This window comes from Petromyzon marinus, chromosome 45 (genome assembly GCF_048934315.1).
Source record: "Petromyzon marinus isolate PM22_M1 ecotype Great Lakes invasive population chromosome 45, UKy_Petmar_22M1.pri1.0, whole genome shotgun sequence".
Taxonomy (NCBI): Eukaryota; Metazoa; Chordata; class Hyperoartia; order Petromyzontiformes; family Petromyzontidae; genus Petromyzon; species Petromyzon marinus.
In genome coordinates this window covers 6386856-6658949 of record NC_133711.1, presented here as the reverse complement: position 1 = coordinate 6658949, position 272094 = coordinate 6386856, and the positions used below count along the sequence as shown (strand labels likewise).

At 51.7% G+C, this 272094-nt stretch overlaps 5 protein-coding genes and 2 long non-coding RNA genes across 9 annotated transcripts; 2 read left to right on the top strand and 5 right to left on the bottom strand.

Moving 5' to 3' along the window:
* The first annotated feature begins 49336 nt into the window (after window positions 1-49336).
* LOC116952055 (phosphoenolpyruvate carboxykinase [GTP], mitochondrial-like) lies at window positions 49337-70088 on the top strand. Its single transcript, XM_032971067.2, has 10 exons — window positions 49337-50153; window positions 54483-54851; window positions 56159-56343; window positions 57964-58170; window positions 59014-59201; window positions 59884-60046; window positions 60830-61048; window positions 61566-61703; window positions 62677-62772; window positions 63476-70088. The coding sequence occupies exons 1-10, from the start codon at window positions 50131-50133 to the stop codon at window positions 63934-63936; spliced, it is 2049 nt and encodes a 682-aa protein (XP_032826958.2). The 5' UTR covers window positions 49337-50130; the 3' UTR covers window positions 63937-70088.
* On the bottom strand, window positions 65489-82090 carry PSMG2 (proteasome assembly chaperone 2). Of its 2 annotated transcripts, none has more exons than XM_032971108.2 (7): window positions 81852-82090; window positions 79107-79278; window positions 78876-78934; window positions 78099-78217; window positions 77313-77483; window positions 73044-73164; window positions 65489-72466 (listed from the first exon to the last, which is right to left on the bottom strand). In XM_032971108.2, the coding sequence occupies exons 1-7, from the start codon at window positions 81912-81914 to the stop codon at window positions 72383-72385; spliced, it is 789 nt and encodes a 262-aa protein (XP_032826999.1). In that variant the 5' UTR covers window positions 81915-82090; the 3' UTR covers window positions 65489-72382. The 2 variants fall into 2 exon arrangements, with proteins under 2 accessions (XP_032826999.1, XP_032826998.2); XM_032971107.2 differs by lacking the exon at window positions 81852-82090 and adding an exon at window positions 81198-81818.
* Window positions 82091-82186: 96 nt separating this feature from the next.
* On the top strand, window positions 82187-104933 carry CEP76 (centrosomal protein 76). The gene is made up of 12 exons (XM_032971066.2): window positions 82187-82598; window positions 84538-84711; window positions 85231-85345; window positions 85909-86157; window positions 87072-87260; window positions 87479-87576; window positions 88265-88393; window positions 88853-89041; window positions 89726-89892; window positions 94608-94944; window positions 95371-95588; window positions 97185-104933. The coding sequence occupies exons 1-12, from the start codon at window positions 82536-82538 to the stop codon at window positions 97321-97323; spliced, it is 2067 nt and encodes a 688-aa protein (XP_032826957.2). The 5' UTR covers window positions 82187-82535; the 3' UTR covers window positions 97324-104933.
* LOC142930917 (uncharacterized) lies at window positions 90018-94873 on the bottom strand. Its single transcript, XR_012946900.1, has 2 exons — window positions 94762-94873; window positions 90018-91754 (listed from the first exon to the last, which is right to left on the bottom strand). It is a non-coding gene; the product is annotated as an uncharacterized LOC142930917 (long non-coding RNA).
* Window positions 104934-109839: 4906 nt separating the features above from the next.
* Window positions 109840-231633, bottom strand: LOC116952048 (C-Maf-inducing protein-like). The gene is made up of 22 exons (XM_032971057.2): window positions 231062-231633; window positions 229352-230406; window positions 181549-181674; window positions 176245-176295; window positions 174776-174937; window positions 170348-170389; window positions 165058-165120; window positions 163835-163915; window positions 162265-162368; window positions 148378-148482; window positions 147318-147812; window positions 145995-146060; window positions 144837-144863; window positions 143185-143233; window positions 141927-142034; window positions 138873-138989; window positions 136858-136998; window positions 136410-136457; window positions 129104-129250; window positions 128678-128783; window positions 128422-128492; window positions 109840-127767 (listed from the first exon to the last, which is right to left on the bottom strand). The coding sequence occupies exons 2-22, from the start codon at window positions 229568-229570 to the stop codon at window positions 127714-127716; spliced, it is 2382 nt and encodes a 793-aa protein (XP_032826948.1). The 5' UTR covers window positions 229571-230406; window positions 231062-231633; the 3' UTR covers window positions 109840-127713.
* LOC142930916 (uncharacterized) lies at window positions 216299-229345 on the bottom strand. The gene is made up of 2 exons (XR_012946899.1): window positions 226247-229345; window positions 216299-226144 (listed from the first exon to the last, which is right to left on the bottom strand). It is a non-coding gene; the product is annotated as an uncharacterized LOC142930916 (long non-coding RNA).
* A 7860-nt stretch (window positions 231634-239493) lies between the features above and the next one.
* Window positions 239494-264294, bottom strand: LOC116952117 (transcription initiation factor TFIID subunit 4-like). 2 transcript variants are annotated; one of them, XM_076074062.1, is made up of 14 exons: window positions 262578-264294; window positions 255517-255719; window positions 254690-254803; window positions 254112-254234; window positions 253279-253368; window positions 250776-250931; window positions 249243-249324; window positions 247895-248024; window positions 247207-247376; window positions 245594-245724; window positions 245289-245414; window positions 243914-243970; window positions 243360-243480; window positions 239494-241659 (listed from the first exon to the last, which is right to left on the bottom strand). In XM_076074062.1, the coding sequence occupies exons 1-14, from the start codon at window positions 264265-264267 to the stop codon at window positions 241496-241498; spliced, it is 3357 nt and encodes a 1118-aa protein (XP_075930177.1). In that variant the 5' UTR covers window positions 264268-264294; the 3' UTR covers window positions 239494-241495. The 2 variants fall into 2 exon arrangements, with proteins under 2 accessions (XP_075930177.1, XP_075930176.1); XM_076074061.1 differs by lacking the exon at window positions 239494-241659 and having other exon boundaries at window positions 241778-243480.
* Window positions 264295-272094: the final 7800 nt, after the last annotated feature.

Sequence of the window (272094 nt, the reverse complement as noted above, 5' to 3'; positions counted from 1 at the left end):
GTGCAGCGGTTAGCGCACTGTGTGTGTGTTGGGAGCGGTGGTGTAGTGGTTAGCGCACTGTGTGTGTGTGGGGCGGGGAGCGGTGGTGCAGCGGTTAGCGCACTGTGTGTGTGTTAGGAGCGGTGGTGTAGTGGTCAGCGCACTGTGTGTGTTGGGGGCGTGGGGTGGGAGAGCAGTGGTTAGCGCACTGTGTGTGTGGGGAGCGGTGGTGCAGCGATTAGCGCACTGTGTGTGTGGTTAACGCGCTATGTGTGTGTAGGGAGCGGTGGTGCAGCGATTAGCGCACTGTGTGTGGGGGGAGCGGTGGTCCATAGACTCGCACAGATAGTCCAACAGACTCATCAAGAGATCCATAGACTCACAGAGAGTCTAACAGACACATCAAGAGACCCGTAGACTCACAGAGAGTCCAACAGGCTCATCAAGAGACCCGTAGACTTACACAGATAGTCCAACAGACTCATCAAGAGACCCATAGACTCACAGAGAGTCCAACAGACTCATCAAGAGACCCATAGACTCACACAGATAGTCCAACAGACTCATCAAGAGATCCATAGACTCACAGAGAGTCTAACAGACACATCAAGAGACCCGTAGACTCACAGAGAGTCCAACAGGCTCATCAAGAGACCCGTAGACTTACACAGATAGTCCAACAGACTCATCAAGAGACCCATAGACTCACAGAGAGTCCAACAGACTCATCAAGAGACCCATAGACTCACAGAGAGTCCAACAGGCTCATCAAGAGACCCATAGACTTGCATAGAGACCAACAGACTCATTAACACACCCACAGACTCACACAGAGTCCAACAGACTCGCATAGAGACCCATCGACTCATACACAGAGACCCACAGACGTAAAGACGTAGCATTACAGAGACCCATATAGACTCGCAGAGACACCCCATCGTCTTGCAGTATCGTAGTGACCCACATACACATCAAGGCACCAACAGATGCATACAGAGACCCATCGACTCACATTGGCCTAATCACTGGGAATGAGTCCAAGTTCATCCTTATCTCGGTCGACACGATTATCGCCGACCTGGCATCGTGCGATATATATCGTGCATGGTCGTATCGCCATATCGCGCAAGCCCCCTGTTTGCGCAGCGGCACGCCGCCTCCGCATGACTCGCCACCAGGCCAGCCGCTGAACTCCAGGTGAGGACAGTCGGGTGCAACGTGTTCCAACAGAGAGCGGAGGGTGGGAGCGGAAGGAGGGAGGGGGGGGTGAGGAGTGAGGTGGTACACGCTGGTTCTCTGGGGCAAGAATGACAGAGATGAGAGGGGAGAGAGGGGGGTGAGAGGTAAGAGGAAAGAGAGGGTAGGAGGGGAGAGGGGGAGTAGAGGTAAACTTAAATGTTTCAAATTGTACTTTTGGGAGGTAGAACTAAAGTTCGAGAAACCCTGCTGTCATTGTTCTGAAAAGTAATGTTACCTTCCCTTTAATGAATGGGGTGGTTTTATTTATTTTTTTACAGTAGTGGTTAACTGCCTTAAATAATTGTACCATGTGTTTTTTGAAAGTTTACTCTTGTCATTCAGAGAATGAATCTGTTTGCAATGTTTAATTTTAGAGAAATGTTAGCAGAATCAGTCACAGCAAGTTCATGTATTGGTTTCTTAAAATAAATATTTTACAACAACAAAAAAAGAGTGGAGAGAGGGTAGGAGGTGAGAGGTGAGAGAAGGGAGTAGGGGAGAGAAGGGGAGGAGGGGGGAGAGAGGTAAGAGGGGAGAGGGTAAAGCCACGCACACGCATTTTTTTTTTGATATCTCACAGCTCAGTGAAGCTCAATGCATGCCTGGCCACGTGGCCGCTCTGCGCTTTGAGCGAGATCGCGCTTAGCAGTGCTCGGTGAAATGATGCAACCGGCGTGAGAGTTGCATTGCGGGTAATAATTAATGTAGTCGCTTAAAAAAAAATGGGCATAATGATGACGGCAGTTTCTACAGCGCCGTTACGTGGTAAGCCATTACAAGCCCAAGGGGAACGTTGGGCCAACGTGTGGTTCCAACCACATGCCAACGTTGTTCCAACGTTAGCCGGTGACGTTGGTCCAACGTTGGGCCGGTAACGTTGGTCGGTAACGTTGGTCCACCCGTTGGAATGTGTACTGGGAGGGCGCTGATTTAAGAACACAACCGTGAAACATTGGCCGCTTTATTAGTCCATTGCGATGGCAAATGAGACGTAGCGTCGCAAGGGTGGCGAATGACAAGGGGCGAGTCAAGGTGTGGATGACGCCAGAGACTCAGCGACTCGGACCGTGGGGCGAGAATGACAGAGGAGATGAAAGGGGGAGAGAGGGGAGAGTGGGGAGAGTAGGGAGAGAGGGGGTAGAGAGAGAGGAGGGTAGAGAGAGGGGGGGGGGGATAGAAAGAGGGGGTAGAGAGAGAGGGATGGGGTAAGAAAGAGGAGAGCAGAGCGTGAATCTTTCATTTAAAAGGGAGGGGGGGGACAAAGCAAAGCATAAAAAAACGAAATGATGAACGAAGCAAAGTGCCGACTACACCGAGCATCTTCTTGTTTCCTCTGATCGTAAAAAAAGAGGGGAGAGGAGAGAGGGGGAGAGAGGGCGTGCAGTGGGGCAGACGCTCAGTGTGAATACGCAAACGTTGGGACAACGTTAGTATGTGGCCGTGAACGTCCGGCCAACGTGTTTGTTTACTGGGTTGCTTCCAGGCAAAGGTGCGGTCGCCGCAAAGGTGGCACGTTCCATTTGTGCTTTGGGTTGAAAAAAAAGAATTTGAATAACAGGCGGCCACATGAATATAAACCGGTACAAAACCGGTTCACAAACTACGAACTTTTTTTGCAATGGACGTATTATTTTCCCTTTTATTTTGTTTTCTTAGCTCTTCGGTAAAGTCACGTTGAAGGGAAACAATAAAATAATAAAATATATTGTTTTATATATTTTATTATTTTATTGTTTCCATTCAACGTGACTTTACCGAAAGAGCTAAGAATATGAATTACTGCAGTCACGAAAGCTTTAAATCAAAATTTTATTTTGTTGTTTTGTTGTTGTTTAAACTTTTGGAGTGAACGGAGCTCCCGCGTTGGTGTTCATGTCCAGCACACTGGGACGTGCCCGACTTTGGGCAAAACGTTGCCATGTGGGTTCGACCCGTTGGTCCGACGTTAGAGTTGAAACGATGGGGCTAGCAATTTCACAGGGCCGCACTTTTAATTTGTGGGGTAGTTTTTTGTTGTTGGTATTTTGCCTTTGAACAGAGAAACGAGTCGCTTCTTGGCACCACGCGGTGGCTTTGGCCGCCGTGAGGTTTGCGCGTTCGCGCGTGTCCAATCGATGCCTCCTTCAACCAAAATTCCACCGGAATCGGTCGCCTGACTTTCGAAAAACCGGTTTAATCGGTTCTGACAACGGCTGACGCTGAAACCGGTTATCATTGTACGCAAAGCCGTCGCGTCGCGGCAGACTGCAGGCCCCTCCAGCGTAAATACCGAGTCGCATAACCCACGATGAAGGAGTACGCACAGTCGGATTCAAGAATCCACTGCTGCGAACTGCCGGCCTCCATCGCCCCGTACAATTAATCTGTAATCTGATCGCATCTGTAATGTAATATTTACAGAGCGGCCTTCACACGAGGCGCTTGGCGTAGTTTCTTATTTTAAACAGCGGTCACGAAATGGGATGGTTTAGATTGCAGGGGCGGTGCTGCAAAGGATTGATGAATGAGTGACAGTGATAGAGGGGTGCTTCGGGGTAGGGGAGGGACGGGAATGGGTGGAGGGGCGAGCGGAGGGAAGAGAAAGGGAAGCGGCGATGGAGAAGAGGCGATGCTTAGAGAGAGGAACGGAACCAGGTTCATCAGGGGGACTGCTTCATGTACAGGGGCAGTGTTGAGTCGATGGGCAGTGCTGAGTCTATGGGCAGTGTTGAGTCTATGGGTAGTGTTGAATCTGTGGGCAGTGCTGAGTCTACGGGCAGTGCTGAGTCTATGGGCAGTGTTGAGTCTATGGGCAGTACTGAGTCTATGGGCAGTGCTGAGTCTATGGGCAGTGCTGAGTCTATGGGCAGTGCTGAGTCTATGGGCAGTGCTGAGTCTATGGGCAGTGTTGAGTCTATGGGCAGTGCCGCTCAATGCACAGGGGAAGTAGATTCCAGTGAAGCGGTGCAAGGATAGAGAAGGACCGAGGACAGGATTGGGCACAGGGAGAAGGAGGGACAAAGAGAGGGAGAGAGAGAAGATCGGGAACGAAGAGGGCGCGAGGGTACCACCCGGGCAGCCCTCCAACAGCGCATGGGATGCCCAAGCCAGGCAAGCCTCGCATCAATCAATCCCCGAGCGCAGGCCTGCTTAGATTCTGACATATTAAGAGATCCGGCGCAATCAACGTCATGATTGTGTTTTTTTGTTTGGGTCAAGTAGCTTCCTGCTCAGACGAGCAGTGATGCGGTGTCCAACTCCTCTTTACAGCCCTGAGCCAGTGGCGGAAATTCCACATTCCTATGACGGGGGCGAACCCTCCTAAAGCACCGCCACTGCTGATATGGTCAAAGCCAAATTACAGGATGCTGCTGTACAATTAAATGCAGTCTACAACAGCAATGTAGCTAGACCTCACCAACACACACGTATGGCTTAATACACCGACTGGCTGATGGACTGAAATGTTATTTAACCAAAAAAATCGCATGACAAATATGGCAATGTAAATGTTGTTCGCGCGCGTGTGTGTGCTCACCCCATGTGGGGAGCGGTGGTGTAGCGGTTAGCGCTTCGCTACGCTAGGAACCCATCGACCCGTGTTCGATTCCCGCTCGCGGCTAACGCCAGTGATAGCGAATATCTGAACCGGTCCAGTGCCTCCCCTAGATCGACTCTGCCTCAAATGACTACCTGGTGCGGTTTGTAAACATCACCACTGGGGAGACAAAGACGGCCGGGCGTGGTGCTGGCCGCCCACCCCCTCGTGTGCCGTGCGCCGTGCCTTCATAGGTGCTCGCTAACAGCACTCGCCCCAACAGTCTGCGAAGGCTATGCGAGGGATCTTTGCCTTTATCACCCCATGTTGTCAATCCACTGCTGGATAAAGGCCTTCTCATGCTGTGTCAGTCATGCGGGAGGTGGGGTGGGGTGTTGACCAAAGAGCATCGCCACACCGGTCAGAGCGAGTTGGGAGAAGCGGCGATTTGGAAGTGGAGCAACTGGACCGGACCGCTTCTGAGACACCATTCGCCAGCGACGTTCGCCGTGGTCGGTAATCAAACTCGGGTTTGCCGGGTACCTAGCTCGGCAGCGGCGGCGGCGGTGCTAACCGTTGCGCCACCGCTCCACCCTCATACCCGCATGGAGCGAGAAAAACAACGCGGGCCAGCGCCTGCCGGCGTCAACCCCTCGAGCTCCTTGAGTGGGGACCAATTGTAGAAGTGAAATTCCGAGAGCGTCTTCCTCCTCCTCCTCCTTCGTCGTCTTCTTCTTCTTCAAAGCGATGCCGTCAACTTTTCCACGGACCCCCCCTCAACACTCGGGGCGATCTGGTGATCGGGGTGGGTGGGGTGGAGGGGGGTGGGGGGGGGGCATCCTCCGGTACCTTGGAGAGCAGCAGCTGCCCCCCGCCCACCCGGGTGCGTTCATCATGTCGCCGTGGGCACCGCGGTGGCTAGGAGATGTTAACTACCTCGCCTGGTATGCAGGAGTTCGTGGGTTCAACCCCAACCCCGACGCCTTCTGTATATTTGGAGTTTTGCGTGTCTCTCTCTCTCTCTTCCCGTGGTCGCGTGGATTTTTCTCCGGGTCCTCCGGTTTTCCCCCCTCCACATTCAGAATCAACGCCACGCGTTGAGATTACTTGTCTGCTGTAGATTTGCACGTGACGATGATGAGCCACTTCGTTGAGCAATCATTTGTGATGGCCAGGTCGCTTCTGAAAAAGAGCTACGTAGCTCAGTGGGGCTTAACTCAGTAAAATAAAACATATTTGAGAATCATTACATCGGCTGAACAGGAATTGTAACTTTTGTTGCGTGTTGTTTTGAGCTTCTTTTTGTTTTGGTGCCACAATTTTCTCTATAATTTGTTTATTCATTTTAACATTTTCTCAGCGTTTTATTTTGCTTGGTAGCGAGCTACATAAATAGTAGGGTTTTACCGTCATATAGACTGCGTTGTGGGATGCAATTGGCATGAATGACACGATGTAAAATTACATTATTATTATTATTAAAGTCTTTACCGTTGCAGCAGCAACGTTATGGAACCATCTTGTTTATTCCCATAGCCTATGGCACAGTAGTAAATATATTTAACACGTAGGCTTTCGGGACCAATACTATCCATAACACAAGTGGATTTACTCTCCAACACACCGGCGTGCTGTACTACTAACGAATCGGTATGATCTGTTTACGTGACAAACCTTCCTAATTGGCTGTGTCGGGTGGTGGCGGGTTCAACGACACATTTATATTTACGCGATCTAACCCAACAAAAAAACTCTATTATGAGTAGTAAACCTACTTCAAAACATATCCCGAAGCAGACGATTACTGCCAGATGCAGCCGTAATTTGGTGACTCCGATTTTAAACGATTAACCCTTACCCATGTATCGATAATTCAATTTGAAAGTGCAACGCGATCAAAAGACTCGTACCGCCTTGGTGTGGTCTTGGAATGTTGTTATTGTTGTTGTTTCGCTGCCTTGCCGAAGCTTACATGTTGACAAATCTTTAAAAAAACGATATATGCGAGTACAATGTGTACATCCGTGCTTAATCTGTATTTATTGATTTGCTTAACTCTGCCGTGTAGGAAACCCATAAATGGACGCACAGGGACACGTAGAATAAAAACTCACGGAGATTCATAGAGACACGTCGAGGGTCTATGAAAGGCAAGCCAACGTAGTTGCGATTTGGTAACGAGTCTGAGTGTGAGCGCATTCACCGTGAGGAGATGGAGCCATGGATCGGAAACCGCGTGTCGAGGAGATGCCCGCATGGATTGTTACCACGCAGGGACGTGATGAGAGGTAGCGGCTGTGGCGGATTTGGGGAGGCCTTCATCCAGCAGTGAACTGAACATGGCCGACGATGATCAAACATATACCTTATAATTAGTATAATAAGATATGAGTTATCTCATAGTATCCGCTCGTACTCGTGAGTATCTGTTGAAGCGTTAAGGTACTGATTCTTCATCATTAGACCTCCTTTGCCAGTACCAAAATATAATAATAGGGGTTTTCCCCTTTTTTCTGACAACAAAACTGAAACCTTTTTTTACAAGGATTCATGTCTGCATTAACCACAATACCTGCCACTATCAAAGTAATGAGGGCTCGGGGTGAGCATCTACATCATTAGACCTCCTTTACCAGTACCAGTTTTGTTGCCAGAAAAAAGGGGAAAAACCCTATTATTATATTTTGGTACTGGCAAAGGAGGTCTAATGATGTAGATGCTCACCCCGAGCCCTTATTACTTTGATAGTGGCATTGTCTTTGAGCTGTACGCCTTTTGGCGTCCTCTGGTCGAGCACCAATTGGGTCGAGGCTCAAAAGAAAGCCGTCTCTGGTGTGGACCAATCAGTTCCAAGGACAATGCATATATTAAATTTCGATTTAAAGCTTTCGTGACTGCAAGGATTCATCTTCTTTGGTCCTTTCGGTAAAGTCACCTATAATGAGAATAAAATAATAAAATAAAACAATAAAATGCTCACGACGTTTCGGCCACAACACAAGTGACCTTCTTCAGGTGAAAGGAACCATTGTAGCTCTGTCGTCCCGACAGGTTTGTTCCTTTCACCTGAAGAAGGCCACTTGTGTTGTGGCCGAAACGTCGTGAGAATTTTGTTTTATTTTATTATTTTATTCTCATTCTACGTGAATTTACCGAAAGAACCAAAGAAAATGCATATATTATCATAGTATGTTTTTTGTTTGCATTTTGACTGCAGGTATTGTGGTTAATGCAGACATGAATCCTTGTAAAAAGGTGTCAGTTTTGTTGCCAGAAAAAAAAGTGGAAACCCCTATTATTATTGTGCTGATTGTTGTAAAACAATTATATTTAAGAATGAAACAAAAATACAACTCGACACATTCATCAATCACACACCGCGTGGATTTTAAAGACGAAAAAATGGTAGGCGACGTTTCTGGCGATGCCCCCTTCTTCATGGCACATACACCAAACACATTGTTTCCGCTGTGGATTTTGAAACGTCACTGTTAGGTTTTGAAGTTGATATTTTGACAGCGGTGACTCGTCTCTCCAAACCGCACTCGGGGCCCTACGTCGCTATTCATGATTTTTTTTCGTGTGAAAGCAAAAACGTCTGCAGTCATGCTGACCACACAACAATCGGAATCCATCACTCGCCATCTCATTCATTCTTTTTTTTAGCAGCGACTCTCCGCTGACAGCACCCGAGCGACGGGCCAATCCGCTCCCTCTCTCGCTCCGCTCCCTCACCAATTCATGAACTCATTCCATCACTCACCAGCTCATTGATTCGTTATTTTAACAACAACAACAACAACAAAAGCCCGGCGGAGGATCTCGAATCAAAAATAAACTAATAACGAATCATAATATGTATCGTAAAGCCCGTGTGTGTGTGTGTGCAGAAGGTTAGCACGCTGCGTTACCAACCCGTCCACGCGAGTTCGATTCCCGCACACGACGAATAACACCAGTGGGGTTTATCTGAATCGGCCCTGGTGAGCCGCCTCCCCTAGGTCGACTCAGCCTCAAATCAGTACGTGAGTGCGAGGGTGTAAACATCGCCACTGGGAATGAAAAAGGCGGCCGGGCGTGGTGTTGGCCACCAACCCACCTCGAGTGCCGTGTACATAGCGACAAGTGCAGGACACATCGTTACCACCGCCACCCGAAGAAGGTGAAGGTAGGTTCGTCACGACGAAAACAACTCTAACGACATTAATACTGGGAATTTTATGGATGCGCAAACGCACGAGGCCCACTGACGCATCATCGCCGCGTGTACCTGGACATTTGGACTGGCACAAGTGGCGCCTGGGTGGATGCTAAATTCAAAAACAAAGACGACAAAGATCCCCGGTTGGAGCCTTGAGACAGCGGTTGGGGCAAGCGCTGTTTGCGAGCACCTCTGAAGGCCCGAACGGCACACGACGGGGATGGGTGTCCAACACCACGGCCGCCTTTGTCTCCTCAGTGCCGATGTTTACTACACACCGCGCCGGATACTCACTTGAACGTGAGTCGACCTAGGGGGAGGCCCAGGACCGGTTCAGAAAATCGTCACCGATGTTGGCCGTGAGCCGGAACTGAACTCGGGTCGCCGGGTTCGTAGCGCAGCGCGCTAACCGCCGCGCCACCGCTCCCCACAACATTCAGAACAACATTGCACCCCCACACACACGGGCAGGGCAGACACTGCACGCACGCGTGTGTGTGTACAATATTCACCATTCGTGAAAATGGCAATTGCAGCGGGCACCGCTATCCACCGTGTCCCATCACCACGTGGAGGAAGAATTCTTGGGGGGGGGGGAGGGGGGGGTTGAGATATTTCCTCCATGGAACGATCAATCGATAGGGACTCAACGGAGCCACCAATGTGGTGAAGTGGAAACCACCAGGCGGACGCCTCCACTCAGCTACCCCGATACAAGTGACTACTCCACTCAGCTACCCCGATACAAGTGACTACTCCACTCAGCTACCCCGATACAAGTGACGCCTCCACTCAGCTACCCCGATACAAGTGACGCCTCCACTCAGCTACCCCGATACAAGTGACTACTCCACTCAGCTACCCCGATACAAGTGACTACTTCACTCAGCTACCCCGATACAAGTGACTACTCCACTCAGCTACCCCGATACAAGTGACTACTCCACTCAACTACCCCGATACAAGTGACTACTCCACTCAGCTACCCCGATACAAGTGACTACTCCACTCAGCTACCCCGATACAAGTGACTACTCCACTCAGCTACCCCGATACAAGTGACTACTCCACTCAGCTACCCCGATACAAGTGACGCCTCCACTCAGCTACCCCGATACAAGTGACGCCTCCACTCAGCTACCCCGATACAAGTGACTACTCCACTCAGCTACCCCGATACAAGTGACTACTTCACTCAGCTACCCCGATACAAGTGACTACTCCACTCAGCTACCCCGATACAAGTGACTACTCCACTCAACTACCCCGATACAAGTGACTACTCCACTCAGCTACCCCGATACAAGTGACTACTCCACTCAGCTACCCCGACACAAGTGACTACTCCACTCAGCTACCCCGATACAAGTGACTACTCCACTCAGCTACCCCGATACAAGTGACTACTCCACTCAACTACCCCGATACAAGTGACTACTCCACTCAGCTACCCCGACACAAGTGACTACTCCACTCAGCTACCCCGATACAAGTGACTACTCCACTCAGCTACCCCGATACAAGTGACGCCTCCACTCAGCTACCCCGATACAAGTGACTACTCCACTCAGCTACCCCGATACAAGTGACTACTCCACTCAGCTACCCCGATACAAGTGACTACTCCACTCAGCTACCCCGATACAAGTGACGCCTCCACTCAGCTACCCCGATACAAGTGACTACTCCACTCAGCTACCCCGATACAAGTGACTAGTCCACTCAACTACCCCGATACAAGTGACTACTCCACTCAGCTACCCCGATACAAGTGACTACTCCACTCAGCTACCCCGATACAAGTGACTACTCCACTCAGCTACCCCGATACAAGTGACTACTCCACTCAACTACCCCGATACAAGTGACTACTCCACTCAACTACCCCGATACAAGTGACGCCTCCACTCAGCTACCCCGATACAAGTGACTACTCCACTCAGCTACCCCGATACAAGTGATTACTCCACTCAGCTACCCCGATACAAGTGACGCCTCCACTCAGCTACCCCGATACAAGTGACTACTCCACTCAGCTACCCCGATACAAGTGACTACTCCACTCAGCTACCCCGATACAAGTGACTACTCCACTCAGCTACCCCGATACAAGTGACTACTCCACTCAGCTACCCCGATACAAGTGACTACTCCACTCAACTACCCCGATACAAGTGACTACTCCACTCAACTACCCCGATACAAGTGACTACTCCACTCAGCTACCCCGATACAAGTGACTACTCCACTCAACTACCCCGATACAAGTGACTACTCCACTCAGCTACCCCGATACAAGTGACTACTCCACTCAGCTACCCCGATACAAGTGACTACTCCACTCAACTACCCCGATACAAGTGACTACTCCACTCAACTACCCCGATACAAGTGACTACTCCACTCAACTACCCCGATACAAGTGACTACTCCACTCAGCTACCCCGATACAAGTGACTACTCCACTCAGCTACCCCGATACAAGTGACGCCTCCACTCAGCTACCCCGATACAAGTGACTACTCCACTCAGCTACCCCGATACAAGTGACTACTCCACTCAGCTACCCCGATACAAGTGACTACTCTACTCAGCTACCCCGATACAAGTGACTACTCCACTCAGCTACCCCGATACAAGTGACTACTCCACTCAGCTACCCCGATACAAGTGACTACTCCACTCAACTACCCCGATACAAGTGACTACTCCACTCAGCTACCCCGATACAAGTGACTACTCCACTCAGCTACCCCGATACAAGTGACTACTCCACTCAGCTACCCCGATACAAGTGACTACTCCACTCAACTACCCCGATACAAGTGACTACTCCACTCAGCTACCCCGATACAAGTGACGCCTCCACTCAGCTACCCCGATACAAGTGACTACTCCACTCAGCTACCCCGATACAAGTGACTACTCCACTCAGCTACCCCGATACAAGTGACTACTCCACTCAGCTACCCCGATACAAGTGACTACTCCACTCAACTACCCCGATACAAGTGACTACTCCACTCAGCTACCCCGATACAAGTGACTACTCCACTCAACTACCCCGATACAAGTGAATACTTCACTCAGCTACCCCGATACAAGTGACTACTCCACTCAGCTACCCCGATACAAGTGACTACTCCACTCAGCTACCCCGATACAAGTGACTACTCCACTCAGCTACCCCGATACAAGTGACTACTCCACTCAACTACCCCGATACAAGTGACTACTCCACTCAACTACCCCGATACAAGTGACTACTCCACTCAGCTACCCCGATACAAGTGACTACTCCACTCAACTACCCCGATACAAGTGACTACTCCACTCAGCTACCCCGATACAAGTGACTACTCCACTCAGCTACCCCGATACAAGTGACTACTCCACTCAGCTACCCCGATACAAGTGACTACTCCACTCAACTACCCCGATACAAGTGACTACTCCACTCAACTACCCCGATACAAGTGACTACTCCACTCAGCTACCCCGATACAAGTGACTACTTCACTCAGCTACCCCGATACAAGTGACTACTTCACTCAGCTACCCCGATACAAGTGACTTGTCCACTCAGCTACCCCGATACAAGTGACTACTCCACTCAGCTACCCCGATACAAGTGACTACTCCACTCAACTACCCCGATACAAGTGACTACTCCACTCAGCTACCCCGATACAAGTGACTACTTCACTCAGCTACCCCGATACAAGTGACTACTCCACTCAACTACCCCGATACAAGTGACTACTCCACTCAACTACCCCGATACAAGTGACTACTCCACTCAGCTACCCCGATACAAGTGACTACTCCACTCAGCTACCCCGATACAAGTGACTACTCCACTCAGCTACCCCGATACAAGTGACTACTCCACTCAGCTACCCCGATACAAGTGACTACTCCACTCAGCTACCCCGATACAAGTGACTACTCCACTCAGCTACCCCGATACAAGTGACTACTCCACTCAGCTACCCCGATACAAGTGACTACTCCACTCAACTACCCCGATACAAGTGACTACTCCACTCAGCTACCCCGATACAAGTGACTACTCCACTCAGCTACCCCGATACAAGTGACTACTCCACTCAACTACCCCGATACAAGTGACTACTCCACTCAGCTACCTCGATACAAGTGACTACTCCACTCAGCTACCCCGATACAAGTGACTACTCCACTCAGCTACCCCGAAACAAGTGACTACTCCACTCAGCTACCCCGATACAAGTGACTACTCCACTCAGCTACCCCGATACAAGTGACTACTCCACTCAACTACCCCGATACAAGTGACTACTCCACTCAGCTACCCCGATACAAGTGACTACTCCACTCAGCTACCCCGATACAAGTGACTACTCCACTCAGCTACCCCGATACAAGTGACTACTCCACTCAGCTACCCCGATACAAGGGGGGTCAGTCGAGTAGGGGCAGGTCAATCGAGTAGGGGCAGGTCAGTCGAGTCGGGGCAGGTCAGTCGAGTAGGGGGCAGGTCAGTCCAGTAGGGGCAGGTCAATCGAGTAGGGGCAGGTCAATCGAGTAGGGGCAGGTCAATCGAGTAGGGGCAGGTCAGTCGAGTAGGGGCAGGTCAGTCGAGTAGGGGGCAGGTCAGTCCAGTAGGGGCAGGTCAATCGAGTAGGGGCAGGTCAGTCGAGTAGGGGCAGGTCAATCGAGTAGGGGCAGGTCAATCGAGTAGGGGCAGGTCAGTCGAGTAGGGGGCAGGTCAGTCCAGTAGGGGCAGGTCAGTCCAGTAGGGGCAGGTCAGTCGAGTAGGGGCAGGTCAGTCGAGTAGGGGCAGGTCAGTCGAGTAGGGGCAGGTCAGTCAAGTAGGGGCAGGTCAGTCGAGTAGGGGCAGGTCAATAGAGTAGGGGCAGGTCAGTCCAGTAGGGGCAGGTCAGTCGAGTAGGGGCAGCTCAACATCACGTCACGTGGTTCACCGCACAGCGGACTAACCGCTGCGTCACTACTCCCCCACCCTTGCCCCCCCCCCACCCTCCTGCCCCCCCCCCCCCCCCCCCCCGCTGAACCCACAAAGCTACTCAGCAGTATTTGTGTGAGCATGCAAATGATGACCCCTGGTGACCTTGTGTTCTCTCTCTGTTCTCTCTGCAATGGCCCTTGGCTATCTCCTCGAGCAAACAGCCATCGCCTGATGACATATGGGGCCGTCCATAAATGACGTCACGCGATTTTGGACGATTTTTGACCCCTCCCCCCCCCTCGTCACACGGTGTCACAAAAAGTCAGACATCCCCCCCTCAAATAAGACATCACAAAGCTATGCCCCCCCCCCCAAAAAAAATGCTTCAAATCGCTTTAAACTATTGTCATTGTAGTGCGTATTTAATGTGCCGCTGTAAAACGCGTTGTCTATATTTATTTAAAGTTGCGCATTTTTACGTGACGTCACATTTCTCAACCCCCCCCCCCCTCGTCACACATCGTCACAAATGTCTGACCCCCCCCCCCCCCCACCTAGGTGCGTGACGTCATTTATGGACGGCACCTATCGTCATCGTCGTCATCGTCGTTATCTTCCTTCGTCACTATGGACGTTGGTTACGAACTATCCACTGCTGCATTAAGCGCCCCCCCCCCCCCCCCCGCGGCCATCACTCACAGCTCACAGTCGTACTGCGTTGAACTTCCTTCGCGCCGTACGTAGCCAGCCATGCTAATTGGAGGTGATTGTGCCAGGACATGTGCACCTTGAGGCCACGTGGAGTGTCGAACGCCCGCTGGCAGGAGGTCATGGGGCAGACCCAGGTGCCATGGGTCGACTGAATGAGATGACTGGCTGATGCACCACCTGTGCCCCCTACTGTGCCAACCTGCTGTGCTTTAGCCACCCGGCGCTGCGCTCGTTGTTGTGAGTGTCGCTCCTCCTCCCTCCGTTGTTGTTGGAGGGCGACTGCCTCCAACTGCCCAGGAGCGTCCTTCACGAGCCTCCTCCACAGAGGCCGATCTTGACACCGCTGGTACCAGTCATCGGCAAGTCCACTCAGCTCCACGTCCTCCTGTACCACATCACTCCATCTCTTCTCTAGCCAATGCCGCGCCCGCTTAGCCCCCTCAATCCGGCCGAACAAAAGCTGTTTCAGCATGCGGTGGCTGGGCATGCGGGCTACATGACCCAGACATCGCAGCCTTGCCCGCCGGAGGAGCTCACCAATGGGACCTTAACCAGATCTTTCAAGGATTTGTGAGCTCCTCACACAATCCAGTCTGGTTAAACCCAGGATGGATCGTAGGCAGGCCAGCCTAAATGTTTCTAACCGGCGAAGATGTTCCATTAGGGGGTCCACGTTTCGCAAGCGTAGAGAAGGGAGGGAATGACCGTGGCCGAGAAGACCTGAAGCTTAGTGTGGAGCAATAGACCTGGTAGCTTCCATACAGCGATACGTAACCGATGAAAACATATTGCCACTCGACTCATTCAGAGTGAGACCTCTGCTGTTAAACTGGAGCCAGTCATAAGCACACTGCCCAGGTATGGGAAACTCTCCACTCTCTCCACAACTGCCCCATCACCGATTGGGAGTTGTGGGGGTGAAGTGTCCGATGGTACAAAATACCCAGGTAGGTGCTTAGTTTTGGTGGGGCTGATGGTAAGGCCCCACCTCTTAGTGGCACGCTCCAGTCTTAGCAGCAGCGTCTCCAACTCCTCCTCGGAATGAGCAGCTATTACCAAATCATCAGAATACATAACGTGGTTGAGCAATAGAGAGCCATCCCTTGACCACACCCGGGCATCGATCAGCCTCATTATATCTGTACCATATGGAGATTCCCCCGGTACAGCTATTGAAGGCTTCACGAACTACGTGGTCAAAATAGATGTTAAATAATGTGGGAGCCAGAGTACATCCCTGTCGCACCCCAAGGTGAACAGGGAATGGCTCTGACTCCCGGCCACGTAGTTTTACCCGGGCCCGCTCACCATCATGAAGGTCCTTAATGATCGTGAGCAGAAGGTCAGGTACTCCAAAAGCACGAAGAACAACCCAGAGCCCAGGCCTACTGATGGTATCATAGGCCTTGACCAGGTCAATAAAGCAGAGATGTAGGTCTTGTTGGAATTCCCTACATCTCTGCTGTAGCAGACGGACAGAAAATATGGCATCTGTGCAGGACCGCCCTTTCCTGAAACCGCATTGGGGCTCCGCAAGCCTCTCCTCAGCGTGCCTGGCAAGGCGATGTTGAATAATCCTTGCCAGGCCCTTTCCCGGCACACTGAGGAGTGAGATGCCCCTGTAGTTGTTACAGTCTGTGCGGTCCCCCTTCTTAAAAAGGGGGACCACCAGGGCATCCTTCCAATCCTGCGGAACCCGTCCAGTGGTCCAGACTGTTGTTATGATGTCATATAAGGTAGTCTGTGCACAAACCCCACCCTCCCTCAGCATTTCGCTTGGGAGATCATCTCTGCCCGCTGCCTTTCCTGGTCTCAGACTCCGGATCGCCTTCAGTACTTCCTCAACAGATGGCACCTCAGCCAGCCAATCACAGGGGATGACTTCTTCCAATATTTGAGGCACCGCAGCCTCAGCAAGGTCATCCTCACTTTGTGCCACGATGTTTTCCTGGCTGAGGGATTTTCCCTCCCCCAGGACCTCACAGAAATGCTAAGCAAATCTGCAAACCTGTTCCTGGGGGTCGTAGATTGGGTCACCGTTTTTTCCCCTAATGATGGTAATAGGTGTGCCGCTGCAGATTACTTTTTTGATGGAGTTAAATAGAGATTTGTGATCACGGGCCACTGAGGCAGACTCCATCTCCTCAGCAAACCGCGACCACCACCCATCCTTGCAGCGCCTCACGGCTCTCCGAACCTCCGAGCGAAGGCTGCGGTAAGCCTCCTCATTCTCTGACGTGGGATTCTGTAGCCGATGACAGTGCGCCTGTCGCTTTTCTCAACTATCCTGAACACCTCCTCTGTCAGCCAGGGTCTCTGGGGAGGTTTGGACCGCATACCCAAAGCAGCCATTGCAGCTGCATGAGTCACAGTCCTAAACCTCGCCCATTTACCCTCGACATCAGGAGGAGTCGGGGACGATGCCAATCCCAGCCGCAAGCGATGATGAAATTCTCGCTTGCAACTTTCATCAGATAACTGAGACCAGGCCACTTTAGGTTGGAATGGGGTCCTGGGTGTACACCCACCACCGGAGTGGAAGAATGGCAGGCGCATCTTACAGATGACTAGTCGATGGTCAGAGGGCAGATCAGCTCCACAGTAGGTCCTGGTGTCAAGGACATGGGCTCGCATCCGCTGGTCCGTCACTATGTAGTCCAGCAGATGTTCTTGCTTGGACCCGGCATGCGCCAATGCCGGAACAGCGTGTTGGTAATTCCAAGCCCATGGGCTGCACAAAAATCTAGCAGCCTCCTACCGTTGTTATTGAGCTGATCTGGCCCATGCCCTCCAATCACTCCAGACCAGGTGCCAGTATCATGACCAACTCGGGCATTGAAGTCACCCAACATGATGACTCTATCCCAAGGGGCCACTTTAGCCAGCACCTGTGACAGGAGGTCATAGAAGGCATCTGACTAATCGACTTTGCCTGCATCCCTCCACGGATGTTCATCTTCAGTGGGGGTATAAGTAACCACGACCACCACTCCTCGCCTCCGGTTGATGGGAAGGCGAGCCCAAAGCAGCCTGGGCCTTACAGCTTCCCACACCTCACCGCCACGCTCCCACGCCCCCTTCATTCTTTTGTTCAAAAGAAGAGCCACACCCTGTTGTTTGGCAGTCTGCTGCCCCGAAGGACAACACACACTAAAACACACACAAATATTCGTTTTTAAGCAATGAGTGTTGTCAATCGAGATGATTATGATGATGTACACGCGGTATAGCTGCCCAGTGGCTTCCCTAACATCGGAAAGGAAGAGCGTTCCAGACAGCTGCCGAAGCGCGTCCGAAAGCAGCAACCGTCTTTGTTCGACGGTTAAAGCCACAAGCCGCTGCCGCTGCCGCCGCTGCCGCTGCGAGCATGACTGCATGCAGTTCGCGTGGGTGATGCTTTATGCCCCCGGACGAGATCAGCGAGGCGCTGCGGCTTCGTTTGTCGTCGATCCACCCACAAGCGCCCCCCGTACCGCACGCGGAGCTGATCCCGCCGCTCCGTCTCCTCGCTCGCCGCGTTTCCATCCCTTTGCTCCCACCCCCCACCTTCGCCGTTAAGCGTCGACCGGAGGGGATCCACATCGCCGTGTTGGCCCACGACGCGCCCTGTCCATAGCCCCCCTCCACCCCCCAACTCGCGTTCTCTCTACAGTCAGCCATGCCCCCCTCGTGCCCCCCCCTTGTCCCCGCCCCCCGCCTCCCCGTGCCCCCGCCCTCCCGTGCCCTCTCCTCCCGTCTCCCCCACCCCGTGTCCCGCCCCCCCCCCGTGCCCCCACCCCCAAAGCGCAGGGCTCAGGGCGGCCGCCCCTATTCACCGTACCCCTAGGGGACGGCCTCTACCACCCGCCACCCGCCGCAGCCTTCACTAACACGCACCACTCACCAGCGTGCTGGAGTCACCTCCACTGCGGACGGAACAAAACAACACAAATCACCCTCGAGCTCGCTGTGGGGGGGGGGGGGGGGCAGCTCTCAAGTCCAGTGAAGTTGGAGGCCCGGTTCCATCTGGCAGGGGCGTCAAGGTGGAGTCGCGGGACATTTCTCAACCACCCACCCTCCCTCCCTTCGCTTCTCGCGAGTTTTGTTGTTGTGTCTTCAATGAAACTCAGTCGAGTGTCGTTCACCTCGTTACCAACAAACAAAGACAACTCAAAATCCCACGCAGAGGGGGGAACACGTGGAGGGTGGCACCATGGAACGAACAAGCGCTCCGTTTTGAACACGCACGCGCACGCACGCACGCGCACAAAGATCCACCCCGTGTAGCCTGTAACAGACTGTAGGGGCAAGTGCTGTTAGCGAGCACCTATGAAGGCCGGCACGGCACACGAGGGGGTGGGTGGCCAACACCGCGCCCGGCCGCCTTTGTCTCCCTAGTGGCGATGTTCACACATCGAACCAGGTACTCATTTGAGGCTGAGTCGACCTAGGAGAGGCCCAGGACCGGTTCACATAATGTAATCGTCACCGTTATTGAGCCGTGAGCGGGAATCGAACCCCGGTCGCCAGGTTCGTAGCGCAGCGTAGCGCTAACCGCTACACCACCGCTCCCAATTAACACAAATATTAAAATAACACACACACACGCGCGCGCGCACGTACACAAAGATAAAATTGCCCCGTGTTAGCCTTCAACAGACTTGTCGGAGGCTTGTCTGGCGAGTTGTGCACACGCGAAGGCCAGCCAGGGCACAATCGAGGAGGGTGAGTTGGGCAGGCCAGCACCAAGGTACATCATTTGAGGCTGAGTCGACCTAGGAGAGGCCCGTGACCGCGATTCAGATAATCGTCACCGGTGTTGATGGTCGTCACCTGGAGTCGAACTCGGGTCGCCGAGTCAGTCAGTAGCGCAGCGCGCTAACCGCGCAACAACCGCTCCCCACCAACACAAAGATTCCCCGTGTAGCCTCAACAGGCTGTTGGGGCAAGTGCTGTTAGCGAGCAGCACCTATGGAGGCCGGCACGGCACTCGAGGGGATGGGTGGCTAACAAACACGCGCGCACACACACACACGTGTAACACGCACGCGCACACACAACACGCACACACACACACGTGTAACACACGCACGCGCACACACAACACGCACGCGCACACACAACACGCACGCGTAAACACGTACACACCCTAAAATTCTCCAGCCAATCACAGCGCAGGGCACGCGCGCACACACAAATAACGATCACCCCTCACCTACATCCTCTTTGTCTGCCTCTCCGACAAACCAACAAACATGTTTATTACCTTGCCTGCGCGTGACGTCAACTCTAAAGACACGTGTACTCACGTTGCAATTGTAATTACTGCCCAACGAACAGCCACATGTATTTTTCCTAAACTTTACTTTGTTTATAATACTTTTTTTTTTTACCAGGTGAGGCCCCACTGAGCGACGCAGCTCTTTTTCAGAAGCGACCTGGCCACCACAAATGATGGCTCAACGAAGTGAGCTTATCATCATCATCATCATCACGTGGAAATGTATAGCAGCAGCCGAATACTCTGAACGCGTGGTTGATTCTAAATGGTTGGGGGGGGGGGGAACCGAGGATCCGGATATACAGCAGGCGTCAGGGTCTGGATCAAACCCACGATCTCGTGTAAACCAGGCGAGGTAGTTAACATCTCCTAGCCACCGTGGAGCCCACTGCTAGGTTAAGGATATCCCGTGTGTGTCTCTCGGTGGGGGCGGAGGTGAGGAGGAGGAGGGGGGGTGTTTGACAATAATTCACCGCGCTGTTCGGTGCGGAGTTGTACATGTGTCCGCCACGACGCACCTCTCTGTGTTGGGAGTAATTGCATCAATCTAGCAGTGGATAGGTCATGGCTAATGATGATGACGAGGACAACCACATTCGCATGCATGTACAGGCACATACAGAAATATATACAAAGACAGAGATCTCCCGTATAGCCTTTGAACGACTGTTGGGGCAGGTGCCATTCGCGAGCACTACTGAAGGCAGGAACGGTACACCAAGAGGTGGGTGGCCAGTATCCACCCCCAGCCGCCTTTGTCTCCCCAGCGCTGATTTTCACACACTGCACCAAGTACTCATTTAAGGCTGAGTCGACCTGGTGGGGGGGGGGGGGGGGGCAGGCCCCGCTTCAGATATTCAACACCGATGTTGCTTATTGAGCGGGAATCGAACTCGGGATAAACGGGGTTTGTTGCAGCGCAGTGCGCTAACCACTATGCCACCGCTCCCCGCACAAAGAAATGCACTCACGCTTACGTGTTTAACCAGGTGATACACTGAACAGAACGGGTCAATAATAACATGTACAGGAGTGACACTACTCAAGTACAAAGGCAAAGGAATATGTCCCCCAGGTAGCCTGGGCCACCGGGCCACTCGAGATGCCAACTCTTCAACGATGCCAAGCTGGGGTTTGTGGCCATGAAATTTGGATGATGAATTTGAATGACTGGCCACTGATTTATCCAGGAGTGCCACACTCCGTCGTGAGACTCTTTTCAGGAGGGTCCTACTGCTGTATTGGGTTTTTTTTTATTTAAAGATATTTTCAGGCTAAGCATTGGTGGGTTGTGCTCATTATTCCAAACAAATTTTTTTTTTACAATTTTTACCAGATAAGGCCCACACACGGGCAGGGCAGACACTACACGCACGCGTGTGTGTGTGTGCAATATTCACCATTCGGGGAAATGGCAATTGCAGCGGGCACCGCTCTCCACCGTGTCCCATCACCACGTGGAGGCAGAACTCGGGTGGGGGGGGAGGGTGTGGAGGGAGGGGGGGATCGTGTTGGGATAACGAACCGGGGTCGTAGCGGGGTTCGTCGAGCAGCGCGCTAACCGTTACGCCACCGCATCGGGCCAGTGCCTCGCACCGCCCAGGGCTCCAACGAGACCTTTGAACTCGTACCCAGAGCATGTTTTCGCATCCCAGAGGAGACACAACAACTTCAAAGGAACTTCTCGTGCCAATTCCTCCCCCCCCGCCCGCCCGCCCTCTTTTTGTGTAATCCATTCCGCGGACGGACTCCCCGAGTCAGCAGCGCGGTGTTGGGACAGAGGGTGGTGACGTCACAGGGGATCAGTGCTGATGAGTTTCATCAGAGGGCGGCGCTTGTGTCTCGTAGGGGTTGGGATTTTTTGTGTCGTGTGTTTGTGTGGGGAGCGGTAGTGTAGCGGTTAGCGCGCTGCGCTACGAACCCGGTGACCCCGGTGACCCGGGTTCGATTCCCGCTCACTGCCAACACCCAGTGGCGATTATCTGAACCGGTCCTGGGCCTCCCCTAGGTCGACTCGGCTTCAAAATGAGTACCTGGGTGCGGTGGGTGAACATCGCCAATGGGGAGACAAAGGCGGTCGGGCGTGGTGCTGGCCACCTACCCTCTCGTGTTCCGTTCTGGCCTTCATAGGTGCTCGCTAACAGCATTTGCCCCTACGGTTTGTTTTTGTGCTTCGCCAACCGCCTAAACGGACGGCGACAGGATTCCAAAGGCTGTGAGTTCAGAGGCTAGCTGAACGAATAATCCGGCCACGCTCTCTTTGGAGTTGCTGGTCGAGGCAAGGCTGACAGCATTGCACGCGCAAATGTGGCGGTCACGTGACGTGCGCGCAAGGCACGATGGGAGTCGTGGCTCCCTGCTGCTCGTAAACAGCAGCAGCACACCTTTCGCGGATTGTTACATCTCTTGAGTTGGTGGTCTAGACAAGGCTGAGAGCATTGCAGGCGCAAATGTGGTGGTCACGTGACGTGCGCGCAAGGCACGATGGGAGTCGTGGCTCCTCGCCGTTGCTTTGTTCGCAGCAGCAAACCTTTGCGGTCCAAAAGCCAGGCAACATCGTGTTCATTATACTTATTTTAACACTGCCATTAAACGTTCTATTTTGTAATCTTTGAGTGAATGTCATTTGCTGTATGAACCTTCAACAATGCGAATTCAACTCCAACGAAGCTTGGAGAGATGAATGGCGTTCTAAAAGAACTCACAAACCGGCACCTCGTGAAAGACCCAACGCCGAAGATCACTCTGGGTTTGACCTTCCGCTCATCTCGTGGTCAACCCTAACCCGCATCCGCACAGACCACGGCAGATTTAGGTTGATGCACGAATTATAAAATTAAAAACTCTCCGGCAGTGTGCGACTGCGGTCATCCAGAACAGACGGTGACAACGCATAACGACGCAACAATGTCCCATGATCGACAGCGTGCGAAGGCGACATCGCAGCGATGGCAATGACGGCTTGACCGCCTGAAATGTGAAATTGTAGCTGTTGCTCGGCGTCTACATCAGCCCGTACGAAAAATATAATAATTATTCGTAATCAAAAATAGTGTGCGTGTGCGTGTGTGTGTCTTCTTCCTTTTCAGATGACACACAGCAGCAGCGAATCATCGCCGGCCTTCACTTATCTTATCTTAACGTCATTTGTATAAAGCGCCTTAACCAAGGCGCCTTAAGGAAGGCGCCTTAACCAAGGCGCTTTCCTAAGTAAGGAGCGGTAACAAGAGCGTGCGTGTGTGAATGTAACGGCGGAGATAAGGTGAATGCAATGGGCGAGAGAAAGCAATGGGGGGGGGGGGGGGGGGGGTGAATCTGCATACCGTGTCAACCGACGCGGTTGACCCAGCATTCTTGTGCAGGGAAATTGAGTTTTCAGGTCCATACGGCGTACAGCCGTTTCAACACGGGCAAAAAAATAAGTTATTTTATTCGTTTGTGTTTCTCCCTTGTGATGGGACTTTGTAGGATGAACGTTGAGATTTATAAGGGGCACGGGGTGACCAATAAGGTCTGAATTGGTCTGTAACAAGGTAGGGCGCTGATAAGGGGTTGACAGGTATGAATCTGTGATGCGTGAGCGACATTGGTGACAGGAAATGATGAAGAATTAATTGAATTCATGGGAGAATTAGTGGTAGCTATGCAATGGGAATATGAAGAGGGAACAGGAAGGAACTTTGGTGGTTGTACTGGCAGCTGACTCGTGCCTACTAGCAGCAGATTCCGGCCCCCAGGGTACTCGTGCCAATGAGACTTCTACCCTGGTGTCTCTCTCGTGAGTTCTCACCCGATTATCACTAAAGTCAACTTGATCATTGCACATCTACTACGGGACCATTGTTGGCAGGAACAAGATGATGATAAAACAAAATAGGCTTTAGCCTTTCTGGCAAGAATACAGGAGGTGTTTAGATGTCTCGTGGTAAAATTTGCAAGCAAAGATTATTTGATATAATGCAACGCATTGTCCTTGAGCTGGATTGGCGTCCAACAGAGACAAAGCCTCCTTCACGGTCGTGTCTCGCCGCCTTCGTTAGACTGGAGAACAACGCCAAAAGGCGAACCGTCACGAAGACAACACAAACATCGAAGCGTTAGCAGCTCGGATCGAGCAGTTATACCTCTCCAGATGATGACAAGAAGAGACGAGGGCTTTACATCTTAACACCTCCTTATGCCGTTGCCGGAGAGGGTAAAGCCCCAAATTGAGTCAATTTACGATGTCACTTTTTGCAAAACGTTTGACACAAATGGACCGTGACACTTGCGGGCGGACGGTACGCGGGGACCGACTGCTGCCGAACGGCATTGCGGGGGACCATTAACAGAGCCGACGGGGAAGAAGGTGCACATATCTTAGGAATTGGTACGGTTATACGGTTTAACACAAACAAAAAAGCAAACGCCGCATTAAGCAGGGTGGCCGACCGGGTTCGAAACGCGAACCTCTGCCGACGTGCAGAACCCAAATACAAAGATCCCCCCCCAACGCCCGTATAGCCTGCACAGACTGTTGGGGCAAGTGCTGTTAGCGAACACCTATTAAGGCCGGCACGGTACACGAGGGGGTGGGTGGCCAGGACCACGCCCGGCCGCCTTTGTCTCCCGAGTGGCGATGTTTAACGATACACACCCACGCGTGCACAACATCGCCCTCCCCCCCACCCACACGCAACTTGCCGACTGCGAAAACATTTCCACTGCAAGTAATGTTTTTGTTTTCGCCCGACGTGCGGGTAACGTGGAGTAACATCATCCTTCCGTCCCTCCCAGGCTAACGACGCAAACACGAACACAAAGCAGTCGAAAGGCGGACAAAGCTACGCCGCCCCCCAACGACGCCCCCCCCCCCCCCTCTAATCACCTCCACCCACCCACCCCCCCTTTCTGCGTTTCGCAATCGGCTTCGTCGAATATTGTCGTCAACAGGCTCTGGACCGGAGTAACGGTAGACACATGGACTCGCAAGGGCATTTTTTTAAAAAACGCAAACACACACACAACAACCCCCGGCGCCGCAGTGCAAATGTTAACCACATGGCGTGAGAGAGAGAGAGAAGCGGAGAGAAAAATGTGTCGGTTCATCATCCTCCTTGTCCATTGTTGTCTAAGTTGTTGTTGTGTTTGTGTGTTTTTCCGTGCCGGTTTGCCATCCGTTCGTTCTCCAGGCGCGGTAGATGACAAACTCACACACACACACCACTCTCTCTCACATACACACCACTCTCTCACACACACCGCTCGCTCACACACACACCACTCTCACACACACACACACCACTCTCACACACACACACCACTGTCACACACACACACACACTACTCTCCTTCACACACACACCGCTCTCTCACACACACCACTCTTTCTCACACACACCGCTCTCTCACATACACACCCCACTCACACACACACCGCTCTCTCACACACACACACCACTCACACACACACACACCACTCACACACCACTCACACACACACCACTCTCACACACACACACCACTCACACACGACTCTCACACACACACACCACTCATACACACACACCACTCTCAGACACACACCGCTCTCACACAACAACCGCCATTCACCACTAAGTGGCGGTGACGTCACCACGACGCTTGTGCCAGGCTATGTGCACCCTGAGGCCACGTGAAGTGTCGAACGCCCGCTGGCAGGAGGTCACGGGGCAGACCCAGGTGCCATGGGTCGACTGACTGAGATGACTGGCTGATGCACCACCTGTGCCCCCTACTGTGCCAATCTGCTGTGCTTTAGCCACCCGGCGCTCCGCTCGTTGTTGTGAGCGTTGTTCCTCCACCCTCCGTTGTTGTTGGAGGGCGACTACCTCCAACTGCCCAGTAGCGTCCTTCACGAGCCTCCTCCACAGAGGCCGATCTTGACACCGCTGGTACCAGTCATCGGCAAGTCCACTCAGCTCCACGTCCTCCTGTACCACATCACTCCATCTCTTCTCTAGCCCGTGCCGCGCCCGTTTAGCCCCCTCAATCCGGCCGAACAAAAGCTGTTTCGGCATGCGGTGGCTGGGCATGCGGGCTACATGACCCAGCCATCGCAGCCTTGCCCGCCGGAGGAGCTCACCGATGGGACCTTGCCCAGATCTTTCAAGTCTGGTTAAACCCAGGATTGATCGTAGGCAGGCCAGCCTAAATGTTTCTAACCGGCGAAGATGTTCCATTAGGAGGGGTCCACGTTTCGCAAGCGTAGAGAAGGGAGGGAATGATCGTGGCTGAGAAGACCTGAAGCTTAGTGCGGAGCGACAGACCAGGTAGCTTCCACACAGCGTTACGCAACCGATGAAAAGATATTGCCGCTCGACTGATTGGAGCCGGTCATAAGCACACTGCCCAGGTATGGGAAACTCTCCACTCGCTCCACAACTGCCCCATCACCGATTGGGAGTTGTGGGGGTGTAGTGTCCGATGGTACAAAATGCCCAGGCAGGTGCTTAGTTTTAGTGGGGCTGATGGTAAGGCCCCACCTCTTAGTGGCACGCTCCAGTCTCAGCAGCAGCGTCTCCAACTCCTCCTCTGAATGAGCAGCTATTACCAAATCATCAGCATACATAACGTGGTTGAGCAATATGGAGCCATCCCTTGACCGCACCCGGGCATCGATCAGCCTCCCATTATATCTGTACCAAATGGAGATTCCCCCGGTACAGCTATTGAAGGCTTCACGAACTACGTGGTCAAAATAGATGTTAAATAATGTGGGAGCCAGAGGACATCCCTGTCGCACCCCAAGGTGTACAGGGAATGGCTCTGACTCCCGGCCACATAGTTTTACCCGAAGCCCGCTCACCATCATGAAGGTCCTTAATGATCGTGAGCAGAGGGTCAGGTACTCCAAAAGCACGAAGAACAACCCAGAGCCCAGGCCTACTGATGGTATCATAAGCCTTGACCAGGTCAATAAAGCAGAGATGTAGGCTCTCACACATACACCACTCTCACACACACCACTCTCACACACACACCACTCACATACATACCACTCTCACACACACACCACTCTCACACACACACACCACTCTCACACACACACACCACTCACACACACACCACTCTCACACACACACCACTCACATACATACCACTCTCACACACACACCACTCTCACACACACACACCACTCTCACACACACACACCACTCACACACACACCACTCTCACACACACACACCACTCACACACACCGCTCTCACACACACACACCACTCACACACACACACCACTCTCACACACACACCACTCTCACACACACACACCACTCACACACACTCACGCACTCACACACACACACACCACTCTCACACACACACCACTCACATACACTCACGCACTCACACACACCGCTCTCACACACACACCACTCTCACACACACACACCGCTCTCACACACACACACCACTCTCACACACACACCACTCTCACACACACACACCGCTCTCACACACACACACCACTCTCACACACACACCACTCACACACCACTCACACACACACCACACACCGCTCTCACACACACACACCACACACACACCACTCACACACACACACCACACACACGCACACACACCACTCTCACACACACACACCACACACACCACTCACACACCACTCACACACACACCACTCTCACACACACACACCACACACACCACTCACACACCACTCACACACACCACTCTCACACACACACACCACACACACCACTCACACACCACTCACACTCACACCACACGCCACTCTCACACACCACACACACACCACACACACACACCACTCACACACACACACCACTCTCACACACTCACGCACGCACTCCTCAGGCAGGAGCTTAGTAACTGGTCCCTAACAAAGTTTAATTGCGTAAACCATGACAACAACAACAACCGACGTTCACCACGAAACTAAAACACTTAAACATTATTTTATTTTACCAGGAAGGGCCCCACTGAGCTGTACAGCTCGTTTTCAGAAGCGACCTGGCTACCACAAATGATAACTAAACGAAGTGCCTTATCATCATCATCGTGTGGGTATTCATAGCAGTAGACAAATACTCTAAACGCGTGATGTTGGTTCTAAATGTGGAGGGAAACACCGGAGGACCCGGAGAAAAATCCACGCGACCACGGGGAGAGAGAGAGAGATGTAAATATACAGCAGCAGGCGTCAGGGTCGGGATCGAACCCACGACCTTCAGTATACGAGGCAAGGTAGTTAACATCTCTTAGCCACCCTGATGATGATGAGAGAGAGACACCGCAAACTCCAAATATACAGCGTGCGTCAGGGTCTGGATCGAGCCCACGACCTCCTGCATACCAGGCGAGGTAGTTAACATCTCCTAGCCATCATGATGATGATGAGAGAGAGAAACACCGCAAACTCCAAAGATTGAGCATGCGTCAGGGTCGGGATCGAACCCACAACCTCCTGCATACCAGGCGAGGTAGTTAACATCTCCTAGCTATGATGATGATGATGATGAGAGAGAGACACCGCAAACTCCAAATATAAAGGCGTCATGGTCGGAATGGAACCCAAGACCTCCTGTATACCAGGCGAGGTAGTTATCACCTCGCTACCGGGGCGGTGACGCCATCAGGGCCCTCATACCATACTAGGTGCACTTTGCGTCAAACACACCTTGCATTGTGTGTGAGATGTCTACTCTGGGGTAAACAGTGTCTAAGTGTACTCTGGGGTAAACAGTGTCTAAGTGTACTCTAGGGTAAACAGTGTCTAAGTGTACCCTAGGGTAAACAGTGTCTAAGTCTACTCTGGGTAAACAGTGTCTAAGTCTACTCTGGGGTAAACAGTGTCTAAGTCTACTCTGGGGTAAACAGTGTCTAAGTCTACTCTGGGTAAACAGTGTCTAAGTGTACTCTGGGGTAAACAGTGTCTAAGTCTACTCTGGGTAAACAGTGTCTAAGTCTACTCTGGGGTAAACAGTGTCTAAGTGTACTCTGGGGTAAACAGTGTCTAAGTGTACTCTAGGGTAAACAGTGTCTAAGTGTACCCTAGGGTAAACAGTATCTAAGTCTACTCTGGGTAAACAGTGTCTAAGTCTACTCTGGGGTAAACAGTGTCTAAGTCTACTCTGGGGTAAACAGTGTCTAAGTCTACTCTGGGTAAACAGTGTCTAAGTCTACTCTGGGTAAACAGTGTCTAAGTGTACTCTGGGGTAAACAGTGTCTAAGTCTACTCTGGGGTAAACAGTGTCTAAGTGTACTCTGGGTAAACAATGTCTAAGTGTACTCTGGGGTAAACAGTGTCTAAGTGTACTCTGGGTAAACAGTGTCTAAGTGTTCTCTGGGTAAACAGTGTCTAAGTCTACTCTGGGGTAAACAGTGTCTAAGTCTACTCTGGGGTAAACAGTGGCTAAGTGTACTCTGGGTAAACAGTGTCTAAGTGTACTCTGGGGTAAACAGTGTCTAAGTGTACTCTGGGGTAAACAGTGTCTAAGTCTACTCTGGGGTAAACAGTGTCTAAGTCTACTCTGGGGTAAACAGTGTCTAAGACTACTCTGGTGTAAACAGTGTCTAAGTGTACTCTGGGTAAACAGTGTCTAAGTCTACTCTGGGGTAGCAGTGTATAAGTCTACTCTGGGGTAAACAGTGTCTAAGTGTACTCTGGGGTAAACAGTGTCTAAGTGTACTCTGGGGTAAACAGTATCTAAGTGTACTCTGGGGTAAACAGTGTCTAAGTGTACTCTGGGTAAACAGTGTCTAAGTCTACTCTGGGTAAACAGTGTCTAAGTCTACTCTGGGGTAAACAGTATCTAAGTGTACTCTGGGGTAAACAGTGTCTAAGTGTACTCTGGGTAAGCAGTGTCTAAGTCTACTCTGGGGTAAACAGTGTCTAAGTGTACTCTGGGGCAAACAGTGTCTAAGTCTGCTCTGGGTAAACAGTGTCTAAGTGTACTCTGGGGTAAACAGTGTCTAAGTGTACTCTAGGGTAAACAGTGTCTAAGTGTACCCTAGGGTAAACAGTGTCTAAGTCTACTCTGGGTAAACAGTGTCTAAGTCTACTCTGGGGTAAACAGTGTCTAAGTCTACTCTGGGGTAAACAGTGTCTAAGTCTACTCTGGGTAAACAGTGTCTAAGTGTACTCTGGGGTAAACAGTGTCTAAGTCTACTCTGGGTAAACAGTGTCTAAGTCTACTCTGGGGTAAACAGTGTCTAAGTGTACTCTGGGGTAAACAGTGTCTAAGTGTACTCTAGGGTAAACAGTGTCTAAGTTTACTCTGGGTAAACAGTGTCTAAGTGTACTCTAGGTAAACAGTGTCTAAGTGTACCCTAGGGTAAACAGTGTCTAAGTCTACTCTGGGTAAACAGTGTCTAAGTCTACTCTGGGGTAAACAGTGTCTAAGTCTACTCTGGGGTAAACAGTGTCTAAGTCTACTCTGGGTAAACAGTGTCTAAGTGTACTCTGGGGTAAACAGTGTCTAAGTCTACTCTGGGTAAACAGTGTCTAAGTCTACTCTGGGGTAAACAGTGTCTAAGTGTACTCTGGGGTAAACAGTGTCTAAGTGTACTCTAGGGTAAACAGTGTCTAAGTGTACCCTAGGGTAAACAGTATCTAAGTCTACTCTGGGTAAACAGTGTCTAAGTCTACTCTGGGGTAAACAGTGTCTAAGTCTACTCTGGGGTAAACAGTGTCTAAGTCTACTCTGGGTAAACAGTGTCTAAGTCTACTCTGGGTAAACAGTGTCTAAGTGTACTCTGGGGTAAACAGTGTCTAAGTCTACTCTGGGGTAAACAGTGTCTAAGTGTACTCTGGGTAAACAATGTCTAAGTGTACTCTGGGGTAAACAGTGTCTAAGTGTACTCTGGGTAAACAGTGTCTAAGTGTTCTCTGGGTAAACAGTGTCTAAGTCTACTCTGGGGTAAACAGTGTCTAAGTCTACTCTGGGGTAAACAGTGGCTAAGTGTACTCTGGGTAAACAGTGTCTAAGTGTACTCTGGGGTAAACAGTGTCTAAGTGTACTCTGGGGTAAACAGTGTCTAAGTCTACTCTGGGGTAAACAGTGTCTAAGTCTACTCTGGGGTAAACAGTGTCTAAGACTACTCTGGTGTAAACAGTGTCTAAGTGTACTCTGGGTAAACAGTGTCTAAGTCTACTCTGGGGTAGCAGTGTATAAGTCTACTCTGGGGTAAACAGTGTCTAAGTGTACTCTGGGGTAAACAGTGTCTAAGTGTACTCTGGGGTAAACAGTATCTAAGTGTACTCTGGGGTAAACAGTGTCTAAGTGTACTCTGGGTAAACAGTGTCTAAGTCTACTCTGGGTAAACAGTGTCTAAGTCTACTCTGGGGTAAACAGTATCTAAGTGTACTCTGGGGTAAACAGTGTCTAAGTGTACTCTGGGTAAGCAGTGTCTAAGTCTACTCTGGGGTAAACAGTGTCTAAGTGTACTCTGGGGCAAACAGTGTCTAAGTCTGCTCTGGGTAAACAGTGTCTAAGTGTACTCTGGGTAAACAGTGTATAAGTCTACTCTGGGTAAACAGTGTCTAAGTGTACTCTAGGGTAAACAGTGTCTAAGACTACTCTGGGGTAAACAGTGTCTAAGTGTACTCTGGGGTAAACAGTGTCTAAGTCTACTCTGGGTAAACAGTGGCTAAGTCTACTCTGGGTAAACAGTGTCTAAGTGTACTCTGGGGTAAACAGTGTCTAAGTGTACTCTGGGTAAACAGTGTCTAAGTGTACTCTGGGTAAACAGTGTCTAAGTGTACTCTGGGGTAAACAGTGGCTAAGTCTACTCTGGCGTAAACAGTGTCTAAGTGTACTCTGGGTAAACAGTGTCTAAGTCTACTCTGGGTAAACAGTGTCTAAGTCTGCTCTGGGTAAACAGTGTCTAAGTTTACTCTGGGGTAAACAGTGTCTAAGTGTACTCTGGGGTAAACAGTGTCTAAGACTACTCTGGGGTAAACAGTGTTTAAGTGTACTCTAGGTAAACAGTGTCTAAGTCTACTCTGGGTAAACAGTGTCTAAGTCTGCTCTGGGTAAACAGTGTCTAAGTGTACTCTGGGTAAACAGTGTCTAAGTCTACTCTGGGGTAAACAGTGTCTAAGTCTACTCTGGGGTAAACAGTGTCTAAGACTACTCTGGGGTAAACAGTGTCTAAGTGTACTCTAGGTAAACAGTGTCTAAGTCTACTCTGGGTAAACAGTGTCTAAGTCTACTCTGGGTAAACAGTGTCTAAGTGTACTCTGGGGTAAACAGTGTCTAAGTCTACTCTGGGTAAACAGTGTCTAAGTCTACTCTGGGGTAAACAGTTTCTAAGTCTACTGTGGGTAAACAGTGTCTAAGTGTACTCTAGGGTAAACAGTGTCTAAGTCTACTCTGGGGTAAACAGTGTCTAAGTCTACTCTGGGTAAACAGTGTCTAAGTCTACTCTGGGTAAACAGTGTCTAAGTCTACTCTGGGGTAAACAGTGTCTAAGTGTACTCTGGGTAAACAGTGTCTAAGTGTACTCTGGGTAAACAGTGTCTAAGTCTACTGTGGGTAAACAATGTCTAAGTGTACTCTAGGTAAACAGTGTCTAAGTGTACTCTAGGGTAAACAGTGTCTAAGTGTACTCTGGGTAAACAGTGTCTAAGTTTACTCTGGGGTAAACAGTGTCTAAGTCTACTCTGGGGTAAACAGTGTCTAAGTGTACTCTGGGGTAAACAGTGTCTAAGTGTACTCTAGGGTAAACAGTGTCTAAGTGTACTCTGGGGTAAACAGTGTCTAAGTCTACTCTGGGGTAAACAGTGTCTAAGTGTACTCTAGGGTAAACAGTGTCTAAGTCTACTCTGGGTAAACAGTGTCTAAGTGTACTCTGGGTAAACAGTGTCTAAGTGTACTCTGGGTAAACAGTGTCTAAGTCTACTCTGGGGTAAACAGTGTCTAAGTGTACTCTGGGTAAACAGTGTCTAAGTCTACTCTGGGGTAAACAGTGTCTAAGTCTACTCTAGGGTAAACAGTGTCTAAGTCTACTCTGGGGTAAGCAGTGTCTAAGTCTACTCTGGGGTAAACAGTGTCTAAGTTTACTCTGGGTAAACAGTGTCTAAGTGTACTCTAGGTAAACAGTGTCTAAGTGTACTCTGGGGTAAACAGTGTCTAAGTCTACTCTGGGGTAAACAGTGTCTAAGTCTACTCTGGGGTAAACAGTGTCTAAGTGTACTCTAGGTAAACAGTGTCTAAGTCTACTCTGGGGTAAACAGTGTCTAAGTGTACTCTGGATAAACAGTGTCTAAGTGTACTCTAGATAAACAGTGTATAAGTCTACTCTGGGGTAAACAGTGTCTAAGTCTACTCTGGATAAACAGTGTCTAAGTCTACTCTGGGTAAACAGTGTCTAAGTCTACTCTAGGTAAACAGTGTCTGAGTCTACTCTGGGGTAAACAGTGTCTAAGTGTACTCTGGAGTAAACAGTGTCTAAGTGTACTCTGGGTAAACAGTGTCTAAGACTACTCTGGGGTAAACAGTGTCTAAGTCTACTCTGGGTAAACAGTGTCTAAGTCTACTCTGGGGTAAACAGTGGCTAAGTGTACTCTGGGGTAAACAGTGTCTAAGACTACTCTGGGGTAAACAGTGTCTAAGTCTACTCTGGGTAAACAGTGTCTAAGTCTACTCTGGGGTAAACAGTGGCTAAGTGTACTCTGGGGTAAACAGTGTCTAAGTCTACTCTGGGGTAAACAGTGTCTAAGTGTACTCTAGGGTAAACAGTGTCTAAGACTACTCTGGGGTAAACAGTGTCTAAGTTTACTCTGGGTAAACAGTGTCTAAGTGTACTCTAGGTAAACAGTGTCTAAGTGTACTCTGGGGTAAACAGTGTCTAAGTCTACTCTGGGGTAAACAGTGTCTAAGTCTACTCTGGGGTAAACAGTGTCTAAGTGTACTCTAGGTAAACAGTGTCTAAGTCTACTCTGGGGTAAACAGTGTCTAAGTGTACTCTGGATAAACAGTGTCTAAGTGTACTCTAGGTAAACAGTGTATAAGTCTACTCTGGGGTAAACAGTGTCTAAGTCTACTCTGGATAAACAGTGTCTAAGTCTACTCTGGGTAAACAGTGTCTAAGTCTACTCTAGGTAAACAGTGTCTGAGTCTACTCTGGGGTAAACAGTGTCTAAGTGTACTCTGGAGTAAACAGTGTCTAAGTGTACTCTGGGTAAACAGTGTCTAAGACTACTCTGGGGTAAACAGTGTCTAAGTCTACTCTGGGTAAACAGTGTCTAAGTCTACTCTGGGGTAAACAGTGGCTAAGTGTACTCTGGGGTAAACAGTGTCTAAGACTACTCTGGGGTAAACAGTGTCTAAGTCTACTCTGGGTAAACAGTGTCTAAGTCTACTCTGGGGTAAACAGTGGCTAAGTGTACTCTGGGGTAAACAGTGTCTAAGTCTACTCTGGGGTAAACAGTGTCTAAGTGTACTCTAGGGTAAACAGTGTCTAAGACTACTCTGGGGTAAACAGTGTCTAAGTTTACTCTGGGTAAACAGTGTCTAAGTGTACTCTAGGTAAACAGTGTCTAAGTGTACTCTGGGGTAAACAGTGTCTAAGTCTACTCTGGGGTAAACAGTGTCTAAGTCTACTCTGGGGTAAACAGTGTCTAAGTGTACTCTAGGTAAACAGTGTCTAAGTCTACTCTGGGGTAAACAGTGTCTAAGTGTACTCTGGATAAACAGTGTCTAAGTGTACTCTAGGTAAACAGTGTATAAGTCTACTCTGGGGTAAACAGTGTCTAAGTCTACTCTGGATAAACAGTGTCTAAGTCTACTCTGGGTAAACAGTGTCTAAGTCTACTCTAGGTAAACAGTGTCTGAGTCTACTCTGGGGTAAACAGTGTCTAAGTGTACTCTGGAGTAAACAGTGTCTAAGTGTACTCTGGGTAAACAGTGTCTAAGACTACTCTGGGGTAAACAGTGTCTAAGTCTACTCTGGGTAAACAGTGTCTAAGTCTACTCTGGGGTAAACAGTGGCTAAGTGTACTCTGGGGTAAACAGTGTCTAAGACTACTCTGGGGTAAACAGTGTCTAAGTCTACTCTGGGTAAACAGTGTCTAAGTCTACTCTGGGGTAAACAGTGGCTAAGTGTACTCTGGGGTAAACAGTGTCTAAGTCTACTCTGGGGTAAACAGTGGCTAAGTTTACTCTGGGGTAAGCAGTCGCTAAGGGGCCATCCATTTAGTACGTAAGTAAAAATCTGTCAAAACTTGACCCCCTCCCTGTACGTACTTTTTACATCCCCCCACCACCTGCGTACGTTCACTTGACACCCCCCCCCCCTCAATCCTATAGAACGGCCGATATTTCATCCACGCGTTTAAGCAAACAGATCGTCCACTGTCTGACTATCTAACTCATTTGAAGGCCAATGTAGACAAATTACACTGTGTAATACAATTTTTGTTCCTGGGTAGTAAGTGTTATTTTCTAATTGCTTGTGCCAAAAAAGTATAGAAAATGGCTGTTGTTATTATTATTATTCCCCACAAACTTTGCTTTTGTGACCAGGACTTCATGTGAACGAAAGCCACAAATGCACACCACGTTAACTCATTGAAAATATGTAAATTTCAGAATATCAATGTCCTGGTCAATAATGTCCATCGTCTGTACTTTTGAGGCATGAGCAATTTGGAAATAACACTTACTACTTTTTAGGAACAAATTTGTGTTTGTTACACTGTTTTATCGAGGCTTCACCCCCCCCCCCCCCATTTCCTATGCGTACGCACATTGTCAATAGTCCCCCCATACGCAAGCGTACCGCGTTTGAGTTAATTTTTTCTCCCCCCTCCATGCGTACGTACTAAATGGATGGCCCCTAAGTCGATGGGGTAAGCAGTGGTCCACGTGTTGTCGATGAAGTGTGGGTATTCCGGCCTCTTCCATAAGAGGCGTAGCCAGCGTGGAAGAGTAGACCAAATACCCATTCTGGAGGAGAGAGCTCTCTCTCGAGGACGGCTGCTCCAGCCAGCAGTGGCGAGAGCAAGGCATTTCAGTACCCACACTTTACCCCACCACGGCACATTGGCCCATCTGCCGCTCGACTTGATGTCGTGACTGTTGTGGCCACGTGTCCACTGCTGGGTGGACAGAGGCAATTTGGGAGGCGAATTTCAGGCACTTCCCCCCTCCCTCCCTCCCCGCCCTTTGTTTCAGCTGCCGCGCCAGGAGATAGAGTCGAACCGGCGGGTCGAAAGCGTTGCGAGTTCAAGTGCGCGGACCAATCACAGCTTAGCGGCAGCGTCTCCTGTTTCAACCACAGTTCGACTCGTATCATGTATGGGATCCTTTGATGTCACGTGGTACACGGGGCTATTGTGTCAGTCCAGAAGGCACGGTATTTGACGTAATGGGCATTCCTTCGATGCCTTCCTCATTTCTGACCGGGGTGAGTGTCTGTGTGTCTGTGGGTGCCTTGTGTGTGTGTCTGTGCGTGCCTGAGTGGGCAGCGATAGTGTAGCGGTTAGCGCTACGCTGCGCTACGAACCTGATGGATGACCCGAGATCGATTACCGCTCACGGCCAACACCGATGACGATTATCTGAACCAGTCCTGGGCATCCCCTAGGTCGACTCAGACTCAAACGAGGACCTCGTAAGGTGTGTAAACATCGCCACTGGGGAGACAAAGGCGGTCGGACGTGATGCTGGCCACCCACCCCCTCGTGTACCGTTCCGGCCTTCATCTGACAGTCATCTCAGTCAGTCAACCCAATGCCACCTGGGTCTGTCCCGTGACTTCTTCACTTTACGTGGCATCAAGGTGCACCTAGCCTGGCACAAGCACCGCGGCGAACGGCGGCTGTTGTAGTTGTGTGTGTGTGTAAATGTGAATTATAACGTTGGAGCGCATTTGTGTGTTTGCGTATGTGAATGAATGGTAGAGTGTACTTGCGTGCGAGTGTGTACGTATCTACGCATGCGAGTTTGTATTTTAATGATATGTTGGAGTGTATATGTTATTGTGTGCCTGCTGTGTGAGTTTCTTTGTGTTTATGCGTGGGGAGCGGTAGTGTAGTGGTTAGAGCGCTGCGCTACGAACCCGGCGAGCCGAGTTCGATTCCCGCTCACGGTCAACACCACCAGTGACGATTATCTGAACCGATCCTGGGCCTCTCCTTGGTCGACTCAGCCTCAAATGAGTACCTGGTGCGATGTGTTAACATCGCCACTGGGGAGACAAAGGCGGCCGGGCGTGGCGCTGGCCACCCACCCCCTCGTGTGCCTTGCCGGCCTTCATAGGTGCTCGCTAACAGCACTTGCCCCAACAATCTGTTAAGGCTACACGGGGGATCTTTGTCTTTTGTTGAGTGAGAGGTTCGGTTCAGTGAAAATGTGTCACAGTTCAACACTAAACCGTCAGCTAATGCAGACACACATCAATAACAACAACCGCTTGTGCCAGGCTATGTGCACGTTGAGGCCACGTGAAGTGGCAGGAGGTCAAGGGGCAGACCCAGCAGGTGCAACACGGGTCGACTGACTGAGATGACTGGCTGATGCACCACCTGTGCTCCCTACGATGCCACTTTGCTGCGCTTTAGCCACCCGGCGCGCCGCTCGTTGTTGTGAGCGTCGCTCCACTGTTGTTCGAGGGCGACTGCCCAGCAGCGTCCTTCACGAGCCTCCGATCTTGACACCGCTGGTACCGGTCATCGGCAAGTCCACTCAGCTCCACGTCCTCCTGTACCACATCACTCCATCTCTTCTCTAGCCCGTGCCGTGCCCGTTTAGCCCCATCTATCCGGCCAAACAGAAGCTGCTTGGGCATGCGGTGGCTGGGCATGCGGGCTACGTGACCCAGCCTCGCCTGCCGGAGGAGCTCACCGATGGGACTGTGTCCAGATCTCTCCAGGATATGTGGCTCCCTCGCACAATCCAGCCTGGCTACATACCCAAGAATTGATCGTCGGCAGACTGGCGCAGACGTTCCTTCAGAGGGGTGCACGTGGAGCGACATGCCAGGTAGCTTCCACACAGCTACCAAGTCAACTCATACACACACACTAATGCAATCAATCACCTACGACAGACACTCAACAAACCATACATTCACCCACACGCTCCCAATCACCCATGCGTGCATTCGCTCGTGTAATTGCTAACTCTACAGGGCGACAGTTTAACCTCAATATAATGAGTATATCTGGCGTAAAGTGTTAACATCAGCACTGGGGAGACAAAGGCGGTCAGGCACGGCACCCGCCACGTAAGACTCGCAGACCTTAATAGGCGCTCGCTTATTCACTCACCCGTTCGCACACCCACTCGTTAAATCACTCACCTATATACACTCACTCACTCACTGAGTCACCCATACACAAACTCTCACACTCATTCACTCACTCATATGCAACACAGCCATGGACCCACTCGCCCCTACGTAGACAAAGATACCCCGTGTAGCCTGTAACAGCCTGTTGGGGCAAGTGCTGTTCGCGAGGTGAAGGCTGGCACGACACGCAGGGGGTGGGTGGCCAGCGCGGCGCCCGGCCGCCTTTGTCTTCCTGCTGGCGATGTTCGCACACCGCACCAGGTACTCGTTTAAGTCTGATCCGACCTGGATGAGGCCCAGGACCGGCAAAAAGTAATCGTCACTGCTGTTGGCCGTGAGCAGGAATCGAACCCGGGTCGCCAGGTTCGTAGCGCAGCGCGCTAAAAGCTGCACTACCGCTCCCCACGCCGTACACACAGATACACACACGCACATACACACACACAGACACACACACAGACACACACAGACACAAACACACAACAACAACCGCCATTCGCCACGAAGTGGCGGTGACGTCACCACGATGCTTGTGCCAGGCCATGTGCACCTTGAGGCCACGTGAAGTGTCGAACGCCCGCTGACAGGAGGTCACGGGGCAGACCCTAATGCCACGGGTCGACTTACTAAGATGACTGAGATGACTGGCTGATGCACCACCTGTGCCCCCTACTGTGCCAGCCTGCTGTGCTTTAGCCACCCGGCGCTCCGCTTGTTGTTGTGAGCGTCGCTCCTCCGCCCTGCCTTGTTGTTGGAGGGCGACTACTTCCAACTGCCCAGTAGCGTCCTTCACGAGCCTCCTCCACAGAGGCCGATCTTGACACCGCTGGTACCAGTCATCGGCAAGTCCCCTCAGCTCCACGTCCTCCTGTAGCACATCACTCCATCTCTTCTCTAGCCCGTGCCGCGCCCGTTTAGCCCCCTCGTTCCGGCTGAACAAAAGCTGTTTCGGCATGCGGTGGCTGGGCATGCGGGCTACATGACCCAGCCAACGCAGCCTTGTCGGCCGGAGGAGCTCACCGATGGGACCTTAACACGATCTTTCAATGATTTGTGAGCTCCTCACACAATCCAGCCTGGTTAAACCCAGGATGGATCGTAGGCAGGCTAGCCTAAATGTTTCCACCGGCGAAGATGTTCCATTAGGGGGGTCCACGTTTCGCAAGCGTATAGAAGGAAGGGAATGACCGTGGCCGAGAAGACCTGAAGCTTCGTGTGGAGCGACAGACCAGGTAGCTTCCACACAGCGTTATGCAACCGATGAAAATATATTGCCGCTCGACTGATTCGGAGTGAGACCTCTGCTGTTAAACTGGAGCCGGTCATAAGCACACTGCCCAGGTATGGGAAACTCTCCACTCTCTCCACAACTGCCCCATCACCGATTGGGAGTTGTGGGGGGGGAGTGTCTGATGGTGCAAAATACCCAGGCAGGTGCTTAGTTTTGGTGGGGCTGATGGTAAGGCCCCATCTCTTAGTGGCACGCTCCAGTCTCAGCAGCAGGGTCTCCAACTCCTCCTCTGAATGAGCAGCTATTACCAAATCATCGGCATACATAACGTGGTTGAGCAATAGGGAGCAATCCCTTAACCGCACCCGGGCATCGATCAGCCTCCCATTATATCTGTACCATATGGAGATTCCCCCGGCACAGCTATTGAACGCTTCACGAACTACGTGGTCCAAATAGATGGTAAATAATGTGGGAGCCAGAGGACATCCCTGTCGCACCCCAAGGTGTACAGGGAATGGCTCTGACTCCCGGCCACGTGGTTTTACCCGGGCCCGCTCACCATCATGAAGGTCCTTAATGATCGTGAGCAGAGGGTCAGGTACTCCAAAAGCACGAAGATCTACCCAGAGCCCAGGCCTACTGATGGTATCATAGGCCTTGACCAGGTCAATAAAGCAGAGGTGTAGATCTTGCTGGAATTCCCTACACCTCTGTTGTAGCAGACGGACAGAAAATATGGCATCTGTGCAGGACCGCACTTACCTGAGACCGCATTGGGGCTCCGCAAGCCTCTCCTCAGCGTGCCTGCAAGGCGATGTTGAATAATCCTTGCCAGGACCTTTCCCGGCACACTGAGGAGTGAGATGCCCCTGTAGTTGTACAGTCTGTGCGGTCCCCCTTCTTAAAGAGGGGGACCACCAGGGCATCCTTCCAATCCTGCGGAACCCGTCCAGTGGTCCAGACTGTTGTTATGATGTCATGTAGGGCAGTCTGTGCACAAACGTCACCCTCCTTCAGCATTTCGCTTGGGAGATCATCTCTGCCCGCTGCCTTCCTGGTCTCAGATTCCGGATCGCCTTCAGTACTTCCTCAACAGATGGCACTTCAGCCAGCCACTCACAGAGGGTGACTTCTTCCAATATTTGAGGCACCGCATCCTCAGCAGGGTCATCCTCACTTTGTGCCACGATGTTTTCCTGGCTGAGGGATTTTCCCTCCCCCAGGACCTCACAGAAATGCTCAGCAAATCTGCAAACCTGTTCCTGGGGGTCGGAGATTGGATCACCGTTTTTTCCCCTAATGATGGTAATAGATGTGGCGCTGCAGGTTACTTTTTTGATGGAGTTTAATAGAGATTTGTGATCGCGGGCCACTGAGGCAGACTCCATCTCCTCAGTAACCCGCGACCACCACCCATCCTTGCAGCGCCTTACGGCTCTCCAAACCTCCGAGCGAAGGATGCGGTAAGCCTCGTCATTCTCTGCCGTGGGATTCTGTAGCCGATGACAGTGGGCCTGTCGCTTTTTCTCAACCATCCTGAACACCTCCTCTGTCAGCCAGGGTCTCTGGGGAGGTCTGGACCGCGTACCCAAAGCAGCCATTGCAACTGCATGAGTCACAGTCCTAAACCTCGCCCATTTACCCTCGACATCAGGAGGAGTGGGGGACGATGCCAACCCCAGCCGCAAGCGATGATGAAATTCTCACTTGCAACTTTCATCAGATAACTGAGACCAGGCCACTTTAGGTTGGAATGGGGTCCTGGGTGTACACCCACCACCGGAGTGAAATAATGGCAGGCGCATGCCTGCCATTCTTCAGATGACTAGTCGATGGTCAGAGGACAGATCAGCTCCACGGTAGGTCCTGGTGTCAAGGACATGGGCTCGCATCCGCTGGTCCGTCACTATGTAGTCCAGCAGATGTTCTTGCTTGGACCCGGCATGCATCCATGATGTTGTGTGGATGCGCCTATGCAGACACACACACACATACACACACAGACACACACACAGACACACACAGACACACACACAGACACACACAGACACAAACACAGACAGACAGACACAAACACAGACACAGACAGACACACACGCGCGCGCGCACAGTCCTGTAAATCACTGCCATGACGTCTTCATGACCATCGTGAGCCATGATCCATCCGCTGCTGGATGAAGGCCTCCCCAATCCGCCCCTCTCTGTCCCCCCACACTCCCCCCCATGCCCCCCCCCCATGATTAGTGTGGGCTAACACGCCAATCAAGCGGTGGCATGACACTAGTGGCCCTATCACTTTCCCCTGCCCAAAGAGATTAAAACCATTCGTGTTTTGCACAATACCGGTTACACCAAAACGTGCGTTACAATGGCCACCACGTGTGTGGTGACATGTGTAGTGACATGTATGGTGGCATGTGTGTGGTGACATGTGTAGTGACATGTATGGTGGCATGTGTGTGGTGACATGTGTTGACATGTGGTGACATGGGTGGTGACATGTGTGTGGTGATGTGTGTTGACATTGTGTGACATGTGTGGTGACATGTATGGTGGCATGTGTGTGGTGACATGTGTTGACATGTGGTGACATGGGTGGTGACATGTGTGTGGTGATGTGTGTTGACATTGTGTGACATGTGTGGTGGCATGTGGTGACATGTGTGTGGTGACATGTGCTTCGAACCCGGCCACCTGAGTTCGATTCCCCTCGCTGACGGAACGCCAACGCCAGCGACGATTATCTGAACCGGTCCTGCGCCTCCCCTAGGTCGACTCACCCTCAAATGGCTCGTTAATAGTCTGAAAACATCTTATTATGTAGAGGACAGCAGAGCTTTGGCAATTATTGGTGGCGGCAGCTCACTGGCTGGCAGCTGCTGCCTTCCGGCTCGTGTTTGTAGTTCCTACTCGGCAATTGTGAGACGCGATATATGAATCTAAACGTTGATCATTATAATTATTATAATCGATAATAGAGGTTTTTTTTAGTTAGATATATGAATCTAAACGTTGATCATTATAATTATTATCCATAATAGAAGTTTTTTTTTTAATAGTTAGATCGCGTAAACATAAATGTGTCGTTAAACCCGCCGCCACCCGACACAGCACAATTAGTAAGGTTTGTCACGTGACGTGCCAATTAGTCACTAGTTGAGCACACCAGTTGTGTGTTGGAGAGTAAACCCACAACATTTACCGTGTGAGCACCGTGGCGTTTCGCCGGTAATTAAAACCAATCTCATCAGGCGACAGCCAGAATTGTGGACAAATACTCCTGTTTCGATCTTAATAATATCGGTATGCGAAAGCCTACGGTAGGTGTAAGACTCGCGTTATAATTATTATTGCCTGCATAGGGTCACCATGATCATCACAGGCATGATGATTGTGGGTTTTTTTGCGATGATTGCGGTCCCATAGTCTAGATGGAGTACGCTGGACAATAACATCCGGTAATCCAGCGGTGTTTGTTCAGCTAGGCCCGGCTCTACTGATGAGATGAAAAATATTTAAACCGATCCGAAGTGTTTTTTGGCTTGCTTAAATAAATGCTGCAGCTGCAGCTGCTCCATAATATTGGTGAAGTAAGCCAATAGGCTGATTAACGAAATTAGGGTTATATTGCTTTCACAATCATAATATCATCATCATAATAATTATCATCTAGTTTATAATATCCATCATTATCATCGTCGTCGGGATCATTTGCTTCCTAACATCATCTCCATTACTCGTTGGTTCTTTTGGTAAAGTCACCTGATGATGGACGCTTGGTGTTGCGCCCGAAACGTCGTGATTTATTTTATTTTCCACCTACGTGACTTTACCGAAAGAACCAAAGAGTGTGGATTCCTGCAGTCACGAAAGCTTCAAATCATCATCTTCATTGCCACCATCATCATCATCATCTTCTTCATGGGATCCTCAATCCTCCCGTTAAAAAGGTATTTGGTCCAAACAGCCGGATGTGGCAGCTCCCTCCTGATAGTGAGCATTGAGACTCAGAGAGTATCTGCTGGCTAAATGGGTGACATCATCACAAATCTTGCCATTCCTTGCACTTTCGGCAGGCGCACTGTGTACCGCATGTAGCTTTTTAATTATTCTTCTTCAAAAACAACGTGTTCCCATCGGTGCATATAATGTACCGTGGCGAATATAAATACACTCCGACATTATTCATAATCCGTAACAAGATTTATTTTAAAAAAAAACATGCGTTACAAAAACAGAAAAGAGTTATCCATAATAGAGGTTTTTTTGGTTGTCACCTGATGAAGCCGGTTGTAATTACTGGCGAAACGTCGTACTCAGATTGTTAATGTTGTGGCTTGGCTCTCCAACACACCGGTTTGTGCTTTACTAGTGACGAATTGGCCACGTTCTGTTTACGTGACAACCCTTACTAGTTTGCTGTGTCGGGTGGTGGCGGTTTTGAACGACACATTTATACATTTACGCAATCTAACCCCCCAAAAAATCCTCTATTATTGATGGAATTGGTCGCGAAAGCCTGCCACTACGTGTTAAACAGAAAAGAGTTTAATATGATTTGGGTCTTTCGGTAAAGTCACGTAGATAAGTTCAAAGAAAATAACAAACAAAAACTACGACGTATAGATCGCAACACAAGCGGTCGTCAATCAGGAAAAGGGGGATAAGCCTTCTAAAGGCAAAATGTTTATAAAGAATACGTTGAAACGTAGTAGTTTTTTTTTTAAATTTATTTCAACCTATCTAAGTGACTTTACCGAAAGACCCAAAGAATGTGAAATCCTGCTGTCACGAAAGCTTTAAGTCAAGACAGAAAATAATTTAGTCAGGAGGCATGTGTGGGAGCGGTGCATGCCGGGAATGACGTGGAGTGTGGGGGGAGACATCAGGGGCGGTGACGCGGCCCCCCGGGGGTTGCTCGTTCGCCGCTCGTTGTGGCGGAGGTCCGCGGGTTCGAATTCCAGCGGCAGCCCCGGTGAACACCGCAGTGGTGCGCGTTGCCCACCCAAAAGTTCCACAGCAAACGCTGAGAGATCCCGTGGCGTGTTTCGCAAAGAGCGGCTTGCCCAGTTCGCGTGTCGCAAATGCGTCAGGGTCCAAAGTTTTTGTTGGTGTTGTTGTTGTCACGGCGCGAAAATTACACCGCAAACAAAATGGAGTGGCGGTGGCTAGGAGATGTTAACTACCTCGCCTGGTATACCGGAGGTCGTGGGTTTCAATCCCCACCCTGATGCCCGCTGCTGCTGTATATTTGGAGTTTGCGTGTCTCTCTTTCTCCCCATGAGCCCGTGGATTTTTCGCCCGGGTCCTCCTCCGGTTTGCTTCGCAACATTTAGAATCAAAGCGACGCCTTTAGAGTTTTCGGCCGCTATAATTTTCCGAATGAGCCACTTGGTTGAGCTACCATTCGTGGTTGCCAGGTCGCTTCTGAAAAAGAGGTGTCAAGCTCAGTGGGGCATTAAAAGTGTCTCGTTACGAATCCTGAGCGGGCTCGAGCAAGACGCAGCTAGAAGGGATGCACTATGTGCTATGAATGTTCAACTTATTTAACACCATACTCTTTGGTTCTTTCGGTAAAGTCATGTAGGTATTTTATACCAGTCGCGAAAGCTTCAATTCAAGATTATTTAACACCGTACGCACGTAGCCAGCCGTGGTAATCGGGGTACAGTGTTAGTCTATGGGTAGTGTTGAGTCTATGGGCAGTGTCGAGTGTATGGGTAGTGTTGAGTCTATGGGTAGTGTTGAGTCTATGGGCAGTTTCGATTTAAAGCTTTCGTGACTGCAATGATTCATCTTCTTTGGTTCTTTCGGTAAAGTCACGTAGAATGATAATAAAATAATAAATTGATAAAATAAAATAACACAATAATATTCTCACGACGTTTCGGCCACAACACAAGCGGCCTTCATTCACCGAGGCCCTTAGTACAAATCAACGACTTATTGTTGGTAGCTTAGCTGATTGGAGAATATAGAGTTATTGATAACATGAAGGTAATTTATATTTTAGTTTTTATTGGTTCACTATATAGTACTGTGAATAGCTCAGATGTGTAGTCATTTCTGTGACCAGTCACTAGCTAATCACTCAGTTGTTTCAATGCTGGATTCGCCTAGTTATTTCAATGCTAAATTCTCCTGTTTGATTTGTACTAAGGGCCTCGGTGAATGTGTATGCTCTGACTTTAACGTAGCTATTTCTGCAGCAGGTACAAGCTCTATTTCTGCAGCAGGTACAAGCTAATCACTCAGCTATCTCAATGCTAAATTCTATGCTAATTCCATTGTCAAGGGGTGCCTCTGCGGATGTGTATGCCTTAACTTAGCTATTTCAATGCTAAATTCTATGCTAATTCCTTTAACAATGGGTGCCTCTGCGGGTGTGTATGCTTTAACTTTTAACATAGCTATTTCTGTGACCAGTCACAAGCTAATCATTCAGCCATTTCAATGCTAAATTATATGCTAATTCCTTTGTCAAGGCGCTTTGTTCCTCTCACACAGCTTAAAGGCCGTATCTGAACGTGGCTCTTTCACTCCAGCGCTGTCCTACCAGACAGTCTCGCCCCCTTCACCTGATGAAGGCCGCTTGTGTTGTGGCCGAAACGTCGTGAGAATATTATTGTGTTATTTTATTTTATCAATTTATTATTTTATTATCATTCTATGGGCAGTGTTGAGTCTATGGGTAGTGTTGAGTCTATGCGCAGTGTTGAGTCTATGGGCAGTGTTGAGTCTATGCGGAGTGTTGAGTCTATGGGCAGTGGTGAGTCTATGGGCACTGTTGAGTCTATGGGTAGTGTTGAGTGTTTGATCAATGTTGAGTCTATGGGTAGTGTTGAGTCTATGGGCAGTGTTAGTCTATGGGCAGTGTTAGTCTATGGTCAGTGTTGAGTCTATGGGCAGTGTTGAGTCTATGGGCAGTGTTGAGTCTATGGGCAGTGTTGAGTCTATGGGCAGTGTTGAGTCTATGGTGCAGTGTTGATTCTATGGTGCAGTGTTGAGTCTATGGGCAGTGTTGAGTCTATGGGCAGTGTTGAGTCTATGGGCAGTGGTGAGTCTATGGGTAGTGTTGAGTCTTTGAGCAATGTTGAGTCTATGGGCAGTGTTGAGTCTACGGGCAGTGTTAGTCTATGGGCAGTGGTGAGTCTATGGGCAGTGTTGAGTCTATGGGCAGTGTTGAGTCTATGGTGCAGTGTTGAGTCTATGGTGCAGTGTTGAGTCTATGGGCAGTGTTGAGTCTATGGGCAGTGTTGAGTCTATGGGCAGTGGTGAGTCTATGGGCAGTGTTGAGTCTATGGGCAGTGGTGAGTCTATGGGCACTGTTGAGTCTATGGGTAGTGTTGAGTGTTTGATCAATGTTGAGTCTATGGGTAGTGTTGAGTCTATGGGCAGTGTTAGTCTATGGGCAGTGTTAGTCTATGGTCAGTGTTGAGTCTATGGGCAGTGTTGAGTCTATGGGCAGTGTTGAGTCTATGGGCAGTGTTGAGTCTATGGGCAGTGTTGAGTCTATGGGCAGTGGTGAGTCTATGGGTAGTGTTGAGTCTTTGAGCAATGTTGAGTCTATGGGCAGTGTTGAGTCTACGGGCAGTGTTAGTCTATGGGCAGTGTTAGTCTATGGGCAGTGGTGAGTCTATGGGCAGTGTTGAGTCTATGGGCAGTGTTGAGTCTATGGTGCAGTGTTGAGTCTATGGTGCAGTGTTGAGTCTATGGGCAGTGTTGAGTCTATGGGCAGTGTTGAGTCTATGGGCAGTGGTGAGTCTATGGGCAGTGTTGAGTCTATGGGCAGTGTTGAGTCTATGGGCAGTGTTGAGTCTATGGGCAGTGTTGAGTCTATGGGCAGTGTTAGTCTATGGGCAGTGTTGAGTCTATGGGCAGTGTTGAGTCTATGGGCAGTGTTGAGTCTATGGGCAGTTGTTGAGTCTATGGGCAGTGTTAGTCTATGGGCAGTGTTGAGTCTATGGGCAGTGTTAGTCTATGGGCAGTGTTAGCCTATGGGCAGTGTTGAGTCTATGGGCAGTGTTGAGTCTATGGGCAGTGTTGAGTCTATGGGCAGTGTTAGTCTATGGGCAGTGTTGAGTCTATGGGCAGTGTTAGTCTATGGGCAGTGTTGAGTCTATGGGCAGTGTTAGTCTATGGGCAATGTTGAGTCTACGGGCAGTGTTAGTCTATGGGCAGTGTTGAGTCTATGGGTAGTGTTGAGTCTATGGGCAGTGTTGAGTCTATGGGCAGTGTTGAGTCTATGGGCAGTGTTGAGTCTATGGGCAGTGTTGAGTCTATGGGCAGTGTTGAGTCTATGGGCAGTGTTAGTCTATGGGCAGTGTTGAGTCTATGGGCAGTGTTAGTCTATGGGCAGTGTTAGTCTATGGGCAGTGTTGAGTCTCTATGGGCAGTGTTGAGTCTATGGGCAGTGTTGAGTCTATGGGCAGTGTTAGTCTATGGGCAGTGTTAGTCTATAGGCAGTGTTGAGTCTATGGGCAGTGTTGAGTCTATGGGCAGTGTTGAGTCTATGGGCAGTGTTGAGTCTATGGGTAGTGTTGAGTCTATGGGCAGTGTTGAGTCTATGGGCAGTGTTAGTCTATGGGCAGTGTTGAGTCTATGGGCAGTGTTAGTCCATGGGCAGTGTTGAGTCTATGGGCAGTGTTGAGTCTATGGGCAATGTTAGTCTACGGGCAGTACTTATGTATGTTGAACTTCCTTCGCACCGTACGTTGTCAGCCGTGCTAATCGGAGGCTGACGTTGGCCGATGGTCCAGGCCTGCGACGGAACGGCAGCCAAAGAAGGATGGGAAAACATTTACCTCGACGGGCGAATGGCGCGGAGGTGGAGCTGAATTGCTGGAGATCGTGCCATCGCAGGATAAAATACAAAAAATAAAATATATATACATAAAGTAAAATGAAAAAAATAAAAATTGTATTTCAGCTGCTCTTTTTCACAAGCGACCTGGATATCACAAATGATAGCTCAATTGAAGTGGCTTCTCACGTTGCAAAATGGTCATTATCGCTTACGGCTCACTCAGAGGTCTGTGGAGGCCCTCATACAGCAGTGGATTGACAACAGGGTGAACAAAAACAATGACAAAGATCCCCCGTATAGCCTGAATAGGCTGTTGGGGCAAGTGCTGTTAGCGAGTAGCACCTATGAGGGCCGCCACGACACACAAGGGGGGTGGGTGGCCAGCACCACGCCCCGGCCGCCTTTGTCTCCCCAGTGGTGATGTCTACACACCACACGAGGTACTAATAGGAGGCTGAGTCGACCTAGGTGGAGGCCCATGACCGGTTCAGATAATCGTCACTGGTGTTGGCCTTGAGCGGGAATCGAACTCGCGTCGCCGGGTTTGTAGCGCAGCGCAGCTAACCGCTACACTCGACCAACGCACACGCGCCTACAACTGTTCCATTGCCATGTTTGTAATATATATTTTTAAAATGTCAATAACATCTCAGCCCATAAGCCTATGGAGCCTTCTGAACCAAATCTTTCTGCCAGCAGAGAGATTGTTTAAACAGCAACAGCATCAACAGCAGCAGCAGCAACAGCAACCCTCCTTCCGTTTCCACTCCACCGAGACTCATCGGCAGGGCCGAGTCGAGCGAACGAACGCCCCCTGCCCTCGTCCTGCTAGCTGTACTCCCACCACCACCTCTGTAAGCAGCCAATTCAGTCACCTACAGCGACTACAGGTGGTCTCTCGGTGCAGCGCAGGGACACTGCTGAGTTGCGTGGACTGCCGGGGGATGATGGTGATGATGGTGATTATCTGCGCTTGGTTCAAATGTACCCAACCACGCTTGACCCCTGTCAACGATGACCCCTCCCAACCCCCCTCCCCTCGTCCCCCCCACCACCAGTCCCCCGTCCGCCCCACCAGACCGGCTTGACTAGGGGCGGCTTGCTGCCAAGGTCGAGTTGGTATGGCCCGTGGCCTCATATAGAAGGGGGGAGCCGGTGTCTTTGCTATTGAGCATTCACAGAAGAGAGATACCGGTGCAGACAGAGACACGCAGAACGACAGAGGCTTGCCTCGTGGGTTTATATATCAGACGCATAGACTCACATATATAGATTTATACATAGATTCACATATATAGATTCATACATAGACTCACATATATAGACTCACACATAGACTCACATATATAGACTCACACATAGACTAACACATAGACTCACACATAGACACACATATATAGACTCACGCATAGACACATATAGATTCACACGTAGACTCACACGTAGATAGACTCACACTTAGACTCACATATATAGACTCACACGTAGACTCACACATAGACTCACATATATAGACTCGCACATAGACTCACATATATAGACTCACACATAGACTCACATATATAGACTCACACGTAGATAGACTCACACATAGACACGCAGATTTTGACTCACCAGACATACGGTATCGAGACTTACCCATATACAGATGTGTACATACATAACTACGCTCACGCATAGGTACGCCTACACTGTGTACACAGACTCACACGTAGACAACACACGGGTATGTACACGTGACGTTTTAGACACAAAGACACACACGTAGACATAAAGGCACGCACCCAAAACGCATAGGTCCACCTCTACAAAGGCTGTCCTCATAGCCTCCCCCCCATAGACACACACACGCATAGGTGCGTACACACACACACACATGTGGACACACTCTCGCAGTGTACAAGGGACACACAAACTCACCTGTTGACACGACACCATGGAGGCTGTTTGCAGTGACAGGTAAGCGAGGCGGGGGGAGGTTTTTTGCGTGTGTGTGTGTCTTTCATTCTTTCTTGGAACGCTCTCGCCCTCCCTCCGCTGGCATCCACGTCACGCAGTGCGCCGTGACACGCTCGTTTGGTCTATCTACTGCTGGATGAGGGCCTACCCCACGCGGTTGGTCAGTGTGCGCGCGTCTCGCACACCTCCTGTGCATGCCACAGTGCCGGCATTCATCGTTGCTTGTACTCGCAAATAGCACTTGCCCCCAACAGCCTGTTAAGGCTATACGGGGGGAGTCGCGTAGGTATAACAATAATAATAGACGTTTCGGGCGCAACACAAGCGTCCGCCATCCGGGTGGGACAACCACAGCAGGAAACAATTGCCGAAGTGGGCAAATTGCTGAAGTGAACAAAATTTGTTCTTGCTGTGGTTGCCCCACCTGATGACGGACGCTTGTGTTGCGCCCGAAACGTCACGTGATTAAAATAAGAAAGAAAGAACCAAAGAGTATGGATTCCTGCAGTCACGAAAACTTCAAATCAAGATTAGACGGGGAAGCTTTGTTTTTGTTGTTGTTGTTGGGGTGGTGGTGGTGGTGGTTATTTGACGGAATGAACAACCGGGTCGAGTTGAGTGGAGTGAGTTTCGGGGACTTGGTTAAAGAACCGGTTCTGGATCTCAGTCGCCACTGACGTTAGCCGTGTCCCGGACTCAACCGGTATGCGAATCCGTGGTATTTAAACGGTGTAGATAAAATGCGGCCCATTGCCAACAGCATACCGTGTCAACCCATGCGGCTTAGCCCGTATTTTTGTACAGAGAAATTGAGTTTTCAGATCCAGACGGCGTACGGCCGATTGAATACGTGGCAAAACAACTTGCGTCTATTTTTTTTGTGTTTATGCCTTGTGATGGGACCTTTGTAGGATTAACTTTGAGATTATTAAGGGGCACTGGGTCTGACAGGTATAGCAACGTGTCATCAGTCTCACGCACACACACACACTCTCACACTGCTCGGGAGAATTGGACATTCGACAGTGGCCGGAGTTGAACTCAGCCCGTGGCCGCTACGGCTGTGAGCTTGCAGGTAGGCAGACATCCAGACAACACGTGGGCAGCTACAGGGCTCGGAAACCTGCGGATCCGGAGCCGCATGCGGTGACTCTTTGGGTGCCCCCTTGCGGCTCTTTGGCTGCCCCCTTGCGGCTCTTTGGCTGCCCCCTTGTGACTCTTTGGCTGCCCCCTTGTGACTCTTTGGCTGCCCCCTTGTGACTCTTTGGCTGCCCCCTTGTGGCTCTTTGGGTGCCCCCTTGCGGCTCTTTGGCTGCCCCCTTGCGGCTCTTTGGCTGCCCCCTTGCGGCTCTTTGGCTGCCCCCTTGTGACTCTTTGGCTGCCCCCTTGTGACTCTTTGGCTGCCCCCTTGTGGCTCTTTGGCTGCCCCCTTGTGACTCTTTGGCTGCCCCCTTGTGACTCTTTGGCTGCCCCCTTGAGGCTCTTTGGCTGCCCCCTTGTGACTCTTTGGCTGCCCCCTCGTGACTCTTTGGCTGCCCCCTTGTGACTCTTTGGCTGTCCCTTTGTGACTCTTTGGCTGCCCCCTTGCGGCTCTTTGGCTGCCCCCTTGCGACTCTTTGGCTGCCCCCTTGTGACTCTTTTACTGCCCCCTTGCGACTCTTTGGCTGCCCCCTTGTGACTCTTTGGCTGCCCCCTTGTGACTCTTTGGCTGCCCCCTTGTGACTCTTTGGCTGCCCCCTTGTGACTCTTTGGCTGCCCCCTTGTGACTCTTTGGCTGCCCCCTTGCGACTCTTTGGCTGCCCCCTTGCGACTCTTTCGCTGCCCTCTCTGCGGAGCAAAGATAATAGGCAATTGATGAAATATGACATGGAACGGGGGTCACTATGGAATGCCTTGATTAAAACAGAATGTACAACAGTCAAACTGTCTTGTTAAATAAGGGGGGGGGACTAAATAGACGCATAATAAAGGTTTTTTTGGGTTAGATCGCGTAAGCATAAATGTGTCGTAACCCTCCACCACCCGACACGGCGAGTACGGTTTGTCACGTAAACAACGCGCCAATTAGTTACTGCTTCAGCCCACCGGTGTGTTGGGGAGTAAATCCACAACATTCATCAATTTTATCCAGTCTTTGATTTACTCTCCACGTCACATTTCTCAACCCCCCCCCCCACCGCTCGTCACACATCGTCACAAATGGCTGACCCCCCCCCCCCTACCTAGGTGCGTGACGTCATTTATGGACGGCCCCTAAAGTCAGAATGTTTGTCGTTGTCACCTGCTGTTTACCCGCCGTGCCTGTGTTTGTGTGTACAGGTAGCAGCTGCTGTGTGCGATGCAACTATTTTGGTCACAGACAAAAACAAACTAAACTAAAATGTCTTCTTCTTTTGAAAGGTTACCGACCTACCCCCCCCCCCCCCCGATATACAGAACTTTAAAGTGAATGCGTGACACAGACACGCGGCGTGACACAGACACGCGGCGTGACACAGACACGCGGCGTGACACAGACACGCGACGTGACTCTTTGGCACGCGGCGTGACACAGACACGCGGCGTGACACAGACACGCGGCGTGACACAGACACGCGGCGTGACTCTTTGGCACGCAGCGTGACACAGACACGCGGCGTGACACAGACACGCGGCGTGACACAGACACGCGGCGTGACACAGACACGCGGCGTGACACAGACACGCGGCGTGACTCTTTGGCACGCAGCGTGACACAGACACGCGGCGTGACACAGACACGCGGCGTGACACAGACACGCGGCGTGACACAGACACGCTGTGTATCAGCCGGTACCGGTGAAGTGGCCGTGCCCATCACTCTTGTTTCGTCGTTAATATTCCGCACCGCCGATTAGGGGCCGTCCATAAATGACGTCACGCGATTTTGGACGATTTTTTTACCCCCCCCCTCCTCGTCACACGGCGTCACAAAAATTCAGACCCCCCCCTCAAATATGACGTCACAAAGCTCTGCCCCCCCCCCCCAAAAAAAACATTTCCATTTTGAAAATAAAACATGCTTCAAATCGCTTTAAACTATTGTCATTGTAGTGCGTATTTAATGTGGCGCTGCGCTCTGATGTTGTATAGGAGTGTTGTTATAACAATTAGTGTTGTCACAACAATTCTATATTTATAATCTTAGCTCTTTCGATAAAGTCTCGTTGAAGGGAAACAATAAAATAATAAAATATATAAAAACCAATAAAAATTCTCACGACGTTTCGACCATAACACAAACGGTCGTCATCAGGTGAAGAATATGAATTACTGCAGTCACGAAAGCTTAAAATAAAAATTCTATATTTATTTAAAGTTGCGCATTTTGATGTGACGTCACATTTATCAACCACCCCCCCCCCCCCGCTAGGTGCGTGACGTCATTTACGGACGGCCCCTTAGCGCGGGTCAGCCACGTACGGTGCGAAAGAAGTTCAGCGTAACGCGTTCCATGAAATGGGGGGGGGGAGGAGGGGTGGCGGCGCAGAGCAGTGACGCAATTATCGCGTTTAACGCCATGGAACTCGCTTAATCCGAGTTACATTCACGTACCACAGCCATCATCAGCGGCGGGGAATATCCGGACTGGTGCCGGGCACTGCCGCCCCCTCTTCATTAACCCCCATTGACCGGCGTGGTGAAGTATGGTCAAACCACCCCACGTGACTGGCAGGGCGAAGGGAGACCCTGACCGAAAATCGGAATAATCCGATGAGCTATAAAGCTCTTTGTCACAGATGTCCCAGTCGTGCACAGCTGTCCGGCAGAGTAAAGTGACGCCAGGACTTCACAAGTGTAGAGAGTTTGTGTTGTTTAACAAACTTTCGTCTCTCCTCCCATCTCTCCCTACCTCTCCCTTCTTATCTCCCCCCCACCTCCTCCTCTTTCTCTTTTATTTCTTCTCGCCATTCACCTCGCTATCTCTCAATCTCTGTCCCTCTCTCCGGCTTATCTTGTCTCTGTCACTGATCCTTTTATTATCTCTCTCCTCTCCCTCCCCTATATGTCTCTCCCGCTATCGCACTCTCTACCTCTCTTCCTGTCGCTCAACGTGTCTCTCCCTCTCCTTGCTTCTTCCTCATTCGCCTCCCTCCCTCCATCTCTCTCTCGCTCCCTTCTTATTCCATATCTCTGCCCATCTCCCCGCTCCTCCCCATCCCTATCTGCCCATCTCTCCCCATCCCTCTCTGCCCATCTCCCCACTCCTCACCACGCCAATCTCTCTCCACCATCTCCCCTGTTTTTCACTACACCTCCCATCCCCGTCGATCTCCCTGTAACCCCCCACCCCCCCAATAAAAAAAACAGCTTCCGACCTCAGCAACCGCGACTTTGCGGTGCTGCTGCTGCTGATGCCCTCCAATCGCCACCACCAGCAGCAGCACCACCACAACCACCAGCAACAACAGCAGCACCGCCGCAGTCACCGCCGCCGCCGCAGCAATCCGGCAACGCGGAGCTCCACCCGGTGCAGCCCGAGGATGTCTACCACCGCTCGCTGTCGCAGCAGCGGCCGCCGCTGGCCCCGCACGTGCTCGCGTACGTGCTCAAGTGCGCTCGCCTCTGCCGGCCCGACGCGGTGCGCGTGTGCCACGGAGGCGCCGGGGAGCAGCGGCGCGTGCTCGAGGCCATGGCGAGCGCCGGCCTCGTGACCCGCCTGGGCAAATACGACAACTGGTACGAAGGAGCGCGTCGCGATGGGCCTCTCTCCATCGTCGTCGTCATCATCGTCGTCGTCGTCATCGTCGTCGTCATCGTCATCATCGTCGTCATCATCATCGTCGTCATCATCATCGTCGTCATCGTCGTCATCATCGTCGTCATCGTCATCGTCGTCATCATCGTCATCGTCGTCGTCATCATCATCGTCATCGTCGTCATCATCGTCGTCATCGTCATCATCGTCGTCATCAACGTCATCATCATTGTCGTCATCATCATTGTCATCGTCGTTGCGTGAATGCAGTTGCGTGACTCGCTCGTGTTTGGGGGTGAGTGGAGGGGGGCAGGAGGGTGACACAGCTGTCAACCCCTTCTCAGTGCCCCACCTTGTTACTGAGCAATTCCGACCTCATTGGTCACCCCGTGCCCCTTTATAAATCTCAACGTTCATTCTGCAAAGTCCCATCACAAGGGAGAAACATAAACAGACCAAAAATTAGTTTGCCCGCATTCAAACGGCTGTACGCCGTATGGACCTGAAAACTCAATGTCCCTGTACAAGAATACGGTAAGCCGTATGGCCTGACAGGTACGCGTTCCCGAAAGGTATGCACGTATGCCGAACTTGATTTCGCACCGTACGTAGCCAACCGTGCTAATCGGAGGTGCTGTTACCGCCGCCGCTGCTGCTGCTGCTGCTCAACGAAAAAAATCTGCACACATTCGCGCCAGCGCCGACGTTAAATATCCCCCCAACTCACCCATTGTCCACTCCGCCCACGAACCCAGCTGCTGCGGCTGTTATTGTTGTTGTTGATCAATGCGGGTTGTGTGAGATGTCACACGCGCACAGAAACTATTTTTGTTTTTATTTTACCATGTAAGGCCCCCATTGAGCTATTGAGCCCTTCGTCAGAAGCGATCTGGCCACAAATGATAGCTCAACGAAGTGGCCTCATCATCACTTAGAGTACGTAGAGCAGCAGAATACTCTGAACGCGTGATGTTGATTCGAAATGTGTAGGGCCTGGAGAAAAATCCACGCCACCAGAGAGAGAGGCACACGCACTCCAAATATACAGCAGGCTTCAGGGTCGAGAGTGAACCCACGACCTCCTGTATACCAGACGAGGTAGTCAACATCTCCTAGCCACCGTGGCGTGGTGCTGGCCACCCACCCACTCGCGTCGCCGTTGCCGGCCATTCATCGGTGCTCCTCTCTAACAGCAACTTACCCCAACAGTCCGTTAAGGCTAAGCGGCGGGGAGGTTGGGGGAATATCTTTGTTTCTCTCTCTCTCTCTCTCCGTGCCCTCTCCGCAGCTGGCTGGCTCGCACGGACCCGCGCGACGTGGCGCGCGTAGAGAGTCGCACGGTGCTCGTGACGGCAAACCAGCGCGACGCCGTGCCCCTGCCACGCCACGGCCGCCCGTCCCAGCTGGGCCGCTGGATGTCCGAGGCCGACTTCGACAGGGCCCAGCGCGAACGCTTCCCCGGCTGCATGAGAGGTGAGAGGACGCCCGCCGGGGGCGGTCTGCCGCAGTGGCGAGATGTTAACTACCTCGCCTGGTATGCAGGAGGTCGCGGGTTTCCATCCCGACTCTTAAACGCCTGTTGTATATTTGAAGTTTGCGTGTCTCTCTCTCCCCGTGGTCGCGTGGAGTTTTCTCCAGGTCCTCCAGTTCCTCCCCCCCCCCCACCCCTACATTTAGAATCAACGTCACGCGTTTAGATTATTTGTCCGCGATACATTTACCCAGGATGATGAGCCCTCTTTGTTGAGCTATCACGCGTGGTCAGGTCGCGTCTGAAAAAGAGCTATGGATAGCTCAGTGGGGGGCCTGGCCTTGTAAAATAAAAAACGAAATGTTATAAATCACCGAGATGGGATTGCGTACAGCAGCAGCGGCAACATCGCCACCTGCCGTGAGAAACTTGGCAGGACCCTCCTGGAAAAGATACCGTGAGACTCGGCGAGGCTTTACTGGGTAAATTAAACAATACAAATATTTTTTTAATCATTTTACCAACTAAGGCCCCGTTGAGCTACGTGGCTTTTTTTAAGAAGTGACCTGGCCACAAATTATATCTCAACGAAGCGGCTCATCGTGTGGACATTTATAGCAGCCATATATTTTAGATGTGGAGAAACAAACCGGAGGACCCGGAGAAAAATTCACGCGACCACGAGGAGAGAGAGAGACACGCAAACTCCAAATATACAACAGGCGTCAGGGTCGGGTTCGAACCCACGACCTGCTGCATACCAGGCGAGGTAGTTAACATCTCGCCATGGGGGAGAGAGACACGCAAACTCCGAATATACAACAGGCGTCAGTGTCAGGATCGAACCGACGACCGGCTGCATACCAGACGAGGTAGTTAACATCTCATAGCCACCGTGGCACAGTGAGACAGGGACGGACAGAGAGACGCACAGACGAGCGGAATGCTACGACTGTAACAATGGAGAATGTGGACAAGGCACGCTGTTTGGTGTCACGTGCAGTGACTTCGGATGTGGCAGAGGAGAAGAGGTCAAGTTTGGTTGGTTGACTCTCAGGGGGTCAGAGAACCGGGTGAGCTCCCAGTGAGAGGAGTCTATGGTGTCAGCCTGGTCACTGATGACTCGCGGAGAGAGCCAATCACTTACACTGGAGAGTGGGTGAGTGAGCGGGTAGATAGATGAGTGAGTGCGTGGGTGAGTGGGTGGGTAGATGAGTGAGTGAATAAGTGGGTGAGTTAGTGGGTCGGTGAGTGAGTGGGTGAGCAGGTGGATGACTTGAGTCTGTGAGTGAGTGGGTGGGAAACTTACTGATTGGGTGCGTGAGTGGGTGAGTGGATGACTGAGTGAGTGAGCAAGCGGGTGGGTGAGTGGGTGGGTGGGCGTGAGTGCTTGAGTGAGCACGCGTGTAAAAGCACGAGTGTGGTGGTATGCCACCAACTCTCGCAGCAAAGCAAATTGCATGGCTGCACCACCTGGACCCCCAACGTCTCACAATCATCGTCTCGACTGGCCGTACAAAAAACACCCGCGACCATCGCCGCCATCGCCGCGGACGATTCGCGACAGCCAGTCCGGCAACTTTGAACCCTCCCGACGTCTCCCCCCCTCCCACAACCGCCAGGCCGCACCATGTACGTGATGGCGTTCAGCATGGGCCCGCCGGAGTCGCCGCTGGCGCGGCTGGGCGTGCAGGTGACCGACTCGCCCTACGTAGTGGCCAGCATGAGCATCATGACGCGCATGGGCGCCGCCATCACGGAGGTGCTGGGCGACGGCCGCGACTTCGTGCGGTGCCTCCACTCCGTGGGGGTGCCCCTCACCAGCTCCGGTAAGCGCGCGTGCACGCGCGAGCGGGTATACACGCGCGGGTACGCACGGGCACACGGGTACATGCAGACACACACGGGCACACACGGGCACATGGGCACGCGGGCACACACTGACACACACGGCCACGCGGGTACACATGGGTACGTACACAATGTACAGTTGTGTCTAAATAACAATGTCTCTAACCGATGTGTATTGCCTCCTGTGACGTATAGGATCATAGCTGAATACATACAGACGCTCTCATCCAAACTCATCCTCACGTCTCTCTCCCCACGTGTCTCTCCCCATGTGTCCCTCCCCACGTGTCTATCCCCACGTGTCGTTCTGTCTATTCTCTCTCTGCGAGCATCACCCCGTCTGTATCCCATGTCTCCCCAATGTCTTACCCCATGGCTTTCCTCACGTGTCTCTCCCCTTGTTTCTCTTCCCACGTGTCTCTCCCCCCGTGTCTCTCCCCCCGTGTCTCTCCCCCCATGTCTCCCCCCATGTCTTCTCCCCGTGTCTCTCCCCCCATGTCTCCCCCCGTGTCTCTCCCCCCATGTCTCCCCCCATGTCTTCACCCCGTGTCTCTCCCCACATGTCTCTCCCCCCATGTCTCCCCCCGTGTCTCTTCCCCCATGTCTCCCCCCCATGTCTTCTCCCCGTGTCTCTCCCCCCATGTCTCCCCCCGTGTCTCTTCCCCCATGTCTCCCCCCATGTCTTCTCCCCGTGTCTCTCCCCCCATGTCTCCCCCCGTGTCTCTTCCCCCATGTCTCCCCCCATGTCTTCTCCCCGTGTCTCTCCCCCCATGTCTTCTCCCCGTGTCTCTCCCCACAATCCCCTCCCTGCCGCGACCCAGCCTCCCCTGGCCCCGCGTGGCCGTGCAACCCAGAGAAGACGCTGATCGCTCACCTCCCGGCGCGCCGGGAGATCATGTCGTTCGGCAGCGGCTACGGAGGCAACTCCCTCCTGGGCAAGAAGTGCTTCGCCCTGCGCATCGCGTCCAGCCTCGCGCGTGACGAGGGCTGGCTGGCCGAGCACATGCTGGTGAGTACCCCACCCGGCGAAGCGCTCCCCCCACCGTCCCCCCTCGCCCGCCATACCGAGCCGGGTCAGGTCCGATGATGAAGATCGGATTGAGAATATTTACACTGGAGAGGAATCCGATGAGCTGATGAAGCTCCATTTCACAGATGTCCCAGTTGAACAAACAAAAGAGGCGGTGGTGGCATCGCCACGTGCGCCTGTGCCAGGCTGGGTGCACTTTGAAACCACGTGTAGTGTCGAAGGATTGCTGCTGGCAGGAGGTCAGGGGGCAGACCCAGGTGCCCGTGGGTTGACTGACTGAGACGACTACCGGCAGATGCGGCACCTATGCTCCCCACTGTGCCAACTCGCCGCGTTTTATCCGCCCCGGCGCTCCGCTCGTTGTTGCGAGCGTCGCTCCTCCGCCATCCGCTGTTGTTGTTGAGGGCGACTGCCTCCAACTGCCCAGTGGCAGCAGCAGCAGCAGCGTCCTCCACCAGCCTCCACCATAGAGGCCGATCTCGACACCGCTGGCACCGGCCATCGGCAAGTCAACTAACGGGAGCACAGCGTGCGGTCGCTATGAACGCGCGTTGTGTCTGGGGGACGGCCCAGCGTGGGTTGGAACAGGCTGGCGGCAAGCGACGGATGAATTTGGCACGCACGCACGCACGCGGACACACGCCCTCGTCTTCCCCGTCAGATCCTGGGCCTCACGAGCCCCGAGGGGCGCAAGAAGTACATCGCGGCGGCCTTCCCCAGCGCGTGCGGCAAGACCAACCTGGCCATGATGACGCCGTCGCTGCCCGGCTGGAAGGTGGAGTGCGTCGGGGACGACATCGCCTGGATGAAGTTCGACAGCGAAGGTGGGGGAAGGGGGTGGTGGGTGGGTGGGGGAGAGCGGGAGGGAGGAGAGGGAAGGAGAGGGGGAGGGAGGGAGGGGATGGGGGAGAGGGAGGGAGGAGAGGGAAGGAGAGGGGGAGGGAGGGGATGGGGGTGAGGGAGGGAGAAGAGGGAGGAGAGGGAGGGAGGAATAGGATTCCAGAAAAGATCAATACGAGACAGATTCAGACGAGGCTGTAGATACTAAACTACTTTTTTTTATTTTACCAGGTGAGGCCCCAGTGAGCCACGCAGCTCTTTTGCAGAAGCGACCTGGCCACAAATGATGGCTCAACAAAGTGGGATTATCATCATCGTGTGGAAATGTATAGCAGCAGCCAAATACTCTAAAGGCACGTTGTTGATTCTAAATGCGGAGGGCAAAACCGGAGGGAGACACGCAGACTCCAAATATACAGCAGCAGGCGTCAGGGTCGGGATCGAACCCACGACCTCCTGCATACCAGGCGAGGTAGTTAACATCTCCTAGCCACCCTGATGATGATGATGATGAGAGACACCGCAAACTCCAAATAAACTGCAGGTGTCAGGGTCGGGATCGAACCCACGACCTCCTGCATACCAGGCGAGGTAGTTAACATCTCCGCGCGTTAACGTGCCGCCTATCCCGTTTAGTGGGGGGCATAATCGCGAAAACGACAGCGCTCGGATATTTTGCCGCCGCAGAGCGCGGCATTGGCTACATCTTCTGACGGTAAACCCCCCCCCCCAACCCCCCCCCCCCCCCCGTTGCCTCCTCCCCGCAGGTCGCCTGCGCGCCATCAACCCCGAGAACGGCTTCTTCGGGGTGGCGCCCGGCACGTCGGTTCGCACCAACCCCATCGCCATGCGCACCATCCACTCGAACACGGTGTTCACCAACGTGGGCGAGACGCAGGAGGGCGGCGTCTACTGGGAGGGCATCGACGAGGAGCTGCCGCCCGGCGCCACGCTCACCTCGTGGCGCAACCAGACGTGGCGGCCTGGTGAGCACGGCGCGGGGGGGGGGGGGGCAGAGGGGGGGTGGTGAGGGGGGGGGTGATGAAGGCAGAGGGGGGGTGGTGAGCACGGAGCGGGGGGGGGGGAGAGGGGGGGCATGTGGGAGAGTGGGGCACGTGGGGGGGAGAGGGAGCTCAAGGGGAGGCAGGGGGTGCATGCACGGGGGGGGGGAGGGGGGACACAAGGGGGGAAAGGGGGGGGCATGCATGGGAAGGAGAGAAGGGGCACGCAGTGGTGGGGGGAGATGGGGGGATACGCGGGGGGGGGGAGAGAGGGGGCACGGGGGGTGGGTGGGGATGTGCAGGGGGGTGAATGGAGACGCGGGGCTCGGAATGACGAGACGAGGCAGAAGGCCGGGGTGGCGGTACACGGTGTGGGGGGGGGGGTCTCGTAGTAACGAGTTGGGGGGCCGCAAAGGGACTCGAGAGGGAGGAGGGGGGACTCACGGCGCCAACGTGGGGACCCCCCCCCCATCTCTTACCCCCTACCCCAACCACCCCACAGGTGACAAGGAGCCGTGCGCGCATCCCAACTCGCGTTTCTGCACGCCAGCCTGCCAGTGCCCCACTCAGGACCCCGCCTGGGAGGCCCCCGAGGGCGTCCCCATCGACGCCATCATCTTTGGCGGGCGTAGGCCAGCCGGTAGGAGCGCGCGCCGCGTGAGGGGTGTCCATACGGGATGGGTCGCGAGCGTATTGCAGCCAACCTCACGATTCGTTGATTTGTAAAAATAAAAATAGGCGGACAGATTGTGTAAATGAAATGTGTGAATTCTGACTTCCTGGATTGTTATTCTGGCTTCCTGGATCAAAAGTATAACTTCCTGAATTGTTATTCTGGGTTCCTGGATCATAATTATGGCTTCCTGGATCAGAATTATGAATTCCTGGATTGTTATTCTGGCGTCCTGGATCTTGCTCTTGATGCAGTTTCAAGCAAAACGCCGCGTCTCTAATCGCCGCTAAATTTGGCAGTGAGAATTGTCCTCTAACTATACCGGGCGAGTGAACTGAAACGACAACAACAATAATACTGTAGCAGCAATAATAATAATCGGTGCGCTGTTGAACCACCTTGTACATGTCCCAATACATTTGATTAGCTGCGGTGGGTGATGGGATGGTTCTGAATGTCACCAACTTTGGTCGGATCGTTAACGTAGATCTCCGACGTTGATGATGATCTGCGGGCAAGATTACAGATGGGAGTGCGCACATTCTGGGATTAAACCGCACTGCCGAGTGCAGCACTTGCCCTAACAGTCTGTCAAGGCTATACGGGGGATCTTTGTATCTGTGTACCTGTGTGCAATGAACCCGGCGGCCCAAGTTCGATTCCCGCTCACGGCCAACACCGGTGACGATTATCTGAACCGGTCCTGGGCCTCCCCTAGGTCGAGTCAGCCTCAAATGAGTACATCGTGTGCAGCGTGTAAACATCGCCATCGGGGAGACAAAGGAGGCCGGGCGTGGTGCTGGCAACCCGCCCGCTCAGGTTTCCTGGTGCCGGCCTTCACAGGTGCTACTTGCTCACAGCACTTGCCCCAACAAAGTCTGTCAAGGCCCAACGGGGGACCTCTGTCTTTGTTTTGTCCCTGGGGGTGTGCTTGCGGCAGGCGTGCCACTGGTTTTCGAGGCGTTCAGCTGGCAGCACGGAGTGTTCGTCGGCGCAGCCATGAGGTCGGAAGCCACGGCGGCCGCAGAGTACAAAGGTACGGGTTCAATTCTGGGTACTGGCCGGAACGTTGGCCAGCCACTACCATAGCTTGTCAACGCCATCCTAGCGGCTCACGGCAGAAGCACGGTCGGGATGAATTTGAGGAATTTAAGAAAAAAACGTCACCACTGCCGCCACCGCCACCAGCAGAATCAAAAGGAATACGAAGCGACTCTCAATTAGAAGGAATTCAATCGCGGCCTTAAATTTTAACAGGTCATGGGATTGCTGGGGGTTAGTTAATTGCATGGGCGGTTATGCCACCGTTGTTTAGGCAGAACTGCTTTTTTGTGTTTAGTTTGTTGTTTTTCCTCGATGAGCACCTCCGAGGAGCACGGCTGGCTACGTACGGTGCGAAAGAAGTTCACCGTACATCGCTAGATCAGCCACGGTCGATCCACTGCTGAACGAAGGCTTGCAAACAGCGATCGCCGCCACCACCACCGCCGTCTCTCGCGATTCTGCGACGTTAACGACCCACAATCGTGGACAGTCCCCTAAACCCTCCCTGCGCCCTCCCCCCGCTACCACCTGCACTACCCCCCCACCCCGCACTCACCTCTGCTGCCCTCCACTACCCCCTCCACTACCCTCCCCCCCTCCTCCTCCCCCGCACCACCCACCACGACCATCCGCTGACCCCCCCCCCCGCACCACCCCTCCGCTACCCCCACCCCCCTCCCTCCGGCCGCTACCAGGCAAGGTCATCATGCACGACCCCTTCGCCATGCGCCCGTTCTTCGGCTACAACTTCGGCCACTACCTGGCCCACTGGCTCGGCATGGCCCGGCGCTCCAGCCCGGCGCAACTGCCGCGCATCTACCACGTGAACTGGTTCCGCCGGGGGCCCGCCGGCAACTTCCTGTGGCCGGGCTTCGGCGACAACTGCCGGGTCCTCGAGTGGATCACGCGCCGGCTCGAGGGCCGCGCGGAGGGCTGCCGGACGGCCGTCGGCGTGGTGCCGGCGCCCGGCGAGCTGGACCTGAGCGGCCTGGCCGAGGAGGTGGACGAGGAGGCGCTGTTCTCCGTGCCGCGCGCGTTCTGGGAGGAGGAGGCGGCCGAGATTCGCTCGTACCTGGAGGAGGAGGTCGGTGACGACCTGCCCCGGGAGATCCTCGACGAGATGGCCGCGCTGGAGGAGAGGATCAGGTCCATGTGATGGCGACGACGGCGGCGGTGACGGCGGTGTCGGCGATGACGACGTGAAATCCGTTAGGGGAAGGACGGCGCTTAGCATGGCTCTTATAGAGATTCGGAAATTCGCATCGTGCCCGGTTCATTCTGAGGTGCCCCGTTCGGGTTCTATGAGACCCGGGCAATTTTATGGTTGTATCGAGGTTCGCCACGATTACCATTCCGTTCGAGAACCAATCATGTCCTTGGCCTGTTTGCGTGACCCACCCCGTAAGTATAGAGACCACCTTCCTTTGCGGGTAACGCGTACACGTCGCAAATAACCGATTCCGAACGCGCGCAATTCAAACGCACTTCTCCAGAGCGCGAGCGTTGAGTCCAATCAAAGAATCGCGCACATCACGTACACCGAAGCACGAGCTTCAACCTGGGGTTGGACCACCAACCTGGATTTGAACATTCCTCGGTACGATCGTCAGATTCGCAGCCGCTCCTTGTTGTTTCTCGACGCGTCGCTCCTGCAAAGAGCGCCAACGGGACAGAAATCCGGCGTGGGTCGACGTTCGCCGCCTCGACCGCCCGGTCAAATTATCCCGATTATCCCAATTGGCAGCTCCTGCGTTTGCCCTTGGAGATGTTTCCAGCAGGCGCGTCACACACGGTGTCAGCGCAGGGGAAGGGCACGAGCGCACGCACGCACGCACGCGTCTCTGGTTTCGGGCGCAAAACATTTGTGAGCGGGTTGGGGGGCGGTGGTGGTGGTGGTAGTGGTGGTGGTCACTGGCGCGCCCGCCAAGTTGGCTAATTGGAACATCGCTGACGCGCACGGGGTCATCCGAGCGCGCGGCCGTGGAGGCCCGGCTTTAATTTCACGTCCAGTCCTCCCGCGGATGCCACTCGGGTGACACGGCGATTTGCCTGGGCGGTCCGCGAGCGAGCGGGCAAGCGCTACTTGCGAGCGAGCGCTACCCGCGAGCGAGCGCTACCTGGGGTGTAAGTGCGGTTGGCATCTGGCCCCGGCACGGGGAATTAAATGGGCCCCAGCCCCCTTGCCCACCCTCCAGCCCGCAGGCCCACTGTGCAACTGCACCGCCTGCGCGTGTACGTACGTACGTACGTTGAACTTCTTTCGCACCGCACGTAGCCAACCGCGCTCATCGGAGGCTGCGGGGGAAGGACAACAAACTGAACCCCAAAAAAAGTAGTTCCAAAGAAATGAGTTCTCAATGTGGATGATGATGATGATGTTGATGATTTCAAAGTGCATACTTCCCAGTGGCTTCCTAATGTCGGGAGGGCGTTCGGGGCGCACGCGGTTGTGCAGGAGCCGTTTGGTCGTAGTTGGCAACGGTGGTGGGAGCCATAGACGTACAGTCCACGTGGTTTTGCTGCGCTCTCCCCCCGTGCTGCTGTCGACAGCTTAGGCCCCTGGAGCCTGTAGGCTCTGAACAACCGTTTACATGCCTCGTGGTTGGCTTCTGAGATTTCACGGCATTTGGGCGCATTCCCCGCGATGTGGGCATCGGGGCGTAAGACGGAAAAAAATAACGGGGCGGTTGAGAATTCAGTACGGGAGGTTTTTATGTTTTGAACCGCTACTTGGGGGAATGGAGGATCTTGACGTTTCGGCCTGCTGACCCCCTTCTTCAGGAAACAGTGGTTTTACGGAGGCTTGAAATAGTCCCATCGAGGTGGTGTCAGACGGTGGAACTCGCTCGGGTGCAATACACGTGACAAAAGCGGCATTTGAGAATATTTGTTTTGAATGCATTCCGGGGGAATTAAAAAAAGTATTTTTTTTTTCATTTGAATAGCGCAGACAACCCCATTCAGATGGTCTTACCGGTTGGTCGATGCGATTGGTCGACCAAGACGGGGGAGGGGATTGTTGTAACGAATAGGCAGGCGTCTGCTAACGCGAAGAAAGCCTTCCTGGCGGGAGCTAAAATACCCTTGCACAGTGAACTCGAATAAGCTCCAGATCACCGTTGTCACGTGAATTAGAAAGACGTTGATTTAATGTCATTCTAGCAGTAGGATGCTAACGGAGAATGTATTGAGCCAAGCAGTTGGGACAGCAATAATAATGAGAATAAAAAAACACTTTAAACATCTCTCCTCTCATGGATATCAGAATCAGAATGTTTATTTATACTGAAAGAATCCGACGAGCGATAAAGCACTTTTTCACAGGTGTCCTCCTCGTCGGACATGTACGCGAAGAGACGAGCTACATCCGTTGCTCAGATTTCAAACGACGAAATCTCACGGTAGCCTGAAACACAAAATAGCCGCGGACAAAATGTCGAAACCCATACCGACTTCTGTAGACTTGAGACGATTGTCGCGTTGGGCGACGCTGCTGCTGCTGCTGCTTGCCGCCACATTGGCAGCGGCGAACACGCGACAGCTAACAACTCAAGAGCTTGGGCGACGGTGCGGTGGTGCCGCCTCCAGTGCCGGGATCATCCTAGGAGCAAAAGTAGCCACATATGTAGTAGCTACCACATATGTAGCTGCTACATATACAGGCATATGTAGTAGCTACCACATATGTAGCTGCTACATATACAGAAATATACAGGCATATGTAGTAGCTACCACATATGTAGCTGCTACATATACAGACACATACAGGCATATGTAGTAGCTACTACATATGGCTGTATATGTAGTAGCTACTACATATGGCTGTATATGTAGTAGCTACTACATATGGCTGTATATGTAGTAGCTACTACATATGGCTGTATATGTAGTAGCTACTACATATGGCTGTATATGTAGTAGCTACTACATATGGCTGTACATGTAGTAGCTACTACATGTGTTGTAGTAGCTACGGGCCCCGCACTTGCAAGGGCGCCCAAACGCGAAATGCTTTCAAGCTATCAATTCCGGTTCAGTGATTCTGCACTTGCTCTATTACTATAGTACTATACCACCTACAACCTTTACGAACGACTGGGTGTTTAAGGATAGCGATTTGTCGTATTATCTGGCTGCATAGCAAATTAAAAAATACAATTACTTTACAATGCAAGTAAGAAATTATATTTTTTATTCAGGGCCCCTTTTATAACAAATGCTCAAGCCACGCACTAGCTTCATCCGGCACTGGCCGGCTCCACTGGCAGCTGGCTGTTTGCTGCCTTCCAAAATTGTCAGCTTCCTCCTCAGCACAGACGACGGTGGCATGAAGCAGTGATGTAGTTCGGAGGGGCGTGATTCGCACGGTTGGCTACATACGGCGCGAACGAATTTCAAGATTTCGTACGTAAAATGATGGATGAGAAGTTCATAAAATTGCCGATTGTCCGGCTAGTCGTGAGAAGTTCAACATACGTGCTAATCGAAGGTGTGGGGTGTTGAGTCTATGGGCAGCGTTGAGTCTATGGGCAGCGTTGAGTCTATGGGCAGTGTTGAGTCTATGGGCAGTGTTGAGTCTATGGGCAGTGTTGAATCTTTGGGCGAGTTGAAAGACAATCGCTCATTTACCGGTTGCTCAACGGAGTTGGAAAATGCATTGCAGTCGGTACACACACACACACAAAGTCGTAGAATAGAGCAGCATAGACGCAGAGGAGTTGGATCCTGAACAACCTGTAAAAAATCACGGATTACAATGACATTCTCAGCTGTTCGTTTTACACTACAAGTAACAGGTCGAGAGAGAGGAGGTCGCGATCCCAGAATGCCGAAACTTTACTTTTTCACGCGCGTGTTGAGCGTGCACGGCAGAAGCCGCGTCCCGAGCGTAGAGGATCAATTCTGAATCGACGAATCGTCGAACGCCCAAGCCACCGCTACCATTGCGGCCACCGCACAGATTTCACGAGCGTACGACATCATGCACGTACGCGCTTGTAGTCTCGACGCAAGCTCTACAAGCACGGCACTCCTTGCTGCTCGACGATCGTTATCACCTTGCAGTGGCCAACTCGTCACAGGTTACACAGATCTCAAGCTGCGTTGAGATTAGGGGGCATTGCAGGGGGCACGGGTGGGCAGGGGTCTGCAAGTGACGGCCCCGCAAGCCACATTTGGCCCTGTTGAGAGACGTGGCCTGGCCGAGACATCAATAGACACGGATGAGTTAAATAAAAGTGGAGATAAGCAAGGGAAGGAGATGACAGGGCTGTGGACAAGATAAACATTTGTCAGTTGAAAGATCGATGAACAAGCGAGAGATAGAGAGACATGGAGAGAAGAGGCCCAGCATAGATGAGACAGAGATGAAGGCTGTAGATGGTACAGCCGAGATAAAACCATGACGCAGTGACTTAACAACGTTTGTACGCGTGGTATAACGTCACGTGGCCCACGGGAAAATATATTTGAATGCTGCTATAGGGTAAGCCATATTGGCATTACAATATTAATGGATGGGCAAAACACCCATGCAGAGGTTACATTTTAACTTGGGGACGTGAGTTCTTAAGCTTGTTTTACTTTAAGTGGAATGCATGCATATGCATACCGCTGTTATGCGTACGGCAAATATTTATTGCTGAAATTCTCAAGTCCTTAAAAGTTTTTAATTTAAAAGCTGAAGCTGCGTAACAAATTATATATACTACGCTCAATTCGATATGGGGTGTTTTACAGAATGGAAAATATCACGCGTTTTTATTGAGCACCTCTATGCAATGGTTAAGACACTGTGCAATCTTCTGTATTATCCTCTTGGTTCTTTCGGTAAAGTCACGTAGAATGGAAATACAATAATAAAAATAAAACATTTATTTTATTATGTGACTGCAGGGATTCATCAGGAAGATGAATCCCTGCAGTCACGAAAGCTAAACTTCTATATTGTTTTACTGATCTTGTCAGTCATGGGCAGGAGGGCAGAGTGGGGGGCGGGAGGGTGTCGTTTGACCATACTTCACCACGCTGGTCAGTGCAGAGGTTGGTGAACTGGGTCAGAGGATTTCCCCAGGTCTGTCTCACTCGCCACTGACGTTAGCCGTGGCTGCTGATAGAACTCACGGGCCACATATTGCGCTCTGACCGACCGCTGCAATGACACAATCCTTCAGAGCGGAGTGGAAGTAAATAAGCCAAGCATCCTCAAGCTTTGACGCAGGAAAGAGTCTCAACACTCATTGTCATGAGGCTCCCGCTGACGTTGGGACGTTTGGCCAGTTGCTTTTTGAATGTAATTATCGCGCGGGAGGAAACCGGATTGAATCCCGGAGGGATAAAAAAAAACCCACCCACCACGCGAACGAGGGGATAGCGGCTCTCAAACCCCATACTACTTGGTAGGTCGCAACCTACTTGCTGCACTGCATATTTGATTGCCCAGAAGGCTGGCACTCATCAAGTAAGGCTCCGGGCAAAATAAGTACCGAATTCTCCTGAATTATAAGACGCGCTTCCCCCCCTGTAACGTAAAGCAAAAGGTGTCGGCGAGTCTTACAATCCGGAAGGTGCATGTGTGTGTGGGGAGCGGTGGTGCAGTGGTTAGTGCACTGCGCAACGGACCCGGCGACCCGTGGCCAACACCAGTGACGATTATCTGAACCGGTCCTGGGACTCTCCTCGGTGTACAAAGGAGGCCGGACGTGGTGTTGTTGGCCACCCCACCGCCTTCGTGTCATGCCAGCCTTCATATGTGCTACTCGCTAACAGCACTTGCCCCAACGGTCTCTTAAAGGCTATGCGGAGGGGTGGGAAATCTGTCTTTGTATGTGCGTGAACAGATTTATATCATTCTATTTAGACTGGGCAAACAAGACTTTAGGCGGTGATGTCTTACTTTCCAGATCGTCTTATGATGCAGAGAATGCTGTAAATCAAGGCTCATATCCTTGTGTGATCCACCAACCCCATACTTGTACGAGGAGAGAAGCGTCTTCTGTAAAGTTGCTCGCGTGCGTTTGCCGTAACCGCCTTGATCTGGAAAAACGAAGTATTTGTAGCTGCCTTAGGTCAAATCAACCAACACCACGATAAAAAAAACCCCGCGATTATACCCCGTGACATAAATCATCGTGAAGTTTTAAAAAATCTTGAGTAATGAAAAAGAAAAATGACGTGCACACTGATGCGATGCGTTTTGTATGTCCGGTGATTCATTCGTGTATCCAGAACACCGACTGTATCTATAATTTTTTGCGCTTGATGAAAAATGTTGGAGAAAAAAATGGATTAAAATCTTTGCAGATTGTGTCTTGCGATGGTTATTGTTGGGTTCCCTCTGTCAACGGCAAGGTTGGAGAACTTAACTTTACACGGCCTGTGGGCCACACGAAACCTACCACCCTGAAAAAGCCTGAAATTAATATTTATTTATGTCACCACAAGCATCTGAAGCAGCACTAAATTGGACACACTTGAGAGGGGACATTTGACCCACCCACTCTCCCACAAACACATCCTCTCAACCATCCAATCACTCACCTATCCACTCACGCAGCCACCTATTTACAAACCTACTCACCCACAATCTATTCTGTCATAAACTGCAGGAGCATGTGTGTGGTTGCCCATCAAAGGTATTTAATATTTCTATGCAGCCCAAAGTTAGCAAACGGTTGCCCACCCATTACTTATACTGATCTCGGTACTGGTGGTGGTGAGCCATGTGGTATTCATAATAAAGGGGTTGGTAAATTCATACCGATTTATAAAGGGGTTTTGCAGTTTGTGAAAATGAGAATTGTCCCATGGCCACAGACGTATGGACACACGGACAAAACATGTCCTGGGCATTGCAGTAGGTTACTACTGGCTTCCTTAAAATAATACATTAAAATAAAGCGAAGGAATGGAATGGCATCTGAGAGGACGTCCACCAAGGGGATGGAGCGATAAAAAATCGGTTCATACGCAGGTGCTGGGTGGATGGTTACATCGCAGGATTCCGAAAGGTGGTGGCGGGTTTTGGGAGGCCTTCATCCAGCAGTGAACTGACCATGGTTGATAATGCTGGTGAACAATACATCAACATTCTCCAATTGACCACATGAACCTACAGAATAGGACTGTACACATGGTAAAAGATGGCGTTTTTTTTAATGACAAACATTTATGGAGTAATAAATCAACTGAAGAATAATTGACCGCACACCCCGAGGGTGTTCCCTTCAAATACCATCATTCGTTAGCTCATGAAATAAAGATGCAACAGATAACCAGGTCGACGCATCGAATTATTAAATCAACCAAATGCATAAAAAAAGAATAGCTTAGAGTCAATTGGCAGTCCACTGCTTGATGAAGCTTCCTCATAACCACATCAGTAAAGGGGGTTGTTTGACCATACTTCCCCCTGCCGGTCAGTACGGGTTGGGATAAAGGGTTCATTCATCACTCGCCACCAACGTTAGCCGTGGCTTTAGAATTGAACTCAGGTTGGTGAGCTCATCGGGCAGTGTGGTAACCGCTCCACCACCGCTCCCACTCACTCCACCCTTTTAACTAAACGCTTATGGATATTATTCTGTAATGCCAAAAGACTGTTGGATGAAAACAATATTTTATTTTTTATGCGGCGATATAGAACAAATGTTCATTTATTCATTTTGGCATCGAGAATTCTTCACGTTGCATCGTATATTCGAATTCTTTTATTTTTTACAATATAATGGAGTTGCTGACAATTTAACAGGGGGGGGGGAAACTAGAAATGTAAAGATTCACTCCCGCCCCCCCCCCGCCCGGCGACTCTGACGTGGTTCGAATCCAGTGGCCACCCTGGTTATTACTACTTCTGTAATAATCATAACTGCACGCCGTCTGTTTTACAGTGGGCGTTAAAGATCCCCTGACATCACTCGCAAGAGTAGCTGGCCACTGTGTGCCGTCGAGTTCCAAATTTACCAAACTCGAAAAACGTTACACAGCAAACTACTGAACTGGGATTGGACACAAGAGGAACAATCACCGTTCCGCCAAATTGCAGAGTAATTCCTGATTGCAGACCAGGTGCAGTCACCGTGTGCTGCAAACGGGACAGCTGCCACTGGGGGTGCCCTTTCAAATGCTTCAGGAAGAGACGTGATGTCTCTTGAGTTCTCAGCTCCTTAAATAAACCTGAAACAATGGTTGCTTTCACCTTGTGGTGCACAATAGCGCCTCTAGTGGTTACTGGCATTACCACAACAACCGAAAACCCATACGGAAATTCGATTCACAGCTGAAGGCTTCTCAATGGCATCCGGGTCATAGGGTTATTGTGAGCGTAAGAACCGATGTTAATCAATTCATAAATTCATTGTTCAATTCCTCGAGATCTTTCATACAAAATCTCTCGATGTTTCGATTTTTTTCCTTCTTTTCCTTAATGCTGAAAATTAGACGCAAAACTCCGTTACCCGAAAACGCTGAGAGAATCAAAGTGCCGTGTGCTGCTGTGATGGCTGAAAAGAGGTCGGTGGCAGTTTAAGGTCAGGGGCTGAAGGTCAGAGGTCAGATGGTGAGAAGATTGGGTGGAGGTTGTTGTGGGGGCAAGGGGGCGTTGGTCAGAAGAGGGATGGAGGGATCTCGCCTCCAAAGAGCATCTTCCACGAGCTCGGGGTTTTCCACCTTGGAGTGGACTCTCCTTCCTGCATGAACGCACACACACACACGTGCCCGCACGTGTCAAAGCTTTGATGATAGACGTACACAGCCCTTTTGACATTTATCAGCCATAGTCCATCCGCTGCTGGATGAAGGCCTCCCCTAACTGCCATGGTCCTCCCACGATGTGACAATCCCAAATAGCTCCAGCACATATGCTGATTTAATTGCTCCATCTCCATAAAAATACTACCCCCTCTCAGACGCGTCCCCACCTTCAGTTGGCACTTTGTCATCAACCTAGACCGTCGGGCATCCCCCCTTCTAGCCATGACGTGCCCTGCCCAAACCCACCTACTCTTTAAGTCAACATGTCTCCCAACTTGCTTGCAGGAGGATCCTACCAATTTTTTTGTAGAAATCTGGCGATTTTGTTTAGTGTAATCCTATTGGGGGCACTGCGGTGGCGAAATGTTAACTACCTCGCCTGGCACCCTATAAATACAAATCCCCAACCTTAAGTAGACAATTGTATGAAACTATGCTCCTTTGCGCACTGCGGGAAATTCACCGTTGGAGTTTAAGAGAACTCCCCTCCACCACAGGGGCTTCGCCTCTTACCGCGACGTCAGCAAGGCGCAGCCACTGCTGCAGGCGGTCGGCAAGTGCGAGCGCGTCCGGTATGTTATCTCCCTCGGAGCAGAACGCCAGCAGGACGGCCACGGGCAGCCCCCGCGCACTCCTGACGCACACAAACACACACAAAACCACGAAGCGCGTGCGGTCAGTGCCTTGGTCCCGTGTTCAAACTTATTGATCAATTGAAATCAGCTAAAACCTCCCGTAAACAAACAAAAAAACAATCGTGTTAACTTCTGTGTCACCCACCCCCTTCTCTCCACTGGCCCCCTGTGAAAAAAGCTCCCTTCTGCTCGCTTCTTCCTTCTCTCTTCTCCCTCTTCCCTCCCTTCCTCTCTCACCATCACCATCTCTCATCTTTTCCATCTTGGCCCAGTCATTCCTTCTCCTCCCCATCCTGCCTGGCGCTTCTCCTTCTGTCTTCCTGCTGCTCATCTGTGCTATGCCCTCCTTTGTCCGTCTTGGGGAATTCAATCCCCAGAATACCTTTACCACCTTTTTTCCATCCGTTAAAATTTAACTCTACTCCCCGTCCTTTGCTGATGTGCCTTAATCTAAAATGCTTTGTTCTTATTATTACTATTACACTTGTTTAGCCACCCAGCTAAGCCTCTGGTTATCAAAACTATTTTCTTCAGGAAGGTCCTGCCATGTTTTTTGCAGTAGGTGGCAATGTTGGTGCTGTGCCGGTAGTTGTTCAGCATTGGAATGTTTGGCCATTACCAGTAACACTGTACGGTTTATATTCTTAGTTTTTTCGGTAAAGTCACGTTGAAGAGAAACAACAAAATAACAAAATATATATAAAACAATAAAAAATTCTCACGTTTCGACCATAACTCAAACGGTCATCATCAGGTGTGTCGGTTTGTATAAATTTATTTTGAAAACGTCATACTTATTTATTTATATATATATAAAAAATAACGTTTGCGTCACGCGCAACGATTGGCAGTTTGCCCAGGACTAGTCCATCTATTTTTTGAAAAGAGGAGGGGGGAGACGAAATTTGTTTTTATGTATGCTGTCTGAAAGCCACTGTAAGCGTGAACAATCAATCAAGAACTGAAATTATTTATCAAATCTTTCCAATGATTGCTAAGATAGAATCCATCTTCTCGGTTGAAATTGTCTCTGTGCTTGTATATGTGGATAGCCTCATGAACGAATCTCTCATGGAAGCCAGATGGCTTACAAAGAACCTCCGTCTTGGAAAAGTCAATGGCATGTGAGCCTACTGAATTAGAACAATGATCTGCTACGGCCGAGGTGTTGGTCCTACCGTGTTTAAGGTCTGCTTTATGTTCACGAATGCGGTCCGAGATATGGCGTTTGGTTTCTCCAATGTAACTACTACCACAGAGGCAACTTAGTTTGTAGACACCAGGGTATTGTATGTCCGGAATCACATCTTTTACAGACGGAACCAGATCACGGATTTTATGTAATGTGTTGAAACGGACCTGGATCTTGTGTTTATTCAAGATTTTGGAGATCTTTTTTGTGATCCCAGCAATGTAGGGTAAAGTGATGGTTTTGAAAGGCTCCTCAAGAGGGTTCTTCTTCATGGTTTGAGTGATAGCTTTGCGGATTGTATAGTCGGAGTAACCATTAGCCCTAAGAGCTTGGTGTACGTGCTTGAGTTCACTGCTTATGTGTTCCTGGTCGGATATGCATTGGGCTCTATGATACAGAGTCTTGATGAGAGAATTCTTCTGTGATGGATGGTGGTGGGAATCCGGTTTCAGATAAGCATCCGTATGGGTAGCTTTCCTGTAGACAGAGTGGCTCATTGAACCATCAGGTCTCTTTTTAATTAGGACATCCAAAAAAGGTATCTTGCCATCTATTTCGACTTCCATGATAAATCTGATGGCTGGGTGTATGGAATTGATGTGGTCGAAGAATTGGTCTAGAGCAGGCCGGCCATGTGGCCAGATGACAAAAGTGTCATCCACGTACCTCTTCCATAAGGTTGGGCGCAGAGTGGCAGTCTGGATGGCGTCAGTCTCAAATTTCTCCATGAAAATGTTATCTATAACTGGAGAAAGGGGGGAGCCCATTGGGGTGCCCTCAGTTTGTTTGTAGAAAGTTCCATTCCAAGTGAAGTATGTATTGGTTAAACAGTGTCTCACCAGGGGGGGTACCTCAGTGTTTAGTCCTTGATGAACCAAGTCTTCAATGATTGCAATGGTGTCAGGTACAGGAACCTTGGTGAATAAGGAAACTACATCAAAACTGACAAGCAGGTCGTCTGGGGACAGGGAAATACCCTTGATTGTTGATACCAGGTGAGTAGAATTTTGTACCGCAGAGGTGGTCTTTCCAGTGAAAGGACGCAGGATTTCAGACAAAAAACGAGCTAGTTTGTAGGTGGGGGAGCTGATAGTAGAGACTATGGGACGAAGAGGTGTATCAACTTTATGTATTTTTGGTAAGCCGTATAATCTTGGTGGCCTGGCAGCAGAAGGTTTCAACGAAGACTGTTTAGATTGATCAATTAATGCGGTTGAATCAGAAATTCTTTTGTTGGTTTGTGTGACGAGGCTGTTGGTGGGATCTCTTTTTATTTTTGTATAACTACCATCGTCGAGTAATTCTTTAATTTTGTTGTTGTATTCTATTTTATCCATGATGACAGTAGCATTGCCTTTGTCAGCTGAGAGAACTACAATATCATTCCTCTTTTTTAATTTATATAATTCAAAACGCTCATCTTTGCTGAGGTTGCTAGCTGGCATCTTAGCGTTTTTGAGGGTTGCAGCGATTTCAGATCTTGCTACGTCTGCAGCGATGTGACCCAGGCCCCTGAGAGCAACGTCTACTTGGGCAATTATATCATTAACTGGTATGTGTTTAGGTGTGACTGCAAAGTTTAGACCTTTAGCTAAAACGGATTTCAGACCATCGGAAATAGAACTGTTACTGCGATTAATTACGACTTTATTAACGTCTAACTTTTTGGTGTGTGGGTCCGGTCTTTTGTTGAAGAGGAGGTTAAATTTGGAAATCAGGTTTTCCTTACATTTGGTCGACATAGTAGCAGCTGAAGAGGCAGTCATATTGTCTACATGTTTCCAATCCGATGTGGACATTATTGCCGTCAATGATAAGTGTGATTTGTAGAGTGTCTTGTCTAACTGATCTAGTTCTGTGCGTATAAGTCTGATTTTTTCTGAGATAAGAGCTAAGCTAGTTTTGAAAAGAATTCGTTTCGCATTAGAAGAAGTTACAGTAGCAGAGGTGAGTGTAAATGCGATTGGTATTACCCCAGAGTCGCGGCATCTCTTCAGGAAGGTGAGAGACTCGATCAGCTGAGCTTTCTTATCCCGGAGTTTGTTGAAGGATCTTAAAGTTATGTGAAAACCCTCCCCGTAGAGGCGATTAAATTTTGATTTAAAGCTTTCGTGACTGCAGTAATTCATATTCTTAGTTTTTTCGGTAAAGTCACGTTGAAGAGAAACAACAAAATAACAAAATATATATAAAACAATAAAAAATTCTCACGACGTTTCGACCATAACTCAAACGGTCATCATCAGGTGTGTCGGTTTGCATAAATTTATTTTGAAAACGGCATATTTATTTATTTATATATAAAAAATAACGTTTGCGTCACGCGCAACGATTGGCAGTTTGCCCAGGACTAGTCCATCTATTTTTTGAAAAGAGGAGGGGGGAGACGAAATTTGTTTTTATCTACGGGAGGGAATTTGAGAACCCGGAGGAAACCCACGCAGCAAGAGTTTCCCCTATGCGCCCTCCCGCTGTCCAACTGCTCACTGATTTCCTCTAGAAAGCTCAAAAACACGGGACCATGATTAATGATGCACTCCACTAGCAGGTAAATGTCATTGCCAGGGTCGATTTTCTAGTTTATGAGTGACCCTCTCGGCGTAAGTGCGCCCCCTACTGTGTACAGCATTGAAAGGCCCTGTGAAACCTCTTTCATAGGCCATTTCTCAGTGATTTCCAAGTTGATTCTTCGTCCAACGAAATGGCGCCGAAAACAGCACGATGACAATGCTTCAAACCTGTAGCAGACAACCGGAACACAGAGCCTACAGGCTACTACGTACAAGAGCAAATTTGTTTCTAGTTTGTTCCTTGGGTTACGTTATCCTTCAAGCTGTGGGATCAGCCAGGTTCGAACTCTGCTTGACATCCCAACTCGCCCTGAGCTGCCATGCGTCCTGCCCCACTGCACTGCGTCGTCGTCGTCCCCCCCCCACCGCCCCTCCCATACTTCACCCGTCCAGGAAGAGTCCCTTTGAGAGCCCTCCTCCGGGGATGGCGAGCTCGGGGGGCCCTCCCAGCCCGGGGATGACCTCAGATGGCTCCAGCTGGGTCCAGCCCAGGGCCTCCACCACAGGCCTCTCCGTGGCCTCCAGCGACGGGGAGAGTAGAAACCGGTAGGGGGGGCTGGAGAGGACGGGGTGAGGGGGTGGGAGAATGGGTGGGCAGGTGAGTGGGTGGGTGATTGGATCAGGTGGGTGGGTGAGAAAGTGCGTATTTTCGTGAGTGGATGAGTAGTTGAATTGTGATGACGGAGTCCTTGTAGGGTAATTGGTCAGTGGGTGGGTAGGTGGTTGAGTAAATAAGTGAACAAGAGCCTGAGGGAATGAGTCAGAGGATGGGTGGATGTAGGAGTTGGTTAATGGGTGATTGAGTGGGTTATTGAGCAAACAAGTGAATGAGTGAGCAGTTAACAAGTGAGTTGGTGATTGAGTGGGTAAGTAGGTGAGCGAGCAGGCGAGCAAGCATGCAAGCACAAGTGAACAGTGAGTGACTGACCAAGCCAAGTGATTAAAGCTCGCGAGTGGATGCATAAGTGGGTAAGTGAATGAGCACGAAAGCAAGTCAAGCGAGCGAGTGAGTGAGCAGGCCAAGTGACTAAGAAAGTCAGTGGTGCATGCGCAACTGGGTGAGCGAGCGAGCGAGCGAGCAAGCAACGGAGTAAGCATGCAAGCGAAATAACGGGGCAGCGACGGCACGAGTGACTGAGCGAGCAACTGAGCGAGCGAGCTCATCGCTCACCCGACAAGCTGCTTGTCGGTGCGCATGTGAGCAAAGCTGCTGGAGAGGATGACGACGCGAGAAAACCCGCCAGCCTCCACCCAGTCGAGCATCTCGCGGCGGGCGCGCTTCTTACGGCCCTGCACTCACAACGCACAGGATTCTATGATCAAGCACCAGTATCCGGTTCGCATAGACACCTGTATAATAGACTCTCACTCACACGGTTCTTATGCACGTATCTTGAGCGCAAGCATCGATTTCAATCGATGTAGAAATGCGTCGTGACGTGCCTTCTATTCGCACTGTTAAAAGTCAAAAGAGAGATTTCTTGCTCAGATGAACGTTGAGTTAATCGTCATCTCCCGTTTACAGCCCTCAGCCCAATGATGGAAATTCTACGTTTCTATGGCAGGTGAGCTTCTCCAGAGGCTAACCACCGTTGACTTCCCCCCACAAAGCGGTGCTCATTTTAACGATCCCGAAGACATGATGGGCTGAGTCGACCTCCAACCAGGATGTTGATGCCGCACTAATTGCTATTAGCAGCGAGTGAGGTGTGATGGTAAGTGACGATGTTCGTGACAAGACCTCATTTTTTATTTGAAGCTTTCGTGACTGCAGAAATCCATACTCTTTGGTTCTTTCGGTAAAATCACGTAGGTATAAAATATAATAAATCACGACGTTTCGGGCGCAACACAAGCGTCCGTCATCTGACGACGGACGCTTGTGTTGCGCCCGAAACGTCGTGCTTTTACCAAAAGAACCAAAGCGTAAAGACCTCATTTGCCTCACCTTGATGATGGGAGATCGGATCTGGACGAGCGCCACCCGCTTGTCAGGTGCCACGTACACTACTCACGCGACAGAGAGGGACACACACACCCGGGAGGCTTCTGGCACCAGGAGGCTTGTGTTGGAGAGGAGATGGATTTTCACAGAAACACGTGTACATATTCCATAATTCCCCCCCCCCCCACCCTCTGGGGGGCAACCGGACGCCAACGCAGCTCAGCGAGCGCTCACCCTCGGTGCTCACGTGCAGTCGGTCGGCGTCGGCGCCGTCCTCGCTGTACGGGTTGTTGCCGACGAGCGGCACGTAGCACGAGGAGCGTAGGAAGCCGGCGCGGCGGGCGCGCAGCGTCACCACCAGCACGTCCTGCGTCAGCTGCGGCACGTTGCCTACCGAAACGGTGGGCTGGCAATACAGGAGGTGGGAGGCGGGAGGCGAATGGGGACAACCGAGACGAAAGACAAACCGAGGGGGTCGAGGTTAAGGTGCAACAATACATTCGTTATTTATAACAATGTATGTATGTTGAACTTCTTCCGCACCGTACGTAGCCAACCATGCTAATTGGAAGTGCGGGTGAAGGACAAGCTAAACACAAAATGCAGTGCGAAAGACATGAGTTTTCAAATTAGATTTAAAAGTGCACAGCTCCCAGTCGCTTCCTATGATTGGAACGAAGAGCGTTCCAGACGGCCGCAGAAACGCATCTGAAGGCGTGCGATGCGGTGACGGTCTTCGTTCGATGGTTAGCCAAAAGCCGCTGCTGTAAGGATGACCGGAATTCACGTGATGGTTTATGTTCCTTGAGATCAGCAAGGCACTGTGGTTCATTTGTGGAAAGCACTTTGTGTCTTGAGCGAGATTATAATAATGTATTTGTTCAGCAACCGAAAGCCAAACTGTAACAATGATAATTTTTTTCATACAACTCCCTTCATGCCCAAACGACTCAGAATGCTTTACAAACATACTCTTTGTTTTTTTCGGTAAAGTCACGTAGGTAAAATAAATTTTGCTGTGACGGTATCCACCTGAAGACGGAAGCTTGTGTTGCCTCCGAAACGTCGTGATTTAATGTAGTTGTTTTCATTTAATTTACCTACGTGACTTTACCAAAAAAAAAACAAAGAGTACGAATCCTTGCAGTCACGAAAGCTTCAGATCTAGAATGCTTTACACACGATGAGCGACTTGCATCACGTCCGATTAGCACGGTTGGCTACGTACGGTGCGAAGGAAATTCAACATGCATACATACATCTCCTCTGAAGCATTAAAAAAGGGCACCCCCATTGGCAGCTGTCCGTGTGCAGCACAAGACGATTCAATAACTGGCCTGCAGGCAGACATTTAGTAGGGCCATTATTGCAATGCGGAATACGAAACAGGATCAGAATATGTATTTACACTGGAGAAATCCGATGAGCTATAACGCTATTTTTCACAGATGCCCAGTAAACGTCAACTGTTAAGCATACGGTGCACATTATTTACGGTTACTACACCCGCGGTATTTATCAGGGAGGCCTGTCAGATTCGAGAAATAGTGGATAATTTTCAGGAGGGTTGTCAGTCTTTTCGGTAAAAGACCATGTTGTTATGTGTAATCCAAATTAAGTCATTTGTAATTATAGATTATTTTAGTTTCGGGATGTTTTAGCCAATTTGCAGTTACATTGTAGTGTTTTTTTTAGCGATTTAAGGAAAATAATGCAGAACTCCACACATGCCTTAACAAATCGCAATTATTAATCAGATACATCGATAAACAATTCTACAACGAGACTATATACTGTATATATACTGTAGGCGAATCGTCACAGACGAAGGGTCATTGCCTCTTTTGGGGACGTGTTTATTGATAAATACGTTGAGTTTTACTGAAATGTTTTGCTCATTACTGCCTACAATGTACAACGCGTGTTCCGTTTTAATCAAACTGGGTAAAGAAAATACATTAATAAACAAGAATAGCCGTGCGTGTATGGCAAGGCGGCACCGTCCGTAGGCCGCGTTGAGACCACGGTGCTCGGATAGCGGCTCTGCCGGGGAGGGCGCGCCCTCGACAGGCTGGGCAGGAACACCGAGGCGCAGGCCCTTTTATCGCCGTAAAAAAAACTAAAACTAATAAACTATTTTTTTATTTTTTTAACGGGTAAAAACCCACCGAGCAGGCCACGAATGATAGCTCAACGGAGTGGCTTATCGCGTGAAAATGTATAGCAGCCAAATACACCAAACTTGTGTCTATTAAGGGGCCGTTGTTTTATGAAGGGCCATTGCCCAAAATGTAAATTATAAGGGTGTTTATATTAAATGATTACCTTTACGAGTTGCGGTGCCTCCATTTCACAGACAACATATACAGTAGTTTGATTTCCGCATAGAACATTACACATTTTAACGCATCTTTAAAGGGTTTTTGTTTTAAATAGTATACACTTACAGCACAATTACGATTGGTAAAGAAACGAGCTCCCATGTGGCTAAGAAATTGTGTCGAGACGTTTTTATTTACGTTATGGGTCCCCAAGTGAAATATACAAATGTCGCACATTCAAATTTATAAAACCATATAATTCTCAGAATTTCGCGAGAACAGACAATATTAAAACTATAAACACACACGAGGGCTTCACCTGCCTATACAAATTGGTTCAAAGAAATCCTTGCAAAAATGATATCTATTTAATGTTTGAACATCTTAACACCTGTATTTATTGCCAGAAAGGGTTAAAACTATTCTTATTTTTTTCTCCATACAAGCTTTGGCACCGCTGACGAGACGATCAATATCGATACCGGTCCGATCATTTGTTTGTATTGAACCAATTCGTGCGCCTAATCCGACGTGTAAAACAAAGTTTTATATTTTAATTTTGTAGAGGTACGTTGGAGGCGCATTGTCTGTTTAATGCCGGAGACAATCATTGCTTCAAATGGCAAAGTGATTTCATTATAATAAAAAAAAAACTCACGAGGATCAGCGTGAAGCCTTTAAAGTTGCCGCCAAAATCCGCCTCTTGGTCGGGTACGAACATGTTAAAAACCCTTAACGTGGAAACAACCTAAGGAAGAAATGTTGTCGTTAATAAATCAATGTTTGTTGTTTTGTGAGGGGGAAAACATCGACCACGCCGCTTGTGTTTGCGCAGTCGCTCATCAGTGATGTCAATTGCATTGCTTGGTCGCCCATCGTAAAACGTCACTTTCTGAGGGGCGGGGAGAGGGGAAAAAAAACGTGACTTTTTTTGTTCGTCGATATTTTTTTTTGTATGCGCCACCTTTTATATTCACTCAGCCGCACGAGCGAGTGACGAATGTGCACCTCGCACGATATTAATACGGGAACGTATCATTTTTAATTATTACGACGTCATCGTTTCCCGCCCTTTAAACCTAATTGGCGGGAACGTCGCGTTGCATTTGCTAGTCCCGACAGGCGCCGTCGGCTGCAATCCTCGCCATCCCATTGGCCGGGGTGCGCCTAAGGAGCGCTGCGAAATCAAATCGCTTGGACGTGTTTATATTCCAGAGTCACCCGCGCCAAGCGCGTTCGTTTAACAATGTTGTTTTACTCTTCGCAAAGATATCACCTTTAAAACTCGCACTTTTGTATCGCTAAGGTGTACACGGTTGGCGAGGGGAGGAGGCGGGGAAACATGACGTTGCCTCCCGAGAAGGTGTCGGAGCTGAGGCAAATCATCTACGATCAGCTAAATCGCGTAAGTAACGTTGATCGGCCCTTTCGAATAACCGCACAAAAAAAATTGGACGAATTGGTCTAACCGGGTGGTTGGGAGTGTAAAGTGAGCGGCGCAGTTGCGCGAGTAAAATTTCGCGTTTTTAAATTAAAAGGTTGCCAATTGAGACTTCCTTTTTTTGCGGATAATAATGAGTTGTCGCGGTTAATAAGGTGCTGCGCGTCGTGAGGATCGGGTGCCGTTCGCTGATTGTTATTGATGATCCCCAGTTATTTATATGCGGATAATGAGATGCAGTTAATTAGTGTGATTTTGAGGCTATTTTGGTTGGGGGGTTTTGCGGCTTAACTTGTGCACATTTCGTCCTTTTTACTTTGATATCGTGAGGGTTCTGCCTTTGTAGTGAGGGTTGTGAGTTGACGCCGAGGAGGGGGGAGGAGGCGCCTCGCCCCCCCATGTGGAGTGACGTCACCCGCTAATTAATATTAATGAGGGGGGGTGTCCATTTGGAGGACGTCACCTTACAATGATTATTAATGAGGGAGGGTGCTCCATGTGGAGTGACTTCACCTGATCATGATTATTATTGAGAGGGGGGGGGTCCATGTGGAGTGACTTCACCTGATCATGATTATTATTGAGAGGGGGGGGGGGTCCATGTGGAGTGACTTCACCTGATCATGATTATTAATGAGGGGGGTCCATGTGGAGTGACTTCACCTGATCATGATTATTATTGAGGGGGGGGAGTCCATGTGGAGTGACTTCACCTGTTCATGGCTGGTCGACGTGGAGTGACGTCACGAGCGTTGCACACAGACATTCTTGGCTCATTATAGTCGGTAATAATAATGGGGGGGGGGCTGTCCATTTATAGGACGTCACCTGCTCATTATTATTATTGAGGGGGGCTGGTCGATGTGGACTGACGTCACGAGAGTAGGTATTATGACGACAATGAGGGTGACAATATCCGCGTCATTCCGGTTTGCCAGTAGGTACTTCTTTCTATAAAATAATAATAGGTTTTACCCTTTCTGGCAATAAAACAGGTGTTAAGATTTTCAAACACCAAATATAAATTCTAGATTTAAAGCTTTCGTGACTGCAAGAATCCATACTCTTTGGTTCTATTCGGTAAAGTCACCTTACAATGATTGGCACTCTTTGGTTCTATTCGGTAAAGTCACCTACGTGACTTTACCGAATAGAACCAAAGAGTACCAAATATAAACCTTTTATAAGGAATCATGTCTGCATTAACCACAAGTATGAAAAAATAATAAACCTATTATTATTCTTAGTTTTTTCGGTAAAGTCACGTTGAAGAGAAACAACAAAATAACAATATATATATAAATAAATATGCCGTTTTCAAAATAAATTTATGCAAACCGACACACCTGATGATGACCGTTTGAGTTATGGTCGAAACGTCGTGAGAATTTTTTATTGTTTTATATATATTTTGTTATTTTGTTGTTTCTCTTCAACGTGACTTTACCGAAAAAACTAAGAATATGAATTACTGCGGTCACGAAAGCTTTAAATCAAAATTTAAACCTATTGTTTCATACTTTGATAGGTCCCATTTTGTAGCTGCTCACCCCAAGCTATAAATGCTGTGATAGTGCATTGTCTTTGTACTGTTCACCTTTTGGCATTCTCTGGTCTGGCACTGGTGAGACTAGTCTGGTTTAGGCCAATCAGTTTCAAAGACAATGCATGTATGTTTGCTTGTTCACCACAAGCATGTGTGGTTAATGAAGACATGATTCCTTGCAAAAGGTTCATATTTGGTGTTTGAACATCTTAACACCTCCTGTTTTTAGTGCCAGAAAGGGTAAAACCTATTCTTATTTTTTCATACTTTAATACTTGCAGAAAGGTCCAATTTTGTACCTCTTTCTGATAATAACAATTACAACGATGATGACGGTGCTCTGTACCGGGCATTCAGATGGACATCCAGAGCACGGTGCGCGCTGTGCTGGCGGATTCCCTCCGCGGCGAGGGCGGCGAGGGCGGCGAGGGCGGGCGCAAGCAGGTTCCCGTTTCGGAGCAAGACCTCCTGCAGGCACTGCACCAGCGTGGGGTGGTCGACCAAGTGATGGAGCAGCTCGCCTTCCGCCACGTGAGAACCCGCATACTTCATTCACCCCGCCCCTCTCAAAGCCTGTTTTTGTACGAATGTAAGTATGTATGTTGAACTTATTTAGCATTGTACGTAGCCAACCGTGCTCATCGGAGGTGCGGGGGAAAGGACAACAAACTCATTGTCGTGATAATTTTCCACGTCGCCCACACTCCTTCTCCACATTGCCCATGCCCTCTCTCTCCCCCACTCCATTTCCCCCCCATGTGTCCCCGCTCTTGTCGGCTCCGAACACACTCTCCCACCTTCACCATCCCGTAGACCTACCCGGTGAAGTATGGTAAAATAACCCCCGTGACTGACGTGGCATGGGGAAGCCTTCATCCCTGACTGTATTAACAAATGGCTGTAAATTAAGTGAATACAACAATTAATTAAATCACTTAAGTTATTTTCACATTTTATTAAGGTATGTTTGACCGTTCAATATCACCGAATACTGTTTAGGTTTGGAGTGCGATTCCTGCTTAACTTTTCCAACCACTATCTTCCACACAGGGGGATTGGAATGGCGATAGTGGAGGAGATGGTGTAAGAGATGGCAGAGGTGATTCATCTCCACGCAAGCCGGCGACACATGTGGTGGACACAGACCCAGCACAGCTGCGAAAGAGTGAGTTACACAATCGTCCCTTTAATCTCATTCCTGCTCTCCAAGCCCGCTTTTCTATCTCCTTATCCCTCCTCATTTGGGATGCGGAACTACTTCGCTCGACTGTTTATCTGCAGAAAACTCGATGAAAGTCAGAGGAAATATTGAAGTGAGGAATTATCTTGTCCATCAGAGAATAGGCACTTTTAAATTAATCCGCCTCTTCTTTTTAAGGTCTCGGATACACATTGTGTTTTGGGGACACAAATGAGAGCACAAGGCGACATGTGGCGATATACCGAGACTCAAGGAGACTTGGAGATAAATTGGTGTACATGGAGGCAAATTAGTGCACTAGGGGTCAAGTGAAGATGCCTGGAAATGTATAGGTACAGATGGAGACACATTGAGACAGGTTTGAACTAATGGAGACAAGCGAAGGCAAATGTTGACATACAGAGATACAGATTCACGTGGGGGGCATGTGTGTAAAAATAACGACACATTGACAAAGGGTGGTAAAAAAATAAACTAAACCCCTATCCATATATGCCCTTTCACCCTCCATCTTCCTTCACACCCAGCAAACATCGACCCTGGCCGTAGGTACCTGCACTTGCGGGTGCTGGGTGGGCGCGCGTTCCTGGAACACCTGCACACCGGGCCGTCGCCTCCTGCCTCCCCACCTGCCGGCACCCCGGGGCGGCCAGGCCCCACGCTCACACTGCACCTCAACTTCCGCTCGCAGCGCTTCCGATCGAAGCCCGCTGCGTGTGCCTGCGAGCCGGACCTCCGCGACAGCTTCCTGCTGGAGCTGCACGACGGATCGCGTGGTGAGTGTTTTCCTCCCGGTCACTCGTCCATTCATTGGTTATTGCCGTGGCCTCATCGGTGATATAGGGGCTTTTTTAATGTCACTTTGAATAACTTTGGCTGGGCCATTTTTGTAAATGGGTTTCGATAATATATTTTCCTCTTTGAAAAGGAGTCGTTAGACTCGGTGAGACATTCCTGGAAGGTTCCCTGCTCAGACACATTGGATGGTATCTACCTTCTTTAGTGGCCCTAAACCAGTGATGTAAATTCCACATTAATATGGCAGGGGTCAGTCTATGATTCATATCCCCCTTTCTTCACTTTGCCGTCCTCCCATTGACACCCAGTTTAGATATTTTATAGTGAGCAGGAATGTATGAAAATTCTGTGGTGCAGTTGATTCAGTTCATGCTAGTTTCAATCAATATATTTTTAGAAAAACTGGCAATTTAAATTCTAATCAATTTACTTTTTTCTTGCTCCTCGGAAGGAAAAACCCCAATGATAATGGCTGAGCTATGTTGGTTAGGTTTTCTCATAATTTGCAGAAAGTGTTGGTTTTAGTAATGTTGCCTTTAAGCCAGTGCTAAGGGGGACCTCATAGTGTAGAGGTAAGCCCTCTCCGTATATGGGCTCCCAGAGTCATGAAGACAGTCGTAAACATCGATGGCTGTACTGTAATGATTAGTCTTAATGAGGACGTAACTGGTCTTAAGTTGTCACTTGTTTCGATGCTGCTTGAAGGGATGGCCACACTTGAGTTGGTGGCTACACTCTCCACTACCTTTGGAGTTGGTGGTCTAGACAAGGCTAAGATACATTTTCATGCAACTTGTCGGTGACATGAAGTGCATGCAAGGCATTATGGGGGACATTCGTGCTGCTGCTGGACGTGAGCACATCTTTGCGTGTCATAATTTTTACCATATAGGAGAGGGCGGCAAGATGGCCGACACGACTACGCTACTGGGCATGAGCGACCCCGTGCACCTGGTGCTGGTGAAGACTGACCATGTCTCCGTGGAGACGACCCTGGTGACCTCGCACCGCTTGGAGTGGCGGCATGTGCTGGCCTGCCCCACTGCATGCTGGGACACGGCCGTTGAACTGCAGGGAGTGGGTACGGCTTGATAACACTGCAACGATTACCAGCGTTACTCATCATCGTCGTTGTTATCATCACAACAATGCTGGAATTGAGTAACAGTTACCTACGTTACTGCTCGTCGTACGATGGTTGAATGATTGCGATGAAGAATAGTAACGTAACATTTAACTATGTTACTATTCATCATAACGATGCTTTGTCTTTGTGTGAACACGCTTGCGACTTTGCAGGGTCTGAGTCACGGGTGGCGGTGGGGGTTCTGCACCTGCGCTTGGAGCTGCACCCGCGTCTCATTCACACGATCACACCCGACGTGCTCAACACGCAGGTCAGGTTCAGATGTGATCTCCCAACCGCCCTCAAAGCCAACCCTGTAATAGCAATGCCTCCATTCGCCCCTGCACTGCCTACTCACTGGAGACCCTCTGCACTCAGCATCATCATCCATTATCTAATTGCAGCTGAATGAACGCCTTCCCAAGCTACTGTATTGCCATCCCTCCTCAGGTTTGCGATGGAACAATGCATCGTGCTCTTGTGCAGGAGCCAGTTTCATCGTTCCGTGTCCACGGTGGATCCCCCTCGTGGGGGTGTTCCATCCTTTGGTTACCATTCTCTTGTTCATATCGACCTCCCTTCTTGTGGTGTGTCCTGCGCAGTTAGATATTCTTGAGAGTCAATGTGATGCCTCAAACTGTCTCTCGGTATAACTCCAGGCACGCACCTCCACTCCAATGCTTCTTTTGAACACTTTTCAGATTTAATTCCATTTTATTTTTCAGCGTCCATGCGTCTGATGTCTTACTCGGCAGTGTGCACGACCAGCTGTGATGTGCATTCTCAACTCAAAACTAGAACAAAAATGCATATAAATAACGATAGTACGAATGACAGCCTTGGGTATGACATTACATGATAGCTCTATAATACTAGCATGCTGCTCACGACCAGTCCGACTATTCGGAGGGAATCTTTCCTCTGTGTGCATCTGTCTGGCCTTGCTTGCGTCATCTCAGCTGGGATTGGAGCGCCAGCGAGCGGCGGAGAAGGAACGTCTCTTTCTCGTCTACGCCAAGCAGTGGTGGCGCGAGTACCTGCAGATTCGACCTGAACATAACAGCCGTCTCGTCAAGATCTTTGCTCAGGTGAGGGGGTGCTGGTTGAGTTAACGATTATTTGGAATTTATCGGTATCTTTTAATCCAGGCGTGGTGGCACATGCCTGTAATCCAGTACCTATGTAGGCAAAGGGTGGGCATATCACATATCTTTTAAACTTCAATCAAGGACCTCTTTTAATTTGAATCATCGCTGTCTGCATCACATGGGTTGTGTTTACCAATTATCAGACACGTGTAGTGTGTAATTTAAAAAAAAATACGAAGACTGGTAAATGTAGAAAGTTGTGGTCAACTGGGAGGACCGGACTTTTGAGAAAACCCCGAATTAAGTGGTATTCATGCTGCTTTTGCCCACACTTCCGATTAGCACAGTTGGCTACGTACAGTGCGAAAGCAGTTCAACATACATACAAAACACACTCAACCTTATTTCTCTCTTTTTGTCCACCCTCATGCCTCTCTCGCACCACTCCACCATCTCCAGGATGAGAACGGTACAAACCGGCCGGTGTGCGCGTACGTGCGTCTCCTGCGAGCGGGGCGGCTGCTGGACTCGCCGCGGCAGGCCGCCCGCTTTGTCAGCCTCCTGGGCTACGAGCGAGCTCAGGCAGTGGGCGGCGGCGCCCGCCACGAGATGTGGAGCAGCGCTTTCGCCTTCCTGTGCCGGGGAAAGGTGGTGCAAGCGGCTCTCACTCACTCAACCCGCAGAGAGATTGACAGACGGGTGGACGGACAGATAGACTGACGGGCATAAAGATGGATGGACAGACACTGGGCAAACACCTTGACCTTCCTGTGCCAGGGAAAGGTGGTGCAGCGGCTGTCACTCGCTCAAATTAACACATTGACAGAAGCGCCACGGTAGCTAGAGACGTTACGGAATCTCGTCGGATTTCAGAAGCTGATGGGGGTTTGAGCCTTGATCGTGCTTGTATACGGTGCTACGGTGGTGATGTTAACTACCTCGCCTGGTATACAGGAGGCCGTGGGTTCGATCCCGACCCTGACACCTGTATATTTGGAGTTTACGGTGTGTTTCTCTCATCATGACGGTGGCTAGGAGATGTTAACTACCTCGCCTGGTATGCAGGAAGTCTTGGGTTCGATTCCGACCCTGATGCCTACTGTTTATTTCGAGTTTGCGGTGTCTCTCCCCATGGTCGCGTGGATTTTGCTCAGACGGATGGATGGATGGAAGGAAAGATGGTTGGACGGCAGAACACTGACCACACCCTCTCATGAACCACACTGTGTGGGGAGGCACTCATCCAGCAGTGGGTTGACAAACGTGTGCAGATACATGTACACTGTTGGGCTAACGTTCTGCGGAATGACACGGTCACCCTCTTCTCCACAGGGCGACTGTGAAGACCACGCGAACCTCCTGTGCAGCCTCCTGCTGGGCTTTGGCCTCGACGCGTTCGTGTGCGTGGGCACCAAGGCGAAGGGGGAGCCGCATGCCTGGGTGGCCACCCGCTCCACCGACGGCACCGCCACCTTCTGGGAGAGCCTCACCGGCCACAGGTCTCTCATTCGTTCTCCCCGTTACTGCACGGGGGTCACGCTGCTCCAGTCGCGCATTCACTGCGTGTGATTACTTTGAGATCCAATACTTGCACATCATCTATAAACTTCCATAAAGACCCAGATGATCAATAGACTTGCATTGAGACCCACAGATGCACATACACTTACATGATCCACAGACTTGCATACGGACTCATACACATATTTAGAGACTTCCATCTTTCTCAAAGTCACAAGTGCCGTTATCGTGTGTGTACATTATCGTGCCACTTACGGTAAATCCTCACTTAACGCACTTTTACACAACATGTTTTCGCTGTCACGCAGTCGGGAACACTTTCCGCAGAACGTGGAATGCGCCGGTTATAATGTAAAACACGCACCCGTTATAATGCGGTGTCTTGAATGGTCAACGACGCAGTACTTTCTAGTTCTCGATATTGTAAAACAGTGTGATATTGTAAAATTGTGTAGCTTATTTAAAATATCTGAGTAGCACCTTGGCAACAGACATGATACAAATGTGATTTATTACTATAAAAAATATGAAGATAGATTCAAGAGATGCCTATGACCAATTCACCCTTTTGAGCAGCAAGGTGGCGCAGTGGTAACACTTGCGCGTCACGTCAAGGGGGTTGTGGCTTCGATTCCCTACTCGGGCCACTTTCTGATGGTAGTTTGTATATTCTCCCCCTGTTCTTCAAGGGTTTCCTCTGGGTTCTCCGATTATCTCCCATCGATAAAAAAAACACACACATACAATGTAACTTGTATTGGCCAAATCCACATGTTGAAAAAAATACCTGGAAATTAGTAGATTTAAATTAATATACATAGCAACATCGCCCCCTACTTTGAAAACGTGGCAGGACCCTCTTGATGAAGAGTATTGACACTCAGGCTTTCCTGGGTAAACACTCATAATAATCTGTGCCCCAAATCTAGTGATCTCAAATGCTAAGCATGTTTAAGCCTGGTAGGTACTTGAATGGGTGACCACTAGGACTAACCAGGTATTGTCGAGATAGATGTGGGCTTGGGAGGTGGGTACTCTGGTTTCTTTGCACACAAAGCAAAACTCTTTATTTCAAAAGGAAATTATCATATCCTTAACACATGGTCCTGCTTATAGAGAGCCATGAAACTCAATGAGGCTTTCCTAGATAAATAAATCCCATTATTAGTATTACTCCAGTTTCCTCTAACATGCAAAATTACTCATTAAGGAACTGGCCGAACATCACCAGTGCAGTCATGAGCCTCGGCGAGCCTTTCCTGTGTAAATAATGGACTAATGTCATAATATTAATTCCACAAAGACCGCTCGCAAGGTTGTACGTGTGCTGCTGCACCAATGATACAGTGCAGTGTATGTCACAGAGACTAAACAAATGACGACCAGGAAATTCAACACCGTTTAAAGAAAACGTTCTTCTGACTGAAGGTTTGCCAAGCAAGGATTCACGAGCCAAAACGCTGTGCTACAATGCGTGTGCAAAAATGCTGCTTACGCAAGTTGGCCTCGATAACGATAATAACAATTAATAATTTTACCCAGGAAAGCCACAAACAGCCCAAAGATTCCTTTTTCCAGGAGGGTCCTGCTACACTTAGAATGTCTGGCCAACACAAATTACTTTTGTATGGTTTTTAACTATGGGAGGAAACCAGAGAACCCGGAGGAAGCCCAGGCACAACAGTTGCAGAGCGTACAAACTCCACACAGAGAAGGGTGCCCAAGTCGGGAATCGAACCCAGGCCCTTATTGCTGCGAGGTACGAGTGTTAACATTGTGCCACCCTATCGCCTACAGGCGTCTCTGCTTCCGGTGTAATTTTCATTCCAGTCTTGGGCTTCTGAAAAAGAGGCAGGAAATTGGGTGGAATAATAACTCTATTTGTTATGAATATATACATTTTTTCTCACGTGGAAAATTTGTACGAAATGCTATTGTGTGCCGAAGTGACGAATCGGGGATAGGAAAGTTATAACATAAACAGACAAGGGTCTGTTTTGCAGAGTCAAAACAAAATAAATTGACATTTCGGGGCCACCAGCCTATGGGCCTTTTGGACCAATATTTTTTTTACCAGCAGTGTTTGTTTAAGCAAGGGTACTTTGGACCAGTCTCAGCATGAAATACAATGGATTTGTACGGAGATGGAATTGAGGAGTCTCTCTCCCTCTTGTGTCTATTGGACTCCAAGTCTATGACTCTCCATGGGTCTTTGTGAGCGTACACCAGGGGTCGGCAACCAAAATAACAAGAAACAGCCATTTTTTTCGAAGTCTGTCAAAAAAACCTCTATTTCAAGGGCCGCAATGCATGTGAATAACGTCACAAAGCAATCCTTAAAGAGCCCCATGCGGTTCCGGAGCCGCGGGTTGCCAACCCCTGGCCCACATCCTTCAATACAATGTGGATTATATATCTTATAAATGTGTTCACAGCTCAAGATACTGTACAGTGTCAATATTTATTTTTATTAGAGAAGAATAAGTCATAGGCAAAGAAAATAAGATCTTGATCCTGGACTTGAACAAGGGGCAGAGATTCGACAGCACGGATGGCAGGGGGAAGGGAGTTCCATACTATGGGAGCAACAGCCTGCAACATAGCAGTCTCTTGTCTGCTGCTAGAAATCAATGTTCCGAAAGGCTTTCTACTAGGCTACCAGATCAAATGTTATTTGAATATATTTTTTTTTTTCCCATATCCTTGCATTATTTCCTAAAATTTGGCAAATGTGCATTAAAAAAATGACACGAAAGCAAATGACCACAATGGAAAGAGCATTGCCTAGGACAGCACAGTCTGCCCATGGGGTGGTTCAAAAGGTCATGATGTGGTTATTAATGCTACAGCAGCAACTGGATTACCAGCTGCACACAATCATCGGGAAAGCAATTTCCCCGGGTACACAGAGGACAAAACAGCGAAATAACAGCACCTGAATTCAGTTCTGGACCCTTTCACTTTATCACTTGCGAGGTTGCTGTTGCCGTCGTTGCAGCATTGTTCAGATATTATGGGGAGTGGAAGAAGTGGAGAAACGGTGGTTGTTTTATTTGTTATATATAACGTAGAAAATGTCCGTGTTGGAGATTTGGAGGTTAGTGTGTTCTCTCTCGTGCTTTGTGCATGAAAATTAGGTGATCTACAGTTTTTTTATATTTCAAAGAGAATACCCTAAAATCCATAATAGAGCTTTTTTGGATGAGATCGCGTACATTTAAATGTGTCGTTGAACCCGCCACCACAATACACAGCCAATTAGTAAATTTTCTCACATAAATAAAAATGCCAATTCGTTACTAGTTCAGCACACCGGTGTGTTGGCGAAACGTCATACCCAAAAACCTCTAATGGATGATATTAGTCACAAAAGCCTATGTGTTAAACCTTCAAAAATATATAGCTCTTGTAAAAACACATAACTTATTGGCACATTGGTAAATTGCTTTACCAGCATGCCAAAGGAACGTCTTCAATAATTGTATATCACCTGCTTTTACACATGGTTCAGAAACATAAGACATTGACAATGAAAAATCGCACAAAGAAGCATGGTTGGTGCATCCTTGGAGTGGCACAGAAAAAGGAAAATTTGAAAAAGAGAACACGTGCATGTAGGACATTCTATTGACTGCTGAACAAAATAAGTGGGCTGAGGGAGGACATGTCACACGCCAATTGCATCCAAAGGACGAAACGCCCGAGAGGATGCCTATTGAGGAGATGGAACAATTAAATCTTAGTTTAACATGTAGTAGGCTTTCGCGAACAATATCATCCATAAGAGGTTTTTTTTTGGGTTAGAGTGCGTAAATATATAAATGTGTCATTAAACCTGCCACCACCCGACACAGCCAATTAGTAAGGAGGTTTGTCACGTAAACAGAACATGCCAATTCGTTACTAGTACAACACACCGGTGTGTTGGAGAGCAAAGCCACAACATTAACAATCTGAGTACGACGTTTTGCCAGTAATTACAACTAGCTTCATCAGGCGACAGCCAGACTTAAATCTCGTGTGCGCAATCTCGATGAAAGCCTCCCGTGCCGTTTTGGGTCATGGGGTTTGTTTTACCAGATTTCATCACGCCGTTCAGTGCATTTTTAGTGCAAGGGAGGCTCAGGATCAGTTCAGATATCACTCGCCACTGATGTTAGTCTCGGCTTGGAATGACATTCAGGTCGATGGGTTTAGTACAAAGCAGTCATAATAATGAACAATATTAATATTCACTGGGCCTAGTCACATCTCTATGAGCCTGCACTGACTAGCTGGGCAAAGTATGGTAAAAAAAAAGGCCTCCCAAAACCCACACGACAGGGAGGCCCTTATCCAGCAATGAACAATTAACCCTGACTCACGCGGTGTAGAGGATGCCCTTATCCAGCAGTGGATTGACAAATCGTCTTTAAACATACGCTCTTCCGGCATACCCCAAATTCCAGCTTTACCACTTTTGGCTTCAGGAGGTTTTACTGTAACGACGACGAACACCTTAACAATCGCCGATATAAATTTGTGTAGAGGATGCCCTTATCCAGCAGTGGATTGACAAATCGTCTTTAAACATACACTCTTCCGGCATACCCCAAATTCCAGCTTTACCACTTTTGGCTTCAGGAGGTTTTACTGTAACGACGACGAACACCTTAACAATCGCCGATATAAATTTTGCAATCAACCTACCCAGGTACGCGCATCGCCCGATAAACCTGGACGACCCGCCACTCCCTCGCGCCCAGCAGCATCAACAGCACCACCCGTACCGCACGCTGGGCTGCGCATACAACCACCGCGCCTTCTATGCCAACTGCGGACCGACGCACGCCGTCGATGCCACCCACCTGGACCTGGCGGACGGCACGCGCTGGAAGGCGATGAGCCGGGACGCCGTCGCCTCCGTCACCACCGCCGGGCTGGCGACGTCGGCGCTGGCGCCGCCGCTCCGCCCGCCATCCATCGACCCCGCCGACGCCGCCAGACGGGTGGAGACGGAGCTGAGGCTGCTGGTGGAGGATCACAGGAAGGTGTGAGCCCCCTTTTGCGTGGAGGAAGTGTGGTCGTAAAAAAAAAAGGAACAGGAGAGTGAATAGTGAAATGCGGAGGTGGGACTAGGGTTACGGTGAGGTTCATATGATAGGGATGGTGTTAGGGTCCGTTTGGTAAAGTTATTAGGTGTTCGGGGTAGGTTAATGCTACATTCTGATTGGCTAGTGTGTTTAAGGGAAATTGTCGTGCTACGGTCTAATTGGCTAGTTTATTATTATAGGGAAGGGCCCGGTGTGCTTCATAGCTAGACGGTGATGTTAGGGTGTGACTCGCGTTTCAAGGACAACGTTGGGGCCCGCCAGCGCACACTTGCTTCATCACGTGGTCCGACCAGGAGAAAATATAGCGAAAGTAACCTTTTCTTATCATACCACCCTTGTATGCGCACGGCGTTCGGCGAGCAGGACCTAGGCCTGCAGACGGCGTGGGACCCGGCGCTCGCGTATCTCCTCTCGCCAGCGCTCGCTGCCTACGAGTGCGAGCGGGCGGTCGGCGTCGCCCCGGGAAACGACGAGTTCCAGGATGCGGTGCGTCGGTTCGTGCCGGACGGGCACACCTTCAAGGGCTTCCCCATCCACCTGCTCTCCAGGAACGCTCGCCGCGCGCTTGCCACGGCGCTACGGTGAGTGCTGACGGGCGCACGGACGCGCGCAGAGACGCGGTACAGATACGCATGCACGCACAAACATTTATAAAGATCCCCGGTATAGCTTACTGAGGCTGTTGGGGCAAGTGCTGTCAAGGGAGAGGACCTACGAAGGCCGGCACGGCGCACGATGAAAGTGTGGCCAGCACCAGACCCAGCAGCCTTTTTCTCTCCAGTGCTGGTGTTTACGTGCCGTACCAGGTACTCGCTTAAAGTCGAGTCGACCTGGTGAATGCAAAGGACTGGGTTCAGTTTTTTTCCACTGCTCTTGACTATGATCAGGTCATTGGGTTAGAAGTGCAGTGCACTAACCAATACAAAGATCCCCTGCATCGCCTGAACAGACTGTTGGGGCAAATGCTGTTAGCGAGCACCTTTTGAAGGCGGGAACGGTACACGAGGGAGTTGGTGGCCAGCACCACGCCCAGCCGCCTTTGTCTTTCCAGTGGCGATGTTTACACACCGCACCAGGTACTCATTTGAGGCTGAGTCGACCTAGGGGAGGCCCACGACTGGTTCAGATAATCGTCACTGGTGTTGGCCGTGAGCGGGAATCCAACTCGGGTCGCCAGGTTTGTAGCGCAGCACGCTAACCGCTACACTACTGCTCCCCACTAACCAATACACCACCGCTCCCACATACACACGTGAATAGACGTGTACAAACACGCACATGTTACGCGATGTTGGTGTGCACGCACAGAGAACACGCAGACATGTACGTGCATACCCACCTACGTGCAAGTCTTGAAGACTGGTTGAGGTGTCACTCACTGATGTTAGCCGTGGCCTGGTATCAAATATGGATAACCAGCTTCAAGGTGCCGTGCGCCAACTACTGCCGTGCCTCTCCCCACGTACACACATACGCACAGCCACACACGGTGTTAATGACAATGGTGGAGTCTTTTTTTAAACACGTATGTGTTGGATAGCTATATATAACCACAAGACATGACCTTGAACTTAAAAAAAACATGTCATCAACACTGCCTTGTAACAGAAATGTACATCACAGCAGCACAGCATGTCAGGCAATGTGAGTGGTAAGCGTTTTCTTTTCGTGTCTCCCTTTGTGCGATACTCTTTCGCCAGCCTGATTGTAGATGGTTAAATCGCATAGTAGATTGTGTATTGAATTGTGTCCTGCTGCGTGCTGCAGTGGTTAGAATGGATGTTTCGTAATCACAGAGTCCGTTGCAAATCCGAGCAGGGGTCAAAATCGTCCCTCAAATCCTTTCAGCGTCAGTAGAATAAGTACCGCTTTGTGGGAAGTGGGGAGTGGTTGTCCTTGGGATTGACTTGTCTCCATCATAGCAATGTAGAATTTCCCTGCGAAAGATTTGACAATCGCGCACTTTCACACCAGGCTTGGTGGCTCGCAAAGAGATGCATTAAGGGGGCTGTAAGATGCCAACCTGCAAGGCAAGCAATCAAAACCTGGATCTCATCAGCGGAGTCAGGCTTCTTTAAACAAAAACACTGTCGAGGCCCCGATCCAACAGCGGCACATTACTCCTGCGTACTGTAATTTCGCGTCGCCGCTCACCCCCGTACCCTCTGCCCCCCCAGCTCTCCGTTCTGCGATGAGATCGTGAGCTGCCGGGGAGACGAGGTGCGTCTGGCGGTGCGAACCCGCGTCTTCGTCTACCCGGAGAACGCCTGCGCCGTCTGGATCATGTTCGCCTGCACTTACCGCTCCGTGCTTTGACACTCGCACGGTGCGGGCGGGGTGGGGAGGTGCGGTGGGTGATGGGTGAGAGGGCGGAGTAGCGGAAGAGAGGGTTCATTGGTGGGCAATGGGTGAGAGGGTGGATGGGTGGGATGAGAGGGAGGATGGTATGCAGTAGATTATCGCAAGCAGTTGTTCAACCTTAGTTGGAAGAATGTCCAGATCACGTTTATATTTCGGTTCAGCTGCAACAGTCTTTTTTTTAGTCCCAAATGTAAAAGGTCAACACAATTTGCTTTTATTTTGTAGACAAGTTTCAGCCAATCCCAAGGATGTGATTTTTTTCTGACTTATCATTAAATGTGGTAAAGCTGTGATGCAGGGGTTATTGGACTCAATAAATCCCAGCCATGGCTGTCAGTGATAACCTCAACCGGTCCTGAGATCACCTTTTCACTAATGCTCGCTGGCTACCGTGGTGACGTAAAAAGTTTCTCGTTTGTTTTGTTTAGTTAGGTGGGAACTCAAAGAGACCAGGATAGCCTAATTTGTAATAGTGACTTAGTAAAAGCGAAACTAAAATAAATTACAGCCATGAAGTGAAAATACATTTAAAAAAACAACGATCAAATGAGAAATCAAAAATATTTCAAACATAAAATCTATATTGCATCAAAGTTAAATATTAAATTCCCAGCAGTACAAATTGGCTCGGGCAGGATAATGGGAAGGAAAGAGGGGGGATAGAAACAGGAGATTTTACATATGGTAACAACTACAATTTATAATGTGCTGCAATGTTCAAGAACTTGAAGGTACAGAACCAGAGCACATAGTCCTTCACATGCCAGCCTGAACGGGCGTGCGCCTGAGCGGGCGTGCGCCTGAGCAGGTGTGTTCTTAGTTCCATTTATTTGGTATAGCCCTGTGAGCCATTCGGCTCTTGAATCGGGTGCAACCGCAACAAAAAAAACAAAAACATGAACAAGAAAACATCTTAAAGTGACTGTGATGTGCAAACAGAAAATCCAGGAAAAAAAACATCAAAATATTCCTGAAATAGCACCGTACACCAGCGCTGTGTGCAAAAATCCCAGTGGGATGCAAGTCAAACAACAACAAGAAAACTTAGATTAAGGCCATCAGTCTAACTCCGTACTACAATAAACAAAAACATGGCCAAAACAAAAAACGTTTCGAAATCACCAAAATAAAGCCATAAATGCAATGTAACAGTGATCATAGGGACTGTGACAGAATTTTTTACAATAAACTACATAAATAACATGCAACACCAAACCCTAGAGCCATAGCAGGCTGCATGAGTCACTCCACAACAACAGGAGCATCAGTCGGAGTATCACATTTTTCAATGCACCTTTAAGATCAGCACACTAAATCCAAATACAGTTAATACTTTGCAGTGGTCATCCGGAGCGAAATATTTTATTTTATTTTAGGCCACTGAATAGCAGTGGCAGCTAGGGGTGTACAACTCCTCTAGAGCAGTTTTGAGTGAAGATCTCATAGGTAGTGATTCAAGTTGCAGTTTATTGGCAATAGCATTCCAGACCCTGACGGCATCAATAGCAAAGGCCCTTCCTCCGGTTTTTGTACGGCAATAGGGAATGTGAAGCTGGTAAATGAGCGAAGACCTGAGGTCAAATTTGTTCTTTGAAACAGATAGGAGATCCAGCAAGTAGTCTGCGGATTTTTTTGTAATTACATCGTGAATAAATAAGATCTGGTGCACAAGCCGTCGAACATTAAGAGATGTTAAGTTTGACCCAATGTAGAGATCACAGTGGTGAGTCCTATATGGGCAGTTCAATGTAAATCTTAAGGCCGAGTAATAGATGGAATCAAGCTTCTTCAGTACATTACTTGGGGCTGATTTATACACGATATCACAGTAATCAAGTAGAGGAAGTATGGTAGCCTTTATCAATTCCAAACGTAAGATAGGGGGGAAGCAGTGCTTGTGTTGATACAGAAAACCAATTTTTATTGTTGTCTTTTTACCAATATAATCAATGTGATCTTCAAAATTCAGTTTTGAATCCAGGATGACCCCAAGATACTTATAGATCTTGACTTGCTTTATTTGATAATTATTTAAGGAATGTAATTGGGGAAAAATTACTTCCTGCTTTAGTCCTGGTGAGAAGCATAGCACCTTGGTTTTGGAGGTATTCAGGACTAGTTTAAGAGCAACTAGCTGATGTTGTAGTTTGTTGAAATCACCCTGGAGCTTAGCAATTACGTCATCCGGAGAGCGGCCAGCAGTAATCAGTATCGTGTCATCTGCAAAAAGATTTACCCTGGAATGATCCAGGTCAGTGCCCAAGTCATTGACATAAAGAGAGAACAAGAGGGGGCCGAGGATGGAACCCTGTGGAACTCCTTTTGTTATCTTAACACTGTTTGACCTCCAACCATCTGTGAATACAGTTTGGGTGCGAGAAAAGAGGTAATATTTTAACCATTTTACTGTGTTTTCGGAAAAACCGAGGCAACTTAGTTTACTAAGCAGGGTGTTGTGGTCTACTGTATTAAAAGATTTGGGCAGGTCAAGAAAAAGACAGGCACAGTACTGCTTATTATCAAGACTACTGTAAATTTGATTCAGAGAGTCTAATGCAGCAGATGTGGTGCTGTATTTTTTTTGGAACCCAGATTGTTTTAGATGTAGTAGATTGATGGTGGACAGGAAACTGCTAATTTGGTAGTTCAATAATTTTTCAAAAATTTTCATCAATGGGGACAAAATTGAGATAGGTCGGTAGTTATTGGGATCATCTTTAGGGCCCCCTTTGTGAAGTGGACGGACATAGGAATGTTTCCATGCTAGAGGAACTGATGCTTCTTTGATGGATAGGTTGAAAATATGGGCTATAGGTTTGTATATTAGGTGACCAAGAGTTAGTAGAGCAAAGATGGGAAAACTATCTGCTCTGGTAGAGGAGGACCCTTTGAGGTAGGACAGTTGTTTCAGAACATTACTTTCGTGGATTGGCTGGAAACTAAATTCGTTTAATGTTTGGACAGGGGTGTAGGAATTTGCATGAGCAGGGGTGACTCTCAATACATAAAAAAGATTACCAGCTTCAGAAAAATGAAGGTTAAAATTGTCAACTATTTTTTTGGGATCTGAAAAATATTCCCCATTTCGGTTAAGCTCAACGGGCAGATTGTCTGTTTTGGATGCCTTTTCAATACATTTGATTGTTTTCCAAAAAATCCTGGCATTTCCATGTAATTCTAGGAGAGTGGAGGAAAAGTAGGCATTTTTTGCATGCCGTATTTTTTTGACGCATCTATTCCTTAAATTCCTGTATTCTAGCCAGTCATTTACCAAATTACTTTTCTGAGCACATGCCCAAGCCTTGTCCCTAGTTTTCATGAGCTTTGTAATCAAAGGATCATACCATGGTGGGTGGTTGCCTTTAGTTTTAATTCTATTCAACGGAGCATGTTTGTTAAGAATTTGGAGAAACGTGTACCTGAAAGTCTCCCAAGCCGTAGTCAGGTTGGGGATATCACAGACCTTGTCAATATCCGAGTGAAGCACATCATTAGTAAATGCCTGAGTGCTGAAGTGCCTCAGTGCTTCTCAACAATTTTAGGGGGGCTTTGGGTCTGGCTGATGATCTCACCCCAAAAATGGAGTGATCACTAAGGTTATTACCCAGAACACCAGTCAGTGCGAAATTGTGAGGGGCATTTGTCAATAGGACATCAAGCAGAGTTTACTGTCCCGGATTGTTTAGGTTGGGTCTTGTGGGGACATTTATTAATTGAAACAGGTTAAGTTAATCTGTAAAATTTGTGGCCACGGCCGGCGGGTTTAGCCAATTCCAATTTAGATCACCCACTAAAACTATTTCACCTTTAGGGAGGCCCCCAAAAAGCTCTCTCAGTGCAGATGCAGCATCAACATCCTTCCTACTAGGCGGTCGATAGCAGCACACTACCAATATCTGTTGATTATTTGGGAGAGTTATTTTGAGAGCCAGACCTTCAAAGCAACATTTTTTAAACAAGGAGTGAGCTAGTGAACATGCAATAGTATTACGAACATAGATGGCAATTCCACCTCCTTTAGATCCTCGGTCAAGCCGAAAAAGGTTGTAGTTGTCAATCGCAATCTGCAAGTCATTGACGGCAGGAGTGAGAAATGTTTCTGTTAGGCAAAAAATGTCCGGGTCAAAATTTGCCACTTCTAGTTTTAGTTGACTTAATTTAATCACAAGCCCTCTGATGTTGACATGTAGAACACCAACACCTTTCCTGCCAGAAAAATCTACAGAATTATACGAGTTCTTTTCATTTGGGCCAGGATGAAGCTCAATACCACCCAGAAATAAGAAAAGTAGAATTAATAGTTTGCACAAGTATTTTCTGTGAAAGGATGAAGAGTGGCGAACCTTGGACGAATAGCAGTAGCTCGCAGATGGTGTTATTTTTAAGAGCAGAATGAAGTTTGGAAGGAGTGCTGGTGAAGTAATGGGACAAAGATAGGGTTTAAAAGGATACAATGATGGAGTGTAGAAGTGTCTATGAGCTGTTTCATTAGCAGGTGTAGTGGCAAATCGAGCAACAAGTATGGACGCAAAGTAACGAGGGTAGCTGTTTGTAGAGTTCAGTGTGGCACTTGATATGGCCAGGAGGGACAGCAGTAGGATACACAGCAGGAGAATTGCCATCTCTAAAATATCCAGGGTAAACATTAACTCACAAGCAGAAAGAAAATATATATACTTGTAGGCCGAGCGCTAGAAAAACGTCTTGCCGCAGTCGTCACACATGCATGGCTTCTCGCCCATGTGCTAGGGTTGAACAGCGCCCCCCCCCAGACAGAGACAGCAGATTTTTGGCTGTTGTGGGCTCGGCTGAACCGCTTGCACCACCTCCTTTCCCCGCCGCAGGATGGTGCTCGAGCTAGCCCTCCTTGAGCTCAGCCCACGACTGGAATGTCGTTTCTTGGCCTCTCGTGTCTCTGCTGCCCGACCAGACGGCCCCATTGAAGCCCACACAGGGGACTCTTCATTCACGACCCTTGGCCGTCTTGACGATCTCCTTGAAGTTTTCCAGGAACACAGCTTGGAGTCCGTGGCAATGTTGCTTTAGCAGGAACACAGCTTGGAATCCGTGGCAATGTTGCCTTGGCAGGAACACAGCTTGGGGTCCGTGGCAATGCTGCCCTGGCAGGAACACAGCTTGGAATCCGTGGCAATGTTGCCTTGGCAGGAACACAGTTTGGGGTCCGTGGCAATGCCGCCTTGGCAGGGACACAGCTTTTGGTCCGTCGCACTATTAACTAGGCCTGGGCCATGTCTTGAGGAAGATCTAATCAGGCTTTCGAGAGCTTCCTCTCGTGGCGGCATGAGCCGGCAGTTGCAGAACTGCACCTTTACCTCTGCAACATTTATGAACAGCTCGAACCACGATAACATGACAGACAATTAATCCCCAAATTACATTTAACAAAATTACTTATAGATTAAGGGGTGACATATAATCTGCAATTTATGGATCTCGGTAAAAATTGTTACGTTATTAAACACCTTCTATGAGTAAACAAATTAAAAGTTTATACATTTAGGTCTACTAATCTGGTACTAGGCGAAGCCTGCGGCAATATAATTGATCCTCAATTTAGTTTTTAAAATACTTATAGATTAAGAGGTGACTGATAATTTCCCATCGAAGGACCTCTGTAAAATGGTTAAGTTATTAAATACCTTAGATGGGGAACTAAATTAAAGTTTAAATCTTTAGGCCCGAGGCCTACTAACCTGTTATTAGACGAAGCCTGCGGCGTGAGAATTAATCCTCAAATTAGTAAAAAATGCACTAACAGATATAGGGGTGACTGAAGATCTGCCACCTAACGATCTCTGCAATTGTTACGTTTTTAAACACCTTAGTTGGGTAACCAAATTAAAGTTTTAACCGTTAGGCATAATGCTTGAGGCCTACTAACCTGTTTCTAGGCAAAGCCTGAATCCTAATTACGTTTAATTTACTTATAGATTAAGAATGTTCCATAAGAACATTTATTAATTACCAGAGTGTTGATTATGGGTGATGGTGTTGGGGATGAATGGTAATCATGATGGGTGGTGAAGATGGATTGTGATGATGATGGGTGTACGTGCACGCGGGAGCACGCAAACGCCTGTCCAGACTAGTCCAGACTAGTGTAGTGTACACACGGCTCACTCGCACATGGCTCACTCGCACACACGGCTCATTCTCACACATTCTCACGCACAGTTTACACTCACGCAAAACAACTCAGAAAACAACTCACACGCTGCTACACACGCCGCCGCCATCTATGATGGGTGGGTGGGTGTGAGCCTTGAGCTGAGAGTGGGAGAACTCTCCCAGGTTGCTTTGTGACACAAGGTGCACAAACAACAACAAGGTGGTGATCAGAGAAATAAAAGATGTGAACAGAGGGGCAGCAGGTGACGGTTTAAATTTGATTCGGTAAATGAGGCCGAAGGTGCGACCTGCTCCACCGTTTACGATAGCAGGGAAAGGTCGCGTCAAGGAGATGGCCTATTGATGTCTGTGAGACCAGAGCAATTGAAGACGTCGCCCGCAAGGATTAGGTTGCGATTTACACCAATGATAAAGTGGTCGAGGAGGTCGGAGAGCTCTGACAGTAAGAGATTAACGTTGCCCTCGGGCCGATGGCACGAGAAACAGATTTCTTTTTTTCTGAGCAGGTTTTAGACAGGCAGACTGAAGTTAGAATGATGTTCGTCGACAGACAAGAGAACAATTGCAGTACCAATATCTGGACTCCACGATGGTCTGATGATCTTGGCTAATGAGCAGACATGACCCAAGTCTCCTCAGGTGAGAAGTACGTGATGGTGTCACGAATTAGGACAGTGTATTTCTGAAGACGGAGCACGAGTTCTGCCAGTCCCGACTCCGGCCTAGTATGCCGGAGTTGGGACTGGTTACCGAGGTATCAGTTGCCATGGAGCCCCCTCATTCTTTGCGTAATTGTCCAGGCCCGCAGCCAAGGCAGCGTCATCAGTGTCATCCCCACACGGCTTGTTCTGTAGCAGCTCCATGGTTATTACGATTTTAAATTGGTACAATTTTGGGACCGAAGAGCATTGTAATTGTAATCTATTACGCTTTCACGGTGACGAGTTGCCGTGTCACACCCGTTTGGCGGAGGAGGAGGAGGCACTGGGCCACTCTCGGTTTTCTGACCACACCGGAGTCGGGGATTACGCGCCTCTATGCTTGACGTAGGCCACCGCCAGGGGCAAGACCACCTCAGTACCCGTACGCACGCAGGGGGGTTAACTGTTGAAGGGGGCGCTCATTGACTGAACCTCTTCACCTGGGTTTCCATCCCAGCAGCCTAGCCATGTGTTTCCCGTGCGAGAGAGAATTGGCAAAGTTCGGTGCTAGATGGAAGCCCGAGGGCCCCTTGGATAGTGCACGGACTTGCCGTATAGCAGAATGTGATATCAGTCATTACAAAATGCACTTGTCTTAATATCTTTGTTTGCATTGTCTTTATATATTATTGTGTTTTTTCCTTTATAATTAAGATGTATCTTGTAAATGGCAATGAATATATATTTTGCAGTAAAAGTATTTTGTTGAACAGATATATGTGGTGTTTGTGTTGAAATTCAAAAGCTAATTCAGCCTCGTTGCTCAAAAGAGCAATTGGGTAACGAAGAGCAACTATTTTAAATTCCACTTTCCCGTGGAATGGGCTATGTGTTGAACATTTAAAATAAAATAAAAACATACGCTTGTACAACCCCATCAGTCTGCTTCGAGGTCGTCCCCACACCGTATGAGTCGTGGGGCTTATTTGGCCATACTTCACCACACCGGTCAGTGCCAGTTAAAGGCAATGAGCCGTGAAGTGCAGTACAACACCGAATTGTGCTGTACTGCCCTCTGCTGCCTACCACATGGCTGCATTTGCTGAAGTATCAACTGTAAAGCATTAAAAACCCCGCTAAGCCTTGAGTTAAGTCGTACCATCTCATTGGTGGTGCAGGCCTGCGATCCAACGCTTTGGGGGCGAGGGTTTGCGGATCGCGCAGAGCTTTGCTAGACCCCGCCCCCCTGCGCAGTAGACCCCGCCCCCCTGCGCAGTAGACCCCGCCCCCTGGCGCAGTAGCCAGCAGATGGCAGTACGACAGTGTTGGTGAAACCCGTTGTTACGTGTGTACCTTGTGAGTGTTATCCCGTGAACATCTTTGGTGGGTTTCCTCTGGGCACTCCAGTTTCCTCCCAACACGGAAGCCCAACCCTCCCCCCCCCCCTTCTTAAAATGAAATTGGCCAGGACCCTTTCTGCAAAAAGTGGTACTGAGACCCGGTGAGGCTTTACCGGATAAACAAGTGACGTTGTTTTGATCATAACAAACACACAACCCTGGCGGTACTCCGTTAATGAAACCCGTCAATCTTTTTGAATACCGCTCTACTTAGAAGAAACAAGCTTATTTTGTTTAACATACCAGTGACCGCATAGCTGTACCTTCCAGGGTTGCAGTATTCCCATCTTAGCCCCTCCCCTACCTCTTGCTAAAGACCCCAACCAATGTCCTTGCACTCTTCAGATCTCTTGCCACCCACGCAGTGTGCTTATCTTCCAATCTGTTCCAGCAGTCTCATCATCTCTGTCTACTCTCAAACCCCTTCCCTCCGATCGTCCTCCGTTACATTAGTATGTGTGTCTTGTGATGTCCCTAGGTAGGTGTATCGCCTAACTCCATTTCAGTTACAGTATTCTCGCTTCATAAATTCCATTTCTGAATATCTTGGTTTTTTAGTCTCAAATAATGTCTTGTTTGGTCCCTTTTGTTTAATTCAAAGTCGTCCATATTCCATTGCTCTCTGGTGCTCTTGTACTTTCCTTATTCTTCAGTAAGGGGCCAGGTTTTCTGGTGTGGTAAAATACAATCGTGCAGTAAGTTTAACTCCCTGCCGTGTTTTTTTGGTTCAACTGCGGCGTGTGTGTTCCATATCGCGTCCGACGTTTTTTGCTCCAGCAGAAGCGCAAAAACCGAATCTGAATATTTATCCTGGAGGAATCCAATGAGTTGTAAAGCTCTTTTTCAAGAGGTGTACAGTCGGGGCAGGTGAGAACGTTTAAGAAACAAACAGTACAAAAACACGACAGGAGTGCAAAGTTTAAGAAAGATAAACAAATCACTTAAAAAATAGAAATAAACAAAAACATGTCTTACCAGGTGAAGCCCACTGAACTTATTAGCGTTTTTCAGAAGCGACCTGGCCACAAATAATAGCTGAATGAAGTGGCTTATCACGTGGAAATGTATAGCAGCCAAATACTCTAAACGCATGTTTCTAAATGTGGAGGGATAAACCGGAGGACCCGGAGAAAAAAATAATCCACACGACCACGGGCAGAGAGAGACATGCAAACTCCAAATATACCTGCGTTAGGGTCGGGATCGAACCCCCGACCTGCATGCCAGGCGAGGAACATACCATCATCGCGCAACCGTGGTGCAAGAAAAAAAATACGTTATCCCAAACTATTCAAGACCCGAAAGCACATCGTAGAAGCTACTCGGCAGCACAACCGCAAGAACCTACGCAGGATTAATCCATGGGTTTCCTTTTCAAACGCGGTGCAATTTGTTTATTATTTTTTAAACCCCCCCCCCCCTTTCCCTCCGTGAAATTTTGCCCTCAAAAGTCCCCTTGCGTAAATAACCGACGACGATGGGGGGGGGGGGGGGGTCCCGAGTTGTGTACGGAACCAACAATCCCGCTACATTTCACAGCTGCGTTCATCTCCCAACCCCCTCGCGTGACCAAAGACAAAGATTCCTCCCTGTATAGCCTTACCAGACTGTTGGAGCAAGTGCTGTTAGCGAGCACAATGAGGGTGGGTGGCCAACACCACGCCCGGTCGCCTTTTGTCAGCCGAGTGGCGATGTTTTTACACACCGCACGAGGATACTCATTTGAGGCTGAGTCGACCTAGGGGAGGCCCAAAGACCGGTTCAGATAATCGTCACTGGTGTTGGCCAGGTTCGCAGCGCAGTGCGCTCGCCGCTACACCACCGCTCCCCTCTACACTACCGTGACCCCACACACACACGGAGCGAGAGAGTCATTTCTCACAACGCAGATGACCTTGCATCTTTAACCCCCCCCGATGATGATTTTGCACCACTGTGAGGATTTACACACGCAAGTGGGATCTTTACCGGGGAGCGGGGGGCAGCGGCGGGGCGGGATACAAATAAAAGTTGTGCGTGATGTAGGTTTAGTGAAGTTTAAGAGATTTTGTATACTTGATTACAATTAATATGCTTGCTTACCCAGGACACAGCCAGATAGAGTCTCGAGGTAATTATTTCGAAGGTTCCTGCCAAGTTTTCGAAGTTGGCAGGGGGGAGAGTCGATGATACTGCTGTGTGTTTGTGTAATCCCAATTGCTTATTTGAGCAGGTCATTTTTCAGCATTGGAACGTTTTGGTCAACATTGTTTACATTTTGTGTTGTTTTTGCCTAGAGGCAGGAGACAGGCGAACCCAGGAGGAAACCCATGCAGAACGTGGAGAACATACAAACTCCACACGGACAGGCGCGCGGGTAGGGAATCGAACCCAGGATATTTATTTTTGTTGTTGCGAGGCACAAGTGTTACGATGACACTACCCGGCTGCCCATATCGTGGACAGTGTGTGTGTGTATGTTTGGTCCTATGGATGTTGTTTGCACCTATTAATGGATCGCACATGGGAGAGATTGCGGTCGGTATGTACTGTGAATGGGTTACTCTTGAAAATATTATTGAAAACATTTGGTGATGGGGAGAGGTGGCCCAGCGTGGGGGGAGGGGGGGAGGGTGGTGATTTGACGTCAAAGATACTGAGCCTGCACCGCTGAGATCCTGGGTTTGAGTCTAGATCTGTGAGTCTGGGTCTCTGTATGAGTCTAAGGGTATCCGTGTGAGTGTAGATCTCTATGTGAGTCTGTGGGTCTCCGTGTGAGTAGATCTCTATGTGAGTCTATGGATCTCCGTGCGAGTCCATTGTCGTCGTCGTCTTCATCTTGTAACCTCCCGCTCACGGACAAAGGCCTCCCCCCCTACTTCTCTCCATCCCTTCCCTTTCCCCAGCTCCTCCTGCCCAGCCGTCCGGCCGTGGTCTCCGAACTCGCTGTTTACCTCTCGCTGCTGCCGTCTCCCCTCCGCTTCTCTCTCCTTTTCTCTCTGCGTCTCCGCTCCGGAAGTCCGTTTCGTCTCTCGTCAGTAATCCTCACGGCGCGTGCTGCCCAGTGCCACTCGATTTCTGTTGCTTTAGCAGCAGCAGCATTGGTGACCCCTGTCCCTTTGTCTTATTTATTCATTCCTCCACCCAGCGGTGCTTAATCCATTGGTAGATTTAAATAAATAAAACATGTTTTCTAAATAAACACAGTGCCCAGTGTTAATCAGTCAGCATTTAATGGCGCCCCGGTGGTGAGATGTTAACTACCTCGCCTGGTCTTACAGGAGTTCATGGGTTCGATCCCAACCCTGACGCCTGTATATTTGGAGTTTGCGTGTCTCACTCCCTGTGCTGGCGTGGATTTTTATCCGGGTCCTCCGGTTTTTCTCTCCACATTTATAAATCAACATCACGCGTTTAGAGTATTTAGCTGCTTATACATGTCCACGTGATAAGCCACTTCGTTGAGCTATCATTTGTGACCAGGTCGCTTCTGAAATAAGAGCTATATGGCTCAGTGGACCTTACCTGGTAAAATTGACAAAAATATTTTTCATTTAAAAACAATCCACAGACTGAGACTTGACAAAAAGTCCATGGGTTGTCACCAATTAGGCTATTGTTATTACATTTGCCAACCCAGGAAAGCCTCACGGAGTCTCAAGACTTTTTCAGGAGGGTCCTGCCCAGTGTTCGAAATAAAGGGTGGTGCTGCGATATTTAATCCCAATCGAGTAATTTTGCAGGTCAATTATTTATCCGTTGGATTGTTTGGTCAATATCAGTTAAATCGTACGGCTTTTTTGTTTTAGCCTATGAGGAGGAGACCAAATAACTGGAGACAGAACCAGAGAACCCAGAGAAAAACCTTGCAGAAGAGTGGGGGTGGGTGGGGGGGTGCAGAACATACAAACTCCACGCAAAGGCGCCCCAACTCGGGAATCGAATCCAGGGCCTACTTGTGAAACTTGAACGTTACCACTAGCCAACGCAACTCTCTCTCCTCTCGCCCAATATCTCAAGACAACCGTCCCTGACGCACTTTAATCTAAACATTGAAACGCCGGACCGACTTGCAGCTGCCTTCTGTAGTTGTTTACGATTGTGATTTTTTTTATTTTACCAAGAATAAAATTTTCACTCCCCAGTGGTATTTTTCTGCTTAATTACGTTTCCCAAACCACAGAGCCATGAATGGTTTAATCTGCGTCTTGCTCAGCATTTCCTGCCACATGTTAGCCATTCCTTTAAGTGCTCGCTTTATTTTGTTATTAAAGTACAGTAACAACACGTTAGTATTTCGGTTTTTTTCCTTTTACATTTTCATATTTAATAAAACCTGAATCGGTACACAAAAACAATACGGGATACGTACACTTCACGCGAAATAATAATTATTGTTTTTTTTTCTTCCTCTTCCCCCGAAATCATAAAAAAACATGTTTAGGCACCCACAACAAAACGAATCAAATTTTTGTTTTTAAATAACGACGATTTCTATTTTACTAAAAAAAAAAATTGGAAAATAAGCGGCATAAATATTAAAAAATAAACATTTACATGAACGTTTTGGCACATATCTTAGTGTAAATGTTGGAAACTATGTCGTTAAAACTATATGTATATCTTTTGCGTGAGTATATGCCTATGCATACATACACTTACATGCATATCCTATATACAGTGAATATAAATAAAATTACTTGAGACCGTAAATTAGAACTTCGGAACACATATATATACAGATACGACCGTACATATTTATATGCAGACATAAACAATGTGTGTATATGTCACTGAAGAAAACATCGGTAATTGACAAAAGAAAGGTAGCAAATACAGCGTATCGAGTAACCACTATATATTAGAACGTTATACGAATACAATTTTACAATTGTACGCATATGTAAATTCCAATTATTTTGGCATTTCACACGTGGATATTACGGAAGGTTTATAAACCAGGGACATTTTACAAAATGGAAGAAAAGATTAGGAGATGTCGCAAATCAACGTGGAGAGATGCATGCCCGGATTGACACTGACCGACAGGAAAAGGAACACGTGGATTAGAGAGATTACGCAATTTAGAGACATCATATCGACTGGGGTACCACGGTGGCGAGATGTTAACTACCTCGCCTGGTATACAGGAGGTGATGGGTTCGATCCCGAACCCAAAGCCTGTACATTTGGAGTTTGAATGTCTCTCTCCTCGTGGCCGCGTGGATTTTTCCCTCCACATTTAGAATCAACAGCACGCGTTTAAGAGTATTTGGCAGCTGTACATTTCCACGTGATGAGCCGCTTTGTTGAGCAATCATTTGTGGCCATGTCGCTTCTGAAAACGAGCTACATAGCTCAGTGGGCTCTTCCTGGTAAAATAAAAAAAAAATGTTCGTAGTTTTATAATTTACTGTAAAGGGAAATTATTGGACCTTGGGAAGGAACCATCACTGAATATGGATGACTGCTCATGGACAAATGGTCAAAACTGGTGATGGAATGACAGCGAAAGGGGATATGAACACACCCGATAGGTCGAGCCAGCATGGAGATGGAGCGATGAGATCAGTGTATGTGCAGGAGCGAGATTGATTGTGGCATCGCAGGACTGTGGGATAGCGATGGAGACATTCGTCCGATAGTGGATAGACCATGGCTGATGAAGATAATTGGTAGGCCTCCATTCAACAGTGGGATTGACCCTGGTTCATGATGATGGGTGACGATGGGTGATGATTTTGACGCCTCCTAAAAATAATGCAACTGTGGCACAAGCATTATACATCTGACATTCACTTGACAGATTCTCGCATTTCCTTCTTACAAACCAAAGCAGGAATACAAGAGTCAAGCATTATCTTCGATGGCCTAATACACGACTCAATAACCTTACTGAGGAAACTGAATCGACCGATTCTGCAGCTCCCGGCACGTGGAGAAAAACGTCGGACATCACGCGGTAATGCAACCCGAAATCACGCCGGAGAGCCCCGTGTGACAAAAAGGAAATCGCGGCACGAATGTTTTTTTTTCTACCCCTGGATTAACCAAGAGTCGGAAATCGTTTGATAACTAACGCTCTGGCCAGTGACACGCGAGCGGGATCATAAAAAAAAAAACCTTCAGACTCCACAGACGCGAGACCACCCCGTTTCCCCGGGCGGCACTACCCTGTGTGCTTTGGAGAGGGGAAATTCGCACAAACCCTGGCCACGAGCGCAGTTTTCCAAAGGGGGCAAGCACCTTGACTCGTGCGGCAAGCCGCACGTCGCACCGCGGGTCGGACAGAGGGCTGGCTCGAACGCGCCTCTAAGTTCACCGGCGAATGTCGCTAGCAAGTGGGCAGCCGTGGGCTATGGGTTTCGCAATCTCCTGCTAGATTCGCCCTGCCGTTTAAGGACACTTCACAGGGTAAGTTCGGCCGATTTGCATTAATGCAACAGACTGACCAGGCCGATGGATGAATGACCGACTGACTGAAGGACCAAGGAACCGAACAAGCAACTGACGGATCATCTGACCGTTGGGACGGACCAACCAATGAACCAAATAACTGACTGATTTGCCAGCCATCGAATTAACCGGCTGATGGACTTGCCCTATCGACAGACTAACCGGACTGACCAACCAGAGAACCAACAGACTGACCCACAAACTAACTGACCAATCGTCTGACTAACGGACCAACGGACCGACCGATAATCCTGAACGAATAAGTAGCCCACTGACGTACCAACAGAGTGAGCGAACGAACGACCGAACGTAGCAATTGACCCAACAGACCGACCCGGACCGACCGACAGGGCCCAAAGCGGACCAAACGGCAAGCGAGGAACCCCGCTAGCCCCGTCACACAGTGAGCCACGGGAACAGCGCCCCGCTTGTACGAGCGTCACCAAAGGGGCGGAACGTCCGCAACTCGCCGCGCGCTCGCACCATCGCAACCCCCGCCAGCTGTCAAATCGCGGGCTCCGCCGTGAATGTGGGACACATAACACGAGGCAATACAGAGGGTGCATGCCTCCCCCCCCCACCCTGCATGCCCCACCTCCTTGCATGCCACCCCCTTCCCTGCACCCCCCATACACAACGTTGAGATGTTGGGAGGGTGGCAGGAAGGCAACACATATTTGGTACCCCCCCACAATGGCCCTAAGTTAATAGCTTACACGGGTCCCCCCCTCCCTCCCCCGGCACCTCGAGATGGGCCCCCTTTGTGTAAATGCTCCCCACTAGTTTCCAAATTGTTCCCGTGTGTTTGAACTGCACGGGGTTGGGTGCGAGAGGCTGTGGAGCAGTCAGATGTTGGGGTGGGGGGGTCTAGGATATGCAAGGGCTACAGCGAGTGCGTGTGGAAATGTTTGCGTGTGTCTATGCATTGGGAAGCGGTAGTGTGGCGGTTAGCGCACTGCGCTATGAACCGGGCGAACCGGGTTCGATTCCCGCTCACGGCCAATGCCAGTGACGACTATCTGAACAGGTCCTGGGCCTCCCCTAGGTCGACTCAGCCTCAAATGAGTACCTGGTGCGGTGTGTAAACATCGCCACTCGGGAGAAAAAGGCGGTCGGGCGTGGTGCTGGCCACCCACCGCCTCGTGTGCCGTGTCGGCCTTCATAGGCGCTCGCTAACAGCACTTGCCCCAACAGTCTGGTAAAGGCAGTACAGGAGGATCTTTGTGTGGGTGTGATTCCTGGCCACATACATATCTTCCCCTATACTGGGCCACCCCTAGGTCAACTCGGCCTTAAATATGTAACCCAGAGCGGCATGTAATAAACTTCAGCGCCGGTTGGGTATGCACGCCGAGCCAGCCTAGCAGCACTTGCACCAAGTCCATAAGGCTACAAGTGTTTATTTCCCAGTGCGTGTGTGTGAGACACACAGTGGGGAGTGGTGGTGCAGCAGTTAGTGCGATGCACTACGAACACAGACGCCCGAGTTCGATTCCCGCTAACGGGCAACACCAGTGACGTTTATCTGAACCGGTCATGGGCCTCCCCTAGGTTGACCCAGCCTCAAATGAGTACCTGGTACGATGTGTAAAAACATTTCCACGGGAGAGACAAAGGCGGCCGGACGCGGTGTTGGCCTCCCACCCCCTAGTGCGCCTGTCCGCTAACGTTAAGCACTTACCCCAATAGTCTGCCAAGGCTATACGGGGGAACTTTGTCTTTTGAAGCACGCACACGTGCGCACTGTGCGCAGTCCAGCCCTGATGTGGGCGCATAAATAAGAGCACGAGAGCATTGTGATCACGATACCCTGTCGTTTGAGCGATCCGAGTCCGATTCCCAACCATGGCTTAACGTCAGTGGCGAGTGATATCTTAATCGGTGTTGGCAATAAACCCACCCCCCCCGCCTTCTCCTTCCGCAGTGACCAGCGCGGTCAAACAGCCGCCCCGTGACCGACACGGCATGGGGAGGCCTTCATCATCCAGCAGCGGATTGACCAGGGCCTGTGCATTACATTCTTATATTACATTACCCTGTAGTTTAGCCACTCATCAGTGCCACCCCCAAGGTCTTGCGGAACAGACAACGGCCATCGATCGACGTAATGTCAGCGCGTTGTTAGGCACGTGGTCCGACGATTCGCTCCCACGTGCTGGGAGCTGCGTCGGCACGTTGTCACACTCGCTTGCCCCTTAAAAAGCCTCGAGGACTCTCAAGACTCTGCCATCGGTTTTGCAGTATCGGGCCAATTTCCTGCGCGCGATCGCAACGGAGTAATGTGTGGATATTTTTTTTTTTCACCGGTGGGATGCTTTTGTTCAAAGGCAATTGTATTTTATGTGGGTTTTTTTTTTAATCTATGGGAAAACACTGGACAACCCGGAGGAAACCCGTGCAGAACAGGGGGAGAACATACAAACTCCACCCAGCACATAAATGCAGGTCAGTGAGATTATAATGAGGTTTAGAGACCCTAATTAATGCCACCTCGCTGGCCTCTTTATGTGCTATACAGAAAGACCGTTCCTCGAAACGTCGTCTATTTGTATTTTAAGGCCACACACACGCGCACGGTGCTGCTATTGACCAGGGTGTTGAGTTAAGTCAGGGGGCCTGCAAACCTGCGGGGCATCGGAGCCGCACGCGGTGGCGGCTCTTGAAATTCGAAAAAAAAGTGGCTCTTGTTGTCAGTTTGGTTGCCGACTCCTGACCATGGAAGTCCAGTTCACCATGGAAGTCCAGTTCACCATGGAAGTCCAGTTCACCATGGAAGTCCAGTTTACCGTGGGCAGAGGTCGGGCAACCCGCAGCTCCAAAGCCGCTTGCGACTCTTTTAGTGACTGTTTCGTGACAGTTATTTACGAAGGACCACCGCCGTCCCGTCCGTATTCACCACCACCACCACCACGGTGCATTGCGGCCCTTCCAACTATTGGCGTATCATTTTTTTTTACTGAATTCGGAATTAAAAAAATATATGGCTCTTGTTGTTATTTTGGTTTGCCGACCCCCCCCCCCCCTGAGTTAAGCGATCGTTGACTGTTGCATGTGCACCACTGCCAACGCAGCAGCGGTAGCAGTGGCAGCAGCAGCAGCAGCTGTCGCGTCACCAAATCATTTGTTTACATTCCACAAAGCCAGGATGCGCCCCAGGTGAGGAATCGAACTCAAGTTCTCCCCCCCCCCACCCACCTCTTCCTTTGCTGCGAGGCCACTATCGTTAGTTATCCCACCGCGGTAAAACAAAAAAACCGCCGGTGGAGCGAAACGTCGGGGAGACGTCGTGCCCAACAAACGCGCGGCACAAACAACAACAAGCAACCAACAACAACAGAGAGAGCTACACGGCAGCAGAAACAACGGCAGCAGCACGAGCAGCGGTAGAGTTAACACCCACGTGGTTCATCAACTAGCTCACAGATCGGTGTGGGGCCCGGGACAACTCACACCCCCCCCCCTCCCCGGCCCTCGAAGCCTTCAGAAACTAAACCAGAAGTATTACATTCTACACCCAAAGTGCGGGGCTCGGGGCGGTTGCCCCGATTCGCGGTACCCCTAGGGACTGCTCTGCTGTCCACCACCACCACCACAACATTCAAGGCATCACTTGGTGAACAAAGCAAAGATAATGAATGAACGAATGAACAAAGCAATTAATTAATGCAAATATCATATCTCGAACTAACCGCTCCACCGACACGCAGACGACCGCTCTGCTCGCAATTAACAACCTGACATTTTTATTTGAAATGGCAGAGCGAGAGAGAGAGAGAGAGAACAAGAGACGGAAATTATTGATAGCATTTTCTGAATGCTTAATGAAGTAAAATTAATTACACGTGCAGCGAAGTACTGTAAAGATATAAGACTTCTTATTGTTTGAAATGTACACAGCGTGCCTGTCATCGGATTGTGTGAGAGACATTGAAGGAGGCACGCTTGGACGTCACGGTGTCGGTTTAGTTTAAAGGCATACTTTTTTTTACGACTGAGAACCAAGGCTGCAGTAAAGGTTAAGAACCGCTGCTTTAAGCTGTGACCCCCGTCCCGTCCCGTCCGCCAGCAGTGGCTAGAGCAGGCAATTGAAGGGCTGCGGCTTTGCCTTCGATGGGGTGTTGCTGTTGTACGCTCCTATTATAGTCCCTTCCTCATATTGCTTACACCCTGACCTCAGCGGCCGAACAGGTTGCCAGACAGGATCGAGTTTCGTTCATTACGAAGTCCGCAGCGACACCGGGGTCTCAGCTGTGCTCCCTTGTTAACAAATATGCACAGTGCAGCATACACGTGATTGTTAGGGCGGGCCAGGTGGCTCCGGGGTTCGAGACACGCAGAGCAGGGCACCGCTAAAACCCTGGGTTCGAATCCGGGTTTAGGCCGCCGAACCAAAGTGATTCAACCGGGCAGTCAAGTGCAACGGGGCTGTTGAGGTCAACACGGTCGCCAATTTTAGATTTTACTTGTTTCAGCAGGAAGGGCTCAATAAGCTATCAGGCTTTATTTCATGGGTGTCCAACTGCCACAGTAGCGTCCTTCACGAGCCTCCTCCACAAAAACCGATCTTAAACCACTCAGCCGGACATCGTCCTGGACCGCAGCAGCCCATCTCTTCTCTAGCCCGTGAATCTCACCCACTCACTCACTCATCCACCCACCCACTCACCCATCAGCCCATCTCTTCTCTAGCCCGTGAATCTCACCCACCCACCCACTCATCCACTCACCCATCAGCCCATCTCTTCTCTAGCCCGTGCCACTCACCCATCAGCCCATCTCTTCTCTAGCCCGTGCCACTCACCCCCACACTCACTCATCCACTCACCCATCAGCCCATCTCTTCTCTAGCCCGTGCCACTCACCCACCCACTCACCCAATCACTCATCCACCCATGCATTCAAACATCAGCCCATCTCTTCTCGAGAGCCCGTTTAGCCCCCTCTATCCGGTGAAACGGAAGCTGCTTCGGCATGCGGTGGCTGGACATGTGGGCTTCAATGACTAGCACAGGGACTCATAGACTTGCCGAGTTAGCAACGCTAAGAACCCGGGTTCAAGTCCAGGTCTCAGCCGCCCGACCGCCATTAAACCGGGGTTTCCAAGCATAGCGAATTCATGGTCTCCGAACAGTGGCAAAAAAATCGCACAAACACCAAAAAAACTCCCGATAGATTGGTCAGTAACACTATGGCCTTAGAAGGAAATGAATATCTGACAGGTGACGTTTTGGACAAGCGGGCAACTTCGGCGTTGCACAGAGAGCCCAGGGTTGGACAGGTGGGGAAGTCAGACCGCACGGCGGACCGCCAGCAGATCGAATCTTTACTTATCACGCATCTTTACTCATTGCGGTTTCGCGTTTAATAATTCGTTTAACGTTTCTTTCGAGTTGCCTGTGTCGTACCCCTCCACCCCGTCTCCCCCTACCCACTCCCATCCCCTGCCCACCCCCCTTTAGACCGGTCACGCAACACGGTCATCAAACCGGACATTGCTAACGCTCACGGCATGAGAACGAATTCTCAATTGACCCCCCCACCCCTCGAAGCACGCCGGTGCTGGAACCAAAGCCAAAAACCTTCTGGAGCGCCGAGTGCTTGTTTCGCCGCACGCACGCACGCACGGACTTTTTGCCGTGGCATTTCCTTAAACCTGCCCGCGATTTTACGCATTCGCCACCCCGCAGCAACGTCCTTAAAATACAAAAACGAAAGAAAAAAAGGTGGCTTTTATCAAAGCGGCCCCGAGTTTTTTCAGACATTCTGGCCCGGACCACAATCACCACCACCACAACCCTCCACCTCCTAGGATTATGGGGTTGGGATAATCAGAGCCGGTGCTATTTAGGGGTCATCCTGGGGTGCGCCCTACACCATCAAATGTCTCTAGTGACCACCCGAGTTCACTCTGCGCAGCGGTTTTATTCCATTGCTTGCGAGTCGCAGCGGCGGCAGACAGCAGCAGCAGCGGCGGCGATATTGTTCAGATGTCAAGGTCTGCTGGCCACGACGAGAGGGCTTTTTTTGGGGAGAGAGTTCGTTTCGGCCAGTGGTCTTCATTGCAAGGCCCGTGGGCCACTGGCCGCCCCTGGTGGCCTTTAGTGGGCCCCCTGACAATACACAAATGTGAAAGCACCCCATGATCGTGCTGTCAAAACCCCAGATGGTTTCAAATGGTGTGGGGGCTCTCGCACTGAACATGAGTGAAGAATAAAATAACAATTACCTACGTGACTTTACCCAATAGAACCAAAGAGTATGGATCCTAGCAGTCACGAAAGCTTTAAATCTAGAAATGAGTGAAGAACACTGCTGGATAGCGGTATTGCCAGCGTCCCCCTACCTCCCCACCATGGTTCTACCGTTCCCACCCCCACAACAACCCTCCACTCAGTGCCGGATTATCCTAGTAGCAAGAGTAGCTACATGTGCAGTAGCTACATGTGTAGTAGCTACATGTGTAGTAGCTACATGTGTAGTAGCTACATGTGTAGTAGCTACATGTGTAGTAGCTACATGTGTAGTAGCTACATGTGTAGTAGCTACATGTGTAGTAGCTACATATGCAGTAGCTACGGGCCCCGCACTTTGAAGGGCCTCGCGCTAAATGCTTTCAAGCTCTCAATTCCAGTTCAGTGATTCTGCACTTGCTCGATTACTACGGTACTATACCGCCTTCAACTTTTACGAACGACTGGGTGTTTAAGGTTATCGATTTGTCGTATTATCTGGCTGTATAGCGAATGAAGAAAATACAATTACTTTACTATACAAGTTCAAAATTTGTGTTTTAATATTGACGTTTTTTATGTATTTAGAGCCTCTTTATAACATATGCTACAGGCCCCGCACTAGCTTCATCCCCCCCCTCCCCTCCATCGTGCGGGATCGGTGTGGACGACCTGGAGGGAAGGGAACGCGGCGGGACTGGCGTCAACCGCGGACGATGCAGAGCGCCAGGAGTTGCGGGTGGGGTGGGGGGGTCAGGAGGAGGGAGGGAGGGGGTAGGAGGAGGGGGGGGGATTGCATCACCAGGATTGGCGTCTGCGATTGGTCGCGCAAAATATTCGGATTGCGCGGGGTTTTTTTTAAATAAAGTAATGCCGAACTCCTCACATTAATTTGTTGAAATTCAATAAGTTGGATTGGGTGGTGGTGGTGCTGCTGCTTGCTCGCTGCGTTGGCAGTGGCACAACAATGATCAACAAAGCCTCAACAACGCGTTTGTCAATAACAACACGTTGTGTGGCGGGTGGGGTGCCTTCAAAGGAAATAATAGGCGACGTTTCGGGCAACGGTCCTTCTGAATGTACGTGCCATGAAGAAGGGCCATTGCCCCAAAAGGTGCCGATTTTTTTTTTCCTTTTAAGGCCACGGCGTTATTTACGCATGTGCCGAGTTTTTTCCAATTTTAAGTGACACCCGAATCGGAAATTCCACCCCAAGTCATTTTATGCAACCTTGCAACAGCTGCTCATACCCCCCCCCCCCCCCCCTCCCCAGCTGTAGCAATAAAAAATAACGGTGCGATTATCAGAGAATAAACAGCAAAGAGCGAGACCGGGTGGCTCAGACACGCAGCGCTGAGCCGGCACCGCTGAACACCTGGGTTCGATTCCAGGTTATATATGTACCATACGTTGAACTTGTTTTGCTCCGTATGTAGCCAACCGGGAGGTTACAGCCGCAGCCCGTGATTAAACCGGGCTCTCAAGTGCAGTAGGTTGATAGTCTCAGGCCGGTCACCAATGACAGAGGCACAGGCTCACAGAGAGACCTATAGACTCCCATAGAGACCCACAGACTCGCATTGAGACCCATAAACTCACAAAGACCCATAAACTCGCATAGAAACCCATAAACTCGCATAGAAACCCACAAACACACATAGAGACCCAAAGATTCACAGAGACCCACAGACTCGCATAGAGAGCGATAGGCTAACACAGATACCCATAGACTCACAGAGACCCATAAACCCATATAGAGACCCACATAGAGACCCATAGACTAACATAGACCGAGTTGTGATTAAACCGGGTTATAAAAGTGTAGTGGAGGTTGATGATCTAAGCCCAGGCACCAATGGCTGCACACACACAAACCATCACTTAAAAATTTGGTTCTGCACTTAAGCGGGCAAAATTCCAACTCTGAAAATGAAAACATCGAGTTAACTGCCATGTGATGGACATTACTCTCATATGCAGAGCGGGGCAGGAAAGTGTGACCCTCTAATGTATGTGGGGCAGAGGTCTCTTGAAGAATGGTTCTCATTAGTAGGTCTGCTATATCCACTTCCGTGGACCAGTCTGTGCGTGGACCAGAGGTCGCTTGAAGAAGCACGGATCTCAGTGGTAGCTCTGCTATATCCGCTTCCTTGGACCAGTCTGTGTGTGGCCCAAGGTCACTTGAAGAACCACGGATCTCAGTGGTAGCTCTGCTATATCCGCTTCCGTGGGCCATTCCCTAATACAACGGGACGGGCACACTGCTCTGAACAGACTCCTCGTCGCGTGTCGCAAAGACGGGTGGGGGGGGGTTAAAAGGCAAGAGGATTCCATTGGCAACTCGGCGATTGCACACGAACAGAGTCAGGTGCAGTTGTATGCTCACTGTGTACAATTAGGGCAACTGATCGCACGTCCATTGACACACAACAACAACAACTGTTCCAATTTGTTGATTTTCTTGATGCGTTCCGGTTTCTTCAGCCCCCCCCCCCACCCCCAGTGCAAAGTGCCATCTCAAAACTACGAAGTCAGTCTCTCTGCGCTCTTGAAGATGGGTCATATCCTGAAACATCAGCCTTATGGTCTACATTTGTCTGTTATAAGGCAGTCTTCGTGATGAATGCGGTGACTTTTTAAGACAAAACAAAAAAAACCGATGTTTTTAATCCGTTACTAAAGAGTGGACGGACGCAGCAAACCCCAGCGCTTCGAACCCCGGGAACCCGAGTTCAAGTCCCGTGCAAGGTCAACAACAGTGGCGAAGTGATTTGTGAACCGACTCTCCCCCCCCCCCTCCACCCCCCGCGCCGTACACCCACACCGCGACCTTCACCAACCCGCACAGCCCAGCGTGGTGAAGTATGGCCAAAGCAGCCGCCGCGCCCCCACGAAGCGCACGGCTCCCCTGCCATCATCCGAGGCGTGCATTGACAGGGAGAGAGAGAGAGAGATGCGAAGGCAGAGCAGCAGCGTATCCACGCACAGAGACGCCCACAGACAGGCTCGGATACTCACGCGAGAGCTGAAACCGGATTCGAACCCAGACTTCTCGGTGTTTGACGTGCACCGACTCGGTCGTATGAGAAATAAATACATAAAATATTTAACTAGAAAGAATAACGGGGGGGGGGTGGTTATCCTTTTTGGCAATTAAAACAGGCGGTCGTGTTAAAATGTTTAAACCTTGTTTTTTTTGCAGGGAATCAAGTCTGCATTGCTCACACGCGTGTTTGTGGTAAGACACGCAGACAAACGTGCCCCGATAACAACAATATTATTATTTTGTGTTGCGATCGAAACGCCGTGATATATTATTTTTCTACCTACGTGACTTTACCGAAAGAACCAAAGAGTATGGATTCCTGCAGTCACGAAAGCTTCAAATCAAGAATAATAATAATATTGTTACGCTTATTCTTTTGAAACTGATTGGCCTACACCGGAGACGCAGCCTTCTTTCTGAGCCTTGTCTCAACCACCAGTGTCAGACCAGAGAACGACTCCAGAAGGCGAATAAGTTACAGGGAACAATGCAATAATGCGAACACCCATAGCTCGGTTCGAGCAGCGATTATCTACGGGATACCATTTGTTGTTGTTGCTGACAGTATCAAAATATGAAGAAAAAAAATCTGGTTTTTTTTCAGCCTTTCAAGAAAGTTTAAACAACAAACAAAAAAAAGAGAGACTCGTCACTACGAAATGTACGGGAACACCGAATAAACTTCCTTTGTCGCTGTTTATACGAGAAGCATGCGTGACGGACACTGGACTAATTGGGAGAGGGGGGGGGCTCAGTAAAGGTCCCCTGTTAATTTGCGGGTGTGGAGACGGTGGCACAGAGGCCACGGCTAACATCAGTGGCGAGCGACACCTGGACAACCCGCGCTGACCGCAGTGGTGAAGTATGGTCGAACAAGCCCACACACCACTCCTCCGCCTCCCCACCCCCCCCCCCCTGGGCCCTGACCGACACGGACGTGTGGGTAAGAAAGGCTTTCATCCAACAGTGGAACGACAAAGTTATACATTTACGAGGGTGTAAAAAAAAAAATGTTTTTTTTATTATTAAAATTGAACACAATTTTTTTTGTATATATATTTTTTTTTATCATATCTGAAATTTTGGACTTTCTTTTTATAAATACGTTTTATTTATTTTTTAAAAGCTTAAGGTCGAATAAGGTGAAATATAGCGATGCTTTTTTGCCGTAAAATTTGTACAAATTCCTCAACTCGACGTCATTGGAATTTTGTTTGGTAAGTTGAGATTAACCGATAAACTTCTACGTGCGTGTAATTACTCTAAAACAACAGTATCAATAGTGACACTTCGAAAAGGGAGGGGGGGGGAGCGGCGAGTGTGGGGGGGGGGAGTGCCAAGACAACTGAACCATTTATTTCAATAAATACAAAATAATTATCCTCAGAATATTGCTGGACAATCTGGTCGTAACGAATTTCCGTAAATGGTTGTTGTTTACCTTCGACTAATGGAGATTAACACGACGCGGAAATGCCTCTGAGGTAAACAAAACTCACGATGATGATGTCTGACCTTCAATTAAGCGTCCCCATTAAAGATCACGATCATCGTCGTCGTCGTCGTCATCATCATCACAATCGTTAACACCATCAACCATCGTTCGCAATGTCACCGTTACAAGCCGAGGGACACCCGGAAGGGGTCCGAGATGGTCTGCGGTCGGGAGGAACCTGGGAGTGCAGGGCACGCGCGTAGCGGAGATGCAGCGACAATGGAATCGGCTCTCGTGGGTGAGTGGGTGGGTGGTGAGTGAGTGGCAAGTGGGTGGGTGGTGAGTGAGTGGCGAGTGGGTGAGTGAGTGGGTGGTGAGTGGGTGAGTGAGTGAGGGGTGAGTGGGTGAGTGAGTGAGTGGGTGGCGAGTGGGTGGGTGGTGAGTGAGTGGGTGAGTGAGTGGCAAGTGAGTGGGTGGTGAGTGGGCAGTGAGTGAGTGGCGAGTGGGTGGGTGGTGAGTGAGTGGCGAGTGGGTGGCGAGTGGGTGGTGAGTGAGTGGCAAGTGAGTGGGTGAGTGAGTGGCAAGTGGGTGAGTGGGTGAGTGAGTGGCGAGTGAGTGAGTGAGAGCCGAGTGAGTGGGTGGTGAGTGGCGAGTGAGTGGGCAGTGAGTGAGTGGCGAGTGAGTAGTGAGTGGGCGGTGAGTGGGTGGTGAGTGGGCGGTGAGTGGGCGGTGAGTGGGTGGGTGGTGAGTGGGCGGTGAGTGGATGGGTGGTGAGCGGTGAGTGGTGAGTGTATAGAGCCAGTGCCCGGTGAATTAGCACACTCGTGATGAGAGATGACGGTGATGGTGGCTTGCGAGAGAAGCCTTCATCTAGCAGTGGATTGAGCATGGCCGCTGCTGTTGATGATGATGATGATGAAACACACACACGGTAATGATCTAGGGTGTCAAGAAGGTATCATCCAGACGTTGAATAATTCTACTTAAGACAATGGTTGGAACTGGGTTGTTAAAAAATTCGTATAGCTCACATTCGTCAATAACTGTGTGGAATTAAAAATATATATAAAACTGACGTTTCGGGTAATGGCCTTTCTTCATAAGTGACGTCATTTCCCGAGACGTCATAATTTCGAAATTATTTTTTAAAACGCATTATCCGAACATCGGTCCAATTTTTTTCAGATAAATCAAAAAAAAGCGGGGACCACACTCACTTTAAACCAACCGTAGCTCAAACTGCGTCCCAATGAGAAACACATTGACGGTGAATGATACCTTGATGGGCACCTGTGCGCAAATTCGAATAAAGCTAAGGTCGGCCTTTTGGGGACACCGTCTCGACACTACGCTCAATGCCCGGCACACATCTTATCTTTTCCACCGCACAACCGAGCCGAGCCAGCCCGACGGCAGCTCAGGATGGCGGCCGGCATCGTTTATATCCACCGCAAGAGCCGTGCCGTGCCGCCGATGTCGCATGCGGTGAGCTAGCGTGTGGAGACGCGTGCGGGCGACACTGTGATGCCCTCCGTGCCATCATAGCGTGCCGTCACACGCGGTGAACGAGTGGAGACGCGCGTGGGCGACTCGGTAATGACGTGTCCGCACACGGGCGTACCGAGTAACGCGCAGCCGACGGACCGTTAAACCCCGTCCCTGGCCCTGCTTGGCCCCAAGCCGGATTCAGACGTATTGCGCATACGCATGTTGAACTTCTTTCGCACCCTACGTACTCAAGCGCGCTAATCGAACGTCTTCTTTGTCAGGCTGGCGTGTCATCGCGGTTCGGTTATGGCTCAGGTTGGCAAATGTCCAGTGGAAAAAGAAAAAAAACACCCCGCCCGAAACCGCGAGGGCCAAGCCCCGCTGGCTCGCCTCGGATGTGCCAGTGGAAAAAAAAGTCGGGTATCTGATATAAAATATCGGACAGTTCCATCGATAAATGCGCAATGCAGGCCACAACTGTGGTTCACGGGTATTGCACTTCCTGCGCTTGGCAATATATGCTACGAATTCTATACGTCCCCTTGAAAAAAATGTTAACGATAGCTAAAACCTTGATTTAACTATTACGCCTTACACTTTTTTGTTTGTTTAATATATATAATAATAAATACAGCGAAGAAAGCACAGGAGGAATGAACAATCCTGCCAGGTTTGCTTTTATGCCACCTGGTGCCACGAGAGGTATTTGAAAGGTATGTGTGGATTAACGCGCCATGGTGGTGAGATGTTAACTACCTTGCCTGGTATACAGGAGGTCGTGGGTTCGATCCCGACCCTGATTCCTGCTCTATATTTGGAGTTTTGCATATCTCTCTCTCTCTCCCCATGGTCGCGTGGATTTTTCTCCAGGTCGCACGGTTTTTCCCTTCCACAATTAGAATCAACATTTCGCGTTAATGAGGAGTTGGCTGCTATACATTTCCGCTTGGTGATTAGCCCACTTTGTCGAGCTTTAATTTGTGGTAGCCAGGTCGCTTCTGAAATAGAGCTAAATAGCTCAGTGGGGCCTTAACTGGTCGACTAAAAATACGTTGTTTAGTGTTTTAATTTCGACAGGAAAAAAATGGGAGCGGTGATGCAGCGTTTGGTACACGCTGCCGCCAACTGACCTGGAAAAAATAAAATAAAACAAAGTTTACTCTGACGCAGGAATGGAGTAGTGGTTCACGTGGGGGAGACTGGTAGCCCCTCCCCCACTCCAGCCACAGTGAGAGGTACCTTGGGATGCGATGTGCCGCGGTGCGGAAATATTTCAACAGGTCAACGGTGAACTGGACGCAGGTGGCACTTGACTTAGCAGTAGCGACGGGGCACAGCGAGTGGTATAGTGCCGGGTGGGGGCAATGTCCCGGCTGTCACGTGAGACCGGACGCGTACGTGGCAACGTGGCTAACAGTGAGCGGTAAACTGGATGCGGCGTGCCGGATGACCACAGTCACCCTGGGACAGATGTCATGAATGAGTCGGGGTCTAAACATTGAACTTCCACCCCGCCCCCTCCCCCCCCATTTAAGGTCACGATAAGAATTTTTGTTGGCAAATCGCAAAATTCTTAACCACTATTCGTAGCTCTCTTTGGGGGGGGGGGGGGGGGGGAGGTACCGCGAACCGAAACATCGGACATCGTGCCGAACCTGCACGGCGGCACGACCCGAAAAAGCCATGGGGGGGGGGGGAGCAGCTGCACGGTCGTAACAGCAACAGCGGCGGCACAGCGGCGGTGAGTACCGACTGTGAATGCCGGACGGTGAACACCGACGGAGCCGTCTTGTTCGGCCATCGTTCGGTGCCCATCGGATGCCCGCCGCCGTGGTATGTACGCTCTTCGCACACGCGAACGTACCACTCTCCCTTGCCGTCCGATGCCCCACGTCTTTGAAAATCAATCGAGGTCGTGAGCGCGGTAAACCTGCATCTCTGCCGTGATAATTGGCCCGGGAATTGCCACCACTGCTGGTGGTGATGATGGCGGTGGCGGCGATGGTGACAATGATGATAGTGCTCACGGTGGAGGCTGATGGTGGCGGTGATGATGGTGGTGGTGTTGGCGATGGTGGTGGTGTTGGTGATGATGATGATGATGGTGGTGGTGTTGGCGATGGTGACGGCAGTGTTATTGGTGGTGACAGTGGTGGCAGTTTGTGGTGCTGGTGATGATGACAATCGTGATTGTGATTACATTGAAGGAAATGGTGGTGGTGGCGTGGGGAGCGGTGGCGTAGTGGTTAGTGCGCTGCGCTATGAACCCGGTGACCCGAGTTCGATTCCCGCTCATGGTCAACACCAGTGACAATTCTCTGAACCAGTCCCTGGCCTCTCCTAGGTCGACGCAGCCTCCAACGAGTACCTAATGCGGTGTGTTAACATCGCTACTGGGGAGACAAAGGCGGCCGGGCGTGGTGCTGGCCACGCACCCCCTCGTGTGCCGTGCCGGCCTTCATAGGTGCTCGCGAACAGCACTTGCCCCAACAGTCTGTTAAGGCTACACGGGGGGATCTTTGTCTTGTTTTCGTGATGGTGTTTGTGATGACGTTGGCGATGATAGTGGTAGTGACAGTCCTGTGTGACAACAGTCCTGATGAGAGTGTTGGCGGCACCGATGACAGTAGCACTGTCGGTGACGATAGTGCTGATGATAGCATTGTGGTGGTGGTGGTGATGATTTCGCATCCTTTATTTAACCAGGCGATATAAATATGGGCCCAATGAGACCACACTGAATACTGCCTCTTTTTCTAGGGCGACCAGCTCACCAGTGCTGATGGTAGTGTTGGTGGTGCCGATGATCAGCAACACCGTTTAATCGCATTGGTGGTGGCGATTAAAATAATTCATAGTGCTGCTGCTGCTGATGATGATATTTCGAGCAGCGATGACACAGATGCTGGTGGTAGTGGTTGCGGAAGCGATAGATGGAAGCATTGGTGGCAGTGCTGATGGCAGTGTTGGTATCAGCAGCAGGCGGTTTTCGATGTTGGCATTGGCGGTGCTGATGGCAGCACGAGTATCAGCAGCAGCAACGGCGCGCGACACGTGCTCAGTTTTTGCGGTTACTGCTTTGCCCAAACCGCCCGCCACAACCACCACCACCACCGCCACCGCCACCGCCACCAACAGCAGCCGCCAATTCGCCACTGTGCGGCGGTGACGTCACCGCGGCGCTTGTGCCAGGCTGGGTGTGGAAGGCCTCGCCGGCGGGAGGTCACGGGACAGACGTGGGTTGACCGACTGAGATGACTGGCAGATGCACCAGCTGCGCTCCCATACTGTGCCAACCACCACCGCCGCCGCCGCCGGCTACCAGGCTCACAGGGTTTTTTTGTTCAGCGGAATGTGACGCAAAATAAAAAATATAAAATTAACGGGGAAAAAAAATATATTTTTTTTTTTACATTTATAAAGAGTCACGTGGCATCCAGCCACAATCGGGACTGTTTATCTCTCACTATCCCCCCCCACCACCCTCGACCCCCTCTCTCCCCGTCCCGCTCGCCCACTGTCACCAAGCGTCCGTGTAACGGATGTCCACCTCTTGCAGGTTCGGCAGCTTGGCCTGCGGACGAGATGATGAGAGAAGGGAACCACCGTGGATTAGGGGGTGATAGACGGCAGCAACAACGGCAACAGCATTGATGTACAAAGGCAGAGACCTCCCCATATAGCCTCAACAGACTGTTGGGGCAAGTGCTGTTAGCAAGAACCTATGAAGGCCGGCACGGCGCGCGAAGCGGTGGCCAGCACCACGCCCGGCATCCTTCGTCTCCCCGGCGGCGACGTTTTTCACACCGCAACAGGCGACTTATTTTTGAGACCGAGTCGACCTAGGAGGAGGCCCAGGACCAATTCAGGTAATCGTCGCCGGTGTTGGCCTTGGGCGAGAATCGAACTCGGGTCGCGGCGATTCGTAGCGCAGTGCACTGACCGCTACCGCTCCCCGCCCCACACTCACGTGCATAGATGCACACACAGACAAACAAATACAAACACCCCCCCGTAGCAGCCTTAACAGACTGTTGGGGCGAGTGCTGTTAGCGAGTAGCGCCTGCGAAGGCCGGAACGGCACAGGAGGGGGTGGGGGGAGGCCGGCACCACGCCCGGCCGCCTTTGTCTCCCCAGTGGCGATGTTTACTACACCGCGCCCAGGTACTCGTTTGAGGCCGAGTTTGACACACACACACACGACAGACACCGGTGGGGGCGTGCTCACCTTGAGCACCTCATAGGTGTCGGCCGACAGCTTGGTGCTGTTCAGGTTGAGGCTGTAGAGGTTCACCAGTGCTGAGCCAGACCACGCAGCGACGACGACGACGACGAGGAGGAGGAGGAGACACGCAACGCACTCGTCATCACCCCACGGGACACGCCCACGAGACACGCCCACGAGACACGCCCACGAGACACGCCCACGAGACACGCGTGCGTTCACGTGCGTGCGTTCACGTGCGTGCGTGCACGCGTTTTACCGGTGAGCGAGAGGAGGCCATCGTCGGTCACCGGAGTCTCACACAGGTTGAGCACCTGCAGTGAGGAGAGGTGCTCCGAGAGCTGGATCAACCCGGCGTCGCCGAACTACGCACGCACAACACACCACACCGCGCCGCACACACGCACACACCGCACCGCACACACCACGCCACACACACGCATACACCGCACACACCACACACGCAGGCACCACGCACAACCACGGTACAATTTTACCACGTTTGAAAAGTTACCCAACAAGGTGGGACAGGGGGCGAGGTGGGGGGTAGAGGGGTAGGGGGGTAGAGGGGCAGGGTGGGGGGGTAGAGGGTGCGGGGTGGGGGGGTAGAGGGTGCGGGGTGGGGGGGTAGAGGGGGCGGCATAGGGGGGAGGGGGGGGGGTAGAGGGGGCCGGGTTGGCCGCACCTGAGTGGACCACAGGTTGAGCTGCTTGAGTGCGGGCAGCTTGATGATGAACTTGGCGCAGGCGCTGGTGACGCGCGTGAACGCCAGGCTCAGGTTCTCCAGGTTCCCAAACGAGCCCGAGCTGAGCAGCTTCGCCACGTCCATGTCCTGGCGACGGAGGGAGATGGGGGGGGGGGGGGGAGGGAATAAAAACCACGCACGCGCAGGGATTCCTCCGGAACGCTTTGCGACTCGCGCTGCTACTCGGAAGTTTCCGATTCGCAACAATGGTGATGATAACAATAATCATCATGCTACTCCTAAAAAATAATCGATGCCTCAAGTTCCCCAGCTAGCTGCTTGCTGAGCTCCTTTCCCCAGGGCTCCTTGACCACGTGCGAGCCCTGTGACGTCATCACCCTGTCGTGACGTTGCCACTATGCTGGGAAGTCACTACCACGCTCTGTGACGTCACCACTGCCCTGTGACGTCACCACCCCGTTGTGACGTTGCCACTATGCTGGGAAGTCACCACCACGCTCGGTGACGTCACCACTGCACTGTGACGTCACCACCGTGTTCTTCGGTGGCCATGCGGGAAGCACGCGGGGCTGCGGGTTATGGGGGTAACCGAGGTTAAATCCTACTTTTTATTTTTATTATTTTTTATTAAACATGTTTTTCATTGTGTATATGTGTGTGAGTCTCTGTGTGTACGTGAGTCACTTCACGTGGCCTCAACGTGCACATAGCCTGGCACAAGCGTCGTGTTGGCAGTTGTTGTTGAATGGCGGTTGTTGTACGTGTGTGAGTCTCTGTGTGTGAGTCTCTGTGGCTGCCACTCCTCTGTCGGGAGCTGGACCGGTACCGCCTGGATCTATGCGGCATTCAGGAGGTCCGGTGGACCGGCTCTGGCTCCTGCCACCATGAGGGGTGGACAGTCCTCTACTCGGGGCAGCAGACTGCCAAACAACAGGGTGTGGGTCTTCTTTTGAACAAAAGAATGAAGGGGGCGTGGGAGCGTGGCGGTGAGGTGTGGGAAGCTGTAAGCCCCAGGCTACTTTGGGCTCGCCTTCCCATCAACCAGAGGCGAGGAATGGTGGTCGTGGTTACTTATGCCCCCACCGAAGATGAACATCCGTGGAGGGATGCAGGCAAAGCCGATGAGTCAGATGCCTTCTATGACCTCCTGTCACAGGTGCTGGCTAAAGTGGCCCCTCGGGATAGAGTCATCATGTTGGGTGACTTCAATGCCCGAGTTGGTAATGATACTGGCACCTGGTCTGGAGTGATTGGAGGGCATGGGCCAGATCAGCTCAATAACAACGGTAGGAGGCTGCTAGATTTTTGTGCAGCCCATGGGCTTGTAATTACCAACACGCTGTTCCGGCATCGGCGCATCCACACAACATCATGGATGCATGCCGGGTCCAAGCAAGAACATCTGCTGGACTACATAGTGACGGACCAGCGAATGCGAGCTCATGTCCTTGACACCAGGACCTACCGTGGAGCTGATCTGCCCTCTGACCATCGACTAGTCATCTGTAAGATGCGCCTGCCATTCTTCCACTCCGGTGGTGGGTGTACACCCAGGATCCCGTTCCAACCTAAAGTGGCCTGGTCTCAGTTATCTGATGAAAGTTGCAAGCGAGAATTTCATCATCGCTTGCGGCTGGGATTGGCATCGTCCCCGACTCCTCCTGATGTCGAGGGTAAATGGGCGAGGTTTAGGACTGTGACTCATGCAGCTGCCATGGCTGCTTTGGGTACGCGGTCCAGACCTCCCCAGACACCCTGGATGACAGAGGAGTTGTTCAGGATGGTTGAGAAAAAGCGACAGGCCCACTGTCATCGGCTACAGAATCCCACGTCAGAGAATGAGGAGGCTTACCGCAGCCTTCGCTCGGAGGTTCGGAGAGCTGTGAGGCGCTGCAAGGATGGGTGGTGGTCGCGGGTTGCTGAGGAGATGGAGTCTGCCTCAGTGGCCCGTGATCACAAATCTCTATTTAACTCCATCAAAAAAGTAACCTGCAGCGCCACACCTATTACCATCATTAGGGGAAAAAACGGTGATCCAATTTCCGACCCCCAGGAACAGGTTCGCAGATTTGCTGAGCATTTCTGTGAGGTCCTGGGGGAGGGAAAATCCCTCAGCCAGGAAAACATCGTGGCACAAAGTGAGGATGACCCTGCTGAGGCTGCGGTGCCTCAAATATTGGATGAAGTCACCCCCTGTGAGTGGCTGGCTGAGGTGCCATCTGCTGAGGAATTATTGAAGGCGATCCGGAGTCTGAGACCAGGAAAGGCAGCGGGCAGAGATGATCTCCCAAGCGAAATGCTGAGGGAGGGTGGCGTTTGTGCACAGACTGCCCTATATGACATCATAACAACAGTCTGGACCACTGGACGGGTTCCGCAGGATTGGAAGGATGCCCTGGTGGTCCCCCTTTTTAAGAAGGGGGACCGCACAGACTGTAACAACTACAGGGGCATCTCACTCCTCAGTGTGCCGGGAAAGGTCCTGGCAAGGATTATTCAGCATCGCCTTGCCAGGCACGCTGAGGAGAGGCTTGCGGAGCCCCAATGCGGTTTCAGGAAAGGGCGGTCCTGCACAGATGCCATATTTTCTGTCCGTCTGCTACAGCAGAGGTGTAGGGAATTCCAACAAGACCTACATCTCTGCTTTATTGACCTGGTCAAGGCCTATGATACCATCAGTAGGCCTGGGCTCTGGGTCGTTCTTCGTGCTTTTGGAGTACCTGACCCTCTGCTCACGATCATTAAGGACCTTCATGATGGTGAGCGGGCTCTGACTCCCGGCCACGTAAAACTACGTGGCCGGGAGTCAGAGCCATTCCCTGTACACCTTGGGGTGCGACATGGATGTCCTCTGGCTCCCACATTATTTAACATCTATTTTGACCACGTGGTTCGTGAAGCCTTCAATAGCTGTACCGGGGGAATCTCCATATGGTACAGATATAATGGGAGGCTAATCGATGCCCGGGTGCGGTCAAGGGATGGCTCCCTATTGCTCAACCACGTTATGTATGCTGATGACTTGGTAATAGCTGCTCAGTCAGAGGAGGAGTTGGAGACGCTGCTGCTGAGACTGGAGCGTGCCACTAAGAGGTGGGGCCTTACCATCAGCCCCACCAAAACTAAGCACCTGCCTGGGTATTTTGTACCATCGGACACTCCACCCCCACAACTCCCAATCGGTGATGGGGCAGTTGTGGAGAGAGTGGAGAGTTTCCCATACCTGGGCAGTGTGCTTATGACTGGCTCAAGTTTAACAGCAGAGGTCTCACTCCGAATCAGTCGAGCGGCAATATCTTTTCATCGGTTGCGTAACGCTGTGTGGAAGCTACCTGGTCTGTCGCTCCACACTAAGCTTCAGGTCTTCTCGGCCACGGTCATTCCCTCCCTTCTCTACGCTTGCGAAACGTGGACCCCCCTAATGGAACATCTTCGCCGGTTGGAAACATTTAGGCTGGCCTGCCTACGATCCATCCTGGGTTTAACCAGACTGGATTGTGTGAGGAGCTCACAAATCCTTGAAAGATCTGGGCAGGGTCCCATCGGTGAGCTCCTCCGGCAGGCAAGGCTGCGATGGCTGGGTCATGTAGCCCGCATGCCCAGCCACCGCATGCCGAAACAGCTTTTGTTTGGCCGGATTGAGGGGGCTAAGCGGGCGCGGCACGGGCTAGAGAAGAGATGGAGTGATGTGGTACAGGAGGACGTGGAGCTGAGTGGACTTGCCGATGACTGGTACCAGCGGTGTCAAGATCGGCCTCTGTGGAGGAGGCTCGTGAAGGATGCTACTGGGCAGTTGGAGGCAGTCGCCCTCCAACAACAACGGAGGGCGGAGGAGCGATGCTCACAACAGCGAGCGGAGCGCCGGGTGGCTAAAGCACAGCAGGTTGGCACAGTAGGGGGCACAGGTGGTGCATCAGCCAGTCATCTCAGTCAGTCGACCCGTGGCACCTGGGTCTGCCCCGTGACCTCCTGCCAGCGGGCGTTCGACACTTCACGTGGCCTCAGGGTGCACATAGCCTGGCACAAGCGTCGTGGTGACGTCACCGCCACTTAGTGGCGAATGGCGGTTGTTGTTGTGAGTCTCTGTGTGCACTGTGTGAGTCTGTGTGTGAGTCTCTGTGTGTGAGTCTCTGTGTGCACTGTGTGAGTCTGTGTGTGAGTCTCTGTGTGTGAGTCTCTGTGTGCACTGTGTGAGTCTGAGTCTGTGTGAGTCTCTGTGTGCACTGTGTGAGTCTGTGCGAGTCTCTGTGTGTGTCTCTGTGTGTGAGTCTCTGTGTGCACTGTGTGAGTCTCTGTGTGCACTGTGCGAGTCTGTGTGTGTGAGTCTCTGTGTGTGTGAGTCTCTGTGTGCACTATGTGAGTCTCCGTGTGTGTGAGTCTCTGTGTGCACTGTGCGAGTCTGTGTGTGTGAGTCTCTGTGTGTGTGAGTCTCTGTGTGCACTATGTGAGTCTCCGTGTGTGTGAGTCTCTGTGTGCACTGTGTGAGTCTGTGTGTGTGAGTCTCTGTGTGTGTGAGTCTCTGTGTGCACTGTGTGAGTCTCTGTGTGTGCGAGTCTCTGTGTGCACTGTGCGAGTCTGTGTGTGTGAGTCTCTGTGTGTGTGAGTCTCTGTGTGCACTATGTGAGTCTCCGTGTGTGTGAGTCTCTGTGTGCACTGTGTGAATCTGTGTGTGTGTGTCTCTGTGTGTGTGAGTCTCTGTGTGCACTGTGTGAGTCTGTGTGTGTGTGAGTCTCTGTGTGCACGGTGTGAGACTGTGTGTGTGAGTCTCTGTGTGAACTGTGTGAGTCTGTGTGTGTGTGAGTCTCTGTGTGCACTGTGTGAGTCTGTGTGTGTGTGAGTCTCTGTGTGCACTGTGTGAGTCTCTGTGTGCACTGTGTGAGTCTGTGTGTGTGAGTCTCTGTGTGAACTGTGTGAGTCTGTGTGTGTGAGTCTCTGTGTGTGTGAGTCTCTGTGTGAACTGTGTGAGTCTGTATGCTGTGAGTCTTTGTGTGCACAGTGTGAGTCTCTGTGTGTACGTGTGTGAGTCTCTGTGTGTGAGTCTCTGTGCACTGTGTGAGTCTCTTTGTGTACGTGTGTGAGTCTCTGTGTGAGTCTCTGTGTGCACTTTGTGAGTCTGTGTGTGTCTCTGTGTGCACAGTGTGAGTCTCTGTGTGTACGTGTGTGAGTCTCTGTGTGTGAGTCTCTGTGCACTGTGTGAGTCTGTGTGTGCACTGTGTGAGTCTGTGTGTGTGAGTCTCTGTGTGTGTAAGTCTCTGTGTGCACTGTGTGAGTCTCTGTGTGTACGTCAGTGAGTCTCTGTGTGTACCTGTGCGAGTTTCTGTGTGTATGAGTCTCTGTGTGCACTGTGTGCGTCTGTGTGCGAGTCTCTGTGTGCACAGTGTGAGACTCTGTGTGTACGTGAGTGAGTCTCTGTGTGAGTCTCTGTGTGTGAGTCTCTGTGTGCACTGTGTGAGTCTGTGTATGTGAGTCTCTGTGTGTGTGAGTCTCTGTATGCACTGTGCGAGTCTCTGTGTTTGTGAGTCTCTGTGTGCACTGTGTGAGCCTCTGTGTGTGAGTCACTGTGTGTGAGTCACTGTGTGCACTGTGTGAGTCTGTGTATGTGAGTCTGTGTGTTTGAGTCTCTGTGTGTGAGTCTCTGTGTGCACTGTGTGAGTCTGTGTGTGAGTCTCTGTGTGTGTAAGTCTCTGTGTGCACTGTGTGAGTCTGTGTGTGAGTCTCTGTGTGAACTGTGTGAGTCTGTGTGTGTGAGTCTCTGTGTGTGTGAGTCTCTGTGTGAACTGTGTGAGTCTGTGTGTGTGAGTCTCTGTGTGCACTGTGCGAGTCTCTGTGTGCACTGTGCGAGTCTGTGTGCACTGTGTGAGTCTCTGTGTGTGTGAGTGTCTGTGTGTGTGAGTCTCTGTGTGTGTGAGTCTCTGTGTGCACTGTGTGAGTCTCTGTGTGAGTCTCTGTGTGTGTGAGTCTCTGTGTGTGTGAGTCTCTGTGTGCACTGTGCGAGTCAGTGTGTGAGTCTCTGTGTGTGTGAGTCTCTGTGTGTGTAAGTCTCTGTGTGCACTGTGTGAGTCTGTGTGTGTGAGTCTCTGTGTGTGTGAGTCTCTGTGTGCACTGTGTGAGTCTGTGTATGTGAGTCTCTGTGTGTGAGTCTCTGTGTGCACTGTGCGAGTCTCTGTGTGTGCGAGTCTCTGTGTGTGTGAGCCTGTGTGTGCACTGTGTGAGTCTCTGTGTACGTGTGTGAGTCACTGTGTGTGAGTCTCTGTGTGCACTGTGTGAGTCTGTGTATGTGAGTCTGTGTGTGTGAGTCTCTGTGTGCACTGTGTGAGTCTCTGTGTGCACTGTGTGAGTCTCTGTGTGCACTGTGCGAGTCTCTGTGTATATGAGTCTCTGTGTGGGTCTGTGTGTGTGAGTCTCTGTGTGCACTGTGTGAGTCTCTGTGTGTGTGAGTCTGTGTGTGTGAGTCTCTGTGTGTGTGAGTCTCTGTGTGTGTGAGTCTCTGTGTGCACTATGTGAGTCTGTGTGTGTGAGTCTCTGTGTGTGAGTCTCTGTGTGTGTGAGTCTCTGTGTGTGTGAGTCTCTATGTGTGTGAGTCTCTGTGTGTGTGAGTCTCTGTGTGCACTGTGTGAGTCTGTCTGTGTGCACTGTGTGAGTCTCTGTGTGCACTGTGCGAGGATCTGTGTATATGAGTCTCTGTGTGAGTCTGTGTGTGTGAGTCTCTGTGTGAGTCTGTGTGTGTGAGTCTCTGTGTGTGTGAGTCTCTGTGTGTGTGAGTCTCTGTGTGTGTGAGTCTCTGTGTGCACTATGTGAGTCTGTGTGTGTGAGTCTCTGTGTGTGAGTCTCTGTGTGTGAGTCTCTGTGTGTGTGAGTCTCTGTGTGTGTGAGTCTCTGTGTGAACTGTGTGAGTCTGTGTGTGTGAGCCTCTGTGTGTGTGAGTCTCTGTGTGCACTGTGTGAGTGTGTGTGTGAGTCTCTGTGTGTGAGTCTCTGTGTGTGTGAGTGTCTGTGTGTGTGAGTCTCTGTGTGCACTGTGTGAGTCTCTGTGTGTGTGAGTCTGTGTGTGTGAGTCTCTGTGTGCACGGTGTGAGTCTGTGTGTGTGAGTCTCTGTGTGTGTGAGTCTCTGTGTGTGTGAGTCTCTATGTGTGTGAGTCTCTGTGTGTGTGAGTCTCTGTGTGCACTGTGCGAGTCTGTCTGTGTGCACTGTGTGAGTCTGTCTGTGTGAGTCTCTGTGTGTGAGTCTCTGTGCGCACTGTGCGAGTCTGTCTGTGTGTGTGTGTGTGAGGCTGTGGTTCCTCACCGTGGTCTTGGTGGGCAGGCTCAGTCTGATGGGCCCCCCTTTCTTCTGCTGCAGAGGTCAGGTAGCAAAGGGCAGATAGGTCAGTGGACAGGCAAGGAGCTGATAGGGTAGATGTCTCTGTATGTCTGCGTATGTCTGTGTGGATCGGTAGCGTAATGGTTCGCGCGTCTGCGCTACGATCCCAGCGACCCGAGTTCGATTCCCCACTCAAGGCCAACAACAGTGACGATTGCCTGAACCGGTCCTGGGCCTCTCCTAGGTCGACTCAGCCTCAAATGAGTACGTGCGCGTGGTGTTGGCCACCCACCCCCTCGTGTACCCATGCCGGCCTTCATCGGTGCTGCTCGCTAACAGCACTTGCCCCCACAGTCTGTTACGGTCTATCCGTAGAATCCTGGTCGTTGCGTGTCACTGTCTGTGCCACTGCGTCGCTGCGTGTAGGCGGTACCAGCTCTCGGAGCTCGCGCTGCCGCTCGCACAGCTCGTCGTACATGCGCCGGCCCTCGTCCGTGCTCTGCAGGGCCGAGATGATCTGCAGCTGGGAGTCACGAACCTCGATCACGGCGTACTCCAGCATGAGGCACAGGATCTGTGAAGCGCACACGCACACACACACGCGCACACGCACGCACACGCGCACGCACACACACACGCGCACACACACACACGCGCACACGCATGCACGCGCACGCGCACGCGCACGCACACGCGCACGCACGCGCACACACGCACGCACGCGCACGCGCACGCACGCGCACGCACGCGCACACACACGCACGCACACGCACGCATGCACACACACGCACACACACACGTACACACACGCACACACACACACACACGCATGCACACACACATGTACATGCACGCGCGCGCACACGCACACAGGCACACGTACCACACACACGTGCATGCACACACATGTACACGCATGTACACGCACATATGCACACGCGCATATACACACACAGACACACACAGACAAACAAAGACAAAGATCCCCCATATAGCCTTAACAGACTATAGGGGCAAGTGCTGTTAGCGAGCACCTATGAAGGCCAGAACGGTACACGAGGGGGTGGGTGGCCAGCACCACGCCCGACCGCCTTTGTCTCCCTAGTAGCGATGTTTACACACCGCACCAGATACTCATTTGAGGCTGGGTCGACCTAGGAGAGGCCCAGGACCGGTTCAGATAATCGTCACTGGTGTTGGCCATGAGCGGGAATCGAACTCGGGTCGTCGGGTTCGAAGCGCAGCGCGCTAACCGCTGCACCACCGCTCCCCATGGCACACGCACACGCACAGAGCCGCGCGTCACGACGAATCTAACCTCCCCACGTCCCCCCTATCGTCTCCGGCGATCATGCCATGCCTCTTGCCAAGCCTCGTCAGGTCAATTTATTTTTGGTTAACACGCGGCGCCTTTCTGGAATGAATCGGTCACACAAAGCGGCGTTTTGTAATTAAACGTAAAAAAAATGCGAAATATTTTATAGAGTTAAAGAACAAACAAAAGTTGCGGCTGCGCGAGTTAAAGTTGTCCCTCCGCGCCTCTCCCCACGTCTCTCTCCGTGTCTCTCTGCATGTCTCTCCGTGTCTCTCGCTGTGTCTCTTCCCATGTCTCTCTCCATGTCTCTCTCCATGTCTCTCTCCATGTCTCTCTCCATGTCTCTCTCCATGTCTCTCTCCATGTCTCTCTCCGTCTCTCTCCATGTCTCTCTCCATGTTTCTCCATGTCTCTCCGTGTCTCTCTCCATGTCTCTCTCCATGTCTCTCTCCGTGTCTCTCCGTGTCTCTCCGTGTCTCTCTCCACGTCTCTCTCCATGTCTCTCCGTGTCTCTCTGTCTCCGTGTCTCTTGCCATGTCTCTCTCCGTGTCTCTCTCTGCGCCTCTATCTGCGTCTCTCTCTCCGTGTCTCTCTCCTTGTCTTGTCTCTCCACGTGTCTCTCCCCCCATGTCCCGCTCTCCATGTCTCTCTCTCGGTGTCTCTCTCTCCATGTGTGTCTCTCTACGTGTCTCTCCACGTCTCTCTCCTTGTCTCTCCGTGTCTCTCTCCACGTCTCTCTCTCCGTGTCTCTCTCTACGTGTCTCTCCACGTCTCTCTCCACGTCTCTCTCTCCATGTCTCTCTCTACGTGTCTCTCCCGTGTCTCTCTCCACGTCTCTCGCCACGTCTCTCTCCCCGTGTCTCTCTCCACGTCTCTCTCTCCATGTCTCTCTCTACGTGTCTCTCCACGTCTCTCTCCTTGTCTCTCTCCTTGTCTCTCCCGTGTCTCTCCCGTGTCTCTCTCCGTGTCTCTCTCCCCGTGTCTCTCTCCGTGTCTCTCTCCCCGTGTCTCTCTCTACGTGTCTCTCCGTGTCTCTCTCCACGTCTCTCTCCCCGTGTCTCTCTCTCCTTGTCTCTCCGTGTCTCTCTCCACGTCTCTCTCCCCGTGTCTCTCCACGCCTGCCCCACACTCACCTCCACCATGGTGGAGTTCCCCCTCAGGGCGAGGAGCATGCAAGGCCCCAGCTTGTTGCTCGCGAGCGACATCAGGAAGCGCTTGGTCCGATAGCAGGTCGCCATGAGGCTGTGGACCTGTCACCAACGCCGGTACAAAGACAAAGGATCCCCCCCCGTGTAGCCTTAACAGACTGTCGGGGCAAAGTGCCGTTCGCGAGCAGCGTCCGTGAAGCGTTCCGGGCACGGCACGCAGAGAGCGGGGGGGGGGTGGGGTGGGGTGGGGTGGGGTGGGTGGGTGGCCAGCACCACGCACGGCACGCGTTCGCCTCCCCGGTGCCAACATTGACGCGTCGCGCCGGGCACCGACGGGGGAGGCCCGGGACCGGTTCAGATTAATCTTCGCCGGCGTTGCCGGACCCGCGATAAGCCAGGGGGACCTCATCAGCCGCCGGCCTCAGCATCTCTTGACACCGGTGGTGCGACCTCCCCGTCTCGGATCTGAGTTCTCCGAAGGCCAGGACGGGAACGCGGATTTTAGCCTCGGTTGGGGGCACTCGCCCGGGTTGAACAAAAATGTTTAAAAACAAAAATCTATAAAACACTGATCGCGAGAAGAGAGGAGCGAGAGAGAGAGCGGTCGGAAAGAGAGCTCGGACACATAACCGGGAGGTCACGGGTGGGGGTTTGGTGGGTGGTAGTGGGGGGTAGTGGGGGGTAGTGGGGGGGGGTAAGGGGGCCGATGCAGAAAATAGCCGGCAATTAGCGAGGCGACAGGTACACGCCGCCACCTTTAAGGCGGCGGCGAGAGGCGTGAATCGATGGCAGCGGATCTCTCTCCCTCCATCTGCCCCTCGTGGGAATCTTCCGTTGCGAGCGAGCGAACGCGGAGGGTGGGGAGCGAGTGGGGGCCGGCTTTGCCAATGAGGTGGAAAAAAAAACAGAAATAGGCAAAGGCGCAGCCCCTGCTGCAACTTCCTCACCCGGGGAGGCACCCCCCCCCCCTCCACTTCTAAGGAAGCGTAATTGACGTCGCGCGCGTTGACTCTCGGATTGAAAACTCATTTCTCTTGGGCCAGCTTTCTCCCGTTCAGTTTGTCAGGAGCTGCGCCGCGCCGCGCTGCGCTGTGGTGCGCGACGGGGGTCTTGCGTGCGGTCAGCGAGGAGGTGACTCTCGGCCACACGGATGAAGATCCCAGACGTGTGGTGGGTGCGAGGTTTACACATCCAGGAATGGGCACCACCGCTCCTTTGCAGTCCGCCTGCTCTCCGTTAAAACGTGCGCTGAAGTTCGTCTGTAGCGTAGGTGGCCAACCGTGCCAATCGGAGGTGCAGTGTTGAGTCTATGGGCAGTGTTGAGTCTGTGGGCAGTGTTGAGTCTGTGGGCAGTGCTGAGTCTATGGGCAGTGTTGAGTCAATGGACAGTGTTGTGTCTATGGGCAGTGTTGAGTCTATGGGCAGTGTTGAGTCTATGGGCAGTGCTGAGTCTATGGGCAGTGTTGAGTCTATGGGCAGTGCTGAGTCTATGGGTAGTGTTGAGTCTATGGGCAGTGTTGTGTCTATGGGCGGTGTTGAGTCTATTGGCAGTGTTGTGTCTATGGGCAGTGTTGAGTCTATGGTCAGTGTTGTGTCTATGGGCAGTGTTGTGTCTATGGGCAGTGTTGTGGCTATGGGTAGTGTTGAGTCTATGGGTTGTGTTAGTCTATGAGCAGTGTTGAGTCTCTGAGTAGTGTTGTGTCTATGGGCAGTGCTGAGTCTATGGGGAGTGTTGAGTCTATGGGCAGTGTTGTGTCTATGGGTAATGTTGAGTCTATGGGTTGTATTAGTCTATGGGCAGTGTTGAGTCTATGAGTAGTGTTGAGTCAATGGGCAGTGTTGAGTCTATGGGCAGTGTTGAGTCTATGGGTTGTGTTAGTCCATGGGCAGTGTTGTGTCTATGGGTAGTGTCGAGTCTATGGGTTGTGTTAGTCTATGGGCAGTGTTGAGTCTATGGGTAGTGTTGAGTTTATGGGTAGTGTTGAGTCTATGGGCAGTGTTGAGTCTATGGGCAGTGCTGAGTCTATGGGCAGTGCTGAGTCTATGGGCAGTGCTGAGTCTATGGGTAGTGTTGAGTCTATGGGTTGTGTTAGCCTATGGGCAGTGTTGAGTCTATGAGTAGTGTTAGCCTATGGGCGGTGTTAGTCTATGGGTAGTGTTAGTCTATGGGCGGTGTTAGTCTATAGGCAGTGTTAGTCTATGGGCTGTGTTGAGTCTATGGATAGTTTTGAGTCTATGGGTAGTGTTAATCTATGGGCAGTGTTAGTCTATGGGCAGTGTGTACTATATGTTGAACTTATTTTGCACCGTACGTAGCCAACCGTGCTAATCTGATGTGCGGAAGCGGGGTGGGGAATGACAAACAAACTAAACAAAAAATCAGTTAAGTTTGTTGTCCTTCCCCACACCTCCGATATATATATAAAAATAAACATACAAGCACGCATATCCCCCGCCAGGTGGTCCAGAATAATGATTCGTAATAATTCTGAAAAAATTTTATTTTCATCGCGCACGTCCATCGATCGGGGCCCTGTCGTGTAAAGGATCAAGCGGAGATTTGCGTGTCAGCCCGTTGCACACTCACGTAGTAGTGGTGGTGAGCGACTGTGGCCATCCAGAACAGAGACCGCAGTGCAACGTGATAACGACGCAATAATGGCCCGGTCCGCAAACACGAAGGAGGAGGCATCGCGGCGATGGCGACACGCTACTCCTCCGCTGGCCGACGCGGTTATCTGTTGGCCTGACCGCCTGCATGTGAAATTGTAGCTGCTGCTCTGCGTCTACATCATCAGCCGTACGCAAGAAGAACAAGTAGGTTGTAGGACACACGTGGTGTACCACTGGGGAGTTAAAGAGGAGGAGGAGGGGGGATGGGGGTGCGGGAGCAGTCTGGTTAATTATTTTTCTAATTAAAATAATTCACCTGGGCAACCCCTCGAGACGGGACGCCTCGTTCGCGACGGGCGCCGTGCGGAGCGAGAAGAGAGCGTCGCGTGCGGTGGCACAACAACAACAACACTGACGTTGGCTCACCATCGTGGCGAACAGCTCGCCGTCGTCGTCGCAAGCCACCCCTCCCGGGCTGAAGAGTTGGAACCACCCGTCCTTGCTGGCTCTGACCCCCAGGAGGCACGAGTGGACCTGTCCATTCAGAGGTGGGGGGGGGGGGGCGTTAGAGTCAAATAGATGCTTCCACACATCTTCACGATCATCATCGTCGTCATCATCATCATTCACGTACGTATGTTGAACTTCTTTCGCACCGTACGTAGCCAACCTGTGATAATTGGAGGTGTGGGGAAGGATAACATCATCACCATCATCACCACCACCGCCACCAAAATTACGATCACTGTCAGCATCATCACCATCGAAATCGTGACCAGTATTACCATCAGCATCATCATTCATGACTGTTACCATCAATATTATCATCATTCATCATAATCGCCACCATCGTGATGATCAGCATCACTGTAATCATCCACGTCATAAAAATTATACTCTCATATCATCATCAATATAATCATCGTCATCACATCAACATGATCATTATTACAATCGTGATAATAATCATCAATTTATATTCTTGGTGGTAAAGTCACGTAGAAGGGAAACAATAAAATAATAAAAATATAAAGCAATAGAATTCTCACGATGTTTCGACTGCCACACAAGCAATCATCATCAGGTGTGAAAACCACAACAAGAAATTTGAAATTTTTGAAATTTCAAATTTTCTTGTTGTGGTTTTCACACCTGATGATGATTGCTTGTGTTGCAGTCGAAACGTCGTGAGAATTGTACTGTTTTATATTTTTATTATTTTATTGTTTCCCTTCTACGTGACTTTACCGAAAGAACCAAGAATATTAATCCCTGCAGTCACGAAAGCTTTAAATCAAAATCATCAATTTGTTCATGCTGTGATCAATATCTATATGATCATCGTCGTCATCATATCAACATGATCATTATTACAATCGTGATTGTAATCATCAATACGCTCATGCTGTCAACAATATCAATACGATCATTGTCATCATCGTCGTCGTCACAACCGACATCACCGATACTTTCGTGACCATGCCATCATCATCATCTTCACTATCCTCGTCGTGACTGTCACCACACCACGTGAACGTCGACCCTGATTGTGCCGAGCGCTGCCACTGAACCAGACCAAGAATATTTATTCGTACTCGAGAAATCCGATGAACTAGGAAGCTCTTTTTTTTTTCACCGATGTCCACTTTGGGGGGTCACGGGGTCAGAACGTTCCGGCACTCACCTCCCTCCGGGGATCGTTGGCGAACTTTTGAATCACGAACTTCATCTCCCTTCAGCGACGCAGGAGGAGAGAAAGACAACGACAAGGATTGCCCCGCGCGTATAGCAAGTCCCGTTCGCAGGCCAGCAGTTATGGCCTGCACAGTGCAGGCGGGGAGTGGGTGGCAGATTGTTTACCCACAGCACCGGATAAGTAACAAAACTAAAACTACTTTATACGTAGCTTCATTTTTGTTGCAGGAGCGACCAGGCCACAAACGATAGCTTCAACGAAGTGGGCTTATCGTCGTCGCGTGGAAATTTGTGGCAGGCAAATACTCTGAGCGCGCGATGCCGATTCCACATGTGGAGAACCCGGAGAAAAATCCACGCGAACACGGAGAGAGAGAGAGACGCAAACTCCAAACATACAGCAGCAGGCGTCAGGATCGGGATTGAATCCACGACCTCCTGCGCACCAGGTGATGGAGTTAACATCTCCGAGCCACCGTGGCACCCCCTTGTAATAAATGTAGAGGACCGCATATAAAGTGGGGGAAGAAATTTGGCACCGGCTCACCGCCCTCTCTCATCGAGGGCGAGCGAACGCTGTCGCGTCGCGTTCCGGGTTGAAGTTATCCCCTCGCTTGAGGCCGACTCGACGCTGGGGGGAGGCCCGGGACCCCAGGACTCAGGCATTCGTCACCGATGTCGGCCAAGAGCGAGGGTCGGACCCTGGCCGTCGAGTTCGTAGCGCCGCGCTGCCCTGACGACGTTGACGGCGCGTAAATCATAATGATCGGCGCCGGGGAGACAAAGGCGGCCGGGCGTGGTGCTGGCACTCCGAGCCCCCTCGCGTGCCGTTGCCTTCATAGGTGCTCGCTAACAGCACTCGCCCCAACAGCCTGCCAAGGCTACACGGCGGGACAATGTCGTTTGAAACGCGCACGCGTGCCCGCTGCTCGCAGTCCACGCACCCCACCCCCAGCGATGTGCCGTGTGCTATCCTTAATGGGCGCTCGCTAACAGCACTTGCCCCCAACATTCTTATAGTAATAGGTTTCACCCTTTTAACTGGCACAAAAAACTGACACCTTTATTCAAGGCATCATGGCTGCAATAACCACAACACAAGCAGTCAAAATGCAAACAAAAGAGACAACTCTGATAATAATATTGGCACTGTCCTTGAATTTGATTGGTCCACACCCGAGACGGCTTTCTTTAGAGCCCTTAAGTCTCCACTGGTGTTGGACCAGAAGACGCCAAAAGGCGCACAACTCAAAAACAGCGCACCATCAGAGTATTGAGGGCTCGGGGTGAGCCCTCAATACTCTGATAGTGTGCTGTTTTACACGCACGCAGCCCCGGCGAGGGCGGTGGTGAGGATGCATCGTCGCTTCTGCCGGCGGGCATTTGTTCAACGCGCGCGTGTTAAGGGCTGTACGGGGGATCTGTGCCTTTGGCGCGCGACCTCTGCGCGTGCGTGTATATGTGTGAAACGCAATGCGCGTGCGTGCGTGCACATTGCGTATTCATAATTATACACGTGTGAGTGTGTACGTCTCTGACCTCCGCGTGTACTCGCGCATCTGTGCTGCGAATTACGTGACTCTGTGTGCGTGCGTGCCGGTGTCCGTGACAGTGCGTACGCGCAACGTAGCAGCATCTCACCTCGTGAATTTTTCATGAGCGAGCGCTCTGTAAATAACAAAAAAAAACAACAACAGCAGCAGCAGCAGCAACGGCGGCCGGGAAAGGGGAAGGGACACGGAGAGAGAACACACGATTAATAAATACATAAACGGTGACAGACAAGAGGAGAAGCAGCAACGTGAGCAGCAAACAAACAGCGAGCACTCTCGGATCCAGCCTCTCCTCATCCCTCCTGCACCCTCCTCCACCCGTCTCTCTCTCTCCACCCTCCATCGTCTAATCTGCCTCTTTCATCATCCATCTCTCCCTCCTCCACTCTCCACCACCACTCCATCCTCCATCCCTCCCTCCTCCATCCTCCCTCCCTCCATCCATCCTCCATCTCTCCCTCCTACTGCACCCTCCACCACCATTCCCTCCTCCATCCCTCTCCCTCCTCCTCCACCCCTCTCTCCTCATCCTCCCTCCCTCCTCAATCCTCCAGCCCCTCGCTCCTCCACACTCCACACTCCATCACCACCTCGTCCGTCACACTCCTTCCTTCCCTCTCCATCCCATCTCCCCCCTCTCGCTCCCCTCTCTCTAGTTTAACGTGTGCGTGTGCGTGCGTGTGTGCGTGCGTGCGTGCTATCGCTCACACGCGCGCACGTTAAACGGATGCTCGCCGGCAGAAGCGACGACGCCTCCTCGCCCTCGCCGGGGGCTGCGTGCGTGCCGACTTGCCGCAGGCGAGGCCCCACTGAGCTACGTGTAGCTCTTTTGTCAGATGCGACTTGGCCACAAATGATAGCTCAACGAAGTGGGCTAACCATCATCACGTGGACATTTAGAGCAGCAGCCTGATGAAGACCGCTTGTGTTGCAATCGAAACGTCGTGGGGTTTTTTTGCTTTTATTATTTGCAATTTATTTTTTAATTTAGTTTTATTATTCTTATTTTCTATCTACGTGACTTTCACCGAAAGAACCCTAGAATATAGAAGACGACAAGCCCACTTCGTTGAGCCATCATCGGTGGCCAGGTCGCTTCTGAGCAAGAGCTCACGGAGCTCAGTTGAGCGGGGGGGGGGGGGGGCGGGGGTGGGATCTTGCCCGGTCAAGAAATAAATACAAAAATGTAGGAATGATTGTTCCTAAAATAAACAATGACGAACACGACGATGGATGAGCCACTCACTCTTTTGGGAAGGGGATGGGTTGAAGAAGACTTGCCAGCGCAGGCCTCCAGTCCTCATATTCCGAGCTGGCGACGAGACAAGAGGAGGTGAGGTTTGTGATGATGACAAAGTGCGATTAGCATTCGACAAATACATCATTCATTATTATGATTGCAGATGATGAGGATGACAACTGTGAATACGGCCAATAACAATAATGATAGCCATGATGATGATGACGATGACACTTAAGCTGGCAAAAAACAATGAGGGTGATCATAATTATGATGACAGCGGTGATGGTGACAATGATGAAAATGATTTACAAATGACAATGATAATGACATCGATGATGATGACAGTGGTGGTGATGATAACAATCAAGGTAATACCTATGACAGAGATGATGATGCTGATAATTAAATCACGGTGAGATTGACATCGAAGATGATGACGATGATGATGATGACACTATCCATGATGACAATGATGGCAAGACTTATCAAAGTGAACATCGTGGCAACAGCGATGAAGGCGATGTTGACATCATTCACGGTGACAATGGCGATGAAGACAATGACAACGGTGATGCCGATGGTCACGACTCCGTCCATAGTTACGATGGCGATGACGTCAATGATGATTATGTTGGCACCATCCATGAAGCCAATGACAATGACGTTGTTCACTAACACCCATGACGACGATGTTGACGATGATGACCACGATCACGTTGACATCACCCGTGATGATCATAAAAATGATGACGACGTTCATCCACCCACGATGACCACGACGATGACACCACCGACGATGACACCATGACGATGATGACCACGATGATGACCACGATGATGACCACGATGATGATGACACTACGACGATGACCTCACCGATGATGACCACGACGATGATGACACCACGATGACCACGACAATGACCACAACGATAACCCCACCGATGATGACCACAACGATGACCACGATGATGACCACGATGATGACACCACGATGATGACCACGACAATGACCACAACGATGACCACGATGATGACCACGACGATGACCCCACCGATGATGACCACGATGATGACCACGATGATGACCACGACAATGACCACAACGATAACCCCAGCGATGATGACCACGACGATGACCACGACAATGACCACAACGATAACCCCACCGATGATGACCACGATGATGACCACGACGATGACCACGACGATGACCACGACGATGATGACCATGACGATGACCCCCCCCCTCCCCCGACGATGACCACGACGATGACCCCCCCCCCTCCCCCGACGATGACCACGACCACGACGACCGCCGCCTCACAGGGTCTGCAGGATCTCCACGAAGCAGGCGAGCACCCTCTCCGCCTGCGGCCCGAGCTCGATCCTCAGCTCGGCGCAGCACGGCGCCGCCATGAGGCTGTCCTCGCTGCCGCTCCGCCTCTTCCGCTGCGTCCCGCCATCGTCATTGTTGCCGTCCCCCCCTCCTCCTCCTCCTCCTCCGTCGTCCAACCGAATCTCGATCTCCGCCGTACGGAGCGTCCGCCCGTCGAGCGACACCAGCTCCGCCTCCTTCCCGGTGGTGGTGGTGGTGGCGGTGGAGGCGGTGGTGGCGGTGGAGGCGGTGGTGGAGGGCGGCGGCGGCGGGGTCGGAGGTCGCGGGACGCACGTGCGAATCCGCGGGTCGTAGGTCGCCTCGTCGACGGAGGAGGAGGAGTCGAGGCCGCTCTGCCACAGCCTCTGCTGCAGGAGGTAGCTCCAGTCCACCTTCTGCTGGCAGCCGCTCCACATCTCCTTGAGCGTCGGCGAGTTGTCCCGGCTGGTAGGCACGGGGAAGGCGGCGGCGGCGGCGTGGTTGGCGACGGCGTTTGTACGGATGGGTGCGTGTGTGTGCGTGGGGGGGGGGGGGGGGGGGTGTGCGTGGGGGGGGGGGGGGTGTGCGTGTGTGGGTGGTGGTGGTGGTGCCAGGAAATGGAAATAACGGAATCGGCAAAGGGGCATCGTCGTCGTCGTTATCGCGATCATCGTCGTCATCGTGATCATCGTCGTCATCGTGATGATCGTCGTCATTGCGATTATCGTCGTCATTGCGATCATTGTCATCAATGCGATCATCGTCGTCATTGCGATCATCGTTAGGTCCGTCACGCTCACTCAAATCTATTTTGACGGTGACCCTGAAGAACTACGAAATTCTTCAGTAACTGCTGATGGATTTTTGATTTGCATAACACGCCAAGGCACCGAGTGATTTCGAAACGATTGACCATCATCATCATCACTATCACCACCATCATCATCACCATCATCATCACCATCAAGATCACCATCATCATCACCATCATGACCATCATCACCACCACCATCACCATCGTCGTCGTCACCTGTTGATGAACTCCTCGTAGCAGGAGTAGATGGCGGCGAGACACACGGACACCAGGTTGGACAGGACCCGGGGGTGCGGACACTGCCCTGTGGGGCCGTGCATGCTGCTCGCACACACGGACGAGACAACGCGGACACGCGCGCTGAGACATGGACACGCCAAGAGACAGACAGGCGCACTGCGAGACAGGCGGATGGAGCGAGGGGCGGACACACGCGGACACACGCGTGGACGGACGGACAGTTGGGTAGAGACACAGAGACATAGGATGGACTGATGGACAGACAAAGATCTCCCGTGTAGCCTCAGCAGACTCTTGGGGCAAGTGCTGTTCGTGAGAAGCACCTATGAAGGCCGGCACGGCACACGAGGGGGTGGGTGGCCAGCACCACACCCGGCCGCCTTTGTCTCCCCAGTGGCGATGTTTACACACCACACCAGGTACTCATTTGAGGCTGAGTCGACCTAGGAGAGGCCCAGGACCGATTCAGATAATAGTCACAGGTGTTGGCCGTGAGCGTGAATCGAACCCGGCTAGCCAGGTTCGTAGCGCAGCTAACCACTACACTACCGCTCCCCACAACAAAAACACACGCACACACACCACACAACACGTGGACACACACAGACACGACACACACACACGAACACACATAGCACACAACGACACACACACACAGCGCACACATGACACACAACACAGACACAAACGACACGCAACACTCAAGAGAGACGGAGCGAGAGGAGGAGTGAGACAAAGAGCGAGATTACAGAATAGGGGCTGGACTACAAATCGTAACGGGCATCCTCACACTCCGCATATGAATGACAACGCAACCATTACGGTAATAATTGTCGATTCAACGTGGGGGGAGATTTTATCGCGGATTTATTTCCACCACCCACCCACTTTGTGACGTCCAAAAGGAGCACCACGCCACCCAACTGCGTAAACATTCACAAATATTCACTGCAACTCCTTCACCCACCCACCCACCCACCACCACCACTCCTCCCCACCGACCTTATGTATGTGTAGTGAAGATACACTCAGAGACACTAGGAGTAGGAGGCACTCTACTTATTATCGCCTGTACAGGGTACAGGGGCTAACTACACGTCAGTCAGGACAGCTAACGGACTTGCCTGACTGACAACGCCGAGAGGTGAAGACGTTGACGAAGACTCCAGCAGCCGACGGGACCCCACTCCAAGCGACAGCCCCGAACCTTCGCTCAGGGTCTCCTTTTATCCTCCCGGCGTGGCCTCGCTCCGCCCCTCGGCCACGCCCCCCCCCCCCCCCACCCCACCCCACCTTATGGAACCTACTCGCGAGTTCCCGGGCTCGCCTCTCGTGCCCCTCCCTCTATCATCCTTTGCCCTACATCCCCCTCTCTGCTTATCACGTGACCTGCTGACAGGCAGGGCTGCTGCAACCGCAGATCCCTTCCCCTGCCAGCAACCCGCGCTATGCTCCGTCGTGACCCATTCCATGTCACTGTACGTGGATGTCACTCGGGCCTTCCTCCTGTGACTCTTGCGAGCGTTGACGCTGCAGGCACCACGAGGCAGGCCCCAGCCAGGGCGGCGGGGAAACTGACGGGCAACATTTTTTTTTTTTGCTCCCAAGAAAATCTCAAGCAGACGGTGTTGGTGGGAGGTGGGGGTACGTGGGGGGGTGTGGGAGAGGGGGAGACGTGGGGGTGGGAAGAGGTGGGGGGGGGGTGTGGGAGCGGGGGGGACGTGGGGGGTGGGTAGAGGTGCGGGGGGTGTGGGAGAGGGGGGGACCTGGGGGGGGGGAGAGGTGGGGGGGGTGTGGGAGAGGGGGGGACGTGGGGGGGGGAGAGGTGGGGGGGGTGTGGCGCGTTTCGCCGCTCATTCCAAACGAGCGGCGGTTCGGCTTCCGGGTGGCCGGCCCTGGATAATACTGCGGTCGCGTGCTACAAGGGGGATACTATTCACTGCTGCTGCTGCTGCTGCGTGCCATCTGCTTCACGAGGAAAACGATAAACATCCCCCTGACGTCCCTCCGAAGAGCATCGGCCACGGCGTGGTCAGAATTTACCAAATCATATTTCGAAATCACACCGCAAAATTACTCAGCTGGGAATCACGGAGCGCAGTCGCGCGCGTGTACACACGCCCATGCACGCGCACGCGCGGCATCTGTAGTCCCCACGCCTCTACTGGCAGCAGACGGATGCTCATGGTCCACCCTGGACCGCATCCAGTGCGCAAACCATGGCAGCAGCAAATGCGGGCGATACCCGATGACGCGCAGAGGCAAAATGTAAAACTCTCCAGTAGCAGCGGTGTTGGTGGTGGTGGTGGTGCGCCATTGTGGTCATCCAGAACGGACCGTAGCGCAACGCAATAATCCCCCGGTCCGCAAACACGAAGAAGGAGACATCGCGGCGATGGCGATACGCTACTCCTCCGCTGGCTCCTGCTGACTCGCTTGTCTGGCTAGACCACTGATGTAGACGCAGAGCTGTTGCTCTGCGTCTACATCAGCCCTACGAAAAAATAATTATTATTCATATATAATGTGTGTGTGTGCGCGTCTTATTCCTTTTCAGATTGCACAAAGCAGCTGCAATCATCGCCGCCTACTGATGACCGACTGATGCCTGCTGCCGGCCGACTCTTTCCTACTGGCAGCAGACTCGTGCCTACCGGCAGCAGACTCGTGCCTACCGGCAGCAGACTCGTGCCTACCGGCAGCTGACTCGTGCCTACTGGCAGCAGACTCGTGCCTACTGGCAGCTGACTCGTGCCTACTGGCAGCAGACTCGTGCCTACTGGCAGCAGACTCGTGCCTACTGGCAGCTGACTCGTGCCTACTGGCAGCAGACTCGTGCCTACTGGCAGCTGACTCGTGCCTACTGGCAGCTGACTCGTGCCTACTGGCAGCTGACTCGTGCCTACCGGCAGCAGACTCGTGCCTACCGGCAGCAGACTCGTGCCTACTGGCAGCTGACTCGTGCCTACTGGCAGCAGACTCGTGCCTACTGGCAGCTGACTCGTGCCTACTGGCAGCAGACTCGTGCCTACTGGCAGCTGACTCGTGCCTACTGGCAGCTGACTCGTGCCTACTGGCAGCTGACTCGTGCCTACCGGCAGCAGACTCGTGCCTACCGGCAGCAGACTCGTGCCTACTGGCAGCAGACTCGTGCCTACTGGCAGCAGACTCGTGCCTACTGGCAGCAGACTCGTGCCTACCGGCAACAGACTCGTGCCTACTGGCAGCAGACTCGTGCCTACTGCCAGAGACTCGTGCCTACTGGCAGCAGACTCGTGCCTACTGGCAGCAGACTCGTGCCTACTGACAGCTGACTCGTGCCTACTGGCAGCTGACTCGTGCCTACTGGCAGCAGACTCGTGCCTACCGGCAGCAGACTCGTGCCTACTGGCAGCAGACTCGTGCCTACCGGCAGCAGACTCGTGCCTACCGGCAGCAGACTCGTGCCTACCGGCAGCTGACTCGTGCCTACCGGCAGCAGACTCGTGCCTACCGGCAGCAGACTCGTGCCTACCGGCAGCAGACTCGTGCCTACCGGCAGCTGACTCGTGCCTACCGGCAGCAGACTCGTGCCTACCGGCAGCAGACTCGTGCCTACCGGCAGCAGACTCGTGGCTACCGGCAGCAGACTCGTGCCCCCAGGGTACTCGTGCCAATGAGACTCCTACCCTGGTGTCTCTCCTGAGTTCTCACCCAGCGATTTCGATGGACGGACTGCCCGTGCCAGGGTGTCACAGGCTGCTGCGGAGCTGTGGAACCAGCATAGGGCAGTCCGGCAGAGCCCACTGTTGTACCGTACTTCGCGGCTCACACGTCCATACGCCCCCGCCTTCGCCAAACCAGGTGAAGTATGGTCAAATACAACCGATGACCCGCACGGCGCGGAGGCCCCTCAACCACTCTCTCTCGCTCTCTCTTTCACTCACTTTCTCTCTCTCTCACTCTCTCGCTCTCTCTCTCACTCCCTCTCACTCCCTCTCTCTCGCTCGCTCTCTCCACGTTAACAACTGGACCGAGCTGGCCAACACAATCGAGGCTAAATTACTGGCATGGGCATGCCTCGCTCCGCAGATGTCATTCAGGGGCCGAGTGATCGTCACTAACACCCTGGCAGCATCCGTGCTGTGGCACAAGACCAAGGCCCTCCAGCCTCCTGCTTGGCTACTCACCAGAGTCAACCGCTTACTCGCGCACTTCGTCTGGCACGGGAAGCACCGGCTCAGGCCGGGCGTTCTCTGCCTGCCGGTGGGCGAGGGCGGCCAGGGTCTGGTGGACGTCGCCGCCAGGGTCATGAGTTTCAGGCTCATGGGCAGTCAGGCGGCCGCTGTACGACCAGGAGGAGCTACCCTGGAAGTTGCCGGCCCTCGCCCTGCTGAGGAATGCAAGGTGGTGCCTGGGGTACGGAAAGGAGCTCTTCCTGACGGACCTGAGCCTGGTCAACTACACGAGGCTGCCAGGTTATCACCAGAGCCTCTTGGACGCGTGGCGGAGCTTCGAGTGGAGCAGAACGCACGCGCCCTACGACCTCGCGCAGTTCCTGAATGAGCCCCTTGTTCTGCAACGGCCTCTTCCAGGGGATCAGAGGAGAGAGGACCCTGGCTTTATGCCTCACATCAGCAGAACTACAGACAGTCTTCCACCACATGCAGGCCCCACCAGCACAAGTGGAAGACCGCAGCTGAGATCGCCAGCACAGCGGGACTCCGCTCCATGCTCGCTGGGGAGAAGCTGCTGCGGGACGTCGCTCCGTGCCATGAAGGAGCTGCGCCTGAAGCTGGAGGCACCGGGGGATGGTGGCGCCCCCCCCCCTCCTCCTCCTTCCCGGAGTTGTGCTTCTCCTGCTCGCAGCCCCCTGGCCACAGCGACTCCGGCAAGCTACTGAAGCTCCGAGGCTGCAGGAACGTGCCCCTCAAGAGTGCCCCAAACACAGCGCTCTACTCGTGCTGTGTCAAGGTGCAGCATTCCTGGGACCTGGCCGACCTACAGGACACAAAATGGAGAGACCATTTCTCTCCCCTCATTGCGGCCGCCCCTCAGTGGAAACAAATGTCCAAGTCTCCCGTAGCCAAACGCTGCGGTGACCTCCAGTGGAGTCCTGATGACGTCACCCTGCTGCTCTATATAAAAAAACCGGGAGCAAGCGAGGGCTTTACCATTCTGGCGAATTGCTTGATGATGCTGGATGTATTTACCAGCGAAACGTCGTACTCAAACTGTAAATGTGGATTAACTCTTCAACACACCGGTGGGCTGAAGTAGTGAATTATTTGTCTTTTGTCAACGTGACACTTTTTTTGCTGATTGGCCATGTCGGGTGGTGGAGGGTTACGACACATTTATAAATAAACGCGATCTAACCCAAAAACCTTTATTATGAACCTCCAGTGGAGGTTGGCACACTGCACGTTGCCATCGGCCGTGTGGCTCAGCCGAATATCGCCAAGGGTAACAGACTTGTGCATTTCCTGCGGTGCCAGGGAGGATCTGCCCCACCAGTACTTACGCTGCCAGCGGCTCAAACCAATGTTCTGCCTTTTTGGGGGACATCTTCAGGAAACTGGGGGTGCCCTTCTGCAACAGCAGCTTCGTATATGGGGTGGTGCCTTACCTGGCTAACAAGCGCCATGACCTCGCCAACTTCGTCTGCGCTGAAGCAAAGATGTCGGTGTACAGAACGAGGAAAAAGATGCTGGAAGGTGACACTGACGGCTGCTCTGTGCTTCCAGTGTCCAGGGGCCTGCCTAAGGCGCGGCTCCGGCTGGACCACGCATATCACACACATGTCGGTGATGTGCAGCGCGTCTTCTTCGAACGCTGGGGGGCCGGACAAGCCCTCTGTATCAGCGTGGACGGTACCCTGCATTTCGTATCGGTATCGCCTTCAATGCTGTTGCTGCCGGCGGCAATAAAAGTTTTTTACAAGTCAAAAAGTCTCTCGCTCTCTCTCGCTCTCTCTTTCATTCACTCTCTCTCACTCCCTCTCTCTCCCTCTCTCTCGCTCTCTCTTTCATTCACTCTCTCTCACTCCTCTCTCTCTCCCACTCTCTCTCTCTCACGCCCTCTCTCACTCACTCCCTCTCTCTCAAAGTCTCTCTCCTCGTGCGTGCGTAGGTGACCGCGCGTTCCAAACGCCTCCCCTTCCTCCTCTCCCCCCCCCCCAAAAAGAAGTGAGGCCTCACGTGAATTAGGGAGCATTGACGTCAGAGGCTAATCCAAGCCAGCCCGGCACGAGAAAGCGGCCTCAGGATTAGTTTCACTTCTCTCCCCATACCCCCCACTACCCTCCTCCTACCAACTCGTCCAACATTTAAAAAAAAAATCCTCCCCTCCCTCACTCACTTTCCTCCCTCGCCTCCCTCCCTCACTCACTTTCCTCCCTCACTCACCGCACTCCCTCACACCCACACTCCCTCCCTCGCCTCCCTCACCTCCCTCCCTCACTCACTTTCCTCACTCACTCACCGCACACCCTCAAACCCTCACTCCCTCACTCCATCACTCACTCCATCACTCACTCCCTCTGAACGCGTGTTGTCGAATCTAAATGTGGGTAAAAAAAACAGAGGACCCGGAGAAAAATCCACGCGACCACGTGGAGAGAGACACGCAAACTCCAAATATACAGCAGCAGCAGCAGCAGGCGTCAGGGTCGAGATGTCTCGCCAAATAAACCGGTGTTAAGATTTTCAAAAGGGGTAAAACCTATATTGTTGTAATCATTTTGATCCTGGAAAAGAAACGGTCCGAGAGATACGTTTCCAAACAAGTATTGATTTGAGATGGGGGGTGGGGGGGGGTAGTTATGCAACTTCTCTCCCTCGCTCTTCGAAGCAAGCACCAGAGTCTGCTTGAGTGCGAGTTATGGAGCAAACTCTGAGCGCGCGAGCACACTCACACACAGACACACACACACAGACACACACACACACACAGACACACACACAGACACACAGACGCACAGACACACACCGTCGCACACCGCAGATGCTGAGCCCCGTGGCTCCTGTCCCTCGCCTCCCCTCTCTCTCTCTCGCTCTCCGCATTCTTCGCAATAAAGAAAAATCGTGAAAGAGGCATCCGTTTAGACGCGCGCTAGGTGCACAGACACGTGGTAGGTCCACAGACACGTGGTAGGTGCACAGACACGTGGTAGGTGCACAGACACGTGGTAGGTACACAGCCGTGTGGTAGGTACACAGACGCGTGGTAGGTGCACAGACACGTGGTAGGTGCACAGACGAGTGGTAGGTGCACAGACGAGTGGTAGGTGCACAGACGAGTGGTAGGTGCACAGACGAGTGGTAGGTGCACAGACGAGTGGTAGGTGCATAGACGAGTGGTAGGTGCACAGACACGTGGTAGGTACACAGACGTGTGGTAGGTACACAGACACGTGGTAGGTGCACAGACGTGTGGTAGGTGCACAGACGTGTGGTAGGTGCACAGACACGTGGTAGGTGCACAGACACGTGGTAGGTGCACAGACACGTGGTAGGTACACAGACATGTGGTAGGTACACAGACGCGTGGTAGGTGCACAGACGAGTGGTAGGTGCACAGACGAGTGGTAGGTGCACAGACGAGTGGTAGGTACACAGACGTGTGGTAGGTGCACAGACGAGTGGTAGGTACACAGACGAGTGGTAGGTACACAGACGTGTGGTAGGTACACAGACGAGTGGTAGGTACACAGACGAGTGGTAGGTACACAGACGTGTGGTAGGTACACAGACGAGTGGTAGGTACACAGACGAGTGGTAGGTACACAGACGTGTGGTAGGTGCACAGACGTGTGGTAGGCACACAGACGTGTGGTAGGTGCACAGACACGTGGTAGGTGCACAGACACGTGGTAGGTGCACAGACGCGTGGTAGGTACACAGACGAGTGGTAGGTGCACAGACGAGTGGTAGGTACACAGACACGTGGTAGGTACACAGACGAGTGGTAGGTACACAGACGTGTGGTAGGTACACAGACGCGTGGTAGGTACACAGACGAGTGGTAGGTACACAGACGAGTTGGTAGGTACACAGATGAGTGGTAGGTACACAGACGTGTGGTAGGTACACAGACGAGTGGTAGGTACACAAACGTGTGGTAGGTACACAGACGAGTGGTAGGTACACAGACGAGTGGTAGGTACACAGACGTGTGGTAGGTACACAGACGTGTGGTAGGTACACAGACGTGTGGTAGGTACACAGACTCGTGGTAGGTGCACAGACGAGTTGGTAGGTACACAGACACGTGGTAGGTGCACAGACACGTGGTAGGTACACAGACGAGTGGTAGGTACACAGACGAGTGGTAGGTACACAGACGAGTTGGTAGGTACACAGACGTGTGGTAGGTACACAGACGAGTTGGTAGGTACACAGACGAGTGGTAGGTACACAGACGAGTTGGTAGGTACACAGACGAGTTGGTAGGTACACAGACGTGTGGTAGGTACACAGACGAGTGGTAGGTACACAGACGAGTGGTAGGTACACAGACGAGTGGTATGTACACAGACGTGTGGTAGGTACACAGACGAGTGGTAGGTACACAGACGAGTGGTAGGTGCACAGACGAGTGGTAGGTACACAGACGAGTTGGTAGGTGCACAGACGAGTGGTAGGTGCACAGACGCGTGGTAGGTGCACAGACGCGTGGTAGGTGCACAGACGCGTGGTAGGTACACAGACGCGTGGTAGGTACACAGACGAGTTGGTAGGTACACAGACACGTGGTAGGTACACAGATACGTGGTAGGTACACAGACACGTGGTAGGTACACAGACACGTGGTAGGTACACAGACGTGTGGTAGGTACACAGACACGTGGTAGGTACACAGACACGTGGTAGGTACACAGACGTGTGGTAGGTACACAGACACGTGGTAGGTACACAGACACGTGGTAGGTACACAGACACGTGGTAGGTACACAGACGAGTGGTAGGTACACAGACGAGTGGTAGGTACACAGACGAGTGGTAGGTACACAGACGAGTTGGTAGGTACACAGACGTGTGGTAGGTACACAGACGAGTTGGTAGGTACACAGACGAGTGGTAGGTACACAGACGAGTTGGTAGGTACACAGACGAGTTGGTAGGTACACAGACGTGTGGTAGGTACACAGACGAGTGGTAGGTACACAGACGAGTGGTAGGTACACAGACGAGTGGTATGTACACAGACGTGTGGTAGGTACACAGACGAGTGGTAGGTACACAGACGAGTGGTAGGTGCACAGACGAGTGGTAGGTACACAGACGAGTTGGTAGGTGCACAGACGAGTGGTAGGTGCACAGACGCGTGGTAGGTGCACAGACGCGTGGTAGGTGCACAGACGCGTGGTAGGTACACAGACGTGTGGTAGGTACACAGACGAGTTGGTAGGTACACAGACACGTGGTAGGTACACAGACACGTGGTAGGTACACAGACACGTGGTAGGTACACAGACACGTGGTAGGTACACAGACACGTGGTAGGTACACAGACACGTGGTAGGTACACAGACGTGTGGTAGGTACACAGACACGTGGTAGGTACACAGACACGTGGTAGGTACACAGACGTGTGGTAGGTACACAGACACGTGGTAGGTACACAGACACGTGGTAGGTACACAGACACGTGGTAGGTACACAGACACGTGGTAGGTACACAGACGCGCGCGCGACACCAAGCCGCCGGGACGGCTTCGAGCGCGGCGCTTGCGGGATGTCCAAGTCCAAAAATCGGAATCTTCGCTCAGGCCCTGGCGAGAGCGGGCGGGGGGCGGGAGAAATCCGACGAGCCGCGAAGCTATTCAGATCGAGCGCAAGACGCCCCGGTTGCGCGAGGAGACGGTATTCCCGCTCGCCTGCGACGCAGGGAGCCCGTGGGTTCGATCGCGGACTTCCCCCGACGATGCCTGTTGCCGTGGCAGATCACTGTTATAATTCAGTGGGCTCACGTGACATTGACTTCTCCAAGACAGAGGTTCTCTGCAAGCCATCTGGCTACCATGAGAGATTCGTTCATGAGGCCATCCACATACACAAACACAGAGACAATTTCAACCGAGAAGATGGATTCTGGCTTAGCAATCATTGGAAGGATTTGATCAACCATTTCGAGTCTTAATTGATTGTTCACGCTTACGGTGGCTTTCAGACCGCATCCATTATTCTCGTCTCCCCCCTCCTCTTTTCCGAACATAGATGGACTCGTCCATCTGAACAAACTGCCAAATCGCTCTCCGTGGTGCTAACGTTAAAAAACAAACGCCACTTTTTTCACATTTTCTTGCTGTGGTTTTCACACCTGATGATGATTGCTTGTGTTGCAGTCGAAACGTCGTGATAATTTTATTGTTTTATATTTTATTATTTTATTGTTCCCCTTCTACGTGGTGACTTTACCAAAAGAACCAAGAATATGATGCCAGTTGCGTTGCGGGATTTGAAGTTTGCGGCGCCCGCGGCGGTGAGCGACAAATTGCAGGGGGCTGTCGAACTTTACACCGGAGCTCGTTATAACATCTCGTCGTCGTCGTCATTGATGCTGTTGACGCCGATCATTATTATCAGTGGTATTATTTTAAATAACATGATGCTGATGATGATGTCAAATGTATTTATCCAGGAAAAGTCTCACCGATCCCTCGAGACTCCCGAGGTCAGGATGGCGCCGCTACGGTTGAGACGGTCCGTTGGCCGGGCGGCGCAGGTTGGAGAATGCTGGGGGAGCCGTAGAGTTGCGGGGAGGAGTGCAGTACAACAGTGGATTTTTTTCCCGCGCTTCCCCGGAGCGGCCTTCTGGCCAAACTAAACCAAACCATTGTTTTTATTTCACCAGCTACAGTAAGGGCCCCACTGAGCTATGTAGCTATTTTTCAGAAGCGACCTGGCCATCACAAATGATAGCCCCAACGAAGTGGGCTTATCATATGGACATGTCTAGCAGTAGCCAAAGACTCTAAACGCGTGACGTTGATTATAAATGTGAGGGGGAAAACCGGAGGACCCTGAGACAAGTCCACACGACCACTGGGAGAGAGAGACACGCAAACTCCGAATATACAGCAGCAGCAGGCGTCAGGGTCAGGATCGGACCCACGACCTCCCGTATACCAGGCGAGGTAGTTAACATCTCATAGCCATCGTGATGATGATGAGAGAGAGACACGCAAACTCCGAATATACAGCAGCAGCAGGCGTCAGAGTCGGGATCGAACCCACGACCTCCAGTATATCAGGCGAGGTAGTTAACATCTCATAGCCACCGTGGCACCCAAATGCTATGCAGGATGAGGCGACCGAGGGGAGACCTAAAGAAGGCAGGAGGGGGAGGAGGGAGGAGGGGGGAGGAGGGAGTGGGGAGTGAGGAGGGGGAAGGGGAGAGGGGCGAAGAGGGGGAGGGGTAGGAGGGAGGAGGGGGGAGGAGGAGGGACCGTCAAAGCCGTGAGGTGCCGTGTCTGGGAATTGAACTTGGGGGACACGGGTTTCGTAGTGCGGTGTGCTAACCACTGCGCCACCGCTCCATCCCGAACTCGCACTCACATCACGTAACGTTTTCCAGATGCAGAAAAATTACTGTTTGGAATACGGTGGTTGGCTCTGCTAAAAATAAAAATACACATATATACTAACGTCCTCTATTTACTCAGGAGAGCCGCCGCGCGCTGGGATGTTTGGCGAATTCCTATTTTTATTAAAATAACACAAATAATAATGAGAGTTTAACTTTGTGTGGGAAGAACTGGAGATCGCGGAGAAAACGCCACCGCTCGCACGCGCAACGGGAGGAGAACGCGTGGATGAGTTCACGGACCCGCTTGCTGTGCTGCCCGGCCAATAAACTCTGACCGTTTGTAGTAGAACCCGTGGGGACGCGCAGAGATTCACAGAGGCTCGGGGTGATACATTGAGACCCATACAGGTAGACAGAGACCCATAGAGATGCATTAAAAAACGGGCCGCGGTAGTGCGGCCGAGGGACGTGCAACCCAGACCACGATCAGTGCGAGATTCATAGAGATACATATGGAGCCGTAGAGATACACCGTATCGAGACTCACGGAGATGCATTAGAGACAATCCAGAGTGCGATCGTGCCGATGCATCCCGATTGACTAAGGGCCATAGAGCCAACCCATAGAGCCAACCCATAGAGGCACAGATTCGTAGAGAGCCACGGAGATGCGCAGGGGCCCATAGAGGTACCCAGCGCTACGTTAAAGGCAAGCCAGGGCAGTGCGACCGTGGACATGTAACACAAACTACGGACCGTGCAGTAACCCTGCTGCGGTAGTCGGCGCTCCTTTAACGGAGGAGGAGGAGGAGGAACAGCGACACGACACATAGAGATGCACATAGAGCCATAGATATACACTGAGGACAATCTTTCGCCGCGGTATTAACCGGGGCGGCCGCCAGGGTTCGAACCGCGAAGCTCCTGCAACGAGCGGCGTAGCGTGTGGGTGGACGCGCGCACGCACGCACGCGCGTGAGTGTGTGTGTGCGTGTGTCTTCACGCACACACACACGCACGCGCGTGAGTGTGTGCGTGCGTGAGTGTGTGTGTGCGTGTGTCTTCACGCACGCACTCACGCACGCGCATGAGTGTGTGCGTGCGTGAGTGTGTGTGTGTGCGTGTGTCTTCACGCACACACACACGCACGCGCGTGAGTGTGTGCGTGTGTCTTCACGCATGTGGAAGCAAGTTTCGGCCCGTTATTTATTTGTTTAAATAATTATAGCTCGCGCACATTTTTGGCAATTTGACCGAATCCAGACTTTGCGCAATGCCGTTGTTTATTTATTCATGGTTTCGCCGTTACAGACGAATTCTCACATTTTAAGTTTTAGGTTTTTTTAACTAAGGAGAAAGCAGTGGGGGGTGGGGGGCACCGTAAAAAAAAAAAACATTGATTGACTTTTTTTGAAAGTTGAGCCCCGGAAAAAAAATTGATACTAAGCATCACCAGCCACCGGCGTTATGCCAACGGTGGCTCGCCAACCCTCACGGCTCCCCCCTCGCCGCACCGTGGCTCCCCGTGGCAGTCACCGAACAAATGTCCAGAAGCGTCGGCTACCGGGGCTTCATAGCTCATCACATTCCTCGCCGGCATGAAGATTCCTTTAGCGCTGTGGACGTCCACCACCCAACGGTGACGCACGGCCAAACGCCGCCAGAAACATTCCGCTCGCTCTTCAGCGTAACCCGGGGGTACGGCTCCCTCCTCCTCCTCCTCGACCATCGACGCTCACTCACGGGGAAGGGAGTTTCACAACATTCGTGCGGTGATCCGCAAACCCTCGCTGCTACTGCCTCTACAGCGCTGGATTACCGCCACTACCGCCGCCACCACCACCACTACCGCCACCACCGCCACTACCACCACCACCACCGCCGCCACTACCACCACTGCCACCACCACCACCACCGCCACCACCACCACCGCCACTACCACCACCACCACCACCGCCACCACCACCACCACCACCACCGCCGCCACTACCACCACTGCCACCACCACCACCACCGCCACCACCACCGCCAACTCCGCTACCACGACCGCCACCACCGCAACCACCGCCGCCTCCACCACCGCCACCACCGCCGCCACCGCTACCACGGCCGCCGCCGCCGCCACAACCAAAAGGAATGACAAGTCACAAACAACAACAACAAGCACTAGAAATAAACGAGGTTGGGAGAAAGCTTCTTGGGTGCCAGCCTGGCCTAGTGACTGCTGCCTCGCTACCCTGGGTGGGGGCAGCCGAGTCGGAGGGGGGGTGAAGAGGTGGGGGAGGGAACGTGACGGGGAGGGGGGGGGGGCCGAGTGGAGGATGAGGGGGGGCGTGGGGGGCGACGCGTTACCTCTGCACGAAGCCACGCACAACGGCCGCGCCGCTTTTGAGCTCGTTGAGAGCGAGGAGGTACTCCTGCGTGAAGAGGCGCAGGCACGGGCTCTTGAGGAAGTCCTATGCACGCGCACACAAAAAAAAGACAAAGATCCCCCGTGTAGCCTTAACAGACTGTAGGGGCAAGTGCTGTTAGCGAGCACCTATGAAGGCCGGAACGGCACACGAGGGGGTGGGGTGGCCAGCACCGCGCCCGGCCGCCTTTGTCTCCCTAGCCGCGATGTTTACACACCGCGGCTGAGTCGACCTAGGGGAGGCCCGGGACCGGTTAAGATAATCGTCACTGGTGTTGGCCGTGAGCGGGAATCGAACCCGGGTCGCCGGATTCGTAGCGGGGCGCGCTAACCGCTACACTACCGCTAACCACTACACACACACGAACACACACACTCACACACGAACACACACACTCACACACGAACACACACTCACACACGAACACACACTCACACACACACACGAACACACACACACACGAACACACACACACACGAACACACACACACACGAACACACACACACACGAACACACACACGAACACACACACACACACGAACACACACACACGAACACACACACACACGAAGACACACACACGAACACACACTCGAACACACACTCACACACGAAGACACACACACACGAACACACTCGCACACGAACACACTCGCACACGAACACACACTCACACACGAACACACACACGAAGACACACACACGAACACACTCACACATGAACACACTCACACACTCACACACGAACACATACTCACACACGAACACACACACGAAGACACACACACACGAACACACTCACACGAACACACACACACACACGAACACACACTCACACACGAAAACACACTCACACACGAAAACACACACACACGAACACACACACAGACACGTTTGCACCGTAGTTGTTGGTGCTTATGACTTCATCATCATCATCAAGTGCACCACCAATGACAGCAGCACCAACACCAACATTATCAGTCGTAATAATCGCCATCACCACACGAGCAGCTCTTCGCTTGCAGCGACAACAACATTCTCGCTCGCTCGCCACGCTCCGAGAATCCACCACTCGCTCGTTTGCTCCATCGCTCGACTGCCCACTCCACCGCTTGATCGCTCTGCTCGCTCCATCGCTCTCTCGATGGCTCGCTCGCCCGATGGCCCAATGCTCATTCACTCGATTGCCTGCTCGCTCGCTGCTCACTCAATCGCTCTCTGCTCACTCAATCGCTCTCTCAATCGCTCGCTCGAGTGCTCGCTCGCTCAATTTCTCGCACAATCGCTTGCTCGATCGCTCAATTCCTTGCTCGATCGCTCAGTTGCTCGCTCGATCACTCAGTTCCTCGCTCGATCGCTCAATTGTTCGCTCGATCGCTCAGTTGCTCGCTCGATCGCTCAGTTGCTCGCTCAATTGCTCAGTTGCTCGCTCGATCGCTCAGTTGCTCGCTCGATCGCTCAGTTGCTCGCTCAGTCATTCCATCACTCTTTCGCTTGCTCACTCACTCACCACGTTGTGCTTGAGGATTCTCTGCACGACTGGCGTGAAGACTTCAGTGATGACCTTCGACCGCGGGCACGCCACGCAGTGCTGGCCACAACACACACGGGCACACAGGGTTAACCACAACGCTCCACACACAACGGGGTAAACTACAACGCTCCACACACAGGGTCAACCACAACACACACAGGGATATCCACAACACTCACAGGGCTCAACCACAACAATATACTCACAGTGTCAACCACAACAATATACACAGTGTCAACCACAACAATATACACACAGTGCAAGCACAACACTCAGAGGGGACAAACCACAACACTCACAGGGTCAACCAAAACACTCACAGGGGCTAACCACACCACTACATACACAGGGTCAACCACAACACTCACAGGGTCAACCACAACACTCACAGTGGTCAAACACTACACTCACAGGGTCAACCACAACACTCAGAGGGGACAACCACAACACTACACACAGGGTCAACAACAACACTACACACAGAGTCAACCACAACACTCACAGGGTCACCCACAACACTCACAGTGGTCAAACACTACACTCACAGGGGGCGACCACAACACTCACTGTGGTAAAACACTACACTCACAGGGGTCAACCACAACACTCAGAGGGTACAACCACAACACTACACACAGGGTCAACCACAACACTAACAGGGGGCGACCACAACACTCACAGTGGTCAAACACAACACTCACAGGGTCAGCCACAACAGTCACAGGGGCAACCACAACACTCACAGGGTCAACCACAACACTCACAGGGTCAGCCACAACACTCACAGGGTCAAACACAACACTCACAGGGTCCAACCACAAAACTCACAGGGGTCAACCGCAACACTCACAGGTGTCAACCACAACACCTATAGGGTCAACCACAACACTCAGAGGGGACAACCACAACACTACACACAGGGTCAACCACAACACTCACAGGGTCAACCTCAACAGTCACAGGGGTCAACCACAACAGTCACAAGGGTCAACCACAACACTCACAGGGTCAACCACAACACTCACAGGGGTCAACCACAACACTCACAGGGTCCAACCACAACAGTTACAGGGGTCAACCGCAACACTCACAAGGTCAATCGCAACACTCACAGGGGTCAACCACAACACTCACAGGGGTCCACACGCCATATCCCACACAGGCAGAGCCCCCCAGTAGCTGAACCCCCCCCCCCTTACCTTGCAAAAGAAGTCACAGAGCGCGGGAGAGGGATGGTTATTGTCCAGTAGTGGAGCGATGGCCTGTGTGGTGAGTGTGGTGAGTGTGGTGAGTGTGGTGAGTGTGGTGAGTGTGGTGAGTGTGGTGAGTGTGGTGAGTGTGGTGAGTGGTGATTGTGGTGAGTTTGGTGAGTTTGGTGAGTGTGGTGAGTGTGGTGAGTGTGGTGAGTGGTGAGTGTGGTGAGTGTGGTGAGTGTATGAGTGGCGAGTGTGGTGAGTGTGGTGAGTGTGGTGAGTGTGGTGAGTGTGGTGAGTGTGGTGAGTTTGGTGAGTTTGGTGAGTGTGGTGAGTGTGGTGAGTGTGGTGAGTGTGGTGAGTGTGGTGAGTTTGGTGAGTGTGGTGAGTGTGGTGAGTGTGGTGAGTGTGGTGAGTGTGGTGAGTGTGGTGAGTTTGGTGAGTGTGGTGAGTGGTGAGTGTGGTGAGTGTGGTGAGTGTGGTGAGTGGTGAGTGTGGTGAGTGTGGTGAGTGTGGTGAGTGTGGTGTGTGTGTGGTGAGTGTGGTGAGTGTGGTGAGTGTGGTGAGTGTGGTGAGTGTGGTGAGTGTGGTGAGTGTGGTGAGTGGTGATTGTGGTGAGTGGTGAGTGTGGTGAGTGTGGTGAGTGTGGTGAGTGGTGAGTGTGGTGAGTGTGGTGAGTGTGGTGAGTGTGGTGAGTGTGGTGAGTGTGGTGAGTGGTGATTGTGGTGAGTGGTGAGTGTGGTGAGTGTGGTGAGTGTGGTGAGTGGTGAGTGTGGTGAGTGTGGTGAGTGTGGTGAGTGTGGTGTGTGTGTGGTGAGTGTGGTGAGTGTGGTGAGTGTGGTGAGTGTGGTGAGTGTGGTGAGTTTGGTGAGTGTGGTGAGTGGTGAGTGTGGTGAGTGTGGTGAGTGTGGTGAGTGGTGAGTGTGGTGAGTGTGGTGAGTGTGGTGAGTGTGGTGTGTGTGTGGTGAGTGTGGTGAGTGTGGTGAGTGTGGTGAGTGTGGTGAGTGTGGTGAGTGTGGTGAGTGGTGATTGTGGTGAGTGGTGATTGTGGTGAGTGTGGTGAGTGTGGTGAGTGGTGAGTGTGGTGAGTGTGGTGAGTGTGGTGAGTGTGGTGAGTGGTGATTGTGGTGAGTGGTGAGTGTGGTGAGTGTGGTGAGTGTGGTGAGTGTGGTGAGTGTGGTGAGTGTGGTGAGTGTGGTGAGTGTGGTGAGTGTGGTGAGTGTGGTGAGTGTGGTGAGTGTGGTGAGTGTGGTGAGTGTGGTGAGTTTGGTGAGTGTGGTGAGTGGTGAGTGTGGTGAGTGTGGTGAGTGTGGTGAGTGGTGAGTGTGGTGAGTGTGGTGAGTGTGGTGTGTGTGTGGTGAGTGTGGTGAGTGTGGTGAGTGTGGTGAGTGTGGTGAGTGTGGTGAGTGTGGTGAGTGTGGTGAGTGGTGATTGTGGTGAGTGGTGAGTGTGGTGAGTGTGGTGAGTGTGGTGAGTGGTGAGTGTGGTGAGTGTGGTGAGTGTGGTGAGTGTGGTGAGTGGTGATTGTGGTGAGTGGTGAGTGTGGTGAGTGTGGTGAGTGTGGTGAGTGGTGAGTGTGGTGAGTGTGGTGAGTGTGGTGAGTGTGGTGTGTGTGTGGTGAGTGTGGTGAGTGTGGTGAGTGTGGTGAGTGTGGTGAGTGTGGTGAGTGTGGTGAGTGTGGTGAGTGTATGAGTGGCGAGTGTGGTGAGTGTGGTGAGTTTGGTGAGTGTGTGTGTGGTGAGTGGTGAGTGTGGTGAGTGTATGAGTGGCGAGTGTGGTGAGTGTGGTGAGTTTATGAGTAGTGAGTGTGGTGAGTGTGGTGAGTGTGGTGAGTGTGGTGAGTTTGGTGAGTTTGGTGAGTTTGGTGAGTGGTGAGTGTGGTGAGTGTATGAGTGGCGAGTGTGGTGAGTGTGGTGAGTTTGGTGAGTGTGTGTGTGGTGAGTGGTGAGTGTGGTGAGTGTATGAGTGGCGAGTGTGGTGAGTGTGGTGAGTTTATGAGTAGTGAGTGTGGTGAGTGTGGTGAGTGTGGTGAGTGTATGAGTGGCGAGTGTGGTGAGTGTGGTGAGTTTGGTGAGTGTGTGTGTGGTGAGTGGTGAGTGTGGTGAGTGTATGAGTGGCGAGTGTGGTGAGTGTGGTGAGTTTATGAGTAGTGAGTGTGGTGAGTGTGGTGAGTGTGGTGAGTGTGGTGAGTTTGGTGAGTTTGGTGAGTTTGGTGAGTGGTGAGTGTGGTGAGTGTATGAGTGGCGAGTGTGGTGAGTGTGGTGAGTTTGGTGAGTGTGTGTGTGGTGAGTGGTGAGTGTGGTGAGTGTATGAGTGGCGAGTGTGGTGAGTGTGGTGAGTTTATGAGTAGTGAGTGTGGTGAGTGTGGTGAGTGTGGTGAGTGTGTGTGTGGTGAGTGGTGAGGGTGGTGAGTGTATGATTGGCGAGTGTGGTGAGTGTGGTGAGTGTATGAGTGGTGAGTGTGGTGAGTGTGGTGAGTGTGGTGAGTGTGTGTGTGGTGAGTGGTGAGGGTGGTGAGTGTATGATTGGCGAGTGTGGTGAGTGTGGTGAGTGTATGAGTGGTGAGTGTGGTGAGTGTGGTGAGTTTGGCGAGTGTGTGTGTGGTGAGTGGTGTGTGTGGTGAGTGGTGAGTGGATGTATGTGTGTGTGGTGATTGGTGTGTGTGGTGAGTGGTGTGTGTGGTGAGTGGTGAGTGTGGTGAGTGTGGTGAGTGTATGTGTGTGTGAGTGGTGAGTGTGGTCAGTGGTGAGTGTGCGTGTGGTGAGTGGTGAGTGTTGTGAGTGTGGTGAGTGATGAGTGTGGTGAGTGGTGTGTGTGGTGAGTGTGGTGAGTGGTGTGTGTGCGTGTGGTGAGTGTGGTGAGTGTGAGTGTAGTGAGTGATGAGTGTGGTGAGTGATGAGTGTGGTTAGTGGTGAGTGTGGTGAGTGGTAAGTGGTGAGTGTGATGAGTGTGGTGAGTGGTGAGTGTGGTGAGTGTGGTGAGTGGTGAGTGTGGTGAGTGGTGTGTGTAGTGAGTGGTGAGTGGTGAGTGTGGCGAGTGTATGTATGTGTGAGTGGTGAGTGTGGTGAGTGGTGAGTGTGGTGGGTGTATGTGTGTGTGGTGAGTGGTGAGTGTGGTGAGTGTATGTGTGTGTGGTGAGTGGTGAGTGTATGTATGAGTGAGTGGTGAGTGTGGTGAGTGGTGAGTGTGGTGAGTGTGAGTGTGGTGAGTGATGAGTGTGGTGAGTGGTGAGTGTGGTGAGTGGTGAGTGTGGTGAGTGGTGTGTGTAGTGAGTGGCGAGTGGTGAGTGTGGAGAGTGTATGTATGTGTGAGTGGTGAGTGTGGTGAGTGTGGTGAGTGGTGAGTGTGGTGAGTGGTGAGTGTGGTGAGTGTATGTGTGTGTGGTGAGTGGTGAGTGTGGTGAGTGTATGTGTGTGTGGTGAGTGTATGTATGAGTGTGTGGTGAGTGGTGAGTGTGGTGAGTGGTGAGTGTGGTGAGTGTATGTGTGTGTGGTGAGTGGTGAGTGTATGTGGTGAGTGTATGTATGTGTGTGTGGTGAGTGGTGAGTGTGGTGAGTGTATGTGTGTGTGGTGAGTGGTGAGTGTATGTATGAGTGAGTGGTGAGTGTGGTGAGTGGTGAGTGTGGTGAGTGTAGGTATGTGTGTGTGTCAATGCGTGTGTGGAATCGTGGTGCAAAAAACAAATACCAGAGTGAATTTCTCCATTTCAAATCAAAAGTGACGTGCGCCGTGAGAACAAAACTTTCAACTTGTAATGCCACGGTCGCCACCACCGCACAGTACTCACTCATCGCTCTCGGAGAGAGAAAGAACGACTCGGAGAGAGGGCGACTCGGAGAGAGAGAGGACGACTCAGAGAGAGAGAGGACGACTCAGAGAGAGGGGACGACTCAGAGAGAGAGGACGACGCAGAGAGAGAGAGAGCGACTCAGAGAGAGAGAGCGACTCAGAGAGAGAGGGCGACTCAGTGAGAGGACGACTCAGAGAGAGAGGGCGACTCAGTGAGAGGACGACTCAGAGAGAGAGGGCGACTCAGAGAGAGAGGACGACTCAGAGAGAAAGGACGACTCAGAGAGGACGACTCAGAGAGAGAGAGGGCAACTCTGAGAGAGAGGACGACTCAGAGAGAGAGAGAGGGTGACTCAGAGAGAGAGGACGACTCAGAGAGAGAGGACGACTCAGAGAGAGAGGGCGACTCAGAGAGAGAGTACGACTCAGAGAGAGAGAGGACGACTCAGAGAGAGAGGACGACTCAGAGAGAGAGGACGACTCAGAGAGAGAGGACGACTCAGAGAGAGAGGGCGACTCAGAGAGAGAGGACGACTCAGAGAGAGAGAGGACGACTCAGAGAGAGAGCGACTCAGAGAGAGAGGACGACTCAGAGAGAGAGGACGACTCAGAGAGAGAGAGGACGACTCAGAGAGAGAGAGGACGACTCAGAGAGAGAGGACGACTCAGAGAGAGAGAGAGGACGACTCAGAGAGAGAGAGAGGACGACTCAGAGAGAGAGAGAGGACGACTCAGAGAGAGAGAGAGGACGACTCAGAGAGAGAGGACGACTCAGAGAGAGAGGACGACTCAGAGAGAGAGAGGACGACTCAGAGAGAGAGAGGACGACTCAGAGAGAGGACGACTCAGAGAGAGGACGACTCAGAGAGAGAGGACGACTCAGAGAGAGAGGACGACTCAGAGAGAGAGGACGACTCAGAGAGAGGACGACTCAGAGAGAAAGGACGACTCAGAGAGAAAGGACGACTCAGATAGAGAGGACGACTCAGAGAGAGAGGACGACTCAGATAGAGGACGACTCAGAGAGAGAGAGGACGACTCAGAGAGAGAGAGGACGACTCAGAGAGAGAGAGGACGACTCAGAGAGAGAGAGGACGACTCAGAGAGAGAGAGAGGACGACTCAGAGAGAGAGGACGACTCAGAGAGAGAGGGCGACTCAGAGAGAGAGGACGACTCAGAGAGAGAGAGGACGACTCAGAGAGAGAGGACGACTCAGAGAGAGAGAGGACGACTCAGAGAGAGAGAGAGGACGACTCAGAGAGAGAGGACGACTCAGAGAGAGAGGACGACTCAGAGAGAGAGAGGACGACTCAGAGAGAGAGAGGACGACTCAGAGAGAGAGGACGACTCAGAGAGAGAGAGAGGACGACTCGGAGTCGCCAGGAGGAGGACCCACGGACGGGCATGAAGACGAGGCAGTGCCAGCAATTGCTGCGGGGCTGCGCCCGTACCTTAGGCACGACGTCACGTTATTATCTTTAAATAAATATAAATATATGTTCTTACCAGAATAATGTCATCGATCTCGTTGGTGGTGAGGTGTGAATTCTGAAAAGACAGTCCACAATTCATGAGATTCACCGGCCTGCATCGGTGCCGCTTGCTCGCAAACAGCACTTGTCCCGGCAGTCTGCTCAGGGCTACGTGTGGGGGGACATCTCCGTCGCTGTGCTCACGACTTTTAATTCTCGCCGTTGGAATGCAGCCCAAGCAAAGTGTGCAAAACCAAACTTCACGCGATGGGTTCGTTTGAGCCCTCATTTGCAACGGGGCTGAGACCGTCCACTCGCCGCATTTGAGAACTTGATTCAGGGCACACACGTGCGGACACACACATACACGCGCACACGCACACGCACACACACGCGCACACACACGCACACACACGCACACACACACACACATACACGCGCACACGCACGCACACACACGCACACACACATACACGCACACGCGCACGCACACACACGCGCACGCACACCCATACACACACGCGTGCATGCACACATATACACACATACGCGCACACACACACGCACAACAAAGACAAAGATCCCCCATAGAGCCTTAACAGAATGTTGGGGCAAGTACTGTTAATGCGTAGCACCTATGAAGGCCGGCACGGCACACGAGGGAGTGGGTGGCCAGGACCACGCCCGGCCGCCTTTGTCTCCCCAGTGGCGATATTGACGCATCGCACCAGGTATACACGATTCACGTGCATCTACTTGCGTACCGATGTGTCTGTGTGTACGCGCAGCTATGTCTGGTCACCCACGCGCACGCACGCACACGTGTGTGCAAACCATCGTGCGTGTGTTAGTGGCGGTTGATGGTGTGCGTGCGTTCTCACGTGATCCGTGCATTGACTCCTATTAAGAGGCCACTCGCTCGCTCGCACACATACATACGTACAAAGCTCCCCCGCATAGCCTCGTCAGACTGTCGGAGCAAGTGCTGTTCGCGAGCAGCGTCTAGAAATGCACGGCAACGCGAGGCGTTGGTTTGACGAGCAACCCCGCCCCGACCGCCTTTGTCTCCCCCCAGTGGCGATGTTTACCACACACCGCGCCCAGGTACTAATTCGAGGCTGAGTCGACCTAGGGGAGGCCCGAGACCAGTTCAGATAATCGTCACTGGTGTTGGCCGCGAGCGGGAATCGAACTCGGGTCGCTGGATTCCTAGCGCATAACCGCTACACCACCGCTCCCCAAAGGAACATACGCACGCACGCATGCACACACGCACGCATGCACACACGCACGCACGCACACACGCACGCACGCACGCACACACGTACGCACACACGCACGCACGTACACACGCACACACGCACGCACACACGCATGCACACATGTACACACACACGTACACATGTACACACACACGTACGCACACACGTAATCATAAATTCGCATACAGAGACAAAAGGGAGGCCCAGGACCGGTTCGGATAATCGTCAACGGTGTTGGCGGCGGCCGTGAGCGGGAATCGAACTCGGGTCGCCGGGTTCGTAGTGCTAACCGCTGCGCCACCGCTCCCCGCACGCACACACGGCAACTCCACTGCACGTTCACAGATTGCTGCTGCCGCTGCTGCTTCCGCTGCTGCTGCTGCTGCCTTGGTTACCACCATAGGTTGATGCAATCAGTTCGGGGCATAGCAGCAACAGCATCGTCGACATCAGCAACAAAGTAGGCAGCAGCAGCAGCAGCAAAATCACCACCAGCATCGGCAGCAGAATGATTAGCAACAGAATGATCAGCAGCAGTATCAGCAGCAGTATCAGCAGCAGTATCAGCAACAACGGAAGCAGCAGCAGTAGAATGAGCAGCAGCAGCAGCACCAAAGGCAAAAGCAGCATTCGAAGAAGCAACAGCAGCAGAATAATAATGATTATTATAATAATCATCAACAGCAGCAGCAGCATGATCGATATTATAACTATCATCATCATCAACAGCATGATCGATATTATAACTATCATCAACAGCATGATCGATATTATAACTATCATCATCATCAGCAACAGTCAAGATGGATGGATGGGTACGTGGACGTAGCTACAGACGACCAGACACACACACAGACACACACACAGACACACACAGAGACACACACAGACACACACGCAGACACACACAGACACACACAGACAAAGATCCCCCATATAGCCTTAACAGACTGTAGGGGCAAGTGCTGTTAGCGAGCACCTATGAAGGCCGGAACGGTACACGAGGGGGTGGGTGGCCAGCACCACGCCCGACCGCCTTTGTCTCCCTAGTGGCAATGTTTACACACCGCACCAGGTACTCATTTGAGGCTGAGTCGACCTAGGGGAGGCCCGGGACCGGTTAAGATAATCGTCACTGGTGTTGGCCGTGAGCGGGAATCGAACCCGGGTCGCCAGGTTCATAGCGCAGCGCGCTAACCGCTACACTATCGCTCCCCACACACACACAGACACACACACAGACACACACACAGACACACGCAGACACACACACACACACAGACACAGACACACACACAGACACACACAGACACACACACACAGACACACACACAGACACACACACAGACACACACAGACACACACACACAGACACACACACAGACATACACACAGACACACACACACAGACACACACACAGACAGACACACACACACACAGGCACACACACACAGACACACACACACAGACACACACACACACAGACACACACACACAGACACACACACACACAGACACACACACAGACACACACACACAGACACACACATACACACAGACACACACATACACACAGACACACACACACACAGCACACAGACACACACACACACACACAGACACACACACACAGACACACACAGACACACACACACAGACACACACACAGACACACACACACACGGGCGGAATTGCAATCGGCATCCTCTAGGCTCAACGAGACATTACACAGCCACCAACTCTCACCCCCCCACCATCCTCCCCACCTCCTCCTCTGTGTGTGCGTGAGTGTGTGGGGAGACAAAGGCGATCGGGCGTGGTGCTGGCCACCCACCCCCTCGTGTGCCGTTCCGGCCTTCACAGGTGCTACGCGCTAAACAACACTTAGCCCCTAAATTCTGTTAAGGCTATACGGGGGATACATATTCTTGTTTCTTTCGGGAAAGTCACGTAGAAGGGAAACAATAAAATAATAACGTAGAAGGGAAACAATAAAATAAGGGAAACAATAAAATACTAAAAAAATATTTTTTTATTATTTTAGTGTTTCCCTTCTACGTGACTTTACCGAAAGAACCAAGAATATGAATCCCTGCAGTCACGAAAGCTTTAAATCAAAATCTATACGGGGGATCTTTTGTATTTTTGTCCCTGTGTGTGAACAGGTGTTGGCTGACAACACTTGCCCCAAAAGTCTGTTGAAGGCTACACGTGAGCTCTTTGCCTTTGTGTTCGTTTAGCATTGATGTCGTGAATTAGTTGGACTTCATTTGTATTCTCAGCATCACTGCTCCCGCGACGAGATGTGAACACAAATCAAGGACGCAACGCTCATGTCGGATATTTCTCGCACTGCTCACAATCATTGTATTTCTGCTGCTGCTGCTGCTGCTACTGTTGATGATGATGCCACTGATGACGATGATGGTGGTGGTGGTGAAAATAGCAGTGGTGATGGTGATGATGTGAATGACAATGATGGCGGTGCTGATGATAGTGATGAAAAATGATGCTCATCATGATGATGATAATTAGTTTACACGTGATACCGTTGCTGATGCTACTGCTAAATAATGATCCTGTTGATTATGATGACGCTGCTGATGCTGATAACAACGACGATGATAATTACGACAATGACGCTGACGATAAAATGATAATGATGATGCACATTCAGCGAATGCTAAATATACTGAATAGCAGTGAAGGTAATGATGATGAAGCTAACAATGATGATGCTGCTGCAATGTTACTGATGATGCTGCTGATGATGATGCTGCTGATGATAATGCTACTACTGATGATGATGCTGCTAATGATTCTGCTGCTGATGCTGATGATGATGCTGCTGCTGATGATGCTGCTACTGCTGCTGATGATGCTGCTGCTGATGATGCTGCTGCTGCTGCTGATGATGCTGCTGCTACTGCTGCTGCTGATGATGCTGCTGATGATGCTGCTGCTGCAGCTGCTGCTGATGCTGCTGCTGCTGATGATGCTGCTACTGCTGCTGATGATGCTGCTGCTGATGATGATGATGCTGCTGCTGATGATGCTGCTGCTGCTGATGATACTGCTGCTGATGCTGCTGATGATGATGCTGCTACTGCTGCTGATGCTGCTGCTGCTTCTGCTGCTGCGCTGACACTGCTGCAGATGACGACGAGGGCAACGGCGATGCGCCGGCAGCGTGCGGCACCTGCAGGAAGGTGGCGGAGACGATGTGCAGCGGGACCTGGCTGATGGCGTCGTCCTGCAGGGGCGAGCAGAGCGTGGCGTCCACCATGGCGCGCACCTCGTTCAGCACCACGGAAAGCCGCCTCGCCCCACCCAGCAGCGAGCGGTAGTCGCTCATCTTCTTCTGCGGAATCGTCGGCGTCATCGTTAGCGTCATCGTCGGCGTCATCGTCGGCGTCATCGTCGGCATCATCGTCGGCGTCATCGTCGGCGTCATCGTCGGCGTCATCGTCGGCATCATTGTTATCAGTGGCGTCGTCATCAGCATCACCGTCATCAGCGTCATCAGCATTGTCATCATCAGAATCATCATCATCGTCAACATCATCATCAGCAGCATCATCCGCCACCTCGCTTCGCCCAGAACCGAGTGATAGTCGCTCATCTTCTTCTACGGAATCAGCATCATCAACAGCATCGACAGCATCGACAGCAGCATCATAATTGGCAGTATCAGCAGCAGCATCATCATCGACATGAGCAGCAGCAGCATCATCATCATCACCATCAGCAGCAGCATCACTGCCAGCAGCAGCGAGAGTTAGTCGCTCATCTTCTTATCCCGCATCATCAGCAGCTCTAGCATCATCATCAGCATCATCATCATCAGCAGCAGTAGCAGTAATAGCAAGTGATAATGACGCATCCTCTTCTGCAAAATCGGCATAACCAGAATCATCGGCAGAATCAGCAGCAGCAGCAGCATCAGCAGTCCATCTCATCATCGCCAACAGTAACACAGCATCTTTGTTGTTGTAATCATAATGAGCAAGACACAGTCATCATCATTGTCATCATCCATGATCAACATCATCATCATCATTACCATGGATCAGTCATCGACGATTATTATGATGGATGGCTTATGATGGTAATTACGATTATGACGTCAACCACAATGCTGGATGGTTGATGATGACTGACGACGTGTAAATAAGCGGGAGCATTGTCGTGGAGAATGCAACTCGATAAATTAGCGGCCTGCTTCCTTCCCGCGTCATCCGTCTCTCCACGTGAACAACTAAAAGTGTCGCTGACACAGCCCGTCAGCCGCACGGCCTTCTGGGAGCTCATGCATTCCAGCAGCATTGATCTCAAGGCAAGCAAACCGTGGGCCGGTTTAGACATTCAGTGTCTCATCAGCAGTCTCATCAGCAGTCAGCTTTGCTTGAACCAATGGCGAGTTTGACGCAGTAATTATGCATGGAACTAGGAGCCCCCCCCCCCAACACTCGCGTGTGGAAACCGACCAAGAATTGTTGCATGTCTTGAATGAAAGCTGCCGCAATGACGCACTCCCAGAAGGCCGTGCGGCTGATGGGTCGTGCAGGAAATAATGCGTTATCTTTTTTGTGTGGAGAGACGAATATGTGAAGGAGACATTGCGAATCGTGTGTGCGTGCGCGTGTGTTCATTCCCCAGTTCACTTACCTTCCATTGTAGGGAATGGTACCACTGATCTCTCAAATAGCTGTTCACAGCCTGAGTGTACACAAAAAACACACAAACACAGATTCCCTGCTTTAGCCTCATAGACTACTAGCTAAGTTACCCGGCTTCACACGGGTCTTAGTAATCAAATGTTACGAGTAATGTATTGCCATGCTGTCTTTATCGGGATAAATGAATGCTGCAAATAAAGTCGGTAAATGTGTGTATTTTGTTATGGTTTTTGTTGTTGTTGTTGTGTGATACAGTCACAGGGCCTGTTTGTTTGATAATATGACAGCTTTTAAATTGGCAACCCTTGGAGAGCTTCAGGATAAACAACGTTGAATGCATTGCCATCTGGTGGGTTTCATCGAATGAAGCTTCAATTTTGGCGTACATGTCGACAGCAAAATTGGTGGCAGAGATGCACTTTGCATCGCGAGGAGAGATTGAAGCTGACAATTCCGCAAACCATGATCCCTGAAGGCACGGAAGTCCACGGCGGTAATCTTCCTTTGCGTTGGCAAGCCTGTTGCTGGGTCAGTTTGACCGAAGTAGCAAATGGTAGCCATCATCATCATCACCTTTGCCGGAAAATCAGCGGACATTGAAGAGCACCAGAGGATCGGTGTGTATCAGCAATTCTCCGTAGGGTATTCTCCCTCACTCAGGATACAAGACGAAGTCTCGAGTGCCATGTTGTTCGGCAGCCAGGACAGCGGCGACGTCAGATGTCGCGGGCGCATTGCATCGACGCCCGTGTTGACCGCGTGGGGGTTTTGTCCGTACGGATGACAACACCGTCACCTTCTCCATGGCGTAGGAGTTTGCCTTGCGGAGCGTGTCTTGCGACAGCAAATGAGACTTGCATGTTGGCGTTCGCGACAGTGGTGCAGCGCCGTGGAGCCTGTCCATCATTGTCGGACACGAAGTCGATCTGCTGTAATGCAGGTAGGCCATTAGGTAGCGGCCTGCCGCTGCGATGATGTACCCGGCCCTGCACTTGAAATGTGGGCATGTAGCCAGACGTTGGGTGTGAGTTGGTTGGGTGCCAAAAGATGTCATTTGGAAGCACAAGTTCTATTTTCTATTGTTCTTTCGGACAATGGCTTGCATTGTTAGTGTTGGCAGTGAGCAATACACGAACAGGCTCGGGGTGGTCAATAAACGCAGGCATCCGAGCATTGGCGCTGTTGCAGCATAGCCTCCTTTTCGTGTCATTGCATGGAAGTAGCTGCAAGAAGTAGACATGGAACCAGCGCGGCAACGAATGGATCAGAAGTGTAAATTAAGTGAGCAGTGTACGGCAAAGCAGACTTTTGCGTTTGTCTGCAGGGTAGGCACTTGGTTGCGGACATATCGGCGCTGTTTGCAAGCTGCCTTGCTTGTTCGTGGGCTGGAAGTTGGTTAGCTGTGACTGCAGCCATTGGTGCTGTGTTAGTTTGCTTCCTGCTGCTGAGGAGTTAGTTGCATTCGCTGTAGGTGCAGGCATATCAGCACTGGTAGCATGATGCCTTGATTTTTTTGCTGTACAGGAGTGTCATTAGCTGTTGGGAGCACCATTGCAGCTGAGGCAGCAATGCTGTGCTGCTTCTTGGCGTTCATGAGTGCGTGGAATTGTAGCATGTGAATATGTCACAATGTGTTCGCGTGTGTGGCAAACCGGAAGTAGTGAGAGTGTCCCGTGCATGAGCACATGGCAAAAGTGGGGCGGCGGGAAGGGGCGGGGGCAGTGCGGGGCGGGGTCGGGGGGCGGGGGCGGTGGGGGAGTTGGACTGTGGAGGCGGTACAGGTGTTACAGGTGAGCAGGCAAGGCAAGACATACCGCGAAAAACGCTCTTAGTCAACCGTGAGAACGTGCATGGAAATGTTGCGGCGTGTAGGTGGTGTCATGGTGTTGACGCAATTTGGATTCGCACACAGACACAGAAACAAAGATTCCCGCTCACGGCCAACACCAGTGACGATTTTGTCTGAATCGGTCCTGGGCCTCCCTTGGCTCGACTCAGCCTGAAAACGAATACCTGGTGCAGTGTGTAAACACCGCCACTGGGGAGACAAATGCGGCCGGGCGTGGTGCTGGCCACCCACCCCTTCGTGCGCCGTGCCGACCTTCATAGGTGCCCGTTAACATCACTTGCCCCAACAGTCTGTTAAGGCTATACAGTGAGGGGAAAAAGTATTTGATCCCCTGCTGATTTTGTACGTTTACCCACTGACAAAAAAATGATCAATCTATAATTTTACTGGTAGGTTTATTTGAACAGTGAGAGACAGAATAACAACAACAAAAATCCAGAAAAACGCATGTCAAAAATGTTATAAATTGATTTGCATTTTAATGAGGGAAATAAGTATTTGACCTCTCTGCAAAACATGACTTAGTACTTGGTGACAAACCCCTTTTTGGCAATCAGAGGTCAGACGTTTCTTGTAGTTGGCCACCAAGTTTGCACACATCCCAGGAGGGATTTTGTCCCACTCCTCTTTGCAGATCTTCTCCAAGTCATTAAGATTTCGAGGCTGACGTTTGGCAACTCGAACCTTCAGCTCCCTCCACAGATTTTCTATGGGATTAAGGTCTGGAGACTGGCTAGGCCACTCCAGGACCTTAATGTGCTTCTTCTGGAGCCACTCCTTTGTTGCCTTAGCCGTGTGTTTTGGGTCATTGTCATGCTGGAATACCCATCCACGACCTATTTTCAATGCCCTGGCTGAGGAAAGGAGGTTCTCACCCAAGATTTAACGGTACATGGCCCCGTCCATCGTCCCTTTGATGCGGTGAAGTTGTCCTGTCCCCTTAGCAGAAAAACACCCCCAAAGCATAATGTTTCCACCTCCATGTTTGACGGTGGGGATGGTGTTCCTGGGGTCATAGGCAGCATTCTTACTCCTCCAAACACGGCGAGTTGAGTTGATGCCAGAGCTCCATTTTGGTCTCATCTGACCACAACACTTTCACCCAGTTGTCCTCTGAATCATTCAGATGTTCATTGGCAAACTTCAGACGGGCATGTATATGTGCTTTCTTGAGCAGGGGGACCTTGCGGGCACTGCAGGATTTCAGTCCTTCACGGTGTAGTGTGTTACCAATTGTTTTCTTGGTGACTATGGTCCCAGCTGCCTTGAGATCATTGACAAGATCCTCCCGTGTAGTTCTGGTCTGATTCCTCACCGTTTTCATGATCATTGCAACTCCACGAGGTGAGATCTTGCATGGAGCCCCAGGCCGAGGGAGATTGACAGTTCTTTTGTGTTTCTTCCATTTGCGAATAATCGCACCAACTGTTGTCACCTTCTCACCAAGCTTCTAGGCAATGGTCTTGTAGCCCATTCCAGCCTTGTGTAGGTCTACAATCTTCTTCTTTGGTTATTTCATCAGGCCGCTTGTGTTGTGGCCGAAACGTCGTGAGAATATTATTGTGTTATTTTAATTTATCAATTTATTATTTTATTCTCATTCTATGTGACTTTACCGAAAGAACCAAAGAAGATGAATCCTTGCAGTCACGAAAGCTTTAAATCGAAATTTAAGTCTACAATCTTGTCCCTGACATCCTTGGGCAGCTCTTTGGTCTTGGCCATGGTGGAGAGTTTGGAATCTGATTGATTGATTGCTTCTGTGGACAGGTGTCTTTTATACAGGTAACAAGCTGAGATTAGGAGCTCTCCCTTTAAGAGTGTGCTCCTAATCTCAGCTCGTTACCTGTATAAAAAACACCTGGGAGCCAGAAATCTTTCTGATTGAGAGGGGGTCAAATACTTATTTCCCTCATTAAAATGCAAATCAATTTATAACATTTTTGACATGCGTTTTTCTGGATTTTTGTTGTTGTTTTTCTGATCACTCATCGTTCAAATAAACCTACCATTAAAATTATAGACTGATCATTTCTTTGTCAGTGGGCAAACGTACAAAATCAGCAGGGGATCAAATACTTTTTTCCCCTCACTGTACGTGCGATCTTTGTTTTCGGCTTAGTAGCAGAGGTAGTGGTGCTGTAGCGAATGTGACTCAGACAGCCTTGAGAGAGTAAGGGGAGATCGGAAGCAAATACAGAGGACAAATACACACGGCAGAGAGGACACGGTTCAACCAATGAATAATTGTTAGCCAAACAATCAACCAGAGGTACAACCACAAGCTCACTGAGTCAACCCATTTAGCAAATAAACTATTAATAAAGCCACCCACTCACTCGGCCGCCCACTCACCAAATAGCTAATCGACCATTCAGAAATTCACTGGCCCATCTACCCACCCGTAAAATCTAGCCAGCCACACAGTCAATCTATTCTTCAATCAGCCATTTGTAAAACCACTCAACCACTCACCCAACCAACAAACCACCCACCTGCACCCAAACAGACTGCTCACCCATCCACTCACCCACCTACCCACCCAACCGCCCATGCACTCACCCACATCCACCCATACAGCCACACATACAGCCATCCTCTGACCCACCTACCCCAAACAACTGCCCATCTATCAGTACAATCCATACAATACATTCTCAAACTCTCTCCCTCCTTCTCTCACCCCCTCTCTAATTCTCTCGCCAATTACACACCCACACATCTACCCATACAATCACCTACCGATCCACTCACCCACCTACTTACCCAGTACACAGGGAACGTTAGACGAACATTGGTCCAGCGTTTCCAACTACATGCCAACGTCGGTCTGAACGTTGCACGTTGACCGGGTACCAACTCATTCGCCCACCCACTCATCTAACCACCCACTCATCCAACCACCCACTCACCTACCCACGCACTCACTCACCCACCGACCCACCCACTCACTCACACACTCACCCATCCACTCACCCATTCACCTACCCACTCACTCACCAACCCACTCACCCACGACCCCCCCACCCACTCACCCACCCACTCACCCATTCACCTACCCACTCACTCACCCACTCACCCACCCACTCACCCATTCACCTACCCACCCACTCACCCACTCACCCACCCATTCACCTACCCACCCACTCACCCACCCACTCACCCATTCCCCTACCCACCGACTCATCCACCCACTCACCCACCCACTCACCCACCCACTCACCCATTCACCTACCCACCCACTCACCCACCCACTCACCCATTCACCTACCCACCCACTCACCCACCCACTCACCCATTCCCCTACCCACCCACCCACCCACTCACCCACCCACTCACCCACCCACTCACCCACCCACTCACCCATTCACCTACCCACCCACTCACCCACCCACTCACCCATTCCCCTACCCACCGACTCACCCACGACCCAGGAGCCCTCACCTGCAGCAGCACGGTGCCACGCGTGACGGTCAGTTTGAGGCAGTACTTGGGTGAGTTCTCCCACGCGACCACATGAATGTCTTCAATGTCACTGTAGGGGATGGGGTGAGCCAGATACCCACACGGCTGGGAGGCCACGGAAGGGGGGGGGGGCATGCGGGGGAGGGGGGCCGACAGGAGGACAGAGAGAGAGAAGGTCAGAGTTCACAATTGAGTTATCACAGCCAAAGTGACTCTGAATACACTGGCACTGTTGACTCGAGCTCACACACATGCACACACAAAGACAAAGATCCCCCGTAGAGCCTCAACAGACCATTGGGGCAAGTGCTGTTAGCGAGTAGCACCTGTGAAGGTCGGCACAGCCTTTGTCTCTCTCGTGGCGATGTTTACACACCGCACCAGGTACTCATTTTCAGGCTGAGTTGAGCTAAGGGAGGCCCAGAACCGGTTCAGATAATCTGGCCGTGGGCGGGAATAAAACTCGGGTCGCTCAGTGCGTAGTGCAGCGCACACACACTCACGCAACAACAACCGCCATCCACCACTAAGTGGCGGTGACGTCACCACGACGCTTGTGCCAGGCCATGTGCACCTTGAGGCCACGTGAAGTGTCGAACGCCCGCTGGCAGGAGGTCACGGGGCAGTCCCACGTGCCACGGGTCGACTGACTGAGATGACTGAGATGACTGGCTGATGCACCACCTGTGCCCCCTACTGTGCCAACCTGCTGTGCTTTAGCCACCCGGCGCTCCGCTCGTTGTTGTGAGCGTCACTCCTCCGCCCTCCGTTGTTGTTGGAGGGCGACTGCCTCCAACTGCCCAGTAGCGTCCTTCACGAGCCTCCTCCACAGAGGCCGATCTTGACACCGCTGGTACCAGTCATCGGCAAGTCCACTCAGCTCCACGTCCTCCTGTACCACATCACTCCATCTCTTCTCTAGCCCGTGCCGCGCCCGTTTAGCCCCCTCGATCCGGCCAAACAAAAGCTGTTTCGGCATGCGGTGGCTGGGCATGCGGGCTACATGACCCAGCCAAAGCAGCCTTGCCTGCCTGAGGAGCTCACCGATGGGACCTTGCCCAGATCTTTCAAAGATTTGTGAGTTCCTCACACAATCCATCCTGGTTAAACCCAGGATGGATCGTAGGCAGGCTAGCCTAAATGTTTCTAACCGGCGAAGATGTTCCGTTAGGGGGGTCCACGTTTCGCAAGCATAGAGAAGGGAGGGAATGACCGTGGCCGAGAAGACCTGAAGCTTAGTGCGGAGCGACAGACCAGGTAGCTTCCACACAGCGTTACACAACCGATGAAAAGATATTGCCGCTCGACTGATTCGGAGTGAGACCTCTGCTGTTAAACTGGAGCCGGTCATAAGCACACTGCCCAGGTATGGGAAACTCTCCACTCTCTCCACAACTGCCCCATCACCGATTGGGAGTTGTGGGGGTGGAGTGTCCGATGGCACAAAATACCCAGGCAGGTGCTTAGTTTTGGTGGGGCTGATGGCAAGGCCCTATCTCTTAGTGGCACACTCCAGTCTCAGCAGCAGCGTCTCCAACTCCTCCTCTGAATGAGCAGCTATTACCAAATCATCGGCATACATAACGATGATTTGACCGCACCCGGGCATCGATCAGCCTCCCATTATATCTGTACCAAATGGAGATTTCCCCGGTACAGCTACTGAAGGCTTCACGAACTACGTGGTCAAAATATATGTTAATAATGTGGGAGCCAGAGGACATCCCTGTCGCACCCCAAGGTGTACAGGGGATGGCTCTGACTCCCGGCCATGTAGTTTTACCCGGGCCTGCTCATAATCATGAAGGTCCTTAATGATCGTGAGCAGAGGGTCAGGGACTCCAAAAGCACGAAGAACAACCCAGAGCCCAGGCCTACTGATGGTATCATAGGCCTTGACCAGGTCAATAAAGCAGAGATGTAGGTCTTGTTGGAATTCCCTACACCTCTGCTGTAGCAGACGGACAGAAAATATGGCATATGTGCAGGACCACCCTTTCCTGAAACCGCATTGGGGCTCTGCAAGCCTCTCCTCAGCGTGCCTGGCAAGGCAATGTTGAATAATCATTGCCAGGACCTTTCCCAGCACACTGAGGAGTAAGATGCCCCTGTAATTGTTACAGTCTGTGCGGTCCCCCTTCTTAAAGAGGGGGACCACCAGGGCATCCTTCCAATCCTGCGTAACCTGTCCAGTGGTCCAGACTGTTATGATGTCATATAGGGCAGTCTGTGCACAAACGCCACCCTCCCTCAGCATTTCGCTTGGGAGATCATCTCTACCCGGTGCCTTTCCTGGTCTCAGACTCCGGATCGCCCTCAGTACTTCCTCAACAGATGGCGCATCAGTCAGCCACTCACAGGGGGTGACTTCTTCCAATATTTGAGGCACTGCAGCCTCAGCAGGGTCACGCACGCACACTCACGCACACACTCACGCACGCACAGATACGCACACACGCATGCATGTGCACGCGCACAAACAATTGATAGCTCAACGAAATGGGCTCATCATCATCGTGTAGAAATGTAGAGCAGCCCAATACTCTGAACGCATGACGTTGATTCTAAATGTGGAGGGAAAACCCGGAGGATCTGGAGAAAAATCCACACGACCACGGGGAGAGAGAGAGAGACACCACAAACTCCAAATATACAGCAGGAATCAGGGTCGGGATCGAACCCATGATCTCCTGCATACCAGGCGAGGTAGTTAACACCTCCTAGCCACCGTGATGATGCTGAGAGACACCGCAAACTCCAAATATACAGCAGGCGTCAGGGTCAGAATCGAACTTACGTCCTCCTGCACACCAGGCGAGGTAGTTAACACATCATAAACGTGGTTAGCACAAGTGCCCTGGGCACCTGAGTCTCCTGCCAACTGTGAGCGTCCCTCCTGGAAACTTCCGCAGATTTCTAAACAGCAACAAAGCTCTAAAACCGCGAGCATCTGTCCTGGAAACTTCTGCAGATTTCTAAACGGATAAATGGATCTCAAGCCTTAGCCAGAAAGAGCCTCTCTCTCTCTCTGCCGATATCGATTAATTTTGCCCGGATTCGATTGATTAAAAAAAAAACAGAAAGTATGTTTTGAAAGTGGCTTCAAAGACTCTTTATGCAGCAGGGCCGCTGGACCAAGTCGCCCATCACAGCCAAGCGACGCGGCGAAAATCCCCGACGAGTGAATCGGGGAATCGCGAGTTGAATAGGAGAGTGGGACAAAGCAAAGGACGATGAGAGGGGAGTTGCGTTGTTGCCACGGTGGCTAAGAGATGTTAACTACCTCGCCTGGTGTGCAGGAGGTCGTGGGTTCGATCCCGACCCTGACGCCTGCTGCTGTGTATTTGGAGTTTGCGTGTCTCTCTCCCCGTGGTCGCGTGGGTTTTCCCTCCACGTTTAGAATCAACGTCGCGCGTTTCCAGCAGGGGCGGAGCCAGGGGGGGTGACAGGGGTGGTGAAATTCTGCGTGTAAGTGTACGACACTCGGTCTGGCGGACTCCGTGCAACTGCATTGTCAGAGCGTGTCGCTAATCGATGGCGTCTAGTTCAACAGCCTGACGACTCTCTAATCATTCTTGAAATTAACATTTGTTGAATGTCACCCCGGCCTGAAATCCTGGCTCCGCCCCTGGTTTCCAGTATTTGGCCGCTGCTACACATTTCACGACGACGATGACGACGGTGAGCTACTCCGTTGTGCTCTCATTTGCGTCGCTTCTGAAAAGGGAGCTCACAGCTCAGCGGGAACCCTGACCTGGTTAACATAAATGAGAAAAAAAAATAGTTCCGTTTTAATTTGGGCAGTAAAAAACATGGGGAGCGGTGACACAGCGGTTGGCACACACCGCCACCAACAGCTGACATGAGTGGCGAGTCTCCCGTAAGAGCCCTAAAGCACCCGTTGGGTCTCAGAGCCGCCCATCCAAGAACTGTCCAAGCTCAAGCCGGCTTAGCTTCCGGCACTCCGACGACATCGGATGCATTCCCGACGATTTGGTCGCAGGCAAGAATAACACAAAGGCAAAGGTCCCCCCGTAAAGGCTTTACCAGACTGTCGGGGCAAGTGCCGTTAGCGAGCGCCTATAAGGGCCGGCACGGAACACGAGGCGGTGGGTGGCCAGCACCACGCCCGGCCGCCATTGTCCACCCAGTGGCGATGTTTTACACAGAACCAGGTGATGATTTGCGGCCGAGTCGACCTAGGGGAGACCCAGAACCGCTTCAGACAATCGCCGCCGGTGTAGGGCGCGAACGGCAAATCGAACGCGGGTCAAAAGCGCAGTGCGCTAACCACTGCGCCACCGCTCGTCGCACAGCACGCACGGTGCACTCCCTCGCATACAAACTCGCGATACGAAGACCAAGAATGCACCCCCCCCCCCCCCCCCGTGTAGCCCCCTCTCTCGCTCGAGTGCTTTGAGGCACTCTCATTCCCTCACTCAGTCTCCCTCCCTGTCTCTTCACGCTCTCAAGCAATCCCCCACCCATCCTTCGCTCACTCCTCTCTCTCCCTCCCTCCTCTCACCCCCTTTCTCATTCTCTCTCACCCTCTCTCTCATTCTCTCTCACCCTCTCTCTCATTCTCTCACCCTCTCTCTCATTCTCTCACCCTTTCTCTCACTCCTTCTCTCTCACTCCTTCTCTCTCTCATTCTCTCTCACCCTCTCTCTCATTCTCTCTCACCCTCTCTCTCATTCTCTCACCCTCTCTCTCATGCTCTCACCCTCTCTCTCATTCTCTCACCCTCTCTCTCACTCCTTCTCTCTCACTCCTTCTCTCTCTCATTCTCTCACCCTCTCTCTCATTCTCTCACCCTCTCTCTCTCATTCTCTCACTCCTCTCTCTCACCCTCTCTCTCTCATTCTCTCACTCCTTCTCTCTCACTCCTTCTCCCTCTCACTCCTTCCCTCTCTCACTCATTCTCTCTCTCACTCCTTCTCTCTCTCACCCTCTCTCTCTCATTCTCTCTCACCCTCTCTCTCTCTCATTCTCTCTCTCACTCCTTCTCTCTCTCACCCTCTCTCTCTCATTCTCTCTCACCCTCTCTCTCATTCTCTCACCCTCTCTCTCATTCTCTCACCCTCACACTCTCATTCCCTCACTCCTTCTCTCTCTCTCTCATTCTCTCTCACTCCTTCTCTCTCTCCCTCCCTCCCCCTCTCTCCCTCCCACACTCCCCATGCTTCACACACTCGCACTCTCCCTCTATCACTCACACCAAAAAGACAAAGGTCCCCCGTGTAACCCTTAACAGGCTGTTGGGGCAAGTGCAGTTAGCGAGCAGCCGTTATTAAGGCCGCCACGGCACTCGAGGGGGTGGGGGTGGCCAGCACCACGCCCGGCCGTCTTTGTATCCCCAGTGGTGACGTTTTACACACCGGACCAGGTACTCATTTGAGGCTGAGTCGACCTAGGGGAGGCCCAGGACCGATTGAGCGTGAATCGAACTCGGGTCACCGGGTTCATAGCGCAGCAGAGCGCTAGCCGCTGCACCACCGCTCTCTCACACAGAGACAAAGATCCCCCGTATAGCCTTAACAGACTGCAGGGGCAAGTGCTGTTAGCGAGCACCTCTCTCGCACACACCCGCCCATGTGCTCACACCCTCCACGCGTTTACAGGCGAGCGCGGAGCCGAGTCGGTTCCTCGGCAACCGTCACCGCAGCAACGGGCGCCGCGGCAACCGTCTCCTTGGATACGGCCTCAGCGCCACGCTTTGGGATGGATGAGTGAGCAGTGGGCGAGGGTCGCGGTGCTGTGGAAGGAAGAGGGAAGGAGGACGAGCAAAGGGGGGTTGGGACGGCATGTGCCGGGCGGAGCGCGTGCGCGTGCTGTGGGGAGCGGTGGCGCGACGATTAGCGCGCTGCCCTGCGAGCCCGGCGGCCCGAGTTCCGATTAACCCGCTCAGCGACTGCCGCCAGCGCCAGCGGTCCCGGGCCTCCCCTAGGTCGACTCGGCCTCAAATGAGTATGTGGTGCGGCGCGTGGTTGACATCGCCCCCGGGGAGACAAAGGTGGACGGGGCCGTCGTGGTGGCCGCCTGCCCACCTCGTGCTGCTCGCTAGCAGCACTTGCCCCAACAGTCCGTTAAGGCTACATGGGGGATCTTTGCCTGTGGGCGGTGGGGCATTGGTCAGCCGCGCTGCACTACGAACCCGGCGCAATCCGAGTTTCTAATTCCAGCTCGCGACCGACATTGGGTCGACTCAGCCTTAAACGAGCAGAGTACCTGGCGCGCACGTCAAACACCAGCAGCGGCTGGGGGGGGGGGGGGGAGACAAAGGCGGCCGGGGCGCGGTTTCCTTCGGCCACAAACCCACCACTCACACGAGTGCGCCGACATTTCGCCGTTTTACCGGCGTGTGTGTGTGCGTGTGTGCGTGCATGTGTGTGCATTGTGTGCGTGTGTGCGCGTGCGCTCATGTCAAATATTGTCACGTCCTGTTCACGTGGCAATCCTTGTTCACGGGCTGTGCCGGGGCAGCGGCGGGTTTAAACGACGCATTTATGTTTTTATATTCACGCCATACAACACATTTATGTTTTTTATATTTACGCCATCCAACCCGTTCATGTTAACGCGATCCGAACCGCGCGAGGCATTTGGTGGTTGGACCGTGATGAGTTTGTTAGCGTGCTCCCCAGCGGGGGGCATCGGGACGCCTCCGCTATCTGCTCGCCTGCAAGCGGGTGGTGGGGGTGGAGACGGGAGGGTGGAGACCGCTGGGAGCGTGCGCGATTGCGGACGGAATAACGAGCGCTCGGTTTTTTTTCTTCTTATTTTCTTTCCTTAAGCGCGGGACACGTGTGGCGAGATGGCATGCGTGTCATGGGCCGCCGTGGAGGAGGCAGGAGGGCTGTGTGGATGCCTGGCCCATCCAGATATCCCCATCCCCCCCCTGGCGAAATGCAAATTCGCACCGATATCAGGCGGCCAGCAGTTGTGATGCAACGCCCCCCCCGGTCTCACGTCAACCCTTCCTCCGTCTTCCACGAAGCTCACCCCTGGCTTCGTACATAACCAAATCGAGACACGGTCTCCCCCAACTCCCCACCGCCCTTCCCTCCCCCGTGCCCTTTGCCTGCGCTTGCGTTGAACTTCATTCCCTCCGCACGCAGCCATCCGCGCCAATCGGAGATGCGGGAAATTGAGGAGGTGTTTTAAAAGTGTCGGGCTGGGGGTAGGTGTGGTATAGAGAGAGAGTGTCTGTAATGGAGGGGCGTTGTTTGTCGCCCCCCACCCCCCCCGCACCTGAGCAAACATTGGAAATTCCACATTCCCATGGCGATGTTTGGTCCGTTCCATTGGTGATGTACGTGCGCACGTTCAACTTCTTTCTCACCGTACGTAGCCAACCGTGCTAATCGGAGGTGCGGGGCGGGGGGGGGGAAGGAAAACGAACGAGACACAAGAAGTGCTGCTGCTGCTGCTGCGTTTCTTGAATATTGTTACTGCTTCCGTTGGGATCGCTGGCGTAGCGGTGAAGGGCGCTTCGCTACGAACCCAACAACCCGGGTTCGATTCCGAACCGGTCCTGGGCCTCCCCTAGGTCGACTCAGCCTCAAGTGAGTACCTGGTGCGGTGCGTGAACATCGCCAACTCAGGAGACAAAGGCGGCCGGGCGTGGTGCTGGCCATCCCGCGCTGTTCCAGGCCCTCATCGGCGCTACTGGCTAACGGCACTTGCCCCAACAGTCCGCCGAGGCTGTACGGGGGTGGGGGGGGGGGGTCTTTGCTGACGGTGACCGCCTGGTAAAGGTGTGAACTCACGCCTCCCTGACATTCACGAGCGGAGTCCTTGAATCAGCCGGCGTATTGTCCCATGGCATGTCTGGTGACGCGGGCAGCAATCGCCAGCGGTTTGATGTGCCACTTAGCCGCGCGTTAATCAGCACCACTCAACCGCGCGTCAATCAAGACGGTGAGGGGGTAATGCCGTGCCCTAAGCCAGCAGCCTAGCCCACAGCGCAGATGCAATCTGATTGTTGTTGTACATTTCAACTGTGAACGCGGCGCAGTGCAGTACAGCGTGCGTTCGCTTCCGAAGAGGACGACTCAGAGAGAGAGGACGACTTAGAAAGAGAGAGGACGACTCAGAGGCGCCAGGAGGAACCAGAGACGAGGGAAGGCATCAGCAGCCATGCAGTGAACCGGCGCTATAAAGAATCCCCCAAGCTCTGCAGTCCTCTATACGCGAAGGTGGTATTGACAAATCAATGCGTGAATGTACACGTGCGAGGAAACCGGGGAAAACCCACGCGTGCGATGGGGCAACGCTCTATCCCATACGGACTGAACGGGTGGAGTCCACAACTTTGCCATGCTGACATCACCTGGCGAGTCGGGGTTACGGATCCTTCTCGACGCCCACCCACGGGCATGGAGTTTAACACCATCTGTGTGATGCTCCACCAACCCTCGCTGCTGCCTCCCCTGTGCTGCAGTACAGGCAGCTACATGCAGCGGCAGTCACCAGCGACCGGAAGTTATGTAATAATTAATTATTATTATTATTTATAATGCTATCGTCCAATCGAACGCATTCATTTCGAATAGTTATCAGCACAAACCACACAAACCGCAATGCCCTTTTAAGCGCACAGTGCATGAAAAACGCACACACGTACGCACGCGTACCCACACGTGTCCACGCGTACACACACAAAGATCCCCCGGACAGCCTTAAAAGACTGTTGGGGCAAGTGCTGTTAGCGAGTTTACCTATGGAGGCCGGATCGGCACACGAGGGGGTGGGTGGCCAACGCCACGCCCGGCCGCCTTTGTCTCCCCAATACCGATGTTTAACACACCGCACCATCTTCTTTGGTCCTTTCGGTAAAGTCACGTAGAATGAGAATAAAATAATAAATTGTTAAAATAAAATAACACAATAATTATTTATTTTATCAATTTATTATTTTATTCTCATTCTACGTGACTTTACCGAAAGAACCAAAGAAGATGAATCATTGCAGTCACGAAAGCTTTAAATCGAAATTTACACTGCACCAGTTACACATTTGAGGCTGAGTCGACCTAGGAGAGGCCCAGGACCGGTTCAGAAAATCGTCACCGGTGTTGGCCGTTCATCAGGACTCGTCAGTGCGGCACGGTCATCCGATGTTTGCTGCTGACGCTGCCATCTGCCACATCGCCATAAGTAAACACGTGGACAAATAAAAACAACAATAATATTTTTTAAAAAAAATTCAAACCCTTCCAGCCCCAGTGAAATGTCCCAATTCCCATGAAGTCACGCGAGATGGCTCCCAGTGTGAGCGGAGTGCGAAACGTTAGCGGGACCGGGAGGGAGTGTGGAGGGCGAGTGGGGAGAGGGAGTGTGGGGAGGGAGAGAGAGAGACGGGAGAGGGGTGAAGAGAGCGTGGGGAGGGAGTGTGGGGAGGGAGAGAGAGAGAGTGGGGAGTGAGAGGAGCAGGGTAGGGTGGGTGGGGGGCTGCGTTCTGCCTACGCACGCGCGCGTTACACGCGCCGATCGCGCCACCGCCGCTGTGCCGCGCGCATTCATCACCCGCGACGCCGGCCCACTCCGTGTTTACGAGAGGCGCCTCTCTGACGTCAAGCTGCGAGTAAAACTGTCGAGATGTAATTCTTGGGAAATTTGTAAGAAAATAATTTTTCTTTTTGAGCTAGAACTCGCATTCCCTCCCCCCCCCCCCGCCCTTCTTCGCCCATTCATCCCAACGAGTTGAGTTAAATTTTTCACGCGATGTAACCCAAAAAAGAAAAACCCTGTATTATGGACATTCGGTCACGAAAACCCACGTGTTGAACCGAGTTAAGTTTAATTAACGAGTTTATTAACGAGTTGAGTTTAACGCAAACTCTATGCTTACGTTTACAGCGCCCTGTTGGCTTTCAGATGTATTTATTTTACATGGCCACGACTCAAAGGCGCAGCCCCTGCAACATCGTGGCCCAGCCACTGCCGGACAAAATGGTCCCTTCCTCACACGAACTACAGAGAGAGCTCTTGACCAGACAGCGTCCTCTATCTCGAGGGAACTTGGCCTACTCTTCCACACCGTGCCCTAGGGGCCGTCCATAAATGACGTCACGCAATTGTGGACGATTTTTGACCCCCCCCCTTCGTGTCAGAAAGTCAGACCCCCCCTCAAATGACGTCACAAAGCGCCGCCCCCCACCCCCCTCCCCAAAACCATATTTCCATTTTGAAAAATAAAACTTGCTTCAAATCGCTTTAAACTATTGTCATTGTAGTGCGTATTTAATGTGGCGCTGCACTCCGATGTTGTAGGAGAAAACATTTATTAAAAAGTCTATTTAATTAAGTAGAACGTGTTGTCTATATTTAAAGTTGCGCATTTTGATGTGACGTCACATTTCTCAACCCTCCCCCCCCCATCGTCACACATCGTCACAAATGTCTGACCCCCCCCCCCTTAGGTGCGTGACGTCATTTATGGACGGCCCCAAACTGCTGCCCCTGAAGATCGGAATTGGGTCCAAGTGCAGCGACCACGTGACGGCTCCTTGCCCCGTGCCTGACCACCGCGGTGTAGGCTCACAAAGACAAAGATCCCCCGTGTAGCCTGTAACAGACCGTGGGGGCAAGTGCTGTTAGCGAACAGCAGCTATGAAGGCCGGAACGGGCCTTCATAGGGGGTGGGTGGCCAGCACCACGCCCGACCGCCTTTGTCTCCCCCAGTGGCGAGGTTTACACACCGCACCAGGTACTCATTTGAGGCTGAGTCGACCTAGAGGAAGATCCAGGACCGGTTGAGATAATCGTCACCGGTGTTGGCCGTGAGCGGGAATCGAACCCGGATCGCCGGGTTCGTAGCGCAGCGTAGCGCTAACCGCTGCACCACCGCTCCCCACTAGGCTCACACTCCCACACCGCCACCACGTTGGTTCAGGATGCCCCCCCCCCCCCCTTAATCTCCCCCTGATAACCACCACCACCACCACGCTCACCCTCTTCACATTCCCATCACGTGGCTATCGCTCATGAGCCCTCCCCCCTCCGCCAATTCGTTCTATCCACGAATCGGCGTCGTCGGCTCTCATCGATTTCGCTTTCGCCGACGTCACGTGACATCGCAGATCGCCCTCCCACCTCTGTCCTCTCTGCATTGCATTCGCGCACGTGTCGCTGGGGCGGTTGTTGTCAATCGCATTGCTGGCAGGCGCGAGGTGAGGTCCGTTAATGTAAGATTTTTTTTTTAAACGCGGTTTACATTTTTTTTAATAAAATTATTTCATTCGGCAGTGGCCGCGTGTTGCCAAACCGGAGGCACCGCCACCTCCCCCCCCACCCCCCCACAGCGTTAAATGTTCGAGACCGTGTGAGCGTATTGACGATTCGATTAGTCAAGAGGAATGCGCGATATGAAACCATCATCACCTCCAGGTGCGACCGTGCGAGAGAAATCAAATATCGGGTGCCCCCCACCGCACCCCCCGGAACAGACAACGTCGCTGCGACGCCGCTGGTTCACCAGCAAAATTAGAGATTGGCACACCTGATTTTTAAAAAAGTCAGTTCATGTTTATATATATAGAGCCTGTCCACCACTAGGCCAAGGGACAACCCCACCCCCCATTCACACGGCTCTTAAAAGTGTTTCCCCTAAGCTATCAATGCAGCCGATATATTAAATTCCCAGAGTTGGAGTTGAGCCAACTTTCGTGAAACCGGCACATTTAACGTAATGGGAGGTTTGTTTTGTGCCCTCCAACACACAACCGGTGTTGCTCTACTAGTGACGAATTAGCGCGTTCTGTTCGCGTGACAAACCTTGCTGATTGGCTGTGTCGGGTGGTGGCGGGTTTAACGACACATTTCTATATTTGCGCGATCTAACCGAAAAAAAAGAGTAAGCTAGTTGTAATTACAGACGAAGCGTCGTACTCAGATTGTTAATGTTGTGGCTTGACTCTCCAACACACCGGTGCTGCTGTACTGTTGACGAATTGGCCACGTTCTGTTGACGTGACAACCCTTACTAGTTGGCTGTGTCAGGTGGTGGCGGGTTTAACGACACATTTATTTGTACGTGTTCTAACCACACACAAAAAAACCTCTGCTACGGTAACAATTGACCTCTCCCGTTCTGTTTGATCCAGGAAGAGATAATCGCGGGGAATATAGAGGCCATCTAGTGGCAGCAGGGATCACGTGACCCACATAACATGTAACAAACACACGTGTGTCAGCAACAACAACAACAACGAGCCATCACCAAATTGCTCCGGGCTATTGTGTTACAGGTGACACGCAGTGACGAATGTCTGAAGCGGTCCTGAGCCTCCCCTAGGTCGACTCAGCCGCAAACTGAGCGCCTGCTGTGGTGTATAAAGCATCGCCATTGGGGAGACAAAGGCGACCGGGCGTGGTGCTGGCCACGTTCCCCCGCCGTGTATCGTGCCGACACTTCACAGGTGCTCGCTATCAGCACTTGCCCCAACAGCCTGTCAAAGAGAGCGGAATTGCCGATGACCGGTACGGGCGGTGTCAAGATCGGCGACTGCGGAGGAGGCTCGTGAAGGACGCCGCTGGGGCAGCTGGGAGGCGGCTGCCCTCCAACAAACAGCGAAAGGGTGGAGGAGCGACGCTCACAACAGCGAGCGGAGCAACGCGGGGCGGATAAAACCCAGAAGGTTGGGCGGTGCATCGGCCGTTCGTCTCGGTCAGTCAGCCCATGGCACCTGGGTGTGTCCCGTGACCTCCTGCCAGCGAGCCTCCGACACTTCGCATGGCCCCCAAAGTGCACCTAGCCTGGCACAAGCACTGTGGCGATGTCTCCCTCTAGGTCGACTGAGCCCTACAAACGAGTAGCCGGTGCGGTTTGTGCAACATGCCAGCGCTGGGGGAAGACAAAGGCGGCCGGACGTGGTTCACCCAACGCCCATCCCCCCCTCAATGTCTCGCCAGCAGCACTTCCCAGCAATGATGCCAACGTTGATTTCGTAGGCGTGTGATAGAGACCGTTGGACCAACGTTGGGGCTACGTTGCGCCAACTTTGGTGCAACGTTGGGGCAACGTTGGGGCTACGTTGGGGCAACTTTGCGGCAACATTCCAGGAACGTTGGGGCAAACTTTGGGGAGACGTTGCGGCAACGTTGCGGCAACATTGGGGCAACGTTGGCCCAACGTTCCTTGTAATCTGGGAATGGCCCCAACAGTCTGTCAAAGGCTACACAGTGGTGGGGGGGGGGGGGGGTAAGGGGGTTTTCTCTGTCATTGTCCAGGGTTTCTGTGTCGTCTGTTAGTGCCTGTGGGTAATGTTGTGCTGTGTGTGGAGAGTGCCACGCGTTGCAACAACAATAACAACAAAAACAGGGCAGCTTTAAATAGGGACTCACGACCCGAAACGTCGAGGCGAACTGGTCACGGGAGAGGGGGAGATACAAAGACACACAAAGACACACAAAGACACAATGCACGTACAAAGACACACAATGCACACACAAAGACACACAATGCACACACAAAGACACACAATGCACACACAAAGACACACATTGCACACACAAAGACACACAATGCACTCACAAATACACACAATGCACACACAAAGAGACACTGCACACACAAACACACAATGCACACACACAGACACACAAATACACACAATGTACACACAAAGAGACACGATGCACGCACAAAGACACACAATGCACACGCAAAGACACACAATGCACACACAAAGATACACAATGCACACGCAAAGACACAATAACACACAATGCACACACAAAGACACACAAAGACACAATGCACACGCAAAGACACACAATGCACACGCAAAGACACACAATGCACACACAAAGACACACAATGACACACAATGCACACACAAAGACACACAATGCACACGCAAAGACACACGATGACATACGATGACACACACAAAGACACAATGCACACACAAAGATACACAATGCACACGCAAAGACACAATGACATACAATGCACACACAAAGACACACAAAGACACAATGCACACGCAAAGACACACAATGCACACGCAAAGACACACAATGCACACACAAAGACACACAATGACACACAATGCACACACAAAGACACACAATGCACACGCAAAGACACACGATGACATACGATGACACACACAAAGACACACAATGCACACACAAAGATACACAATGCACACGCAAAGACACAATGACACACAATGCACACACAAAGACACACAAATACACAATGCACACGCAAAGACACACAATGCACACGCAAAGACACACAATGCACACGCAAAGACACAAAGACACACAATGCACACACAAATACACACAATGCACACGCAAAGACACACAATGCACACGCAAAGACACAAAGACACACAATACACACACAAAGACACACAAAGACACACAAAGACACACAATGCACACGCAAAGACACAATGCACACACAAAGAGACACAATGACACACAAAGACACACAATACACACACAAAGACACACAATGTACACACAAAGACACACAATGTACACACAAAGACACACAATGTACACACAAAGACACAAAGACACACAATACACACAAAGACACAGAAAGACACACAATGCACACGCAAAGACACAATGCACGTGCGTGTATTGTGTGTTCACATAGAGAGACAAAGACCCCCCTCCCCATATAGCCTATGAAGGCCGATAGAGAGCACGAGGGGGTGGGTGGCCAGCACTACGCCCAGCCGCCTTTGTCTCCACACGAAGACAAAGACCCCCCGTATAGCCTTGACAGAATGTCGGGGCAAGTGCTGTTAGCGAGCAGCTATGAAGGCCGGCACGGCACACGAGGGGGTGGGTGGCCAGCACCACGCCCGGCCGGGAGCCCCAGGTTAAAGAACACGACGCTACCGCTCCCCACGTACACTTACATTGTAGACATTCTTAATTCAACACAACGCTGTACACATTCTTAACATGAACACCAGATACGGGTAGAGGTGGTGGTGGTGTTGGTGGGGGTGGTGGTGAGGGTGGTGGTGGTGGTGAGGGTGGTGGTGGTGAGGGTGGTGGTGGTGGTGAGGGTGGTGGTGGTGAGGGTGGTGGTGGTGAGGGTGGTGGTGGTGAGGGTGGTGGTGAGGGTGGTGGTGGTGGTGGTGGTGAGGGTGGTGGTGGTGAGGGTGGTGGTGAGGGTGGTGGTGGTGAGGGTGGTGGTGGTGGTGGTGGTGAGGGTGGTGGTGGTGTTGAGGGTGGTGAGGGTGGTGAGGGTGGTGGTGTTGAGGGTGGTGAGGGTGGTGGTGGTTGTGGTGAGGGTGGTGGTGGTGGTGAGGGTGGTGGTGGTGAGGGTGGTGGAGGTGGTGGTGAGGGTGGTGATGCTGAGGGTGGTGGTGGTGAGGGTGGTGGTGGTGAGGGTGGTGGTGATGGTGGGGGTGGTGAGGGTGGTGGTGGTGGGGGTGGTTATTATTGTTGGTGGTGGTGAGGGTGGTGGTGGTGGTGAGGGTGGTTATTGTTGTTGGTGGTGGTGAGGGTGGTTGTGGTGGTGGTGAGGCTGGTGGTGGCGAGGGTGGTTGTTATTGTTGGTGGTGGTGGTGGTGAGGGTGGTGGTGAGGGTGGTGGTGGTGAGGGTGGTGGTGGTTGTGGTGGTTACGCTTCTGCCGCTGCGTGTCACGGTTCGAATCGACCGGCCGCCGTGGGACGCCACTGTGGCTAGGAGATGTTAACTCCCTCGCCCGGTATGCAGCAGGTAACGTCGGTTCCATCCCGACCCTGACGCCTGCTGCTGTATATTTGGAGTTTAGTTTTAATACCAGCACGCTTGTACAAATTAAACCAGACAAAAAAATTCAACTCGCACCACCGGCGGCGGCGGTGGCGGTGAATGTCGTCCGTGACGTCGTTCGCATGGACAAGCTGCGTTGTTGTGGTTTGAACAGAGTCGCGGTTCCATCTGTTTTGCCAAATGTGAAGGAAATATTCACACGGCGGAATAACAATGATGTTTCAACTGGGATGATGATGATCGTCGTCGTTGTTGTTGTTATACGTAGCGAAAAAAACCATTGGCAGGACGCTGCTGATATAGGAGACGTGAGACTCAGTGAGGGTAGCTCTACGTAGTAGTAGTAGGAATAGTAATATTAGTAATAATACTAGTGGTAATACTCGTAATAATAATAGTAATACTAGTAATAATACTAGTATTAATCATAGCAATAACACTAATAATAGTAATACTAGTAATAATCGTAATACGAGTAATACTAGTCATAATAATACTAGTGATAATATTAGTAATAATATCAATAATAGTAATACTAGTAATAGTAGCAATACTAGTAATAATAATCATAGCAACAATAGTAATAATATTAGTAATAATATCAATAATTGTAACAATAGTAATACTAGCAATAAAAATATCAATATTAGTAACAATAGTAATACTAGCAATAATAATATCAATAATAGTAACAATAGTAATACTAGCAATACTAATAGTAAAACGAGAAATACTAATAACGGAGAGCACACACACATTCTGAAATACACTCACATTTCACATCGAAAACAAAACACACCGTGACACACCAAAAAGGCAAAGATCCCCCGTGTAGCCTTAACAGACTGTTGGGGCAAGTGCTGTGAGTAGCAGCAGCAGCACCACCTATGAAGGCCTCGGTTGCGATGTTTACACTCAGCACCAGGCGCGGTGCTCATTCGAGACCGAATCAACGTACACACACACACTCTGAACATACGTACTGACATGTAGTCTCCTACCACACACTGACCACACGCTCTGAACATATGGACTCAACACATACACTACACACACAGAACACAATTATCACTCGACACACACGCAGTACAATATACACACGTTCAACATTTGTGTTTGACACACACTCTGAACTCTCAGATACTGAGCGTACTCCCTCGACACACACAGGGCACACACTCACTCACACACACAGGGTACACTCACACACACACAGGGCACACACAGACACACAGGGTACACTCACACACACAGGGCACACACAGACACACATGGCACACACACAGTGCACACTCACACACACAGGGCACACACACAGGGCACACACACACAGGGCATACACACACAGTGCACACACACACAGTGCACACTCACACACACACCCTCCACACACACACACAGGGCACACACACACCCTTCACACACACACAGGGCACACACACAGTGCACACACTCACACACACACACCCTCCACACACATACAGTGCACACTCACACACACAGGGTACAAACAGACAAGGCACACACACATGATGAACACACAACTCTACACTATATACAAAGACAAAGATCCCCCGTGTAGCCTTAACAGACTGTAGGAGCAAGTGCTGTTAGCGAGCATGAAATCCGGCACAGCACACGAGGGGGTGAGTGGCCAACACCACGCCCGGCCGCCTTTGTCTCCCCACTGGCAACGCTTACAACACTTGCACCATGTCTTCATTTGAGGCTGAGCCGACCTAGGGGAGGTCCAGAACCGGTTCAGATATTCGTGAGTGGGAATCGAACTCGGGTCGCTGGGATTGTAGCGCAGTGAATGACAGACAAAATGAACCATGCAAGACAAACGCACCCCATATACTAAACATAGCCTGTGTTAGCAAGTACCTATTAAGGTCGCGAGGCCAGCACCGCGCCCGGCCGCCTTTGTCTCCCGAGCATCAGGCTACTCGTCAAACGCCAATTGGACCGAGAGGACGCGCTTGGGACCGGATCGGATGTCGACTCGCTGAGTCGTGAAGAGCCGTGGTGAGGAATCAAAACTCACGCGGTCGGAGTGATGTGCGACAACACAGGCACGCAGCCGGGGCTAGCCCCACCACGTTGGTTCACACCCGTAAGAGGGCTTGTCAAATTACTGTACCCATGATGTTGTTGTTGTATATCGATGTCAGCATTGGCAATACGAAGGGCCAAGCGCTCCATTCCTCGCTCAGTATTTGCCGGAACGCTGCAAGGCTCCCCTTGGAGTAGGGATTATCGGCATAAGGCACTATAACCAGAGTGCAACGTAGCCTATCGATAGGAATATCGATAAGAATACTCCTATGTTATTGTGCCGTGCATAGCTTTATTCCCATAAAACAGGTTCGTACAGCAACGCGAGGATGGAATAAGGTGAGGTGGATATTAAAGTGGCCAAAATAATTCTGGGAACAGGCATGGGCGAGCAGGACATGGGCGAGCAGGGCATGGGTAAGAGGGAGCGCCTCCAACTGCAGACGTGGATGGTTCGATTCCCAATGCGAGTGCCCTCATTTCTGCCGGGCCCGAATTGAATCACACGTGTGTTGCTCGCGACGCGGTGTCAAGTAGCCCGTTGTGTACGGGCCCCACGGAGGCTCGAATTCCGAACATAGAAAGGGCGAAAATTGTTCAACGCTGCTGTTGAATTAATTATACACTCGTAATGACGATCGGGCCGTTGCGAGGGAAGGGGCGGGTGGATTGATCGTGAGGTCGCCGGTCCGATTCCGACTCCACACGTTAAACAGTGGAGGCAAGTTTCTGAATTATTTTATATGACTATTCGGGGTTTACCCTTTCTGGCAATAAAACAGGTGTTAAGGTGTTAAAACACCAAACAGAAAAATTTTGCAAGTAATCATGTCTGCATTAACCACATATACTTGTGGTGAACATGCTAACAAAAACATGCTCTGGTAGTATATGATGCATTGTCCCATGATCCAAATATACAGCAGGCGTGGGGTCGAGATCAAACCCACGACGTCCTGCATACCTGGCGAGGTAGTTAACATCTCCTAGCCACCGTGATGATCATGAGAGAGAGAGAGACACCACAAACTCCAAATATACTGCAGGCGTCAGGGTCAGGATCGAACCCACGACTTCCTGCATACCAGGCGAGGTAGTTAACATATCCTAGCCACCGTGATGATGAGAGAGAGAGACACCACAAACTCAAAATAAACAGCAGGCGTCAGGGTCAGGATCGAACCCACGACTTCCTGCATACCAGGCGAGGTAGTTAACATATCCTAGCCACCGTGATGATGAGAGAGAGAGACACCACAAACTCCAAATAAACAGAAGGCGTCAGGGTCAGGATCGAACCCACGACTTCCTGCATACCAGGCGAGGTAGTTAACATCTCCTAGCCACCGTGATGATCATGACAGAGAGAGAGACACCACAAACTCCAAATATACTGCAGGCGTCAGGGTCAGGATCGAACCCACGACTTCCTGAATACCAGCGAGGTAGTTAACATCTCCTAGCCACCGTGGTGATCATGAGAGAGACACCACAAACTCCAAATATACTGCAGGCGTCAGGGTCAGGATCGAACCCACGACTTCCTGCGTACCAAGCGAGGTAGTTAACATCTCCTAGCCACCGTGGTGCCTTTTTTCGCCAAAACCCCATTGCCCCCACGCCACCCTCGACAAATATGGTACCCCACAGGGCACAATCTCTTCTTTACGCACAGCCCACCGATGTTAATCCATGGCCATTAATTGAACGCGGGGTGGGCTGGGAACACAGCACGCTAACCACTGCGCCACCGCTCCCCCCCCACTGCAGCACGTGCTCGCTCGCTCGCTCCCCCACGCTGCCACTCGTGCATTTTTTCCATGATGCTCACGAGCTGAGCGCGAATTTGTCTGTGCCTCTGTGGGGGAGGTGTGAGTGTGTGTCTGTGTGTGGGGGATGAGTGTGTGTGTGTGTTGGAGAGGTGTGTGTGTGTGCGGGGGGTGAGTGTGTGTCTGTGTGTGGGAGAGGTGTCTGTGTGTGGGGGGGGGTGTGTGTCTGTGTGTGGGGTAGAGTGTGTGTGTGGGGGTGAGTGTGTGTCTGTGTGTGGGAGAGGTGTGAGTGTGTGTCTGTGTGTGGAGGTGTGTCTGTGTGTGGGGGGTGAGTGTGTGTCTGTGTGTGGGAGAGGTGTCTGTGTGTGTGTGGGGGGGGGGGGGTGAGTGTGTGTCTGTGTGTGGGAGAGGTGTGAGTGTGTGTCTGTGTGTGGAGGTGTGTCTGTGTGTGGGGGGTGAGTGTGTGTCTGTGTGTGGGAGAGGTGTGAGTGTGTGTCTGTGTGTGGAGGTGTTTCTGTGTGTGAGGGGTGTGTGTCTGTGTGTGGGGGGTGAGTGTGTGTCTGTGTGTGGGAGAGGTGTGAGTGTGTGTCTGTATGTGGAGGTGTGTCTGTATGTGGGGGGTCCGGCAAAACAACCCCCTACCTCCTCGCGGTGCCGGACGGGCAACTCTGTCGTGGACAGTGCTGTGGGGGGAGTTCCAATTTTGATTGGCTCCTCCCCTCATGGCATATGTGTCCACCACAGGGGCTAAACGGGGGCTCTGGACGGGTGCGAGGGGCTGGTAACCCCTCCACCTTCAATTAATTACCACAAAACCACGAATTAAAGTGAAATATGTAACAACTAAGCTTGTGCCGGAGGCCCCGGGGGGCCAGGCGTCTATGACGTCTCCTGGCCAAACCCCAATTGGCGGAGCCAGGAGATTGAATACCTACCCTCGGGGCTACTCCAGAAACAACGAAAAGCCACTACGGGTGGCCACGTGGAATGTTCGAACGCTCACTGCAGAGGAGAGGCTGCCACTCCTCTGTCGGGAGCTGGACCGGTACCGCCTGGATCTATGCGGCATTCAGGAGGTCCGGTGGACCGGCGCTGGCTCCTGCCACCATGAGGGGTGGACAGTCCTCTACTCGGGGCAGCAGACTGCCAAACAACAGGGTGTGGGTCTTCTTTTGAATAAAAGAATGAAGGGGGCGTGGGAGCGTGGCGGTGAGGTGTGGGAAGCTGTAAGCCCCAGGCTACTTTGGGCTCGCCTTCCCATCAACCGGAGGCGAGGAATGGTGGTCGTGGTTACTTATGCCCCCACCGAAGATGAACATCCGTGGAGGGATGCAGGCAAAGCCGATGAGTCAGATGCCTTCTATGACCTCCTGTCACAGGTGCTGGCTAAAGTGGCCCCTCGGGATAGAGTCATCATGTTGGGTGACTTCAATGCCCGAGTTGGTCATGATACTGGCACCTGGTCTGGAGTGATTGGAGGGCATGGGCCAGATCAGCTCAATAACAACGGTAGGAGGCTGCTAGATTTTTGTGCAGCCCATGGGCTTGTAATTACCAACACGCTGTTCCGGCATCGGCGCATCCACACAACATCATGGATGCATGCCGGGTCCAAGCAAGAACATCTGCTGGACTACATAGTGACGGACCAGCGAATGCGAGCCCATGTCCTTGACACCAGGACCTACCGTGGAGCTGATCTGCCCTCTGACCATCGACTAGTCATCTGTAAGATGCGCCTGCCATTCTTCCACTCCGGTGGTGGGTGTACACCCAGGACCCCATTCCAACCTAAAGTGGCCTGGTCTCAGTTATCTGATGAAAGTTGCAAGCGAGAATTTCATCATCGCTTGCGGCTGGGATTGGCATCGTCCCCGACTCCTCCTGATGTCGAGGGTAAATGGGCGAGGTTTAGGACTGTGACTCATGCAGCTGCAATGGCTGCTTTGGGTACGCGGTCCAGACCTCCCCAGACACCCTGGATGACAGAGGAGTTGTTCAGGATGGTTGAGAAAAAGCGACAGGCCCACTGTCATCGGCTACAGAATCCCACGTCAGAGAATGAGGAGGCTTACCGCAGCCTTCGCTCGGAGGTTCGGAGAGCCGTGAGGCGCTGCAAGGATGGGTGGTGGTCGCGGGTTGCTGAGGAGATGGAGTCTGCCTCAGTGGCCCGTGATCACAAATCGCTATTTAACTCCATCAAAAAAGTAACCTGCAGCGCCACACCTATTACCATCATTAGGGGAAAAAACGGTGATCCAATTTCCGACCCCCAGGAACAGGTTCGCAGATTTGCTGAGCATTTCTGTGAGGTCCTGGGGGAGGGAAAATCCCACAGCCAGGAAAACATCGTGGCACAAAGTGAGGATGACCCTGCTGAGGCTGCGGTGCCTCAAATATTGGATGAAGTCACCCCCTGTGAGTGGCTGGCTGAGGTGCCATCTGCTGAGGAAGTATTGAAGGCGATCCGGAGTCTGAGACCAGGAAAGGCAGCGGGCAGAGATGATCTCCCAAGGGAAATGCTGAGGGAGGGTGGCGTTTGTGCACAGACTGCCCTATATGACATCATAACAACAGTCTGGACCACTGGACGGGTTCCGCAGGATTGGAAGGATGCCCTGGTGGTCCCCCTTTTTAAGAAGGGGGACCGCACAGACTGTAACAACTACAGGGGCATCTCACTCCTCAGTGTGCCGGGAAAGGTCCTGGCAAGGATTATTCAGCATCCCCTTGCCAGGCACGCTGAGGAGAGGCTTGCGGAGCCCCAATGCGGTTTCAGGAAAGGGCGGTCCTGCACAGATGCCATATTTTCTGTCCGTCTGCTACAGCAGAGGTGTAGGGAATTCCAACAAGACCTACATCTCTGCTTTATTGACCTGGTCAAGGCCTATGATACCATCAGTAGGCCTGGGCTCTGGGTCGTTCTTCGTGCTTTTGGAGTACCTGACCCTCTGCTCACGATCATTAAGGACCTTCATGATGGTGAGCGGGCCCGGGTAAAACTACGTGGCCGGGAGTCAGAGCCATTCCCTGTACACCTTGGGGTGCGACAGGGATGTCCTCTGGCTCCCACATTATTTAACATCTATTTTGACCACGTAGTTCGTGAAGCCTTCAATAGCTGTACCGGGGGAATCTCCATATGGTACAGATATAATGGGAGGCTAATCGATGCCCGGGTGCGGTCAAGGGATGGCTCCCTATTGCTCAACCACGTTATGTATGCTGATGACTTGGTAATAGCTGCTCAGTCAGAGGAGGAGTTGGAGACGCTGCTGCTGAGACTGGAGCGTGCCACTAAGAGGTGGGGCCTTACCATCAGCCCCACCAAAACTAAGCACCTGCCTGGGTATTTTGTACCATCGGACACTCCACCCCCACAACTCCCAATCGGTGATGGGGCAGTTGTGGAGAGAGTGGAGAGTTTCCCATACCTGGGCAGTGTGCTTATGACTGGCTCCAGTTTAACAGCAGAGGTCTCACTCCGAATCAGTCGAGCGGCAATATCTTTTCATCGGTTGCGTAACGCTGTGTGGAAGCTACCTGGTCTGTCGCTCCGCACTAAGCTTCAGGTCTTCTCGGCCACGGTCATTCCCTCCCTTCTCTACGCTTGCGAAACGTGGACCCCCCTAATGGAACATCTTCGCCGGTTAGAAACATTTAGGCTGACCTGCCTACGATCCATCCTGGGTTTAACCAGACTGGATTGTGTGAGGAGCTCACAAATCCTTGAAAGATCTGGGCAGGGTCCCATCGGTGAGCTCCTCCGGCAGGCAAGGCTGCGATGGCTGGGTCATGTAGCCCGCATGCCCAGCCACCGCATGCCGAAACAGCTTTTGTTTGGCCGGATTGAGGGGGCTAAGCGGGCGCGGCACGGGCTAGAGAAGAGATGGAGTGATGTGGTACAGGAGGACGTGGAGCTGAGTGGACTTGCCGATGACTGGTACCAGCGGTGTCAAGATCGGCCTCTGTGGAGGAGGCTCGTGAAGGATGCTACTGGGCAGTTGGAGGCAGTCGCCCTCCAACAACAACGGAGGGCGGAGGAGCGACGCTCACAACAGCGAGCGGAGCGCCGGGTGGCTAAAGCACAGCAGGTTGGCACAGTAGGGGGCACAGGTGGTGCATCAGCCAGTCATCTCAGTCAGTCGACCCGTGGCACCTGGGTCTGCCCCGTGACCTCCTGCCAGCGGGCGTTCGACACTTCACGTGGCCTCAGGGTGCACATAGCCTGGCACAAGCGTCGTGGTGACGTCACCGCCACTTAGTGGCGAATGGCGGTTGTTGTTGTTGTTGTATGTGGGGGGTGAGTGTGTGTCTGTGTGTGGGGGGTGAGTGTGTCTGTGTGTTGGTGAGGTGTGAGTGTGTGTCTATGTGTTGGGGGAGTGATGGTGTAGTGGTTAGCATGCTCCGCGATGAACCGGGCGAGTTCAAATCCCGCTCACGGCCACCAACACCAGTTATGATTATCTGAACCCGGTCCTGGGTCTCCCCTAGATCAACTCAGCCTCAAATAAGTAGCTGCTGCGTTATGCAAACATCACCACTGGGGATACAAAGTCGGTTGGCCACCCACTCCTCGTGTGCCGTACCGGTCCTCGTATGTACTTTTGCTTTATAGCACTTGCCCCAGCATCCTGTTAAGGCTACACGGGGGAGCTTTGGTTGTGATGGCTACGGAAAGAGAAGGTACATGGGGGGAGAATTTGACTGTGGACAGAGGATTTCCCAAGGCAAGTGCTGTCAGCGAGCACCTATTAAGGCCGACACGACTCACAAGGGTCACCCAAGACAAAGATTCCCCGTATATTCTTAAACGGACTTTTGGGGCAAGTGCTGTCAGTGAGCACCTATTAAGGCCGGCACGGCACACGAGAGAGGTGGTGGGGGGGGGGGGTGGCCAGCAAATGTGTCTCCCGAGTGGCGATGTTGACGCGTCGCACCAGCACCAGGCTGAGCGGGACCCGGGCTCGCACGGACGCACGCGCCCCGGTGCGCAACCGCGGTCCCTGCAGGGAGAGGCTCCCTGCAGGGTCTCCTCGGCTGCTGCCGGACGGCCCGGGGAGAGGCTCCCTGGGTCTCCTCGCTTCCACAGGGCCCTGCCCGCGGCGCGAGGGTCGTCCTGGGCTTTTCTCCGTGGCCTTTGTTGTTGTTGTTGTCGTTGTTGTCGTTGTAATTGAAATTGGAGGGAGTTAACCCCCCCCCCTTCCTTTCCCCCCACGCCGCGTTATCCATCCAGAGCCCCCCGTTTGCCATCGCGATGGCTGTAAGCGCGCCATGAGGATAACGGCTAATTAGCGACAGCGGTTTTGCCTTCCCCTCCCAATGGAATTGCTCACAGCACACAAACACACGACAGTGTATACAGACACCCACGTTCATATCCACACAATCACGAACGAAGACGAAGATCACCCCCCCGCCCCTCCCCCATACAGCCTGTGACAAACTGTTGGGGCACCAGGTTCTCACTTGAGGCCGAGTCGACCTAAGGGGGAGGGGGTGACCGCCAAAGCACGGCGACTCCATCCTGACACAACGCTCTTGTGTGCGACGTCGACAAAGGGGGTCCCTTTAACTCGTGGAAGGCACCACGCGTCTCACACATGATGCCCCCCCCCCTCCTCTCTCGCTGCGGGGCCCCCGAGATAAGCTGCGCATCACAAGTCACGCGCACGTCAATGAATTATTGAATGAATTGGGTTGGGTGTGTGTGGGTGTGTGTGTGGGTGTGTGTGTGTGGGTGTGTGGGTGTGTGTGGGTGTGTGTGGGGGTGTGTGTGGGTGTGTGTGTGTGGGTGTGTGTGTGGGTGTGTGTGTGTGGGTGGTGGGTGTGTGTGGTGGGTGTGTGTGGGTGGGTGTGTGGGTGTGTGTGTGTGGGTGTGTGGGTGTGTGTGTGGGTGTGTGTGTGTGTGGGGAGCGATAGTGTAGCGGTTAGCGCGCTGCGCTATGAACCTGGCGACCCGGGTTCGATTCCCGCTCACGGCCAACACCAGTGACGACTATGTGAACCGGTCCGGGGCCTCCCCTAGGTCGACTCAGCCTCAAATGAGTACCTGGTGCGGTGTGTAAACATCGCCACTAGGGAAACAAAGGTGGTCGGGCGTGGTGCTGGCCACCCACCCCCTCGTGTACCGTTCTGGCCTTCATAGGTGCTCGCTAACAGCACTTGCCCCTACAGTCTGTTACAGGCTATATGGGGGATCTTTGTTTCTTTTTTGTGTGTGTGGGTGGGTGTGGGGTAAGGAACAAAAGGCACGAGTCGACGAACGACGGGGATCACACAACGTGGCGTGCGCTTTGTGTGGTGCTGCAACAACAACAATAATAGGTCGTGTGCGTAAAGCGAGGTCTTGTATTTCGTGGGGTTCCTCGTGTCGTGTTTCACCGTGCGTGCGTCTGTATATAGCTCTGTATTGTGTGTGTGTGTGCGCGTGTGTCCGCGTGTGCGTGTGTGGGGAGCGGTGGGGCAATGGTTAGCGCGCTGCGCGGCGGAACCCGCCCACCGGAGTTCGATGCCCCGCTCGCGGCCAACACCGGTGACGTCTACTTGAGCCGGTCCTGGGCCTCCCCTAGGTCGGCTCGGCCTCAAATGAGTACCTGATGCGGTGTGTTAACGTCGCCACCGGGGAAACAAAGGCGGCCGGTTGTGGCGCTGGCCACCCACCCCCTCGTGTGCCGTGCCGGCCTTCATAGGTGCTCGCTGTCAAAGCTATTCGGGGGGGGGGGGGGGAGGGATCTCTCTCTCTTTGTACGCACGTGTTGGGAGTGGTCGTGCAGTGGCTGGCGCGCTGTGCTACGGACCCCGTCGGTGATTATGCGAACCGCTCGCGAGCACGCGCCAGCTCGACTGAGTCTTGCATGAACACACAGTGCGCCATCATTCACGTGCTCCCGTCCGGCCAATACACAGGTGCTCGCTAACAGTGCTTGCCCATCCAGCAAAGCACAAAACCTGCTCACGTTGCAATGCTGCCGTCACAAGCATCCGGTTTCGACATCATTCACGGTCTGGCACTCGCCCATCCACCCGCTCATCAGAGGTCGGGTACCCCCTTGCCACTCTGCAATCGCTACGACCGTGGTTACCCTTCCCGCTTTAGCCTTCGACTCCTCCACCCGTGTCAATGACTCGGTCTACCGGGCACTCGCTGCGTCGTCTCATCCATCGCACTACGTTGTTCAACCATCACCACCACCACCACACTCCAGATCACAACACGCCGACTCATCCAATCACCGACACTCCTAGTCGCTCACTCACTAACTCACCCACTTGCTCACTCACTCAAGCACCCCCCCCACTCACTCACCCGCTCACTCTCCCACTCGCTCAACCACCCGCTCACTCACCACTCATTTATCCACCCACTTGTTCACTCACTCACCCACTTGCTCACTCACCTACTCGCTCACTCACCTACTCACTCACTCACCCAATCGCTCAACCACCCAATCACACACCCGCTCAGTTAACCTCTCATCCACTCATTTTCACACTCGCTCACTCACCTATTCACCCACTCGCTCACTCACCTACCCACTCACTCAAACACTCGCTCACTCACCCACTAACTTGCTCACTCACCCACCAACTTGCTCACTCACCACGCTTCAGATCACTTCACTTCTCCGCTTCTTCCATCCCACCCCTCGACTTTTCAATGCCTTCCCATCGTCTCTCTCTTCCCCATGCTCTTACAATAAATCAATAACCTTGCTCAATTCAAGACGCGTGCTAATGACTTTTTTTCATCTATTACAAACTTTCAAAGCGCTCGTTGTTGAGCGCCGCTTGGCGTTTTGGGCCACTTGGCCTGTGCTCGGAAATTATTTGGAAAAAGAAACAAAATCTGCCCGGAAAATGCTCAACGGAGGGGATCTTTGTCTCTCTATGCGAATTTACGATTGTGTGTGTGCGTGTGTGTGCGTGTGCATGTGTGTGCGTGTGTGCGTGCGTGCGTGTGCGTGTGTATGTGTGTGGGTGCGTATGTGTGCATGCCCAGCCACCGCAGGCCTAAACAGCTTTTGTTCGGCCGGATCGAGGGGGCTAAACGGGAGCGGCACGGGCTAGAGAAGAGATGGAGTGACGTGGTACAGGAGGACGTGGAGCTGAGTGGACTTGCCGATGACTGGTACCAGCGGTGTCAATATCGGCCTCTGTGGAAGAGGCTCGTGAAGGACGCTACTGGGCAGTTGGAGGTAGTCGCCCTCCAACAACGGAGGGCAGAGGAGCGACGCTCACAACAACGAGCGGAGCGCCGGGTGGCTAAGGCACAGCATGTTGGCACAGTAGGGGGCACAGGTGGTGCATCAACCAGTCATCTCAGTCAGTCGACCCGTGGCACCTGGGTCAGCCCCGTGACCTCCTGCCAGCGGGCGTTCGACACTTCACGTGGCCTCAAGGTGCACATGGCCTGGCACAAGCGTCGTGGTGACGTCACCGCCACTTAGTGACGAATGGCGGTTGTTGTTGTTGTGTGTATGTGTGCGTGTGTATGTGCAGCGCCACACCTATTACCATAATTAGGGGCAAAACAACCCCCTACCTCCACGCGGTGCCGGATCGGCAACTCTGTCATGGTCAGTGCTGTGGGGGGAGGGCCAATTCCGATTGGCTCCTCCCCTCATGGCGTCTGTGTCCACCACAGTGGCTAAACGGGGGCTCTGGATGGGTGCGAGGGGCTGGTAACCCCTCCACCTTCAATTAATTACCACTAAACTACGACTGAAATATGTAACTAATAAGCTTGTGCCGGAGGCCCCGGGGGGACAGGCGTCTATGACGTCTCCTAGCCAAACCCCAATTGGCGGAGCCAGGCGATTGAATCTCTACCCTCGGGGCTCCTCCAGAAACAACGAAAAGCCACTACGGATGGCCACGTGGAATGTTCAAACACTCACTGCGGAGGAGAGGCTGCCACTCCTCTGTCAGGAGCTGGACCGGTACCGCCTGGATCTCTGTGGCATTCAGGAGGTCCGGTGGACTGGTTCTGGCTCATGCCACCATGAGGGGTGGACAGTCCTCTACTCGGGGCAGCAGACTGCCAAACAACAGGGTGTGGCTCTTCTTTTGAACAAAAGAATGAATGGGGCGTGGGAGTGTGGCGGTGAGGTGTGGGAAGCTGTAAGCCTCAGGCTATTTTGGGCTCGCCTTCCCATCAACCGGAGGCGAGGAGTTGTGGTCGTGGTTACTTATGCCCCCACCGAAGAAGAACATCCGTGGAGGGATGCAGGCAAAGCCGATGAGTCAGATGTCTTCTATGACCTCCTGTCACAGGTGCTGGCTAAAGTGTCCCCTCGGGATAGAATCATCTTGTTGGGTGACTTCAATGCCCGAGTTGGTCATGATGCTGGAGCACCTGGTCTGGAGTGATTGGAGGGCATGGGCCAGATCAGCTCAATAACAACGGTAGAAGGCTGCTAGGTTTTTGTGCAGCCCATGGGCTTGTAATTACCAACACGCTGTTCCGGCATCAGCGCATCCACACATAATGGATGCATGCCGGGTCCAAGCAAGAACATCTGCTGGACTACATAGTGACGGACCAGCGGATGCGAGCCCATGTCCTTGACACCAGGACCTATCGTGGAGCTGATCTGCCCTCTGACCATCGACTAGTCATCTGTAAGATGCGCCTGCCATTCTTCCACTCCGGTAGTGGGTGTACACCCAGGACCCCATTCCAACCTAAAGTGGCCTGGTCTCAGTTATCTGATGAAAGTTGCAAGCGAGAATTTCATCATCGCTTGCGGCTTGGGTTGGCATCGTCCCCCACTCCTCCTAATGTCGAGGGTAAATGGGCGAGGTTTAGGACTGTGACTCATGCAGCTGCAATGGCTGCTTTGGGTACGTGGTACAGACCTCCCCAGAGACCCTGGCTGACAGAGGAGGTGTTCAGGATGGTTGAGAAAAAACGACAGGCCCACTGTCATCAGCTACAGAATCCCACGTCAGAGAATGAGGAGGCTTACTGCAGCCTTCGCTCAGAGGTTTGGAGAGCCGTGAGGTGCTGCAAGGATGGGTGGTGGTCGCGGGTTGCTGAGGAGATGGAGTCTGCCTCAGTGGCCCGTGATCACAAATCTCTATTTAACTCCATCAAAAAAGTAACCTGCAGTGCCACACCTATTACCATCATTAGGGGAAAAAATGGTGATCCAATCTCCGACCCCCAGGAACAGGTTTGCAAATTTGCTGAGCATTTCTGAGGTCCTGGGGGAGGGAAAATCCCTCAGCCAGGAAAACATCGTAGCACAAAGTGAGGATGACCCTGATGAGGCTGCGGTGCCTCAAATATTGGAAGAAGTCACCCCCTGTGAGTGGCTGGCTGAGGTGCCATCTGTTGAGGAAGTACTGAAGGCGATCCGGAGTCTGAGACCAGGAAAAGCAGCGGGCAGAGATGATCTCCCGAGCGACATACTGAGGGAGGGTAGCGTTTGTGCACAGGCTGCCCTATATGACATCATAACAACAGACTGGACCACTGGATGGGTTCCGCAGGATTGGAAGGATGGCCTGGTGGTCCCCCTCTTTAAGAAGGGGGACCGCACAGACTGTAACAACTACAGGGGCATCTCACTTATCAGTGTGCCGGGAAAGGTCCTGGCAAGGATTATTCAACATCACCTTGCCAGGCACGCTGAGGAGAGGCTTGCGGAGCCCCAATGCGGTTTCAGGAAAGGGCGATCCTGCACAGATGCCATATTTTCTGTCCGTCTGCTACAGCAGAGGTGTAGGGAATTCCAGCAAGACCTACATCTCTGCTTTATTGACCTGGTCAAGGCCTATGATACCATCAGTAGGCCTGGGCTCTGGGTTGTTCTTCGTGCTTTTGGAGTACCTGACCCTCTGCTCACGATCATTAAGGACCTTCATGATGGTGAGCGGGCCCGGGTAAAACTACGTGGCCGGGAGTCAGAGCCATTCCCTGTTAACATTGGGGTGCGACAGGGATGTCCTCTGGCTCACACATTATTTAACATCTATTTTGACCACGTAGTTCGTGAAGCCTTCAATAGCTGTACCGGGGGAAATTCCATATGGTACAGATATAATGGGAGGCTGATCGATGCCCGGGTGCGGTCAAGGGATGGCTCCCTATTGCTCAACCACATCATGTATGCCGATGATTTGGTAATAGCTGCTCATTCAGAGGAGTTGGAGACGCTGCTGCTGAGACTGGAGCGTGCAACTAAGAGATGGGGCCTTACCATCAGCCCCACCAAAACTAAGCACCTGCCTGGGTATTTTGTACCATCGGACACTCCACCCCCACAACTTCCAATTGGTGATGGGGCAGTTGTGGAGATAGTGGAGAGTTTCCCATACCTGGGCAGTGTGCTTATGACCGGCTCCAGTTTAACAGCAGAGGTCTCACTCCGAATCTGTCGAGCGGCAATATATTTTCATCGGTTGCGTAATGCTGTGTGGAAGCTACCTGGTCTGTCGCTCCGCACAAAGCTTCAGGTCTTCTCGGCCACGGTCATTCCCTCCCTTCTCTACGCTTGCAAAACGTGGACCCCCCTAATGGAACATCTTCGCCGGTTAGAAACATTTAGGCTAGCCTGCCTACGATCCATCCTGGGTTTAACCAGGCTGGATTGTGTGAGCTCACAAATCTTTGAAAGATCTGGGCAAGGTCCCATCGGTGAGCTCCTCCGGCAGGCAAGGCTGCGTTGGCTGGGTCATGTAGCCCGCATGACCAGCCACCGCATGCCAAAACAGCTTTTGTTTGGCCGGATCGAGGGAGCTAAACAGGCGCGGCACGGGCTAGAGAAGAGATGGAGTGATGTGGTACAGGAAGACGTGGAGCTGAGTGGACTTGCCGATGACTGGTACCAGCGGTGTCAAGATCGGCCTCTGTGGAAGAGGCTCGTGAAGGACGCTACTGGGCAGTTGGAGTTAGTTGCCCTCCAACAACAACGGAGGGCAGAGGAGCGACGCTCACAACAACGAGCGGAGCGCCGGGTGGCTAGAGCACAGCAGGTTGGCACAGTAGGGGGCACAGGTGGTGCATCAGCCAGTCACCTCAGTCATCTTAGTCAGTCGACCCGTGGCACCTGGGTCTGCCCCGTGACCTCCTGCCCGCGGGCGTTCGACACTTCACGTGGCCTCAAGGTGCACATGGTCTGGCACAAGCGTCGTGGTGATGCCACCGCCACTTAGTGGTGAATGGCGGTTGTTGTTGTTGTGTATGTGTGCGTGTGTGTGCGTGTGTGTGCGTGTGTATGCGTGTGTATGCGTGTGTGCGTATGTATGTACCTTTGGGGAGCGGTGGTTTAGCGGTTAGCGCGCTGCGCTACGAATCTGGTGACCCGAGTTCGATTCTCGATCGCGGCCTTTACCAGTAATAGCGAATATCTGAACCGGTCCTAGGGCTCCCCGAGGTCGACTCATCCTCAAATGAGTACCTGGTGCGGTGTGTAAACATCGCCACTGGGGAGACAAAGGTGGTCGGGCGTGGTGCTGGCCACCCACCCCCTCGTGTGCCGTGCCGGCCTTCATAGGTGATCGCTAACAGCACTTGCCCCGACAGTCTGTTCAGGCTATACGGGGGATCTTTGTTGTATGTATTTGTGGGGAGCGGTAGTGTAGTGGCCAGCGTGCTGCGCTACGAAACCCGGCGACCCGAGTTCGATTTCCGCTCACGGCCAACACCGGTGACGATTATCTGCACCGGTGCTGGGCCTCCCCTAGGTCGACTGAGCCTCAAATGAGTACCTGCTGTGGTGTGTAAACATCCCCGCCGGGGAGACAAAGGCGGCCGGGCGAGGCCCTGCGCACAGCGGCCCTCTTTGTGTACCGTTCCGGCCTTCACAGGTGCCACTCGACAACAGCACTTGACCACAAAGTCTGCCAAGGCTATACATCAGGACCGTCGTCTTTGTGATTGTGCATGTGCGAGTTAATAATAATAATCTCTTACAACAAAAACACATTCCTACACTCCACGTTTCCATGACGTACACCGGCTTATCAACAGCAGCCCAGCTGAGCTGACAGCGACGACGTTCTGTGGTTGCTCCCGACGACCGTGCTGGTGACGATGAACACATGGTACGTGGTCCACTCCACCTATCTGGTGGACTTGGTCTGTGGTGATGGTGGACTTGGTCTGTGGTGGTGATGGTGGTGGACTTGGTCTGTGGTGGTGGTGGACTTGGTCTGTGGTGGTGGTGGACTTGGTCTGTGGTGGTGGTGGACTTGGTCTGTGGTGGTGGTGGACTTGGTCTGTGGTGGTGGTGGTGGACTTGGTCTGTGGTGGTGGTGGACTTGGTCTGTGGTGGTGGTGGACTTGATCTGTGGTGGTTGTGGACTTGGTGCGTTTGTATTATCACTCCTGCGGATCTATGAAGTGTGTAGATCACGTGACATCTACATGGCAGCAGACAACATCCCCCCCCCCCCCCCCCCAAAGACGTTCTGTGCACGTGACAAACCTTACTAGTTGGCCGTGTCGGGTAGTGGCGGGTTTCAACGACACATTTATATATTTACGCGATCTAACTAAAAAAAACCTCTATTACGGTTGATATTGCTCGCTCGGCATCGCCAAGCGCCAATTTTGCCAAATGCGACAACAACAAAAAAACCACATCGGTCAAATGACTCAACTGTGACCTCGGCGGAATGGCGAGTGGCGACATCACCCTCCACTCCCTCCCGCCACTGCTGCGAGATCACCGCAAGGCTACGACTCCGACATGCACCGGCGAAGCTTCCTCCGCTGGGTTTCGACGGCGCCGATGCCCAGCGTGCCAAATCATTATCGCGATTGGCAAGTGCTGTGTCAGAATCAGAGGTTTCTTTTCCCACTGAGTTGAAGCCCAATGAGCTAAGAAGCCGTCTTTCAAGGTGGGGGGGGGGGGGGGAGGTGTTTACGGGGCGACACAGCCGACAGACAACATCAACGCATTCCACAATTACATATTAAAAAAAATTATAACAACGAATTATTGTATATTATGAAATTTTAATATAATATTATTATTGTGGTGGCTGTGATTGCCGATGGTGAATATCGATTTTGACTTCATCATTACAGATTGCTAAATGACGGCGATGATGAAGATTGCTACGGTCAATAATTTGTTCATCGATGGGCGGCGGTGATGCACCTAGCCTGGCACAAGCGCCGTGATGCGCATCACCGGGCACTAGCGAACGGCGGCTGTTGTGGTCGACTTGATCGCAACTCCCTGCGACGAGCTACGCACTCACGCACCCCGGTATTAATGTGACGTGAACGAGATGACCGAGAACAGAAACTCCGTTAAGATGATGACGATGACGACGATCATGACCGTGTGCTGCGGTCTGACTCACGATTCAGATACCCCGCCCGTGGGAGAATTTGAACTCGATTTATTTGGGTTCACGGCGCAGTGCGCTAACCGCTGCGCCACCGCTCCCCCCCTCCACCCCCGCTGCCGCCCCCCCCCCCCCCCCTCCCTAACGGCTTCCCACTCATCCCACCAATGTTTATATTTGCCCGAAATATCGGCAGAGGTTTCGAGTTGCAGGCTAAAGAAAAACAAAACAAAACTGCAGCTTCATCGGCATCGGGCTGCCTCCAGATCCTCGGCGTTTACAGAGCGCCGATGCCAAAACCACCAACACAAAGCCAAAGATACCCCCCCTCCTCCTATAGCCTGCACAGGCTATTGGGGAAAGTGCGGTAGGGCGAGGGGCCTATGAACGCCGGGAACGACGCACGAGGGCCTGGTGTGGCCAGCACCACGTCCGACCGCCTTTGTCTCCCAGGTGCTGATGTTACTCACGTAAATTTTGATGTAAAGCTTTCGTGACCGCAGTAATTCATATTCTTAGCTCTTTCGGCAAAGTCGCGTTGAAGGGAAAGAATAAAATAATAAAATATATATAAAACAATAAAAATTCTCACGACGTTTCGACCATAACCGTTTCGACCATAACCATTTGTGTCATGGTCGAAACTTCGTGAGAATTTTTTTATTGTTTTATATATATTTTATTATTTTATTGTTTCCCTTCAACGTGACTTTACCGAAAGAGCTAAGAATATGAGTTACTCACGTACTCACGCAGTCTTATAGAGAACACACACATTATATCAATATATATACAGGAATACCTTGAACTTTCGTCTGGTTAGGGACCAGAGCAAGGACGAATGTCAAAAATGGACGAATGTCAAAGCAGATCCTTTATTTAGCCTAGCTCATTAAGTTTTGAATGTCAAGCGTTTCTTGCAAATTGAGAACCACATGGGTTCTATTAGCTCTACTATCACCACACTTAGGACCCATTATAAATATAGCGCAGCACAAAAAATAAGTATTTTATGGTAATCACAAAAATAAGCACAGTACGAATACTGTACACACGTGTTTTATTATCACGAAAGTAACTATGAACACTGTAGCATTATGCTGTTATCACACACACAAAAAAACAACAACTACGAATTGTTTACCGTATAATCACAGAAATAGGTACAGTATAAATAATGTGTGAATAAACACACAAATATAAGAGACGCTCACTGAACGACTTCTATTCAAAGACTGAAAGAAAACGAAGGCGCGTGGCACGAACGTCGCGGAAGCTTTGTGATGGAATCGGACGAAAGAGCGAAGCGACAAAAGTCACGTGGACGAAAAAAGTCCAGGTACCGCTGTGCGCGTTGAAGCAACAAAGATAAAGATCCCCCTTATAGGCAATTGAGAATGCTGGGGCAAGTGCTGTTAGCGAGTAGCACCCGTGAAGGCCGGCACCTTTGTCTCCCCAGTGGCGATGGTTACACACCGCACCAAATACTTAATTGAGGCCGAGTCGACCTAGGGGAGGCCCATGACTGGTTCAGATATTTCGCCGCTGGTGTTGATGGCCATGAGCGGGTATTGAACACGGGTGGTTTGGCTTTGTAGCGCAAGCACTGCGCCACCACTCCCCCCTAGTCCAGACAAAGATCCCCCGTGTAGCCTTAATAAACTGTTGGGGCAAGTGCTGTTAGCGAGCACCTACGAAGGCCGGAACGGCACACGATGGGGGTGGGTAGCCAGCACCACGCCCATCCGCCTTTGTCTCCCCAGTGGCGATGTTTTTACGCACCGCACCAGTTACTCATTTGAGACTGAGTCGACCTATGAGAGGCCCAGGACCAGTTCAGATAATCGTCACCGATGTTGGCCGTGAGCGGGAATCGAACTCGGGTCGCCAGGTTCATAGCGCAGCGTAGCGCTAGCCGCTACACCACCGCTCCTGCCACACATTCACACACGCAAATGTAATTAGCTCCCAGCTAATTGGATAACGCGAGCTAATCACTTGGTCGTGTGTGAATCTGCGTAGATGCAGAGCCCGCTTGGCTCACCTAAGTTGGGAGAGAAGTGCTGTGGGTGCTTTGTTTTTTTAACGCATCTCAGCCAAGGCTGAAAACCATTTAAGCGTCAACCCTGACTGACGGTGCGTGCCTTGCCTTTCCTCGTGTAATTAAAACTATAAAACATTTTTTTTATTTTACCAGGTGAGGACTCCCCTGATGTGCATGAGCACTCTTTAGCAGATGCGAGGCTGGCCACACCTTTTAGCTCAACGGAGTGGGCTTATCATCATAACTTGGACGTTTATAGCAGCCAAATAATCTGAAACGCACGTTGTTGATTCTAAATGTGGAGGAAGAAACTGTGAGGGCCCGTAAAAAAAATCCACTCATCACGGGGAGAGAGACACGCAGACTCCAAATATACAGCAGGCATCGTCAGGGTGGGGATCGAACCCACGACCCCCTGTATACCATGCGAAGTAGTTAACATCTCCTAGCCACCGTGATGATGATGAGAGAGGGATTGAACCCACGACCTCCTGCACACCAGGCGAGGTAGTTAACATCTCCGAGCCACCGTGGCGGCCCTCTCGCCGCAGTCACGGCGGGTTTACACGACAGCTCCGGTAACGACGATCCGGCAGGGCAAACGTAACTTTGGTCTAAAAATAATGTCTTGCCACAAGGGCCTCGCCGGCGGGACGTTAAACCGGGCAAATTAACCGAAGGGTAACCTCCAAAACCAAGGCACACACCAAAAAAATCAGCAGCTAAAAGGACGATCCGTTAATATGCAGACGCGTTTAGCACCCTAACCAGCCCCCTCCCCCCGTGGATTCCGTAATGGATAAACGTAAACTCGACAAGGCGTGTTGTTGGAAAGCCCGCGTGTGTACAGCTGTGTCGATGAGGGTGCGTGGTTTCACGTCTTGGCTTTTGTAGAAGAATGGAAGCGGCCGGATGGATATTCGATTGTACGAATTTTAAGCTGTGGGTTTAAAGGTCTGGAATTGGGGTGAAGAGGTTAAAAGGTTAGGGTCAGGGAGAGGTCGTGAAACAGAGATCCCCCGTACAGTCCTGACAGGATGTTGGGGCAAGTGCTGTTTGCGAGCACCTATGAAGGCTGGCACGGCACACAAGGGGGTGGGCGACCAGCACCCATGCCCGGTCTCCCCAGTGGCAATGTTTACACACACCGTACCAGGTACTCATTTGAGGCTGAGTCGACCTAGGGGAGGCCCAGAACCGATTCAGATTTTCGTCACTGGTATTGGCCGTGAGCGGGAATCGAACTCGGGCCGCCGGCATTGTAGCGCAGCGAAGCGTTAACCGGAACGCCACCGCTCCCCACAGGGTGGTCGTGAAACAACCACATTATCATCATCGGCAGCAGTGGCAATTTAGGGAATGTGTTGACAGTGATTCGTCATCACAATCATCATCGGCAGCATCAGCAGCAGCCATGGTCGCTCCACTACTGGATGAGGGCCCTCTCGAAGCCATTGCCGCCTTGTCTCGCGTAATAAGGCAGCGGTGTTCACAGACAAATGTAAACAATAAAAACGGGACGCTACAACTGCAATTCAGGAAACAAACAGCAATAATACTGCGTTGGGAAACGCGAGCGAACTATAATTCCCGAAATACAGGTTTATTTTTTTGGTTGGGTTAGATCGTGTAAATAGAAAAGTGTCGTTAAACCCACCACCGCCCGACACAGCCAATTAGTAAGACTCGTCACGTGAACAGAACGTGCCATTTCGTTACGAGTACAGCACACCGGTGTCTTGGAGAACCTCATCAAGCAAGGCCCCACTACTGCTTCTAAAAACTCAAAGAATGCCCCACCACTGTTCCTAACAAAAGCCTCATCAAGGCCCCACCACTGCGCCTAATGACTAAATGAAGGCCCCCACCACTGTTCCCGACTCCTCAAGGAAGGTCCCACCACTGCTCCTGACGCCTCAAGGAAGGCCCCACTACTGCTCCTGACGCCTCAAGGAAGGCCCCACTACTGCTCTTAACGCCTCAATGAAGGCCCCACTACTGCTCCTAACGCCTCAAGGAAGGCCCCACTACTGCTCCTGACGCCTCAAGGAAGGCCCCACTACTGCTCTTAACGCCTCAATGAAGGCCCCACCACTGCTCCTGACGCCTCAATGAAGGCCCTACTACTGCTCTTAACGCCTCAATGAAGGCCCCACTACTGCTCCTAACGCCTCAAGGAAGGCCCCACTACTGCTCCTGACGCCTCAAGGAAGGCCCCACTACTGCTCCTAATGCCTCAATGAAGGCCCCACCACTGCTCCTGACGCCTCAATGAAGGCCCCACTACTGCTCTTAACGCCTCAACGAAGGCCCCACTACTGCTCCTAATGCCTCAATGAAGGCCCCACCACTGCTCCTGACGCCTCAATGAAGGCCCCACTACTGCTCTTAACGCCTCAACGAAGGCCCCACTACTGCTCCTAATGCCTCAATGAAGGCCCCACACTACTGCTCCTGACGCCTCAAGGAAGGCCCCACCACTGCTCCTAATGCCTCAAGGAAGGCCCCACTACTGCTCCTAATGCCTCAAGGAAGGCCCCACTACTGCTCCTGACGCCTCAAGGAAGGCCCCACTACTGCTCCTAATGCCTCAAGGAAGGCCCCACTACTGCTCCTGACACCTCAAGGAAGGCCCCACTACTGCTCCTGACACCTCAAGGAAGGCCCCACCACTGCTCCTAATGCCTCAAGGAAGGCCCCACCACTGCTCCTAATGCCTCAATGAAGGCCCCACTACTGCTCCTGACACCTCAAGGAAGGCCCCACCACTGCCCCTAACAACAGTCTCATCAAGGCCCCACCACTGCTCCGCACGGCTTCGTTCTGCCCAGGAGACTGCGGCGATGGTGGTGGTGGTGGCTCCTCCATCATTAGCCGCTTCGGGAGCACCTCTTCCACAGGCGGGGACGTTGAAGATGACGACGACGACCCCACAGTGCGGTGACCGCGGCCGCCCGAGCCGCACAAGCAAGCACGGCATCGCCTGCAAGTGCATCGTTCGACGCGGTCCACTCTCTCGGGCAGACTGGACCGTGTGAGTCACGCTCCTTGATGAAGACTCTGTGTGTGTCTCTCTCTAGGACCCCCCCCCCTTTCTCTCTCACTGTATTCACGTGCTATCAAGGGGCCATTGCCCGAAACTTCGCCTGCTCTGCAAGTTTGAAGGCATCGTTGCCTGCCGATGCCTCGGCCGTTTGATGACACGTACGTGGTTTGTGTGCTCCAGTAAGACATCACTATAATGCGCATTCACATACAACTTTCGCTATAACGCGGTTTCTTCCGTTCGGGAAAATTTTTCGCACAACGCGGAACGCACCCATTATAACGCAGAACACAGACACCGTTATAACGCAGACCACGCGCACCGTCATAACACGGAACACGCGCACCGTTATAACACGGAACACGCGCACCGTTATAACGCAGAACGTGCACACCTATATAGCGCGGAACACGCGCACCGCTATAACACAAAACACGCGCACCGTTATAACACGGAACACGCGCACCGTTATCACACAAAACACGCGCACCGTTATAACACGGAACACATGCACCGTTATAACACGGAACACATGCACCGTTATAGCACAGAACACGCGCACCGTTATAACACGCCACACGCGCACCGTTATAACGCGGTTTGTGAGCGGTCGACGACGCACTACTTTCTTGAGCTGCGCGGCCGAATGGAGTGGACGAGAGTAAGCGGGGCGATACAGTGATGCGGCGCTGTGCACCCTCACTTGCTTGTCCCGCCATCTCACCGTTCGTGCGTAGCAGTCGAAGTAGCGCAACGTATCTCGCCAAACTTCATCACTCCCTTATTTGCCGCGGGGGGAAAAACAGCGTTCGCTGAGACGCGGCACTTTTCAGGGAACGCATCCACCGCCTTAAACGAGGAATTCATGTACTCGTATTTTTACGTTAACAAAAAAAAAATCTGAACATATGACTGCTCGAAATATTTAGTGGGTTACGCCCCAATGCCCTGAAACGGAACAGTGACCCCGCAACTGCTGTGACGTCACCGTCGTGTGGCATTAAGAGGGAAATGTCATCGCCATCGCAATGTGACGGCGAGTTGTTTTTGTGAGGTCACTCGCCACTGATGTTGGCCGTGGGCGCGAATCGACCTCGGGTCGCGAGGGTTCACGGCGGCGGTGCGAGCCCTCACCACTGCACCACCACTCTCCCCATGCGCGTGCACGTAGGAACCCGGGGACCCGGGTTCGACTCCCTCTCACGGCCAACACCGGTGACGATTTTCTGAATCGGTCCCTGAGCCTCCCCTAGGTCGACTCGGCCTCAAATGAGTACATCGTGCGGTGTGTAAACATCGCCGCTTTGGAGACAAAGGTGGCTGGGCGAGATGCTGGCCGCCCACCCTCTAAGTGTGCCGTGCCGGCCTTCGGAGGTGCACGCCAGCAGCACTTGCCCCAACAGTCTGTGAAGGCTACACGGGGGGTTCTTTGTCTCTCAATGACTTAAGAATAATGTCTTACAACAAAACCACATTCCTGCACGCCGCATTGCCACGGTCCAGATGTCATTTTGAGCCGCTGACGTCAGCCGCGGTCAGAAATAGAACTTGGGTCACCAGATTCACAGCGCTAACCGTTGCGCCTCCACTCCACTCGCAGGGCTCAGTTCACCACTTGGGGAGGGCGGGCGGGCGTTAAGGGGCCCCAGGGCCCCCCCCCTCCACCCACAAAATAATTTAGTGATGGTTGAAATACAATACTGTGGGATCACTGTGTTAAACCGCAACAGGTAAATTCGCTCGTCAAATCAATGGCATTAGGGGTTTGGACGACTCCTGCGAGGTCACGGCCTTAAACTCAATATTTTCCAGAACGCGGCTTCGGTGCGCGGGACGCGACCACGGAGGGGAGCGTGTGCGGGGGTAACAACGCCTCTCGACAATCATCCGATGTTATCGTTACACCCTACGTTACACCGTCATCTTGCGATCAGGTTGCGCGAGCGGTTATCAAACTCGGCGGTGCGCCGGCTTCGTAGGCGCAGCGCGCACACCGCTACAGAAACGGAGATCCTCCGTAAGGCCTGAACAGACTGTTGGGGGGCAAGTGCTGTTAGCGAGCACCTATGAAAGCCGGCACAGCACACGCTGGTGGGTGGGTGGCCAGCACCACGCCCGGCCACCTTTGTCTCCCCTGTGGCGATGTTTACACACCGCACCAAATACTTAATTGAGGCCGCGTCGACCTAGGGGAGGCCCAGGACCGGTTCAGATTATCGTCACCGATGTTGGCCGTGAGCGGAAATCGAACCCGGGTCGCCAGCCACACACACGCGTACAGTGAGGGAAAAAGTATTTGATCTTCTGCTGATTTTGTACGTTTGCCCACTGACAAAGAAATGATCAGTCTATAATTTTAATGGTAGGTTTATTTGAACAGTGAGAGACAGAATAACAACAAAATCCAGAAAAACGCATGTCAAAAATGTTATAAATTGATTTGCATTTTAATGAGGGAAATAAGTATTTGACCCCTCTGCATGACTTAGTACTTGGTGGCAAAATCCTTGTTGGCAATCACAGAGGTCAGACGTTTCTTGTAGTTGGCCACCAGGTTTGCACACATCTCAGGAGGGATTTTGTCCCACTCCTCTTTGCAGATCTTCTCCAAGTCATTAAGGTTGAGGCTGACGTTTGGCAACTCGAACCTTCAACTCCCTCCACAGATTTTCTATGGGATTAAGGTCTGGAGACTGGCTAGGTCACTCCAGGACCTTAATGTGCTTCTTCTTGAGCCACTCCTTTGTTGCCTTGGCCGTTTGTTTTGGGTCATTGTCATGCTGGAATACCCATCCATGACCCATTTTCAATGCCCTGGCTGAGGGAAGGAGGTTCTCACCCAAGATTTGACGGTACATGGCCCCGTCCATCGTCCCTTTGATGCGGTGAAGTTGTCCTGTCCCCTTAGCAGAAAAACACCCCCAAAGCATAATGTTTCTATCTCCATGTTTGACGGCGGGGATGGTGTTCTTGGGGTCATAGGCAGCATTCCTCCTCCTCCAAACACGGCGAGTTGAGTTGATGCCAAAGAGGTCTATTTTGGTCTCATCTGACCACAACACTTTCACCCAGTTGTCCTCTGAATCATTCAGATGTTCATTGGCAAACTTCAGACGGGCATGTCAACGTGCTTTCTTGAGAAGGGGGACCTTGCGGGCGCTACAGGATTTCAGTCCTTCACGGCGTAGTGTGTTACCAATTGTTTTCCTGGTGACTATGGTCCCAGCTGCCTTGAGATCATTGACAAGATCCTCCCGTGTAGTTTTGGGCTGATTCCTCACCGTTCTCATGATCATTGCAACTCCACGAGGTGAGATCCTGCATGGAGCCCCAGGCCGAGGGACAGTGACAGTTCTTTTGTGTTTCTTCCATTTGCGAATAATCGCACCAACTGTTGTCACCTTCTCACCAAGCTGCTTGGCAATGGTCTTGTAGCCCATTCCAGCCTTGTGTAGGTCTACAATCTTGTCCTTGACATCCTTGGAGAGCTCTTTGGTCTTGGCCATGGTGAAGAGTTTGGAATCTGATTGATTGCTTCTGTGGAAAGGTGTCTTTTATACAGGTAACAAGCTGAGATTAGGAGCACTCCCTTTAAGAGTGTGCTCCGAATCTCAGCTCGTTACCTGTATAAAAGACACCTGGGAGCCAGAAATATTTCTGATTGAGAGGGGGTCAAATACTTATTTCCCTCATTAAAATGCAAATCAATTTATAACATTTTTGACATGCGTTTTCCGGATTTTTGTTGTTGTTATTCTGTCTCTCACTGTTCAAATAAACCTACCATTAAAATTATAGACTGATCATTTCTTTGTCAGTGGGCAAACGTACAAAATCAGCAGGGGATCAAATACTTTTTTTCCCTCACTGTACATGTAGCCCCACACCAAGACAATCGCTGCACACAAGTAAATCAAATATAAAAACGAATATTTTAGCAGGTAAGGGCACACTGAGCTCTGTATCTCTTCGTCAGAAGTGACCTGGCCACAAATGATAGCACAACCAAGTGGCTGATATATATATAGCAGTGGCCAAAACCGGAGGATCTGGAGAAAAATCCACGTGACCATGGGGGGGAGCGAGAGAGGAACCACGCAAACTCCAAATAAACAGCAGCAGCAGGCGTCGTCAGGGTCGGGATCGAACCCACGACCTCCTCCACACCAGGCGAGGTAGTTAACATCTCCTAGCCACACATAGTGGCAGGGAACACAAGTGGGTAGTGCAGCACCCGCAATTGCACTTACCATGAACTCAGTGGCACGGAAAGATGAAGTATGCTTGAGAGTGATGGAGCTGGTGGTGGCTGTGTGTGTGTGGGGGGGGGGGGGGTTTTTTTATATTCGCAGGAGTTCAGCTGCTGCGTGGTTTCCTCCTCTACTGTATGTCGGAGTACGAGTGCCTGGCCCTGTGCTCTCAAGAGCGGAAAGGGGCTGTAAACACATCAGCACTGGGGGGAGACGAAGGCGGCCGATCGTGGTTAAGCTTACGAGCGCCTGGCCACCCGGGTTCGATTCCCGCTTGCGCTCAGCGTCAGCGACGATTATCTCTGAACCGGTCCTGGGCCTCCTCCTAGGTCGACTCGGCCTCAAATGAGTACCTGGTGGTGCGGTGCGGCGTGTTAAACATCGCCACTGGGGAGACAAAGGCGGCCGGGCGTGGTGCTGGCCACCCCACCTCCTCGTGTGCCGTGTTGGCCAACCCTTCATAGCTGCAACTCGCTTAGCAGCACTTGCCCAGACAGTCTCTTACAGGCTATACGGGGGATCTTTATCTTTGCGCGCGCGTGTGTTTTTGTTGAGACAGACCCCAATTTCCACCATAAACCCGTCGTGTGTAACCGTGCACAGCGCCCAGACCCGCGCTAAACAAACTCCCCCCCCCCCCATAAACCAGGCCTGAAAGTGCTCCAGCCTCGGAGCTAGCGGGGGTCAGAGTTCAAATCCAGTCGCCGTTACGCGACCTCCGATGAGCACGCGGTTGGCTGGCTACGTACGGTGCGAAAGAAGCTGAACGGTGCAATAGCGCACACAGTGAAAACCTCGTTCGTTCGGCATTTGATCATTCGCAAACTGGGGATAATTCGGCACAGCTGCACTTTCGGCACATGTATACAGCAATGGAGTAATTCGCCACAGGCCGAATTGCCGTACCGAATGGTCCAATTTCGGCATGCACGTGGAGCGACCCCGCGCGCCACGACCAAAGCCACGACTCAGTCTGGTGACGGCGTGCGTGGCGAGCATCAGTGCAGACGGTGTCGCGTTGGACTTTGCCTTGTTTATGCACCCTGTGCAAGCCAACCCTCCCAGAAATGTCGTCTACACCCACACGAAGAGGTCATAGAAAGGAACTGAAGTTTGCATCCCCCCCTTAGTCTGCGAGACAAGTCCACATTTCTGGATATAATTGGTGCAGGGCGTGTGCCGATGCGCAGGGCGCGTGAAGAGTTTGGAAAGCAAATTTGGAGTACCATTGTACATAATTCGGAATATTGGATAATTCGGCAAGGCCAGAGCCCCACGTGTGTCGAATTAACAAGGGTTTACTGTGCATCAACTCTGGACTTCATTTTACACCAAGGGATATGTTCGAGCCGGGCCACCAGACTACGTGCTTTTATTTTATTTCAGCAGCCAGCACCACCACATCAAGTATACCCTCTTGCGCTGGCCCCGCGACTGCTAGTGCCGAGGAGTCACACATGCCACTTGCTCCACGGTCTACCCAGCTAGGCCAGAAAAAAATATTCAGTGAGAAGTGAAGCATCCTGTACATTCGTTCATCCGCATAATTCCTGGACGTCTGTGAAAAAAAGAGCTTCATAGCTCATCGGCTTTCCTGCAGTATGAATAAATATTCTGATTCTGAAGTAACCGATTTCACGGGCAAAAATAATTATTCGAATATTTATGTGATTTCGACTCAGATTTTTGTATCGTGCTTTGTTAATCCACTGCTGGATGAAAGAATCCCAAAGCCGTATCGGCGGCCATACTTCACTCCTGCTTGTAAGGTGGTCTCATCGCTCCATCTCCACTGCGGTAGTCCCCTCGGACGCAATCCCTCCTTTGTCTGCAGTTCTGTCACCAGGCTCGCCCGTCGCCCGTCATCGCCTTCTCGTGTACCCCCAGAGTCTTATGTTTATTATTGCAACATTTTTTTAAAATCTGATTTCATTTTTAAGGCCCAAAAATCAACCGTTACGTGATGGTCAATTGGTTTCACACGCGAGGACTGGCTCGGCGCTTCTCCAAGTCTCACGCTGAACAACAATCATAATCTGAATATTTATATTGATCCTGGAGAAATCCTGACGAGCCATGAAGCTTTTTCTTCTTCTTCTTGCAGATGTCCAGCACACGCATCATCGCCCGTTACCAGTGAACTAAGTGACTCCGCACCGAGTGCGGCCGTGAAGTCGCTATGAATGGGCAAAGTCCAACACGGCCGGGTTATTGGTGGAGATTGCAAAGGCGCAGCACCTGCAATTGCCTGCTCACCGCCACTGCTGGCGGAGAGAAGGGGGTCCCCCCCTCCTCCTCCTCCTCTTAGGCGGGAGATGCCGCGACTCCGGCGAGCGGACGGTGCTGAACATTGAGCGATTTGTCTTTACACTGCAGTCAGCAGGCGTGACCTTCAAAATGAACATCCCTGACTTTCAAGCGGCATCCTAAAAATACACATACAGTGTATATACGTATACATACTTAAGGCATATTGATAACGGGAACAATTCCAGATCTACCATTTGGATGCAGTCCCAAAGTAGAAGATCCAGCACCACGATGTACTGCAGAATATGAAGGAGAGTATTTGATCAAAACGCATCGCTTCAATCTGATAATTACTTAGGGAACGTCCGTGGGAACTATGGGCACAGCACGCCACGGAGAGAAGACGGGACGGTGGCCGATGAATGAGATCGGTGATGAGTGGGAGCCACAGGAGAGGGGGAACGCTCGATGCACTGCAGAGATACAGATAGAGATCCATAAACACACGTAGAGACCCACAGACTCGCATAGAGATCCATAGACTCACAGTGACCCATATACTCGCACATAGATCCATAAACCCACCTAGAGATCCATAGACTCGCATTGAGATCCATAAACTCTCATAGACTCGCATAGAGACCCAGACTCACATAGAGATCTATATACTCACACAGATACCCATAGACTCACACAGAGACCCATAGGCTCGCATAGATTCGCATAGAGACACATAGAGATATAGACGCACATAAAGACCCATACTCATGATCTATATACTCACACAGAACAGCTGATCACCACCTCACCGACCACCATAACTATTATCACCACCTTACTATCACCACAAGCACCACTCAAATAAAATCCACCAGCCACTCAACAAAAATTAACTTCATGATACCACGAGCAGCACTACTATCTGAATCTACAACTACCACCACCACTATCATCAATACCCCAACCATTAACATCACCACAACTACCTCCGCAAACATCACCAGCGTCATCGTTACCCTGAACATCACCACCACCACAATAATTTTCATCACCACAACTACCCTACCATTACCACCTCTAAAACCATCAACACGGCCATCACTGCCGACACAACCACCACCGCCATCGGAGGTTCCAGCATCATTTGGTCGCCTCCACTCACCACTCTGCCTCCACTCACCATGAGCCAGGCCACACTGCTGTCACCTCACCCACACACACACACCTCACCACCACCCCACACTGCTGTCACGATGTCACCTCACCCACCTCACCACCACCCCACACTGCTGTCACGATGTCACCTCACCCACACACACGCACCCCTCACCACCACCCCACACTGCTGTCACCAAAGACAAAGATCCCCCGTATAGCCTTTAACAGACTGTTGGGGGTGCACGCGCTGTTCGCGAGTGAGCACCAACAGAGGCCGGCACAGCGCTTGCACGAGATTGGGGAATGGGTTGGGTAGATGGGTATACAGGAGGTCGTGGGTTCGATACCGACACTGACGCCTGCTGCTGTATATTTGGAGTTTGCGATGTCTCGCTCTCTCATCATCATCACGGTGGCTAGATGTTAACTACCTCGCCTGGTACACAGGAGGTCGTGGGTTCGATCCCGACACTGACGCCTGCTGCTGTATATTTGCGATGTCTCGCTCTCTCATCATCATCACGGTGGCTAGGAGATGTTAACTACCTCGCCTGGTATACAGGAGGTCGTGGGTTCGATCCCGACACTGACGCCTGCTGCTGTATATTTGGAGTTTGCGATGTCTCGCTCTCTCATCATCATCACGGTGGCTAGGAGATGTTAACTACCTCGCCTGGTACACAGGAGGTCGTGGGTTCGATCCCGACACTGACGCCTGCTGCTGTATATTTGGAGTTTGCGATGTCTCGCTCTCTCATCATCATCACGGTGGCTAGGAGATGTTAACTACCTCGCTTGGTATACAGGAGGTCGTGGGTTCGATCCCGACACTGACGCCGCATTTAGAATAAACACCACGCGTTTAGAGTATTTGCCTGCTGCTGTACATTTCCACGCGATGACGATGATGACGACGATGATAAGCCACCAACTTCGTTGAGCTATCATTTGTGATGCCCAGTTCGCTTCTGAAAAGGAGCTGGTAAATAAATAAATAAAATGGTTTCGTTTTTACAGATGGGGAGATCGGGGTGGGGAAGACGTGGGTTGCTGGCTTGGGTGGATGAATGTATGGGTGGGGGGGCCAGAACCACCGCCACCCCCGCGCCCGGCCGCCTTTGTCTCCCCCCACCCACCCAAATTAAAAACCAAAGACCTCACCGTAACGGAGGCCACGTTGCTGTCCGCCAGCACGATGTGGTGCGCCTCCCAGCGCCGCAGCAGCCTCAGGCCGAGTCCGTGGCGCACGACCGCGGATCGCGCGTGCCGGATGGCGCACACCTGCACGTCGCCCTCGTGCAGCAGCTTGAAGCGAGAGCCCGAAGCGGCGCACTTCCATCGCTTCCCGCTCGGAGCTCCGCCGACGTCCCCCACCTCCATGGGGGGCGGAGATCGGCGGGGGGGGTGGGGGCGGAAAAAGAGGGGGGTCGCGGCCCCCCTCCTCCCACCCCTCCCTGGCTATGGGGTGGAGTGGCTGTGTGGTGGTGGTGGTGTGGGTGGAGGTTGAAGTGTGTGGCGCCTTCTCTCTCCGGCAGCCGTTTGCTTGCGCCGAGGGCTGCAGCTGCAGCGGCGACGTGAGCCGCCTTGTTTGGTTGTGCTGTGTGCGTGGACCTTCTTTCGCACCGTACGTGGCCGACCGTGCTAATGGGAGGGTGGGTGTTTCTGGTGGTGGTAGCGGGACGGGCTACCCACGGCACCCAGCTCGCAGACGGTGAATCCGAGGTCCCCAGATCTCGACTCTGTCGACGTTGCTCCCCTCCGACTCGGGATTTGTTTTCCCAGTTTGTTCGTGTCCGTTCGACTCGACGTGTTTTGGAGTTCGTCCTCTTTATTATTTAATCCCGATGTAGGCTCCGATTCTGGGTCACACGCGCCCACACACCACCACCACCACCGCCGCCACCACAACTCTCTCTGATCCGGATCGGATCGTTCTTCAGCTCCGCAATGTGTTTTTTTTTTATATCCCTCCGATATCAAATCCGATTTAAAGTCCCGGTTTATCTCGCCGTGATCCGCGTCTTCCTCCTCCGCTGCTCCTTCTTGGCTTCCAGCACCAAGACCCGGAGTGGATCCCAGCACAACCAGCACCACCACCACCACCACCCCAACCACCTCTTCCTTACGGCTGCTTGACAAACCACCTCAACTACCACCACCGCCTCCTCCTCCTGCGCGTCCTTCCACCGAGACCCCGGGCAGCGACGTGGTCGAGGCTGTGGGGTGGGACAGGCGAGAAGGCATGATGATGATGATGGTGGTGTTGTTCATGATGATTATGACCAGAGATGATCAAAGAGGGACGAGATGATGATGATGATGATGACGAGGAGATGGCGATGATATAATGAGAGATGAACAGAGAAGAAATGGGGAGATCGTGATCATGACGAGAGGTGTTGATTAAACATGACGAAAATGGAGAAATTAATGATGATGAGAGTTAATTATCAAACGAGGACGACGATGAGATGAAGAGAGGAGACATTACGAATATGGTGATGAGAGATGAACGTAGGAGGGGCGTGATGGTGATGATAAATAATCAAAGATGTAGACAGAGAGGGGCAGATGATGATGATGAAAGATGTTAAGAGATGAACAGATAAGCCGATGGATATAATGAAAGATAATAACGGATAATTTGATGATGGCCATCATTATGACGAAATCGCGAATCGAGAAGATTATAACGACGAGATATGTGGACGTGAGATGGACAGATAAATACGATGATGACTAATCGGTGATACGCACATAGGGAGAGAGTCTACGACCACGGTGATGACAACTCAGCAACCACCAGGGACTATGCCAGTGACATGGAACGTACGCACCGGTTCAACAACAAAAAAAACGACTGAAGCTTACCTCCCTTTGCGTCTTCCTTTGTGCTGCTACTGCTGCTGCCTTGAGGTGGTGATGATGGTGGTGGTGATGGTAGGTGTGTGTGTGTGTGGGGGGGGGGAGGTCGGTGTCTCAGCGTAAATCTTAGCAGAAGCGGCGTTCCGTCTCCCGATTGACGGATGTCCCCGTCGTTTCTCTGCGAACGGCGAACCTCCAGCAGCAGCACCACCACCACGGTCTCAGCACAGACGACGCCGCCGCCGCGGCTCGCGTCAATGAAGATTCGACGGAGATTTAACAACAACAAAAAAACCGCTGAGCCGTGCCGATGCTGCTGCTGATGATGATGCTGCTGCTGATGATGATGCTGCTGCTGCTGCTGATGATGGTTATTGCTGCTTGCGCGCGACAACAAGGCATATGGTTCGGAAGGTGAAGGCGCGGCACGGGCAACAACAACAACAATAACAAAGGGGGGAGCTTGAGGCTCTCCCGACAGCGCAGGAATAAGAGCGGCGGGCTTCTGGTGAGCGCGGGGCGCGGAGTGGAAGGAGAGCGAGCGGGAGAGAAGGGGGAGGCGCGGAGGGAGGGGGAGGGAGGGAGGGGTAGGGAGGGAGGGGGAGGGGTAGGGAGGGGTAGGGGTAGGGAGGGAGGGGTAGGGTAGGGAGAGGGAGGGGTAGGGAGGGGAGCAAAGATAAACTCTTGACCAGCGGCGGTGACGTCAAACGGGGAGCTGGGGCTGGCGGTCGCGAGTGCGTGGGTGGGGTGGTGGTGGTGGGGAGTGCAAATGAGAGGTGTGTGTGTGTATGTAGGAGTTGGTGTGTGTGTATGTAGGAGTTGGTGTGTGTATGTAGGAGTTGGTGTGTGTGTATGTAGGAGTTGGTGTGTGTGTGTAGGAGTTGGTGTGTGTGTATGTAGGAGTTGGTGTGTGTATGTAGGAGTTGGTGTGTGTGTGTGTGTGTAGGAGTTGGTGTGTGTGTAGGAGTTGGTGTGTGTGTATGTAGGAGTTGGTGTGTGTGTAGGAGTTGGTGTGTGTATGTAGGAGTTGGTGTGTGTATGTAGGAGTTGGTGTGTGTGTATGTAGGAGTTGGTGTGTGTATGTAGGAGTTGGTGTGTGTGTATGTAGGAGTTGGTGTGTGTGTGTAGGAGTTGGTGTGTGTGTATGTAGGAGTTGGTGTGTGTGTGTAGGAGTTGGTGTGTGTGTATGTAGGAGTTGGTGTGTGTATGTAGGAGTTGGTGTGTGTGTGTAGGAGTTGGTGTGTGTGTATGTAGGAGTTGGTGGGTGTGTGTAGGAGTTGGTGTGTGTGTGTAGGAGTTGGTGTGTGTGTATGTAGGAGTTGGTGTGTGTGTATGTAGGAGTTGGTGGGTGTGTAGGAGTTGGTGTGTGTGTAGGAGTTGGTGTGTGTGTGTGTAGGAGTTGGTGTGTGTAGGAGTTGGTGTGTGTGTAGGAGTTGGTGTGTGTGTGTAGGAGTTGGTGTGTGTGTATGTAGGAGTTGGTGTGTGTAGGAGTTGGTGTGTGTGTAGGAGTTGGGGTGTGTGTAGGAGTTGGTGTGTGTGTATGTAGGAGTTGGTGTGTGTGTATGTAGGAGTTGGTGTGTGTGTGTAGGAGTTGGTGTGTGTGTGTAGGAGTTGGTGTGTGTAGGAGTTGGTGTGTGTATGTAGGAGTTGGTGTGTATGTAGGAGTTGGTGTGTGTGTATGTAGGAGTTGGTGTGTGTGTATGTAGGAGTTGGTGTGTGTGTATGTAGGAGTTGGTGTGTGTATGTAGGAGTTGGTGTGTGTGTATGTAGGAGTTGGTGTGTGTGTGTAGGAGTTGGTGTGTGTATGTAGGAGTTGGTGTGTGTGTATGTAGGAGTTGGTGTGTGTTTATGTAGGAGTTGGTGTGTGTGCGTAGGAGTTGGTGTGTGTAGGAGTTGGTGTGTGTATGTAGGAGTTGGTGTGTGTGTGTGTGTAGGAGTTGGTGTGTGTGTATGTAGGAGTTGGTGTGTGTGGGAGTTGGTGTGTGTAGGAGTTGGTGTGTGTATGTAGGAGTTGGTGTGTGTGTATGTAGGAGTTGGTGTGTGTGTGTAGGAGTTCGTGTGTGTGTATGTAGGAGTTGGTGTGTGTGTATGTAGGAGTTGGTGTGTGTGTATGTAGGAGTTGGTGTGTGTGTAGGAGTTGGTGTGTGTATGTAGGAGTTGGTGGGTGTATGTAGGAGTTGGTGTGTGTGTGTAGGAGTTGGTGTGTGTGTGTGTAGGAGTTGGTATTTGTGTATGTAGGAGTTCGTGTGTGTGTGTAGGAGTTGGTGTGTGTGTGTAGGAGTTGGTGTGTGTAGGAGTTGGTGTGTGTATGTAGGAGTTGGTGTGTGTAGGAGTTGGTGTGTGTGTAGGAGTTGGTGTGTGTGTATGTAGGAGTTGGTGTGTGTGTATGTAGGAGTTGGTGTGTGTGTGTAGGAGTTGGTGTGTGTGTGTAGGAGTTGGTGTGTGTAGGAGTTGGTGTGTGTATGTAGGAGTTGGTGTGTATGTAGGAGTTGGTGTGTGTGTATGTAGGAGTTGGTGTGTGTGTATGTAGGAGTTGGTGTGTGTGTATGTAGGAGTTGGTGTGTGTATGTAGGAGTTGGTGTGTGTGTATGTAGGAGTTGGTGTGTGTGTGTAGGAGTTGCTGTGTGTATGTAGGAGTTGGTGTGTGTGTATGTAGGAGTTGGTGTGTGTTTATGTAGGAGTTGGTGTGTGTGCGTAGAAGTTGGTGTGTGTAGGAGTTGGTGTGTGTATGTAGGAGTTGGTGTGTGTGTGTGTGTAGGAGTTGGTGTGTGTGTGTAGGAGTTGGTGTGTGTGTATGTAGGAGTTGGTGTGTGTGCGTAGGAGTTGGTGTGTGTAGGAGTTGGTGTGTGTATGTAGGAGTTGGTGTGTGTGTATGTAGGAGTTGGTGTGTGTGTGTAGGAGTTCGTGTGTGTGTATGTAGGAGTTGGTGTGTGTGTATGTAGGAGTTGGTGTGTGTGTATGTAGGAGTTGGTGTGTGTGTATGTAGGAGTTGGTGTGTGTGTAGGAGTTGGTGTGTGTATGTAGGAGTTGGTGGGTGTATGTAGGAGTTGGTGTGTGTGTGTAGGAGTTGGTGTGTGTGTGTGTAGGAGTTGGCATTTGTGTATGTAGGAGTTCGTGTGTGTGTGTGTGTGTAGGAGTTGGTGTGTGTGTGTAGGAGTTGGTGTGTGTAGGAGTTGGTGTGTGTATGTAGGAGTTGGTGTGTGTAGGAGTTGGTGTGTGTGTAGGAGTTGGTGTGTGTGTATGTAGGAGTTGGTGTGTGTGTATGTAGGAGTTGGTGTGTGTGTGTAGGAGTTGGTGTGTGTGTGTAGGAGTTGGTGTGTGTAGGAGTTGGTGTGTGTATGTAGGAGTTGGTGTGTATGTAGGAGTTGGTGTGTGTGTATGTAGGAGTTGGTGTGTGTGTATGTAGGAGTTGGTGTGTGTGTATGTAGGAGTTGGTGTGTGTATGTAGGAGTTGGTGTGTGTGTATGTAGGAGTTGGTGTGTGTGTAGGAGTTGGTGTGTGTATGTAGGAGTTGGTGTGTGTGTATGTAGGAGTTGGTGTGTGTTTATGTAGGAGTTGGTGTGTGTGCGTAGGAGTTGGTGTGTGTAGGAGTTGGTGTGTGTATGTAGGAGTTGGTGTGTGTGTGTAGGAGTTGGTGTGTGTGTGTGTAGGAGTTGGTGTGTGTGTATGTAGGAGTTGGTGTGTGTGCGTAGGAGTTGGTGTGTGTAGGAGTTGGTGTGTGTATGTAGGAGTTGGTGTGTGTGTGTGTAGGAGTTGGTGTGTGTGTGTAGGAGTTGGTGTGTGTGTGTAGGAGTTGGTGTGTGTGTGTGTAGGAGTTGGTGTGTGTGTGTAGGAGTTGGTGTGTGTGTGTATGTAGGAGTTGGTGTGTGTGTAGGAGTTGGTGTGTGTGTGTGTGTGTTGGAGCTGGGGAGTGTGTGTAGGAGTTGGTGTGTGTGTGCGTAGGAGTTGGGGTGTGCGTAGGAGTTGGGGGGTGTGTGTAGGAATTGGGGTGTGTGTGTAGGAATTGGGGTGTGTGTGTAGGAGTTGGGGAGTGTGTGTAGGAGTTGGTATGTGTGTGTAGGAGTTGGGGTGTGTGTGTAGGAGTTGGTGTGTGTAGGAGTTGGGGTGTGCGTAGGAGTTGGTGTGTGTGTAGGAGTTGGGGTGTGTGTGTAGGAGTTGGGGTGTGTGTATAAGTTGATGTGTGTGTAGGACTTGGTGTGTGTGTAGGAGTTGGTGTGTATAGGAGTTTGTGTGTGTGTAGGAGTTGGTGTGTGTGTAGGAGTTGGGGTGTGTGTGTAGGAGTTGGTGTGTGTGTAGGAGTTGGGGTGTGTGTGTAGGAGTTGGGGTGTGTGTATGAGTTGGTGTGTGTGTAGGAGTTGGTGTGTGTGTAGGAGTTTGGGTGTGTGTGTAGGAGTTGGGGTGTGCGTGTATGAGTTGGTGTGTGTGTAGGAGTTGGGGTGTGTGAGTAGGAGTTGGGGTGTGTGTAGGAGTTGGTGTGTGTGTAGGAGTTGGGGAGTGTGTGTAGGAGTTGGTGTGTGTGTAGGAGTTGGGGAGTGTGTGTAGGAGTTGGTGTGTGTGTAGGAGTTGAGGAGTGTGTGTAGGAGTTGGTGTGTGTGTAGGAGTTGGTGTGTGTGTAGGAGTTGGTGTGTGTATGTAGGAGTTGGTGTATGTAGGAGTTGGTGTGTGTGTAGGAGTTGGTGTGTGTGTAGGAGTTGGTGTGTGTGTAGGAGTTGGTGTGTGTGTAGGAGTTGAGGAGTGTGTGTAGGAGTTGGTGTGTGTGTAGGAGTTGGTGTGTGTGTAGGAGTTGGTGTGTGTGTAGGAGTTGAGGAGTGTGTGTAGGAGTTGAGGTGTGTGTAGGAGTTGGTGTGTGTCGGAGTTGGGCGTGGCACGGGCTAGAGAGGAGATGGAGTGATGTGGTACAGGAGGATGTGGAGCTGAGTGGATGACTGGTACCAGCGGTGTCAAGATCAGCCTCTGTGGAGGAGGCTCGTGAAGGACGCTGCTGCTACTGGGCAGTGCCAGGCTAGGTGCACCGTGAGGCTACTGGGCAGTTGGAGGCAGTGGCCCTCCAACAACAACGGAGGGGGGAGGAGCGACGCTCACAACAACGAGCGGAGCGTCGGGTGGCTAAAGCACAGCAAGTTGGCACAGTAGGGGGCACAGGTGGTGCATCAGCCAGTCATCTCAGTCAGTCAACCCGTGGCACCTGGGTCTGCCCCGTGACCTCCTGCCAGCGGGCGTTCGACACTTCACGTGGCCTCAACGTGCACGTAGCCTGGCACAATCGCCGTGATGACGTCGCCGCCACTTAGTAGCGAATGGCGGTTGTTATTGTTGTGTTGGTCCACTCAAATGCAGCAAGTTGGCACGGTAGCGGGTACAATCTGGTGGTGCATCTACCGGTCATCTCAGCCAACCCATGCCGCCTGCTGGGTTGGCTGTCCCGAGACCTCCTCCTGTCAGCAGCGAGCCTTCGACACTTCACGTGGTAGCTTCAACGTGCACGTAGCCTGGCACGGGCGCCGTGGAGACGTCACCGTCACTTCGACCTGATAGCGGTGTCGCGAACATCGTCACTCAGGAGACAAAGGCGGCCGAGGGCGGTGCCGGACTTCATAGGTTGCCGCTCAACTCGCCAAACAGCACTTGCCCCGACAGTCTGTCGGGAGGCTACACGGGTGACCTTTGGTGCGATGGGCGTCTTGTGGGTGGTGAGCGGTAGTGTAGAAGGTAGCGACAGCACGCCGAGCTACCAAATCCGATGACTGGGAGGGCTTCGATTCCCGCTCACGACAAACCAATCACAGTGGCCAATGGAGTATTTGAATATCGATCGTGGGCATCCCCTAGGTCGACTCGGCCTTAACATGAGTAACATCAGCACTGGGGAGACAAAGGCGGCCGGGCGTGGTGCCGGCCACCCACCCCCGTCACGTGCTGTGCCGGCCTCCATAGGTGCACTTGCCTCAACAGGCTGTTAAAGGCTATACGGGGGACCTTTGTCTTTGTGCGAGTCACTGAGCGGGGGAGGGGGGTATGATGGAGAGTGCGTGTGCGTGGGAGTAAGTTGCCTGTGTGTGCACGTCTAAATAAAGATTCTGATTCTGTACGTGGGGTGTGGGATTGCCTCTCTGTGTATTTGTGGAGCTGCAGGAGGAGTGTGTTTGTGAATTTAAGGTGGTGTTTTGGGTGCGCGCACGTGTGTCATGACGCCGGCCTTCAGAGGGTGCTCACTAACAGCATCCCCCCTCCCAAAGTCTTTTAAGGCTGTCAGGGACATCCGTGTCTTTGTCGGGGTGTATAAGTGTGGACGTGCGCGCGTGTGTGTATAATAGGTGCTCGCTAACAGCATTTGCCCCAAGTCTGTTCAGGCTATACGGGGGATACTCTTTGTTTTTTTTTCGGTAAAGTCACGTAGGTAAAACGAAATTAAAATAAAAAAACACAACTAAATCAAATCACGACGTTTCGGAGGCAACACAAGCTTCCGTCTTCAGGTGGAACAGTCACAGCAAGATAGCTGCATCAAGATAGCTGCAGCTATCTTACTTTATCGAAAAAACCAAAGAGTATGAATCCTTGCAGTCACGAAAGCTTCAAATTCTAGAATATACGGGGGATCTTTGTGTATAAAGATCCTCGCTAACAGAGCACTTTGCACCAACAGTGTGGGGAAAAAACAGACGATGAGGCGAATCTTTTGTCTTGCCCGGCGACAGATTGTGCGTGTTTAGGAGTGGATACGTCGGCGTGTGTGGATGTAGGCGCGTGTGTGTGGATGTAGGCGCGTGTGTGTGTGTAGGGGCTGTGTGACCCGTGGCACCTGCTAGGTCTGGCCCCCGTGACCTCCTGCCAGCGGGCGTTCGACACTTCACGTGGCCTCAACGTGCACCTAGCCTGGCACAAGCGCCGTGGTGACGTCATCGCCACTTCGTGGCGAATGGCGGTTGTTGTTATTGTTGTCTGCAGAATTTCCATTGGACAATACAAGTGACCATGATCGGGTTTGTTTAACGCGTTGTAGGCCTTCGCGACCGATATTATTCATCAAAAAGGGGTTTCGGGGTTAGATCGCGTAAGTTTAAATGTTGTGTAGTAATCCTCCACCACCCGACACAGCCAATTAGTAAGGGATTTGTCACGTAAACAAAACGCCAATTAGTTCAAAGCGATAAATGCGTGCCCAAGCCACTGCACCACCACTCTCCTGGGTTCCAGTTCGGTCACGGAACAACACCAGTGACCCATCATCTCAACCTATCGTGGGCCTCCCCTAGGTCGACTCAGCCTCAAATGAGTACCTCGTGCGGTGTGTAAACATCGCCACTGGGGAGACAAAGGCGGTCTGGCGTGGTGCTGGCCACCCATCCCCTCGCGTGCCATTCCAGCCTTCATAGGTGCTCGCTAACAGCACTTGCCCCAACAGTCCAAGGCAACACGGGGTATCTTTATCTTTGTATGTAGCGCATAAGTTGTTTAGGAATGTTTGCGTGCGAGGGAGCGGTGGTGCCACGGTTGGCGCACTGGCGACCAGTTCCTATTCACGACAGCGGAGAATGCATCAATCAGTCCTCGGCACTCCCGTATAGGTTGACTTTGCATTAAAATGCGAGACATAAACGGGCCGGGTGTAGTTCTTGCCCCCCCCCCCCCCCCACCAAAAGCCTTGTGGAGGCTACACGGGGGATCTTTGTATGTGCAAGTCGTAGTAGGTGTGGCTTGGCCGTGTGGTTTGGCCTGCTCAGCCAGCCGAAGAGAGCTGCGCGTTCTCAAATCTGCTCTGCCGCGGAAATGTCCTTTGGTTGCCAGCGCTCTCTCGATGTTCCTTTTCAATCGAGACAATGGGAGGGCGTGGTGGCGAATGTTCGCCGTTCGTCATAGGTAATATCACCATCAGTAAAAGCGGAACATCGTCAGTTATAGCAGAATTATCGTGGGTAGCCATGTATCATCATCATCGATAATTGATCATCATTCGCAGCAGAAACGAGCGAAGTTCTTCATGAGAATGACCAGCAGCAGCAGCCCAGGACATGTGGAAGATGGCTCGCAATCATTACGTTTGTCAGGGCCTATTTAAGAAATATAATCTTTGTCTTTCCATTGCCAACACCTACGTTGAATTTATTCCCCACCAAATAGATGTTTTTTTTTTAATATACAGCTGCTTGAAATATATACTGAATGTACGAAATGTGTACAATTTATATTCCCAAATTATCCGATCCATTTTACAAAATAGAAATAACAGAATGCTTTTTGCTCACAACATAGCCATCATTTTATAGTTTTCTGCTGACAAGTTAGCCGTGTCGTTTTAAAAACAAACTTGGAAGCAATAAAAATATATATATAAAATTTTAGGTTTAAAAAAATGGCATGACGTACCTGTCTTGAATACAACAAAACATTTAAAAGGATAGGAAAAGTACGGAAAAAATGTAAAGATTACAAATATAGCATTTAAATAAAATTTAATTGGTAGAAAAAGGTTTATTTTGTATCACAAAGCTAGCAATTTTGTATTTTAAAAAATGTGAAAATGATGCTGCGTGCACACTGTCATAATAATTTATAGCCCTTTCTCAATCCACTCCTGGATGAAAGCCTCCCCCACACCACCATGTCAAACTACACACCACCTCCACCATGTGGATCATGGTGCGGGTGGTGTGACAATACTTTCACCACGGGTGTGGTTTGGCCCGGTATCGGTGACGAGAACGCACTCGCTAGCAACGATACCTGTGTAGCCAGAAATCAAACCCTAGGTCACGGAGTTCACAGTGGAGTGCTGCGAACGGCTACTGCGCCACCACCGCTCCCCCACAAAGTGCACGCGCGTGGTGTTTTGTCCCACCCATCCCTCCTCCGTGTGCCACGGCGAAGGCCGGCCTTCATGGAGGTGCGAAACTCCTCGCCGACGCCACTTTTGCCTCGTTACGAGGCAACGCGGGCAACCCCTTTGTGTCTCTCTTTGTAATGTACGACACGGAAGAAAATAAAACTACGCACACCGTTAAAATAAATGTAGACAATATTTACTTTAGAGCAAAAAATTATTGAAAATAAAGAATCTTAGTTATTAGGATATTTTTTTCTTATAAAATGCATACAAGACTCGTATATATATATCTCACACTCCCGACTCTCAGTTCGCGTGCCGCTGGTTCAAAGTTCTATTAAAATACCACTTCTCAAATTCTCATTTATAAACACCACATGTATTAAAGTCCTCGCCTCGTATTTACACACACACACATACACACAATGTACAACGCGCGCACGCGGGCAGTGGAGGGGGCGTAAGGGGGGGGGGGGGGCCCTCTTACTACACAAGAACGAGCCCTCTTTTTTTCCTGACGGCACACACACGCACACACACAGGTCAAGTGCAATTGTTTTTCATTTCCTTTCCCTCCGCAGGTCGTGTACACGCGTTGCCTGCAAGCGGGGACACGAGTCTCCACGCCGCGAGCGACACGAACCGGTGCATGTGTAAAAAATAAAAAAGAACACAAACGCACCAGATGGACACGCGTGCACGCACGCACAAACAAACAAGACCTCTGGCGATAAAAAAAAAACCTCGCGCCGTGTCGACCGCGCGCGATTATAGCGTCGGAGGGGTGCTGGTAGGCGGTGGGGAGGGGGGGTTGGGCACCGATGGCGGTGACTCGGGGGTGGCGGTTCGAGGCAGGCCCCCCCTTTCTCCACCCTCGCCACAATTCATTGGTTCTGTGGGGTGAGGGGGGGGGTGGCTACGTGTGTACGGAAGGGAGCCCTTCGGTAAGAACCGCGTTTTTTGCGAGCTGCCTCAATTTGGCATCTCGCGGTCGATTGGTTAGTGGGGGGGGGGTGGTCTGGTCGTTGTTGTCGTTCGGTCATTTGTCAGCCGTTAGTCCGGTCGGCCGGTCGTTCGTTCGATGGGTCATGTAGGTCAAACGGTTGGCGGGGGGGGGGGGGGCGCGCACAGTTGGCGAGTCGCTCCGCCGGTCATTCGTTTGGTCGGCAAGTCGGTCATTCGCTCTCTCGCAAGAGCGGTCGGTGGGTCAGTCAATTCGGTCGTTCCTCGAGTCACGTTCCACGTGTCGGTGCGGTCCCGGGTTGACCAGTGCGAGCAACTGGCGTCCGTCTGCTCTCTCTCTCTCTCTCTCCTTGAGCCGAGGCGACGTGCACGTCGGCCCTCGTCATCCTCGCAAGCCGTCCCGAGCCGTCCGCCGCCGTGCAAGTCAAACTTCCGCTCCAAGCGGAGAGGAAGGGCCGAAAACACCGACCGCGGCCCGGTCCGGTCCCCGCCAAACCGGGAGGTAGACCCGGTTAGACTCCAGCACCCGGGGCGCTCCGTTCCACCTTCGGTGGCGTCGGGGGGGGGGGAGGGGGTGCGCTCGGCCTCCGGTCTCTCTGTCTCTCTCTCTGCCCCCACCCCCCTCGTCGGCGGCCCGAGACGTGAAGCGAGCGTCACTTGAGCTGCGCGCGGTACAGCACGAGCGAGTGCGCCGTCTCGCGATCTTGTTCCAGCAAGAAGACGAGGTCGCGCAGGTTGACCCTCGTGAAGCGCGCTCGCTGCGACGGTCTCGTCGGCGTGCCCGGCACCCCGCCGCCGCCGCCGCCGCCGCCGCCGCAGCCGCCGCCGCCGCCGCCGGGCCCCGCGACGGCCGCGGCCGCCCCCCCGCCGCTGCCTCCCGCCGCGCCGGCGCCGCCGGAAGACGAAGCGCCGGGCCCCCCACCCCCGGCCTGGAGAGACGGAGGTAAAATATCACTCGCGTGTCCCTACCACCGCCGCCGCCGCCGCATGTAGCGCGCGTACGCCGCGACCGTGCGAATCGCTCGGAAGCGACGGCGCGTCGGTACGAGACATAATGCCTTGCCCACGAGTAGACCCCCGAGCTGATCCGCTGCTGGATGGAGGCTTCCCCCCCACGGCCGTGTGGCTCCGTGGGAGTCGTTTGACCATACCTCACCACGCCAGTCTCAGTGCGGGCTGCCAAAGTCAGGCGGAGCCCAGGACCAGTTAAGATTCCACTCGCCAATGACCCGAGCCGTGGCCGGTAAATCCAACTCAGGGATCGCCGGGTTCGCAGCGCATTTGCCAACGAATGCTTCAACAAAATATAGTTTTATAGCTTTAATATTTACTTTATGTATGCGTGGGAAGGAAATGAGAGTTTCCGGGGGGGGGGGGGGGAAGGGGGGACAAACACCCACTGCGATGGTTTTGTTGGGTCAAACTGAACCCTCACCTCGGACAAATCCACCCAAACGATTCTGCACTGCCTCCCGCAGGTTCGCCTTGTACGAACGCTGCGAGGCCAACGCACGAACGTGGAACTAGGCAGTGGGCTGAGGAGAGACTGCCGCTGCGCTACCGAAGGTTGGCAGCGATTGGGGTGAGGTCGGATGGCGAATATGAATGCAGGGTCACCGAGACCCGCGCGAGCAGAGATGGCGGTACGGACGGCGTAGAGATTTGACTCCGATTGGAGACTGTGAGCCGGCACCGACCGCTGAGATCCCGAGCTTCGAGTCCGGATTTGAGCTGCCCAACCGTGAAAAAAAACCGGGTTTCTCAAGTGCAGTGTGTTGTAGGGGGCACAGGCGGTGCATCTTGCCAGCCACCTCAGTGTGTCAACCCACGACACCTGGGTCTGTCCCTTGATCTCCTGCCGGCGGGCGTTCTACACTTCACGTGGCCTTAAAGTGGTACATAGCCTGGCAAAAGCGCCGTGGTGACGTCACCGCCACATAGTGGCGAATGGCGGTTGTTGTTGTTGTTGCATGTGTACAATTATTTGCGCGCGTGTGTACGCGTCTGTGTTTAGTAGGGAGCACAGGTGGTGCATCGGCCAAGTCATCTCAGTGCGTCAACCCACGGCACCTGGGTCTGTCCCGTGACCTCCCGCCAGTGGGCGTTCCGACACTTGACGTGGCCCTAAAGTTCGCACAGCCTGGCACAAGCGCTCTGGTAAAGTCACCGACACCTTAGTGGCTATTGGCGGTTGTTGTTGTTGTTGCGTGTACTACAGTGGGGAGGTTTGGCGTATCGTTTAGCTCGCGGGGCAATAAAAATCCGGCGAACCGAATTCCATTCCCACTCACAGTCAAAATCAGTGACGAATTTCTGAACCTGTCCTGCGCCTCCCATAGGTCGACACAAACGAGTACCTGGTGCGATGAGTAAACATCAGCACTGGCCGGGTGGCAAAGGGTGCCGGGCAGGGTGCTGACCACAGCACTTGCCCCAACAGCCTGTTAAGGCTCCATGGGAGGGGGGATCTTTTGTCTTTGTACACGCGTGACGGTGCGAGTTGCACGCTCCCCCCCACCTCCCCCGGCGTGCCCGGCCCTGGCGAGTCGAGTTTCCGCTTCTTGCGTGGCCCAATTGCCGCGAGCGCCGTCAGGTTCGCTTCCCGCTGGCGCATCTGAGCCAGCTCCGCTTGCTGCATCTATGGGCGAGGGAGGGGAGGGAGACAAAGGCAGACGGGTCAGGAGGAAGGGGGGGCATTTGTGCGAGTCTGGTGGTGGTGTCGGTCACTCGTTGAAAGCCGCCACCGTCGCGCTGCGACCGCTGCGACCTCGGCCGGGCGGCGGTAGTTTGTAAGCCAGCCGCTGGCCGCAAGGGTCGGTGGATCATCCCGTGGGCATCAAGGTGCCGTACACCATGGCTCGCCAGGAGAACGCGGTACGGAAAATTGCGGACGAGTATCACCCGTCCCTTCCGTGTTGCCCCCTCGTGCGTACGAATTGTGTCCGGGTGTGGTGCCGGCCACCACACACCCCCCCCCCCCACCGTTGCATGCAGTGCCAGCCTTCAAAAAGGCGCTCGCTAACAGCACTCGCCCCTAAAGTCTGTTAAGGCTATACGGGGGATCTTTATACCTCTTTTGCTTTCTGCTTGAGCCGGGCTTGTTCTGGGTCCTCTTGTCGAGACCGACTCTGCAGACAGAGAGGGAGACAGAGGGAGAGACACGGACAGAGACGGAGCACCAGGGTGAGAGACCCAGCGTCGTGTGCAAGCGACACCCAAGTCGACGTCACCTCGTGTGACCTCGACGTTCAAACGACCCCGACCTTGACCCCGTAAGGCCCGATGCCAGGACCGCTCCTGGGTCAGCCGAGTGGCTGGACGTTTCACACACACACTTTACACATATATAAGCGCGCAACTTTATTTATCTGTGACGAACGCTGCACTTTCCGTCGTTTTCACGCAGGGGGCGCTGCAGACCTACGCGCGCCCCCCCTTGCATGAACGACGCAGGCGCAGGGACAGGCGTTCAATCACGTTGGCATCGATCTGCAGACGGCGGTCTTCTCGCACGACCAGCAGCTCCACGTCGCCTTATTTCGATCCCGCAATCCCAAACAGGTGAAAGTCCGCATCGAACCGAACGGCCAGCAAGGCCATCTACTTAACGACGAGAGAAAATTTACACGAAATGCCGTTTTTCAATGAAGTCTTCCAGATGTAAAATGATATAAGCTTTTAATGAAGAAATAAAATGATCCAATTCAAAACATAATACAATTCAAAGATGTTTAACTTTGAAACTTCAAAATGGAGCATCGGGTGCTTGCGTGAATGCGTCGTTCGTGTGCAATTTTTTTATCGCGACTTTCCTGGCCGAAGGCCGTAAATGGTTGTGAGGGGCATCATAGGCACACCCCCGAACAACCCCTAGTATAATAATATATATGGAACAGGTGTGTCAATAACACTGCCCTGAAAAAATATATATATATAAATCTACAGTTGCCCGCGCATTCGTGCGGTATCTGTGGCCGGAGTAGAGAGTGGGAGTTATGTCAGCGTCACGCACGAAGCCGGCTCAACGCTGTGGGTTGTGGGTGACGGCACCACCGCACACTTGTCTGCCCGTGTGACAGTCAGCGAAACTTTACATATATATAGAAAAGGTTTCCTCTTTGACTCTGGTCAAGTATCACAGAGAATGCCCTCGCAGAGCCTGTGGCATCCAAGGGCACGGGTTCACCAGATTGCATACAAAGGATAAACAACAACATAGCTTTAGAATTGCTCGCACACATACGCCACACCCTCTGTGTTCCGGTCGTAGGCTTTTGGTTTATCTCCTCATCGTTTCTTTCGTGGTAGCTTTCAGGCTCACCCCAAATTCTGTCTTACTAGAATTCGGCTTGGAGAGAGAGAGAGAGAGCGATAGAGAGGTTTTACTCTAGTATCCGGACCCCACGCCCCCACATCTCTCCACCCCAACATCATAAGAGCAACAACCTTGGCCGCCCTGAGTAGAATCTCGCGCTCTTGCTCGTCCTTGCGCTGCTTCTCCAGGCGGTCGAGCTGCTCGAAGAACCTGAGCTGAGACCTCACGTCGCTCATCTGCTCCGAGTCGTCCGAGTCCTTGCGGGCGAGCGGGCGGGGGCGAGCGTGCGGGCGAGTAGGGGAGGGGGGATTGCACAGGTGAGGAGTATGCGAGCGAGAGGATGGGCACGTTAGATGGCGAGTGTGTGGGCGAATACGGGAGCTGGGAAGTTCAGTGCACATCGATCGCCCTGCACGTCCCCGTGCTGTGCACTCACCCTGTACGTCTCGGTGCGGTGCTGTGCGATGACACTCAGCCTCTCCACCAGGTTCTTGAGCCTCTCCTGCGCCGCGTGCGACACCAACCCCACCACGTCCGCCGGCACCTCCGTCACGCCGTACCGCCGGCCTGACGCGTACACACCAAACACACGCCACAGGTACACGCACGCGTACACGCCGCACACATACGACACAGATGCACGCACGCACATCCTAGAAATTAGCTCAGAGACAATCTAATTGACACAACTCCCTGTATGCAGAACCGCATCACCATCATCAATATCACTACCACCACCATCATTATCGCTACCAGAATCATAAACATCAACTTCATCATCATTACCACCATCACCACTGACAGACAGCAGCCCAATTACCACTACAATCTCCAGTCAATTACCACCACCACCACCCATATCTTCATTATCACCACCAATACAAACATTATCACTACAACCACCACAATTTTTATCACAACCAGCACGGCCACCAACACACGCCCAAAGCCAATCGTCTTCATCATTTTCCCGGGGTAGAGAAAGTGAGCTCTATATGGTGAGACTGCACCATCTAGTGGTAACTCAACATTCGTCACTTAACGCACAGCCTGGATCCTGTCAAAAGAATGTGGAATTGCCACCAGAGTATACCGAAATACCATGGATGCTCTGCCCTCACCACCAGCACCGGGGAGACGACAAAATCCGGGTGTGCCGTGCCGACCCCACCACTGCCCGGCTATCACACGTCGGACGATTTGGCCAAAACGGGTGCTCGCTGATGCACGACGCCTCACCCTGCTGCCGTGTCACAACCGCTAACGGGCCAAACATTACCACCACCACCAGTACCAGCCCAATAATTAAGATCATAATCACCAATTCTACTACCAACACCACCACCTCCACCACCACCACTGCGAGTCACCAGCCCACCATCACCACGACCACACCCGCTAGTCCAATCGGTCCATCTTAACGGAGCTTTGCTTGCTAAAGGCGTGCTACCGGTTGGGCGAGTCGGTGCGACTTGCACATGGCCATGTGTCTCTTTGTGTCCGTGGGGAGCGGTAGTGAAGCGGTTAGTGCGCTGCGCTTCGAACCTGGCGACACCACGAGTTCGATTCCCGCTCACGTCCAACACCATTGACGATTATCTGAACCAGTCCTGGGTCGACTCAGCCTCAAAAACCTGTACCCGGTGCTGCGTGCAAACATCGCCACTAGGGCGTGGTGCTGGCCACCCATCCCTTTGTGTGCTGCGTGGCAGCCTTCACAGGTGCTGCTCGCTAACGGCACTTGCCCCGAAAGTCTGTTAATGCTCTTCTTTGGTTCTTTCGGTAAAGACAGCGCTGTCCTACCAGACAGTCTCGTCCCTTCACCTGATGAAGGCCGCTTGTGTTGTGGCCGAAACGTCGTGAGAATATTATTGTGTTATTTTATTTTATCAATTTATTATTTTATTCTCATTCTACGTGACTTTACCGAAAGAACCAAAGAAGATGAATCCTTGCAGTCACGAAAGCTTTAAATCGAAATCTGTTAATGCTGTACGGGGGGGGGTATCTTTGTCTTTGTGCGTCCGCTTGCTTGTGCCCCCTTCTCACCAATGTCGAGCAGGCGGCGCTGGAGGGGCCCTGCCGACAGGAAGGCCTCGTCACGGCACGAACGGATCTGCGTCCCCACCGTGTCGGAGCCCGTGGCCGCGATGCGCGCGCTCTCCTCGTTGATGTTCACGCCCGCCATGGAGGCGACGTCGTTGATGTCGTCATCGTCCCTGGTGGGGGAGGGGGAGCGCGGGGACGGGGATAGAGAAGGGGAGACTCGCGACTTGCTTACCCAGGGGAAAGGGCTCGCCAAAGCCTCGTGAATCTTGCGGTAGGGTCCTGCCACGGTGATTGTTGCTACGTGTCTGTGCTCTGAATAGTTTGCATAGTGCTACCCTGCAATGTCCTGTCGCATCCGCCACTGCTGACGGTCTTGGGCTGTGATCTCACGAGTCCCTATGTAACTATGAATGTCTATGTAACTATGAATGTCCATGAAACTCCATGGTTCTCCATGTAACGCTACAGATCTCCATTCAACTCTATGCAACTGCAATGCCTCGCAACTGCTGCCACTGCCGACGGTATTGAGCTGTAGTCGTCCGCGTAACAGAGCTCCTTGGCTCAATGGGGGCCTCACCAACTGAAATAAAATTCAGATTCCGAGCAGGCATGCTGATTCATGTGTGTGTACACGTGCGCACGCGAGAGTGTGTGCGTGCGCGCGCGTGCGTTAGGGTCCCCCTACTTGAAGGTGCCGCCCCCCAGATCCTTCATCTTCCCCTTCTGGCTCGCCGATGCCTGCAGCCCGGTGGCTCCCGGCACTCCTGTGGAGGGTGGCCTGATGAGAGCAGGGCCCTGAGCCTTGACCACCGTGCCTGGTGTCGTGCGCAGTAACACAGCGGGGGATGGGAGGGGGGGGGGTCGCAATGGGGTCAAACATGGGTACTGCGTCAGCACTGCAGGCTGTTAACCCTTTCCCGTTCCGATGACGTCCACAAGTTGCAGAGTGTTGGTTCCATTCACTGCTGAATCTCAGAAACGCGCAAGCGGGCGGCCCGGCTTTCATTTTATTTCGAGAGGCATAGCGCCGCTGATTTTTAAAGACAGCGTACCTTACTCACCGCAGAGAACCGTAGCGACACGACCACCGCACTCCATGACAGCCGATGACAAACTGTGCCCCACGGCCCACCCCGTATGGCCCTTTACTTCCGATTCCTTTCGGAATCGATTTCGATTCCATTTGGAATTGAATCCGTTCCGCTGCCATAAACGTATGTCGTACACGTCAATTGGAAAAGGGTCAACAGGACAAAGTAAACACTTTGGAAGAGAATAAAGGCCGACTTCAGGGATATAATATGACAACGGTAACGCGTGCTACTCTACGGGACAGAGTTGCACTTTAACAGCATGTGCAGCCACTTTGTTTATCCACTGCTAGGTGAGAGCCTCTCCGCACCTGTGTGGACCGTGGGCTTGTTATAATGTGACCACGCTTCACCCTGCTGGTCGACGCGAGTTGGTGGCGGCGAGGAGCGTAGAAGGGGAACCGTATGAGTATGCTACAACGGTGGATGTTGTTGCACTGCCCTCTGCCATCTCCATTGCCAGGATTGCAAAATTCGGGTGCAATTTGCGTAAGCCATAGGTAATCTCAGGTACCGTGGAGGTGAGAAATCATTTGAACAAAGAGTCGGCAAATGATTTTCAATCGATCGTTAGGCGCCTCGTCGGAAGGCAGAAATTCAACGAGTGAAGGAGCATCGCGTATCGAGCCAAATCAGACGAGCGAACCAATCTTATGTTCCATGGAAGTGGAAGCATAGCAAGGGTAGATCGAGTTCAGATAGCCCGTGTAAGGACATCAAACGGATGAGGAACGAGCTAACGCAGTCCGGCCGGGGAGCGAGTGAGCACTGGCGACACTTGTTCACGACGTTTGTCGAGGACACTTTGACGACTCGTTCACCAGATATCCGCGTCGCCCGCCAGAAGTCCCGATGCGGTTTACGATCACCGATCGATGAATCGCGGGGATAGGGGAGGGGGGGGGGGGTGGTGAATCGTAGGTCGCTGAGTGCGTTGCTTACCGGGCTTGATGTGAGTGCTGCCGCGAGCCTGCGACTGTAGCACAATCTGCTTCACTCCACCCCCATGCTGCGTCGTCAGAACCTACAACACAAAGGCAAAAGATTCCCCCCCATCCCCCGTAGAGCCTTAACAGACAGTCACGGGGCAAGCGCCGTTAAGCGAGCGCCTACGAAGGCCGGCACGGCACACGAGGGCGTCGGTGGCCTCGCACAACGCACCAGGGACACATTTGAGGCCGAGTCGACCTAGGGGAGGCCCAGGACGGGTTCAGATAATCGTCACTGGTGTTGGCCGTGAGTGGAAAACGAACTCGGATCGATGGGTTCGCGCAGACCACTGCAGGACCACACGTACACACACACATACAAACACCACATTACATCCTTTTTAAGATAATGAGATCACTGGGGAAAATTCTGTCAATAGGCATCTATTAATATACTAGCAAATTCGTTTTAAATGCCAGAGACAGGATAGAAACAGCAGAGCAATGCGAAAATATCGCCTTTGATTCTTGACGCGCGTTTGACTCCACGAAACAACGGGAGCACCAATATCGCTGCAGCCACCGCCGCCACCGCCGCCATCGTAATCCCCATCACTGCCGCGAGTGTCAACGGCAACCACGATCAGCAAAACACAAAAGTATCAACGCAAGCATATCAACACGGACACAGCAGCCGTGAGCTCTCCCCATAATTGCCGGTCCCGCCACCACCAACACCATCATCATGGCTCGTGACATGGCCTAGCTGGAGCACGTTCACCGCTTGTTGCAGAGGTTCATGGTTCAAATCCAGCGGCCGCCCCGCTTATTCTTGCGGGTGTAGTATCCATAGTAATAATGCTACTGCACGCGGTCTGCTCCCCAGTGGACGTTACGGATGTGTCGGCGTCGGGGTCCAGATTTGCCATATTGAAGAATTTATATTATAGCAAGCAATCATTGCCCTAACTCTCATTTCTTGAGTTCCCACCCGGTTAAATAAAATAAACAGATCAGTAACATCATTTTACCACCATGAAATTCAGAATATTTACCACCACCATCACGAAGATCACAATGCCCTTCGTCACGACACTACTACCATTGCTACCACCACGGCCATCAACAGGATCATCACCAGCCTAACCATCGAACAAAGACGGTGGACTGCATCGTGCGCTCTTAGATGCGCGTCTGTGGCTGTCTGGAACCCTCTTCCCCTCGATATTAGAAAGCCACTGGAGCTATGCACTTTTAAATCTAGATTGAAAACTAATTTCTTCAGCACGGATGTTCGCGTGCTTAGCTGTCGTTCCCCCGCACCTCCGATTAGCGCGGTTTGGCGAAGTTCGGTGCGAAACAAGTTAAACATACATATACATACAGCCACAACCCACACCACTATCGCCACCACCACCACCACTTCACCACCACCACTTCACCACCACCACTTCACCACCACCACTTCACCACCACCACTTCACCACCACCACCACTTCACCACCACCACCACTTCACCACCACCACCACTTCACCACCTACGTACCGTGTGTAGCGGTGCCTGCGCCGCGTGCGTCTGCGCTCCCAGGGGTCGCGCGGCGCTAGTCGAGGTCGTCGGGGTCCCGATCGCGTTGAGCTGCGGGACCGCCTGGGTCGACGCTTGCGGGTTCTGCGCCAGGTAGCGCACGGCCGGCAGGCTTTTCTGCGAGAGAGCGCGCCGGCACGGCATGAGCCACCGTTCCCGGCGCCGGGATTCACTCCGACGCGCCTCGGTGAATCGGAGAGAGAGAGAGTGAGAGAGCGAACTCCAACGGCAATGCGGTGCCTCGTCACCATTTGTCGTCACAATCGCGAGTCGAGAATCTACGCTCTTTCTTTTTACCTCAATTGTACAGACGCGTTCGCTGCGACCGACTCGCGCGTACTTCCTGCTGCTGGGGGTTTGGTCTGCCGCGCCACCGCGGCGTATCGGCGCTCCGCCGTTGGGATTTTAACGACCGACGCTTCTCAATTTCAACCGGGTGAACCGTCACGTTTCGGGACGACAATTATATTAATCTCATTTGTACCCGTCTGTCTTCTCTGTACTTCCTGTCTTGTACGGCAAGGTCTGCTCCTACATCTTCTCTCTTTTATACTCTCTCGTCTATTGTTCCCAGCTTGTTTGCATACGCATCTTGTTTGTTGTCTTATTTACTCTTCTCTTTGTCTGTACGGTAAAACCTTGGATTGCGAGTAACTTGGTCTGCGAGCGTTTTGCAAGACGAGCAAAATTTTTAAATAAATATTAATTTGATAAACGAGCGAGGGTCTTGCAATACGAGCAGCACGTACACGCTTTGTCTGCCGAGCGTCACGTGATCACAACTGATATACGAGTGCTTTGGATTCCAAACACGTTTCCGGAACGAATTATGCTCGCAATCCAAGGTTTTACTGTAATTGCTATCTTGTACGGAACATCTTGTCGAACTACGTCTCGTCTCCTTTGTACTCTCGTCCGTACTTGTACGCATGTATGTATGTATGTGGGACTCCTTTCGCACCGTACGTAGCCAATCGCGTCAATCTGAGGTGCCTTTGGCTCCTGGCTTGTTTGCTCTGGTCTGTTTTACCTGCTCTGCCCTATATATGTTATCCATTTGTTCTCTCTCAGTTGTAATTCCTGTCTGAAATATAAGCCATTCGCAGAGATGACATACTAAATTAAGGGTTTTTTTTTTTCTTTAAACGTTGTATGTTCAAGGTCTTCCATTAAGAAGCAGCAAAAATAACTCAGGCTTATTCAGGTAAAAATATCCCAATTTTATTCTGTTAGGCGAGTATATTATCATTTGCCATCATCTAATTGTTTCTGTACCTGTCATACACCGTGATCTATGTTTGTACAGCCCTGACATTAACCGTCTGTGATTGGATGAAATCTATCACATCTAAGCTCATTTCAAACCAAAACTCTCCAACTGCATCCTCAACGCATTTTTTTGACGTAATATAAAGAACGTCTAAGAAAATTTGTTTCAGAAGGACGAATAGTTTTTGTACACGTCCAATTGGTCTTCCAAACAACTTTCATTTGAGTAAAACATACTTAATCTCATTAAAAATCAATCTGAAAATTTGATCATGGGTGACTGGGCCAAGACAAATAACTACGCTTGAAAATGGCATTTATTTTTTTCCTATACAGTCATACCTCGGTATACGACCGCTTTGGAATACGTCGAATTTGGTGCACGTCGTGTTTTGACGAGAAAAAAATGTCTTGGGGATACGACGTCTTGCTTGTGATACGACACGCTTGCTAGAACTTGTATGGGTCGGGATGAGTCACCGTGTGCCCGCGTAGACCCCGTTCACGACCGAGACAAAGCCCCGCTCCTCAGTCTGTAGGCTATCAACTCCTTTCAGCAAGCTTAAATGATGTTAAATTTTACTTTTATTTACATTTATTTAAATGTATGCATGCATTTTAATGTATGTATGCATTTTAGTAATAAGCAGTGTCTAAATTATTTAAAACAACCACATTAATGTATATGCCATATAAAATATAATTTCTTATACTCTGGAACGGATTATTTCCCTTCCCTTTATTCCTTATGGGAAAGATTCGTTTGGTAGAGGTCGCTTTCGGTACAAGCCCTCCTACCTTCTGGAACGAATTAACGACGTATACCGAGGTACCACTGTTCTTTGCACTCTTATCGTTACTGTTGCACCGTTTGTTCTTGTAACTTTATGACCCGACCCCGCTGGACATCTGCCAAAAAAGAGCCTCACGGCTCATCGGATTCCTCCGGGATAAACAAACGCTCCGATGCCGGTGAATCGCGCGCTGCGGCTGAAACCAGAATTAACGCGCAGGATTCTCAGCGGTGGCCGGCTGCAGTGTCTCCAACCGGCATAGACCGCGGTGAGAACCACCAGATCCACCCCCCATCCAACTCATAGGTCTCAAAAGCCACAGCCGCCACGACACCATGTGGGTGCTCGTTGTCGCGGGGTCTCTGCGCGCGGCTTTGCGCCGGTCGGCTGCGAGGACAAACCTTGAGGAAGGGCACGAGGTAGGGCTGTGGCGACGACTTGAGCTCCTTCTGCAGCCGCGATGTGAACTCCTCCGGTTCCATCTTGGCATCCTGGACAACAATCGCCATTTTCGTCGGTGTCAACACCAATTGTCACCACCATTATCATCATTGTGGTGCGAAAGAAGTTCAACACACATGCATCATTTTGCCAGAATCATAACCATTATAACCATTATCACCATTATCATCACCAACATTGCCACCACCAGCGATCTCACGACTATCATCATTATTACCATTATCCCGACCATCATTATAGCCATCACCATTAATAGTATTATAAATACCTTTACCAACATCATGATCATCATCATCATTGCCTTATAATTATCACCATCACGCAACCATTAAATTAATCACCATCACCAGCATCATCACCACCATCAACAAGGTCGCCATCAATTTTGTTACCGACCGGTCTCGACAGCTGTCCGTTCGCGCAACGGATAACCGGTGAATGGCCTGAAATCCCTAGTCTATCCGTCTCGCTCTCTCTCGCTCTCTCGCTCTCTTCACCTTGCCCAAGCACGCGCTGTCGCGAGCACTCTCCGCCACTCACTCCGGCAGCGATCGCTTTGCAACTACTCGCAGGGCGGCGGGCGAGGCCATTGGCTTTGCCACGTCTCTCAGGTCGCACCCTCTCAATCAACAACAAAAAATAACGAACGCAAACTCGCATTCGGCAAAGGGGATTTTCTTTGGTCTCTACTTAAAACAGCACTCTCGCCCCCAACAACCTGTGGAGGCTATACACAAGGGGGGGGTGGGTCTTTGCGTTGAACTGCACCCACCAGGAGGTTTTGCACCAGCTCCTTGACGTTGCGCGTCGTCTCGGGCGACTGCTGACCAGACGACGCCAGCTTGATGAGCGTCGAGAGGAAGTTCTTGCACTTCTTGACGTTCTCCATCACCTCCTGCGAAGAGGGAGGGAGGGAGGGGGCCACGCAAGCGGACAAAAGGAAGAGGCGGCCACATGGGAAAATTTTTTGAACTATTAAAACGTAGCGCACCGCTCTGCAAAAGATTCGCATGGATACTTCCGTTTGGTGACAAGACTCCGATAGCACAAACGTGGATAAAACCGTTTAAAAAATTGTTACGTTTTCCACGCATGCGTTTAAGCAGGAGTCAAACTAAAATCGACGGATCGTTTCTACGCTCATGTATGTTGAACTTCTTTTGCACCGTGCGCGGCCAACCATGTCAATAATAGGTGCGCGCGAGAAGGACATCAAACTAAACCCAATGGGCAGTTCTAAAGACGATTTTCAGAAGTCCACAGCCCAAACGACTTCCTAACATCGGAAGGAAGGGCGTTCCAGACGGCCGCATGCAGAAGACGTGGCAGGGCAACAGTGTGGGGCCGTACCGGTGTGAAGACGAGCGGCGGCTGGCTGGTGGGAAGGGCGGGGCCTGCGGGAGGGGCCGGCGTCGCAGCGGCGAGCGTGGGCGCCCCCCCCACCGGCGCCGTCACCGGAGCAATCTTGACACGGGCAACGTGCAGCGGGGGGGGGGGGGCGGGGGGGGGGGCAAACGTTAAAAGGAGTGAGTGCCGCGAAACCCCAGTGCCCGACATCGGTCGGCCACGAGCCTCTCAAACGACGCCGAGCGTCTCGCATCTTCCATCGGCGGGCCTCCCAAATTTCCGCCATTTCCTTGCGACGGCTACCGCTGGACACCGGAACCGTGCCGTGTCACGTGACACCCACCCGGAATGCGTTCACCCTCGCTCGTGGTGAATGGTGCCCTTGCGCTGATGGCACTGGGCTAGAGTCGCGCTGTTCGTGGGCTAACGGAGCCCAGGTTGGGTTTTCAGTGGTGACGGTGGAGGTGGTGGAGGAGGTGGTGGCGAGTGGGTGCCACGGTGGCGAGATATTAACTACCTTGCCTGGTATGCAGGAGGTCATGGATTCGATCCTGACCCTGACACCTGTTGTATATTTGGAGTTTGTGTGTGGTCCCCGTGGTATTTTTCTCCGACTCCTCTGGCTTATAACATGCGTTTAGAGTATCTGGCCGCTGCCATAAATGTCCACGTGATAAGAACACTTCATTGAGCTTTCATTTGTGGCCAGGTCGCTTCTCAAAAAGAAGCTATACAGCTCAGTGGGCCTTAGCTTTTTTTCTTAAGTTTGGGTGGTGGTTAGTGGTTGCCGAGTGCGGTGGTGCACGGAGAGACGAAGGTAGCGCGGGTACCTGCAGCGCGGCTAGCCGCACTCCCTGCTGCGGTTGGGTGGCAGGGCTGGCGGCCGGTGGGCTGGGGGTGTGCGCCACCGTGGCCACGGTGGGGGAGGGGGGCACGGGGGCGGCGTGGGGGGCGGCGCCACCGGCCTGCGCCAACACCGACTGCTGGATGAGGAAGAGCTGGCCCTGCTCGCCGGCGCGCACCATCACCGTACCTGCGGGTGGGAACAAGCCAAAAATCCCCCCCCCCACCATGTAGCCTTCAACAGACTGTTGGGGAAAGTGTCGTTCACAAGCGCCTATTATGGGCCGTAGGCGCTACAAGTCACGTGCCTACTCCGTCAACCAGTGCCTGCTCCAGTCTACCGGCGACCCAGACTATAATCGGTGAGAAGCCCTGTGTACATTAATCCGCACATACGCAAAATAAATAAAAAAAATACATAGGACTCAAGTAATCAATCATGGAATTTCTAACGATGATCGTATATTTTTTTTAAACCCTCTGTCAATTTCCACTGCTGAATTAAGGCCTCCCCACCATTCCGTGCGGCCACGTGGATGGTTATTCGAACAAACTTCACCACGCTCCGGCCGGTGCAATTGAGTGAAGATCAGGACGGTAGCAGCAAAGCACAACAACAATGGGGAGGGTTCCGCACTGCCCTCTGCTGCCCACAATGCGGCACAGCCCGGTAGGCGCACGTGACAAGCTTGTTTACGCGAGAGCCCTCAACGAATCTGAAACTCTCTTACAGGACGGTTCTGCCAAGTGGTCTGCGGTAAGGGGGAAATATTGCTACGTGTGATCGCAATTACGTAATTTGCACGTAATTTTTTTTACATCGGGATGCTTTGCTAAATAATACATCGGACGTTTGTTTTTTTGGCTCTGCGAGGAAACCGGAGAACCCCCGAGGAAACCCATACAGAACGGGGTACAGAACGTACAAATTACACACAGGTAAGGCGCCCGAGTCAGGAATCGAACCCAGGCCGTTTATTGGTGCTGCGAGACACAAGCGCACCACCCAGCCGCCCAACATCATCAAGTATCTCTCGCCAAAGTCTCCTTCGCAAGAGGGACCTGTGACAACAAGCGACAGCAGCACAAATCAAATTCAGTGCTGTCCAACGGCTCATTTCAGCGTTGACGGCACTCAATGAAGTTTTTTGTTGTTGTTGCTGCTGCTGCTGCTACATATTTAGAAAGCACGGGGGGGGGGGGAGGGGGGGAGGACCTTGGAAAACTTTGTGGAAGGATTTCACAATCATCGCACTGTGCACGTAACGGCGGCATATCGCAATGGTCAACTCATGACCGTTCCAACACTGGCATTCATCTATTTCGCGTGAAAACTCTCGACGGGCCCCGACGTAAAAGACCGCACGCGCAACCTCGTGTTTCCGCGTCGCAGATTCCACTAACGACTCTCGCGTCAATCCACCGTCAACGCGTGGGACCAGAGAGGTCCCTTGAAGAAGCCTCCGAAGCAGTTCTGCGGACAGCCGTTTCCGCACGGCCGTTTTCTAACAAGGCGGGCGATGGCGGGTTGCACTGTTCAATCCGCCATCGGGCCCTGATCAATCCACGAATGGATGACGGCTCACTGTGCTAATGCCAGAGGGCTGATATTGCTCCATCTCCGCGGTGGTCGTCCTCTCGGGAGTGTTCAATATTTTTTGGCTACAATTGTGTTCTAGTGATGTGCCCTGCCCAAGCCTACTCAACTTTCTTAACTGAACATGACATTTCTAGAACTGTATTTATTCTCAAATCCACATAATTATCTTTATAATCGATGCTGCTAATATCAAGTGTGCACCTTGCCACGCTTCGTTACATAATTGTAACGTTAAATAATGTTTGATTTTAAAACACGAGCGTATAGCTTGAGACATTTTCATCTCACAATCGCTGAGAAACCACAGACAAGCTGAAAGGCAGGCAGGCAGGTGAGCCAGTGCCAACAATTGCCCAATCGCAGCAGCGCTTTAAATTTTAAAATGTTTTCAGCCAATAAGTTATTGTTTATACACGTGGGAAGAAACAGGGGCACCTGGAGCAAAAACCCGCGCGTGCAAGGGGGTCGGAGGGCAACACTCTAGACCCATACAGGAGGGACGGATGATACGAGTCCACACTTTGTTGTTATCGCCTTCTCCTGGCGAGCCCGTGTACGGCACAGCGACACACAACACGTGGAATGGAGTTTCACAGCATTTTCACGATTCACCAACCCTCGTCTCAACAGTGCTGGCCTATGGGCGTGTGCCACCACCGCCGGGCGATATTCACGCTCGCACAATTTGCACCGACTGAAAACGTTCCTATTCAGGTACAAGGGTTGCGTTGATTTTGATTTCTGAATTACATTTTTCAAAAGCGCTGCACAATTTCTCATTCGACAATTTACTTCACCATTTCAACCTTGAGCCGTCTTCAAAGCCGTCTATGCACACTGCAAATAGTTATATTTTTTTGTACGTGTCCCTCCAACAGAAATTATCTTTTGTTTAACTTGTTGTTTACGAGACAAAAACATGTTAATTATCGGCATATGCTAGTGCAAGCCAACCACTGCTGAATGGAATTGATCAATCATTGTTCCAATGCAGGAACCTCCTGAAAAAAAATCTTGAGACCCAGTGATGTTTCATCGAAGAAGAATATAGGGCCTCATTATTAATAATCCATGACAACTACCGTGTCCATCATCACACGCTGTCCCAACCTCATCGTCATCGTGAGCATTAGCCACGATATATCCGCTGCTAGATGAAGGCCTCTCAAAGCCACCGACGTCTGCCGGGGATGCGATACAACCGATACATGTTGCTGCTGCACACGAGCCAATTTCAATGCCCCATCTCCCGCAGCACGATGTTCTCTCGGCCTTTTCCCTCTTTTTGCCTGCAACTCCATCTCCTTAGTCGGGACCGCTGGCCATCGTCTCTTCTAGCGAGGCATCTTGCCCAAGCCCAACTACATTTCTTAACATGTGGATGATGTCGTTAACCTGCGTATGCTGTGTAATACATGTACTCCCCTTCTTGTCTCTAAATTTAATTTTCTTGCTGTGGTTTTCACACCTGATGATTGCTTGTGTTGCAGTCGAAACGTCGTGAGAATTTTATTGTTTTATATTTTTATTATTTAGTTTTTTTTCCCTTCTACGTGACTTTACCGAACGAACCAAGAATATGAATCCCTGCAGTCGCGAAAGCTTTAAATCAGAAAATTTAATTCCAAGCATTCACCTGTCCAGGCCTTTTGGTGCAATTTCCATCTTTTTTATTTAATTTATCGTTGTCTTTGTCCATGTTTCGGATCCACGTCATTGCAGGTATATTGCAATGGCATGTTGCTTTTTCATTACGAAGGCCAGTTTGACACAAGTACTCCGGCCTGCTGCCGTAGTTTATCGCCGTATTCTCCTGAAAAGACGCTCGGGGAGGTAAGACTCACGCACCCCAACTTCAGGCAAGTGTCAATAACGTTACTCAAAAAATCTGGTCTCACACAAGCACCTAATGGATTTTAAGAACCCCCCACCTCCCAAACCAATTCTTGCTTTCAAGTGCAGACAAAAATAAGTGCGTCTTTATAATCAATCCCGAGTACGTGATAATTGCTATAACTCCTTGGGACCTCATTATTAATAATCCATTATTCTTTCTGTGTCCGTCATCGCACGCTGTCCCAACCTCATCATCATCGTGAGCATTAGCCACGATATATCCGCTGCTAGATGAAGGCCTCTCAAAGCCACCGACGTCTGCCGGGCCTGCGATTTTTATTTTTTTAAGGGCAGATGTAACGTTCTTACCCGCCCCGACTGGACATCTGTGAAAAAGAGCTTTGTGGCTCATAGGATTCCTCCAGTATAAATAATCTGATTCTGACGTGAAAGTCAATATCAGGAGTTGTGTGAAGTGGTGAAAAGAGGCCTGGGTTTTCAGAGAAAACAGCAAGACAATGCTCACGGTCACAGCTATCTGATCCGAGAAGACGGTGACTTTTGCCTATGGAAGTACTGGGGCACAAACGAGAGGGAAATTAAATATTACCGAGTTGGCCGATTTACGTAGCGTTGAAGTCCGCACGACAACAACACGACCGCTATTGTGGAAACCTCACTCGTAAATATACTTTGCCGGGGTAGCCTTGAAACGCAGAGAGAAAGTCCATGAAAGTTCACTGCTTAATGACAATTGTTTATCCAGAAAAGCGTTCCGTTATAGAATGGGATGTTTGAGCGATGGCATGAACGGGTGTTTGGCTTTGTGGCGGAGGAAACCAGAGAAGCCAGGAGAAAACCCACCATTAGACAAGGGTGTTGACACTCAGTACTGCCACCTGCTAACCACACCTCGCAGCCCCATACCTACAACAGCTGGAAAGCCCTGGTGGTCACCCATTTAAGTACTAACGAGGCTCAACTCTGTTTGGTTTCCGAGAGCTGATGGGATCGGGAGCATGTAGGATGATTTGGTGAGACGTAACCATAGAATTTTTTTTTTTACGTGGCAGCCTTTGCAAAGGGGTAGACATAAATCTTTTATATTAAATTTCGTCACCGTCACACTTTCACTTGGTCCAATTATAACGCAACATTTGAAGAGCCACCCGCTTGGCGATTAAGGAAGGGGAAAAGTGGCCATGCTTGATGAGGACTCAAGAAAAACATTTGCCAAGGTTTGCAGGGTCCAAAAAAATGTGCACCGACCACTCTGTGTATCGTGTGGATAGGAGATGAAAAGCGGTGTATGCAGGGATGAAGCGATGGACGCTGGGATGAATAGGTTGGCGCTCACTCACCGCAGCGTGGGCAAGCGCTTTTGGTCTTAACAGTGCGATACTGATATGGGGCCTGTGCGTCTATCTGCAAACCTCCGATGGTACCAGTGGTGATGGGAAGGGAGCAACAGCACCATACGGCACACCTCAAAAAGCGAGGACCTGTTGGGTTGCTCAATGGGTTAAGACAGCTGAGCCGGCACCATTAAGACCCTGGGTTCAGATCCAGGTTTACAACTCATAATGTCTGTACGGAGGGAATGAACCAGCAAGCTGTGACCCTGGGTTTGAATCCAAGTTTACAGCTACGTAATGACTAAATTTCGATTTGAATCTTTCGTGACTGTAGGGATTCATATTCTTGGTTCTTTCGGTAAAGTCACGTAGAAGGGAAATAAAAAAATAAAAAAATAAACGTGACTTTACCGAAAGAACCAAGAATACGTAATGACTGTTGGAGCAGGTTAAAAGTAGCACTGAGGATCCTGGGTTTGAATCTCTATTTTAGTCACTCGGGTTTAAACCGGGTTCTAAAGTGTAGCGAGTTGATGGTCTCAGACCAGACCTCAAAGACTCTACAAAAACCCACATTTTATAAAATGTGGATTTTCACCCAAATTGGCTAAATTCCAGCTGACACTGAAAACATTTTCGGTTTGATTGACATGCGATGAACAATCTCACATGGTCTTATTTTCAGGAGGGCCCTGCATTGTCGTGTTATAATTTCTTGACTTGTGGGAGGAAAACTAAATGTGTGGAGAATACCCACCATCTCATCAGGTCAAGTATACATTCGAAACTTTTGCAGAGGTGTGGCATCACCAACTGTGTGAAAGAATGGCCCGCGAAAGCAGATATCACAGAACTACTTCTGATATCCCTTAAAGTAACCTCTTAGCAACACAGTACAGGATACACTTCACCACAGACATGGGGGCATCATAATCATCATCGGCCATGGTCAATCCACTGCTGGATGAAAGCCTCCCAAACGACACCGATGTAACAATAATATTTTAGTTTTATTTGTATATATTTCTTCAGTAATTTGCTTACCTTTCCTATACTTTGCACGCCTATCGTGATTTTGCATTGCTCACTGTTGTAATGTTCTGACCCCGTACCCCTGACTGGATTCCTCAAGCAAAAATAAATATTCTGGTAATACATCCAGCACCTGCACTCGAGGTACTCTTATGTCTCCATCTCCACGGTGGAAGCCCTCTTGGACTCGATTCCTTGGCTGCCACAATAGTTATTCTCGACCCGTCAACCCTCATCCCCTTCCAGCGAAGTATTCTCTCCAAGCCCGGCCTTACTTTTCTGTTTCACCGGCGTCACTGAAACCTGCACATGTTCTATAATACACGTGTTCCTCTGTTTCGCAGGCTACTTCCCAGTGGCATCTCTGTTGCTTTTCCACACACTCAAGTGTTTAGTTCCTTGTATTTATTCATGACCAGTCGAGGCAAGCACTCAAAAAGTTCGCACACAGGAGCAAGCCACCAATATGCAGAATGACACATGGCCAATCATTCCTCACAGCTGTTCTTGCTGGGAGAGAGCAAGCATGGACCAATTTAGCCCAAGAGACAAAACAATTCCTACCCGGTGCCATGCACAAACAGGTCACCAACAGACAGGACACAAGAATGTGCCCTTTTTGAACTTTGTTTTGTCCTTTTGCCCCAGTTTTATTCAAATTGTCCTATCAGTGCGATGTCATGAGCTGAAAGTGCCCATTGGGAGCTTTCGTAGAACGGCATATTTCCATGCCTTGCTCGACAAAAGCCTGCAGAAGCAGATAACACAGAATTACTTCAAGTGACCCTATTTATCTGCACACTGCAGGTTGTACTTTACCGTACTCCCCACTACAGCTAAATCTTACTCACATGGCAATAGCACGGCATTATTTTTTTTTTACTAGATATGGAAGTTGCCTACATTAAGCGACAAACAAAATAGAAACTTGTGGCAATATTTGAGTTTTAACTCATGACTGAGATGTGATTATCAACTCTACACACTTGGGAACACGGTTAACCGGGCAACCAAACCCCAGAATTCAAACCCAGAAGCTCAGTGGCGTCAGCTCAGCACTCCAACACCCCTGTGCCACCGGGCTGAGTTCATCAACTAGCCACACTTTTGAGAACCTCACTCAAATCACGGGCAGTTCCATGTCCCCCTGTACCACCAGGCAACCTGTCAATGCAGCCGTTTGATCTCAGACAAGCACCAACAGAGCCGAGCGTTTGCTCTTTACCTGGTGGCAAGGTGAAGCCAGGAGGAAGCTGGATTGTTTGCGGTCGTGGGGCAATGATCTGCGGCGGCAGCAGCCTCTGCTGGAGTGCAAGACCCGGTCGCGCTGGGCTCAGCGCCGGTCCGGGCGAGGGTGGAGGCGGTACGCTCACCCTTACCATGCCACTGTGCCCACCAGCCAGAGGCACCATCCCCGTAACGCTGGGCGCCAAGGTGGGCACAATAGCAGTCTGCTGCTGCTGCTGTTGTTGCTGCTGTTGTTGCTGCTGCTGTTGCGGACTGCTGATGAGGGTGATCGCGGGGCGAGAGGCCACGGCACTTATGACCGACGGCTGCCCGCTCACAACACCCCCCGGCGTGGTGCACATGAGCGGTGGGTGTCCGGTGGAGTTGCTGCTGCTGATGTTGCTGCTGGTGCTTATAATACTGCTGGTGCTGACGATGCTGTTTGGTGCTCCGTTGTGGCTCGAAGGTGGCCGCTGCAGAGTGATCGTGGGAGGCGTCGCTGCTCCAGGGCTCGGGATGAGACCGGGGTTGGAAGTGGCGGCGGCGGCGGCGGTGGTGGCAACGTTGGGGTTGGTGGAAGTAACACTGGGGTTGGTGGAGGTGGTGATGATGGTGGTGGTGGCGGCGGCGGTGATGATGGGGTTGGGGGTGACGTTAGGGTTGAGGTTGGTGGAGGCGGTGACATTGAAGTTCATCCGCCCCGAGTCCACTGCAACCACCGACGGAGCCACGCCGTTGTTGCTGTTGCCACCGCTGCTAATGCTCGAGGTCCTTGCCGGTGAAACTACACCGACTCCACCGCCAACAACGACGCCTCCTCCCCCAGCGGGTGCCCCGTACACGGAGCCTCCGTTCAGAGGTTGCCCGGCGGAGCCGACCGTTTGGGTCACCGGTGTTCGGCCCAAAGTTAGCACGGGAACATCGGCGTGGTTGGACAGCGAGGAGGTGGTGGTGGTGGAGGATGATGATGATGATGATGCAGGGGCCGAAACGGACGATGACTGCGATGAAAACGAGGAAGATGAACAGGTGGATGCAGCTGCCGATAACGATGACTGTGTCAATGATGATGCTGCTTGCGCTAACGATGTTGACGGTGATGAAAGTGATGCCGATGATGATGATGATGACGAGGACGACGACGCTGCTGCTGATAACAGTGAAGACGTTGATGATAGTGATGATAGTGATGATGCCGACGATGCCGATAACGAAGACGGTAAAGCTGCCGCCACCGATGCCGATGATGCAGCGACACTCACACCCGAAGCCACCACTCCGCCGTGTCTCTGGCAATTCGTCCCGCCGACCTGCTGCTGCTGCTGTTGCAGCTGTTGATACTGCTGCTGTTGCTGATGCAAGAGTAAAATTCCCGTCGCAGCCGTTCTCTTCATGGGGGGGCCCAGCGTCCCGGACCGAGCCTCGGCCTCGCCTAAATCCGGCGCCGCGGCTTTCGAGGCGCCTCCGCCCGCGGCAGCCGGGGCTCCGAGCCGGCCACCTCCTCGGTCCGGCGGCTGTTGCTGCTGCTGCTGCTGCGGGTGCTGCTGCGCTTGCTGCGCGTGGCTGTTGAGCACCGTGGGCCGCTGTCGCGACAGGCGCGACTCGAGCGAGCCCACCAGCTCGCTCACCGCCTTCTCGTCCACGTCCGTGGTGAACATCTCCAAGAGCGGGTCGCTCGCGTTCGCCATCTTGTGTTGGGCGATCCCGGGGGGCGGGGGGGGAGCTGTGTGGGGAGGGGGAGGGGTTGAGTGGGGCGGGGCGGAGAACGGCGATTGGGGCGGGGGGGGGTATGCGGGGGGTGGGGGCTGTGAGGGGTGGGGCGGGGGGGCGGAGAACGGCGATTGGGGCGGGGGGGGTATGCGGGGGGTGGGGGCTGTGAGGGGTGGGGCGGGGGGAGAACGGCGATGGGGGTGGCTGTGGGGAGGGGGGAAGGGTGGAATGGGGCGGGGCGGAGAACGGCGATGGGAGGGGTCGGGTGTGCGGGGGGCTGTGGGGGGTGGGGGCTATGTGGGGGGGAGGGGTGGAGGGGGGGAAGGAGTTGTGGGAGATGTGGTGGGGGGGGAGATGAGCGGAGGGGGGGGGCATGAGAGGGAGGGGGGAAGAGGTGGGTGGCCATAGGGGACAGGAAGGATTGGAAGGGAATGAAGAGGTGGGGGTGCAGGGTGGAGGGGTGCAAGAAGAGGGGAGGGGCTGTGGGGGTACAAGGTGACGAAGTGATGAGGGTGGCGGCTGAGGGGGAGTTGGGGCCATAGGAAAATATGAGGGAGGGTGGCGGAGCTGTGGGGTAAAGAGGAGAGGGGGGGTGTGAAGGGGTCGGCGGGAGAGGGGACGTGGGGGGGCGTGAGAGCAGAGGGGAGGGGCTGTGGGGGTGTAAGCAGAGGGGAGGGGCTGTGGGGCGTGAGAGCAGAGGGGAGGGGCTGTGGGGGTGTAGCAGAGGGGAGGGGCTGTGGGGCGTGAGAGCAGAGGGGAGGGGCTGTGGGGGTGTAGCAGAGGGGAGGGGCTGTGGGGGTGTAGGCTGAGGGGAGGGGCTGTGGGGGTGTAAGCTGAGGGGAGGGGCTGTGGGGGTGTAAGCTGAGGGGAGGGGCTGTGGGGGTGTAAGCTGAGGGGAGGGGCTGTGGAGCGTGAGAGCAGAGGGGAGGGGCTGTGGGGGTGTAAGCAGAGGGGAGGGGCTTTGGGGGTGTAGGCTGAGGGGAGGGGCCGTGGAGGTGTAAGCTGAGGGGAGGGGCCGTGGAGGGTGTAAGCTAAGGGGAGGGGCTGTGGGGGTGTAAGCTGAGGGGAGGGGCTGTGGGGGTGTAGCAGAGGGGAGGGGCTGTGGGGGTGTAGAAGAGGGGAGGGGCTGTGGGGGTGTAGGCTGAGGGGAGGGGCTGTGGGGGTGTAGCAGAGGGGAGGGGCTGTGGGGGTGTAGCAGAGGGGAGGGGCTGTGGGGGTGTAAGCAGAGGGGAGGGGCTGTGGGGGTGTAAGGAGAGGGGAGGGGCTGTGGGGGTGTAAGCTGAGGGGAGGGGCTGTGGGGGTGTAAGCTGAGGGGAGGGGCTGTTGGGGTGTAAGCTGAGGGGAGGGGCTGTGGGAGTGTAGACTGAGGGGAGGGGCTGTGGGGTGTAAGCTGAGGGGAGGGGCTGTGGGGGTGTAAGCTGAGGGGAGGGGCTGTAGGGAGGGGCTGCAAGGACGGGGATCAATTTGAATGTGGTTAGAATCGATGCTTAAGCTCACGCACTAAATGCATCTTATGCCGCATAAAAACCGGAGGAAGGGCCTTTGCTATTGATGCCCCCAGGGTCTGGAATGCTATTGCCAATAAACTGCAACTTGAATCACTACCAATGAGATCTTCACTCAAAACTGCTCTAGAGGAGTTGTACACCCCTAGCTGCCACTGCTATTCAGTGGCCTAAAATAAAATAAAATGTTTCGCTCCGGATGACCGCTGCAAAGTATTTTCTGTATTTTGATTTAGTGTGCTGATCTTAAAGGTGCATTAAAAAATGTGATACTCCGACTGATGCTCCTGTTGTTGTGGAGTGACTCATGCAGCCAGCTGTGGCTCTAGGGTTTGGTGTTACGTGTTATTTATCTAGTTTATTGCAAAAAAAAAATCGGTCACAGTTCCTATGATCACTGTTACATTGCATTTATGGCTTTATTTTGGTGATTTCTAAAAGTTTTTTGGTTTGGCCATGTTTTTGTTTTGTTGTAGTACGGAGTTAGACTGATGGCCTTAATCTAAGTTGTCTTGTGGTTGTTGTTTGACTTGCATCCCACTGGGGATACTCCGACTGATGCTCCTGTTGTTTGTGGAGTGACTCATGCAGCCAGCTTTGGCTCTAGGGTTTGGTGTTACATGTTATTTATCTAGTTTATTGTAAAAAAATCGGTCAGTTCCTATGATCACTGTTACATTGCATTTATGGCTTTATTTTGGTGATTTCTAAAAGTTTTTTGGTTTGGCCATGTTTTTGTTTATTGTAGTACGGAGTTAGACTGATGGCCTTAATCTAAGTTTTCTTGTTGTTGTTTGACTTGCATCCCACTGGGATTTTTGCACACAGCGTTGGTGTACGGTGCTATTTCAGGAATATTTTGATGTTTTTTTCCTGGATTTTATGTTTGCACAGTCACATAGTCACTTTTAGATGTTTTCTTGCTCATGTTTTTGTTTTTTTGTTTGTTGCGGTTGCACCCAATTCAAGAGCCGAATGGCTCACAGGGCAATACCTAATAAATGAAACTATGAAATGAAACTATGAGCTAAATGGACAAACGTGCGTTTAGAGTATTTGGTTGCTATCAATTTCCACGTGATAAGCCAACTTCATTTGTGGCCAGGTCGCTTCTGAAAAAGCTCATAAGCTTTAGCGGCTTTACTTGGTAAAATAAAATAAAATAGGTAAACTTTTTTTATTAATTTGCTCACCGTTCCTATACTTTGCACTCCTATCGTGTTTTTGTATTTTTGTTGCAACGTTCTGACCCACCCCGACTGATTCTGGGATGCGCAGCTCAAGAATGAATTAACATAAAATGTTCAGGATGGCAATTTGGAAAATAATCCTGAAATATAACCATGCTTGAAGACAGTTGAACACGTAGCAAGGCTTTCGTGACCAATAATATCCATAATACAGGGGTTTTGGGTTAGATCGCGTAAATATAAACACGCCGTTAACTCGCCATTTAGTAAGGGGGTTTCACGTGTACAGAGCATGCCAATTCGTTACTAATACAGCACACCGGTGTATTGGAGAGCCCAGCCACAACATTTACAATCTGAGCACGACGTTTCGCCAGAATTTATAACTAGCTTCATCAGGCGACAGCCAGATTTGTGGACAACTTGGACTTAGATTGTAAATGTTGTGGCTTGGCTCTCCAACACACCGGTGTGCTGTACTAGTACGTTTTTATTAACGGAGTATTATCGCTATGTTTCCTGAATTGCAGTTGTAGCATCCCGTTCTATACATTTGTGTTTGAACACCGATGCCTTATTGCGCGAGTGGACTTTTCACAAGCTGTTTGCGCAGACACGAACTTTCACAAACACGGAATGATGATGCTTCTTTCAAGCATTCTCATACGGTATTTTAAACATGATAAAATAATTAAAAAAATGATGCTAAAAATGTGTATATATATACTTGGGGAATTGCAGAACCCGTGTGCTAATTGGTCACGATTTTTTTCTACAAATTTGTTGAATGATTTTTTTTTATTACGATGAAGCAATATCGGCTGCGAAAACCTACGTCTTAAAAAGTCGACGTTTTAAAGTCTTACATGAACAATACTGCGATTTAAATCAATCTGCAATTGAACATTCTGGCGGGACCCCGGGGTTCCATAAGCCCCCGGCTCTCGCATTAACATATATTATAACGAGCCATTTGCCCGTCCAAGGACAGGTGTATTGCAGTAAATCTGAAACTTGCAATGCGAAAAGCAGAACGCGACGTGATATTCATTGCATCAATTCGTGTGCAATTTGAAAGGGCGCGGTAACACATACCTATTTCATTTTAAGGTTATAATCCCTTGTTCATCACGACGTCCTTTTTACTTCGATGTCTCAACAACAGCGTCACGTAGATCACGTGATGTGAGGGTTCTGCCTTTGTAGTGAGGGTTGTCAGTTGACGCCGAGGAGGGGGGAGGAGGCGCCTCGCCCCCCATGTGGAGTGACGTCACCCGCTAATTATATTGAATGGGGGGGGGGGTGTCCATTTGGAGGACGTCACCTTACAATGATTATTAATGAGGGGGGCTGTTCGATGTGGAATGACGTCACCTGCTCATGATTATTAATGGAGAGGTTGCTCCACGTGGAGTGACGTCACCTGCTCATGATTATTAATTAAGGGGGGTCCATGTGGAGGACGTAACCTGCTCATGATTATTAATGTGGGGGGGCTGATCAACGTGGAGTGACGTCACGAGCGTTGCACACAGACATTCTTGGCACCTGCTTCGGCAGCCCTCACCTGATGACGATTGCTTGTGTTGCGATCGAAACGTCGTGATATTGTGATTATTTTTATTATTCTAGATTTGAAGCTTTCGTGACTGCAAGGATCCATACTCTTTGGTTCTATTCGGTTAAGTCACGTAGTAGGTAAAAAATTAAAACAACAAAAATCACGACGTTTCGGCCACAACACAAGTGGCCTTCATTGTGGCTGAAACGTCGTGATTTTTGTTGTTTGAATTTTTTACCTACGTGACTTTACCGAATAGAACCAAAGAGTATTTTTTTTATTATTTTTCTATCTACGTGGCTTTACCGGGGGGGGGCGGCGGGGGGGGTGATGTCCATTTGGAGGACGTCACCTGCTCATTAATATTAATGAGGGGGGGTTGATCGATGTGGAATGACGTCACGAGCGTTAAGGACAGACATTCCTGGGTGATTATAGTATAGTAGGTATGTACACAAAAAGTGAAGGATATGGTGGCAAATGTTTATTGTTAAACTATGCCTTTAAAACTGAAAACTACTTACCTGCAGTACCTTCATTTAAATTTCACCATTGAAAAAATAACGTATGTGGGGACTATGGCTTAACCGCTAAAAAAACCTATCTGCACAGATACATACGGACAAGAGAAGTATTATCAAACAGGAGGAATTAACGGTGCAACGTATCTCATCTGTTAAATATCTGCAGGTAAGGGGCCGTCCATAAATGACGTCACGCGATTTTGGACGATTTTTGACCCCCCCCCCTCGTCACATGGCGTCACAAAAAGTCAGACCCCCCCTCAAATATGACGTCACAAAGCTCTGCCCCCCCCAAAACCATATTTCCATTTTGAAAATAAATCATGCTTCAAATCGCTTTAAACTATTGTCATTGTAGTGCGTATTCAATGTGGCGCTGCACTCTGATGTTGTAGGAGTCTTGTTATAACAATTAGTGTTGTCATAACAATTCTATATTTATTTAAAGTTGCGCATTTTCATGTGACGTCACATTTCTCAACCCCCCCCCACCTACTCGTCACACATCGTCACAAATGTCTGACCCCTCCCCCACCCCCCCAGGTGCGTGACGTCATTTATGAACGGCCCCTAATAGGATTGCCATCGATTGATCCTAGCTGCAGACATTGGTAGGTCACAAATAATAATGAAGATAAGAGAGCAGTTTCACTGCATTACGCATACCGTTATGACAACTAAAGTTCTTAAGTCGTGTACGCAGTTTAAGCAGCTTTGGATAAGACTTATTATGATCCTGCCCATACCCGAACATGGACTGCATTCGCTCGTTCAGCTCTTCTGCTGCTGAGCTTGGACACGACAACAACACAACGATCCGCGCCATGCGGGTCGCAGCGTTTATGCCCGCGGTGGGACGGAATCTATTAATCGATCTGATATGACGGGAGATCGATTAATCGATCAGTGTCAATCAGACAACGGGAGCGTGGAGTTGCCGCTGCGAAGGAGGCTCGAACTGCGCATGCGCTAGGGGGAGGGGGCACTGGGGGTGGGGTGGGGGGGGAGATTGCGGGGTTCGAGCTCGCAGTGCGCATGCGTCAAGAGTTGGGGCAGCGGTGGGGTGGAGTTTGGGCTTGGGGGGCGGGGCAGGGGCTAAGCCGCGCAGTGCGCATGCGCTGAGGGGAGGGGCAAGTGGGGCGTTTCGGGAGGGGTGTGGCATTGTCCGTCTGAGGAATCGATGATGATTAATCGGTACACGGATAACATTCGATTCCTACTCGATCGACGTGCAGGGACTCCTCTACTTACGAACATTCGACTTGCGAACTTTCAGAGATACGAACAAACATCCGTATGTCCAGTTGCCTGTTCGGACTGAGAGTCGTAAGTTAAACCGCCGCGCAGTAGATGGCAGTGGTGGCATCTACATCTACAGAACGTGAAGAACCAGTGGCATCTACATCTGCAGAACGTGAAGAACAAGTGGCATCTACATCTGCAGAAGGTGAAGAACCAGTGGCATCTATATCTGCAGAACGTGAAGTCCCAGTGACATCTACGTCTGCAGAACATGAAGAACCAGTTGGCATCTACGTCTGCAGAACGTGAAGAACCAGCGACATCTACATCTGCAGAAGGTGAAGAACCAGTGGCATCTACGTCTGCAGAACATGAAGATTCAGTGGCATCTACATCTGCAGAACGTGAAGAACCAGTGGCATCTACGTCTGCAGAACGTGAATAACCAGCGGCATCTACATATGCAGAACGTGAAGACCCAGTGGCATCTACATCTGCAGAACATGAAGAGCCAGTGACATCTACATCTGCAGAAGATGAAGAACCAGTGGCATCTACATCTGCAGAACATGAAGAACCAGTGGCATCTACATCTGCGGAAGGTGAAGAACCAGTGGCATCTACATCTGCAGAACATGAAGAACCAGTGGCATCTACATCTGCAGGTTAAGAACCAGTGGCATCTACATTTGCAGAACGTGAAGAACCAGTGGCATCTACGTCTGCAGAACGTGAAGAACCAGCGGTATCTACATCTGCAGAACATGAAGAACCAGTGGCATCTACATCTGCAGAACATGAAGAGCCAGTGACATCTACATCTGCAGAAGGTGAAGAACCAGTGACATCTACATCTGCAGAAGGTGAAGAACCAGTGGCATCTACATTTGCAGAACGTGAAGATATAGTGGTATCGACGTCTGCAGAATGTGAAGAATCAGTGGCATCTACATTTGCAGAACGTGAAGAACCAGTGGCATCTACAGCTACAGGAGATTATACAACTTTTAAAGGCTTTTCCCAGTGTTTAGTGTCCATGCCGTACAACGTGTTTGGAATCGACAGGAGTAAAGTTGGACTTATGAACAAATCGACTTACGAACATACCTCTGGAACCTAACTCGTTCGTAAGTAGAGGAGTCGCTGTATCCACTTATAAATAGTACGCACAAGAATAAATTCTCTAGATTTATCGATCATATTATTTGATATTTCTAAACACATTACTGCGCCACACACACACACAGAGTACATCCAAAGGAGAGGAATGCGTTGAGCTATCATTTGCCGCAAGGTCGTTTCTGAAAAATAAGTTAATACATCAGTGGGCTCCACGTGGTAAGATCCAAAACATTTTAATTCCATTTTTATGTTTTTTGTGTAGTGATCTGTTTATCTTTCCTACACTTTGCACTCCCTATCGAGTTTTTTTTTATTGTTTGTTGTAACGTTCTGACCCCGTGTTCCTACTGCACATCTGTTAAAAAAGAGCTTTATAGCTAATCGGATTCCTCCTGCAGTATAGATAGAAATTCTGATTTCTGGACGATCATATCGAGTCATGTAGAGAAGTGAGCTGAACAGAAGCAGCACTTGGACAATAAGGAAGGCCTTCGTCCAGCAGTTGATAGACCATGGGTTATTAAACGTTTAGTTCATTTAGTAAATTATTTTAAAAATGTATTTATAATATAATCATTTTTATGCTGAGTGCCTGCTGCTGCTGCTGTGATATCCTTGATAAAAAAAAAGCCGCTATATAAATATAATTATGGCTAACGAT

Bases quoted from the DNA above. Each gene is read 5' to 3' on its own strand.
- LOC116952117 (XM_076074061.1), bottom strand. From the start codon at position 264,267: ATGGCGAACGCGAGCGACCCGCTCTTGGAGATGTTCACCACGGACGTG. The intron at 249,325-250,775 runs GTACGTAGGTGG...TTTGTGTTGTAG, and splicing joins CGCAGGCACCGCTACACACG to GTTCTGACGACGCAGCATGG. The intron at 247,377-247,894 runs GTAGGGGGACCC...CTCCCCCACCAG, and splicing joins CTGGGGGGCGGCACCTTCAA to GGACGATGACGACATCAACG.
- CEP76 (XM_032971066.2), top strand. From the start codon at position 82,536: ATGACGTTGCCTCCCGAGAAGGTGTCGGAGCTGAGGCAAATCATCTAC. The intron at 85,346-85,908 runs GTGAGTTACACA...CTTCACACCCAG, and splicing joins CCCAGCACAGCTGCGAAAGA to CAAACATCGACCCTGGCCGT. The intron at 86,158-87,071 runs GTGAGTGTTTTC...TTTACCATATAG, and splicing joins GCTGCACGACGGATCGCGTG to GAGAGGGCGGCAAGATGGCC.
- LOC116952048 (XM_032971057.2), bottom strand. From the start codon at position 229,570: ATGGAGGTGGGGGACGTCGGCGGAGCTCCGAGCGGGAAGCGATGGAAG. The intron at 176,296-181,548 runs GTGAGGGCTCCT...GTGTACACTCAG, and splicing joins GTGGCACCGTGCTGCTGCAG to GCTGTGAACAGCTATTTGAG. The intron at 146,061-147,317 runs GTGAGGCGGCGG...TCTCGTCGCCAG, and splicing joins GTGGAGATCCTGCAGACCCT to CTCGGAATATGAGGACTGGA.
- PSMG2 (XM_032971107.2), bottom strand. From the start codon at position 81,272: ATGTGTAATGTTCTATGCGGAAATCAAACTACTGTATATGTTGTCTGT. The intron at 77,484-78,098 runs GTGAGCGATGAG...CGTCCTCTCCAG, and splicing joins ACCGACAAGCAGCTTGTCGG to CCCCCCCTACCGGTTTCTAC. The intron at 73,165-77,312 runs GTGAAGTATGGG...TGTGTGCGTCAG, and splicing joins AAGGGACTCTTCCTGGACGG to GAGTGCGCGGGGGCTGCCCG.
- LOC116952055 (XM_032971067.2), top strand. From the start codon at position 50,131: ATGGAGGCTGTTTGCAGTGACAG. The intron at 54,852-56,158 runs GTACGAAGGAGC...CCCTCTCCGCAG, and splicing joins CTGGGCAAATACGACAACTG to CTGGCTGGCTCGCACGGACC. The intron at 61,704-62,676 runs GTAGGAGCGCGC...TGCTTGCGGCAG, and splicing joins TGGCGGGCGTAGGCCAGCCG to GCGTGCCACTGGTTTTCGAG.